At 41.1% G+C, this 287,674-nt stretch overlaps 14 protein-coding genes and 2 long non-coding RNA genes across 31 annotated transcripts; 5 read left to right on the top strand and 11 right to left on the bottom strand.

Annotated features, from left to right (window-relative positions):
• Positions 1 to 7,740: 7,740 nt before the first annotated feature.
• On the bottom strand, positions 7,741 to 20,167 carry smyd5 (SMYD family member 5). Its single transcript, XM_040015857.1, has 13 exons — positions 20,039 to 20,167; positions 18,626 to 18,734; positions 18,283 to 18,422; positions 16,599 to 16,720; positions 16,444 to 16,513; positions 16,056 to 16,160; positions 15,781 to 15,843; positions 11,517 to 11,587; positions 11,317 to 11,423; positions 11,068 to 11,124; positions 10,836 to 10,930; positions 10,321 to 10,391; positions 7,741 to 9,872 (listed from the first exon to the last, which is right to left on the bottom strand). The coding sequence occupies exons 1-13, from the start codon at positions 20,129 to 20,131 to the stop codon at positions 9,722 to 9,724; spliced, it is 1,254 nt and encodes a 417-aa protein (XP_039871791.1). The 5' UTR covers positions 20,132 to 20,167; the 3' UTR covers positions 7,741 to 9,721.
• Positions 20,168 to 23,090: 2,923 nt separating this feature from the next.
• sfxn5b (sideroflexin 5b) lies at positions 23,091 to 34,470 on the bottom strand. 2 transcript variants are annotated; one of them, XM_040015858.1, is made up of 14 exons: positions 34,171 to 34,469; positions 31,278 to 31,346; positions 29,668 to 29,745; positions 29,446 to 29,472; positions 29,283 to 29,337; positions 29,163 to 29,188; positions 28,990 to 29,043; positions 28,721 to 28,777; positions 28,567 to 28,632; positions 28,327 to 28,417; positions 26,693 to 26,808; positions 26,478 to 26,563; positions 25,298 to 25,415; positions 23,091 to 25,045 (listed from the first exon to the last, which is right to left on the bottom strand). In XM_040015858.1, exons 1-14 carry the CDS (start codon positions 34,225 to 34,227, stop codon positions 24,968 to 24,970), a joined length of 978 nt encoding a protein of 325 aa, XP_039871792.1. In that variant the 5' UTR covers positions 34,228 to 34,469; the 3' UTR covers positions 23,091 to 24,967. The 2 variants fall into 2 exon arrangements, with proteins under 2 accessions (XP_039871792.1, XP_039871793.1); XM_040015859.1 differs by lacking the exons at positions 28,990 to 29,043; positions 29,163 to 29,188; positions 29,283 to 29,337 and having other exon boundaries at positions 34,171 to 34,470.
• A 950-nt stretch (positions 34,471 to 35,420) lies between these two features.
• LOC120723971 (rab11 family-interacting protein 5) lies at positions 35,421 to 48,238 on the bottom strand. Of its 2 annotated transcripts, XM_040015845.1 has the most exons (6): positions 47,322 to 48,238; positions 45,006 to 45,535; positions 42,893 to 43,496; positions 39,798 to 42,275; positions 38,820 to 38,955; positions 35,421 to 36,717 (listed from the first exon to the last, which is right to left on the bottom strand). In XM_040015845.1, exons 1-6 carry the CDS (start codon positions 47,699 to 47,701, stop codon positions 36,457 to 36,459), a joined length of 4,389 nt encoding a protein of 1,462 aa, XP_039871779.1. In that variant the 5' UTR covers positions 47,702 to 48,238; the 3' UTR covers positions 35,421 to 36,456. The 2 variants fall into 2 exon arrangements, with proteins under 2 accessions (XP_039871779.1, XP_039871780.1); XM_040015846.1 differs by lacking the exon at positions 39,798 to 42,275 and having other exon boundaries at positions 47,322 to 48,236.
• Positions 48,239 to 50,129: 1,891 nt separating this feature from the next.
• On the bottom strand, positions 50,130 to 60,211 carry LOC120723974 (BEN domain-containing protein 4). 2 transcript variants are annotated; one of them, XM_040015856.1, is made up of 6 exons: positions 59,719 to 60,211; positions 55,606 to 56,190; positions 54,738 to 54,829; positions 54,551 to 54,577; positions 54,215 to 54,455; positions 50,130 to 52,135 (listed from the first exon to the last, which is right to left on the bottom strand). In XM_040015856.1, exons 1-6 carry the CDS (start codon positions 60,179 to 60,181, stop codon positions 51,903 to 51,905), a joined length of 1,641 nt encoding a protein of 546 aa, XP_039871790.1. In that variant the 5' UTR covers positions 60,182 to 60,211; the 3' UTR covers positions 50,130 to 51,902. The 2 variants fall into 2 exon arrangements, with proteins under 2 accessions (XP_039871790.1, XP_039871788.1); XM_040015854.1 differs by having other exon boundaries at positions 54,678 to 54,829.
• A 299-nt stretch (positions 60,212 to 60,510) lies between these two features.
• shisa3 (shisa family member 3) lies at positions 60,511 to 64,599 on the top strand. Of its 2 annotated transcripts, XR_005693843.1 has the most exons (3): positions 60,511 to 62,102; positions 63,458 to 64,244; positions 64,326 to 64,599. XR_005693843.1 is itself a non-coding variant. In XM_040015860.1 (2 exons), exons 1-2 carry the CDS (start codon positions 61,832 to 61,834, stop codon positions 64,042 to 64,044), a joined length of 858 nt encoding a protein of 285 aa, XP_039871794.1. In that variant the 5' UTR covers positions 60,511 to 61,831; the 3' UTR covers positions 64,045 to 64,599. The 2 variants fall into 2 exon arrangements, 1 of the variants encoding a protein (XP_039871794.1); XM_040015860.1 differs by having other exon boundaries at positions 63,458 to 64,599.
• A 1,999-nt stretch (positions 64,600 to 66,598) lies between these two features.
• atp8a1 (ATPase phospholipid transporting 8A1) lies at positions 66,599 to 176,450 on the bottom strand. 7 transcript variants are annotated; one of them, XM_040015847.1, is made up of 38 exons: positions 176,052 to 176,450; positions 158,584 to 158,698; positions 151,131 to 151,230; positions 148,429 to 148,527; positions 144,907 to 144,952; positions 144,726 to 144,766; positions 141,418 to 141,491; positions 139,809 to 139,878; positions 139,602 to 139,729; positions 138,880 to 138,991; positions 138,393 to 138,558; positions 138,037 to 138,042; positions 135,484 to 135,611; positions 134,488 to 134,565; positions 134,313 to 134,401; positions 129,836 to 129,880; positions 126,480 to 126,552; positions 122,822 to 122,927; positions 120,879 to 120,961; positions 120,087 to 120,136; positions 119,718 to 119,787; positions 118,825 to 118,909; positions 116,322 to 116,461; positions 114,403 to 114,541; positions 112,057 to 112,121; positions 108,093 to 108,265; positions 101,799 to 101,982; positions 98,998 to 99,108; positions 93,594 to 93,668; positions 92,184 to 92,306; positions 87,745 to 87,823; positions 86,615 to 86,676; positions 86,304 to 86,360; positions 85,893 to 86,000; positions 75,286 to 75,374; positions 74,826 to 74,918; positions 72,768 to 72,859; positions 66,599 to 69,054 (listed from the first exon to the last, which is right to left on the bottom strand). In XM_040015847.1, exons 1-38 carry the CDS (start codon positions 176,098 to 176,100, stop codon positions 68,957 to 68,959), a joined length of 3,501 nt encoding a protein of 1,166 aa, XP_039871781.1. In that variant the 5' UTR covers positions 176,101 to 176,450; the 3' UTR covers positions 66,599 to 68,956. The 7 variants fall into 7 exon arrangements, with proteins under 7 accessions (XP_039871781.1, XP_039871782.1, XP_039871783.1 ...); XM_040015848.1 differs by lacking the exon at positions 141,418 to 141,491 and adding an exon at positions 142,187 to 142,260; XM_040015849.1 differs by lacking the exon at positions 138,037 to 138,042.
• LOC120723979 lies at positions 145,604 to 151,035 on the top strand. Its single transcript, XR_005693845.1, has 2 exons — positions 145,604 to 145,674; positions 146,699 to 151,035. It is a non-coding gene; the product is annotated as an uncharacterized LOC120723979 (long non-coding RNA).
• On the top strand, positions 158,698 to 170,279 carry LOC120723978. The gene is made up of 2 exons (XR_005693844.1): positions 158,698 to 159,360; positions 159,942 to 170,279. It is a non-coding gene; the product is annotated as an uncharacterized LOC120723978 (long non-coding RNA).
• A 7,988-nt stretch (positions 176,451 to 184,438) lies between the features above and the next one.
• grxcr1a (glutaredoxin and cysteine rich domain containing 1 a) lies at positions 184,439 to 191,742 on the top strand. The gene is made up of 4 exons (XM_040015925.1): positions 184,439 to 185,569; positions 186,589 to 186,828; positions 186,930 to 186,995; positions 188,604 to 191,742. The coding sequence occupies exons 1-4, from the start codon at positions 185,168 to 185,170 to the stop codon at positions 188,781 to 188,783; spliced, it is 888 nt and encodes a 295-aa protein (XP_039871859.1). The 5' UTR covers positions 184,439 to 185,167; the 3' UTR covers positions 188,784 to 191,742.
• Positions 191,743 to 192,849: 1,107 nt separating this feature from the next.
• slc30a9 (solute carrier family 30 member 9) lies at positions 192,850 to 204,834 on the bottom strand. The gene is made up of 18 exons (XM_040015923.1): positions 204,698 to 204,834; positions 204,208 to 204,360; positions 203,911 to 204,108; positions 203,651 to 203,698; positions 203,446 to 203,545; positions 203,133 to 203,225; positions 202,909 to 202,991; positions 201,810 to 201,868; positions 200,617 to 200,684; positions 199,786 to 199,944; positions 198,912 to 199,047; positions 198,794 to 198,833; positions 198,643 to 198,714; positions 197,662 to 197,769; positions 197,404 to 197,569; positions 196,980 to 197,109; positions 195,980 to 196,093; positions 192,850 to 195,093 (listed from the first exon to the last, which is right to left on the bottom strand). Exons 2-18 carry the CDS (start codon positions 204,317 to 204,319, stop codon positions 195,049 to 195,051), a joined length of 1,731 nt encoding a protein of 576 aa, XP_039871857.1. The 5' UTR covers positions 204,320 to 204,360; positions 204,698 to 204,834; the 3' UTR covers positions 192,850 to 195,048.
• A 3,453-nt stretch (positions 204,835 to 208,287) lies between these two features.
• gsr (glutathione reductase) lies at positions 208,288 to 216,833 on the bottom strand. Of its 3 annotated transcripts, XM_040016038.1 has the most exons (13): positions 216,583 to 216,833; positions 215,969 to 216,134; positions 215,164 to 215,190; positions 214,963 to 215,051; positions 214,061 to 214,130; positions 213,816 to 213,963; positions 213,675 to 213,729; positions 213,486 to 213,585; positions 213,138 to 213,392; positions 211,991 to 212,102; positions 210,761 to 210,892; positions 210,478 to 210,611; positions 208,288 to 208,978 (listed from the first exon to the last, which is right to left on the bottom strand). In XM_040016038.1, exons 1-13 carry the CDS (start codon positions 216,642 to 216,644, stop codon positions 208,829 to 208,831), a joined length of 1,500 nt encoding a protein of 499 aa, XP_039871972.1. In that variant the 5' UTR covers positions 216,645 to 216,833; the 3' UTR covers positions 208,288 to 208,828. The 3 variants fall into 3 exon arrangements, with proteins under 3 accessions (XP_039871972.1, XP_039871970.1, XP_039871973.1); XM_040016036.1 differs by lacking the exon at positions 216,583 to 216,833 and having other exon boundaries at positions 215,969 to 216,336; XM_040016039.1 differs by lacking the exon at positions 216,583 to 216,833 and having other exon boundaries at positions 215,977 to 216,177.
• Positions 216,834 to 219,105: 2,272 nt separating this feature from the next.
• LOC120724077 lies at positions 219,106 to 223,640 on the top strand. The gene is made up of 2 exons (XM_040016042.1): positions 219,106 to 219,268; positions 219,648 to 223,640. The coding sequence occupies exon 2, from the start codon at positions 219,802 to 219,804 to the stop codon at positions 222,283 to 222,285; it is 2,484 nt and encodes an 827-aa protein (XP_039871976.1). The 5' UTR covers positions 219,106 to 219,268; positions 219,648 to 219,801; the 3' UTR covers positions 222,286 to 223,640.
• Positions 223,641 to 236,634: 12,994 nt separating this feature from the next.
• LOC120724189 (cytokine-dependent hematopoietic cell linker-like) lies at positions 236,635 to 244,515 on the bottom strand. The gene is made up of 13 exons (XM_040016238.1): positions 244,458 to 244,515; positions 242,277 to 242,327; positions 242,156 to 242,196; positions 242,017 to 242,027; positions 241,844 to 241,927; positions 241,579 to 241,603; positions 241,364 to 241,388; positions 241,203 to 241,278; positions 241,112 to 241,128; positions 240,938 to 241,032; positions 237,340 to 237,414; positions 237,015 to 237,170; positions 236,635 to 236,930 (listed from the first exon to the last, which is right to left on the bottom strand). Exons 2-13 carry the CDS (start codon positions 242,284 to 242,286, stop codon positions 236,778 to 236,780), a joined length of 768 nt encoding a protein of 255 aa, XP_039872172.1. The 5' UTR covers positions 242,287 to 242,327; positions 244,458 to 244,515; the 3' UTR covers positions 236,635 to 236,777.
• Positions 244,516 to 245,744: 1,229 nt separating this feature from the next.
• On the bottom strand, positions 245,745 to 249,195 carry LOC120724188. 2 transcript variants are annotated; one of them, XM_040016237.1, is made up of 3 exons: positions 249,066 to 249,195; positions 246,118 to 247,392; positions 245,745 to 246,048 (listed from the first exon to the last, which is right to left on the bottom strand). In XM_040016237.1, exons 2-3 carry the CDS (start codon positions 247,383 to 247,385, stop codon positions 246,039 to 246,041), a joined length of 1,278 nt encoding a protein of 425 aa, XP_039872171.1. In that variant the 5' UTR covers positions 247,386 to 247,392; positions 249,066 to 249,195; the 3' UTR covers positions 245,745 to 246,038. The 2 variants fall into 2 exon arrangements, with proteins under 2 accessions (XP_039872171.1, XP_039872169.1); XM_040016235.1 differs by having other exon boundaries at positions 245,745 to 247,392.
• A 5,552-nt stretch (positions 249,196 to 254,747) lies between these two features.
• On the bottom strand, positions 254,748 to 260,900 carry LOC120724187 (SE-cephalotoxin-like). The gene is made up of 2 exons (XM_040016234.1): positions 259,454 to 260,900; positions 254,748 to 257,514 (listed from the first exon to the last, which is right to left on the bottom strand). The coding sequence occupies exon 2, from the start codon at positions 257,510 to 257,512 to the stop codon at positions 255,839 to 255,841; it is 1,674 nt and encodes a 557-aa protein (XP_039872168.1). The 5' UTR covers positions 257,513 to 257,514; positions 259,454 to 260,900; the 3' UTR covers positions 254,748 to 255,838.
• A 9,929-nt stretch (positions 260,901 to 270,829) lies between these two features.
• On the bottom strand, positions 270,830 to 284,450 carry LOC120724194 (cytokine-dependent hematopoietic cell linker). Of its 3 annotated transcripts, none has more exons than XM_040016247.1 (17): positions 284,160 to 284,450; positions 280,179 to 280,219; positions 278,198 to 278,345; positions 277,165 to 277,217; positions 277,010 to 277,064; positions 275,761 to 275,811; positions 275,640 to 275,680; positions 275,501 to 275,511; positions 275,328 to 275,411; positions 275,063 to 275,084; positions 274,848 to 274,872; positions 274,687 to 274,762; positions 274,589 to 274,605; positions 274,415 to 274,509; positions 272,173 to 272,247; positions 271,848 to 272,003; positions 270,830 to 271,763 (listed from the first exon to the last, which is right to left on the bottom strand). In XM_040016247.1, the coding sequence occupies exons 2-17, from the start codon at positions 280,179 to 280,181 to the stop codon at positions 271,611 to 271,613; spliced, it is 1,065 nt and encodes a 354-aa protein (XP_039872181.1). In that variant the 5' UTR covers positions 280,182 to 280,219; positions 284,160 to 284,450; the 3' UTR covers positions 270,830 to 271,610. The 3 variants fall into 3 exon arrangements, with proteins under 3 accessions (XP_039872181.1, XP_039872180.1, XP_039872182.1); XM_040016246.1 differs by having other exon boundaries at positions 275,063 to 275,087; positions 284,160 to 284,437; XM_040016248.1 differs by lacking the exons at positions 277,165 to 277,217; positions 280,179 to 280,219; positions 284,160 to 284,450 and having other exon boundaries at positions 275,063 to 275,087; positions 278,198 to 278,339.
• Positions 284,451 to 287,674: the final 3,224 nt, after the last annotated feature.

Consider the following 287,674-nt stretch of genomic DNA (forward strand, 5'->3'; position numbering starts at 1 on the left):
TCTTTGATTTGCGCAGCGTGAAATCACAGCCCTGTTTGTATGAACAGGAGCCGTGGCCACCCATCAGGTAGTCACTGTGGAGAGAGGTCCAAGAGGCCCTCATGAATTAAGGGAACATTCATAACGTCTCCAGGGAGGTCTTCTGATTGCCTGCAGCACTACTAATTGATTTAGTACAAGGTCGCAGCCTGAGTGACGGAGGGCAAAGGGAGGAATTTCCTGTTTCTGCATCTATAATTCAGTGGCTTCCTGTGTATGTCAGAGAGAGTGCTATTGTATGAAACACATTTGGTAATTCACATATGCCTCATATATATCTATAGATAGAGACACAGTATCCACCTTTAACTGAATTAGAAGTATATATATCAGCATTTCTGATGCTGTAAATCTGAGATTACCTGCAGCCCTGTCACCGTCACCTTTGTCTACATCGGCCACCATGTACCAAATATTTTATTATTAGATACTATCCAACAGCTGCCTCAGAGGCAGTTTTTGTTCGTCCTGCAATACCTTTTGAATTTCTTCACAGTGTATTTAGTGGCGACTTCTGTAGAGTACACAAATGTGATCTGTTGAGTTACATGCAGGTGACATATGTTCAAAGTGACATGAAAGAAACACAGAGAATGTAACATCACATTTGCAGGAGGATGATGAAATAAACCTTACATATAGGAAAATTACAAGAATTTTAATTTATATATATATATATATATAACTGAATTTACCATGTATTAACAATAAGCACTACTAGTGGTGTATTCTTCTGCAGCGATCATGTGCATCGTTGCAGAGCAGATGGATTGCTAACATGGCCTGTTGTCAATAATCACTTTCGAAGTTTAAATGCATTAACCCTGCTCATCAACAATAGTGGGTGATGTTTTGTTTGTGGGAGCTGGTCTGTTAACTGAAGTTGTGTTGCATGGTGTGCAAGCTGTCCAAGTCAGCAGTCTGCCAACACTCCCCACTGCGCTGTCTCTTTGAAGGTCTGGTGGATTTCCCTCTGGTGTCTCAAGACTCTTCTACTAGCCACACAAACAGAGCGCCAGCTTCATGAGAGAGGCCTTTGTTTTTGTTCTTTTCCTCTACAATGCTTGAGCCGTCCTATTCGATTTGAACAAACACTGCAGTGTTTGAAAAACCTGTGATACAATTCCTTCAGTTAGAAGATGAAGATGGTCCATCATCTGAAACATGGAGCGGGGCTATTTTCATCCGAGGTATTTTAATGGCTAAAAAGTGTCTTCACAAATCCCACAAGCAATAAAGTTTCAACAGAAATTGCCTATATGAACCTAAAACCAATTTCAGGGTGCATATTAGTGTCCTTTTTCAAAAGACAGAAAGCAGCGCTTACTTTAACTTACTGAATATGTCAAACAATTTGAGTTTGAGAGCACCTCGGCTGGATCTACGATGGCCCTTAACTCCCCAGTGTCTGAAATAACACCAAGTCGTTTTTGTAACCTGTGGACTAGAGGAGAGAGAAAAAGAAAGGGTGCACTTTATTAGCCCTGAGCTAGAGGTCCATGTCAACATGCAGACCTTTCACCAAGAAAAAAGGAAAGAGTGGATCCACACTGGATTTCAGAAAGCCTGAAGCAATCTGAGTTTCTCTTACTCAACCACACAGTGTGCCCCACTGGCACCACCCCCACATCCTCCCCTAAAAATTGATTCCCCATCACATTTAAGAGAAACATCTGTCACTTCAGGGGCCTTCATTCCATGTCACACTAAAGAGGTTTATGTTAACAAAATGCTAAATGCCTCCTGAGGAACCACAGCAGAATTACAGTGTAGGGTGTGGGATTTGTTGGGTGGATCACCTACCACGGAGTTTCAGGCCTTAATCACATTTCCAGCTTGCGCTCGGATCCAACTTTCCATCCTGGTGGATTTTGCACCCCTAAGCTCAATCATGAAACTTTTTGGAATAGTCTGCTTTCAGTAAACACAGGCTTTCAGAAGCATTTCCATCTGGAGAATAAGACATTTACGGCATCTTAGTATAAACAGAAACACCTGATGCAGCAACTGATCTGTGCTTGACTTGTTTGTGCAAGATTGTGATGTGAACACTGAGTCATCTGGGAAATTCTGACTTGTGTGGGGACACCGGTGCACATGTTTTGAGCTTTGAACATGCTCTTAGTCGTTTTTCTTTTTTATCCGTTCATTTCATTAACAAACATTAGATGTAATGGAAAACTGCTGCTAGATAATATACTTATTGTTTGCTCCAGACGTGGCGTTGCTTAGTAATTAGATTATGTCCTGAGGTGATATTGATGCCTAAGAATAACTCCTCCAATAAAAGTCTCCCCCGTCTTGCACAAGGCTTATGATGTGAAATAAATTTGAAAGATTCTAGAATATTTCATTTCAAATCCACCTGAAAAACAAATCCAAAAGTGTCGTTTTGCATACAAAATGCGGTCTGTGTACCGTACGTTCTAAAATTACAAATGCAATTATTTGTGAATATAACACGTTGCTGGATTATTTCACCCTGAAATCATAATGAAGGGGCTTTACAAGACCAAGCCTCTTATGGGCTCTTTTTATGTGTAATCAATGGAAATTGTGAGGACTTCAAATAACGACCCCCACCCCTGACCCATATGCTGGTCAAAGCATGTCCCCGGGCTCAATGGTAATGAAGGAGGGAGGATGGGTGGGCTCACTTTCACTTTTTCAGGCCATTTCATTTGGGAGAGAGTCATTAAATTTATAACTAACGTACTATTTTCTTTAAGTTGAAACATGGAGATCAAGCACCTTAACAGACTCACTTTGACAGGGTTCTGCAGACATTTTCATCTGAGATGTATGGAACGACAAACTTCTTATAATATAAAGGCTGTAAGTACAGATGGTCAAAAAAACTTTAGGCTCTTAAAAATGATAATTTCACCTATACTGTATACTGTGTGTCCATTACATATTTACATCAATGATTTTCACACAGATCTCAGCCAAAAAAAAGCAGCTATATAACAATTTGATATTCTCGTGTATCTGCTTGTTGTGAATGCGGCTGTTTATCTCAATCATCTTTGGTAAAACTAAGTGAAACTGGCTGAATAACAGAAGTGTCTGATCTCATTCACGTCCAATTTTCTGTGAAAGTTTCATATTGTAATTGGTTCATAAATGTGACCTTTTTAATGATGAACAGTCCATCAACCAGCTGCCCACAGGATGTGAGCGAAGCCCTTGATATTGGAAAGTGTCTTATCTAGACAAGCCATCTTACTACCATGCTTATGGTTCTGACTTGCGAGAATAAGCTGCACATAATTGAATATTGTTGCTGCTTTTGCATCCCAGACTTTGAAATGCCACAGCCAAAAGAAAGTATTAGCCTCATCCAGCAACGATGTGTTGAATGTCCTACAAGAGATATGAAAATAAGATAAGATGAGATAAAGCTGAATAGCCAGTGTGTTTCAAATGCCTCATTTGCACTACATGAGTCAGACCATGTTTGGTCTCAGTGGGAATGTCTGGCTTGACCTTAGAGAAAGAATGCATCCAGGCATTCACAGCTGACCTCTTTCACATATAGCACAATGATCTTTTTTTTAATTGTCCAAGTCTTAATCTTGCAGGAACTATAAATATAAAATTCACATCCTATTAGCCTCAAACCCGAGCTGCGGAGAGTAAAAAGAACAAAACAACAATGGGTTGCTGTGCTTGGAAAATTGTCCAGAACAACAAATGCCGACACAAAATATTACATGAAGTCTTCGCACCACTTCATCAACTTATGCAGACCCTGCAAACATGGCTGAAAGAGCAACGTTATCTCTTGGGTGGTTCTGTATGATGTTAGGAACTGAACTGTAAATGGATGCATATTGTTTCCATGTATAATACAAATTTTGATCCAGAGTGGGAGGTCTGGGGTTTGATCGCCCGTGGAGCGCAGAGTCTTTTGATATTTTTACTGATTTCATTTGATTCTTATCAATAAATGTCTAATTCCTCAACACAAACTTTTTTTGGAGCTATTTCTCAACCACAACTAGACGTCCATAAAACACCTCCAGGAAACAGTCATTCAACCTCAAAATATGTGCTGTAGTTTTCTGTTAGGAAGAAATACAAAAATCTGACAACCACATCAGCAACCCTATAAGACTGCAGTGGCAGGCATGTACTACTGCTAGCGTCTGTACTTGACATCATCAAATTTGGGCACAGTAAACAGCACTAAAATTACCACACACCATATTAACAAATAAATAAAATGACTTATTACAGTTTCTTTGAAATGTCTGCTTAAGTTTGTGCTCTGGCCTGCTCTCTTGGGGGTGGCTTAGGCTTCTTCATCATGTGGTGGGGGCTCTGCCGGGTTTCGGGCGGTTCTCAGAGATCTGGGGTGGCTGGCCTCTAGCAGGGTCAGCTGCCCGCTGCCTGTGGTCTCCTGACACCCCTTCCCTTGGCTGTCAGAGCTCCGTCCGGGGCCTCCCTCTTCCCACGGCCAGGGTGGACACTTGGTTGTCATCAGGATACTTGGCCTCAGATCTTTAGCTCTCGGCTGCCGTGGATGGCCGGGGTCTCTTTCGATGTCTGCCGCTGGCTCTTGGGGGGGATGGCATTATTGCAAACTCTCACCCTCATTTTTCAAGTACACTTTATGCTAAACACTAACACAGAGAGCGAGAGAGAAACAAACACAGCAAAACTGTATATTTGTTGGTGTACCTTCCTCTGTTTAGCCCCCCTTCTTTTCTCTTTTTTTCTCCCCTGTTTTCTTCTCTTATCTTTCACCATTCTGACCTTTAACCCCTGTCTGCATCAGGATAACATCCACAGGACAATAATCTAAATAATAAAAGTAAATAAATAAAACAAAAACATTAACAAGAGGAGCCTACAGATAGTCTACGGTGCTCCTCTTGGGAAAGCAAAATATGTTTGGCACAACAAAGCATTCAGACCAAAAGTCTCCTTGCTCCTGCTGGACTGGACAGGTTAATAAAACAAAACTGTGCAATGTTTAAATTGAAGGAATTTTCCCTGTTCAGTTTTTACGGTTGTTTTTCTGTATATCTTAACCATGCAGTAAATTTTTAACCCAAACGGTGCGATCGGCCTTTTCACTCAAACAGTAAAAGATGAAATAGACAATATGGGACCTCATAATGCTGAATCCACTGCAGATCTTTTAAGTGTATTCACAAAGAACGCTTAAATCAATGAGTTTCAGAAACATTAGCCATGGCTGGTGGTTCACTTATGTTACTGCAGTCGTACGACTGCCGGAACTTTAACCTCACAGCAAAGCTAGTTTTATACAAGAGAGAGTCTGCTGATAAAGTGGACTTGCTCTCCATTCTTCTGTCACAACACTGTCTTATTTCTACTGTATGTCTTGCCGTACTGTAACATTTGTGATTCATAAAACCTCCGTTTGGATGATTCATAACTCAATTCTTCATCTTCCATTCCACAGGCTCAGGCTGCACAGCAAGATTTATACGATGCCGTGGAGGTCTTTAACGTTTCTCCCTGAAGATGAATGTGAGGTTACTGGGCTCCCCCACAATGTTTCAAAAGTTTCCCAGATGACTACATGGCAGCGGTACTGCTGACACTTTGTACTATTTGGACTTTAACCAAGGAAATGGTTTCAGCTGAACTCAACCACATAAATCTCAAACACTGATCAAATGCAACAGTTCACTCAGCAGCGATGTTTGTGTTGTTAAACTGTGTTTCTCTCGTGTTTATTTTAATGGAGGGTGAGCTAAAGTGCTATAACCTTACTTCAGGTCGGGTGATTTCACATGGAGCAGTCATTCATCAGCTAGGTTGTGGTGTAGCCCTCCAAGGCAGCAATGGTATCCATTGGGTTAACCAATCTGGACAGTGCTAATGTAGGCTGGAGATTGTTTCCATATGGGGTCCATTTCAAACAGAGTCACTTTGACTGGGTCTAAAAATCAGCTTCATTTCATAGTTTGACCACTTCAAGCAGGCGATGTGAAACAACTTTCGCACTACCCGTCATAAACAAAACAGTCGACCTTTAACCTTAGCGTATAAATCACGGACAGGTAGCTAAAACATTTCACAATGTTAAGGTTTTAACTACCTAACCCTTTACTTTCAAAGCTGAATAATACATTACTTAAGAAAAATAATATAAAATTATGACAGCTGTGTTCCATAAATCAATATAAAAATATTGATTTATGGAACACAAGTAGCAAAATAAGGCAGAGAAATTAAATTATAAAACTTAATCAGATTTTTTTACAGAAACATCCCAGACTGAGCCAAATAAGAATTAAGATACTTTGTATGAAATTAGGCAAAACTGCAGTTAATAGAATAGCAAATAACTCAATCACAGTCATTTCAACACGTTACATCTAAATCACAATAAGTGCCATTGGGGTATACCTTTATCTCCAAAACCTGACAAAATCATTTGAGTTATTCTGTATTCCTTTTGTCCAGATTTGTAATTTATGCACCTCTGTGTAAGACTGCAGCAGTACAAAGCTGCATGGCCTCTCAGGCTGAGAGAAAAGAAACCTCTGCAGTACAAATGTGGAGCCATTTCAAGTAAGACTGAATGTTCCCTACACCTAACATTAACAGTAAAATGTACCATCTTTTATCTCTTTAAATAAAGTCAAGTACTCTCCCTCTTGTATCTGCATAATATGGCAAAGGCAGGATAAAGAAATGTGCTGCTTTTATATCATTGTAGTCTTTAGTTTGAAGGGGTTTTTTGTACTTGTCAGAATAAGAGACTCATTCTCTGAATAGTAACAATTGCCTTTCATAAAGCTTTTCCCACTTCCTTTTTTCCTTTCCTCAAACACTTTTGTCACTTCCCACTCCTTCAGTCCTGAAATGAGCCTCTATCTGCCCAACTTCTGTCACAGCAGACTCTGTGACCTCTCTGCTTTCTTTCCTTGAAACAGCCAGGCTCTGTGATGTGGAGGCCTACAACTACATGCCTGGCTGCGCGGGATTGACCGTTGCAGCGGGCTGCCACAGCAAAGACGACATTTCACAGCTACAAAGCTCCTGCAGCGTTTCTGGAATCGCTTCACAGGGTGACAGCTGATGGTGTGGGAGCTTCAACTGAAGGATGTGACCAGAGGTCCGACTTCATACGGTGCTAGGTCCCAGGTGTGCATCGTTTCACAGACATAATGCGTTCTATTATTTTCCATTTCTCTTACATGCATCCGTAGTGAATAAGCGCTTGATGTAAGTGCAGCAAAGAGCAGATACTGGAGTAAACACAGGCTGTTAATGGAGAAATGTCAACCATGTACAACCAACCGAGGAAAGAACAGGAATATAGTCAACTTTAGAACTACACACTTCAAATAAATTCATTGTTATTTAGCATCTTAGATTCTTAGTGCCCATATTCATAGTGATGGAGTGACAGGCAGTCAGCAGTAGATTACCATAATTGACTGCTGGGGTTTTTGTGCTTGTTTTTACTAATTGAAGGATAATTTGAGAACATAATTTGCTACAACATTTGCTCTATTTCTCTCATTGTCAAAAAATCCTTTAAAAAAAAATCTCCAAGTGGCAGTAACAGCGATTGCCATTATTAGTCTTTGGAGCTGCTGTGGCTCACTGATGTGTTTTCAATAGTTTTTAGACAAGAATAGAGCTCTAACCACGGTGAAATAAGATAAATGTGGTGTTAGACACATAGCCGATACTTTGCAGAAGGATCAATTCATTGCTTTTGGACCTTTAATGGAATTTGTCGAGGATAAAAGGGCCCAAAATAAAAATTAAAAAGACGACTGCTGAAGACCTAACCTCTTTCAGAAAGACAATTTGACTAAGTTAATGCAAAAGGACTGAACAAATATTTTACCAGTACAATTTTCAGCAGCAAAGACAGGAGGTGTGTAAAACAAATAAATGACTCAACAGACATCCAATTTCAATGCTTTATGCCAGAGCAGTAAAAATGACAACTGCTAGGCTCCTGTTATATTTAAATTTTACATGCGACTTACAAAGCCATGTTCTCCTGTGCCACTGCGCTGATTGCTAACTGAGAAAATTGTCGTTCAATATTTCCAATCTTTGTTGAGCAGCTGAAAACACTGCGATTTGTGATTACAGTCATTGTTGTAATATTGATTCACGTACAGCAGCAGCAGCTTCACTCATATGGAACCGTGGTCTGAAATACAGTTCTCAACAAAGGGCAAACAGTTACTGACAAAGCAATTTTCCACTCAAGGTCTCCATAATGCATTAAGTAAGGTTTAACTCAACCCAATAGATCAAGAGGTGGAAACCAAACTATATATTCACCGGCTGGATGTCTCCCATATGACAAGGCTGTAATTAGGCCTATAAATAAAAAGCCTGAACAACACTGTATGCATAGTCATGTAAGAAACATATATTAGGTAAAACAGAAGCACCTATGAACCAACTGACTTTTGCTGAACTGCTTTGTTTTCTTTAAGAGTCTTTAGAAAATGGAAACATTTGTTATGAGTTACATTAAGTGAACTTACATGTCAAACACATTGCAAACGCCAATTTTAACAGTTTTTCTTTGGCTCTTTACTCCCAACACAACGGATTACAGACAAAATACCTACACTATAGGATATAGACCTGACCTTGTGCTAAAGCTGCTCTTATCCTCTTACTGTATACATCGGCTGTGAATGAAACTTCTATTGTGACAGCGGTGCTGACAACAATAGATAATGAATGTTTGCCAGAACTCCAGTTCAATTCTCCAGCTTCCTGGAAATCTGCTGGAGGAAAATAAGCCATTCTTCCAAACGGCATCCCATCATTTGGTGTTTTGATGATGGGTTTACAAGTGCTCTCTAACTCTCCAGTGTGTGTGTGTGTGTGTGTGTGTGTGTGTGTGTGTGTGTGTGTGTGTGTGTAGACCTGCTGATTGTGAGGGCAGCAATATGTGCCTCTTGCATCCTGAGGATGGTAGATTTTCACCTTGGAATAGATCGCCTACTTCAGGATTGCCATCCAAGGACAAAGGTGACCACCCAGAAAAACTTTGTATTGATTTGGAGTGATGCCAGAAAACTAAAAGGTTTCAATCTTTACCCGTTTTTCTTCAAGTAGAACGAATATTTGGGATTGGGTATAGTTATCCTTGGAGAGTAGTAGTATTTTTACAAGTTGTCCATATAAAATAGTTAGCATACAAAGTGCAGAGCTTGAGAGAGTTCCCTCGCTGGCTTCTCTCTCTGCCTCCCTGTGGACAACCAGAAATCCAGGAAATATTCATGTTACACTACTGCTGCTTGCACAATTAGCCAAGCATTATTCACTCAACACTTAATAAAAAGCCATCACCGTGCAGTTCAAATAATTTTAAAAGGAGCTCCAAAACATCAATTTGACAGTTTTAAGTCCCCATGTGTTTGGATGGCACGCACTTTCTTTGTTCCACTGTAAACCACCAGTGTGCTGAAGTGAAAGAACAAACATCAGTCTTACACACACACAGGCATACATCACACAATTTCTGTGACTGATCTCTAAAATAAGCGCTGGGTGAAATGTGTTGCCAACAGGCCATTTTCGACACACATTGAGACACCAGTGAAATGCAGATCATAGTCTGGACTGGTCCTTAAATCTTCCGGGCTTCATGGGTGCTGAGCGTGGTGGCAGGAATGGGAGGCGGCTGAGAACAATATGGTCAAGTCTTTCATCAGACATCTGTCATCTCATCTTCCATCTCATCTCCCTCTGTTTCACCTTCTGCCACACCTTCTTCTTCCTCTTCCTCCTCGGATGTCACATCCAATTCATCCATCTGGGAAACGCACTTTGGACACGAGCAGACAAACAGGTAGTTCTCCCTGTGAAGAAAGTGTCCCACTGGTCACATTGTTTGCACCTCTGATAACAGCTCTTTTTAATTAGAACCACTCTGCACTTTGCTGTTAAGAAAATCTTGGCTTTTTAAGTGGCTTCTGTGCACAAAAGCAACCGACTGTTCAACACTGTAATTAATACTTCCGGACCACAACACCATCCTGTAATGAAACGACACCTTCTCGAGACTGAATTAACACAGGATGCTCTAACACCATCATGCATCTCAGAAACTTGCAAAAAAAAAAAAAAAAGCTGTTGGATCATGCTAATCAATGAGCAGAGTGAGCACAGGAGTAACCATCACACCCACTAGCCTATCTGCTTCGAGACATCCTATTATTGCCTGGAAGGCTTTTTATTGATCCTGATGGAATTCATAACAGTATGACCCCGTTCAAGTGAAGTATCCCAGGGATTACAGAGGTTTACCTCAGAATCTTATGTCTGCTATGTCGGCTTCGGTCCCGCTGACAGCAGTCCAAATAACTGATGCAAATCTCCTGAAGATGGAAAAGACACACACATACACGCTCCTGAACTGGCTGAAGAATCCCAACATCAATATAATATTACTGTACCATAACAGTTACAAACTACTCGTATTGCAATTTTTCCAGATTTTGCACAAAACATTTTCCCAAAATGCCGTCGCTTCATCATGCAGGAGGTCGCTCTGCCCTGCTCTCTCGCTCTCCTGGTACAAAATGCTTCAGTCTTCGCCAGCATTCAAAGGAGATCTTTGCTGTGAAAGTAGCACGGCCGCTGTGACATTACTGTGCCGCGCGGATGCAAGGCTTCTCAATCTTTCTGACAGCTTGACAAACCCGCTCCAATCCTTAAAGTCTCAGCCTTCTAATGCCCCCTGACAAGGGGGCACACAAATGTTCTGCGCAGTCTATTTCAGGCCAGAATTTATCACTCAAAACCCAGACGTGCCAGCTCACCTCTCCCTGGTTGATGTCACAGAGGGCACTGAGGTGAAGGAGGAAATTGTTGTCGGGGAACGACACCTCTGCGTTGGGTATGCAGCTGTGGTTACCTGCAGAGGTCAAAGAAGCATATGGTTGTGTGTGTGTGTGTGTCAGGGGAGGTTATCATACGGCCTTTTAGCCCAGACCAACAGCATCTTTAATCTGAAGTAACAGTTTTCATAAGAGAGACATCATCAGCACTTACATGAGCTTTGAAGCAGAAAGAGTCCAGACCCCTCGCAGTTTAGAAAGTCTCCGGTTTCTGCACAGAACAGACAAATTATGCATATTTCTGACCTTTGCTTGGATACGCACGGGTTTATGTAACAACCACAGCATTGGTCAACACACATATACAAACTAACTCAGACAATTCAGCCGTCGCAAATCTGCTCAGTTGAGACAAAAAGAATTTATTGCAGAAAATACTGCAATACTGAGATAAAACTGTGACCTTTTTCAATGTCCTTGTACAGCTGGTCAATAAAAGAGTCCAAATGCTCCCTCTGCTGGGCAGGAAGCTCAAGTGCATCGCAGGCATGAACCCACTGGCTCAGAGAGCTACGTTTGGATAACAGAACGTAAAGACAGTGAAGTGTTAGAACCATATTGAGCCCCAGTGTTAAGCTGGTTAAAGGTTGCAGTGATATTTACCTGGTGCCAATGCCTTGTCCGTTGGTCCCCACCAAAGCAAACAGAGAACGGAAACCCTCAGGGACAAACCACTGCAATACAGTCACACCGTCAATCATCCACGCAGGGAGCTGGCAAATTAGTAACTCTTTTTGTAATTAATACATTTTTTTCCTCTTTGATTATACAAATCAAAGAAACTGTAAGAAAATAGAGCAGTCAGATTTTCACTTCAAGCCCACGGTAACTAATGCAAACAATTATAATGAGGAGAAGAAGAAACCCCTCACATTTGACAAGCTGCGATCAAAGAACAGAATTCCCAGAAAAAGTCTGAGCGTCCGTTGGAATAAACCAGATTTTGATTACTCGGAAATTATGACGTAATCATAATTTAAGTCATTTTCTTTAAACTAAGCAAACTGACTCATATCATACAAGTAGGGTGAAGGACATGGTTTTATTTACTTGTTTTTGATAAAGTTCAACCATCAACTTGCTAAACCAAGTAGTACGTTCTTTTCTTCCAGCCTAACTCTGTTGTTATGGGATTATTCACTTGTACAGGGAAGGGTTTGCTCCATATGACCAATAGTGAACATGGAGCTTCACAGTTCTTACAAAGGCCGCAAACAAAGACGGTATAAAGACATGAAGGTAGCTTCAAGGTGCAAAAGTTAAGCCAAACCCAGGAAGCGCCTTGAACCTGCATTCTATCTCAAAGCTAACAGATGGCGACAGCTGTGGTTGCAAAAAAAAGGACTTCTGATCCTGTAGAAGTGAAAAACAGCAATCTGTTTCTACCTCTGCAAACACGTTGGGCTTTATCATTTCAGGGCCCGTATCCCTAAAGAATCTTTGTGCAAAAAGTGGCTCCTAGCGGCCAAATTCTAAGAAAATTCTCAGAGTCATGACGTTTTCTTAGAATTTCCCCTAAAAGTGACACGACAATCCCAGTTAATATAAAAGCTATTCCTCAAGATTCCTAGCGCTTAAAAGGGCTCCTAAGGCGAGATCTGCTAAGAGCAGGGAAGAGGACTTTTAGTGGCTTAGGAGTTCCCCTAAGCAGCTGCACAAAATGGCCAACAGAAGAGGCAGGAGAGATGTCCTGCAAACACTGGATGACAGGGAATTATTGAGACGCGACAGATTGGATCGTGCAGGAATCATGTTTGTGGTGGATCTCCTTAGAGATGCAATTACTTCACCAACTCGACGCCACAACGCTATTACACCGGAGACGAAAGTAATCACAACCCTGAGGTATTTGGCAACCGGGAAAATGCAACAATGCAGCAGTGATGACTCGGGTCTGTCCCAATCCTCTGTCAGCAGAGTCATCACCCAAACACTGACAGCTTTGTCACAACCTAATATTGTGACACAATTTGTTTCATTCCCGCTGGATGCCCGCACTTTACACACACATAAAAGGGCATTTATGGACATTGCAGGATTCCCTGGCGTTGTGGGTGTAATTGATGGAACACATGTGAGAATAATTGCGCCATCAGAGGACGAGGCTGTCTTTGTTAACAGGAGGAATTTCCACAGCATCAATGTGCAAATAGTCTTCAATGTGGCCTGTAAGATTTTGGACATTGTGGCTAAACGGCCAGGCTCCACACATGATGCGAGAATGCTCTCCGAGAGTGGCATCAGACAGCTTTTTGAGAGACGCTATGTGCCAGCTAATTGCCACTTGTTAGGGGACAGTGGCTACCCATGCAAACCATGGCTCCTTACACCTTACCTCCAGCCACGCCAAGGGCCCCAACTAAACTATAACAGGTAAGCCAAACAATACAAAAATCATGGAAATGAAATGCAAGCAATATGTTAGAGCATCCAAGTAGTGCAGTATTTCCATCAAATAATTAAAGGTCTCTGTATTCTATTGTAGGGCCCACAAGACAACAAGAGCGGTGGTGGAGCGTGGCATAGGCCAGCTTAAGAGGCGCTTTCATGTTCTCCACGGAGAGGTGCGGCTGAGGCCTGAAAAAGTCAGCAAAGTCATCATAGCCTGTGCAATATTACACAATATTTGCAAGGTTAGACAGATTGCAGAACCTCTGGAGGATGGCGATGAGGATGATGAAGACAACAATGAGGATGGTGGTGAAGAAGATATTTACATTCCACAGGGGAACCTAGCCCAGAGTGGACTGCCTTACAGGGCAAACTTCACAAATTTACATTTCAGGCAAGCTGTAGCCCCATGTCTTTTGAGAACTTGTGATGGTATTAAGAACTACCACAGTTTTACTGCACATCACCTGCAATTGTTAAATGCAAGACACAGAACACAATCTGTAAATGGTTTATTTTTTAGGTGTTCAATTTTAAGGCGGTAGTACTCCTCCTGAAGGGAAAGGACTTCTTTTTGTTTTTCAAACACATCAATTGTGAGTTGCAATCTGCTCTCCTGCAGGGATGCTGACGGAGCAGGTGCTGCGGATGGGAATGGTGTTTGATCCGCCGGGCTATCCTGATATTGTGTCCCAGGCGTGCCTCTTGCCTTGGCTAGTGACAGTTGGGCCAAATTTTCCTCGTAACATACCTTTATGTTCGTTCACCAACTGGGCCAGCAACAAACCTTGCTCCTCAGTCCAGTTCGGCTTGCGAGTCCTTTTTTTTCTCCATTTTCTGTGTTTGTAGGATATTTGTTAACAAGCCTTTATAAATAGACCTGCCAGCAATCACAGACATTGATAAAAGCTGAGCCGTGTTACCCTCGTTATGACCACACTGGACTTGTAACGTTGTGATTTCCACTTCATTAAGGACAGCCCCTTGAGATAGGCCATCTTGTTTTCAATGGGGTCCATATGGGAGTGAAAGTACAAAATATGCCAGCTAGGATATTAATATGAGCAAATAAGACACGAATCATTATTTGAACAGGGTGTAATGAGTTTAAGTTTTCACATATTTTAGATTCTAATGTTAGGCTATAACCCCTACAGCTTACTATTCATTTTCCAGATATTTTCTTGAATGTGAAATATTATTTACAATTACAGTCAGCATAAGATTAGAGTGTATAATTATGTTTATTGATTTGAGGGTACATCCTTTGCTCATTATCACCAAAAGCTCATTTCCATCAAACTTGTAGGATCAACCAATCACGGCTTTTGAAATGATGACTCATACCAGCAACGGGGTCAACCACACCTCCTCACTAAGATAGGATTTCCCATCCATTCCTTGCTCAGAGTTCACTGAAAATGTTCTGGAATCACTTCGAAGCTAAAACTCCTGGCAAGGAATTTTTAGGTTAAGTTAGGAGCTCTCTGAGAGGATCCTCAGAATCTTTAGGGATACGGGCCCTGGTCATATTCAATAAAAGAGTTGATTCTATTCTGTAAATCATCAGGAGGATTATCCATGCTATGGTCATTGAAGATTTGTGACAAATAAGCTGGTTGAAAGGAACAAATCTGCTCTGGCTAAAGCCAAGAAGGAAAGCTGCAAAAAGGTCAATCGTGAGGAAACGTATCAAATCCATTTTATGCATTTCATTATGAAGTCTAAACAGAAAACGAGCCGTTTCATGCTGAAACTGTTGTCATGTTCTTTTGAGACATTTTGAACCCAAAAACACAGGCAGGTATTTATAGTTCATTACTTTCTCTTTTTGTCGTTTCCACAAATTAATGTACTATTATTATTTAATGTTGGACCACTGTTGTGTCTCAGTGTTGCAGGAAAACTTGTAAGCGAATGGGATTGTCTCGCCAAGTTTGAAGGCGGGCAGTACTGCACACTGGCATCGTATTATGGTGAAAATGTTTGTGCCACATCAGACTACAAGGATATAAATAGTATTTTCTTGTCCTATAGCTTAAATAAAATATCCATATATCTTAAGCAGCTGAAGTATTGTCCAGCATCATCATCTGGACCAAATAAAATATACTGGGCTCTGGGAGCATGTGAGGGCCTTTTTCTCAATTTTCCTGTGATTGCCAAGTGAGATAATAATGATTACAGTCATTGGGCACTAGGTTTTCATGTGTTCAAAAAAATAATTAAATAAATAAATAAATAAAAAACCTGTAAGAATGATTTAATAGGTCGAACAATATTAAGGAGGCAAAGGCGGCCAAATAAATCAGAGCTGTCAGCTCTAATTCCACCAGTGAGCAGCTTTAATTAGCCGTCTAGAGCAACAACCGCTTTCTGTGATATTTTTGGAAGCATTCTCTAAAAACAATGATTGAACGCTGGATTGAAAACAAGAGGAAACAACGTGTGCTGTGGCTTCACAGAACATACTTACCCGGCCGAGACGGTCGTCATAAAGTGCTTCTGTAAAAAGGCTGTGCAGCAAGGCCAACTGCCCCTACAAAAATACGTTGAAATAACTTCATGTAATATTTTACATAACAGAAAATACACATCACTTGTATGTTTGGCGCCTGGCGTGCGTTGCTTATTCGAGCTGTGAAGAGCTAAGATCACCATAACAGCATGACACTGTGTTTGAATTTGAACTTTTGACTTTTTGTACCTCAATGAATTCACACGTCAGGCAGAAATAAGAAGGTAACTCACTCTGAACTGTTCTCCTAGGAGCTTATGGGCGATCTCCTCTTCCTCGTTGGCTGTCCGGCTGCAGAAGTGAGTAAACAGCTTCTGCAAGTGTGCTTTATCTTTGGCCTGGAAAACATAAATAATGTTCTGTGACTTACTGAATATCTCCCACACACCTACTTGTGTTTTGCACGGTTTGTTTTTGGGGGTGTTTTTTGAAAGGGTTAAACACAGTGAACACAGTGAAACATTAGCAATACAGAGTTTTGTTTTGTTTTTAAAAAAGGAAAATCTAATCAGGTGCAGCATATCATGTTCCTTTACAGAGAAGCGTTTGTATTACATCTCTAATACTGAGCATAAGTGCAAACACTTGAATATTTTCAAAGCTGTAAATCAAAAGTCTCACCTGTTTTACCATAGCTACCATTTTGGCCATAAGCATGATGCTGGAGGTCTCAGGGGGATAATGCATACTCCTGAAAGAAAGCAGCAGTAGGTTATTGGGGTGAATTAGAAAGTCAGCGCTCCCAGAAGATGAACGTTTTTAAAATGCTTCCTCACCTCCATGCATCTTTGAGCTTGTTGATGGGGTGATCAGGATCTTCTTCAGAAGGACCCAGACACAGAGCCTGATGGTACTGATCTGCCGCTGCCTGTCGACACTCGCTGCTGCAGTACATCACCTACAGAGGGAGCAGAGGCCGGGGGATTGACCCCAAACAAAAACATTCGAAATGTTAAACTAATGAGGAAACTGGGTTTATGGTTTATAATTTCTTGAATCTGCGGGGCTGAGTAAAGCACTATGGCTTCGTGTTTTTAAATCACTGCTTTTACCAAGTTCGCAGTGACTCCAGGGATAAATTCATCACCGAACTCTTTAATCCCCATTTATGAGTTTAAGTTTCCTTTGGAGAAATCAGGAAAGTTATGACTTTCCGGAGAATGAAATTTACTGGAGCCAGTTTTGAAGTTAATAAAGGACATAAAGCATTTCTGGAACATCATCATCATCCATTCTGAAAAGCAGATCTGATAAATCTGCATCCAGCACTCGGTTATACTGAGAAAGCAGTGAGCATTAAAAGTGAAGGTGTAGCGCTTCAAAAGCCCCAAAGCAGAACGGCATGAAATTATGTTTAGTTCACTTTAATATAGTCTAAGCGTTGCCTGCCTGTTTGCTTGTTGCAGGTACTGTACAGGCTCATTGGCCACTTTATTAGGTACGCCTTGCTAGTACTGGGATAGACTCCCTTTTGCCTCAAAACTGCCTGAACTCTTTGTGGTAAAGATTAAAAAGGTGCACTGTGGTCATACAGGGGGTTGGACACGGTCAGCAACAACACTCAGGGGGTCAAGGAATGCCATAACATACCACCAACACCATTACACCCTCACCAGCAGCCTAAATTGTTAAATGTAATACGGATGCATCCGTGCTTTCATGTCATTTATACCAAATTGTGACCCTACAATCTGTATGCCTCAACAGAAACCGAGACTCAGACTAATCTTCTGTAACTTTAGTTTCCCGAGTGGTACCCGGTGTGGTCTTCTGCTGCCGAAGCCCATTTGCTTCCAGTCTCTGTAAAGCCTAGAGAAGGTTGTCTGGGCAAATTCCAGTAGATCAGCACTTTCTGAAATAGACCAACCCACCTGCCACCAAAAACCTTTCCACATTCAAAGTCATATAAAAGTGACGTTACTACAATCTGTCTTCTGTCCTCCAAGGTGACCACCCCCATACGGATTAATGACATGATCAGGATTAAGTGCTCGGGACTCCTTCTCAGCTCTATCGCTTAAGAGATTCAAATCTGTGCTCCAACTACACCATTCAAAAACCCTCCGTTTTTGTATTTTTGAGTCATCCTTTGGTGAATTTTTAGTTTTTGTGGTCAAATTCTCGCATCCAAATAATAACCAAGCCCTTTCTCGAGCAGGCATTGATCCTCTACTGCAAAAGAGGATCAAATGTATGCTCTTCTAGTAATGGGGGGGGCATGTATTTACATTTTCATGTGACCTTAGCTTGGCTTATTGACTGGGTGTTAGTAGTGGCCTCTAAAGATTGATTAGCAAGCAACCACCATTGATGTAGCTGAAGCTCTTCCTTAACCACTGCCAGGTTAAAATCAATGTTTTGTATCTTATATTGACCTCACCAGTTGCTGTGAGGGTTTTACTTTCACGAAAAATTGCAAGTTATACTTTTTGGTAGTGGACTGTACTAAAATAGATTTACCTGGCACTGAGGGCATGCTTGATGCTGTTCTGGGCGCACACGGCACAGCTCAGGATGAGGAAGGCTGAGTCCAGGGATGCCGCTAAGTCTTCTCGCATTCCCCTCTGCAGTCTCCAAAGCACGTAAGCAGTATTCACAGGCTGTAGGGGGCATGATGGTAGAGCCGGTGAACAGAGATGACATCACAGCAGGGCAGCATTGAGATGATAAGTTTCATTGTAGATCCACATGCAGTATACATGCAGATTATTTTGTCCAGTTAGTCCAAAACCTCAATAATCAATGAAAAGATGCAATTATAAGTCTTATAAGTGCTCCTCTATATGTGCATCAAACATCTCACCTTTATATTTATACAAAGTGTTCCACAGGAATTGGGCAGAGACGAGAGGCCGCTCAATGAAAATGGTTTCTCCCTTCTTTATGCTCCTTTTGGCAAAGAGACCCTTGCCCTGTAACATGAATAACTAACTGTTACTGCAGCCTTCAGTCACTACAGAAAAGTTATAGACTATGAACATTTTACAAGAAATTAAAATGTAAATCACAGTGGGACCTAAAATGATTCATTTCTTAATCACTATGTTTAAGAAAACTCATAACTTGCTGCAGCCCAAACATGTTTTCCCCAGAAATTGTAAGTTGTTGTTTTCATTTTTTCATCCACCAATCACACATCAACCAATCAACATGAGTAAAAACTGTAAGGAGGAGGAATAACATACTGCTGCATTCAGCCCAGACAGACCACTTAAAAAACAAGCACCACCATTTAGAGTCCACTCAGTTTATTAATGCGACTATATTAACAATCCACTGGTATTTGCATTTATAACAGCTGATTAATGAAGAGTAACAAAGTAAAGAAGAGATGGCAGAAGCGCCCTTTCTAGCTTGTCCTACAGAAATTCATTCAATTTTGTGTGTCTGAGAGATATCTCTATATAGATAGATAGATAGATAGATAGATATCTGGCTGTTACAGTAGGTGAGCTGGACAGGGCGTAGAAGGTCATCAAATGAAAAGCGGACCAGAAACTGCTTCTTTGTGCAAGGAGGGACAGGAGGAGCGATGGCAGAGGCCTACAAAATGACCCCCAAGGGCTATTCTGTGCATGTTACTGACTAAAGTGCCATAAAAAGACTCCATGAGAGCCCAACGTGGTTTAGCGGGACCTGTGCTCACAGGCTGTCATCCTCCAGAGAACACCAGAGAAGGCAGGTCCACCAGGGGCTCCATTCTCATTCACAGATGATGTGACCTGAAAGCTGTGGAAAACGTCATGATGCCTGCAACATCACGTGTCAAGAGAACTGATTACATTTGTCTATTTAAGAATTTCCTTAAAAGAAGAAGAAGAAGAAGAAAAAAAAACACACACACACACGCACAGAAAGACTAAGTTAAAGACGTGAACTTGTTAGCACTCTACCACAGTTATTATTATTAGTGGACATGAATAGTAGGGGTAATTTTCAGCTAGTAGTTCTTATACTGTGATGTTAGCGAGCTAAGCTTTGGTCTCTGGAAGCTGCTGTCCTAAATTTTCCTGAAGGCAACATAGAAATCAAACCCTTCATGGAGGATTTAGACAATCATTCAATCTCCACTGTGTGTCATACATCAGCCAGTCGTGCCTGGCTGTGATCCGCACTGACAGCCGACATGCGACTACAGCACCGCCGCTTTAAATCTGTGTTCAGCCGCAGATTTCTTCTAAATCCATTTAATATGAAAATCACGGACAAGTCTGACCTTGACATTGTCGATAAATCTGACTTCCACACAGCTGGACACTTTGCCGGGGTCCACGCAGAAGGAAAACATGTCATCCACGGGAGCAGCCATGTTTCAGACGACCTTTCAACTCTGACGTTGACGTTTTATTTGTGAGACAGGCGGCAGCGACCTCTGGTGGTGAACAGAAAGTTGCATAAATGTTGAGAAGGGTCTGCGATTGGGTAGCTGTTGTAAGACATTCCGCGCATGCTCAGATCATGCGCTTTGAAATGAACGGGAGTTTTTGTTTGTTTGTTTATTAAATAATCTGAAAACAGTCGAAATTAAGCAGATACAATACGCAGCCTTGACACAGACGGACGTTTTAACGGTGTTTGGGACTGATGATATCTGGCCATGAAGTTAGCTTAGATGCGCAGACTCTGATTCGGACAAAAACCTTTTTGTCTTCTTGATTTATGGAGGGGACTTTGGATGCCACTAAAAGCAAAAAAAAACTAAAGTGTCGACTTTTTAGAAGCGAAAAAAAAAGCGAGTGTGTCCAATTAGTGATCAGGAGGGGGAGGGGAGGAGTGTCCCCGGGACAAGTCCACAGTAAATATAATAAAAGCATGCAATACTGCAAAGATAAAACACTCAACATGGGAACACAGCAAAACATGCAACTTCAAATAAATAAATAAAAAAAATTTAAATCCACCCTTCCCCCGGATGACATAAGGACAAATTAGTCAAGTGAATAGAATAGAATAGAATAGAATAGAATAATCCTTTAATTTTCCCACAAGGAGAAATTTGGTTGTATCAGCAGCAAAACAAAAAAACACACATATACAAACAGAGCAGGACACAGAACAGAAACACAATTTTTACATATTTACATCATGGACAACAGTTACTAAAGCAGAGTACTGTACAGTTATTAAAATTAAATTACAGATAAGTGGCAAACCCAGGTTGTAGTGTGCAAACAGAGCAGGATACTGAAAGATGTTTAAATAGTTGAGAATATTTAGAATAATTAGAAAAGTGCAGATTGTGTGATTGTACCTGTGCATTAAAAAGTAGATATGTAACTTTCAATAAGTTAGTGTGTATATAAACTGAAAAAAGTAATGTGCAAGTTATAACAGTAGAAGTTGTTACAGCACAGATGTAAACATCCATGTTTGTTGGGAGCAGTTCTGATTGTGCAGTCTGACAGCTGCAGGGAGGAAGGACCTGCAGAAACGCTCCTTCATGCATCGAGGATGCAGCAGTCTGTCACTGAAGCAGCTCTGCAGTTCAGCAACATTTACATGCATGGGCTGGGAGACTCTGTCCATCAGAGATGTTATTTTGGCCACAGTCCTTCCTCTCAGCTGTCAATAAACTGCTGCTCCAACATACCACACTGTAAAAAATGACGTATGCCACCAGAGTCATAGAAGGTCTTTAAAAGCGCTCCCTGGACTCCAAATGACCCCAGCCGCCTCAGCAGGTAGGGTCTGCTCTGACCCTTCCTGTAAAGAGCATCAGTGTTGTGGCTCCAGTCCAGTTTATTATTCAGGTGAACACCCAGGTACCTATAGGAGTCCACTATCTCAATGTCCACTCCCTGGATATTCACCGGTGTCAGTGTGGTGGGTCAGCGTCTCCGGAAGTCCACCACCAGCTCCTTGGTTTTCCTGGCGTTGATCAGCAGGTGGTTCTGCTGACACCAGTCCACAAAGTCCAGAGTCCACTGTCTGTACTCTGAGTCGTCCTCACCTGTGATGAGGCGACTATGGCAGAGTCGTCAGAGAACTTCTGTAGGTGGCAGCGTGGGGAGTTGATGGAGAAGTCTGCAGTGTAGAGGGTGAAGAGGAACGGTGCCAGCACAGTTCCCTGTGGGGCCCCCGTACTGCAGACCAGCGTGTCAGAGACACAGCCCTGTGTCCTCACATACTGTGGGCATCCTGTGAGGTAGTCCAGTATCCACTGGGACATGTGTTGGTCCACTCCTGATAGCTCCAGCTTGTCCCTCAGAAGTCGTGGCTGGATGGTGTTGAAAGCACTGGAGAAATCAAAGAACGTGATCCTCACAGAGCCTCCAGGCTTCTCCAGGTGAGTCAGAGCTCGGTGCAGGAGGTAGATGATGGCGTCCTCCATCCCGATGCCAGGCTGGTAGGCAAACTGTAGCGGATCCAATGAAGACCTCACCAGGGGGCGCAGATGGTTTAGAACCAACCTCTCGAGGGTCTTCATCAGATGTGATGTCAGGGCTACTGGACTGTAGCTGCTTGCGTCCTTAGGATGGGAGGTCTTTGGTACTGGTACCACGCAGGAGGTCTTCCACAGCTGTAGTACTTTCCCCAATGACAGGCTCGTTCCTCACTTACCACGTTTTGGACTGAGAAGACAGATGGTTTGAAAGAGGAGTGAAAGAAACCATCTATGTCCACTACAAAAGGCCATGTTGAACAGAGGGGATTGCTTGCAGCACCGTCTGCCACCTACAATGCAGTCTTAGGATCCCTTCCCAGGAACCTTAACACCCACTCGCCTCTTGCTTCAGGTGACCCCAATAGATTACATGATAGAGTGAGGCAAGATCTCATAGTGGGTTAACCTGAACGACCCTCGTTGACGCGGGAAAGTTGGGTAATTCTGGTCGGTTGGCCCCCCTGGGAAGGTCCACCACTATGCCAACTTTTCTTTATGTATAGATAATGACTCTCACCGTGGTTTGCTGGAGTCCCAAAGCTTTAGAAATGGCTGTGTAACCCTTTCCAGACAGACAAATGCAAATTAATGTGTTTCTCATCCGTTCTTGAGTTTCTTTAGATTGTGGCATTTTAGCCTACTTCACTTACTCAGACAGGTTCTATTTAAGTGATTTCTTGCTTCAGCAGGCAGTAATCAGGCTGGGGCACAGCTAGTGAAACTGAACTCAGGTTTCCAAAAAGTTATGGTTAATCAGAGTTAATTCATATTATAACAAGAGAGCCAATTACTTTTTCACCAGGGAAACCAACATAATACAGAAGCCTTACTGTAAAGGGTGGAAAAGCATCCTGTAGCAACATGAAGTAAAGAGTGCAGACACTTTACATACAGTGAGAGTATTTATTACAGGCTATATAGTAAAATAATATCAGGTTTACATTGTTTGACTGGCAAACATTTGCAATAGTATCAGTGGAAGTTTTACACAAAGAATTAAAAACAGTCAGTTGTGTAGTATATGTTATGGTTCTATTTCAAATTGTGTACAAAAGAAGCAATTCTTTAATAATAAAACAGTAACTTGACAACAGTCAGTAATGGAGCAAAATGACCTTCATACAAGAAAATGTAATGCCATGTTTTAGGAGTTCTTTCACATTGTGTGGGTTAAAATCACTGGCATGTATCAACTGCCAGTTTAAAACTTGTATAAACAATAAGACATCGAGAGTGCAGCTACTTAACAGGAGCGTCACATTTTTACATTGTTTCATAGTGAAAGTTTCCCTCGTCCGAGTGAGTCTCACTGAACAACTTAGTTTGCATGCAGCTGACTCCTTTCCATCTCCATAATCAGATTATTATCAGCTGCAGTTCAGAAGATGTTTCATCTCACTCACTACATGTCACAGCCGCAATACAGTAGATTTATGTCTTTAATGAACCTGATGAAAAATACTTACTACTTGTAGTTTTATATTTTATATATATATAATTTTATATTTGCCTCTACCTCCACAGAGTCATCAGATGGATAGGAGCCAGTACAAGGAAAAATAAATACATTTTTATATTAAGAGACTCATAATGATCCTAATATATTGGTATCGGAATTTTGTCTTATCCAATATAAAAGACTTATTCTGCATGGCCATATTCCTTACTGTCAGTAAACAATAAGAAAATGTTTTAAATATATGTGGCTCAGCATGGGCACTGTGAGAACTGTGTTTCCCATATGAGGGCTGTAATTAGGAGGTTGCTGCAGCAAATCTCTTAAAAATCTAACTAAAATCTGATCACAGCGCAAGCAACTCAGGACTGTGAATAAACATCACTTAACTTAAATTAAGGCTCCTTTTTTAGAAATAAATCTAATTCCTCCTTTCAGGCAGGGAAAACCTTTCATCTGCAACGTTTCTTTAACTTTTTTAACTTTATTGGATTATGTTGCTGCTCTTTATGCATGCATGCACCACTAAAGAAGTTAGGTACCTGTGTGCTCTTCTTTATTAATGGCTGTGGAAATTGTGCACACTGGTCTTTGTACTGCTATTAAGTGGCTACAGCTTAATAGCAGTGCACAGAACAGTCTCTGGACGTACACGTCGCTGTTTGTCCAACGATTTTTGGATTCATAAGCTTATACACGTTCATCTCTCCTTGGGCTGATTTCCTCTCATATAATCAATACTGCATTTGCTTTCAATATATTTTACAAATGTTTGTCCCAAGATTCAAAACAGAGTGAAGGAATATTTTTACTGTTTTGGTTCATTTGCAGCAGTTTCAAACCAAAAAGCTCAAACAAACTGGCTCTGCACGGCATACACAGTCCCCCAGTCACAGACAGACAAAGTTAGAGATGACGCAGTGAGAAGAACTGTACTCGGTCGGACCAACAAAGAATAGCATATCTGTAGGGAACACTTATTTATACAGCATTAAATAATGAACTGATGCTAAATCTGACTTTACAGAGAATAAATCAGCATTTCTATACAAAGAGCTCTTAAAAAGGAGACGACAGAATAAAAAACCTCTCAGAAAACTATGATTTAATAACTGCTGGGATCTTGATAAATGCAGAAACCAGTTTAAAAAGCAGTCTTTCCTGTGATAAAAATGCAGCACATAGTTCCCAAACCTGTCGACAGGAGGAACCCTACAGCTGAGACTCCCTGACAGCTATTCACACTGCAGCCTCCTTTTCCTCCTGGCTCCCTTTGCTCTCCTCTGCCACTCCACCACCATCCATCATAAACCTTTGTTGTAGGTCACCACCTTGCAATCTGTTGCCATGGCAATCTCCGGCTCAAGGCAAGACACCTCGATCTGCCAACAAAAAAAAGAGAGTGAAAGAAAGCAAAACAAAAACCATGAAACCAAATGTAAGAATTGAGCTCTTCTCTCCTTCCTTTAGCCTTGAAAGTCATTTAGAGTTTTAATTAGACGCTGGAATAAAAGGATGTGGGTCGGGGCTCTGCATGTCAAGCTGTGTACATGTAATTTGAATTTTTGCACAGCTGATCCCTGTGCCATCTGGCCTTGAAGGCAGCAGCCCGTCTAACAGTGCATGTACTGTACCTGAGACATCTGGGGGAACAGACTGATGGCCACGGGTAAGGAGAGGCCAAAGGTAACCAGGCACACAACGCTGTGGATGGGCAGCAACAGCCTGCGGTTGCTCTGCAGAAATCGCAGCCTACACAAGTCAAGGCAGAGATAAAAAAGAAACGTGAGCGTGCTGTGTGGATCGATCCCAGATGACTCCTGCAAAGCTATGAGTTATTTTTGGATCTGGAGAAAAACATCATGTGCAGATTTAGGGGAGCTATTTCTGCACGATTGGAGGGTGTGAGATTTATGTGTGTGTGAGAGGATATCATAAATCTGACTGCAGATTCTTCTTTAAAGGCACAAAATCTGCTTTAGTTTTCTATTTGTTCTTATATTGTCTGTCCTTTACTCTTGTGACCTTTGACTGAATGAATAGTTTAGTAAACACTTCGGGGCACAACACATGCCAGCTTTGGTTCAGTACACACAAAGTAGTACTTGTAGTATTTGCAGTGCATTTTTAGAACAAATTCAAGCAGACAATACTAAAACAGAGCACAATTAAAGCAATGGTAAAGCAGTCCCAGTTTGCTGCACAATGACACAAAGGAAACTACTGTAATGGATTTATTGATTGCTGATTGTGTTAGAGTCTGACTTTGGATAACCATCAGGAGGCAAAAACATCAAAGCTGCTAATACAAAGCCCTGCACCTGCCAGATTATTAAATTGTACTTTAATTAAAAGGCTAACTTAGGCTTCAACTGTTCTTTTGCCATGATTTGATTTAATCACAGTCATACTTAAGTACTAGTGTTACTTCAGTTTTGACTAAATGGGTGGTCGCTGCATTTTCTTGTATTATAGGTTGAATAAAAAGCATCATTACCCACAACAGCATTCATAAACGTAATTATTCTATATGAATACATTTGTTTCTTTTCATTTGCTTTTCTTTTTTGTTTGATTTGCTTTGTTGGAAAACTTACTGCATTATATCTTACATTCTGATCATTTTACATGTTTGAGGTTTGTGCTGTTACTGTTTTAACTGTGCCACATCTCTCTAGGAACTTTTGGCAGCAGCTTTATGTACTTTTCTAGACCAACTGGCCAACAACTAACAACAACTAACAGCAACAAAAGTAAGTCACTAGTTGCAACCCTAACAGGAAAAAAATCTTAACAATGTATTTCTGCACAAACCTCTCGAGGTAGGACATAATGATGGGGGGCAGGACAAAGATTGGCATTGGGAGGACCACACGTGTAAAGGCAGTTTCCATGATTGCCTGGGGATAGAGAACATTGTGCACATGCTCCATTTCAAACACTGAGTTTATTTATTTATTTTTCATGAAATCAGATGGCGTTTGGATTTCAAACGAGAATCATGCATGCAAAAATGAAAGAGCCCTCACATGTCTCGCAGCAATTCTGGAGGATCCCACAACGTTCCCGTTGTTGTCAAGCACATCGATGCCCTCGGACAGCTCATTGTGTCTCATCAGGCCCACGTTACAGATGTTTGCACTAGCTGGAAAGGGAGAGGGAGACAGCTCAGAAATTATAATGCATTTTAACCAGAATCTGTGCAGAGACTGACAAACAACGACTGCAGCCACAGACGTTGTGACTGCAGTCTGTGCAGCCACAACACTGTGGCCCAAACCAGGACACTACCATTACTTTCTCCATTACCATCACTGTGAAATCCTGTCTCAGAGTGATGAAGATGCTGAAAAGATCGTGCACGTATCAATTCCAGGCATGACTATTGTAATGCATTATTAGGTCACTTTAAATGTCCCTGAAACGCTTTCAGTTGATCCAGAACACTGCAGCGAGAGCGCTAACTAAAACTAGAAAGAGAAATCACATTTCTTCATTTTCAGTTTCTCTTCACTGGCTCCGTGTTATCAGAATTGAATTCTCATAAAAGACACAATCAGCCTCCATCTTATCTTAAAGACCACATAGTACCGTATTATCCTAACAGAGCATCGCTCTGTGACTGAAGGTTTACCAGGGATTTATGCTTCAGTGGGAAATCTACACCATTGGCATGTCATAACTGCAAACCTCTTTGAAACCCCACACCTACGGCATAACCCAACCTGCACTTCCTTGGAAATGTAACTACATTTCAGGTTGATGCAGCTTGCACCTATTGTGATTGGCCTATTCAGCACTGTTCATTCCTCTTATGTATTTCCGGTTACTTTTTCCGGATTGGTTAAATTATAAGAATAGAAGTGAGTGAATGTACAGAGTGGTTCCCAGCATTATCAAAAGCAGAATATCAGATACAACCTTCAGCTATCAGGTCTCTCTGCTATGGAGCCAGCTCCAAATTTAGGGGCTGGCTCTCCAGGAGACAGACAAGCCTAAGATTACACCTAAAATGTGCATTTTTGATTAAGCTTGCAGTTCATACTCGTGCAGATGACCCTTCACCAGCCTTTAGTTATACTGCAAAAATGTCCGGTTGCTGGGAGCTTCTAATGATGCACTGTTTCTTCATCAATCATGGCGGATGGCTGCCCCTCCCTGAATCTGGTTTCTTTCTGTTAAAAGGAGGGTTTTTCGTTCCCACTGTTGTCAAGTGCTTGCTTGTAGCGGGTAGTGTGATTGTTAGTTTCTAGCTAATATTCTAGGATATAAAATGAATTAATGCAGCACTTTTTGGTCTTTTAGTTATGAGAAACCTTTCCCATACAGCTTTATTCAGAGCTAGAAACATTCAGGAAACATACAAAAATTAAACATGAACTGATATTAAAATGTTGAACTGATGTTAACCGATTTGTACAAAGTACCAGGGTGTTCAGTCAGACATGAAGCTGACAAAGAAGAAGAAAAGAGAGGCATGTCGTGGATTAATCTGTAGAACTGCTGATGTTCATGAGAATAACAAGTTCAATAATAAAAGGAATACATAAAATATCCTAGCGCAATTACAAAACTCTGAAATCATTTTTAAACAAGATGTAAGATCAACCAGCAGAGGGCCACATGAAACCCACCCATAACAAAGGCTCCTTTGAAAACCTACCTACAGCTGGAAAGGGGACAAGTCTCTGTATTATCATTCTGGTGGCAGGACTCAATTTATTGGCCTTCTGAATCAGCACATTCAGTCCCACCTATAAAATATGGAATAAATATCTGTTAAATCTCGTAATTCCAAGTAAAACCAGCTTTTTATACAGCTCCACAGTGCTGCAGTTAAACATCTGCAACATGATAAAAGTTATTCCACAAGACGAACTGTATTAATCTTAAACCCACTCACTGCAATAGATACAGCACTCGTCACAGCTCCTGCGTAGCCTTGAATAAACTTGGATGTTGGTGTAGGCTGAAGAAAAACAAACAGTGTCACAACATTTGTATAGTTGTTTTTTTTGCATTTTTTTAGTTTAGTTTGTATTTATTTGCATTTTTACCTTTGTCGCATTACGATTCGCATAGTTCACACAGGCATTGTGACTCTGGTTCAACCACTGAAGAAAAAAGGAAGGGAGGACATGAGGGAAGAGCCGGGCTTAAAGGATGAGCGAGTAGTGTTAAACAGAGCAGCAGCACTTTATTTTACAATGTCCCAGTGTATAACAGGTGGTAAAGCTTTGCATGTACCCAGTAAAAGTGCACTTACCAGATGTTCAAAATGGACAATAAATGCAATGATTTACAATAAGCATGTTATTTACAGTACCTGCCATATAATGGTAGACACCACAGTCTGATTTGGGAGAAGAAGGCCAATGACCTAGATGAAATCAGGGAATAGGAGCTTATTTTTGGACAAAATAAGTTCAAAATCTCCTTTCATCTGTCCCCAAATTTGACCGTGTTCTATGAAATGCATGGCTTTCATATGTGACTTACAATTGGTGTTCCAAATGGTACATAACCTGCACAGTGAAAACATGATTTTCAGTGTAGACAATGATGATACAATGGATCAACTCAAACAAGTTCAGCAAAGATCTTCATCTGAGGCCGTACCTGACATTCGAAATGGCATGAAGATCTTCTCTCCTGTGTCAGGATGAATGATGGCCTGCGTGCAGAGAGCATGAAAGCTTCCTCATGCCGCCAGCAGCCCAGAGACTTGAATGTATGAAAGGGCAGTAAACGTGGGCCGACTTACGTCCGATATAATACTTACCTGTTTGATCTTCTGTGCTTCCCACAGCTGAACATGTGAGCAATGCAATAAAACAAAAGAACTATAATTAAATATGAAGTATTATTATAATTTTCCTTAAATGGATGGAAGATGTTATTGAGTTTGCCTTTTCTATATTGTGAAAATGTGCATTTTGCTGTAGCCAGGATGTTGTGATTTCTCTCAGGAACAGATTGTGTAATATTATGTCGTAACATTCACCTGAACGTCAGACACTCCAGGTGGGAGTGAGCCATGTTTGTAGTCATCGAGGAGTTTGATGCATTCGTTTAGCCGTTTCTGTCAAAATTGGAACAAGAATGAAATTATCCTTTTGCAGGAACAAGATTGTGTAGAATATAGAATTCTGTATTACTGCGGCGCTGTACCTGAACTTAACATATATAAACAAATTTATCCACAATACAGCACCTTTCCATCTGTAAATACACTTGAACATCACTTTGCATTTGACAGGAAAATATTTAAGATGGCAAAAAAAGCTTTACCTTGTAATTAATTTGGCATTTTAACAATTATTTGTTGTAGAGTTATAAGAAACCTATCCATCATGTGCACATGGCATGTTTAGCAAGTTGATAGTTGAATTCTTGAGTTTTTATTACTCCACTGTGACACCTTTTAAGATGTTCAAATACAAAATGTTTTCATGAATCAGGAATATCACTGTGAAATATGACACACAGATACAGATATATGGAGTTTTATTTATTGTACAAACTGAGGGTGAGAAATTGCAGAAAAACCCTGAGCCCCTTGCCCACACAGTGAGGGGACCTGGTGGCTCAGTTATGATGTGGAAGGGGGATTTTCCTGGAATGGTTTAAATCCACTTGTCCCATGTTCAACTTTATCCTCTAATAAAATGTTTCTGTCCTCGTGGGAGTGGCGTCTCAGGATATCAGGGTCACCATCCAAAGAACACGAGGGGTCCCTGAATTAGAGTTGGATGTCTCGAGACCGGTCTTGGTCTCGAGACCACTTTTACGTGGTCTTGGTCTTGTCTTGGTCTTGACGGATTTGGTCTCGGTCTTGTCTTGGTCTCGCTGTCTTGGTCTTGCTGTCTCAGATCGACATAGTGGTCGGGAGATTTGGAGTCAACAGTATCCACGACGCACAGCATAACGTTCGATAATGTGTCATGCACAAAAGCATCAGCTCTACACGCTCCTCACTTAATTTCCTTTCAGCTCTCACACAGGGGCTCAGCTATGCTCCAATCCCTCCATATTGTGGCCAATCACATGCGAGGATATAGGATAATATCATTATGTGAAAAACAGAGAGGGTGAGAGACGCGACAGTCAAGTGGAGCATCCGTCTGTCCTCTCAGTGAGTGAGTGAGACAGTAGACAGCGGTGAGGAGGGCTTTGCGAGTGCATCGCAAGAAAACATAAATATGCCCGACACCCGTAAACGAAGCAGCATCCGGCTGCAGTTTAAAGACTTTTTTGTCTCGTTCTCGGTCTTGGTCTCATCTCGACTTTGTCTTGGTCTTGTCTTGGTCTCGATACCCTCTGGTCTTGGTATTGTCTTGGTCTTGGTTTAGGCGGTCTTGACTGCAAGTCTACCCTGAATTGGCTGATGGGTACGAAAATGATGTGAATCGTATGACATGATCTTCACCATCATCCGCTCTCAACACAGTAGAACATAAAAAGGAGATTCACTACTAGAGACTCAGTGCCGAGTTGCACTGAAGCAGTCCTGGCAGCCCGAGATGGCTGAACATCTTACAAAGAGACTTTGTTGTGTTTTTCCTTTAGTTTGACACCTGTCTGTACATCTAGATGTTTTAGAGAAAACGTTACCTCTGAGACAAACAGAGTGCTCGGGTCAATGATGTCTACAAAGTGTCTCAGTCGACCAAAGAACGAACCCTGGGAAAGACAGCATGACAGAGTTAATCCTTAAAAATAGCAGGAAAACATGTTTTCACTCAAATACACAGAACCAATTCCATTCGACTTGTTCGTGATCATAACAAACAGTTTGATCTGCCTCACAGTTACACTGAGTCAGCAATAGCTTCATAACATCACGTGTCTGCATCCTGTTGTTTTATATTGACGGAAGAATATTTGCAAGGTCAAAACCAAGGTTCAGAAACACTGAAATGAATACACATGATCACGTTAATCTACTTCAAAATGTAATTCACAACTTCTTTGTGTAGCAGTTTTCTTATAATCATATGGAAGGAAATAATGCTGAGATGTAAAAGCAAATTATGTATTTTAAGATTAAAGTTTGGGGGAAATGCACCAGCAATCTGCACATTTACTCCAGTAAAAGTTCCTCCCAAGTGAGACTTGAAGCTGCTGGTCAAGCGCCCTGTTTTCTGTTCCCTTCACTGTCTCTACATCAGCATGCCAATTGCTAAGTATGTGTGCCAGCAATCTGAAAAGGCCCAACAGGAGCCTGTGCCAAGAGTCTCTTTGGCAAACCAGACGGGTGAAAACATGGCAGCTTCAATCAGAATCCGTCAGAGACATTTATCAGAGATGAAGGGAGGGAAACACAGCAGAATGACAGTGGAACTGACACGTCTCTATTTTCATTACCTCTCTAGCACCAGTTTCAAATTGAAATGACTGGAAACAACCTTCTGTCCTCATAAAGACCGTAGGTGTATAAATCTATCCGTATCACTGCTCTGGGTTTTCTGTCACTGCCTCGTTCCCTCATCGCATGTCTCCTCCTCTGACAGGCCGTATGTGCTGCAGTGCTGTTTTGTAAGAGTGGGGCGAAGGGAGGATCTGTGTGAGGAGCCCGCGTTAATTATGCATGAGTTTCAGCTCCCTGGAGAACACACAACAAGGCTAGCAGAGATGGAGCGCGGCACAGAGCACAGACAAACCAAACAAGATTCATGCTGATTCAAGGACTGCCCTAATTTTTAATGCTTTGATGCAAAGAACTAAAAGTATTGCAGCACCTTGAACAGCCCAACATGAACTGCGGGTTACTGATGAAAAATGAACGTCTTTTTGAGGATCAGAGGGGAAAGAGCAATGAAAAACTAATGGCGGGGCCGAGCTGGGGAGCCTTGGTGATGGTAATCAGTTAAAAAAAAAGATAAATATCCTGAGACAAAGACTGTTAATAAGCTGTCACTTGGGCAGTCTGTGAACAATGCAATATCCTGTACTAATTGGTGCGTCCATGAATGAATTATGAAACAGATCTGGAGGCACACTCATGCATGCAGTGCTTCAATCCTCCTAAATTAGATCAAGAGAGACAGATTGTGAGAGACAACATTCATTTGTGTCTCTTTTGGTCTTTTTGTCTCTTTGACGTCATCTTGTGTCTCTTTGTGTTGTTTTACATCTCACCGTAGTCATTTTGTGTAATGCTGCATCCCTTCCTTATCCTTTTGTAACTCTTACTTGCTGCTTTATATCTTTTTGTGGTCTTTTTTTTTTCTTTTTTTTTTGGGGGGGGGTTACAATTTTTGCAGCGATAGCACTTCTGAACCACTGAAAGAGGGTCCTGGGGTTAAACCTGGTTTTAGGGCCACTGGGTGTGGAGTTTGCATCTTCCCCTCGTGTTTGTGCTAGTTCTGTCAGAGTGCCAGCTCCTGCCTGTACTGAAAAACACTCCAGGTTAGGTCACTCCTGCAAAACACAGTGCCTCTTGGTTAAACTGAATAGCAAGTTAAGAAATAGAATGGAATAATAAAATAATATCTGAATAATATTTGAATGATTTCTGTGTCTCTTTGTGCAGTTCTTCAGTAAAGATCTGTCACATCAAATGTACTTGACCCGAAAACACTTCAGTAGTTGTGGGAAAATTTGCATATTTTCCAATATTTTTTTCTGCTGTCATGGTGGCATAATAACAGCTGTATTGGTCGCTCGTGTGAGTTGAGAGAACATCAGATTTAAAGCAGTTTAGTGTGACTTTAATTTACACTCCACGCATGAAGACTTTACTCTGTGCATTGACATTACAGCGTTAATAACTCCCTTAATACTGCTGTTCATTAAATGGGAATGACCACAGAATAATTAGATGCGAGTTTAACTTGTCCTCAACGTGCCATCGGAGTCAACGTGAAGGACACGTTATCTGTCAGGCCTGACCACTGCAAATTAACTAACGGAGGGAAAATTCAGTAATGAGCTTCAGACATTCGTGGAAGTCCAGTAACGTCAAACAAAGTGGGCGCAACAGCAGTCTGCAGGAAGCATCCTGGGGCTAAAAAAAAAAGTTTGATTGGACTGGATTATTGTACAAGATGTTCCAACAGATTTTGAAGCCTAGATTAAAAGTGAAAATAGGAAAAGCCAAACTCAGACAGCCAGTTGAAGATTTGAGAGAAAACGACCGACGGCGAGCTCTCAGTGTGTTGACTGCAGATCCGAACAGTGATATAACCGTGCGTCGAAGAGGCGTGGATCTCATAAAACACTGATATGGCACTGCCGACGAGAAATCATTTCCACTATAAAAACTGCAATAAAGTCGAAACTCATCCATCTCAACCAAGTTCACTAGCAGCTGGAAGTTACTGCGGTTTAAATAAAGGCAACGAAGAATCGGATCACAAATCAAAGCCAACTTTGTGCCCACAAACTGCCTCAGCATCCGGAACGGAGCGGCTGCAGGGCGGAGGATGGAGCTGTTTTCCACCGAAAAGCCTGAAAACAAAATCCCATTAACGGATGGTTAGCGGAGGGTAGAGGGGGGGCTTACCTGGTCGTATCGGGGTCTCCCGAGCTGGAATGCAGGACACGCTGCGGATTCCGCCATGACACTCAACTATTTATTTATTAATGAACTGGATCATGAACGGATTTCCAAGTACAGCGAACTACATTCAATGTGTAACTAGTGAAGCAATGTGCCGCTAAGCCTGCCGGGAGATGTAGTTTTCTCATTTGCTTTAACGCTGGCAAAGTTGAAGCGCATGACTACACATCCCAAATAATCGATTAGGTGAACGCTATTGCATAACTGTTCGGATTGATCTTGGGGAGAGATAACTGCTGATGCCACCGTAGGTGTCAGATAGACCCAATTACTCATAATGTGAGGGGGCGTGGCCGGATGTCTGCAAGGAGTAATGGTCGGCCTGGAGCGACTTAATAAAGAACCAGCAGCGACAATCTATGTTATCAGTCACCGCATTGGACACTTTCATTACCTCTTATCATTCTGTGGAGAGAAGCAAGACACTGCCGCTTAGGAAATTACTTCCATCTCAAAACACCAAGAAAAAATACAAGAGATTTTGTTTTTTCTCCTCTTATAACGCTGATACATATGAAGAAAAATAAGAGGAAACTGAGAAAAAATAATAAATAAGCCAACTGTGGCATATGGAGCGAAGTGTGCGTGATAAATTCGGATAAATGACACTTCCAGCATCACTTTCAAAGCATTCATTTTTTCCCCTATAATGTTACTTTGGGGTTACTTAATTATGAACACTGTTAATATGCATCAGATAGCCCCCCCCTAAAATAAGATTTTAAATGCTATCTTCTACTATTACATAAGGACCAGATAAGGATACCCTTTCTCTGACTGCAATTACATTTTATCTGCTAAATTTTGTGAGCCCCTTTCTGTGTGTACAGATCTGTTCCTTCTAAACGGGAACTGTGCCAAACCTGATAAAGTCTTTGCTTTCTTATTTTACTATCCAGCCACCTGAGACCAACACTTCCAGAAGCACAATTACGTCATCACTCCTGCAAAGGGATGTGTTTGCCTGGTCTGTGGAGTCATGGATGCAATTTTCTAATGAAGTTGCAGAGCAGAGGTCCCTGCTGAACCAGCAGGTTTCCACCGAAGCTGTAGTCAGGAGTGCCCTCTAGCGGAGAAAAAAAACATTGCTGCATGACTTACCACACACAGCACAGTTTGCAGGACGGCATTGATTTGTCACTCTGCAGGCCTACTGCAGTTTGATCAGTAGCAAAAACAACATAAGTAGTGTGGAAGGTTCGGCTCATGTGCACTTTATTTTATTATATTACAGTACTGCGGTCGTGTAAAGCATTGCAAGTAGCTACAGTCACACTAGAGTGGCATTAGGTATGATGTTATTATGACAAACTTTATCTGATAGAAATAACTTATAATACTCTTATTTACTGAATGTTTACTCTGTTATCCCTACAGCAAAATGTTAGAATTTCAACATAAACAGACAACAAAAGCTTAAAAATATATTAAAACATTCTGACTATTTTAGCCTGTAAAATTCCAGGAGAGGGGGAGAGCACTGAAGAAACAGAGTATTTTATTGCAAATGCAAACTGTAAGTCTTTATCCTCTTCAGTCTTTTCTGACACAAACATAAATGCTGTTTTTTTGGTCATCATACAGCAATGTTAATGCAGAAACAGTCATTTTTTTAATATAATCCACTTTGCAAAGCAGCAGTTTATGTGTTGCTACAACCTCTATTCTTCAATACAATCTAAAAATATGGTGTTAGCTCAAGTTAACCTCTGTGGATGCATTTTTTCATGGGACTGATAAAACAGCCTTGTGTCAAAATTGAATTGGTTGTAAATCCTACATTTTTAAAGTGTTACTTAAGCTAACATCATATTTGACCAGAGCACATCAAAAACATTTCCAGAATTTTTTTTCTGTATCCTATTTTCTTTTATTTTAAGCACATGTGAAAGCAGTGACTTTAAGATTAAATTGACAACAGCTGACTACATTAATGCATAAGCATGAGTAAAAGAATTTTTTGCTTCTGCTTTGATAAAAGCTTTTTTTCTGCTTTGTCTGCTTTCTGTTTGTACCAAATTGAGATAGTAACCAGCATGCATGTTGGGTAATATCGTGTCTACATCAACAGGGCAGTATTAGCAGTGAGAAGACCTGGATGTTTGTGAGATCAGATTTGGTGGAGATCTGCCTCCAGAACAGTTACGTACTCTCATCCATAAATAACAACTTTCAATAATGCAATATCCTAGAGGCCTGAAACACACCAATCACACACTAGCACTGTCCTCACTTGTGCCTGGCACGCACTTGGAGCAGCGTTGGCGTCTGCTCCATGATCCGCAGTAGCAGATTATCAATGTAGTCCTCCAGGTCTCGAACCTGTGACTTGACCTTCTTCAGCTCGGTCTCGCATTTCTCCAGCTGCGCCTCCTGCTGCTCCGAGGCTGCTTGCTGCTTCTGCATGTCCATCTCCTGCTGCAGCAGCAAGGAGATCAGCTCCATGTTAGTCAGGTGCTGGTACTGGGCTGACCTGTCCACCATCACCTCCTGCAAGACAGGTCAAAGGAAAATAAGGTTTCATATGTGAAAAATACCTGTAAACAATCATATTTAGAGGAAATAACTATATTAATTCACATTCTTTCTGGGCGTGACAGCAAATGTGTTTACCTTAGCTTAGCATAAAGAGTGAAAGTCAGAGTCTGAACTCGATTCCTATGGAAGCCCGTTTCCGCCACTAAATAAAAACAAAACAGCTAGCATCCATAACTCGAAATTTCGAGTTATTTTCTCAAAATTTCGACTTATTAATTCAAAATTTCGACGTATTTACTCGAAATAAGTCGAAATTTCGAGAAAAGTAACTCAAAATTTTGAGTTACTTTTCTCGAAATTTTGAGTTAGCTCTGCCAATCAAAAATCTACGTGAATGAGGTCGCTTTCTTGTTACCCGGAAGCATATGGCGCAGAGGAACGCGCACTCAAAAACGGATCCCAACAAATTGGCGCTTTGGCGAGTACGTTTGCTGATAGTAACACCGTGTGATTCAGCTAATAACACGGGGATTTCATCATTTGTGAAGCCAGGCTGAAAACACTCAGCAATCTGTGCATTCACGACTGGATGTAATACCGGTAGCTTAGCTGTAGCATTTGTAGCTGAGCCTTCAGCTTCCGGGTAATGAGGAAATGACGTCATTCACGTAGACCACTGATTGGCAGCGCTAACTCGAAATTTCGAGTTACTTTTCTCAAAATTTTGAGTTAATAAATCGAAATTTCGAGTTAATATGTCGAAATTTCGAGAAAATAACTCGAAATTTTGAGTTATGGATCCTTTTTTTTTTTTTTAGTGGCGGAAACGGGCTTCCATACGATTCACTGTGTTTACGTTAACCTAAACATTTCCAGGCAGCGCTCTCTAAGCATCTCAGAAAGAAAGTCGAATTATTCTTTCTGTGCCAAATGTGATTGAAACGATTGATGATTGACAGATCCCTGCGTTAAAAAGTTAAAGTGGGGACATTTTCATTTGCAGGTGATTAAAAAAAGTGAGATGAGTCACAGGAAACAGTGAGGTCATCACAACAGTCCTGCAGTGCAGTTATTAGCACCACGTGCACTGCTGGTGCCAATAAATGCTCATGGAAGCGTTAAACAGTCACAAACCTAATGGCTTTCTGTGATTTACTATGGCAGGTTAATGACTTAATTCTTCCACTGTTTGCACAAAGTCAGACTCGTGCAGTGTTTTGAAAATTGAAATGGTGAATTAGAAACTAATGTAACTGCTATGAGCCAAGTTCTGACCAACAACTGACCACACATGGGGCGACATTATCCAGTGTTATATTAAAAAAGAAAAGAAATATTGCTGATTTGCTAGTTAAGTTTCACCGATGCGAGAAATGCTTGAGTACAACTGTGATTTTAAATCCTCTGCAGTTTGAAACATTTCATATTTACTTAAACAGGATGCAGAAATGTAAAAGAGAACAGCTCTCCTGCAGAAACAAATACTATGCTCGTGTAAGTAGTTACAGATATGAAATTAATTCCACACTTGTCTTCAAGTGCAATGCTTATCTAGGTCAAAGAATTATGCCACACCTAGAAGGCGTAATGGGATCAGTATTTCTCTCCTAGTGTTGAAGGCGATTTCAGTTTAACAGGGGGGTGTTAGGAAGCAGCTGGTGCACTGTTCCTGTGTTGCCCTGATGTGTTATTCAAACAGTCTAGAGCAGCGGTCCCCAACCCCAGGGCCACGGACCAGTACCGGTCCGTGAGTTGTTTGGTACCGGGCCGCGAGAGTTGAGGCTCAGGTGTGAAATTTATGGTTTTTAGGGGTTTTATCAATTTTTAGCATTATTTTTTATCGTTTTTATCTTTAATTCGGTTTCCCTGGGTCTTTTCCCGTGTGTTATGAATAATCTTTTTTTTTGGTATCGTACTGGTTTTATTTTGTTGTATTTATCCACAACACCTTAAAGGCCAGTCCGGGAAAATATTGTCGGACATTAACCGGTCCGTGGCGGAAAAAAGGTTGGAGACCGCTGCTCTAGAGTTCCTCATCCCAATATGACAGAGAATTTATTTAATTAATAATCATCACTGGACAAAGTAAGATTACAAAATATTTTTCGCAGTACCTGACTCTTCTCAGGTTCAGCTGGCACTTGATGAGTGCTGCGTCCAGGGTTAATAGTCGACTTGAGCTTCTCCAGAACTGAACGACCCTCCTTCTTCTCTGATTGGCTAGAGGTTATTGGCTTCACTGGGTGAGGCCTGAAAAACAAAGGGGTGAGCACTAGCATTTCCACACCGGTTCAGCATAACTGCTTCTAACTGTTTTCCAAGTCCAAGTCAAATGATAGCTTGGCATTTCCTAGAGAGGTTTAACACATCTGAGACCTCACTCTTTGAAGGAAAGATATGCAGCATGTGAACATTTAACATAAAGGTTGGAGCACAGCATGAAAAGCTGCAGCTGTCCAGATCGAGTTTCAGTGTAATTTCTTTGAGCTCCATTGAGTCCCGCTGAAAATTCTAACCTCACCCCCAAAACAGCTGGGACACAAAACACACTTTTGATTTCTGAGTCTCATAAACGTTTAATGCTCAACGCCAATGACGCTTCTGGCTGCCTGCCTTACTTTTGTACATGACAAAAGTACAAAAATGTAATACTTTTGTGAATAAGGTTAGAAAAATGCATATTTTATCACTTTTTTGGTGCTGTTTACATATGTGACTCTTTAGCAGAAAAACTGGCTAAATTTAGGCAAAGTGTGAGAAAGCAAAAAGAGAATAAAGAAATAAAGAAATACAATAGGCAACAACAAACTGAAACATGAGATGAATAACATAAATGTGCAGCAAAGCCAAGAGCAATACAGCAGTAATCATCCAATCGCTTTGGATGAGAAGGCAGAACTTATATATGCAAGTGCATTCAACGAGAAGCAAGCCGGACCAGCAGGAAACAAAACTATCACAGCAACCAAAGAGTTAAAAACAACAACACATCCCAGTTATATATGTGCAAATCATGGCTATTGTCAGGTCTTCTAATTTAGTACAGCTTGTAAATAGCTACACAGGTGATGTCCTAGTGTGAGGATTCTCACCTGCTCTCCTGACGGGGCAGGTTGCTAGCTGTCTGTGTCTCCTCAGGCAAAAGTGAGTGCCGTGCAGCGACCAGGGGCTGGTCAGTGGTGAAGGTGGTAGAGTAGGAGGAGGTGTAGGGGGCCACGGCCAGCGTAGTGCTGGCTCCAGCACTTGGCCCCATGCTTGAGGGATGTATGGACGGACAGCAGACAGGTGTATCAGCTGACAGGGAGAGTGCAGACAAGATGGAGGGAGAAAAAGGGGGTTCGTGCAAAGATTGCCCAATCTTTGCCTCACAAGGGTTTCTCGAGTTGGGCGCTACTTTTGCGTGGAGGTCTTCAAAACTGATCTCAGAAGGTTTTCCTGTAACGCTGTTTTCTTTAAGACACGCTGCTGTTTTTCCTTTTAGAGATAGAGCCGATGTTGTGTTTGAGTCTCTGTGACACGTTTGCTCGTTATTGTTGCTACATTCAAGCAAACCTGCCTGTTTATCGAAATCAAACGAGGAAGAAAGAATTGATTTAGAGGGCTGATATGATGACGGTCCTTCACTGATTTCTGAAATGTTTTGCACAAGACATAAAAACTGTTCAAACTCTCTGTCTCCACTTTTGCTTTGGCTGTTTGGGCTGTCGCTGCTGCTCTGTCGGGACACTGCCTTTGGTCTAAAACGTGCACTAACTACCCCTGAAAATGACTCCGGCTGGTTAGGTTTACCCATCTCTGCTTGAATATTGCAATTTTCATCAAAGTCCTTCTGCGTCTGGTTAAAATCATCATAGTCATTTCTTCTTTCTTCTCTGCATTCAGCAGCTGGTGAAACACCGGTCTGATTTTGAGACATCAAAGCAGTCATTTCTCGGCTGTTTACCCTGGAGTGACCAAGCGGTGCTACATTGTTCAGTTCGTTTCGATAATCACGGCAATTGTCTTGGCTGACTGGAGCTACTTTGCACAGCTTATTGGAAGATATTTCAAATGAAGAATTCATCTCGGGGATGTAAGTGTCCTTCAAAGTAAATATTTCCTCAGGTTTGGTTTCCAAATGGTACACGGCCACCTGTGAATTTTCAAGCGGTTGCTGTAAAGTCCCACTTTTATCGCCAACCTCCGAGTGCGAAGACCCATCAGAATCAATAAAACCAAAGTCTGTATTATTCACATTCATGTTCAGATCTCCTAGAGTTAGCGAGAAAGAGATGTTATTGTTGGTGCATGGAGTTTCTGCTAGGTTCGTTTCCAGTATGTCTTCTCCTGGAGTGGGAGAAATACCTAGCGCCTTGGCATCTGCATGTGAGAGAGTAGTGGGCGACATTTTCAAAAGGTCTGCAACGGATATCTCACTATCAAGAAGCATTTTAGGCCCTGAGCTCTTAGACGTGATCTCAATTCCAGTAGTTTCCTCGGCGTTCAGCGATAAACGATGACTGTTTACTTTGCATTGTCCATAATTTCTTCTACACACACGTCCGTACAAGTCTTGCTCGAACAACATCCCCCCCCAGCAATCAGTCTCGTCTTCCAGAGGTTCATATTTGAACTTTTTGAGCTTGTCTTCTGGCGTGAGCCCCGGAGAAGTAACGTTTGTGTGCGACTGGGAGTTCAGGCTGAGGGACTCGCTGGTCTCGCTGCTCGTGTGCGGGTCAGGAGATATGTTGTTTCTTTTACACTCTCCTTCTCTTCCACGCTGTAGTGAGGCCACACCGGTCTGAGAGAGGAGGTAGGCTTCTTTATGGACAGCTAGCTCCTGACCTCTATGCAGCCAGCCATCAGAATAAATCTCATTCACTGATGTTCTTAAAAGTCTCCTTGGAGGCAAAGGTGGAGGCTCCTCATTACATGTTTGCAGTTCTTGTGCATAGTTACTGTTATTGGCCAGGGGATAACTACGTTTACGAGATGAACCCGGGCAGGTCGTCAGCTTTTTTTGGGGTGGACAAACTTTTGGGGAATTGAGCCTGCTAGAGGCAAAGGCATCAAATGAGTCCTCCCATTCTCCTGTACTCTCTGACCTGGAGCAAGGGGCGGAGTGATTAGGAGAATTTGGTGAGGCCACTTTGGGCGATAATGCAGGAAGTGATATCTGCCTAGCTACTGCCCTTGGGCGCTCCCGCTTTATGGAAGCCATATTTGTGGCGCTAACTTCATGAGGAGCAGTGGGTGTGTGGGGCTGGGCAGGTAGAGTGGTGTAATGAAAGGGGGATGAGCCAGCAGAGGAGCAAGGTTCAAAAGGAGGAGACTTCTGCAACTCTCCTGCTATGAGCTCCTCAAAAAAGGGATTGCGCTGCATACGTGGGAGGAAAGGATTGGAAGGGGAGATGGGGGTTGAGGAGGGAGAGGAAGAAGGGGTGAAGACATTGATGTGACTGCAGTCATCGGGTGAGACATGACCGGAGAGAGAGGCAGAGGGAGAGGAGCACTGAGGAGGAACAGGGGAACGAGGAGGGAGGGGAGGGGGTACATCTGAGCTGCGTTCTACCTTAGGAGAAACTTCCAGCCTGTGAAGGAAATAGGGCACAATAGTCCTCTTAGTTAATGATGTGCCAGGTAACCAGATGGGGAACATTGTTGGTACAAAAACAGAAACGATAACCAGAATACAAGCTGATATTCCTCAACAAAAGAGGGATATTCCCGCTTAACGTCAGTCTTTAAACTTCACGAGGTTCATGACAGACTTATGGAAAGAGTAACGTAAAATAAAACAAAGAAGCAAAGCACATCTGCAAAATAATCAAGCAACGAAAAGTAACTATCGCACTTAGCCATTCAAGCACCAACTGCACTGGCAGCTATTCTGTTGGGTGAGCTCGTGTCAACATGGAATGATATTCTTCACATCCTTTTTCAAAACCACTCGCAGAAAGAAACACACTCTGGGTAGAAAAACTGGCAATGCAGGAGTGCTGTTTGTGGAAAATATAGCATGAGGTGATGGCACAGCATGGTGGTAAGATGGAAAAAATTATGATTTAAATCAATTCCATTTTCAAATGAGCAGGCAGAAGAGTGAACGCTGAACCCAGGACACCCAACTGAGCACAGGCCTCTGTTGCGCCTGGATCATCAAAGTGTCTGAAGCGCAGACACGAGGTCGTAAATGAGCCCAACTCACCTTGGTTTGTTCTGGGATTCACTAGAGCCAAACCAGCCTCTGAGCCTCCCCTCTGATGTGGAACCAGCATGGCTGAGTTCTGACTTAGATGGGAGAGAATCACTCCTCCCTCCAGAAAAGAACGTCTTTCTTAGCTTCTTTCCTTTGTCAGCTGATTCAGCAGCTGACGAGACCGTCATTGCCTGCACAGGGCAACCCCCTATCTGAGCTTCTTGAATAGAAGTAGACGATGCCTGAGCATCCTTTTCTTCCTCTTTTTCCTCTTTCTTCAGTTTGTCAAAGGACCAGCGTCGGCCCTCTGCAAAGGAAGCTTTGTCCTCGCTTCTTTTGGTGAGATTCTGCAGTGAGCGAGAGAGCGGGGAGCATTTTTCCAGCAGAACCAGTTTGGACGAGAGCGCTCCAGAACCCTTTGGGGTCGATGGCTCAGAGTCATAGACATGGCTTCCATTTATACACAAGGATGACTGGGACTGAGTCATGGTCTGTCCCCTGAGTGACTCGACTGCAGGATTGGCTCGAGGGAAGGCCGTTGTGATCTTACTAGCTTCATCGCTGAAGGCGCGCTTGTGAGTGAGAACTTTTGTGGTGTGCTGACTGGTGAGCACTGTCGAAAAGATGGGAAAAACAGGTTAATAAAACTAAATAAGGACTTCTTTCATACATCTTCGTTTTTATTTGAAGACAAACAAAGCTTTGTATCTGTATAAGGCTATGTATCTGAATCTGTATTTTGAGGAGGATCCTTGGTTCTTTTTTTTTCTTTTTTGGTTTGAAGCGGTAATGTTTGAGTTTTTGCCACTAGGGGCAGCAAAGATCACACTATTTCTGAACATTTAAGCAGAATGGTAAATGCCTTCTTATTTCCTGATACAGCTGAGGCCTAAAAGTAATTGGACAGTTGATTGACAAGCAGTTACATGACCGATTGAGGCCTGTTCTCTTGCTATTTTATCATAAATTGAGCAGATAAGAAATCCGGAGTTAATTCCAAGTGTTGAACGTGTATTTGGTATAATTTTAACTGGAACTCTCATCATGAATTCGATTGAGATATTGATGAATGCAAAGGAAATGATCATTTGGTTGAAAAACTTAAGTAAACCTATCAGAGAGAGTGAAAAGAAAACCCAAGGACAGAGAAAAATATGGAGAGGACTCATGATCTGAAGCATACCATCACCTGTTAAACAGGCATGTATTTTGGCCACTGGGACTGTGTCACTATTGTTTATTGATGATGTGACTGCTGATAGAAGAGCAGGAGCCCAAGAGTTTCTCAAGGCAAAGAAACTGAATATTTCTTGAATACAGTTTGATAAACAAATGCAGAGCTGAATGCAGACAGACCCACAAACCAGCAGTGATTGAAGGCAGCTCCAGTAAAGGCCCAGCAGAGCCTTTCAAGGGAGGAAACGCAGCACTTAGTGACATCAGTTGGTATTGGACTTAAGCAGGTCACTATTTGCACTATTTCCACTTATTAAAAATAATTGTTATATTTAAAATTCAGTCAGGTTTTCAATTAATTTTAAGGTTGCATTTTAATGACAGCTAGATTGTTTTTCACAATCCAGACTGAAAAATACAAAACATGTATCAAATACTTATTTGTATTTAATCCTATGCTGATATCGGGCATTGATCATATCTAGACGATGGTCCATACATAGTTGGAGTTGCCTTTGAAGCCAGTCAACACATATCTTAAGTTTTGCGTTTGCACCATTATTCAGGGAAACTTTGGGCTGGTGGTACGATGCAGGAATACTGTCTGTCCCGTTTTGGTGCTTTTTGTCAAAGAAACAGCCGCGTTTAGGAGAGGATAAGATACTAAGACATGATGAATATGGAGGTCAACAAACTTTTCAGATCCTGACGTCCTGATCAGTACAGCCGCTGCACACAAATCTAAAGAAAATCCATGTTTGCTAAATATGCTGTATATTTCATATAAATGTGATTTTTTTCATCTGACTTTTATTCAGTAAAAATAAAATGTTTGTGATGTTAGAGTAGGTGGAATTTGTGTAGCATGGCTGCTAGAAAACAGAAAAAAAGGTTTGGTTTTTTCTTTAACTCTGCGTTATGCACTTGAACTATTTCAAAGCCTACCCTTTTTTTGCTAAATCTGTCTCCCCATAGTGAGAGTCAACCCTCACTTTGCTAGTGTAGATGGGGGAACTGGGAGGGTCTGACAGCAGATCCAGACTGGGTGGAGGGCCAAGGTTATCACTGGCCATGGAAGACAAACTACTCTCTGAAGCCAGAGACGAACACGACCTGGTGTCCGACGACTTCCGCAGCTTGCCTTTGAAGAAATCCTTCATCTTGCTCCTCTTCTCCTCTGCTACCTCCACATCACGCGATTCCACCACCCCTACGCTCTGTTCTCCAAACGGCTGCCCCAGGGATCCCGAAAGGGCGGCGTAACGGCCCGGCACGATGGCCGATGAAGACTCCACGTCCCCCCTCTTCCTCCCTGTGACACGATCCTTGAGCTTTCCAAACGCAGAGCGAGGTTTGTCCTTCATGGTGAGGTCGAACATGCTGGCTGTCATGTTGTTGCGGGTGAACTGGACAGTTATCTGGAGCTGGCCACGTTCCTTCTCCTTTCTTCCTGCCTTCGAGTTGAGCTTGAACCACCTGCAGAAGTAAAAGAAACAGAAATACAATACAGCACGTGAGCAGGATACTGTTACCATATCTGGTTAAAGGTGAAATCAGAACTTTACCAACAACAACAAAAAAACAAAACAAAAACAACCATTTCCTTTTGGCAAGCCCTTCGAAATATTACATAACCTGAAAATACTGGTTCAGGGATTGTGTCAAACTGCCTGGGAAAAACTGTTCTGTAAGCCTCAGACAGCAGATCACCACTCAAATTCCTCCAGATCTACCCACCTACACCTGGTATGCACGCATGGACAAAAAGACATGGACAACATGAGAGGTCAACTAATAAAATCCTTCCTCTGTTCATGCCTCCTAAAGTCTTGAGACTTGACCAGAGAAGATGTTACAGAGCCAAAACTAACAGCAGGAATCCAGCATGAGTTTCACAGAGCGTAGAGAGAGAGAGGCGAGAGGGCGGAGAAGCCACAATTAAAGCCAGATGTGCTGTATTGCTTTACTCCATTCTGCTCTTCAGTGTTAATAGTGGAAGAGTATCACACCAATGTCATGCATCCAGTTATGCCACCTGTGCCACAGCCGAGCTCTCGAATGATGGAATATAAAGATGAAGGTGGGTAACACCTAAAGATAAGAACCTTCTTCTGCTCACATGGTTAAATTTAAAGTAAAACCAGAGCCCTTTGGATTGGGAGGAGAATCTAGCCTAAGCGGGGAGAAAAGGCTAGAAAAAATTCAGTATTTTAAAAGGTAGACGTGTAAGAATGATGCTTCTATAAACTGAATACTGTTTCTGTTTAATAACTTTCAGACACATGAAATCATTTCAAAGCATCAAATAGGATGTCTTTTTTAGAAAATGCATGCGTGCATACAGCTGTAACATTTTGTTGTTGCCTTTTCTTCGACTGTATTACTGAAAAACAAAAAGTAAAGATAAACAGCTTTTGTTTTAAAAAAGGAAGCCAGAGTTAATAATCTGCAAAAAGCATTAAAATAAAATAATACTGGAGCTTTTGTGACAACTTGACAGCCAACAACTGGATGCAGAAGTCCTGCAGAGATTCTCCAGCTTGGCCAGGAAAGACAGTGGGTTTGATTATAACAAATGCGCTTAGTGCGATACACTTCATTTAGAGCAACTGTAGTCTTGTTTGGCCAATATTTTGGCCTTTTACTTCAACTGGTTCTTATCTTATCCTGAATATAAGCATTAGTGGGTTTCTTTAATGGGAACCTATTTACAGGTCATGTTTTTATTCTCCTACAAGTTGGAGAAAATGTTTCCTTTGAAATGATGTGGGATAAAGATGGAGGTCTTCTGGCTACAATGGATCTCAGTGAAAACTGCATCTCATCTCATATTTCTGCGGTGCATTGTGGGAACTGCTGCTGGAGTATCTCTGTATCGGGACAGGGGGCCAAAGAGCCAGCGTTTAACGAGTTTTAAAGGCTTGGCAGCTTTCTAACCTCTTCGTCATCCTGCAAAAACAGCACATTTGATTCCACTGCTAAAGTCTCCCGTGGAAGGAGCTGCTGCATTTTGGGCTGTAATGTTGCACATGACTGATAATCACTACTGCGTGAGATGGAAACTATTCCCAAGATCTTTCATGAACTACATGCTTTTAATGAAGACCTGAAAGTTGCGCATCATTCTCCTGGAAAACATATTTAACATAATCTTGTCATAGTCTGACAAAAAAAGAAAAAGACACATCACTTCTTTGTGGCACTAAACTGAAAACAACAACACGTTTGGCATGCAAGTTGCACTAATAAAAAGCCAACCTACTCATCTCTTGGACACACTCCATCATGAAATATCTTATCAAGAGGTATAATGGTTTGACCGAGAAACACATCCAGCCCGATAAGCACTCGGTGCATGACCGTGAGGACCAGGTCCCCGCTCCCCGGGGGGTAGGCGCTCCGGCCGCCATCCTCTAGGATCCCGGGAAGCAGCTCGAAGCAGCACTCCTCGTTCCACACGGGCACCTCCGCCTTCTCCACGAGGCCGGTGGTGTACTTCTCCTTCCCCACCTGGATGATGGTGTAGAGGTAGCGGCTGCCATGCTTGCCCTTGGTTCGCAGTCCCTTTGCGCGGAGGACGGTGACATTCACATGAGTGGGCACCCATCTCTGATCATCGTCCAGATCTATCAGTGACATCATCTTGCACCGCTACAAAGGGGCCCTGCGTGTGCGACAGCAGTCGTTAATTTACTTAGTGGCGTGTTTTATCAGTCGATTAGGAGATCATCCCCCTTCACGCTGTGCTGGAGTTTCCGCGCTGCGCAAAAAAACCTCTGCAGAAAATGTCCAAAGTCGGCCAAGCCTCCGAGGGTTTATCCGAGGTCACTTTCCAGACAGCAGACTCGGCTTCTGCTCAACTTCCAGCTTCGCATACTACCATGACTCAATAAATGCAAATCCCGTTAGGTGAGCTGCGTGCTCAAATCATCCATGCTCGGCTCACGTCGCATCAGTTAGTTTACAGTCCACAGATCTGCCCAGCGTTTACGGCCCGCCCTCCTCCACGGGCCCGCAGACAACCAGAGAGATGCCGCAGAATTAAAGAGGAACACCCAACAAAGCTTCATCAGATCCACCGACGCGCTCTGCTCAGAGCCGACGTCAGTGCGTTTGAGCCAGAAAGACCAGCTTCAGCAGCTTCGCTTAATATGCGGGAAATGGATTTACTTAAGTTTCTGGGCGGAACCTTCTGTCAAAGCCAAATATTCTGCAGCTCATCCTGTTTTTCTGTCTTTTAGTGTGTTCGCCTGTTGTTTCCAACCAGACTTCAGGTCTAATTTGAGTGCAAGCTGAATGTAAAACCAGTTATATGGGCCTCCAGGTCACAAATTAATCGGGTTTTGTAAATGGAAAATGAAAACTGATCCGTATATTTTTAACTATTTATACTCCTAAAAGTGATCAAACATTTTTTTAATGTATGAAAATATATTGCTAGCTCCTTTTCCTGTGAGAGCTCTACTTCCTAATATCAAAAATAAAAAACAACAACAATAATAAAAAAAATGATATTAGTTGGGATAAAAAATCCTTTCCCGAGGACATTATCCTGGAGCTGCAGCGCCATCTAGTGGATTTCAGAGACAGGTCAGTCATACATGCAGTTTACACAACTCAGACGCAGTAGACTTTCTAATTTTATGCGCTGTTTACCACAAACGGATTCCTTGATATCTCGGTTACATTATTTAATTGTTATAGAAATGCTCTCATATTTATGCAGCTGAAGTTTACCTGGCTTACTGTGCCTAGAAAAAAGGTTAATATAATATTACGTTAGGTGATCATGTCCCTTAAGCTACAATAAACCATTGAATCACAAATGACTGATTTAAATATTAACATATAGGCTGTTTAACAATAGCCAAATGTTAGTGACTGTCCAAGGAGGTTTTTTTGCTTCCTTGCTGAGTAAGTCTGAAGTTTATGAACTTCAACGTCCCCCACCTTAGGAAAGGATATTTTAATTTGACAGCAAAGAAATTTAAAACAAAACATGAATGTTATGATATATCTGGTGTAATAAGATGATATGAAGTCACCTGGCAAACACCTAAACGGACTAAAAGGACATTTCTGCCATACAGTAAATGACAGCTGACGTGGTTCCCTAGATTCTCACCTGACACTTTGGAAAAATTACCTGCCCACCCTGCCTTCATTCCCTACCTAGATTATTAATTAATCACACATTGGTTTTGCTGTGCACAAGCACACAACACATCCTGTCATCCTCTCTTTTTCTTCAGATTAGCTATGATGATGTTTTTAAGCTTACCACTCTATTGTGCACATGTACTGTTTGTTTTTTGTATTTTTTTAAGCGACTCCCTTTCAGCCAAATCATTTTGATGAAGTCCCTGAAGTTTTGTATTTCTGTAGTATCTCCCACAGGATTTTGTGGCTTGTTTAAACATTTCCATTTTACAAGACTTCTATTTCATCCCTCGTCTGAATTATGCACCTTTTCTTCTACTACACATATATTACAGCTAATTACACTGCCGATTCATAAAATTAAGATATAAAATATGATGTAGTGTTATAGCTTAAGGAGCGGGACAGTAACAGGTGTTTCTATTATTCATTCAGTCTTTTTTTTAAACAAGTAAAAAGCAGCCTGCCTAATAAATTTTACAGTCTCCGACCCACATATGAAAAATACTAATGTCCAACATTTATAATGCTTTCAACATTTTTTAGGATAATTTATGTATTTAAATTATGTACCAGCTGGTTTATTATTAGTTATGTGGTAAACATTAACATTTGTTAACAATAGCTGTATTTGTCAATGATAGATCTATGATTGGCAGAACATAAGAAGTTAATACTGAAGATGAATGCTCTTAGTCTCCTTCTTTGTTGCTTTGCTACAGTGAAATGACCTGTGAATGGATTAAATGTATAATGTTTGCTTTTCTTGCCAAGATCCCAGCCGGCACAAAAGGCCGTCTTTAACAAGTCACCTGTACATACAGTATTAATCCAGCAGATGGATCACTCTATTAGAAAATGGATTTGACAAACTTTAATGTCACAAAGATAATACTGTTTCATAGAGAGATAGGATTCAGGTATTATTTTATTTATTATAAATAAAAAACAACAGAAACTATATCTGTAAAAACCCAACTGATGTTTCACAGTGTTGATAACAGCCACTTTGAGGGTAAAGGAGTAAATACAAACCAACGCTCACATTCAGAACAGCAACACAACAACAGAATCCGACTGGTTTAAGGTTTCTGTGGCACTTTTCTACTTGGCTTTTTAAAGAGGGAGAAGTGGTATTTCAAAGACACCTCACACAATAACTGTACTTTATATTACACATTTACACAGCACTGTCAACTTGGCGGACTGACCTAAGAAATCTGGTACATTCAAACGCAGAAAACAGTGTCGTGAGGTGAAGTCAATGAGCGTCAAATAAGCACAAAAGAATAAAAGTGGTTGAATCCTGCACGTGGACTTCTCACTTTAGGATTGCCTTGCCTACAGTAAGACACTTAAAGGTGCAAATTGGAGAAGTTGCAGGAAAACGATGAAGTGATCACATTTTTTCCACTTGGATTGACGTTTAAAGAAACTTTAGACCGACACACAAACGAAACACATTACAGGATTTCTGACACACATCTTTAACACTTTACACTGTGGTGGTCTCCAAACGAGTTTAAGGCATTATTATATGGCAGCTGCCTTAAACCAGATGTCTTGATCAATGCCGACATGAAATGTTCGAGTACGGCAACACTGTAATAAGGGAATGCTCGCGAAATACCGCAAATTCTCTTTTAGCTGAATTCCAAATTTTCAGAATGCAAAGGAAAAAAAACATTGATGTAAAAAATGCAAACATTCAAATAAAAAGATACAGCCTGATTAACATTTCCCAGGCTTCCATTTTTTCCTTAAATCTGCAATTTTTGTTTATTATGTGGAAAAAACATCAGTATTATATCACTGCTACACACAGTAATTCAAACAAGAAATGTCATGTGTCCTTTGCAGACGTGAGGAATTCTTACAAGCCAAAAATGGAAGTTGGGTCAAAACCAAACTGACTTTTTACATTTTAGCAATTTCCAATATAGTGCTTTTGATTAACTTGCGATATTCTTCCTAACATGAAGATTAGGAGCAACGCAGCATTGATTGAAACATTTTCCAGCCAAAGGAGGCTGGATTCAAAGACATTTCACAAACTTTTTTCTTTTTAAATGCACTTTTCCTTCCATTAAATGAGGGAAAAATAAAGAGATTCAAAGTGCAAAACTACAAATAACAAAACATGATTTTCTCAGAGGCACTCCTGTTGAAGGGCTGCAAGTAAAGGTGCTTCACCAGTGACAAAAAAATATATATTAAGTGCTACTTTCCATGGTAAAGTTTATAAGTGGTGTCAATGGTACATACATACAAGTATCTAACTGGGTCATTAACATAAATAACTTCCATATGAACTCTAAATGCGCATGTAGATTGTAAAAAAACAAGTAAAAACAAAGAAAAGAAAAAGAAATCAGCCTCCTTGAAGTGACTTCTTTCCACTGGCAGTGATGTAACTGCTCAAACTTTAAAAAAGGAGCATATGGAAGACTCAACCTGTTCAATTTAAAACCTCCAAGAGTCCAATTTTCACTAAACAAAGGGTTTAGGTATAAAAATGGGGAAAACTATAAAACTATTTGAAAAGGAGGACTGTAGTCTATATGTTAAACGTCTTCTGGAATGTTTTCTTCACTGTGTAAAGTGACAGGATAAGGTCAGAGTTTTGGGATATGTTGTTGTACAGCTACATTTCAGGCATTTGTCTTTAACTTCTCCTTAAACTTCAATCCGACTGACCGTTCTGGCAGCTTTTTAAATACAGTTCATCCTGTGAAAGATGTCCGTCAAAGCCGTCCATGTACAGGCTGCTGGTGCTGCTGCCGCTGCTGCCCAAAAAGGTGCCGACTGCTCGGCCCTGACGAGCGTGACCGACGGCATCGCTGAACACTTTGTTGATCTGCTCCTCAGAGGGCATCCACCAGTCTGGGTTTGAAGCACAGTGCATCCGGATAAACTCTGGCAAGATTAGGAATTAAAATAATTAATTTTTTTTTTTTGGTCTGTACCTTTCAACTTATTTGAGCTACCTTACTAAGACAGGACGTGCTAAACAGAGGACATCCTGGGCTTACTGGGTGGTGTTTGGGTGTTTAGCTCCAAAGAGGAAGGAAATAACCAAAAAAGTTAAATCTTTGATGATTGACTTATATCGACTCACAATTTAAAACAGCGACGTCGAGTTCCTCAGGGATCTGTGTTAGGACCACTGAAGTTCATATAGTACATGAATAATATGCGTAAAATTAGAAGAACATTACAAACAACAGATAACAACAGGCTAATGTGCTGTGGTAATGACTTGGAACAACTTCAGAATGTAAAAATTAAATAAATTAAAAATCTGGGTTGATAATAACAAATTAATATTTAACTTAAGTAAAACTAAATATATGATATTTGGAAACTGCTGGATCTATAGCAGTGAGATGATTATGATAAATAATATTGAATTTAAAAAATACAAATTAAATTTCCATGGTTGATAATAAATATTAAACTATGCTGGAAGCCACATATCAACTATATTAAAAATGTAATATTTACATTAGTTTTAATACTATACAAGAGTAAACAGAACAAAAAAACTCATTATAGACTCCTGCTATGAGGATGGATTAAATCTGTAAATAAGTGGTTTGGTTTTTCTGCTTCATTCAGGGAATATTGCTCATCTAGCTGTTACACTCCATTATTATTGTAACGCACATATAACTGTAGCCATGAGAATGACGGTAACTCGTAGAAAGCTCAGTTTTCTGTTTGGTTGTTTTTATAACGGTAAGTGTTAGACTTCCACCTATCCCCTTTGAAACTTATAAATATTTATTTACACCATCATGAGTTTGTGTTTCATATCCAGAGATGTATTTTATTTTGCTAAATACTATCTGTCCGTCTATTAAATAACATTTTTAGACCCAAGCCACTGTATTGAATTTTAAATGGGTAAAAATGCCCACTTTCTCCCATCAGTCTATGCTCAAATAACCAAAAAGACACAAAAAATGTGTTTCAAGTTTCTTTTTTGCAAACTTACTAAAAGCATAAAGTGAAATCCTTCATTTACAAGTAGTGTGACTCTTTGCTGTGGCTCTCTAAGATAAGCAGATGCATCCAGTTTATTAGAATCCTTTCTACCACACACAGCTGTATAGATTTCAACTCAAAGTTCAAAAGTCTAAATGGATATAGCATTGTTGTGCTTCACTGCGGTCACATAACATTTTGTATACAGTGATAAATGAGTATGCAGAAAATTCAAATTTCAAAATTCTCCCACAGTTGCTCGTTTAGTCCTCACAGCTTTGAGCTTTCACCGATGAAAGTCAGGGATGTTTTTTCAGGTGGAAATCGAATTAAAAAAGGCAACGACTTAAGGAGCTAATTAACCTTGATTGGAGTCCATATGTGGCAAAATGAACGTATGGGACAGTTTCGGAAAAGCAAACCCATGTGTGTAAGGTTCCACCATCCACACTGCCACAAGGCAAACATGAGGACAAGGGCACTTTTATCCATTAAAACTAAATCCAGAGCAAAATGTGAAGGGATCTGAATGCTTTCTGGATGTAAGATGTAAATAGCAACGCACATAAACTTTCCTGGTTTTGCCTAGCAACCGGAGTTAAGACAACTTTAATTTAAGCTGCTATAATCTGCATCACATGACCACAAACCCCAAATGTATCAGATCTTAGACTGTAGATAGCTGCTGCTGCTTTTAAGGTCTGTCAGTGGTTTAAAGAAGTGGAGCACTCTAATGAGAAAGCCACTTATGGCAATCAAGCAACACTAATAACATATTTTATAATTAAAAGATTAACATGAGAGTCATACAACTGTGTCAATAAAGGTCTCAGGATATTTCACACACTTGATTCAAGCCTTGAGTGAAGCAATTTGTAAAAAGACCTTTTGAGCAAATAGACCCATAAATAGAAACTGGCCACATCTTCTGTATTTAAACAGTAATAACCTGTAATGTTTTCCTCCTATTTAAAATATGTCTTGAACTATAATGTTTTGTAGTTTTACCTCTGAGGCAGCTGACTTTAACAGGGTTGAGCGGTCGTCTTTCCAGGCCTGCCTCTCCTGAGTGGACTGACCGCTTCCTTTTGCCTAAACCACAGGAGAACTTGAGCTCATCTGTGGTGAAGACATAGCGAATCAGATAGCGCAGCAGCCGTCTGCCATCTTTCTTAGAGGAGTTGACAGCTTCGTCCCACTGCTTATTCGTGATGAAGAGCGGATAGTTCTCCAGGAGCTGTTTACTGCCCTGTGAGGAGGAGGAGGAGGAGAAAACTAAAGATGTTGCTTTCCATGACATTTCTATCATGTAATTAAAAACAAACAAGAAGTTAAGACACAAACCTCAAAGACTGTTTGCCGCTCTTCTTCCTGTATAGACAGAGCTTTTAATTTCACATCACTTACATTCACAGTTATCCGCATGAAGACATTTCTAATGCACTGTTGACCTGATGTGATATTTCCCCACCTTAAGATATGCTACTGATGACATCTGCTCTGAATAATGAAGAGGGGGCTGCTTCCTCACCTCTGTGAGCTGCTCCTCTGGCATCGGCTGGGCCAGCTGGTTGTGGAACTCGAGAACAGTCTTGAAGTAGTCAAGAACATTTTGACAGGGAACTGTGTAAAAACAAGCGAACGTTACCATAAAGAGAAGCCCAGGGTCAAAATCGCAGCAAAGAACGACCCATCTGCTGCATTTAAACACTGACACCCTGCTAGGTTTTCTTCCTTTTTAACAAATCTTTACAACCTGGTTTTTCACGATCAGACACTGTACACAGAATTTTATGTGCAGTTAAAATAAGTTGTTTTAGTGCAAACTAGGCTAGTGTGACAACAGGGAGCTCAGGATGCTTTGGGGAGAGCAGACAAGTTAACAAAAATAGATGCTTTGAACACACTTTTTAAACTGTGGGATGCATTTAGATTGCAAAAGCATGAGGAAGAAAATGAAGCACTTCCTAATAATTTGTTGATCTCACAAGCACATTTTGTGCTCAGTATTTTTCACAGATGAAAACAAACACTCATATAAACGCTGTAAGAAAGATGACACGTATGGATTTGACTACATGGACTTTAAATGTTTATATTAGAATCCGACTTTGATTCTGCTGTCCTTCCAGTGATGATGTCAACACAAATGCTATGCATGTTACGAGTATACGAGTAGATAAGAGTATAAAGCAAACCAACTACCCAGAAGCCCTCGATAACAAGCTTTGTAAATAGCATTGATGTGTATCATCGGTACCGATTAATGCCGTGCACATGAAATCAAAAGTCAGATGGCAGCGTATAAAAAAAAGATTTGTGGGATGAAGAGATTTCCTGTCCCCAGTTGAGTGAGGATTAAAGCAGTCATCACTGTGTCCTGGCTGTTATTACTGCACCTGGGATGTTCTCCAACTTGTTGCGGAGCTCCTCGTTCTCCTGCTGCAGAGACAACACCTCCTGCTCTAATTCCAGGCAGCGAGGACAGCAGTTCTCCTCCTCCTCCTCCTCCTCAGGCAGTGTGGACGAGGGGTGGCCGTATGATTCTGATGGAGTCGGGGAGCCCCATCCTCCCAGGTTGTGTCTTGGAGGAGACACTCCTGAACCAGACTCAGGTGCCGGGCACTGCTCGTCCTCCAGACTAGCAGACAGATGTTGCTGCTGCTGGTGCTGTTGTTGAGGTCCTGAGAGCAGATAGTTCTGCAGGGAGTCTGTGAAGATGCGGAGAACTGCAGAGGTCTGTTGTTGGTTCAAATGGCTTGGTTGAGCCTCCTCCTCAGGGTCTGTGGTGGAAGAGCTCTCCTCGGATTTAGACTTCCCCTGTGAGGAGCAATGAAGCCCCTGAGTGTCCCCTGGCCCGTCTTCCAGCTTAATGTTAGAGGTGATGGAGGAGGAGGAGGAGGGCTCCAGGAGACGCCCGTTGTTGAGGAGGCTGAGGACTCGGCTGCACTGCTGGGCGAAGGCATCTAAGATGAGACGGTTCTCTGAAGCAGACAACAGACATTCACATTAGCAGCCAGTCATTGGATTTAAGATGAGCTGCTTGTGTTTGCAGAGTCACTCAAGCAAACATTGCCCTCAAGGTCCATTTATAAGACTCGCTGGAGCTTTTGGCTTTTTTCACATGCTCCCTGCTGACCCACTAACCAATGCAATCAGTTAACACAGGCAGACAGTCCTACAGTGACAGGATTTCAGGACAAGTGAGCAAACTCAAGTCACTGCTGAGGATGTAGTGATAAGCTCAAAAGCTGCAGACAAGTCCTTGAGGAGTTTGAGGCTTGAAATAATTTCTTTGTTGGCTACTATCTGGCTTTTCCGCTGTGCAGCAGTAATCCTTCAGGAGACACACATGCAAAGTATAGCCTACACCATTCATACCTCAGAGATGAGCACACTTTACATTTCCTGTATCAAACGTTGCGTGACGAACCAGTGGACTAAACAGTGTAAGTGCTGCAATTATTAAAACACCTTGAAAAGCTACAACTGCAAAATCCCTCTAAAATGTGAACAATCTAATAATGTCATGCACGGTGTGACATGCAGCATTAGTGCTTCTCTTTTTGTACGGCTGCTTTTACGATCCTGCTCATAAGCTGGAACATAAATTGAAGGGTTTTGTCTGTCCAGGGCGGCACGGTGGCACAGAGGTTAGCACCATCGCTGCTTGCATGCAGGCTGCTTTCTTTCCGGAGACATGCTTGTTTGCTTAACTGGTGATTGCAAATTGAACGTGAGTGTGAACGATTGCCTCTCTCTGTGGGTTAGCTCTGTGTTGAACTCGTGACCTGTCCAGGATGTACCTGCATTTTGTTCCAACGTAAAGGAAATCGATGGGTGTTATTTAATTTATGCAGTACGTCAAGTTAAAATCTAAGGTCAAAGTGCAAGAAAAAGCACAGCCAGGACAGTATAACTCGCAGATTTCTGTGATTTCACTTCTCTTAGTAAGATTTTAAACAAAGCATTGTTGTGCCTGAGTTTAAGAATCTGATCTTCTTGCACTGTGTGAGACAGATTTGATCACCTCTCCTTATTATAGCGAGGTCTGTGTTTGCTACTTTAAATTTGATGAAAGGGCGTGTGGTCTTACATCTTCACTCTGGTGTCACCTATACAGGGTCTGCCTGGGTACAGGAAACATAAATGCCTGAAAGACAAACTAGAGGCAGCTGAGTAGATGACATCTGATCCAGAAGGAGGGATAAATGTAGAGAAACTGTCTGGTTTTAAAAGGTCAACTGTCAGAATGGGGATGGTTCTACCTGATGCAATAAGAAGAAAATAAGTATATCTATATTGTTTTACGTTGCATCTGTGTCTCCTGTGTTCTCTCTCCAAATTGGTGGATCTAACTAATACATCCATAACACGAAGGTGTTTAGAGGGAAATGGTTTTGCTTGAATTGCACAGAAACCTAAAACAGGACGATGCCTCAGCTAAAGCGACATGCTGTGTTAAGCCCCCTGGTTTAACCTTCAGTTTGGCTTCGTGTTTGTTTTTTTAACTGAAGTCTTAAACAGCAGAGTAACCAATAACTTCTGCTGACAGATGTCCAAGTTCTGAAATGCACTGAAGCAGGAACCCTCGCTTGTAAAATCAGGTTTGAGGTTCTTACCTGATGAAACATATTGTACTTTTCACCAGTGCTGAAACATGAGGCTCTAAGCTGCTGCAGTTCTGGCAACAACATGAGTGATTGTGTGCATTGGGTTACTTGGGGTTGTAGTTTGTGCTCTTTCCGCCTGCCTTTACTCTTTGCTCTCTTTTGCTCTCTGCCACGTCTTATTGTGGCAAAGTGTTCCAGTAGAGCAGCAGACACTTGGCTCCTCTGCTCATGGAAATGTCAGCTTGATTATACAGATTTATTCAGATGTCAATAAACTCTAAAGTCACAGTTTCACAAAATGAGCATGGAGCTATTGTCCAGAAACAAGCCTCAGTGGATAGTTTCCCTGGTAGTCTAGGCACGTCCTAATGAGATGATCTCACACACACCTCTATGTAATGATTATGAGTCCACTGGCCTCACACACACACACACACACACACACACACACACACACACACAGACAAAATGAATTCTAGGCGGCCATTGCTGCGTTCCCACTCGCTCAGACGTGTCTATCAGCCTGGCGCAGATGTGTCGCATTTATTAATATGCGTGCCGTCTCTGTTTACCCGTCGAGATGTATCTGATATCATTCGCCTTCACCGTGCACCCCGCCCCCACTCTCGTCTCCTTCTCTCACCAATTCCGTGGCACTGCGAGCTGAGAGTCTCATAAAATTTCATTAAAAACAACACGGTCGGCAGAGGGAAAATTTATGAGACCCATTTATTTTAATCACAACTCTTTGGGAGAGGCTTTTCAATGCAATTTGTGTTATTGTGTGCTGAACTGATTGCTGAATCCCAGGCCCTCCGGTGAAAGAAAGGACATCAAGTTTCTTCTTTTTCCGAGCCATAAGAGGAACATTAAGTTGTTTCTGTGGTGTAGATAGAAGCACTTTGATGTGTCATTATCAGCAAGAAATGCATGGCACGCTTTAGCTCTGATTGGACAATATATCTTGTGTATTATAGGCTGATTCACTAGAGCAGGGAAAACAGTTTTATGTGACTGTTTCATTAGTGATATCAGGATCATGTGCATGCCAAAATAGATGCAAACAACAAAGAGACCCAGGTTTCACAGATGCGAGCTGGTCAAAGATAAACGATCACTTAAAAGTTAAATATGCCCTACCTGATGCACAAATTTGCCATTTCACATCTAAGTTAGTTAATACAGGGCTTGCAGTGAGACCGGAGCTCTGGCTGAGCACTTGATTGTCTCCAAAGCAACAATAAGCAGCAGCAAATTGAGTCTTTGCTGCCAGCAGTGATAACGAGATTATTATCTGATTAAGGGATGAGATGTCTAATATTTAATCTTGGTAATGCCAGGGTTAGGTTCATTGCTTTCATCTTAATGCTGGTTCCCATGGACCCGCCCTCCACATGGGGAACACATTTCTTCCTGTGCACCCCTCTAATGAACAGCAGCTGAGAAGAAAATGAGCAGGGAACAATGTGTTACAACAGGAGACAGAGCCCTTCTTGCACACACACACACACACACACATATACATTCGCAAGTAAACACACAGGCGCAGACAATTACCCGGTGTAATTTTTAGCACATGCACACTAGAGATTCAATCATGACTGCTCTCATCACAACAGCAAATCAATCACTGCTGACAGGAGCAAGAAATGGGAACAAAAACATGAAGCTCAGGTGATGTGAGACAAACAAAAGACATGTTGGCTTTTTGCCTGCAACACTTAAGTTTATTGACTCTGGAAGCTTTGCACTCATTCATCTAAGAGGCGAACCAAAAGAAAGAAAAACAACTGTTCCAGCGTTTCACTAATCTGGAGGCAACGACTGTAAAAGTCTGAATATCCTAGACGTTAAGAGAAGTGACTTTCGTGCCACACTCTGGGCAAGTTTAAAACCCACCTGTGCTGATACCGTAGGTGCAGTCCGGAGAAAATCTGGGCTCTGCTCCGCCGCTGCTGGCGTGCCGCTGCTGGCTACCGAGAGATGCTGCCGCTGAGGTGGATGTCGGAACCCTGCTGCTGGGCCTGGTCTCACATGGGAAACGTTGCTGCTGCTGCTGAGTCGTCCGGTGATGCTGCTGGCTGCTGCTGATAGAAACGCCGGTTTGGTGGAGCTGCTGCTGCTGCAGACGCTGTTGCTGATGATGGTGCGGCTGGAAAGGATGAGGCTGTTCGGGGTGAAAAGTGAAATGATGCCCGTCTCCAAACAGGGGCATCTCGACCACAGCGGACCGGTCAAAGCGCGACTTGCCCGCAGAGCGCTTGCTCTGGAAGGTTTTTAGGGTGCTGTACGGACCCCGCTGCTGTCGGCACATCTTCGGGGCGCACGGCCCTTCATCTGCGGGCTGCATCTCTCCCTCCATACCGGCCAGGTGTCACAGCGCGGCGGATGGCTGCGGGTCGGTATCTTAGCGTGCTGGTGTGACAGGCAGCTGATAAGCGAGGGATCAGACCGTCACTGTCTCGGTTTCCCTCACAAACACTGTGAAGGGTGGGCTAATTTACTGACAAGTCGCCGCTCCAATCCCCAGTCGGGGGCGCCGATACCGAGACTCCTCCAGAGGGAAATACAGGCGGGACTTGTGCGCCACTGGCTGCCTCCTTTTGTAGCCAACATCCTCAGCGAGAACAACGGGGCGCTGTAGCAGTTAGCCTACAATCTGAAAATTTAAAAAAAGAGAGAGAAATAAATAAATAATGAAACAGAATGGAGAAAGGAAGAAAAGGCAGAGGCCATTTTGCTACTGAGCTCAAAGCGCGGGCATAGATGGAAGGAAAATGTTTCCACACATAACCGAACCTGAGGGCAAAAATCAAACAGGCCAAAAGACAATATCAAAGTATTGTTTTTTAAAAATTGAAATGGAAAATTACTAACAAATAAAAACGAATGAGTTTGATAAATGAGAATGTAAAGAAAGCATTATTGGCCTAATCACTGTCCCTGATTTGACCCGACTGCTGATTACAATAAAGAGGTAAGCTGAAGGGCACTGCCAGCCGCACACCTACTCACTGGGAAACAAAATCAGGTGTCTGTGATCATTTTAGTCCCTTCACCTGATGTCCGTCAAAGGCAGGCCAGCAGCTGTCCAACAGCCCACGGGGCTAAAAGTTCGCAGCGCCACGCGGGGGCGCCGCCTCGATACCTTTTAACGGAGCTTTTAATAGACGGACCTGTTTTTCTCTGCTTTTAGCGGAGACTTCTTCTTACTTCTCTCTAATATGAAACAACAGCAGGGCGAACATGGCCGTGATAATTACACGTGAGGTGAATGATAAAATGAGTAAGGCTCGGCAGCTGCTAGAAGCTGCTGGAATAAGAATTAAAACGCTCATCTGTGTGCAGCACTGCAACATAAAATGCTGACGAGCAAAGCTGGAGTCACATGTCTCCGCGTTCACCTGTTTTAAAGCACAGCCGCAGAGTTGGAACACAAGCGTGGCCCAGCTCGTGCGCCTTGTTTGAGCGGCTTTATTGGAATGAAGCGTTTAGAGTCACGCCGGGCTCCCTCTGCACCACGTGATCCCCAACGTCCGGTTAATAGAGGTTGCGTGCGCGCTTAGTCCCCCCCCCCCCCCCCCCAACACCACATCCCCAGCCCCAACCACAAAAACAGCAAAACTGCAGTGAGGTGGGCGCACAACTTCTGCTCACACTTTAACGCACAGGCGCGTTACGGGAGAGATTGGAGCGACACTCCAAAGCAAGTTGTTCAGCATCAGCTGGTCACTGAAGCCCGTTTGAATGAGAGTGAAGTTCCGTAATGAGATTTTTAAAAGAAACCCGGAGAGCATTCAATTAAGGATTCCCCCCCTCTTTGAGCAGCTGCAGACTGAGAGCGATTCCAGCGCTGGGAAGATGACGGTGACCTAACTTCACGTCTTAGGATCCAATCGTTTAGTTTCTTTTTTGGTGAATTAACACAAATGAAAAGTGTGTAAACTTGGACTGAGGCTCTGAGCTGAAGCCCACTGGACGCAGGGAACGTGAACCCCAGCGGCTCGTCGGGATGGTGCGCCTGTTGAGCTGCCTGCTGCTGGGATATCTGACCTGGAATCTCCGGATATCGGATGCTCAGGGAGAGTACTGCCACGGGTGGCTGGACTCAAATGGAAATTATCACGAGGGTTTCCAGTGTCCGGAGGATTTTGACACCATGGACGCCACCGTTTGCTGCGGCTCCTGCGCGCTGCGCTACTGCTGCGCCGCAGCGGACGCACGGCTGGACCAGGGCATCTGCACCAACGACAGGGAGGTGGATAACACCGAGTTTGCAGCGCGTAGGTTCACTGGTTTTAAGCTAATTTAGGTCCAAGATTGTGGTGTCGATTTCCTCGGGTCTTCGTCATGTGCGTAATTTAAGCAAGACCTCAGAAAAATCCAAATTTATTAGAGTTTAATTATTTGAATGGAGAAAAACACACATGACTAAACTCTCAGTTTACTTTATTTAACCCTGTAGTGTTTAAAAGGTAAACACGGAGACGCTGTGAGTGGACTTGCCTATTTAAGTTATAGCGGATCCTCCTAGAGAGGTCAGAGGTCAGCTGAACAATTAAGACAGCACAGAGCACTCAGAGGTTCAGTGCCTTTGCTGAAGGACACTAATGCACTCTGATATGAATTTCAAATATGAAATGAGTATAAAATGCGTTTTGTAAGACCTTTTTCCACTGCAGCTTTCTTATATGAGGTTTACATCCTTTGCTGTTTGAAGCATTAATCTGCCTGAGGCTCCAGGTTCCACCTGCTCTTATCCAGCTCCCTTCAGTTTCCATCACACTCCAAATTATTATCAGTGCAAAGTGGAAACCTGGACACGTTTTCGATGACCCACCCCGCCAGTCACTCCGCTAAAACCTCTTTAAACAAATTCCTGTCAAAAATTTGTAAGCAGAAATTAGTTGGAAATTTGATCAAGCGGCGCAGGTTTGCAGTCCAGGAATGTTTTGAAGAGTAACCCTTCTCACACAGACAGGTCTATTATGCTGCCCAGAAATAAAGCACATTAGCTTTGACAGCTCACTAATTTCTAAACTAAAGTAATCACAACATCAGGAGACGGCGAGTCCTTTCTGTGGCTTCTTTGTGAGGCGTTTGAGTGTTAGACTGACCTGCTGTTGGGGGAGTTTTTATCAGTTTTCTTTAAATTTCCCCAACGGATAAGCTTATAAGCCTTTAATTGAGTGGATCGTATGCTCACAATTTCCCAGTTTTCCCATTTAAAAATAAATAAACACTAATGTGGATTTCTTTGGTGAAAAGGCTTCATGAAGCGTAACTTGAGATGTTTGTGTTTTCAGCAGGAATGTGACTTTTGTTTGTTCGTAACGTTGTGGAGAACCTAAAAGAGATGTCATGATTAGAAACGTTTAGCACAATTTTTCCCACTATTAACAGCTACAGTCATGCTTCTTAGTTTATCACAAGGTAAGACTTTATGTGAAACTTATAAGGACTTTGTAATGGAGCTGCTAACTTTATTTACTCTTATGCAAACATTTTGAGGCTGGTGTATGCACATTTCATAGTAAGTTAAACCCAAATAAGCTGATGTCACTGATGAAATGTATGATAAATGGTTTAATATTACAGATTTGTTTTTTAAAAATTGCCCGTGTTTCCTTCCCCACAGAGCCCATCTACGTGCCCTTCCTGATGGTGGGGAGCATCTTCATCGCCTTTATCATAGTTGGCTCACTGGTGGCTGTCTACTGCTGCACGTGTCTCAGGCCCAAGCAGCCGACCCAGCAGCCCATTCGCTTCTCTTTACGCAGCTGCCAGGGGGAAACGATCCCCATGATCCTTACCACGGCTCCCCCAAGCCTGCGAGCCCCATCGCGGCAATCCAGCACGGCTACCACCAGCTCCAGTTCAGCCGGAGGAGGTAGCTCCATGCGGAGGTTTTCTCTCGGAGGTCAGGGGCAGCAGCAGCATGGCTGCCTGGTATCAGCCACTGTCTCATCGTCAGCCTCCACTCCCACCCAGACCCCACAGACTCTTCTTCCACCTCCCCCTTACACATCCCCACCAGCACCCATGGCAGGAGGGATCCAGCACCCGCTGCCTTCATCCCACACCCAGTTGCAGCTCCATCAGCCCCCGATGGCCACTCACTCGTCCCAGAACACCAGCTTCCTTCTTCCCCAGCAGTACTTCTTCCCTCTGCAGCCTGACGCCTTCGCGGCAACCAAGGGCTTCGCTGACTTTGGACAGAGCTGACAGGGCTCTCAGCACGGGAAATAGAGGATTACACAATTTTTAGTGGGCAGGATGCGACCTGTCACAGACAGAAACACGCCAGACAAGGCTGGTGCCAGAGAAGCTATGCATGAGGCCCGGCCAATTGGCCGCAGAGCGAGTTGCTGGAGGGTAGGCACAAAGCGTGACAGAGCTGCTGTGGTTGACCAGCATGGCCCGAGGTACTCCCTGTCTGCAGCACAGGACACATCAGCAGATCTGACACCATTTGTAAAATGTATGCACTTTTACTTTGTGAACAGATCTCCATGGTTTCCATTTGTTGACGTTTCAAGATGGAAATGTATCAGCGATCTTCCTGAAAAACAGATGTTGCCGTCACCAGATTCTGCTAAGCATTAACAGAGGTATAACAGATGTGGGAAACCAGAGAATTCCTTTTTCTGACAATCGGAAGGACTTGGGAATGAGAGACGTTTTATTTTGGAGGAAATGTTATGTTATATAAAGGATTTTACAGCTCTTCTGATTGATTGATTGCTTAAACTTCAGCAAATAAATGTTGTCTCATAGTAACTTGTGTGCTGTTTGATGTAAAGCGTATTAAGTAACAGTTTTGTCCAGAAAGACGGGGCTTCATCATCATCATCATCATCACTGAGACAAAAAGGAAACCGGAGAGGTCAGGCCGGCACATCATCTCCCTACCTGTCGCTCATTCTCGCGCCAGACTTCACAGCAGGAATGCAGCGCTGAGATCAGTCATTGTCAGTGCTCAATGAGCATGGCGTGGTCACAGTGTTAAAAACAACTCACCCCAGAAATAGAGGTTTGGGTTGCACCAGCAGGTATGGCAAAACCTCCACAAAGACTGCTCTGTTACCCGGCTACCTGACTGTGAAACACACTTGGCAACCGGTTTGTCACGAAACCCGAAAGCTGTTCGGCTTCAGGATGTTTGCTGCTGCGTTCAGGTATCCGTTAAGTCTTTTATCACAGAATACGGCTCTCATGAATAACGTCTGTCGGAGTGTTACCTCCATCCTGTCTTGTTTGAACTTGCAGCTGTCAGTTCAAACCTCTGTGTCACCTTCTGCTTATGAAAGGAAAACAGAAGTCGCGAACATGTTTTCATGATATTTCCTAAACCTTTTGGATACATCGAATCCTCTGTTTTTGCCAGGCTCAGAAAAGTTTCCGACTTCTTTTCCAAGTTATCCTTGAAGGTAGGAACCCAATTCTCCACACAGTGAATGTTTTTATTTAAAACAATCGTGTGGATTTTATAACAATTCAAGTTTTGTATTTGTTCTCAGGGCCTAAACTTTTGAATCCTCTGACTTTTTTTTTTAAACCACCAGACTTCTGTAGATCTTTGTAGACTTCTGCTTTACTGTATTTTTAACAGATGCACCACAAATACAGTTAAAATTACAGATATCGCCATTAAACTTGTCCAAGCATATACAAGTAATCCCTGGCTCTGTATGATGTTTTGAGAGGGGATTTTCTTAATCCTTTAACAACTGTACAATACGTTTTTAAGCAATAAATCACAATTAACAGAAATATATTCAAAGTATTTTTAATTAATTTAAAATAATGAGGGTTTAATAAACACTCCATCTTCAAAAGATTAGAATTTCTTGGCATTTATTTCATGGTTCAGGCTTTAAAGGGTTAATATTGGCATCTCCAGTCGGCAGCATCCCAACCCACCTGCTACTCAAACCTATTTGAGAAAACTGGCTTTCAGTCGTGTAAACTGAGGGGTTACCCTCCAGTATAAGATACATAAAGAGCATTTTAAACAATGAAACATGTAAAGTCACTCCAGTAGAGTCTAGTAGAGTCTAGTAGAGTCCTGGTGTCGATAGCAGTTGTACAGAAAATGTAGAAAAAAGCAGCTGCTCAAAAAACCCTCTTCTGAATGTAATAAAATCACACTTGCTCCCACCACCAGTAACCACAGGTGTCACCTCATCAACCAACAGCAAAAGCTTGCACTCTCCAGCTTGAAAAAATAATTATAGTTCAGATGTACCCGGTATTTATTTCATTACCTAATCTCCCCACACTAATGTTTTATTTATTTGTTTGTTTTTCAGTCTGTAAAATATCTGCAAATAGCAAAGCAGTCACAGAAATGAAGGCTTAGGCCGGCGTCTTAAAACGCTTCCAATGATCATCGTGCAAAAATGCAACGATATCCTGTTACAGTTTACAATAATAAACCCACATTTAGAAGCTGTAACCAGAGAATTGTTAGTGTTTATGTATAAAAAAATGTTCTGTCAATCAACTAATGACGGGAAGTTTTTGGACCTTGATTATAACAATAAGAATTTGAAAAGCCAAACAGGACTTAGCCTGTGTGGGATCACACGAGAAGTTCGAGTAAACCCCGCAATCATAACAAATGAGAAGTCTATTGATATCATTTGTTTGTCGTGCTCGCAGGCCGATGGCCGTCCCTCCTTTTCCTGTTTGGATTTTCTCTCCAGTTTGTCGCCACACACGCTGATTACAAATTTGCAAATAACACAAAAGCAATAACAGACTTCCACATTGTTCGTCAGTGATTGTAAAGTTTATTTCAGTAGTCCTTCGTGGCAGTAAAGACAACACTTATAAGTTTGCAGTCCCAACATGCAGAACAATCATCGAACAAAAAGACAGAAAGGAAACGAATCATCGAAAAGAAAAGTTAGAAGGTGCGCCTTTTTTGTTTCCGCTTTTGTAAAGTGATCAACACTTGAGGGAGAAGTAAAGTAGTACGGTTAACACTTCGGAGAACAGTTTTTGTTTTCCATTCATGCAGCCCACGACCTTCACAGACAACGACGTGTGTTTTATGTTTTCTGGGAAGAAAAGAAAGAGAAGAAAGCAAAAGTCCAAACCTTCCACAACGACGACAACCACATTCTGCTGTTTGGAAAGTTTCTGACAAGATGACAGCCGATTAAGTTTTCACGCCAAAGACCAGCAGAGAAAAATAATCAGAAACACAAAACACAAATGAGCTTTCCTGTAAAGCAGGAGGTACACTGCGTGGAAAAAAGGTCACAAACGTGTACACTCAAGAGAAATCTACACCGAAACCAGAAAATACCAGATATCCACAACTGGAAAGGTACATCGAGTGCATTGTGCAAACATCTGTCGAAGCGAGCGGTGCGTCAGAAACTCTCACAGTCGAGGTCGAGCGTTTCACCGCGGACACCCGCACGCCGGCAGCCTCGCGTTCCCATACAGGCCATGCATCGGCACACGTTAGTACACCATAGCTATACCTGGAGTCGTGCAGACGGACAACTTGAGCAAGCGTCACTACACACACGCGCGCACACAAATATACAATAAAAGAAACACACCAGGAGGACTGAGGTGCCAGAAACCTCCCAGTCTTTCATAGAGGACACAGACATGCAGTGCATACACAGAAATTATCCACAGTAGAGGTACACACACACACGCACCCACACACACTCGTACGGCACATGCACATGCAAGCAAAAACCGACACACACGTATACACACACTCGCACCATCAGAAATCTGATCTCCCATAGGGAGAAGAAAGCAATCACACAGACATTAGTCAATTATAAATAAATCAAGCTGTAACAATATTAATATTAATAATAACAAGACATTTAAGAAAGCTCGGTTTCCTCGTCACGTCTAATCTAGCCCGCCATCAGAGGAAGAAAAAACGAAACGTTACAGACGATTCATTACAAAGCCGGTCGATGCAAAATTCATACGTCTCCAATATAAAAATACAAATCCACAAAATAACTATAGAGACAGAGCAGTTTTGATACTGTCGTGGAGTTTCCTGGCTAATCTCTCTCTCTCTCTCTCCCTTAAGCTAATGGCACTTATGTTAGAGGGATAAAATCTCCATTTGAAGGGAACCACTGCTGCCACTGTAAGCTTCAACGAAAAACCCATCAGAGAGCCTCCTCTTCACCTCTGCAGGAACAAATCTGTAGTTTTCACATTGTAGGAGTGCAATTCTGTGGTGGGGAGACAGTAGGTGTGTGTGCGGCGCACTGGTCTAAGCGATCTTTTTCTTCTAAGAGGGAACAGTTTGACGTAGGCACCGTTGTGATTGTTGAAACGGGAGCGGATGCGTGGAATGCAATTTTAAGTCGAGAGCAATACGTCTGCTGCGAAAACGGTGGACACAGGACTACGGTAGGTTGCAGGAGGCAACTTCTTCAGAAAAAACAAATAAATGAAGAGGCAAGAACGAGGCACAGTATCTACATGTGTATAAAATGCATTTGAAAAGAAACCGACGGAAAGAAAAGGCATAATAAAATGTAAGGCTTCACACAACAGATGCTTCCTCGAGTGCAAAAACAAAACGAACATGTCCAAACATCTGCTCTGATGTGGTCTGTGTCGCGCTGGACACACACAGGAGTTTAATTACATTTGCTTTAACGTTTTTTCTCAGATTCACTAGTACTTGGACGATTGTATATACGACTGCTCTTTGGCAATCTTTCACGAGTGCAAAAGCGTCTGAAACCAATCGCTGCCCGGTGTTTGATTTCGATTTACTAAAAGGATTTTTAGGCTTTTGGCTCAAATCAACAGAAAGGAGACAAACGAACAGTGAAGAACTTCAGACCACAGACTGCTAAGAAAGCACAGTGCTCGTATCATGTCTGCGCGACACACAACTACAGCTGACAGTGAACGTGACTTGTTTTGTTCCTTGTTTTTTTCTTTTAAATCCCTTTTTCCCCAAAGACGACACAATGTCCCTTTCTTCTGTCTCTTTCCAAACCCCCCTTCCCCTCAGCGCCGGAGGCACACGCACACACCACCGCTTCTCCCCGTCAAGCTTCAAATATCGCCACTGGAAACGGCCGCCGTGGCTCCGAGCAGGCCGGCCGTGAACAAGAAGGCCGACGCCTCACCACGTGTTGGTCCTCTGCTTGGTGGTGTCGTACGCTCGGATGACCTCGGACTGAGACACCACTCCGTTCTCATCTTGAGAGAAGGCGTAGCCATCTGTGAACATAATGAATAAAATTCAAACAAAGGCTGTACAGATCAGTAATTCATTGAATTAAAAAATATATATACATAAAAAAAACACACATATGAGACACATGAATCAACAGAATAGTCTTAAAATTTGGGAAATATGCTTATGGTTGCTTTCTTGCTGAAAATCAGTACGGGCCTCACGTCTGCATTGTTAGCTTGGCTACAATCAATATCGACTTAAAGTGATGTTAGATCCTGATGAAGATGCTGGCTTTTATCAATCTGATAACCAAACAAAAAGAAAACCAACTCTCCTGCCCCGTGGAACATACAAGCACACACACCTAGAAACTACTTGCTGTAACCTGACAACCACAGACTTCAAGGCAAAATGGTTTTTCCCTGACTGGTTGGCAAGTGGTTGCTAGAAGGTATTGGCAGTTGCTAAGGGAAACTGTTTGCAAAGAGATATACAGCCCAAAATTAAAAACTTCCTTGTGTTTGCTTTGATTGCTAACAGTTTGTCCCAGGTCCTGTCAGCTTGTATGGAAGACCCTGCTTTCTCTGCAATCACGTGCCAACTACTCAATCAACTTCCAGCTGGTAATGAAACTTGAAAAATGCAGATAAAGGTGACCCCTGCAATCTGTTCCAACCTGTGTTTGCCACAGGGTTGGAACATTGGTCTCTGTGTGACCAAGGCCCAACGACATGACATCTGACCTGTCTGCCAGGCAAGCTTTGGATCCTGTTTGCAGTCTTTATGCTGAGTTAAGAAGCTTCTGGCTGTAGCCAGCTCCAATTTGAGCTTCTCTCACATTAGAGTCACTGTGGTAAATATCTGTTTAGATTTCTGCAAGGCACGATAAACAGTTTCTAAGTTGTTTCCTACGTTGTGACCAGGAACCTCTGGAAACCTCCAGGGCTGAAAATGAAGTCAGCTGCTGTTCTAAACTCAAACGCGAATCATTCCTCTTAAACGGCCCAAATTTATAGCCTGTTAACAGGAAAGTATTCACAGGGCTCCACTTGTTCCACATTTTGTCACATTATAGCCTCATTCCAAAAAAGGATCATTTTCACCTCAAAATTCTACACGCAATCCAAAACGATGCAGTGAAATAAAGTTTGCCCTGAAATTCTTGAAATGTTTTTAAGCTAAAAGGCAAAAACGTAACATGTATATAAGCATGCACAGCCTTTGCCATGGCACTCAAGATTACATCAGGTGTATCTTGTTTGCACTGATCATCTCTCAGATGTTTCTACAACTTGACTGAAGACCACCTGTGGTAAATTCAGTTGATTGAACATGATTTGGAAATGCACACGTCTGTCTATAATATATACAATCATAGTGGATAGTCCATATCAGAGCACAAAGCAAGCTATAAAGTCCAAGGAATTGTTTGTACATCCTAAGACAGGATTGCATTGAGGCTGGGACACTTCCTAGAGCTGGCCCCTCGGCCAATGTGAACGAGCAGAAGGGCTTTAGCCAGACCAATGTGGTTGCTCCGAAAGAGCTCCAGCATTGCTGTGTGGAGAGAAAAGAACCTTCCACAAGAAAAAACCAGAACTCCACCAACCAGGACTTTGCCAAATGATGGACTCTCAGACCATTAGAAGCAAATTCTCTGGTCTGATGAAACAATGATTGAACTCTATGGCCTGAATGCCAAGCGCCATGTCCGGAGGAAACCTGGCACCGCTCATCACCTAGCCAATACCGTCCTTACAGGGAAGCATGGTGGTGGCAGCATCATGCTGTGAGGACCAGTCAGGATTGAGGGGAAGATCAATACAGCAATGTACAGAGACGTCCTTGATGATAACCTGCTCCAGAGCACTGTGGACCTGGGACTGGGATGAAGGTTCATCTTTCAACCAGACAAAGACCCTGAGCACAAAGCCAAGACTGCAATGTGGCTTTGGGACCCCTCTGTGAATGTCCGAGCATCTCTGGATCTCAAAGAAGTTACGAGAGCTTACAAAGTTCTGCAAAAAAGAATGAATCCATTTAAGGTTGTACCATGTCAAAATGTGGAAGCGCTGTGAATACTTTCAGGATGCACTATATATTTTCCACTTTGACATTACAACGGTGCTGGAGGTGAATCTTTAGAGAACTCACCCATCTAAAATTACAGTGAGGTGAGGGTGAAGCACTCTGCTCGGTCTCCTCACCACTAATTGTCCCTAAACTCAAACTTGACCGTGTTTAACGCAATTCTGACAATTTGCCTTTTCAAAAACCAACATAACGACCAAAATGCCAAAATGAAGGCCTCAGTAGGGGACTAGTGGGTGGCGTCACGGTGGCTACGTCCACTGTGCAGCAGCTGGAAATAGTTTACTGATGAATTAAAAAGCACAATGCCTTGATGGTTGTCAGCAACAGGCACCAAGTGAAGAGACAGATATGAGAGCTGCCACAAGCTTCAAATAAGCACATTTCCCACAACGTCAGACTTAAAATTAATCACGTGACAAAAAGGAAACACGGGATGAGAATTTACATCTCCCCCAAAAGTTTTATCCTCTGCGTAAAAGCAGCACTGTGCTAAACTCTCCTACAGGATCTCCTCTGACCTCTGATCCCTGACTCACCTTCAGGTGTCAAATGACCCGCTCAGTACCTGGAGGCCAGCGGGAAAGTTCAAAGGAACCCGCTGTGACGAGTGCATAGTGGGGTGGGGGAGGAATAACATTTCATCATTTCATCGTTATCTCACTCTACTGAGCTACTGAGGACACACGAAGGCACACGAGGGGCGGGACAGGAAGTACAGAACGAAAAGGAAGAAGAGCGGTGTCTATCGGGAAGCTACGGAGGGGCAGGAGGTGTAAACAGGGCGAGGTTTGATTAATGAATTTAAAAAGGTATCACACAACAACGGTCTCATCCCCACCTATGAGACAAACAAAAAACAAACTGATCAGACAAAAGACAGAAAAGAACAAAACACAAACCCACACTTAGAGAGTCACTGCAAATCTGCCACACCAGTTTCTGGTACTTTTTCATTATCATCCGTTTTCTGCCTCTTATCCGGCTTTTCCAATACCGTAAAATTTCAAAATAGTTAAAAAATCTTAAGCACCACGTAAACAGGCTTTTTGTGGGTCGGTAAGACGGTGTGATGAATTTTCACCGTCATTACCACCTGATATTTGGATAATTCAGGCATGTGAATTCAGTCTTGAAGCGCACGGGCTTCAAGGTCAACGTCAGCTGAGTTTACTTCTATAGATATGTTAATGTTGACTTACTGTTCATGTCCAGCATAAGAGAAACAAATACACTGAACTGAAGCCATGAATCTGTAAATCAATAGCAGACTAACAGCTACTTTTAAATGGCAACTTCACTAATAGCTTTTCAGATGATTGAAAAAAGAAGTGACATTTAATATTATGCGCAGTTCAACTCAACTGGAAAACAAGTTTAATTCAAGACATCGGGAACGTTGGGGCCATTTGCAGGCAGGATTACTGATCTGCACCTGGTTACACTACATGTGAAAAGAAGTGGAAAGAGCAGAGTGTTGCTGTGTCCCAATGGATGAAAGAGAAGACACTCTGGAGATGTAGCATGTGTCAGAGGAGGAATTATGAACTGTGATCTGTCCTACCTGACAGAGAACATATTTGGGAGGAAATAAATCTAAGCTAGCTCGAGTAAGGATGAGAAAGAACGAAGCAAAGAAAGAAAAGGTTTGAGGGTAACTTACGGAGCAGGTTCTGCTGCATGGAGTCAGACCGGTACAGACTCACTGTGCTCTTCTTGAAGACGTTCTTCAGGAGCTGGGCTCTCTCTGTCAAACTACACACACACAGAGCAATATTCAGTGTGTTAGCAGCCTGCTGAGCACCACAGGCAGATTTAATGACCCATACATCAAGGCTGTCCAAGCCCCTCCAGAGTGCAGGGACCTGCCAACTGCTATACCTGCTGGTACAAACACCATGTAGGGAAACATTGCTGTGCAGACGCAGAAAGAAGAACAAAGCGATTTTGTGAGAGGAATATCTGAAGCAGCAGCTTGGCCAAAAGGCATTCCTGTACAGCTAACAAATGTTTGCAACAACAGATGTCTGCGTGTGCACGCACGTGGCTGCCTACAAGCATTACGTGCAAAAGTTCATTTATATATTTGAGCGGTTATCACTATACGTTTGCTTCTGTACGCATCCGGATGTGTGTGTCTGCAGCCTGCTGGGTCTGGGATAGCGTCCAGGCAGGAGGATCGCTTTCAGTCAGCCACAGATCTCACACTGATCTGCTCTGTGTTGCTGGCTGCTGCCGGACTCAGGCCCCAGAGAGAGCAGAGCGGACCTGCTTCAGCTGATACAAAATATAATGTATGGCTTTAATATAGCAGGACCGTTGTTCGAAAATGAGACATTCAGTATTTGGGTGGGGGGAGAGAAAAAAAACAAAACCAAAAACGAGACAATCTCTCCTATGACACGATTACTGACATTACAGTCAAACTCCTGCAATTTAGCAGCAATTTGAAGATTTCTTTCCTTCACACAGGAATACTGCTGGCAGCAGAACCGGGGTATTAACAGCATTTTGAGGGATTTGGGAGGACAGAGATGACTTATCCTCCCGGATAATCTTCAAAATTCTGGGGAATGGTTCACATTTTGTGAAAGGAGCAATAATAGCCGAGGCATTAACTATGTAGTCTCGATAGCGTTGGGAGATATGACAGCCCGACACAACATAAATTCATCTTTTTGCCGTTCTGTTAATCTGAGCCATGTGAGTAACACTACAAATCAATAAAGAGTGCTTTAACCCAGGATTTGATTTCATAGGAGTTGCATCGATGTTACAAAGACTACCAATCTGTCATTTATATATGATAGATGAGCTAAAACAAAGGCTGTTATCTGGTTATTTTATCTGCTAATAAAGAAAGACTAATCGCTTATATCAAAACAAAGTTGCAAATTTGATGACAGAACGTTTCATACATATTCCTGCCTGCAATGTTTAATCGCTGGAATGCAAAATTTGCTGCCAATTTTCTTTCACGGCATAAATAACACAAGGTATTGTGTTGCACAAAAGCAACAATGCAAAGATGCAATTGTTGATGATCCAAAGTGCAAAGTAATTTACCTTCTTGAACACTCTGTACTCACTCAACAAAACAAATAAAGTCACTTTAGGACAGAAATTTTGGTTATTGGCACTTGAAGGAATTGTTGTTTTCACGTCATATGGTATTGATTGGAGAAGCAACTGACTTTGGCTAGTGCCGGGCATTCATTTTACTTGGTTTTAGGCACTTCTGTGTTATCACTTGCCAAAATCTGACACTGCCAGTGAGAATTACAACCTGACAATTACGAGTGTCATTATTTAGATCATTTGATAAATGTTCTCGGATGTCTAATGACTCCAAGACTACAAGGTACAAAGAAAGATATAAAAACAAATCAAAAACAAGTGCTGCTGAGCACTTTATTTATCGCGAGCAAAGACTGTAAATCTTCCTCGCCTACATGTGTGGGTACATGCACAGTAAAGAGAATGATAATGCACAATTTATTCGCTTCACATACAAACACAAACAAACACTTTTCTAGAGAAAAAGATTTTTTTAAACTATTATAATATTACACAGATTTTATCACCTTTTCTCACTGCTTAATGTTTTTGTAGGGACATAAATTTTCATCTACTTTTTATTAAACATAAATTTGATCTACTTTCAGACAAAATCCTGCTGTAAAGGCAAGAGTGGAGGAGCGGTAATGTGGTGTAACAGTACCTCTTTCCATGCACTACTGCTCCAGGGTCTTTAGATAGCGCCTCCAGCTCCTGCACCTCATCCACCAGGGTCTTAAAGAACGCCTTCTTCACACTGTAAATGAAACAAAGGTTTATAAAACCAGAATCGTACAGCAGATGTCTGAACACGACTGAACCTCCACAGGCTGATATTTAAAACCAGTTCGACCAATTCAAGCTGCTCGGAGTGAATCAGAAAATACAAAAACCCTGACATTACAAATTGCTCCTGACACCTCGAATCTGCGACAGGCTGATGTCAACCAGACCAGAAATGCAATATTTCGACTTGCAGAATGGAAACGCTAGAAACGTTTGGAAGTCTGGACAAAAACTTGGGCGGGAATTGCTTCAGGAGATATGAGAGATTCTGCAGGAATTTCCTGAACTGGATGTGCATTAGAGCGATGATGAGCGAGGAGAGCGGGGAGAAGACTCACACTTTGTAGGCCACGTCGAAAATCAGCGAGGTGACTGGGATGAAGAACAGGCCCATCCAGAAGACCCCTGAATTGAACATCATGTCCGCCTGCCACACACACACACACACACACACACACACACACACACACAATAGAAATCAGATCAGATAGAAACACAAGAGCTCCACAACCACTACCATCCTCTACAGCGCCACATATCCAAACACATACATAACAACAGCAGCCAAAAACACACGTTTTATTGTGGAAACAGAGAGAAGATGGGTCTAAATAACCGACTCAGTGTGGGTTAATCCTCCATGACTAAATGATACCATGTTTTTGTTTGCATCCCCCTCCACAGGGCGGAGGAAGTACCTGTGATCTATTTAGACAGCGGTATCTCTTTCAAAGGAAAACAGCTCAGATGTGAGCCGTGCTGAGAGCTCCCGTCGGTGCGTCAGTGCAGACACAGAAACGCCTTCTGCGGTGCGTCGACTGCAGCAGCCACTCGATCTAAGTGAGTGTTGATGAAGTGTAATGTATGTAATTATGTGAGTTCAGGTTTAATGTTGGATTCCAGACATTAATGTTGGCAGTTTATCACTCCAGAAAACCAAAAGCAGTTAAAGATGTCTTGTTCAGCGGCTTTAAATGGGTTACCGAAAGCTAGTTTATAATGTTTGGCTCATTTCTTATGTGTTTCTTGTACAGCTGCACGAACAGTCGTTGTTATTGTAGAATAATTTGCAAATAGTTGTCTTGATTAACTGTTTGGCCTTAATGTCAGACAATTATGTGAAATCCCCATTACATACAAAAAAAAAAAAAAAGGTTCATTGTCTCCAACATATCATAAATTTTGAGTTGAATAAAAGTTCAGACAGAAATCATTCCCTCCGTTTTCACATAAATCCTCCAAATGATATTTAAACACAGTAAGTTAGCAATGTTCATGTTTGAGTAATGGGGTTACTTTCTGTGTCCAGGGTGCCGGGAAGGCAGTGGGTCGTTCTGGTGGGGGCAACAACCTTTAAGCTATGAGTGTGAGGATGATGTTTGCTTTGGCCCACTGCAGTGAGACTATCTGTCATTACATGTCAAACTGCAAAACTGGCGGTCCTTGCATTGTAATGCGCCGCTTGTTTAAACTGCTAAGGCCCCCTCGACAGTGTCCTTCCTGTAACATGACACAGACATGGCCCTAAGGATGCACAGGCACGCACACACATACACACACATACACACACATACACACACATACACACCGATCAGTGTCAGAACTATCAAAGCGCTCAGGTTTGCTCAAATGAGCTAATCTGTTCGCCATTACCTGCAAATTGACTTTGATGTCTGACAAAACACCGGGGGAGAGGAAACCCCAAATGACAGGAAATCAAAAATGTTTTTTCCCTACAGTTTGAGATGGGACACGGATGAATAGAGCTTTTCTGTGTCACCTGGAGGCTGAAAATGCACAAGATGAGGGAAAATTGCTGTGAAGCACGAGATATTTTCACATCAATTTTGAAATTACGCACCCCCGGTGGAAACATTTACTGTTTTTTTGTGTTAAGTCAGTTTAATTATTTTTGTTTTCATCCGCTGTATCGTGCCTTTTGATGGGGGTGTTTAAGCTGTCCTGAGACGTATCAAAGAGTTTAGAAAAATAAACCTTTTAGTCGTTCTCAAACCGAACAATATTTATACTTCTCCGTATTTAAATCTGAGCAATGTAAACATACAAAGGCCTGATGCTTCCACTCTCAAGTTTACCCTAAAATTCAATTATTCTGATGATGACATTTGATATAATAATTTCTACTGCATGCTGAGAAAGCAACATAGCAATGCCAGACCTAAACAAACAGCATTAATCATTCTCAGTTTGTTATTTTTGCACCAAATTTTAAAAATCCAAACAGATCTGACCAGTTGCAAACAACAAATGTTTGCCTTCAGGCATCTGGAAAGGCTCCAATACTACAAGCGGGGCCATCAGAGTTGGTAGATGCTAGCAATGTCTCATTCCAGGGGCCCCCTGGGAGCTGGACAGGGTGAGAGAGGTCCGGGGAGCAGGGCTGTATTTTTAGGACAAACCAATAAACTTGTCTGGCTGGACAGACAGTAGTGTCTGCTGGCATGGAAGGGTGTGTTTTGACAGGCATTGACCCCCTCGTGGCCACACACCCACACACAGACGGACTAAACGCCAGACTAGACACACAGAAGCAATCATACACACACATATGTTGACACACACAAAATGCTGAGCAGTGCAAACACTGCTGTTATTTACTTTGAGCCACACTGTGTCAAACTTGGTTTGAGGTATTCAGCCTTATATGATAAATATGCAGTGAATCATATGCTACGTGGCACGTTTGCATTTCCTCTGCTCTTTCTTTTTAGGTTATGTCCTTGTGGTCCAGTCATGGTAATAGACAGAGGGCAATCAGGGTGTCTGCTGAAACAGCGCAACAACAATATATTTTGCATGTTTTACCTCTAGTCCATGAAATCTGTTTTGGTTTCAGCAATGGCGCCAGTGTTGGGTTGATAAATTCATGCTACATTCCTAATAATGGGTTAGAAATTGGTTGGTTGTTGCAATGAGATGGTCATCCTAACTCATCCTTCTCACACTGTCAGAATTTTCTCCTAGGCCAGACCTTCCCAAAGTGTGGTGCCCACCCCCTAGGGGGGCGTAGAGCCATTGCAGGGGGGGGGCGCGGTATGAAGAGGGGAAAAAAGAAACCGCTTGGACACTGCTAGCACGGGGCGCCCACACAAACGCAAAGCAGGAGATGAAGCATTGCTGAATATGTTTACAAACCAACTTCATTCTAAGCCAAAGACTAGAAAATACGGTGAAGCACATCTGCCCTTTGGCTTCACCTGCACAGGTGCCGAGGTAGGTCTCCCTGCAGGATTGGTTTTCCCCTGCATCAGGAGCAGCGCTGGGTTCTCCAAATCACGGACAAACAGGATCCCACGTTGGTGATTTTTACTTTACAAACACTTGTTGTAATGACTAACTACTCCTGACATGTTGGAGATGTTTGCTCTTTATACAGTAAAGTTACAGTGGGATACAAATAACATCAGGCTGATCCTGCCACGATTTGTTCCCCCTGTTCAAATCACGGACAAACAGGATCACAGATGTTTATGTTTTTGAACCCATTTTGCACAGAGAGGCATTTTTGAAAAATGTATTGATAACAGTGTTGAATATTATTACACAGGAAAAAAACAACTACATGTAAAATAATGACACCTGTGACGCCTCTGCCTTTGTAAATGGAGGGACAGTAACTGCGTGTAAAACCTGCAGACAGTCAGATTAACAGCATTTCTTCTCTATCTGCCATTCTGCTATTCATCTCATGTAAACAATAACGTGGCCACAGCGTGACGTGAATAAAGGCACATACCTTTGACGTTGCGTGACGAACTCTGTATTCCTCGTCACACGTAAACGCAAAAAAGGAGTTTAAAAAAATCTCCGTTTTCGGTGATTCGAAACATCGTTTACGTGGATGAAACAGCTGCGTTTTCAAAAATACCCGTGTAGGTGCGGACGCAGCGTAAAAGAGTTAGTAGTTTATTTTATTACTACCTGTAATTTATTGCAGTTTACTTGTATTTGCTTAATTGTTTGCTGAATGTTTGAGGTGTGAAATAAACTGCAATGGAGCAAAATATGTGTGTGTGTGGCGAACCTTTTTCTTGTAAAACGAAGGGGGGCCTAGCAAAAACAGTTTGGGAACCGCTGTCCTAGGCCATCCGCACTGGAAGCAATTCACTCATCGTGCTCTGCTTTAAAGCTGACGGCTGGACGCTTGCAGACATTGCCGGATCTGGTTCATTTGGTAACCTTATGCTGTATCTTCTATCCACTAATATATCAGTCAGCAGCATCCTGTACTCACACTGGTAGACGTTTCTCTCTTGTCCCGCCCACTTTACGTCACCAGCAGTTATTTTGCTCTTAGTTGACTTAAGTTAATGAATTCACCAAGTTTCTACAGCCTCTGGTCGTCTTTCGCTGCTAATTACTTCCAATGTGGACACAGCTTAAGTGTATAAACCCACTGAATGTGCTAGTCAGCATTTCTACTGAATCCAAATGTGACGGTGTGGCGGTAAGAGAAGTAGCCAGAGAATTAAAACGCTGTTTTTTCCTACTTTTGGACAGTGTTGATGACCTGTTTATAACGGGCAGCAAATCAAAACAAACTGGACTGAAGGTTGTCCTTAAAAGGCAGAGGAGATAAAGCAGCTTGTCTGAGGGGCTTTATTAACCCCCATTACAACATAATTAAGGATTATTTTGGACTGTGTATCATGCAAAACCAGTGTGATGAATAGTAAAAAGCAGTTAAAAATCTGCCCCTACAAAGCTGATCAGGGGCCAGTGAACAAAATCAGAGCTGTGTCTGCTTATCAAGGTGGAATCTGAATGAAGAGGTTCCAGGAAAAAAAGTAATTTGTGATCTGCAAATCTACCTTGTTTAAACAAAAGTTTAAACATACAGAACATCAAAAATGTAACTTTATTGAAAGACGTAAATCCTTTAACTTCAGAAAAAAGCTTCAAGGGAAAACTCAAAAGTATTTTAGGATTGTTTTTCCATCAAGACTTGAACCTTGATCCTAGGCATGAGCAGCCAGGTGCTCATGCCTAAGAAAGCCCATAGTCTCAGCAGCTTGAATTATGCTAATACCTGCCATTGTAATGGTAAATGTGAGCTGAGTTTGTCCACTGCTCCACTATTCACTCCACAGGCCCAAGATATGCTCTGGATTCTGCAAACAAGACTGTGAAAAGGCAACTTCATAACACTTAGCAGCTGCATCCAAGAGATGCTAATATTCAGACAGTGGCAGTTTGAGTACACAGAGCTTCTGTGTTTGACGTTTTCTTTTTGCTTTCAGGTAGGCTGAGAGGAGACGGGTTAGACTAATATGCTACATCCTGTCTTCGACTTCAGTCTGCATCTATGTTTTTTCCCTCAACTGGCTTGACCGGACACCAATGTACATGTCGGCTTCAAGGAGAGAAGGGAAATTGAAGGTGAAAGTATATATTTGGCCAAGTGTGGTTTCAACCCTCAGCGGCCTTTCTTGTGCAAATACAAAGTTCAGACTTGTTATGGAAGCATAGCTAGCAATCCGATAACAGAAGGGTATGAAACGCAAAAATCGTCCAACAAAGGCAATAAAACGGCGAACAGGGAGCCTTAGTAAGACAAGAAAAGTCCACTACTTCTACATATGTCATCAGCAGAGACACACACCCACCCAAAAAATGCAGAATATGGAAAACAAACAACTTCCTCTGTTGTATTTTTCATCGACTCCATGTTATTTTTGTGTTGCTTAATAAAGACAGCAGGAAAAGCAGAGAAACATATAACTTATGACTTTTATAAACACAAGTCAGCAGTCTCACAGCCAACTCCACATGTGGCATTAATAATAACTGTTCTCTTTACTCTTACTGTACATTTAATTAGGTAATTACACTAAATGTGTGTTGTGGTGCTTGTCAATCATTAGACAAGAACACTCTTCAGTCTTGAAGGAGGATTATAAGAATTAAGGGACAAAGGCAGCCTCAACGATGTGGAATAATATTTCTAATATTTCAAAAAAGTTAAATAGTCAGGAAGATATACCAATTATAGGGCAGGTTTTGGGGGGATTGTGACAATAATTCTAATCTGTGAACAGACTTTGCAGTCAGATCTGATAACCTGCCGTGTTTCCTTGCACTGTTGTGTGTTTGTTTTGTAAAGAAAAGCTCATTAGGACTTTTATTTCACAGACAAGAGCATTCATCACGGGCAGGACTTTTGGCGCTTGGAGGAAATTTGGCAGTGAACACTCAAATCTTAGATTCCTTTTCAGGTATGCTACAAACAATAATAAACAACTGTAACTGAAAGCTAAATATGACAGATGATGGATTAGCGGTTTCAGACAGGTTTCAGCTTTCGCTGAGGTAGGGTTTTCCTCCACCCTATGCTGAAATAAGCAGATATGAGTGATCCCCTGCAAGTTCAAATGCATAAAGCCCAAAATACAATGACAGAGTAAAATATGCCAAGTTACTGGTACTGTCGTTTATGAAAGCAGTAAGCACTTTTTAAAGCTACTACAAATAAATAACTGAATTTTTTAGAAAATCCATGTCTGTGTTTTTAATATGACATCCAACCATCCATCCGTCCATTTTCTCCCACTTATCCGATTCACAGCTGTCGAGTCTACCACAGAGACTGCAAACCTATTGCAGAGCTACCACAGAGTAACAGACAACCACTGACACATTCACACCTATGGCCAATTTAGAGTCACCAATTTGACCTAAAGTGAATGTGTTTGGTACCCAGAGAGATCCCACACAGACAAGTCCGAAGAAAGTTCCCAATTCAAACCCACGACCTTCTGGCTGGGATGCACGCAGCACGCTGATGCGCATTTTATGGAGCGTAGTTTAGATAAATGACACTGATTCACGCTTACTGATAGCTTGAACTCTTGCAGCTCTTCCATTCCATTCAATGGTGCAATAGACCTCAATACTTGAAATGTGCAATTCACTTGTATTTTTATTCCTATTTATTCTATTTATCCCCTTCGTATATTTTATTTATATATGTCTCTGTATTTATATGTGTGTGTGTGTGTGTGTGTGTGTGTGTGTGTGTGTGTGTGTGTGTGTGTGTATAATATTCTGTAACTGTAACTTCTGTCGGTGCTGTGCTTTTGGAAACCGAATTTCCCAGAGGAACCCACCCGAGGGATTAATAAAGTTTTATCTTATCTTATCTTATTTTCCTCCATTACTGCATTAATATTTTCTGTTTACAAGTTGCTTCACTGCTTCAAAATAGAGCAGATATTTCAGGAGGCGTACTCTGAGGGGGAATAAAGTGGCTAACAGACGACTGAAGACAGGAGCGATGTAGTGGTTTGGTAGAAGAGTTTAACTAATGTTAAACTAAATAAAAACAGTCCTGAATAAAAACCATTCATAATAGTCACTAAGCTGATCTGTTTCTCTAGAAATTGTTTTCATTCTTGTCCATGTCACACAGGCTGTCACAGAAAGCCCTGTGTATTCCTGGCCTGCTACACATCAACAAACATCTTTGCAAAGCTATTCCTTTTTGAAAAATAAGAGTCTCTGAGCAGAAACTGAAGAATCCGTTGCAGTGTAAAATCCATATGCTGATAACAAGCACTTGAGTCTGACTGAGTGATAGATGCTCCGCTGCAGCTTGCAGCAGAAATTGGAAAACAGCAGAGGTGTGAGCAGAGAGAGGGAGACAGCTGCATTGATAGCACAGGCATGCCAGCAGGCAACAGGTCAGTGCGACAGAGTGTGCATGAGACATCTCCTGAGGTGCAGCTAAGCCGCTTAGTGTGGCAGATTACGCTGCCTGAACAGAATAATCTGACATTTTCTTTTGATATTTGTTTCAGACTTCTGTGAGGTGATCATTTGGGACAAAGCCATTCTCAGGGAGTACCTGTGAAAACCATACGAGCTGTTTCGGGGTGTTTGGACGATTGAGCCGGCACCTGCCCGGTCATACGTCCAAAGAATATTTTGCCTGACATTGATGAATGGGTTCTTGTGAAGCCGAGTGCTGCTTAACATGTTAAAGGTGGTGAGCTGGGTTGTGTGTGAGAGCCGAGGCAGGAGTGGAAGGGGAAGGGAGTTCTGGTGTCTGTTATGCTGTAGGCCCTCGGGCAGTTTTTCAGCTGGCAGAGATGGGGTGGGGTGAACAAAAGGAGAAGGCAGGAAAAAGCCGAGAGCATAAAAGAAAGTAGATATAAAGGACAGAGAGCGCTTTTTCTTCTTCTTCTTTTTACCTTCAAGTACACATTAGGGAGGCTATGGTGAAATATGCGGGGCTTCATCAGGGTTGTGAATAATCCTACTCTTCAGAGGCTACAAGGTCTTGGAAGTGGCGCCTGTGTCTCTGATTCCTTCTCGAGTTTCAGAGATGTGTCCCTGTTTGATGATATACTGGCATCCCTGAGTTAGGGCTGGGCATAGAGTTACCCACCACCCAGAGGACACCATTACTGTCTTCAGTCAAGTGCTGCAGGGTATGGATGAAAGCAGCAGGCTTCACAGACAGGGGATAGAATTAAGCTAATATACCTACTCTGTGTGTGTGTGTGTGTGTGTGTGTGTGTGTGTGTGTGTGTGTGTGTGTGTGTGTGTGTGTGTGTGAGTAGTACACTGAGCCCAGTGAGGGTAAAGCAGTCAGCATTTCTGTACATGTGCACCTACTTATGTTATTTACTGTGTCACGCACAAACAAGTACCCAAAACATGTGGAGTTATTGTACGCCAAACATACTGTTGCAGTGGTAAAACCTCTGTCAGATGAGAATACTACATGCAACTAGACGCAACATAGAAATTCTTTCTTCAGTCCAAAGGTTAACAAAGAAAATCTGCCACAGAGATCTTCCTTTCCAAAAGCAAAACCTGCAATCATCTCCCCAACAGAACTGATCAGAGATGAAGGACATCTGACTCAGAATTGTAGCTCCTACAGGGATTGTGTGACATTCTGGGAAAAATCCTCGGCTTTCTGGCAGAATGTTTGAAGAGAAGATTGATACCATTCTTATATCTCTGTGGTATATATGAATGTACACAAGCCGGAGGTTAATCTGGCTAAATATAGAGACTGGAAGCAGGGGCTATCCAAAAATCACCACTTAACATGCTCTATCTCATTTGTTTGATCTGTACAAAAACCGAAGTGTAAAAATAATATTTTACTGCTTTCATATGTGCAGGATTATTGCTCTGTGAGCCAAAATAACATTAAGCACGCACACTCTGTAAAAAAAAGAGACGTGTTTGGATTTTATACCGATTAAACAAACAGGACATATTGTGTTAATCAGTGAGCTTTGTAGGTGCTAGTAGGTGGATCCTGTTACTGGCAAACAAAACTGCAGCCTGCAACCAGTCTTACTGCTAGACTAAGCCAACTGTCTGCTGGCTGTATTAATATATCTAACAGACGTTACTCATTTTCACCATTTAATTAAATGTCAAACTCTTTCCAAAAATAATAATTTACTGAGCAATAATACATGAAAAAAGACCCAATCCTCAATCTGAGAAACAAAAAATAAGGCTTTTCTCCTCAGGCAGACGCAGCCTGCCGTTTCTGAAGTTCATGGTCATTTACCAAAATATAACTGTGCACAGACATTTTTCACTTCTATTCAGCTTCACATAAGGCAGTGCACTGTAGCTGTTTATTATGAGACAATATGTTCAGAGGATTTTAATCCACTAACTCAGCGTGTCCACATAAAATATACCCGGACTGAGTTTCACAAGCCATTTTTCTTCCTTTTATTTCTACATTTAACATTTCCCTGAACAATCTCAAGCGGTCTGAAATGCCCACAAATAATCAAACAGTGATGAATGTGTTACATTTTACATGTTAGCTGAGGCCTCGGATGCATAAAGTATTCATCTCAAATTGGGCACACAGGACGAATAAAGTTTTGTTTAAGTAATAAAACCCCAAGTTTTTCTTACTTGTCAACAAGACTAAAACCCACTTTTGTTTTTAAGGAACAGTTTCACATTAGGTGAATTGTGGAGGGATCTCTACACAGCACCTCTGCAAAGACAACATTTGTTGTAAGATGTTATTTTCCTCTGCTGCAGGCAGCTCTTTTCTTTGAATGGTTTCCTGCAGTGTTATTGTTACGCAATGAAAAGATGCCTCAGTCTCCTGCCCACAATGTACTGGGAAATTTCACCTGTTTAATAGGTTCCCATTAACCACCTGTGGTGACAGTTACAGTAGTTACATTCACACGTAAATACCGGGTCCTAAAAGGAAAAAAGTAAAGAAAATATTTGAATAATTAAAACTTTTCTGGGCCTTGGTGTAGTCCCTCATTTCTTTCTCCGTCTGACAAAAAGCAATTTTACCTCCTCTGTCTTTAAGACAACTTTCTTCCAAGTTGTTGTCCCACATAAACAGAAGGTTTTAACCGCAGGTGTACCTGCTGAAACCACAGCCAGAGCTCTTTGACATCTTTGATATCCAAGAGCAGAGAAACACTGAATGAAACCTGATGGCTAAAGCAGCCTTAAGCCTTTGTCTCATAGTGATGTTCAATACGAGCATCCAACACGAAAGAAAACGAGTGGAAGGATAATAGGACGGATCTGATTGATGTTCAAGGGGTTGAATGATTGTCGGGTACATTTTTAGGCTATCAGTCACCCGTGTCTCTCTTTGCTTAGCTTCTAGACTGCCTCACTGTTTCAGTTTCACCTGTGGATACTCAGAGCTGAGGGAGAAATTTTAACACAAACACAGGGCAAATTGGCCCAATTAAGTCATTAGGCAACACAAGCCAGAGGTCTGACAGTTTACACTCCTCTGGCTCTACTTACAAAGATCTTTTTTAAGGTTTTCCCACCAGCTCCTTTCTACAGAAAATGAATCATAAGGAGCTACAGATGTGTCTATAATAGCTGATTATATCAGCAGTTTCTTTTGGGACTGGGGGAAGCATGTGTACGTGTGCACGCCGGCATGTGTGTTTACCTCGCCTGACATGTCAGGTGCCAGAGGGATGAGGGGCCACAAGGAGGAATAGATAGCGAAAAACACCACCCACAGGCCGATGCTTCCCCAGATGGCGATGTGACTGAACTGTTAGGAGCAACCAGAGGACAGTAAGTATCACAAAAGGTTTTGTGATTTGAGCACTGCTACAATTTACTCGAGCCATTTTAATCACGCTTCCTTGGGCTTAAAACACTGAATGCTCTCCGGTAACTTAAAAGAGGTACCGTACATTTCACTTGGTTTACATTTACAAGCCTAGCGAGAACATACCATAAAGGGATTTAGCGATAAGAAGAGGATGTAAAATTAGTCACAGGTATCAGTGGCCACGTAAAAGTGAAAAGAGATAACAGAAGCATAGCAAAAGAGAAGGAGGACTCAACTTACCATGGTCCAAGACGAGGTTTCCAGGCCGGCTTTAAGACAAACTGTGATGACGACAAACTGCGGAGACACAAACCACATGTTCGTTCAGCAAAGAGGATCATGTGAAGTTCATCTCACATACCTGAATTCGCAATAAGAAAGCATTTTACTGGAAAAAACGAAACTGGAAAAGATCATCAGACGATTGAAGAGAAGAAGACAAGGAAATATAGCTGATGTTTATTCGCTGGCATTTAAGAACACTTGGCTCACACACCCGAACTCTGTAACACAGCAGAAACACTGCCAGGGAAGAAGACCGGTGCACTTACCGTGTAAACCATGTTGCCTAAGAGGAGATAGTCCGGAGTTCTTCCATTGCCAAAAACTGTATCTGTGAAGGGAATCAGCAGCAGAGGCTTTTAAGCTGTCCTTCTTCAGCTCTTAGGTTTCACATAGGGTAACACTTTAGGTACATCAATGTGAGTTTTGTCATAAAGTGCTTGGAGTGGAGCAGGGAACTAAAAGTAGAAACCACAGTCAAACGCTGCTTCCATTACTGTCCTTTGAGAGAGCCTGGAATGTTAATTTCAAGGCAGTATGTGTATGTAAATCCAGCAGAATTGGTGTCCATTAATCATATTCAAAAACGAAAAGTTCTGGCTAATTTAGTGCTGAAAGAGAGGGTAAAATTATTTTTCTGGCAACATTTTAATTAATTCTGCCATTAAAAAGGAATCCGATGCTTTTCGTATAACTTCCTAAATTAATAAGACTGAAATAAGCTGTGAGTCGCACAGACATATTGCTTCATACCGCCCAAGTGGGCCTGGGCTCTGGCTAAAATATCAACAGTGTGCACTGCCAGTAAAGAAAGAGAGGCTCCCTTTCCCTTTACTTCCGGCTGGTCACATGTCTTGTGTGCGCTGAGGCTTTGCTGACAGCCTGTCAGTCACAGTGAGGGGCTTGGCGCCTTTTGTTTGGAGAGCAGGCCCAAGCTTGTGTGGTCCTTAGCTCCAGCCAGCCAAGACTTACCGGCTCAAAGATCCCTATTCTCTCTGCACATACACCCACACACACACAGAGACCATCTCAACGTGCCAAACATGCACAATTGACCTTCTATGGATCAATAAAGTTATTTGCACTCACGAAGCTCTCTGTTTGAATAAAAACATCATTTTGGCCACAGAGAAAGCACCTGATTGGGTCTATGTTATCTATCAAAGCTAAGTAAGTGCCAATAACTGCACGCTAAAGCATTTCAGCAGTCATTAGGGCAAACATGAACATGGGCTTGTTATTGCGTGTCCCTCGGACTGGAGCACACACATGTTTGCAATTCATGACTGGATGGTTGAAAAGAGAACTAATTAAGACAAAATACGTGTCTTTGACTGTCCTCCTTATTTATGCGCCAGGTCCACCGAGAGCCGTGGAGGAGTCTCTGGGAGCTACTTACCATGCTGGAAGGCTTTAAGGGGGAACCAGAAGAGGATGACGGAGTGGAAGAGGCCGTTCAGACAATGGGCCCAGAAGACCTGCAAAAAAGAGGGAAGAGGGATGGAGGGAAAGGATGTATAGGAGGGGGAGGACAGGGGAGGGGGAGGTTGGACAGCAAGAGATTCCAATAAGAGGGTGAGAGGGGGAGAGAGTGGAAAAAAAGCATGAGAAAAGGGTGTTGGGAGCTCCAGCTTTCCAAGTGACCCCTGACCTGGGCCCTTTGTGCCAGCCAGGCGCTAGGCTAAGTGGCGGTTTTGTCGGGGCCTCCATGCTGAATGGCCGCCCCGCTGACAGACACGTTGTATATCCTCTGTGTGTTATGGGGGAGAAAGAGGTTGCTGAATGTGTTCATGGGCAGTTAAAGCTAATACAAGTTTGCACATTTTCCCTGTAGTCAAGAATAAATTAAAACAAAAAGAATCAGTGGGTGTAAGAAAAATACACATACTCATCTCAACAACACAAACACTGTATAACATTAATGTATGAGCTGCCAGTGTGAGGGTTTCCTCTCATTAGATTTCATTAGGCTTCGGCCCTTTCATGTGAGGATTTTAACTGGTGTAGTAATAAATGACAGCAGAGTTTAAAAAAGCAAAAATAAATCTAGAAACACACACAGGGAGACTGACAGGCCTGACAGAGATTAAACTGTTTTCACGGTAATTATTAAGAGCCTGCTGGAAAACCGTGGACCGCAGTCTGCGTGTGCGTCTGTCTACGCAGGCATGTAGACTTGAATCGTTTACATCCATACTGTCTCTCTCTCTCTCTCTCTCCAAAGCCGCGTTGCTTCAAATTCACATTATGCGACGCGATGGCCAAACAAAACACTAATGGGTGATGTACCATGAAACAGCCGTGAAAATCCTTTCTGCCAAAAAACACTCCATATTTGTGCCGCCTTTCCCCCGCTGTGCTAACACAGACGCTGCTGTGAATCCTGAGAAAATTTGTCGAGATTAAAGGGCAGATGGAGCAGGGCATTAAAAAATCAAAAGCAAACGGGGGAAAGCATCACGTTTTAGTATCTGGCTTGTTTTAAAAAGGCTCGCTTTTCAACAACTTCAGCAAACCTGTCAGTGAAATATTAAACACTACTTATACAAGATGAATTACACATCCTGGAAACTCACTTTCTGTATGTTGTGGTCTTCAGAACAGCTATTCGCACTATTTTACTGTGTAGGGTTACTTGAGATCATCTGGCTGGAAAATGAATGGGCACAGTGAAGGAACAAGTCCTGCTCTAATCTACGCTACGGGCTTGTTTTTGGTCGCTGTAGCACAACCTCCTCATCTAAAGTCCTTTAGCAGCCACCCCCAATCCTGGATTACCTCACTCTCCCACTGTGTACACAAAACCCAATACACTGAGTGAGGGCCAGCCAAAGCAAACCCCCACTCCTCTATCTCTGTGGTCAAATGTGTATTAAATTATCACCAATGTTACAATCACATGTTTATGCCAATTAGCCTCCCACTGGCAGGCTCAGCTCTCTACCAGCCTCCTCCCCAGCTATCTCAATCCCAAACTCTGTGGGAGTGTAAGCCAGCCCCAGTTTCCGCTCTATCATAATGAATGCTAATGAAATCAATAAATGCTCATAATCATTTGTCACAGTAGGATCCTCCCTTTCGCCCCTCCAGCCACCAGGCTCTTTTCTTTCTTGTTACGCAGCAAGTTGCTGGGGCAAGAATACGCTCCGAATGAATGCCTCGTCTGTCCTGCAAATATTCGGCCCTTTGTCAGAATCCTAATTGCCAAAAACAAAAATAAAAAGAAGAACCTAAACCACACGAAGGCCAGTAATTAATATCGAGCCAAATATTTCCAGAGTTGCTCCCACGCTTCCTGTTTCAGTTTTGAGGAAAACCGTATGCAAGAGAAGTAATGGTGCTATGTAGGAGGTGATAGCTTCTGGTAAACTGCTGTGATCACCGAGGCCGCACGAAGGGGAACGTGGTTTATTAGGGCGGTTTAGGTGTCTAGAATTTGTAATTAAAAGTGAATGAGCGACACAGCTGAAGCCACGCCTGAAGTTTCTAACACCCTCCGTCTCTCCCTTCTCGCACCTCAACACAAACAGCTTTAATTCACAAAGACAGTATCTGTTGTGTACAAAAGAGCCGGGCGAGCAGAAAGACAGGCTTCGAGGGGCCAAATTCCTGCTGGATTTTCTCGCCTCGCCTCGGGCCAGCTGCAAGGAAAATATCTCGGGAATAGAGTGGACAAGCCAGCAAAAACAACCTGCTGACCTGGCCAAGTCATCATTTATGAGTCTTGGAAAATGTGGCCCAAACAAAAATGGAGGTTCATTTGCTTCTAACTATCACATGAATATTTTTATGATTCCTTTTTTTGGCACCAGAAACTTAATGAAGTCTTCGCAAAAAGCTAATTAAAGGGAAATCCATCATACAACAGGATTCACAGAAAATGTCATGCGAGTTATGAAGCCGCTGTGGTCATAAATCATTAAAGTATGATTAATAATAAAACAATTGTGAATCATAAAATCTGAAGTGATGTGCAAAGAACACAGGGCGCTTGGTTCACATTTAGTCTGTTTGTTTTTCTGTGAAATGACCTATTTTTTCCATTTCATTTAGATAGTCAGCACACATCCACTCACTGCTGTTATGCCAATTTATCAACTGTGACATTACAGTCTTTAAATGTTATATATATATTTCACACTGCTGGGAAAAGCTTTTTGCTGTATTAAAAATGTGTGACATTAGCAGGGCTACACCTAATGTTCACGATATGTTTTTCTTACTTAAACAAAGGCTAATTGTGTGCAACAGCTGCTCTACAGACACTTACTGATTAATCATATCATGTATATTTACAAAAACACAAGATTCAAAGCTACAACTTTACGAGACGTTTCAATCTTAACGCTGCCTTCTGTCACTTTTAAGTGTGTAGCTAAGAAACAAACTTCTGAAAGGTTATAATTTAATGTGGTAGAAAAATTTACATACTTAGAAGTACAAATTGTGCCAAAGATAAAGCAGGAGGTGTTGTTAGTGCCAGTTCTAACCAGTGTGATCATGGAGTCAGTGACAGATGGATGCATCTGCCTGTGTCAGCAAGTGTCAGATATTTTAAAACGAATGTGTTATCAAAGCAACTTTATCCTTTACACGTGTTCTTGAAAAAAATAGAAACTACATGCAAGACAAGTACTAAGGTATACTTGTTATACTTGGTAAACAACCTCTTCCTGTGTATTTGTACTCTGATATCATGCAGAGCAGACTGGCGATCCAGCTGTTAGGTGTAATATTAACATGCTAATGTACTAGAGCCTCTTATGGACTAACCAGCTGTTTTTTAATAGTAGGATCAGATGCTACATTTAAATTTTATCTATTTTATTTATTATCTGTAACAATTCATCACAAATCAGAACAAATGAGCTAAACGCTCATGTTCATTGGGACGCATTTTAAAATGGCTTTTTTAAAAACAGAAGTGAGTATTTCTCGAACTCGGGATCGGACCATCGTCATCTGATCCGTGCAGTCCGGTATTGTGTGGCTTAAATGCGATCTGATAGGCTTCTAAGAGAACAAAAAAAACACCTCACTTAAACAAATTGCATAATTTTCTGCGACAAATGCCATTACACAGTGACAGCACACTCTCTCTACTCCCTCCTTTTCTGCTGCCATCTCCCAACAGATCTGAGCTTCCATGCCCGTGACCACCATGGCCAATCTGCTTTTAATCCACCTCCATGTGCTGCTAACCAGGTCACCACGCCTGTGAGGAGGGTCCAGGAGTCTCTGGCTCAGCATGGAGAAAGGACGAGACGACTTTATTACCAGTTGAAGGGGGAAGCTAACAGACAGCCCCCGCAACCAGACAGAACAGGTCAAGCCAGGCCAAACCAGGCTACGACTGGATACCCACAAACTGCAGCTGCCAGGTCACTGAGACGTCAACACAACAGATCGCTGTCCTGTTATTAATGTGATTTCATTACTGGGACTTTTAACCTTTTAATTTAGTGGAGAACAAAATTAATTCCCAATCATAAAAGGTACAATAAAAAGGAACATAACATACTTTAGTACAAGTTTGTTGTTGTTGTCACTTAATTTGAGCAGAATTAAAGAAATGGCTGTTACCGACACTGGGCTGTTGAAGCATGTCAGTAAAGCTAACAGTATTAATGACATACTACGTCTATGGAAAATACTGTTACACCCACATACTGTTAGACTTTACATGAAATATATTCACAGAACATGATACTTATACTTAGGACTGCAATGAAGAGCAAACTGAGAAAAATAATTAATCTAAAAGTACTGAAATCTGTTTTACGTGTTACAGGAAACATCCACATAGATAACATACATGTGATAAGAGGATCAAATTACCTTGGTATTGAAGCCCATGGCATTCTGGGAGGTTTTGTAGAGCTCTGGGTATTTCAGCATATTCTCTTTCCTGCAGGAGCGCTCAAATATTCCCAGAGTGAGAGGAGGCAAGGCAGTGAAGATCTACAAAAAAAAACACACCCGCAGACGTGCACAAACACACAGTGATAAATCTGATATGAAATAATATGATTTTGCTAAAAATATCTCCCTTTAAAGCTGCCACAGTAAATCTGACCTCCAACATCCTGTCAAAGCTCTGTTTCATTTTGTTCTCCACTTGCTGCACTCTTAATTTTACTTCACTGAAGACTGGCTGACCTTATTTTGATTTGTCATGCTTTAAGTCTGTTCATATGCAAAAACCATCTCCAATGAGCATCTGCGGTCTCCTTGACTGAGGAGCAGGTATTTAAAGCATCATTTCGTGGTGGTGTTGTAATGTTCTGTGTAGCAGCTGCTGAGAGAGGAAGGATGCTATTTGTGTAGCTCAAGTGATTCAGTTGGTGTGAGTTCCCTCCAGGCCCATCTGGAGTGGGAGTCTTCAGGCCTCAGTCGGCAGGACCAGTGGGCTACAGGACATGCTCCACTGGCTTCTTTTCTTATTCAGAGCCAGGCTGAGGAAGACCTCCTTTGAGGGGCAGATTCAGCCCACTGCCTCTAACAGACTCCCACTGAGCCAATGGAATTCCCTCAGTTTTTGATAAAGTGAAAGACTGAAGCTTTTTCCCACAACCAAAACAGCGCTGGTTACAAAGTGTGGGAGTGTGGGGCAAAGGGAGGATATTATGAACCAGGGCAAAAGGCAGGGCTCAAATCTCAGTTTGTACCTGCCATAAATGACTTGCGCTTGAGGCCGATTGGGATTGTGGGGAAACTTCACTTCACACTTCTCTCATTCATTTTTGTTGATTGAATCGAGTTCATTTTTATAAACAGTTTAAAGTTACATGTTGACTCATTGTGGTCTTAACAGTATACTCTTAAACCTCAGACTACAGATGCACTTTTTTCCCTCCTGCTTAATTCATGACAGATATGAAATATGAGTTCATTAGGAGTGGTCCTGTTACGGCGCTCTGAGGGACTCCCTACATCAGCGGCCGGCTCTGCTCCAGTCTTCCTATTCTTATTATCGTTGAAACGTAGCTGCTCTTACTAACTATACTCTTTGGGGCAAGCGAAGCTGTTGTTCTTTCGCATTCAGTACATAGTTTAGGGCACACAGGGAATACGGGCTTGACAACGGGTCATAAATAAAGGAGAACTTTTTCAGGATGCTGATGACATAGTCACGCAATAAAGGGATCAGGCTTGAGGCACCACAGCTAATACGTTCTGTGTCAAAGAGGGGACAGAGGTAGAGGAGTAAAGTGGTCTCTATAGAGGCACATGTTTCTAAACACTCACCACATTGTACAAGCCGATGCACCAGCGTTCAAACAGAATCTGACCAGAGAAGCCATTGACGAATGCAAACCAGATCTAAGAAAGACAAAAAAATGAGTCAAAACAGCAACATAAGAACAGAAGAAATACAATCAGAGATTTATAATACAATCTTTTTTAAGAAGCCATCAACTTTAGTGGCAAACAATGAAGCTGAAGTGTTGTAACATTTGAAACATCTTTCAATGAGCACTGTCATTTTACGCTGAAAGCCATTTGCTCTCAGTTTTGATATTGAAAGCTTTAATCATAGAAGACGCTGCCACATTTACATGCAAGCAGCCATTTGCTCTTTCGGTGTAAGCTTTTCATTAGTGATTGCAAAGATAAGTGACATGATCAGATTTGAGACAGGATCACTGCATCTACAAACTAACGATCCACACGGCATCCTTCAATGTCTTTCTTATCCTACCATCAGATCAAAGGGAACGCAGCCTCCGCTGAGATTGCAATTATAGATAATAGAAAAGAAAAAAGTATGTTTCCCTTTAGTGTAAGGGAAAAAATAAATAACTGAATGATCCTTAAATTAAAGTGGTTTGGTTTTAAAGTGCTGACCTGTGATCAACCTGCGTCATTAGTTTAATTCAGACACAATTTTAACTTAAAAAAAAAAAAAAAACAGGCAGAAGGGCCAAATGAGAAAAAATGAGAGACGGCGGGAAAGCCAGGACCTCCAGGTGGCACCTCGGAGATGCAAAGTCTCCACTGGATTCATCACACGATTAACTTCTAACATATATCTTACCCACTGTTTTCCTCCATGATCTACCTGATGACATGTGGGTGACAGATGAGGTTAGTTCTAAGGCCAAAGTCAGGACTGCAGAACTCCTGAGTGATTGAGACTTTGATATATTGTGTCAGGAAAGGCAGACAGAGGTAATGTGAACCATGTGCTGAGTGGAAACGAGGCTTATCACCGTATTTTGATTAGCCACGCTTATTTGAGCAAAATAATGCCTCTAAGATGAAAGCAGAGCAATAGCTCCAATCTGGTAGGGAAATGGCACATACGTCGAATTTTTATTGGTGTAAAGCGGCTTTATCTGACATATCCTCGAGTAAATCTGACTGCACACCCTGAAAATTGTTTGCAGATTGTAAATCAGCAACTGCACCTTACAGAGTTACAGTTTGCAATGTTGCGGTCCTGGACAGACTCATGCCAAAACTGTCAAGAGAACATCAGGGGTGCTGCGTTTTGGCCATGGCCAACCAAGCATTTCCTCGCTTCATTTAACTTCATTATGAAGGCATGAACTGCTACAAATTCTCAGATTGAGACAAAGCCTGTTTCGGGGCCCCGCCTGCCGCTGCCACTGTCTACACGACCAATAATAATCTGCCACTGGTCCTTCCCATTTACTCCTGAAAGCATAGGCATGAAAACAAATGGTGAGGGGGGGATGTAGACGAATCCTCTGTTTGCCCCTACCCTGCCCCTCACCTTCCCCTCTCTGCCTCACCCACCCATCCCAGATCCCGCCATCAGGTGCACTCTACCATGTGTCTTTTAAAAGAGGGGGTCTGGTTTTAACCTCAGCTGAATGTGGGACTACATATGGCTGGACCAAGACTAAAAGATGAACAGTACAACCCCTGGCAAAGCACAGAGAAATATATTCAGATGCCAGTGCGGTGGGTTGTGGGTAGACGGAGCCCAAGCTATGAGCCAGGTTCATCCATTAGCTCAAGCGACGGTAACGAGAGGCTAGCGGGTAGGTCAAACTGCTGAATTAATTACAGCTCTGCTCAATGAGGGTCTGGGCTGATATATTGTTGTGCTAAGTTAAAAAAGACTCCTATTCATAGCTTGAGGTAACTGCTTCTGTGTGAGTGTTTTGGCCTGGTCTCTCGGGTCCCAATAGCTTCCCTCTCTCTTTCTCACTCTCTCCGTCTCTTGAGGGACAGATGCATTGATTTGCTCATTAGGGGAAGTACCAGGCCGGATTTTTCCTTCCCCTTTTCTTCTCCTCTTTGAGTGCCACTCAGCGAAGGGGTGTGGCTGGCCTCTCTCCCTCACTGCACATCATGAAAAACAGGGATAGAGGGAAACGGGAGCTGTAGAAAAAAGGAGGATTGGGCAAGGGCTAGGAGATAAGAAGACTTGCATATTCATCAGCAAATGAAAAATCATTGATTCCAGTGTTGCTTCACTGCTGTCTCCAAGTGGCTGGAGGGTGGGGGGGTGCGGGTATGACATTTGTCCCCAACAATGCGAGTCCTGACACTCTTAAGCTCAGCCCTGCAGGATTGTTAATGGAATTCATACACAAAGCAAGCACAGAATAAAGAGTCGCATAAAGAGGGAGCTGATAAATATGCTGGAAATATGTGGAGCTACAAACAGAAGCAGTCTCACAATGCCAGGCATGGCCTCCGTGGATTAATTCGGAGCTACTGGTCGGCAAGCTTTGCTCTGCTACTCGGAGCCGTCTCTGACTAAACTGAGCTCCACTGAATGAGCTTTCATGTAATTGCCTCATAAATGCCACTTGTCCATCAGCCCCCTCTGTAGCACCCTGGCAATGTGTCAATCAAAGCTGAGAGGCCAGCTGGCTCGCCCATGTGAACGGAGTTTCTATGGTTTCTTTTAAAAAGGGTCTCTTAGCTTTAATGTGGCTCAATTCCACTTTTTTGCTGCTGTTCTTCAATCACTCGAGGTTATAAATTATTCCCGAACTTTAGTTACTGGACACATTGTTTAAAAATGTTTGGCTACATGTTGCCGCCTTTTTTTCTCCTTCTGTTAAATCAAATGAAAATTCATAGCTCAAGCATGAATGTGCTTAAAGTGCTCTCTAACTGATTAGGAAAAGAAATGCCAATCACAACCAGCAGCCTCTAAAAAGTAAAAAGAAACACTGAGGTAGTTGTGCATGTCAGTCAATCATCCGCTGGAGTGACAGCCTTACATTCTGACTCACAATTAACTCTCTGTGAGCCACAGAAAATCTTGAACCGCTCCAAGAGCTTCAGACTAAGTTGTGCTCACATTCACGTCTTCCACAATAGGCCGAGAATCCTTCGCCCTCTTACTCCATGTGTCTTATAAGAAACCAAAGACCCCGTGGAAGCAGAGGGAGATGAAAAGAGGCTTAAACACAGGGTCTTCCTGCCCTGGCATTCAAATTGTAACCCACACTGTATGGGACAATGGTGCTGTGAACAAAAAGTTAAAATTCCCGTCAACATCCTCGATTCTGTTCTTGCAAGGCATCCCGAGAGTCGAGGGGAAAACATGCGAGCTCAAAAGTAAACCTATTAGTGCAACAAACGCTGCTTTGACTCATACCCCGGGGTTGCCGCTGTGTTAGATGTCAAGGTCTTACAACACGGGGACATTTCAAATACTGAACCAGCCAAATCGTGAAGAAATGTCCTATTATCTACTTCATTCCCCTGAAGGAGCCGAGCATGAGAGGGGGAGGGGACTTATGTTTTCAGAAAGCAACAAAAGGTGTACTGGAAAGAAGCTCGCCCTGCAGACAAAACTATCGATGTTATGTTCCAGTCGCTGGAAAAGGGCCTTTGAAAATGGACCTGGTATGTTTCAAAGGGAAGCAGTATTTGGTGGCACAAGGAAAAAGAAGAAAAGGATGCCGAGAAGAACACTGACCAGGTTTTGATGTTATCTGCCTTTTCTTTTAAACTTAAAAATCTAATTCCTAGTGATTGAGAAGCTAACGTTTACCCATGATTAAAAACAGAGACAACCAAGCGTAATCCAATTTTAAGATGTAAATGTCAAATGTAATGGATCGTGCCAACAGAAAATTACATTTGCTGAAAATTGAATTTTACTTTGAACTTGTTCTCTGAACTGTTACGGCATATGTGGAAAAGGGCAGCAGGATCGAATGGTCACAATGAATTTATAACTGCAGTTACAGCCTGGAAAGAGAGCCGTTACCCAGGTCACAATAAGTCAGAGGCAGACACGCTGGAATGTTTTAAATACACGACGGATTTTTCATGGCACATAAACTAAAATGAGGATTTAAAAAGGGGGGATCAGAGGTCAAGTGTCACAGAAAGAGGATCAACAAAAGCAATTTTTTAAGTGGTCATATTTCCATAAAAGGTCATGTGATTATGAGGTTCTAAAAACCTGACGCTTCAGCAGGGAGCGCTCTCAAAACGCCAACATTTTATGAGCAAATAAAGCAGTATTCTCAAATCTTGTCAAGCAACATAAGGAAAGAGAGGTGGAACGAGCATTCTTTTTCTCCTGTTCTGCTCCCAGATGTTACCTACTTCATGGAAATCGTTTCATGTCGTGTTTTCGGTTACGCTGCGTGGTCACTTTGACACAAAGCGACTGGTAAAGCTCAAAGATCAAACACTCAGCAGTTTCCACTTCTGGATTTTTGGGACGGTGCAAAGCCAAACTTGCTACTTTTGTCACACAAGTGCACGGCCTGTTGATCAAAACATCTGAGCACTACTAGTGATAAAGCTGCCGATGATAGGAAGCACTTCACGTGTCTGGCCACCCTTGGTTATAGATCTGAGGCTGCAATCTGCACTGGGTCTGGTATCTGTCAGGTGCCATCAAACCCACCACACAACAACTGACCGATGCCGGCAGAGACACGTGAAACTATCTAATCCTTATCCACTGATAAACAGGGAGAGTGTTCGAGTGTCTGTGAACATTTCCCAACAAGGCCCATCAGTGCAGTAAAAATCACAGTGATGGGAAAATGTTATTGAGCATTATTTCAGGAAAGAAGTTGAACTTGCCAAGGAAAAAAAAATTAATGCATATAAATATGTAGGAACATCACAAGAAAGCCATTTGATAAAATACATGAAAAATAAAGTTAATCCTAACATTTCACCATTATCACAGCCCAAGTTAGAGCATAACATGATTGGCCACTAATCATCTGCATTTCATTTCTTGGCATGTCCAATGTTATTCGCATAACAATTAATACCTAAATGTTAGGACATAAAATATGTGGAGTCACTAGTGAACTGGTTCGACTTCTCACTAACTCAGATGAACTGCAGATTAATATTCTGAGGACTGAACAACTGGCAAGGACTAAAGGCAGACTTCCTGTTGATTATACCACGTATGATAGAGTGTGTATGTCTGCGAGCGTTCTCGTGGGTATATTCTGCTCCGATATGTCAAAACTCAAACCCTTCATCCAGCAGCTGCACAACCTGGCAGGTACTGTGAGGGGCCAGTCAACAGAAATACAAACATGGAAACTCTAACAGGGAATCTTTGCCTTTACGTAGTTGTGCCATTTGCATCTTTGAAAAAAAAGAATCTCAAAGCTGTGCATTCACATCTGGCTTTTTGCATGACTTTCAGTGCTGAGAGCTTCTGTGTGAGTCTTACCTCGATGATGTACAGGACAATATTCTTGTAGAAGCAGTATAGGATGCACTTGGCTACGCGGTTGTAATTCCAGGCTCCGTGAACCAGCAGCAGATTCTTTAAGTATTTGAACTGTGTGGGAGGGAAATGAATGGAGGAACACGACAAAATGAATGGATAGCAGAACTCTGTGTCTAATGTTTGTCTCTAATGGCTCCTTGTAATCAGAGATCAGGGCTGGAGCACTAAAAGAGTTACAGAACTTCAAGATTAAAAAAAGGTCTTTTGTCATTCCCGGGCAGAAAGCCTCTGATGAGAGCTTGTGGCCAAAGCTCTCGCTAACACATTCCAGAAAGTGTGTAGACAAAGACTGCAAGGCTGAGATTTGAGTTGCTGAAATTGGAGGGGTTCATATGGGGGTATTAGTCTCCAAGGGCCTAACATAATAGTTAAATGGCTTCATAATTATACCACTATTTAAGGCCTGTGGTGAACTTTCAATCACACTGCAATTTTGGCTGATGAGTGTGATAGCACTGGAGCAGAACAAGTGTTTCATCACACCTTCTAGCCATCTAGAAGGGGTAGCTTGTGTCCAAAAATCATTCACTTAATCACTTCTCCCTCTTTGCTCCAGATTAGTGAGCCCATCGGCAAAAAGGAAAAGCCGCTTTCGGACAGTGCTCGGGTCATTTTCATGGCTTCATTAATTACATTATTGCTGTTGCACAATTAAAAAGTGATACATCAACACCAGCTAACAAAATAATTACTGACAGATTTTTTTTAATGATAAAAGAAAAGACACCCAGCATGTTGTCCTGTAACGCACAAAATCTCTGTCAGTGTTTGTTTGTTTTTGGTCTGTGAACTCCTCAAAGACCATCAAGAGCCGGGGAGCCAGACTCGTTACACTTAGCTATACTCATCTATATGAGATGTTATGATGTCATCATGTTGCCCAGCAATCACCTGGCAACAGGCTTAAATATATATATTTTAATGCACTTTGACACCTTGTAAAGCTATTGTATAATTTTTTATTTCACAGCAATATCTTCTCATTTATATGCACAGAAGTTGAATTATACATAGCTAGCAAGAGGCTGACATATAAATTACATCAACCCTTATTTTTCTCTTTTCTTCTGTCAGTGTGGGCATATACTAGCTTTTACAAACATAATAAATATACATATTTTTTAGTAGTTGAAATTCTTTATGTTTGGGTAATGATTGTGGGTTTTACACACTTTTGTGAGCAGTTGCGTCATACTTTTAGCGCAGTACATGGAGTATAGTAAAACTCCTTTTACATTTGGATAGCACTAAAACATGGCTTGCTATATATCCCAATTGTATTGCGAGTAGTGAGAGCCTGACATTTTGAACACAGCTTTATTTATTTTGGGGTCTTGTCTTTCAGCATCAACACAGAACTCCTCTGTGATATGAAAGAACAGTCGCAGCTCCCAGTTTGCGTGACCCCTCGGGGGGCTGGATCAAACATCAGTTAACACAGAGCCAAGCTGATGACAGACAGTCAGCAGAGATGCCTTGGCCTGAAGCCTCTTTACTCTCCACTTACTTTAACAGATAACACTGTTCAAGTATCAAATCTAGCTGTGTAGTAATCTATAGCAGCAAGATGCTCATCTGACACTCGCAGACATTAATCTAAATCATGTATAGGAGTAGAAAAACAAGTTATACAACTTCCCCTTGATTGATTTCAGTTTGTAGTCAGCAGATTACAGTTAATGTACCGTTGCGCCAAGATGCGGAAAGTACCACTGGAAGTCTGGAGGTGTAATTTAATTTGACACAAATCGATTACAAGAGGCCACCTGTCTTTGAAGAACATACACTTTCTACATGTCATGCAGATTAAATGGGGAACTTCAGACAAACCCAAGTCTCTTGATTAGTAATTTCATACTGAAGCACAGAAAATGCACTGTGCCTTAGTCAACTCTTAGTTCCTCATACCCCCAAGCCTCTTGGCTGTACAAACACAATGAACTAAGTGGTGTGCTGTGTAACAGACTCACAAACGCCATGGATTTTGTGTCAACGGGTGTCATATGTATGCAGAGTTTCAGACAAACTGGTTGCTGGGACATGAGTATGGATTTAAGAAGCAGTTTGCCAGGATGCGTTCCCTATAGCTGTGTTGGGAGTTCAAATTCAAATTCAAATTTTATTTGTCACGTACACAGTCATACACAGTACGAGTTGGGTTTCACCACAGCCTGTTTTATAGGAGATGTTACTTTACTGTATAAGTTGAAGCCCTTTCAGATATGTGACCTATTGTTCCTCAGAACAATGTACCAAGCTATCAGTAACATGTAATACATGAAAACAGCGACAAGGCTGTCACAAGGCATGAAAAACAGTATTACTGATAAAGTACTGTATGGATAAGCATTTGCAACTTTGACGTGTTTATCGAGTCGTGTATTATTATGATTTTCACTTTGCTTGAGCCAAATTAAATATCATAACCTACCTGGTATCTTCATTTTTGCAGTCGCTGATCTTTTATTACTAGACTGACAGATTGGATCCTGTTAATATTTTAATATTTCTCTGACTCTCAAATTCCTTTATTGAGGTGAAGTTACTGAAAAGCCATCAAACCCATCACAAAGGTGATGATTTACAATTTTAAAGAAGCATGAGCCTTTAGCTCACAGGAAGCACTTGTACAAATGCAGATGTTATTAGTTAATGTGAGCATAATAGATCTTCTTTAAACTTCAATACTAGGTAAAAGTTCCCACTTTATTTATTTGTGCTTTCAATCTCTAACTCCTCACCTGAGCAATCGAGTAGTCTGAGGAGTTTGCCGCCTGCAGACCCTCGTTGCCTGAGATTCCCACACCGACATGAGCTGTTTGGATCATTCCTACATCGTTAGCACCATCGCCGATGGCCAGCGTGATCACCTTCACCTGTTTTTTCACCATCTCAACCACTTCTGACTTCTGAAGAGGCGATACTCTGAAAGGAAGTGATTGATAACACACGTGAGTTAAGTCCAAATCTGGGATAATAACAGTAAGAACAAACATAACCTGGGTAAAACAGCAGCTCATATAAAGTTACTAGGGGTGCAACGATACACAAAATTCACGGTTCGGTTCGGTTCGATACTTTGGTGTCACGGTTCGATATTTTTTCGATACAAAAAAAATGTTCATGCCTTTTTAATTTGTCATTTATTAAAATTATAAATATATATTTTAACTCAAAAGTACAGTTTTTAAATTTAATGTTGCTGAAACAAAAGTAATTAAAAAAATAAATATATCTCAGGGCTTTCAAAATCCCTGGTAGCCCTTCGGGCAGGGACTCTTCAGTTTTTGGTAGCCCAAAATAAATGTAAGTAGCCCGAATAAAAAAAGAGAGCAATTTTTTGATTGATGTTTTGTTTCCTTTACAATATTATACATTAAAGTATAATATTGTAAAGGAAACAAAACATTAATCAAAAAATTGTTGAAAAACAAATTACAACATTGTATAAAAATTACAATCATCAACTCAAATACTTGGTTCTAATTGAACAGACATTTCTATGAACTTGTAAGAACTGTGTAGGACATGAATCAGTCTGTGTCAGAGCCTGAATCTGAAATTTCCACTGAAGTCACGGGTAAGAGACAAGTGGAACCAAGATCGAGGCCGTTTGCTTTTTGAAGTTTGCAAAGACTGCTACATTGTGCCAGTGGTAGTTCACTCTTTGCAACATAGTAGCTGTTCTAAACAGATTTCTCAGGTTTATTTTTAGTATGTTATTTGCAATTGGTGTTTGTTCTGGGAAAGATATTGCAGACTGAGCAATAATGCATTTCTTGCATTTCTCATGGGTTCTAATGGGGGCCTTTCTTAAAATGACTGGTCCCAGTAACAAAGGCGCTTGTCGACTCAGAAATCGAGAGAAAACCAACAACACACCCGGCAGAACATTATGTTATTTACACGGCTGCACATAAGTGGTCCGCATGCGCGCATTCGCTGTCAAAATAAAAGACGCGCACCAGATAAGAAATTGCAACGCGCGTTTGCGTCCATATAAAAAGCACTGTTTTTGTCCGCTAGAGTGGGATTTTCACAGCACATTCTGCACCACATCTCTGTGCGTTCATCATTTGTTTGAAGCCAGCTCACCTCCTGCAACCACTTTTCCGAGCTTCTTTTGTGGTTCGGACTCCTTCTGACATTTCTTTGGAGGTAGAGGAACACCAAAGTAATTGCTTAAAGGAGCTTCTTCGACATCTTTAAGAGTTTTAAACAAATGTCTGTCCTCCTCCAGAAAATCTTGTGTATGCAAACACGCGTTGCAACTTCATATCTTGTGCGCGTTTTTTGTTTGTTTTTTTGACAGCAAATGCGCACCTGCGGACCACTTATGTGCAGCCCTGGTTATTTAGCTCGTCATATTGCAGCCACAGAAATTCTTTTGTCCATGAAACCATAAAGCTGCACTTTCTTTTTGCCTTATAGTCTGATTTGTCATAACTTCTCCGTTTTGTGGTAAGCTTTTCTTTGGCTGTCACTTCTTCACCCTGACCTGTCTTATTTGGCTCAGCAGAACTGAAATATATATCCTGCCCCGGGACGTCGGGCTAGCGATTTTGCGAGCCCTGTATCTGATTGAGGAATCACTCATCTTTGGAAAAGAGAGTTTATTACAGAGAAATGGCTCTTTCCAAAATAAAAGCTATACTATACGCTTCTTCTGGGCTATATTCTCAGCAGCATATTGTAGCGGGTCAGGGCTGTTCGGGGTTCTGTTTGTACAGTTATGTTTTGTTTATGTTGCCATAGTGACGGGTGACGCCCTCTCGCTGCGACGGTGTGTCCTTCCGGGGTCAGAGGGCGCCCTGTGTTGTTGCTGTTGTTGCTGTGCGGTTGCCGCGCTGAGCAGTCAGCTAGCGGCAGTGTTCTTCTGCAGATGTCAATAAACGGCTGTGCTCCCTGGCTAGCTCACGGGAAGCAAGACTAAACGATACCTCCGTCTCCTCGTTGTCTGAGCTCGCCACATTGGTGTCAGAAGTGGGATGATGGTGGCACCCCATGTTCTGACCCGAGTGACTTTTCCCCCGCCGGTCGTGACCGGCCGGTGCGCCAAAAGAAGGCACCTGGACATTTGCAAAGTGAAAGCAAAAAACAAGCGCAAATTCAAACACGATTTCAATATGTCACATATTGACAGTGGCTCACCGATGCCAATGACATAATTACCCAGCTACATTTCCGAAAGAATGCAAAAGCATTGACATATATTTTTCCTTCCTATGATAGTCCGACGGGCAGCGCAGAGATAGATTTTGGTAGCCCGACTGGAAAAATCGCTAGCCCCGGGACGTCGGGCTAGCGATTTTGCAAGCCCTGTGTTACAGGCATGGCCCTTTAAGGATGAAGCCTGATGGGAAATGTATTCGGGATGTGTGTAGCGGGACTGCCTGGTGTGTGTGTGAAGAGAGAGAGCGGAGAAGGGGAAAAAGTAACGGTTAGCTACAGAAGAGACGAAAAGAAAATAAATAAAAGGAATATAATAACTCCCTCGACAGCCAGAGTTGTGTCGGCGATGCTCGCTGTGAGTAAACTGTTTCAGCCCACTGTACGCGGTGTTCGTGCCTTAGAGAAGAAATAAAGTTCAGTGAAGCAGTTTCCTACGCCTCCTTCGATCTTTTTGCTAGCGGAGTTGACCTGTATAGTAAGCTGTTGCCGGCTACGAGTCAGTTACGGAACCTTCAAGTAACTGCCAGAGGTTTCCTTACTATGGTTCGGGGCCGCGGATCTGGCGCGGTAACACCTGTATCTGATTGAGGAATCACTCATCTTTGGAAAAGAGAGTTTATTACAGAGAAATGTCTCTTTCCAAAGTAAAAGCTATACTATACGCTTCTTCTGGGCTATATTCTCAGCAGCATATTGTAGCGGGTCAGGGCTGTTCGGGGTTCTGTTTGTACAGTTATGTTTTGTTTATGTTGCCATAGTGACGGGTGACGCCCTCTCGCTGCGACGGTGTGTCCTTCCGGGGTCAGAGGGCGCCCTGTGTTGTTGTTGTTGTTGCTGTGCGGTTGCCGCGCTGAGCAGTTAGCTAGCGGCAGTGTTCTTCTGCAGATGTCAATAAACGGCTGTGCTCCCTGGCTAGCTCACGGGAAGCAAGACCAAACAACACCTCTGTCTCCTCGTTGTCTGAGCTCGCCACATTGGTGTCAGAAGTGGGATGATGGTGGCACCCCATGTTCTGACCCGAGTGACTTTCCCCCCGCCGGTCGTGACTGGCCGGTGCGCCAAAAGAAGGCACCTGGACATTTGCAGGACTTTGTGTGGGGCAATGGGGTCGTCGGGGACGACTGACCCCTTAGGTGGGGGCTATGTAGCGGGTCAGGGCTGTTCGGGGTTCTGTTTGTACAGTTATGTTTTGTTTATGTTGCCATAGTGACAGGTGACGCCTTCTCGCTGCAACGGTGTGTCCTTCCGGGGTCAGAGGGCACTCTGTGTGTTGTTGTTGCTGTGCGGTTGCTGCGCTGAGCAGTTAGCTAGTGGCAGTGTTCTTCTGCAGATGTCAATAAACGGCTGTGCTCCCTGGCTAGCTCACGGGAAGCAAGACCAAACGATACCTCCGTCTCCTCCTTGTCTGAGCTCGCCACAATATTAAACATATCACCTCCCCATAAGGAGAATCATGTGCTAACGGCTGTCTAAATGACTCGGGTAAAGTTAGTAGCATGCTTGTTGTTTTTGTCTGCTTCCACTTGTCTTTGCACTAGGATGATGTCGGTGTAAATGTGCAGTCATATTCGTTGTGTTCCCACTAGTGCTGTCAGCGTTAATCTCGTTGAAATGACGTTAACGCCACAACACGGCAAATCTCCGTTAACAAGCTACCCCTGCGTGGGGCTAGACGGCCAACACCTTAACGAGCTAACTGCGCTAACACACTAGTTCCCACCCATGTAATTGAGCATTGCGTGGCACATCCAACATACTGTTTTACTTTAGTCCATGACGCGCTTACCTTCAGGGTCATACGTCACATGAAAACCAAAATAATTCCAAACGCCAGATCTGAATGAGGGTGGGGGAGGTTCAATTTGTCATGTTGCAAGGACAGCTGTCACTACCCGATCCGTACCGGAAACCCGATCGGTACCCCGCATGCGCAAATCTTACGTCACTTCCTCTCTTTGCCACCATTGCGACATTCAATATATTTGAATGATACGGTTAGCGCCCAGTTAGCTCCTAGCATTTCTCAACAGCTCTGCCTCCTTTTCGACTGCCCAGGACATTTAAACAATGGATAATCCGTATACAAAGAAATTCATGCTTTTCTCCTCAACAGAGAGCGTCCCCCGATTGAGCAACAGCGCCGTAAAATAAGAAGAATGGCGCCTAATTACAGAGTTAATAATGCAGACTTTGTAATATCTCACGTGTAGATTCATCAGCCAGATTAAGTGTTTACTGACAATTGACAGTGATAGCACACATCATCATCACTATTCCAACAATCCTCTCCTCACAGACAAGCATAAACACACTCGACTATCGCTAAATCAGATTTACCACACGTTTGTAATGACGATAATTCAGTTTATAATAGGGTTTATTCGCTCGGTCAGCAGGTGGCGGTATCCTCGTACACTGGGGAGTAAACTGCCATTAAACGAACAGAAGAAGAAGAAGAAAACATCTGCACATGCGCAGTACGGATCGGGTAGACCCCATTTGTACGGTCAGACTTTACACATGCGCAGTAAGGATCGGAGAGTCCTGATCTTTTTATTTTTCGTTTTTGTCTACATTGTACTGAAATGCTTCATTATTGCAAACATTTTAAGATATACTTGTTATTCTTAACATCTTAACAGATACTCTGACCCGTAACTATCGTAAAACGCTATGACCGGAAGTAGAAACCTTTCGCGCATGCGGGGTACCGATCGGGTTTCCGGTACTGATCGGGTAGTGACAAGTGCTTAACTTCTGTCTCGCTAGCTTGCCCTGCGCTCTTCCTTCTGACTATGCTGTCTGTGTTGAACGCTCAGTGGATCTGCGCTCGACAGTGCAGCCTAGGCGGAGTAGTCGAACGCAGATTCACTGAGCGCTCAACACAGACAGCATCGTCAGAAGGAAAGTTGATAAAATAAATTACAAATTTTGTATTGTTCGATACATATGCGTACCGAACCGAAAGCACTGTATCGAACGGTTCAATATCGATACGAGTATCGTTGCACCCCTAAAAGTTACATATAATTTGTTTACTTTTTGACAGGATCTCTTAAAGAGTAACAAATATAAACTGCAAGATACTAACTGCTGCTGGCTGGGTGTGAAAAGGTGGCAAGGCAGCTTTATAGAATAGATAAACATCTTCTTAATTTACTAAGTAAAACTCATCCTCTTCCTCAAGACTTCAATCTTAGCTTTATGCCCTCACTGCCAGCCTCTAGCCTCCCCAACAGTGGCTTCTTCTTTGTGCACCAAACTCAGCGTAGTATACAGTAAAGAAATTCTCTGGAGATGATGTTGTAAACTGCACGTCTGTCTTTAACTGTGAAACTGTTAATGTTTATGTTCTCCATGGTTTAAGGGGCCTCATTCATCTCGCGGTGTATCTTAGTGCCCACAGAGTGTGCACAAGGCAAAGGCAGGTGGAGGTGGGGGCAAAAAAATAAATACAAATTTGACGTACTGCACGGAGTAATAGCGTGGCATCTAAAGGGTCGCTGTTGTTCTGAAAACATGGTGCTGAGTTCTGGCCCCAGATCCTGTCATGGCTGCTTGAGTACTTAAGTGCTTCCTCTCACTTATGTGGCCTGGGCAGGTCAACAGCGCACCTTCATGTTATATTACGGTGCCATAAAAAGTCTAAATGACCTTTATGGTGGAGAAATAATAATATGTAGATTTAGGACATAGTTTGAAATTTCACTTGGGTCATTTTTAACATTTGGCTCTAATAGAAAAATAAACTTCAAGACAACAGCTTGGGCTTTCGGATTATTTACTGCCTGATTCTTTTAGACACAACATTTAATGTCTTGCTTGTTCCCAGCTTATTTTATTGTTTCGGGTGTAAATTTTACCTGCAGCATATGACAGCTTTACAGGACAAGGCGAGGTCCAGGAAGTACTGGCGCACTCCAAATGTAAGAGCGTATTTTAGAGTCTTTCCATCAATAATGAGAGCAAAGTCGTTTTCCTTGTAGAGGGAATCTCCCAGCATTCCACAGTGGTGGCTGAGGGTTTCTCTTGTTCTCTAAAAGAGGGGAAAAAGCACAGGAATTTGATATTTTAATGTTGTTTTTGGGTTTTGCTTCTCATGATGTTTCTGATTAATTACCAAACAATGGTATAATAACACTTTAAGGGTGTCTGTAGAGCAGATCCTCAATGAAGAAAGAAGGCGATCAGGATTTTGACACATTTAATGACTTGCTTAATTACCCATATTACTCCTCTGAGGTTTCATGACATTTATCTTAATTTTGGAGTAACTTTCTCACAGACAAGGGAATAAAATAAAACAAACAAAAATAATTTTTGAACGTGATGGCGAAATAATGAAAAAGAATAGATTAAAAAAAAGCACAATAAAATGAAAAATAGCTATAATGAGCTTTAAAAACAGAATTAACAAACAAGTCCACACTTCACTGGAAATGACAACATTTGGTCTAAAGAATCTCTAAAGACAAAAAATTATCTTAGCATCTTAATTTCCACCAAAAATTATCTTTATATTATTGTAATGCTTTCATGAATGATCAATACCTAAATCTCAACCCAAACTGTAACAATGTTTACATATATTAGATTCTCGCCACTCACACAGTTTGAACTGATTCCTACTGAGAACGTTTTAATTATAAACATATTTATTGTCATATATACACTTGATATATATCTATATCTATATACATACATACGACCAACAAGTAATATAACTTTAATATAACTAATATAACTTTATTCTCCATTTGCATTACTTTCAAACAGACAGATCTGTCCACTCTGGCTGCTAATCCCTGACTGCTCCAGAGCAGCTGCTCTTGATATCTTGAATATTTATTATAATTCTCCTATTTATTACACTGAGGCCTTAGCTATGATGTAATAACACAGATGAGTTCTGTGAGTATATTCTGTTTGCTTTTACAGTATATATATCTGTGGTGTTGATGAAAAGCTATAAATATGACACTGACAAGAGGATTAACTGTGGTGGTCTATGGGCATGTGGACTGGATGACAGAGTGGTGAGATCTTCATTGTAGTACTCATTAAATCATCCTCACCACAGATGGTGAAGTCATTAGCAAATAAAACCACTCTCTGTGGGTAACCATTATCTGTGTGACAGCATACTACTAAACACACTTGGTAGAACTTTTACTGCACAAGTAACCAACAGTTTAAATTATTATGTTGTTGCATTCAACTGAAGTGCAAGTGAAAGAGGTTATATTCATGCAAACAAATAAAAAGACTGACAAATAATAACCAGGCAGACAAACTGCATGGAGACAATGTAATTTCCTGATGCCCCAAAAGCTGAAAACATTAAAAAAGAATTATGGCAGTTAAAGGGCGGGGTGGGTGCTGGTGTGGAGGTCAAATATGTCAAAGCGGTCAGATTGTAGCAGGGGGACCACGCAATGTTCGCTTGGCATAACAAAACTCTGAAACCTCAGCTTAAAGGAAATATTTGGAGAAAGTGGCTTTACGTTTCACAAAGCGAGAGGAGGAGAGCGAGACACACGCACAGAGAGCGAGATGATGGATTAACAGAAGAGAGAAACTGAGCACGAGGATACAAGCAGAGAGCAGCTGCGAGGACTTAGCCATCCCCGATGGGGTCTGTAAAACAGCACGAGATGAGCAGCGGGTAGGCAAGTGTGTGTGTGTGTGTGTGTGGGTGTGTGCGTGTGTGGGTGCGTGTGTGTGGGTGTGTGCGTGTGTGGGTGCGTGGGTGCGTGTGTGTGGGTGTGTGCGTGTGTGTGTGTGGGTGCGTGTGTGTGTGTGGGTGCGTGTGTGTGTGTGTGCGTGTGTGTGGGTGTGTGTGTGTGTGTGTGTGTGTGTGGGTGCGTGTGTGTGTGTGTGCGTGTGTGTGTGTGTGTGCGCGTTCAGGCCGGAAAAGTCATAAGTTGTTATATCTACATTCAACTGCTCCATTCAACTACAACTGCACATTCTGACTTTCCAGATGACATCTCAGTGTGAGAGCATGTGTGTGCTGGAAACATGTATGTGAAAGAATTTGCTTTGTTCGGGTACAATGTATCCACCCCAGCGTGATAAGCAAAGTTTACCATTTCCTTAAGGAGGGCGGCCATTCACCCCCCCAACTCCCAATTCCCCACTAAGGAATTTTTGCACTAATGCTACATGTCTCCTCCTAAAGCCTCTTTTGTTGTGGCTCTAATGACCAGTTTGGCCTATGTGACAAGCTAGTGTTTGGTTTTTGGAAGCGTATGTACCGTCCATTCAGAAATCCACAAGAGCCTGTGGAGCTCCATTGTTTATATACGCCTTAAGTGATACAGCCAAAAGAATGAGACACTCATTACGTGGAATCTGGACGTTTGTATGGACCTAATGTCATCGTCTCTCTTAGACTTGGAGGCATCCAAACGGGGCATGTTCCATCTTAGTGAGAAGAATATGGACACATACTTTTGACCAATATGTCACTGGAAAAACTACCTATGAGCAGTTAAGATAGAGTGTTTAGAAATCCTATTTTAGTCTTATAAACGTGAAAATAATGAACCTCATTCGTCTGTAGCTGTAAGATGAATAAGATTAATATGCCAATGCTATGCTCTCAAAATGATTAAACACCCTGACTAGAAGGCAAAGCTTTTCAGAATGACCTAATCCTAACTTAGAGACAGCATTTTACTGCAAGGATTTCACTTCATGTAACGTTTAACACAGGGAATGTCAGAAACTGTGTCCTTCCTTTGATAATTGTTTCTAAACACTGCAAAGAAGCAAGACATGCCCCAAGGACTCAGAACTACCCGCTCTGCTGCCTGGTCCTCTGTTCACTGTTCCTCCTCAGTGTTGTCGGAGAGATTTTTAACAAACTGCCTTATGTAAGCATCTGCTCAAGCACAGCAGAATGGGAGCTGACATTTCAAAGTGCTGGTTCGTGAGCTTTATGAATGCACCAACCCCGAATTTCTGCCTCAACTTCATTTATCACGCCTAACGACCGGCTGACAGAGTGAAGGCCGTCCGTCATCACCCCCAAACAGCCCCCCGCCCCGCTTTCCACTCCTTCATTCCCTCCTTCTCGCCATCCCCCCCTTCTGTGTCCGACAAGCTAAACACAGCACGTTTCTCCTCCATCTGTGGCTCCTGTGCTCGGCAGCTTTCTCCTGTTGGAAGTGCAGGGACTTGCCCTTTTCAGTCTTAGAAACAACAGACAAGGCTCTCCTGCCGTGGGGTCGACAGACTTCTCTGTTGGGTGTCTTAAAGAGGTTAAATGCAGAATCTGGGAAGTTGTGAGAACTTTATGAGGAAGACTCCCTGTAGCCTCATCATTTTAGTTTGGAGATTTTCTGGTTTTCATGGGGACGGGGTGAGGTCATGAGGGGACAGATGTTTTTATCTTAGTAAGTTCTTTAACTTCTGTACTGTTTTCCACGTACAAGAACTGTTGATCAGTGTTGGTTACTGTCCGATATTCTGATAAATCTGAAGCCCAAATGATCCATATTTGTTATTTCACTTCATAACAAACATACTTTAAAGGCTTTTAGTTCATGTTGATCTCTGACAACAACGCTGCTTTACTAGACGTATCCAACACTCATACTGATATGCTGGAATTAGAGTCACGAGCCAAATGGCAAATACATTAGTATTATTTTTAACACAGTAATGGAAAAATGAAATCATGCTTTAAATTACATTTTGAATGAAGTCGTTTTAGAACAGCCGTGCTCATAGATTTTGTGAAACAACTGTGAGTTTTATGTGTTTTGATTCCCCTTTCCAGAGAAGTTTGATTTATGGATAAACAAAATCTCGTATACTTACATCCAAAGTGTCTTCATTGATCACAATCATGCCCATGTTCTTCGTCAGCAATTTGCAGGAATGTCCTGCAAAAAAACAAAACAAACAAAAAAAATCTTAAGCACTGCACAAATATAGGAGCACATAAAATACATAAAACTTTTAATTAATCCAATTTTACTCTCATAAAATTATAGTTGCCTTAAATGTAAAGAGTCCAGTTAGCTCATCCCAAACCTGCATCCACATGCAAATATTAAATATATAAAACCTAGAAGAATCAAATAAGTGAAACAACGTTTAAAGGGATCCAATTAAAATTTTACAGCTCAAAGCAAGTGTCTCAGCACATGACTAATGAGTTTGGTTTACAAGAGTTTGTCAGTTTCCTGTTTTAATAGGCAGTTACAACTCCGAGTTACCCAACATGGCTCTCTTGGGAGCGTTTCCCTCAGCTTTTGGCGGGGACAGATGCTCGGGGTCACCAGCAAGGTGGTAGAGGGCGCCTCCCATTGGGGAAAACAGAAATATTTCATGAACCAAGACTGAAGCCTTCAGTTCAGCGCTGTGGCTGTATGAAAAGGGCTGCCATCTGCGGCCATAACCACATAAATATTTGTGGGCTTCTGCACTTTGCTTCTGTCTGGAAAGGGATTTTAGTTTCTTTAAGGGGGTTACCACAAAGCCTCTGTTTTGTGAATATATGGGTGGCATTCTCTGAGTGAAACTTAGACAACACAAAACACATAGCCGAAGAATAGTGCACCCACAATATGCACAAACGCACACACATATGTACGTACAGAGGAAATGAGCAAATTTCACCTCCAGAGTCAAAACCAAACAGGGCTGGGGTCTGGCAGATTGTTTTCTTAAGTGCAAAGGTGCAAACGTCCAAAAATTTGCCAATGTGTGCAAAACGTCTCCCCATCTGGACGCAGCCTCTCTCGGTCACTCCCTTCCCCCTTGTCAATACTGCCTTCCGTTTAGCAAAGTGAACACTGTTTCCCTAACTGATCGGCTGGCTCTTTCCTTTTAGTAAATTCTGGCTCTTACCTGCCTTGAGAATTACGTGCACACAGACTCCTCTCAGCTAGCAGCTCATAGCAGCGAGAGCGTGTCCAAGAGCAAACATTGCTCCTTTGTCAGACAGCCTAAAAGCATCAGAGTCGTTTCTTTATCGTATGTCATTATACTTCAGGTTTAGGGACAAACTAGATTTAGGACAATCACTTCAGAGCTTCAAATCAGCACACCTGTATGCTTTACAAATAAGAATATTATTGCATTAACAAAGATTTCATTTAATGAGCATGCCAGTATTATGTGCCAAAAGTGGCACTTGGGTGGTTTCGGCCACCTCCAAATGTTAAATAATGTCCTGGCCTGAATTCAGGTGTCTGATTTGGCTAAAGGTGCACCATAAACTCTGCCAACTGGTATCATCTTTCAGTGAGGAAAGTAGTAAAAAAATAAAGTAAATATTAAGCAGAATTTTTACAGAGCAACCCAGTCAAAAGGCGAACCTGTAAAAATACTTCCAGTGAGCATGGGCTTCTGCTGCCTCACATCTGGGCACAGTGGGTACAAAGGGCTGATTCAGTGAGCAGCAGGAGCAGCAGGAGCAGCCACAAACGGAGGCACTTTTGATATCTGTTTTTTCTGACCTCCGTGTTACCTGGCTGACTGTATTCAAGGTCGATCCATTTGTTTGATTTGCCCACGTCTAGCGCAGAACGAAGAAGAATACAAACCCAAACGGACGACCAGCGTTAGGCATTCACCTTTCTGATAATATCTGCCTCTGGGGCACCTAGATACGTGAGACGTGCCTGCTTGTGTACATATGCGTGTTATTTATTTCATGTCAGTGCAGGGTGCTCATACATCATCTGGCATTCTGCGACGCATGCTTTCACTAGATATGTGTGACAGAGAAACATTCAGCTTGTCAGCTGTTTGTCTTTCTGGGTGAAGGATGACTGGAGTACCTGTAAGAGGCTGGCATGCACTTTAGCACAGAAAAAAAACATCAGGCTTGCCAGGGACTTTCCTTTTGGTATGAGACCTCGTACACAAATAAGGTTAAAGTGCATCGTGAAGCACAAACAAGAAGGAAAATAGCTATTGTTGCTTTTGCATAACAGGGGAACTCAATCTTAGCAATGTCAGCTGCATCAGTCTGCTTTTTGGCAGTGTGGCAGCCTTGAAGTAGGCTTCCTTTGGTGTGACTGATATCTGACCTTTATGCTGTGCCCCATTTCTGGTAAAAATACTAATAATTGTACCAATAAAACCACACGACACAGCAGAATTCACATAGAAATAAAGCTCGGAAAGCATCCGGTCACAAATGCTGCTGCTTACCAATATTGATGGCTGTTTCCTGTTTGTCCCCAGTCAGGATCCAGATCTTTATGTCAGCCTTCATTAGAGTCTCGATGGTCTCCGGCACTTTATCCTGGAGCTTATCCTCTATCGCGGTGGCACCCAGGAGCTGCAGGTTCTGCACCAAAGAAAGTCAGTAAACAAGTCAGTTAGTGAGGATCATAACACAGGAAGGCCTTTAAAACGTCACGTGTCAGGCAAACATCTGAGCCGGGATAGTGTCACTCACTCAGTCGAGTTTTTCCCCTCATCAGCCGCTCTTGTTTATCACCAAGTAAAAACCGCGGCGGTGGACTTAAGGGGTTTTGGATCCGTTACTGTGCCCCTGCATCTGTGTTTGCATCTATAGACACGATCTCTGCCACACAAGCACACCCACAAAATGCAGCTGCTGTTTTTTCCCCAGGAAACTGTGTTGCTCTGTGGCTGGCTGTGGGCTTGTATGGGCACATCACAGGGCCAAAGGTTTGACAAGAGCCAGGGGTAGAGGGGAGACAGGAGCCAGCAGCAGAGGAAAGGCTCTGGAAGCTCTTTAAGTTGTGACCTGAGCCTTACTGCCTGGACGTCTGTAGGTCTGTCCACGCTAATCACTGGGAACCACACAGCCCGGAAAACTATGCCTGGGAAAGACCATGACTGGATGTGCCAAACTTTCTTTTGCCTTTTCATCGTAAGCCTTTCATTTCTTTCTATGGCTGCTGTTAAAAGCACTCTTTGTAAATTATGATACAAGTACCAGTTGAATGAGGGAGAAACGGGATCATAGTCAGTATGTTGCTGGTAGAGTCTGTCCAGTATATGTAGCTTAAGTTTCCACTGGGACAAAGACTCGTATGAATTCACCACTACTGCTTCTAATATGTTAAAAAGGGGAAATAAAGTTCTGAATTTTCACAGTGGAGCTCGAGCAGATTACTTTGCACTGACAAACAGTAAACAATAAATACACTTGTACTTAGATTAGTCAGGGATCATAAAAAGTATCCCCTGCAGTAGACCAGTGAGAAATAAATGGGGAAAAATAATGAAGAATTAGATATTAAACAGCTAAAACAGCGTATCAATACAAAACAATTGTTTTTTAAAAGAACAATCAGGATCAAATAGGAAGATTTTCCCACATAATACGTAATCAGCATTTTAGTTAAGAAATGATGAGAAGGAGAAACTTCGGACACACTGCAGGAATGCCTCCATCCTTAACATTTCACTATAACTCCACTGTGCCCCCCTGTGGCATTACTGTGTGCATTTTTAAGTGTGGGTGGCCCTAACCCTGGCCCAATCACAATCACCCTTTGGTCATCTAGTCCTCCAAAGGCCACCTCTTCATCCCAAAAGAAACAGGAGACCTTACCTCCCCTAACTGCAGAAACAGAGGGGTGGGACCGAGGGAAGGGAATTGGGGTTGGGCCGCAGTGCCACGCTCTGCTCATTTGGCAACGCGCGTTAAATTTTTCTCTCTGAAAGCTTTTATGTTTATTTCATGATTGATTGCCCCCATTTGTTTTGGGCAGCCAAGAGCAGCCATGACGAACCTGCCAAGTGGCTGATTTACTCTGTGGCTTCCTGTGTTTGACTAACGCTTCCACACAGACCCACCTCACAGAAAACCAACTCTACCTGCTGGTGAAACGTATAAAAACACACACGAGTTTGAACTTTTGCAGGTTTCCAGACGTTATTTCATTTTCCCCACTAGTTACACTTCAGCTCAAGGCCAGTCTGACTTTTCAGAAGTTTTGTTCCTATAAAAATCCTCCGCATTAAGAAATTGCCGCATTTAACCAGATGAAAAGCTTTGTGCTGCTTGTCAGTCAAACTGGATTCTGCAATAAAAAATAGCCCTTTCAGAAAAACCGACACAGTGCACACAAACAGGATGTCGCTTAACAAACCTTCTCTATCAGTTCGTAGCTCTCCTCCAGTTTTAAGGCTCTGTTCTGCAGGGAGGTGCAGGCTCTGTGGTGGATCTCCAACCACTGCTGATAGGACGATTCACTGATGTCTGCCACCGCAAAGCACAGAGTGCGCAGGCCTACAAGATTAAAAGCAGCATCGCAACATTTGGGTCGAATGTCATAGTTCTGACTGTTTAACATTACAAAACAAAGCTTGTGCTCTGCAATCACTGTTAAACGTGTTACACAGATAGACCCAGTTCAATGAAAACACTGCTACTTAAGTCAGCTATATTTCTGACCATATTAATCAATACAATACGCAGCATGAACGGTAACTCCAGCAAAATAACCATCGGATACTATTCAAAGCTAAACCATCAGATTTAGATTTAAATCTTGCATCCGAAGCAGGTTATTCAGACACCATTACTGTATTACTTTACCTATTCAGAGTATAAATTTGCTTAAAGTCCACTTTTCATATTTTTGGGGGGTAAATAAAAGGTACTAAAGGGTCACTGACATACGCTAAATAGGAGCTGAGAAAAGCAGCAGCTGTCTTTGTTGAACAAAGACAGCTGCTGCTTAGTACGGTCAATTTTCGAATCAACTGATAACGTCATGGTAACTTCCCCAGTTACAAACTTTGATTAACAGTTATTTTTATGTATTACATTTAATAAAATTATGTTTAAAAATGTCATTAAATTCAATTAAATTCAAAATTCAGATCAGCTATCTTAGCATATGAAAAATAAGAGCATTTCCAACAAAACATTTCAGTTTTTATTTTCTGAAATGTTCTGTTATTGAAATGTTTATCTATTACTTATTTACTTTGGTGTAGTATGAATGGCCATGTCAGGAGGAGAAGCTATAAAACTTTTGATAATACAGTCCAATTCCGGCTCGCCGGCTATACGTCTGACACCCCTGCCTTAAAGATTGGAAATGAAGGCAAACAGACCCTTTTGGTCCATGAAGATGTTTTACCTCTAATTTAAGAAGCTTCTTCAGCTCTATAAACTGATGGCGAGACCCCACTGGTGGGATTGCCCCCTGGAGTCACTGACCCACCTTGTAATCACGTGAGACATAAAGGACCATGTAAGCAAAAGTCTGAATCAAGGCGTGGCTCATTGTGCAAAAGGGCCCTTTTCATCATGTGATTTATTAAGGTCACAAAGGTCAAGGCTCACTTGGGTTGACAAGACCCAAATACCAAATGTGAAGCGCAATTCAGTGAGGAACACAATCTAGGAGAATCATCTCGACAGGACACTCAGCTGTACGCATGCATCCTAAAGGAGAAAGGTCACTCTTTCAGGCTGTTTGGGAGAAGTGCAAAGGAGGTCATCGACATCAAATATGAACGACTATCATTGAACAAAGGTGGTGGCAAATGGCACCAGCTCCCTTTATCACTTCATGAAATCCCTGTTCACACCTTGAACCATGTGACCTGAACAAATCACATAATAGGGGGTGGGGCAGGGTCTCAGGACCTTGGCCTCTGACAGAAGGGTAATGACCCACACCTAAATTCACACCTCGGCTCATGTGACTCTTAACAACTCACATTACAGGGTGGTTCAGTGACTCCCACGACCACTTTCGAGCACATAACACCACCAGGTCTGTAAAATGACTCTCCAGCAATTTACAGAACTGAAGAAGCCTCTAGAATAGGAGGTGAAAATCTCTGAACCACAAAGGAGTCCAGTTGCCTTCATTTCCAGCACATAAGAGTACCTCGACCTGGTTGACTGAGAACCTACACAGATGTATGAATAAAGTACTCTGTAAAAACCTTTAATGTACAGGAATACACTGGAAAGAACAGATGCTTGGGAGAGTTGTGACTCGATACGTTCCAGATATTTTTACTAGAATTTAATAAGAATAACTCTAATAGATGGCAGAATGACATTTCCACAGTTGGTTACCCACATTAAGACATGTTTTATGTCTAAATATTTGATTGAGGTATTGTCTCATTTAAAGTGGATTAATTTGCACTTTAAATGAGACAAATGTCCAAGACACTGACTAAAGAATTCTAGTCTGAAAGATGTTATGGGATCAAAATGGCAAAAGTGAGCAGCAGATAAAGTAGGTTTTCATCTGTAGTATCTCCACTTGGACTGGGAATTACTGGGCCTGAAGATCCTCACAATCTGTCCTGGATGCTAAATTTAGCACACATCAAATATTCCTAATGACATCATTTTGCTGGTGTCTCACAAGGGGGCAGTATGATCATAGAACAAGAAGCAGAGTATGTGGTGCAGTTTCCTTCAGGTCAACAGCCTTGTGTGTTAAAATTACAGCAGAATATTCCCACTAGAAGGAAATTTCCATTAAATAATGCATGAGAGGAAAGGCTCTCAGGAAGAGGAAGTTTGTTTACTTCTGTCCAGAGATGACGCAGGGATGTACAGCATCCTGAAAAGATACATTATTGTTGGCAGACAGGGGGCGATGTTGGTCCACTCACCTTCAGTGGCAAACTGCTCCAGGTGCTTCAATGTGATCTCTTTGTACCTAGAGCTGTCTGCCAGGCGGTCATAGATCACTGTGTCCTGAAGGGAAACAAACACTCACTGGTTACTGACACCCAGAGAGGAAAGAAAGGAACCACCTGGACTTGTGCTGCTTTGCAAATGTGGGTCTAAGGCTGTGTTCGGCCCATGTAGAAGCACTTCATGTTCCTACTCAGATAACTCTAGCTATTTGTATTAAAAAAGAGATATACATTTGGAGAAGCCTGATCTGGGAACTCAAGACTTTTGGTGCAGCCATATATCTGGACTAAGAATAAGCAGTTCCATCCACGGGTTATTGTTTATAGATGAATGGAAAAAAGCTTGTTAAAAGATGAATCATCATCGGATGAAAACAAACGCTTTCTGTTGTCTGGTGGTTCAGTACAATCCAGTTTTTCTGGCCACACGGACTGTTTATGTTCTTGTGACCAAAACCTACTCAAACCCAAATAGCCAATAGAACGCTTCCGCTATCTCGTCCCTTCTCCACAGATTAGGGGTGTTGCAATAACCATGTAACATTTAAAAATAAAATATTGATGTTGTGTTATACTGTGCAATTTGTAATTCTGCTCTCACTTTTGTATTATATTCACAGCACAAAATTGTTGCAATCCAGGAAATTGTAGATCCGATTAAATCTTACTGAGGATTAAATGTAGTCTGGCCATAATGTTTATTTGTTATTTGGCAGAGATGTGTGAAATGTGGTGATCTTGCTTCATCCTGTCACCCAATGAAAAGATTTCCTGACATGAGCGAGAGGCAATAAGGAGAGAAGAGCGTTTCGGCGATGATGGTGATGACCTGTCACGCGTTGCTATGGAGAGAGACAGACACTCACAGCTCCTTTGCAGTAGAGGCGGATCTTCCCAGATGGGGTGCGCATGATGACTGACATCCTCTTCCTTGCGCTAAGCGATAAAAAAAGCCAAGAGAGAGTGAGAGGGCAGAAGAAGGTGGAATAAGGAGAGAAATAACAGCAGTGTGTTACCACAATGCTAAAGTAATGCATGGTTTGAGCTAGCACATGATTACTGAAAACAAAGAGTGGGTAACAAGATAACCATGTGACCACAGTGGGGTTAACTAGGATTAATTAGTTAATTAATGATGATGCTACTGAGGCTCAAACAGAAAACTCTATAGTAAAAGACTGTTAAATAAGGCATGTTGATGGTGTATATGCATAATAAAAACATAATAACTGTACCTTGTAAACTCCAGCACATGAAGCAGTTCATATCGTTCCTCTGTTCCAACCTGAATTGAAAGAGACGTGAGCGTTAACATAATTCAGAAGGAGACACTTCAACCTCAGTCTTCTGAGACAAGTTATCTTAAGTAGCACAGCCAAGCCTGCCATCCTCCTCCAATCAGCTTTAATTGCACTTAAATGTGTTTATCAGTTGCTTGCACTGAGCCGATGGAAGGAGAATAACAAGGTAAAATTCAATTAACTTTCTTAATTGTGGACACTGCTAGGTACAAGACAGAGTGATTAAAGTAGATGCTGAGAGCTTTAGAAGGTCTAATAAAGACTAAGAAATTGGACAAACGTCTAGGAGACGAGATGTTCCGACCAAAAAGGGGCGAAAAAAAGAGAGGAAATGGCTCTGGCCTTTCAGCCTCAGGCTCTTTGAGTGCAATCATCAGGTTAGCCAATTAGGAGAACAACAGGATGAGTGACCCGAGCGTTGGAGAGGACACACTGCATCAACTCAGGATATAATCACGGCAAATGTTGTGTTTTTCCATCACTGTGATCCAAGTGGAAAACCACTTTTAGTGTATTTGTTTTAGTTCTGTTTCAAAACATCTGACAAATTTCATGAAGTACTGTGAAATAGACAAGGGGATAGTTTAGTGTTTTTTGGAAATGAACTAGCCTACAGATGGGACTTATTTAGATGCCGACCGGAGCACGATGATGCCAGTATTATAGATTAAGCAGACCTGTATAATAGGCTGTTTGCCTTTCTTTAACTTGTTTTGTCCAACTTACAATTTCCACAATGACGCTGTCTGGGGTTCGACCAGAAAACACGAAGCCAAGGTTTCGTGCTGCTCTCACTAAAGCGCCTTCATCTGGGGAGCAAAGAAAAATGTTACAGATAAAAACACCTTTACAAATATCCAAGGTAACATTACATTTGAGCCTGGTATTTACCACAGCAGCCATGTTTCACAGTTGCTGCATGAACCTGGTTCAGTACAGTGACTGAAACCTGTGATCCAGCTACCGTGTGCATGGGGATGCTGCAGGGCAAGAAAGAGCTCTCTACTGTTCTTTTATAGTTCACTTCACCGGCAGCTCTTTGCAACCACTCTAAAAACCTCAAAGCTTCACATGAACACGACTGTTTGAAGCAATCCAAGCCCCCCAAAAAGTCATTAGCAAAATGAAGATGCAAAGCTTATTTTCGAATCAAAGTGTTCATCAGTTCTCTAATAAACATATTTAAAACGATCGGGATATGTCAACCTATTTGACAAACTGCAGCCGTATGTTTGTACGTTATAAACTGATGTCAAATGCTTTTTCCTTTAACCTCCTAGGACCTGCGTCCACATATGTGGACATCACAGTTTGGGTTATTTAGACCAAAATACTCAATTTTGCTCTACAAGGGCCTGATATACAGTTACGAGGACGTTATGCTGCTACTGTTCTATCAACATTTTAAACAAATATCCTCAGATGTGGCTCTCATTTTTCTCAAAAACAATAAAAAGTAAAAAAAAATTAAAAAAAATCTGGTAATTCTTTGTTTTTACATTCATCGGGCCCCAATCAGCCCAAATATCAAAGAGAAATTAAAAATGCTGCCGTGGAAGAGTTCAGGTCTTAGGAGGTTAAACCTGCTGGTCTCTTCAGAAATCTGCATTATTTTCAGGACACATAACTACTGCTGTTACGGGCAATCTCTATGCATTAACGCTAAAACCTATTCTTAGAGTCTCTGTGGTGGATTTCACCTCATCTGATGTTTGTCATGGTGGCAACTTTGATGTTTAGAAATATGTTATGTGTTTAACTTCCTGATTGACAGCTGTCTCAGTCTGTTAAGTTCACCCGTGGATGTGATAGACTGAAGAATGCATTTTGTAAACAGCTGATTTCATTTTATAATATGATTCCTGGCTCGTGTGTGCGCTGATGATTACATAAACGTCTTTATGAAATACTGGAGCCCGGAGGCTGTAGTGGTGTGTTCCATTTGCTGTGACACAGAGGTCGCTAGATGGAAAATTAAATACTACAACAAAGAGAAATATCAAGGACACACAAGACCATTTATGCAGAGCACCTGGAAACAGATCCAGACACAGCTGCACAACTAGCCATTTAAAATCTGCTCTTTTCGACATGCAGTTTTGAACCTACTTGTACAGGAGAGGTGTAGCATTACACAGAAACGTGTCACTGGGCAAAATCAAAGGAAGGAAAGGAGAAGTTTTGCAACTCTCACACTTGTCTTTGACACCGTTAAATCACAGCAACATGTGTTGGGAGAGCTAGTTCTTTTCTATTTTTAGCTGCTGTTAGGATGCATGTGTTAAGACGACAGCTAAGCTTACACTGTGCCATCAAAGGGCCCAGGCGTGCTGTCCCATTATATATCAGTGAACAATAGATTTTGGTATTAAAGAATTATTTGTATATTTGCACTGTCTTAGTGAAATCCTTTGTCCATGTCTTCAGTTGTAATGATTATCACTGTAGATTCATTCTGCAGAATCTGTAGTTTCATTTTTTTCATTGGTTTTACAGTTTGATGATTAACGACTACAAACGTTGAAAATGAAAATCTGACAACATGCTACGTCACAAACAACGTCAGAATCAAGAAGAAGTCTGGTAAATTTTGATGATCTTAAATTACTGTGTGTGAACAGACACACACTGTAATAACATTGTGTATTCCACTTAAAAGTGGGATATACCTGGAGATGCAGCTTGGTAGATGATGTTTCCATCCATGCGTTCAGGGACTGCAGTGTGACAGATGGCCATCATGGTCATGAACTCCAGGATAACAGCAGCTGTAGGCTACAGGAAGAAGAAGGGGCACTTTGACTTTTAATGTTCTTTCATAAAACATGTAACAGAAGCAAAACAGCTACGGTATTGTAGGAAGACACAGCAAGGACAGAGAGTGCACACCGACAGAGCATAATCAACCTGCAGCCGACATACACAACCTGCTACAGCAGCCGCTACAAATGTGACAGACAGCTTCTATTAATACTAGAATGCACTGCAGACTCCAGTGACCTGTCTGCTGGAGCATTTATTTAAAGTTTTATAAAACCAGACCAAATAAGTTTGCTGCATCATGAGCACAATAGAGCACAAAAAACAACTTTACTCTCAGTTCTTTTGAACTGCCGTTCAGGTACATTCCTGTTTGCAAACTATAATCACAAATCTACACTTAACTACTGGCAGAATTATATCTAAACACAAAGACTGCAACTTATACAGGAGAACTCTAATCCTGAACAGGTACCATTATTAATTGCAGCTCTGACACTTGATGAATTTCCTTCACATCGTGTAGCGCCCAAAGATTTATGACTCCATTTGTTTCAAAGCCAGTCTAAGCTTTGTCAAACTCTGAAATACATGTGGCTTCAGTACTCAGTAGTCAAGCGTGGAGAGGCTAATGACTGTGGATAACGAGCCAAGAGGATCCCACAGAAACTGCCAGCTGCTGACAGACTCATGCCTCCTCATCCAGTAGAAATGTGCTTCATTTAATGAAAGAAGGCCTAACCTATACACTGAGGCATTGTACATTAATGAAGGGAACAGTATGACTAACTTGCCACGGGACAGACCTAGACAGGCATCTGCTGAGGCTGGAGGACCACCGGCTTGCAGTGACCGACTACAGCCAAGACAGTAATATAAGCAGCCTGCAGGGCTGCAGCAGACCTGTATAATAAGCAACAGCACACACAGCAGCCTGGCGGCAAACGTTTGTTAGCAGTGAGTTTAATACCAGCCAATGAATTATGAATATAGGTCTCACGAACCTGTAGTAACACAAAGAACATAAAAGCCTAAGAGTGAGGACATGCTTTCTTTTAAAGTGCAGAGATTTTGCACTCTCTCACCTCCTTAATGGGAAATCTGAGGGTTAATATCAGATGCAGGTTTAAATAATACTGGAACACTGGTGTAAGATAGCTCAAAAGTGCATGTTTTCACTCCCATCTCAAACAAAAGGCTGCAGCCTCACGCTCAGTATTATTATTAAATTTGTTCTTTCTGTTGTGAAGAGAGGAACAAAGGATCACATGAATGAAGGGGGGAGGGTGACAAATTAAAAGTGCCTCTTCCAACACATCGAGTCTATTACAGTCCAGGTGGCTAAGAGAGGCCTCCCTGCCTCCAAGCAGCATGATAATCTGGCCTGGGTTGACGGGTATCCTCTGAAAGACAGGACAGTATGTGTGTGAGTGCGTACACATGTGTGTGATTGAGTGAGGACATGTTTTCTTTTAAAGTGCAGGTATTTTGGACAGCTCTCACACCCTTACTGGGATGAGGGTTAATGTCTGATGCAGGTTTAAGGCTAAAAGCAGGTCTTTGTTAATTGCTCTTTAAGGGATGGGATCTTTTCATTGAGACTGCTGTCATGGAAACCCAATGACAATAATGGGATTGTCATTGGGAGGTTACTGTGCCACACCAAGTCCAGCCACCAATCACTGTAAAACCCCAACATGCTGCATTTACACTTCCCTTCCGGCCTGCTTTAAAGATGCTAGCAGACAGACGTTTGATTGGGTAAAGTTCATGACACCGACTCCTCCTCTCAGAAGAAAAGCACAAGTCTGACAGCAAGACATCGAGGGTGGTGGTAAACTAGGCAGACAGTACAGACCATCTGAACTTTGTTCTGCTGACACAATTAGATGTGACAGGAAATACTGTGCTGCCAGCTATCACCCCAAATAACTTCTGGGTAACCTGTGTCACAGCAGCAGTGATAGACACTCATCGCTTCAGACACAGCCCGTGTGGGAAAAAGTTTAAGGGGGAGGAGAAAATGAAGAAGCCATTGAAACTCTGTGGGTGTGGACCATGTCCAGGGAAGATGAAAAGCACTAGAGGGGGTGCTTATTTCTGTCAACACTCTTAATTCCCCTCTCCTTAGTAATGTTCATGCAAGAAGCACTCTGAAGGCCATAAGAAGAAGCGCTTGTACCAGGAGAGTATCGACTGTTACGACAAATGCATCGCTTCATTCAGCAGCTCCAGCAGCGATATCTAAGTGAAAGTGAAGCACTGATTGTGCATTAATTAAACCAACGTCTTGAAAGTTTGAGGTGATGTTTAAAAACCTTGATATCGCTTTGGTAATTCAGCTCACTATTACTGAGGGTTACGTGGAGTTAGTATTGTTGAAGTCCTTCTAGAAGCAAGCATGTGCTGCCACCTAGAAAGAGTCGCAAAAAACCTTATTTTGAATAACTATACACTCACTGACCATTCTGTCAGGTAAAGGGTTGGAGCCCTTTTGCATTCAGAGCGAGGAACTGGAAACATTTCCCTAAGATTTTGGTCTATATTGGAATAGTCTCTTAAATCGCCTTTCTTCCCCATTCTGATGCTCAGTTTGTACTTCAGCAGGTTGTCTTGAGTCTACATGCCTAAAAGCAAATTTGCCATGTGATTGGCCGATATTAGATATTAAACATTTGTTAATGAGGAGCTGAACACGCATACCTGATAAAATAGCCATGAGCATATATATCAACTTTAATGTTGATGATTTGCTTCTACCAAAAACCTTCATAATTTTGAGCATGCCTACAACGTATCAGTTCAAAGGACAGTCTTCTTATATGCTAGAAGTTACCTTGAAAAAAATGATTGGGGAAAAAGAAAAAACATACATCTATGATTTATTACCGTCCGGATTATTCAGGCTAAATCGTTACCAAAATGCATGCAAACCCTGGTTTCCAAGCAGCAGTCAGTTATGAACCATAATTACAAACTGGCGAGAGGCTATCAATGTGAGACTGAAGCAGATCTTAGACAAACTCAATGTGTGGAGAGATTCTGCTGTCATAACAAAGCAAACATCACAGTGGGATTACTACTTTCCCTGGGCGGTACTACTGCACCTAATTGGATGTGACATTTTGCCTCCTCCACACCACTCTGCAGCTCAGTGACTCAAACAGCCAATCAATCACCGTTTTCACCCACTGCATGACTACAGGTGGTCATTAGAGCTCCCTTTAAAATCCTGCAAAGGATGGCAAGATAGTAGTGCACCTCACTGCTTTGTCAGAATTGGCTAATCTTGATGCAAAGAAACAGTAATCCACCCCTCAGCATGATTTTAGTCAAACTGATATTAAAAACAATTAAATCCATCAGTTGCCAAATTTGTCTCGTGAGATAATAACATGCGTCACCACGCATGCTTCACCATTTTAAAGGCACAAAATAAAGCTAAAAAGAGTCTACTTAAAATGCAAAAGACGATATTATGCAAGCACACACAATTAGATCCAAAATCCGTCTTAATTTTGTCCTAAACGGCAGCAGCGGGTGACGGGGAACCTTGACATTACTTACGTGATTACTCTGGAGGTTTTCCAGTAAGCTCGGGTCATTAAATCCTGCCTCGTCTGATGAGTGTGTGCTGTGCCTGGAAAAAGGAGACACTGAAGTCAAAACAACAGAACACGCTGGCATCCTTGAGAGCAACACTGTACAGCACTAAAGTACAGCATGCTGTCCTCAGAGCAGACACGACTAGCAAAACAACAAAGAACAAAACAAGGAGTCTGCTTAGTGATCAAAAGATATTCTGTCAAAACTTAAGAAGATAAAAAGGAGGCAGACTGAACAGTGCTTGTGTACCACTCTTATGTGCTAGAGCCTTGGTGAGACTGCATACAATCCACGGTTTTCATTAACATTTAGAAGAAATGCTCTGAGCTGCCAACCACTGTGCAGCCTGAACGTTACATCGAGCAGTAACAGTGTTGCTGCAAAAACCTAAAAACGGGACTAACTAATAATAACTGATTACTGTATCATCATTTAGTCTAGTTTTAATTGAGTAAAAAGTATACATATTAAATGTCCCCACAGGGTCCTGGGACATTTTCAATATATCACAAAATATTCAGTATGATAGATATTTAAAAAATTAAAATCACACCCATCAAAATACACTCACTGGCAACTTTAAGAGCCACCTTCAAAATCTAAGTCCAGTGAATTGAGTGACGTGTGTCTGGACAATACATGCACAAAGTGGACCTACAGCATCACATCCTTTCCACCACCACATATTTTATTCTTGGACTCTACTAAAGTAGCTTTGCATGACTGTGGCTTGGAGTTCCTCTCCATTAAGTACACCCTTTTACTTCTTAAAGTCTTCTTACGGGCTGCCCCTTGCAAACAGAAGGTTGTGGAAGTTCTGCGCTCACAGCTAAAGCTGTGGGACATGATGTAATATCCATAGCAGGGACATCACAGAGGTGAGAGGAGCAAAGAACCCTCAATCTGAGTGTTTAGAGCAGTCTGAAGCTTAAGACGTAGGAGTTTAGAGGTATACCTAATAATTTGGCCAATAAGTGAAATTATAATTTTTTTTTAACCAACTCATCTTTTCAGCTCTAGAAAAACAAATTTACACGTATACTGGCAGCACACAACAGATCTCACAGCCAGTGCTTTGTGCCAACAATATAGACATTTGCTGAATAAAATATTAAACACAGTGCAGCCAGAATGCAAATGCTGGTCTCCCGGGCTTCAGCAATGGGATGTACAGTGGCACTATTTGGGATGTTGTCCATGCTGGCAGACACAGATCGTCCTTTGACAAAGCAGTGCCCTGAAATATCATTTCCCAAGGAATCCACACGCATACATTTATTCATTATTCTGTTTGTAAATCTGATCCTCTTTCGTCATTTGCATAAATAAGAAATGCTGTCCCCCTTTTATTTTAATTTAATTTAGAAATTAAACAGCACATGAGGAACTGCTTACAGTGATAGCAGACAGGCTGAATTTCTGGCAGCTAAAAAAGACCGCATTACTCAAACACTAATCAGGCTCTAATGAATTACTGGAAACCCAATTAGTCTCAAGCCAGAAGTGCTTTTTTTTTTTTTTTATTTCTGGCAAGATAGAAAATAATCAACAAGTCAAGCAAAACTTCAAAAAATCATTTCTGACAAATGAGAGGAAAGGATGTATTTTTATCCCTGTAACAGTGGCTTAGGGCAGTGATTATGTAGCCACCAGCCACTCGCTGGCTCTCCAGCAGGGATCAATTTATGATTCTGTGATAAATACACCTATAGATCGTGGAGACAGCAGCTTTAGCCATGGCACTGGGGTTTGATAGAAATGTTACCGAGAATGCCATTAGCAACCATAATTCTTTTTAATCCCACAGGATATGCTGTTCAGATCCCAAAGAGCCAGCAGCCCGCCAGCTAGTAATACTCCATCCACTGCACAGAAAATAGAGCTTTGGAGGGAAGGAAATATGGGGAAGAGACAGAAATGCAATTAAACAGCCGGGCAGGAGTCGATATTGTGTTACCCCTACATAGATGCACTGGAGGCAGGGAAATGTATCACACTTGCATCTTTATTAAAATCTGTCATGGAGAAATAGGAAAACAAAGTCTGCGTTTTTAAAAACCTCCATGAATATAAACAGAGGACTGAAGCCATTTCAGCTAAAAAGGTTTAAGTTTGAACTCTTATATTACAAATACACAACCAATTACAAATGAATGTACGGGAGCTATTCAGCACCCCTTTATATCTGTAAATGACATAAAACACGCACATTCACATGAAGCCCAAATGCATTATTTTTTGTGCCATTATTATTATTTTTAAGCCTATATAGGTAAGAAAGCCACAACCTTTCTCTATAGTATATCTCGCAGTGTCGATTGTCTTGATGAAATTTGCGAGGCACAAGGCCGGGTGAGCAGGACAGTCAGCTATTGATTATCTGCCAGCACACAGAGATCCTGTCACTATGGGAACAAGGGTGCTGGCTATTCGCAGTCAATAACCAGGGACCAGTTCCAGATCAAACCTGCGGCACATCGAGCTGACCCGTTACCGTCGGGAGGAGGAAATAATAAAGCTTGAGGTGCATCAGAGGCGTCGGAATCCTTGTTTCTCTAATCTAGCAGCACATAATAATAAAGAGTCTCTCTTTAGTGAGGGGAAACATAACAATATAATGAGACATGCTTTCACTGAAGCTGCAACATGATGTAAAGTAGCAAGACTCAATATTTTGGCATAATAGCTATTAACAAACAGGCTCCAATCCCCCATGCAAAATGGATGAGACACGCCCATGCTGTTACTGCAGAGCTCAACTCTAGAGCAGATGGATCTCAGAAGCAGAGCTGTGTGTGTGTGTGTGTGTGTGTGTGTGTGTGTGTGTGTGTGTGTGTGTGTGTGTGTGTGTGTGTGTGTTTACTGGATGTGTGAGAAAGAGAGAGAATAAGTGGGTGTGTCGCTTCCAGCTGAAAAGTTTGATGTCAGCTGGGGAAAAGGAGAATATGGTGCACAGCTTCAGCCTCCACACAGCACACGCTAAACGCTGGAAGGCTTTGTCTATCAACCTGCTTTTCTAAACTTGCCTGTGAGAAAGCCACAATTCTGAAATACTCATACAGTTCATTATAAATACTACGACTGCTACTATGTTTGAAGCTGCACATTTACGACAGCAGATACATATTTTGATTCGGGAGCCACAGTCACATACAGCACGTCCCATAATTACTGAACGGACAGAGAAAACAACAAAACAAACACACACTGAGGTATTGTGTTCAAAGTCACCATTTCCACAAGGCAAGGCAGCACTAATACATCACAAAAGCAGGGAGCGAATAAAAACAACCACCATTTCACACCCATCGTCTTACCAGTCGTCCTCTGCAAAACTACCCTCCTCAGCCTCAGGGACGTGACTGTTGGAGCGAAAGTGAGAACAAAAAGCATCTTGTTGACAAAGCATTACGTGAACATGTTGTTAGTAGGTGCAGGCGCAAGGATTTTTGTTAAAATGGGATCGTTTAGGAGGAGTTGGAGTGTGGCAGCTTAGCTAAGGTTCTGTGGTTAGGATGATAGCGTTGATTATAGCGCGTCCTCTAATCACTTATTTGTTTCCAGATTTTTTTTACAGTTGTGCAAAATATTCATACTTGACACTTTTTACCAGGAACTACATACAACCAGCAGTCACATATCTTAGCCATTTAAGACCGGAAACACAGAAACACCTATTCCAGCAATGTTCACGGGTAACTTAATGATATATCTTTACATTATACATCGTCTCTTTGTTCTCAAGAAACAGTCTGGCAACATGCTAAAACTCCAAGTTTCTTCTTTTTTGGGGTTGCTGTAGTGCAAGCCATCAGCTAATGAGAAGTTTGATGTGTTGATCCCTGAATGTTTCCGTCTCCAGCCTGCATGCCTGAATATCCATGGGCAAGACACTGAACCCCAAGATGCACCCCGATGCATTGAGAGAAAAGTGCTTATGTGAATGGGTCAGTGAGGCATTGAATTCATACTGACCGCCCAAAAAGGGTAGAAAAGCACTATATGAGAACCAGTCCAATTACAAAACCCATCCTTCTTTGATTTTTTGCAACAATTAATTAAAGAAAATACTTTGGAAAGAAGCCCAACTGTGCTTTTTTTCCACTAGTCATCATTTACCTTAGTAAATGTGGAAAATGAAAATTGTTATTTCCGTACATTACAGGTGTTATTTTAGCTGTGATCATTAAGAAGCAAAAGTAAACAAAAAAGGAGACAGCTTTCAGTACCATGCTTTTGTATATCTATTCAAATTGTGCATGATTTGACGGACCGTTCTTCCCCTAGTATTTTCATTTTATATGCGGTTGTGGTCAGAAGTGAATGTCATGGTAATTTGGGGTTTTTAGATTTCTTTGTACTGTTATTCGTCAAGGGTGGAATTACTGTAAAACCAAGAACTGGCTGCACAAGTTTGTTTTGGATTTTCTCCAGTCTGCACAGGGACAAAAGTATACACACAACCCCACTCGTATTTGGTTAAATGTTGCTTAATGAAGTTGCTTCTGGCACAATTTTGGTCTTCTGGGCAGAATTGGTAGTTCGTTTAAATTGGTTGGCTTCCTGGCACGAAAACAGCTTTTAAATCCAAACAGAAGATTTTTAATAAGTTTGAGTTTGGGGCTTTGGTAAGGCAAGTCCAGAAGCTTATTGTTAGCCTCATGTGCCCATCCCACAATGATTAGTGATGTGTTTTGGGGATCATTGTCTTGTTTGGAGGCCTACTTGTGTCAAAGCTTCAACTGAACGTGAAGATGAAGAATTCAGAGGTAGTCTCCCCTTCTTCATTACTCGATTTCGTTTGTGCGATGTGCCCGCACCAGCCCCAGAACATGATGCTACCACCACCATGTTTGACAGGTGGTACAAGGTTTGATAGCCTTAGCTCTATTCCTTCACTCTTCAATATAACCAAATCTTTGTCTTATCTGACCAAAAGAAACAAAAAGAATTCTCCATAAGACATCATCTTGTCCATCTGGGCTGTTTCTGAAAATTCTAAAGAATTTCCTCTCATCTGAAGGTGATAGTTTTGGTCTTTTTCTGGACCTTACCAACGTGGTGACACATCCAAATAACTTTTAACTTAACTTTCACATTGTTGTGAGTATTCGTCCATCAAATGTTGTCAGCCAAACCTTTTTTATGCTGGCAAAAAAGTCCATCGTGATCACTACAAAAAGGTTTATTGGCGTTAGCCATATCAAGTTCCAAAACACTGTAGAACCTTTAACACCACACATTAAAATATTTAAATGATTGTACATATGTTTGAGCTCGTGCATATATTATCTGAACATAAAAACTGAGCAACTACAAAATAAGATCATTAAAAGGTGTTACAGTGGAGACATTTTACTCAAATGTCTAAAGAGAAGTCAACAAAATCAAAGGAGAAAACAATCCAAGAAAGACAAAGTAGTAAAAATAGAAATGAATAGAAATCATTTTATAATTGTAGCAGCTGTCAGCAGGCTATCACAGTTCGGTGCATATTTTCAAGGTCACCAATGAACGTAGTATAACCTTACAAACTGAATGTGGCCAAAGAGCATTATTCCATTAGATCCAAACTCATACAGCCAAGCTTCACTCTTTTACCTACAACAATGAAACAATGTGACTATTTGAATCAACAATAAGTTTGTATAAGACTTACAACCACATATCCTCTACTATATGCTTCTATGCTTCGTTAAGCCACTTTTAAATAAAATAAAGAAGAGTTTTGTCATTTGAGCACATCTTTACATAATTGTGCTTTCACTCTAGCCTTAAATAAAAAGCCAGGAGGATTCTGGGAGCCTCCCTCAGATTGGGACTCCAATCCAGTGGAATTAATTAATGTCTACACCCTTGGGGATGTCTTTATTAATTACAGCAGCACTTAATTTGTGTAGAGGAACACATGCGGGCGGCAGCGTCGGGGGGGCTTTGTGTGCGTGTTCTGGCACTAAATTACAAGTCACGCTACAAACTAAGATCTATACACATGCTTGTTCATTCATTTGAACAAAAACATGCCTCATTTTATCTTTGCTTTACTCGTATTATCCCTTTTTGCACAATATGTTATTACTTACTGCTTGATATTTAAAAGCTGTTCTTCTGAAATTAAAATAAAGGTTAAAAAAGGATGCAAGTATGTTAATTTGAGAAGTTAAAGTTTGATTAAGCAAGAGCTGCCTCTGAACTACTTCATCCATATTTCATGATTAACAGACAGTTGAAAGCATCTATAACAGGAAAGGAGGAAGTTCCAGTTATTCATATTATATAACAATATCCAAAACAGACTCAAGTATGCCACGCTCTTTTACTATTGGCCCGTGTTGGGTGTTTATATTATTAAATATTGCTCAGTATTACTGCTCTGTATGACTAAAGTCCTTCATTAAATACGTTTTTTTACTACAGCAGACACCAACCTGTTTGATCTGGCCTCTAAAATGGTGACTGGTAACAATGACTCAAGTCTTATGGACACATTTAAAAGAACAAATCAAAACCTCCCAGCACAAACTTGCTGACACAATCATCTTTGAAAAGAAAAATAAATGTGAGATAAAAAGTTATTTTTTTGACTTTGTAAATTAAATGAATTGGCTTGGGACAGAGCTAGAACGTAGTAGTACAGCTGACATTGTTGTAGTATGTTGGACAATGAATCCAGAAGAGTGAACTTTTAGAGTCAACCGTTTCTGAGCCGTCTAATTTTGGAAACACGTAAGAAAAAACGAGGAAGCAATGTCCAAACGATGGCATCTTGAAAATTCTCGACTTATTAGAACTGGTTGTCTTCCCTCCTGCTATGAAACTCTCATCCATATTTATCAGTTGCGTAACAGGGAGTGCGTCTTTCAGAGAATCAAAGAAAACATCTCGAGCCTTTTAAAGGAGGAGTGAGTGCTTGTCTCTGATGACCAGCAAGTTTAACCACCAATATAACCATGAAACAAAAAAACATTACATACCAAGAACATCATACAAACCTTTAATCCACACCAGCAATGGTTACGACACAAATATCAGCAATGATTCGGAGGCTTCACATCACCAGCACCTGCAACACTTAAACGGGCTTTACGCTGCTGACCCAGGGATCGACAGTGACAAACTGTCAGTGCTCCCACTGGACTCACAATCACAGCCTAATGAAGGTACAGAGAACTCCAAATAAAATACTCTTTTGTCCTCAGCTTGCACTTCATCAATCACGCTTTTAATTGAATCCTAATGGGATTAAACATGTACTGTCACGCCTGCACTTTCTTTGATTCTGTGAACACTGAGGCTCATTATCTATGCATGAAAATGAAATGAGCAGGAGAGAAAAAGGCATTTAGGAGTGATTTAATGTTTAATGTTGAACTCTAGCTAAAAGAATTTGTAAGCTGCAGGAGTTGAGCAAAAATAATTTCATTTTGGTTAAAACCCTGTGTTTATAATCTGATACTGTGAGTTACCAAGTTATATCAAAACAACATCGAGCTCGCACCACACTCAGAAAGTACAAAGAGGCATAGCCAGCCTTCACAAACATCTCCAACATGACAAACAACGAACAAACACCCGCAGCGGAGAGTGTAAAGTGCCTTTGCTTGCAAATGCCTGCCCACTTTTTATTTTTAGTTTATGTCGAGAGGAGCACTGATGTACCTGCTAATGAGAAGGTAGGGAGGGAGAATGAAACGCCAGATGCACTATGATGCACACTCGGCACTTAATGAAGGCCAGAGGATATGAGGACGAAGGCAGGGAAAATGGAAAAACAGGGAGGAAAGCTCAACATACCCATAAGCCACACCGGCAATAGTGCATTTCTTGAACTGCATCACGTTGCAGGTGAGAGTTCCAGTCTTGTCTGAGAAAATGTACTTCACCTGAAAGGAAAGAGAAACAGAACACTTTAAAAGAAATCTCTTTCAAATAAGTGCACAATATAAAATATATAAATATATATATATACCTGGCCTAATTCTTCATTCAGATTGGAGGTGCGGGCCATGGCAGGTGTGTTTGTGGGCTCATATAGCATATCAGTGTCCTAAAAACAAGCATGGAAGAACTTAAAATGTAACGTTACTGAACAAACAACATGTTTGCTTAACAATCTTCATATCAATTTAGAAAATATGAACAAAGTCTCCCAAAAACTGGTGCTTTACTTCAAGCCTGACAGTCAATTTTCCCCGGAGAAAATACTGAACCAGTGGGAAACCAACAGAAGTGTCCTAAATGTTACTAAAATTTACTCGCTAGGGTTTCATTTAAACTTAAAAGTTGCTCAAAATAACTTTTCCAAAATAAAGGAAACATGGATGCCTCAGTCAAGACCTTCAGTGAAGTTGACCTACTTACTACAGACACTCATGATGCTAAACCAAACGGTTAACATCGACTTTTAGATGCGTTTTCCCTTTGCAGTGCTATGTGCAGATGTAAATATAGTAATGGTGTTTAAAATTATTTTGATGACCCCATGTTATCACCTTCAGCTTCTTGTCAAGCTGAAACAGTCACATCACCTTATATAGCAGACATAGAGGAAAAGACTTCAACAGTTGTCTTCTTAACAAATCGATGCACAGCAACATCAACATTCATCTGGAGTCATGTGCTGACCTGACAGACTTCAGTCCAACCTTCATTCTCTTTTAGCTCTTTTTGGTTTCTACCGGCTATAAAGGAAAAGTCTGGCAGCTATGTTAATCTTTTATTTGATGCTTCTTGTAGTTTTTCCAGAAAGAATGCTGATGAGAGTCACAAAACGACATCAAAACTGCTAAGAGTTGCTGTGAAGAAAACTCCTCATGATTTGTCAGCGTTCATCGCTCCAATATTCCCTTTTACAAAAGACGCAGCAATCTGATCCAAGTTTAAGTAGTGAAAGTTGAATTGCAGATAACTGCCTATGCAGAAACACTGTCTGAAAAACAGCACATCTATCTGGACTTGAACTCACCCAGTTGATAAAAAAGGCTTGGGTGAACTTGATGACCTCCAGCGTGACCAGAAGACTGATGGGGATGAGGTTGTTGAACAGGATGATGAAGGTGAGGAAGTTAAGGCCAAAGTTAGCTGCCCCACCATCTACAAGGGGAAGAGTTTTAGACAAAAAAAAAGAAGTAATACACAGAAGACTCATCAGTGTTGGTTCATAATTATCTGTTAGTTAAATCAATATGCCCAAAGCTACTTCCAGCCAATGATCAACATTATCCCAATCTGGAGAATGTTTTGGGTTAATATCGTCCATTAGCTGGAATTAACTATTTCTTCCACCCAACCTCATCCTCTTACAACTCAACCGATTAGCAATCCAATTTAATGTCCCAAAGATTGAAAGTAGCGAACAGGGACTGAAATATCTCAAATGTCATTAGTGTCGCAGCAGCAGCCTTGGCATCCAGCATGATCCAGGCAATGATTCCACAAAGCACTATGCAAAATGATGCCGGTTCCCCCGAGAGCCCCGAACAATTGGCAATGATCAACATGTAATCCCATTGACACCAAATATGAAAACAGGAGGGATGTGATTTACCTTTCCTCAGCTTGCAGGAGGTGCAAATGTTACCTTCCTAAACCCAAGCCTTGATCTTAGCATTGCGGTTGAGAGGGGCGAGCCCTTCCCCATGAAAGAACGATTCCAAAACAAAACAAAAAAACTGAATGGCACAAAGAGTGGCAGTGGCAGAATGGAAGCTATTGCTACAACAACACATGTAGGTGGGAAAATGTTTTCAGAAGTGGGGGGGGGGAGACAAACAGATGCTCTCAAGACAAAGGAGGGAGATTCAGTCCATAGCACATTCTCAACCAAGAAGGAGTGGAAAAGAGTGGGTGGATTATGCCAGCACAATAGTTTGGGTGTTAATGACCATCACCTCACTTCAGTAGTCGTCTTATTATGTCACGCAGAAATGCTGCTATCAAACAACAGAGTGACACTGGATCGGACCAGCAGAGCAGCATTAAAACCTTAGCAAACAGGACATGCATAGGTCACAAACCAATCTGATGTCACTTGTATGTGAAAGTAATATGTTCTAACCAGGTGAAGTGAAGAAACTGGCACAAAGTTCACTGTAAACTGTTTGGTTGCATTTTTCTAATTACGTTTTTCGTTGTTTTAAATGCCGTGTCTATGCAAGAGCGAGAAAGCCTTTCCCCCTCATCATGCTGCAAGCAGAAGTGACAAAGTGTCAGTTTGGAAGAACAGTCAGCATGACTACCTCCAGAAAGAGTGTAAGAATCAGTAACCATACATTCTGGATCTGAAAACTTGTATTAGTTTGTCACGATTTCAACAACAAAATCATTTTTTAAACAACATGCACAATCACAGGTTTCTGTTTGTGATGTGTGTCGGGATCTTTGCATTTACTCTTGTAATGCTGTTGAGTGGGTGAAGTTACAATAATTTAAGACAACAAGGCAGCGTGGTGAAATTGCATGTTTACGACGTGGCAGTTTCCCCACCTCTCTCTTTTACCACAGGCTGGATAATATGCACTGGACAGAGCCTCAACAACTCCTTATGGAAATCAAATCAGTCTCAAGATGGATGCTTGCCTTATAATTTACACTCCCCTCGACACTTTGATATGGAATCTTTTAAGTGTGGGTTTTAATGCCACTGAGGACAAAACCCTGAGAAAACCAATAAAAGCCAATGGAACACCTCATCAAAAGGGGCAGTGTAAGTCATAATGTAAGCTGGAACTGACCAGGGCACAACCTCTCCTACACAGGCCTATCAGGGTACAGAGTAATGGCCAGAGGGTCACGATAATCACTTTGCAGACCAGGTTCAGAGCTTCATCGCAGCAGCTGCCGCGTTAAGGAACTGAGCAGCACAAATTCTGAACTGCAATAACGTCTGTAATGTCAACATTAAAATTGAGCCATCTTCTATTATGGTTTGAGAACAGAAGTAAAAACTAAGCAGCTTTTCACTTCTATCCCTCCCCACTCTATCTATTCTTTGAAAAATCCACACAAGAAAAGATCGCTGCAGAAGCATTTAGAAAATGTCAGTTCTCGTCCCTTGGGCTGCACCACATGTTGTGTTCAGGCAATAAACACGTATAAGCCTCCTGCCACGAGAAGCTTCCCGAACACAACCTCATCTCCCTCGCAGTCAAAGTAAATGCTGCTCTTTATTTCTCGTGGAAAATGAGGTGGGAACAAATGATAGTCTGAAGCTTGGGAGCTGCAAAGCGTTTAACGTGACACAAAAAATGAAGGAAAAGTGAGACACTGTTTTTAATCAGGCACTGAAAAAAAGACAAAGGAAAAAAAACTAGACGAAGGTATAAGAGAGCTGGAGGGGAAAACCTATCGTTGGATCCCTGGTATGTGCTTGTCCATGGCATGGGCCCGTACAAAGTAGGGCAACCATATAGGGGGCGAGGGTAGGGGGCTTCATTTGCTTAGCAAAGGCAGAGCTTCAGTAAGGGATTAGTAAGGGAGGGTCATTCACGGATGGCCAAGGCTTTTAAATGGTTGTTACCTGGAGCTGTTAAAAAAACGACAACAAAGAAAACAACAAAATCAAACAGAACATTAGAAAGGAACAAAAAAGTACAGCAGCGCAGTGATATTCAACCATTTTTTTCCAATCACACTCACTCACGACACATTTATGCACGTCACGACTTTTCTCATTAACAGGGAATTCTCTTATTCCCACATTGCCACATATTTCACTTGTAAAGCGAAACACAGTTTTAAACTGAGGCAACACAAAAACGGCACGACACATACCAGCATTTAGGAACTTAAAATGACAAAGAAATAAGCTGATATGAACAAGTGAGACAAAATATGTGGAATTAGATGTGCAGCGTAGGCTGTCGGGACTCTTACAGTTGAGATCCATGTACCAAGCATCGTTGCCATACTGGCCCTTCCAAATGGTTTGGCCAATGGAGCAGACCAGAGAGATGGCCAGCAGGCATCCAAACAGCACAAGGATCTGAAAGTTGGTGATACGCTCCACGTTGGACAGCTTCAGAGGAGGCCGCGTGGAATTCTGGGTAAAACGTGAAAAAAGAGATGTGGTAAAAAAACCAGAAGTAGAACAAACAATAGTGTTTCTCTGTTGTTGATGACAATATGAAACCCAAAAAACATGATCTGAGTCATAATGACAAACCACTTATGAGCATGTGATACCTGAGTACTAACGCTTGAGAAGCACCAGTAGAAGCAGCCTGGCATACAGTTTGTACAGCATATATTAATTAATCAGTTTAACAGCTTTGGCCCTGTAACATGTATAAATACGTCACTTCTGCTCACAACAGTGATTGTTTTACTATTTCTACACAAATAATCCACAAATGTGCTTCACCTGCATGAGCTTTGTGTCATGTCCTGTGTAGACTACCACGCCGTGGATCCATTGTGTGTTCCTCAGCTGGGCTCCTCTCAGTAAGATCTGGTCTGGACCCAGTGGTACCGTGCTGTATTGAGAAGCACGGCTGACATTTTGCTGTTTAAATATCTCACCCTATCTCACCCTCAGTCAATAATTGTTGCTTTTACATACAACTAGTGAATTCATATTACCCTTTCAGACCATGCAAACAATAAGCGTACTCAATAACTGAAATGTACAGTGCTGTGCACAAGCATTTTCCACTTTCTTGTTTTTTTCTGCATATTTGTCACATTTACATGTTTCAGATCATCAAACACATTTTAGCATAAGACAAAGAATGAAATCATCATTTGAAAATGACATGGGTTATCTTTGTTTCAAAACAATTCCCATCAATAGGAAAACCCTTGATTTCCACTAATAATATTCATGTAAAAAGAGCTTTATTGGAACAGACTCCCAGAATGAAGATATCCTAGATATCCTAAAAGCATCCATGCAATGCATTTTCTGTACAATGGAAACAGATTCATAATTAAATATCACTGCAACAACGTCTTTCATTTATTCAGCAGAAAGATAAAAGATGCCCTGAAACCTCATAATTATTCTGGCTCTGTTCCTAGCTAATGGACTATTAAGTTCGTGAGAGGAGCAGCGAGCCAGTCACAGAGCTCTGCATCTGAGCCCACCTGTGTCCATCCAAGCGAATGTTCCCAACAAACTCATACAGATGTCGGTTTGGGCTTTCGCACTCCATCCGCCCGGACAGACGCATCAGGCTGTCAATTTCTTTTATGTCTGCAGTCACTTGGAGTCCCTGTTGGTGTAGTTACAGCAGCATTAAAACACACTGCATACAATGAGAACTTAAGAAAGACTAATAAGGGGATAGTCACCTGTCTGATTTTGAGGTTTGTTTCTCCATCCAGGTTAGATGTTTCAATGTAGCACATACCCTGTGGTTCACTGTTGTGGGGGGAGAGGGTTTAGACATTTGTGGTACGAGAATATAAGAGTGAAACTCTAAATTCAACCATATATTACACTATATTCAACCTGCTCTTGTTTTATATGATTATAACTATATATTAAAATCAATATGCAAAATAGTACTGATTATTTAGTAACTATTAGACAATAAAGTAAGTATGAGATAGAAAATGGCTATCACAGAATAGCAGCAGAAGATTAAAGCACTGCAAACAAAGATGCTATAGAGCATAGGTGTCAAACTCTGGCCCGCGGGCCAAATTTGGCCCGCAGCCTAATTACATTTGGCCCGCGAAGCCACACCAAATTACTATCAGAGCTGGCCTACTGGTATTATACAGCTAATATATATATTGTTTAGTATTAAGCTTTGCTTGTTCCATATTCAGTTTTTCAGCAAAACGTGTCCATAAGAAAGGATTCATTCTCATATCTGGAGGAATAAATATGTTTCAATAAATATTAACGTTAGCCCGCGACTTTGTTCCAGTTTTGAATTTTGGCCCACTGTGTGTTTGAGTTTGACACCCCTGCTATAGAGGCAACTCGGGAACTATATCAATGTTTTAGTGAAGTTAGCCATTTAATCGTACAGTAACACTCTTAGGAGAGACAACATCTTTGTTTGGTGCTGCCACTAAGCTTAACTGTCTTTCAAGAAAAGTGAAAGCACATTGCAAAGGGACAAGAGTAAAAAGAGAGAGAAAACACATCAGAGTGGGGCGATCTGAGCGAGCAAGCATACCCAACACAACGAACAAAGCAGACATACAGACTCTGACAGACTCTGGGCACAGGGACAGCGTTGGAGCATGCCAGTTGTTAAGGTGAGCTGGGTCGCCAGTTAGCTACTGTCTTAAATTACCAATGTATTTACACTTAAGACAGTGACGCTTTACTCAACTGGTCAGCTGTTTTAGCCATCAAATAAGTTTTGTTTCATGGAAATGAGCAAAAGTCTATTGCAATGGTCAGGAAGTGACTTCTACAGTAACACTCTGTGCAAACTACCGCTTCAGTACGGAACATGCAAAGTTGACAAAACTATGAATCCAAGATGATTTCATCTTGGAATGCGACTGCATGCAACCTGCAACATTAAAACAAACTGCTGCATTCAGGGTGCCGTACAAGCCATGCAAGGGTAACATATTCAAGACCCAAAGAAAGAATCTACAAAAAGGAAAACATGATCCTTTATGTCTAGATGCTTCATTCACTCTGAGCACTGTTAGAAGTTTCAGCCAAACATTTAAACGTGTCACATAACTGTAACATAAATTGTAACACAATAACTGCCAATGCCATGGCTGCTAAACTTCAAAGCGTGGTGCTCTTTGACTGAGGCGCTTAAATATCTGGTTGTTGCCAGCATGATTGCAGGCCTCGTCCTTCCACGAGTTTGGAAAATAAAATCTATCTCACTGTTTCAGGAGGACCTCTCATTCCGGTCCGTACACACAGCCCCTATCTCTCCCACTGCTGTTTTGTTCTCAATGTTGCTTGTTTCCTGACCTGGATGACAGAATGACGAGGTCAGCCGGGAGGTGATCCCCATTTGCCGCTCTGATTACTTCCCCAACAGCCACCTGATATTACCAACCACGCACCAGCAGGGGGCGAGAGAGAGAAAGTGTGGCAGTTGTTCACACAGGAGGGGAGGGGAGGATAAGAGAGGATGAGGATCGAAAAGTAGAAATGGAAAGGAAAAAAATAAATAAAGAGACAAACAGCAAACACATAAGGGGAGAGAGACAACGGTTTCAGTTTTTGGTAGATGAGAAGAGCACAATGATCAGTCCTGTGTGGTCAGAGGTTCTGTTCCCCTTTTCGGCAAACCATTTAGAAACAGCAAAACAGCTGGCAGCACTTGGATGCTGTCCCACCAGAGGACATGTTTTAACACAAATGAGACTTCCTTATCTGACTTTTTAAGAACTTCGGAACAATATTCAATAGATTTTAAGAGGGTAGAAAAACACTCAGAAGTTCTATTCACAGCAGGTCCAAATGGTTTTTGAAAAGGTGAAGGAGGTAGGTAGCCTCATGATTGATCAAATCTAATCAAAAGTCACATTACCATTACCCCACCTAAGCAAATGATGGTTATCCTGCCAGACTGCAGAGCATTTGATCATATTTAGCATCTTTTACATACCTTCAAAAGCATTTTGACAATGTGGATTCAGTAAATTATCTAACCATCACTTCCTTAGGCAGAGCGGAGATAGAGCAAGAAGAAGAAAGAGAGAGAAGTTCCCCACAGTCTGGCAGGCTCGTATACCTGGATGATAAAATGACAGCATCCGCAGGAACGAAATCGCTGCCATTTACTTTAATAATATCGCCCACTTCAACCTGTGAAAATAAACTGATTATGCTGTGGGACGCCAATAAAACAGCGTAAAAGAAAACATGAGCTCAACATTAGGTGCAAAAACTTCACAGCTTGAAAGAGTAGACTGTAAGCACATTAAAGCCCTAGAATAAAACACAGTGGAGAAACAGCTGGAGTCCTCGTTCCATTAGAGCCAAACAGGAGCACCAAAACATTCACCGGAAAAAAAAAAGCAACAATTTTACATTTCAAATACTACTGAGACCTGCACACTTTACAGCAAGTGACTCTGTGATGCAAAAAACAGATTGTGTGTGTCTAAGCCAGATCCTCAGTGGCTCCATGGTGTAGTGCTGACCACTACACCATGGAGCTCCAGTTTGACACCGGGAGGAGACACAAACTCGGCCTCAGGAGGTCACAAGCTAGTGTTTTCCTAGTTATAGCCCCGGGCTTGCATGAAACGCAGATCATGCTTGCATGTTTGATTTGGCACAGTTAGGTGACCCTTTAGGGAAATAAGGGCTGGAAGCTATCTAGGCTCAGAAATTCTTAGCAATAAAAAGATTAATATATGCTTACAGCTTCACAACTATTCAAGAACTAAGAACTGATCTGAGAAGGAAGCTGTGTTTTCATAGTTATCAGGAAATGCTGCATTTGAAAAAGCAGCATGGGAAGTTTGGTGAAGAAGACAGCACATGGATCCATTTCCTTTACATGTAGCGTGATCATAAACCTGCAGTGTGGACCTGTCTAGCTAGCTAATCACACTACTTTAATTTGAAGGCTGGCCTTGTATTCAGGTGTCAGGGTAACAAGCTTACATTACAGTGAAACACGCTTAAAGACTTTTAGCAGTTAACTAAGATTCCATCCAGCAATCAAAAAAACCATTTAATATCTTTTATGGTTAAATTTTTAGGACATTTGAAGAAACAATATTACATAAAATGAGTAACATACAAAAATAAACCTAAAACCCACGAAGATCCACATCATTATAAATTATGACTTTGTTGGCAAACAAACAGCAAAGACAAGTTGATCATTTTGACCTCATTCAAGTTGCCCTGAAAGATTGGGCGCCAAAAAAGAAGTTTGGCACAGAAGCAGCTTTTACAATATGCATGATGAAGACGCTAAAAGCATTAATTATTCAAAACATAGCTTTTTAGAGAATCTTTCGTGTGGGTAAAGCAAAGGGACAGTTACATACCAACGGGTAGCACTGAGATTTCCTCCCTGCTGATAATTTATTGCATGAATCACATATTGTATTAGATACAGTGACACTGCATACATCCAAAAACTCCCATAACACAAACTACAGTGGTGTGAAAACGTGTTTGCCCCCTTCCTGATTTCCTCGTGTTTTGCATATTATTTGGAATTTTTTCCCCTTAATAATAAAAACCTTCATTTAGGAACTTTGTGTTTACTTGGATTATCTTTGTCTAATATTTAAATTTGTTTCAGGATCTGAAACATTTAAGTGTGACAAACATACACACATACAAAAAAAAAGGAAACCAGGAAGGGCCACCACTGCACATGTATCACATTATTCCAGCGGTGACTGTTTGTATGCATCTGTATGAGATGTAGTTCAGTCGTCTCTGCAACAATAACAGTTGCACTTACCCACTCATCCATCTGTGGATGTGTCAAATTAATGTTAACATTTCTTTTCTAATGTTGTTCACTTATGAATCTGCGATTTGGGACAGCAACATGTTTACACAGACCATTCATGTCCTGTTGTTATTTCAGTTCTCAACAACAAATTAAAAAATGCATTACGTCTCATATCACAGACAGCAGCAAGGAGAGATTTGGCTAATGTTGCACCGCTACATGCTGATTGGAGCTTTTAATGGAGGAAGCAGCATCCCCATTTATTAAACTGTCCAAATGCCTGGTGTGTTTTCTCCACACCGTCTGCCGAACGGCCCCAGCCACATTAATAGAAAAGTTTCATTATGAAGGATTCTCACCGTCCTCCAGCATTGCCTTCTAATGACCGCCCACATGGAAATGCTGGATTAATTAGTTTAGGCAGGATAGTTTTGGGGGGGTGAGCTTTCTGTAAATGACAACAGCATAATAGCTTGTGAAAAGTTGCTGGATGGATGACAGGCTCGATGCTCCGGTTGAATGAAATTTGACTGGTTAGAATCTTACAGTAATGATCCATCTATCTATATATGCCTGTATTCACCTCCTCCTTAACGGGTGGATCTAAAAGAAAACTTTGCACGAACATCATCATGCATACAGAGATTATTAACATGTGTTTTTGTTTTTAAAAATCCAGCACACTGTGCTAATCTCAGTATCCCTCTGCAAATGAATGAATGCCGTGTTTTCCGTAACTTCACATCCACCAACAGAATGTTGTTCGAGTCGCAGCTAAAAACAGAATGAAGAATTTGAAATGACACTGGAGGATTGTGACTAATAACGGCACACTGTGGAAACATACCTTCTCCCAGTGCACGATCTCCCAGGCACCATTCCTCAGTACTGTGATGAGTAAGGAGAGAGATGTGGTAAGTCTTATTAGGTCTCACTGAGACATACTTGCTTCCTGGCAACATGAATCCGTTTATACGACACTAAATAAAGGGTCAAGTTGTCTACGAGAGGAAAAGAGTTTTGAATACCTTGACATTCCTTTTTGTTGACAACACTGTCAGCATTGTGACGTTTCTGTAAGGAAAAAAGAACAACACACATGCTCTGATACATACTATTTAAAAAATAATGATCTGAAAGAAGTCAGAGAACAACACTTGGGGAAAATCATGTCTTAGTAAACTACACGTATGCAAAAACAAACCCCAATTAACAAATTTCCCACGTGTGGGACTAATAAAGTTTATCTTAATCATACAGTCGTGGATTACAAGTGAACGCCCTAAAATTTGCTGTCAGAAATGTACTGAAGAAGCTGGCACTGTCCATATCACAGTAAGACAGAAGGAGACTGCTATTTACAGTTCGTGCAGAGACACTAGAACTACAGTACAAACCCTTGTGTCACGCAGTGTTTTACCCAAAGTGGCCTAAAGTATAATTGCTGCACTAATAACAAATGCACACAGCTGGCAGGTGGATGTTTGACTCTAAAATGAATAACTTTACATTTTGTGCTGCTGATATGCAACAACCAGCTATTTCTTGAATCTTTTAAAGTAATGAATTGATCCTAAAAATTCAGAGATCAGCTGATGTGAAACAAACAAACAAACCCATCAGCTGCTTCACATTCACGTAGCTTCCTCCTTCGTTCGAAACAAACCATACTGCCTGTGACCACATCAAAGTTCAACTCATCAGCATTACTTCCCTTCTTGTTGGCTGAACAGTCATGCAACATGCTGTGACTTTAACAGCTGATTCCAACAGACAGCTTGTCAGCTAGCATCACGGTGAGTAATAATGCGTTTCTGCATCAATCTCATATAAATGATCACAGTGTTTTAAAATGCAGCTCTAAAAGCAGCCTGTGTCTTACTTAATTAACAAGGAAAACGTGTTTACTAGAGGAGGTCTTTTCTCATTTAAGCTAATTTAACTTTTTTGAGTCATTTGAGCTACTTTAAAACACTGACAGTAAAGGTGAAGTGAGTCGTGTCACCAGGAATGAAAGGCTTTTAGCTTTTAGCATCCTACGAAGACTATTGTGTATATCCCCTCGTTCTTCCCATATGTGCGTTTGTTCAATTTAAAACAACGTCGTTTTAAAATTCCTGTAACATGCTTGTAGTGTATAATTAAAAAAGCCTGCTGTGTCACGCGGCCTTCACCACCTTCACTATGCCCAGGAAAAAAAGAATTACTAGTAGAGACCTTTGGAAAGCTCATTCATCATCCCTTGTGCAAGAGCTGTCAGCTAATTTGATTCATCCACACACTATTAGGTCCGGCTGCACAGACCCTCTTCTATTCAGAGACGTGTAGGAGGAGCTGAGCTGTATTTGTAGCTACTTCACAACTTATACTGCCTTTTCTCAAATCCACTGTCCTTGCCTCCTTTGCACTTTGTGTCCCCGTGGACACGAAAAAAAGGATCTGCACGGTATTTAGATGATGTGTATAATCATAGTGCAGCAGAAGGCAAGCAGCGCACAGAGGTTATGCGTAACTACTGCAGTATTAGGTCTCTGTAGACCACAGCCACAGAGGGGAAATACAGAAAGCAGTGAAAGATAAAGGCAGCTACTGCAGTGTTACCTTGATTAACCTGCTTCAACATGGACCTAATGAGACATTAAGTAGCAGCGAAGGACGTTTAACCACAAGGACAGAAACAAGATTGTCTTTGCTCTTTCAGCTGCTTGTTTTAGGTGACTATGAGAGCAATAGGAAACTACACTGCTGTGTAAAACTGCACCACACACTATTGTTAAATACATCAAGGTATTATATTTCTGTTTCTCTACCATTTTTCAGCCAGCTGAAGTACAGCCCGAGTCTGCTGCTGCAGAGGAGGCTGCCAGCAACAAGGTAAAGTACGTGCTGTGCAGTGTGTGTCCATAGTGCATGATTCATGAAGTCAGGGGTCGATGTTGCCCTGTCAGGTCAACTTGTGAGAGACAGCGCGGCACAGGGAGCAGACGCGTGCGCAGGTGACCTTCAGCGATAAAGACGGAGTCATCACCACTCTGTTCCCATGTTTTTCACAACAGGCCAGGAGAGAAAGTGCTGCGCTGGTTTCCCTCAGCACGAGATAGCAGCTAATAGTATAGAGAAAACTCCGCTGGGACCTGCACAGAGGATCGCATTGCAGGGTCACTGCAATACAGTAAAATGCAACATTCTCTCACTTTGTTCGGAATTGCGCGCATCACGTTACTACACCACAGTACGCGAACGCTGAAGCTTCCAACTTCAACTCGAAAAAGATTAAACCACACAAAAGCAACTATTCAAATCAATCTTCCTCCTAAATACATATCAAGCATCTGTTCAACAGCTCCGGCTTGCTTTAGGCAGACCGTTGTTTTGTTTTGTTGCTACTAGCTGCCTCTGTACACGAGCATTCAGTATCTAGGTTAATTGACTGAATGAGTACTCAGGGTGCAGAAGGCACAGCTGTGACCTCTGAAGTGAGTGTGTGTGTGTGTGTGCACGGAGATGTCCAATCGTGTGTGTGTACACATGTTGGGGTGTTTCCTGCTGTGGTCACATAACCATCACTGCCTGATTCATGCTTCAAAGAAAACAGATGACATAAAGCGAAAGACGATCACAAACTCCTGCAAAGGGGACTGGACTATTTTAACCCTGGAGAACCCATGGGGTCGGCTCTGACCCCATGGGTTCTCCAGGGTTAATTTGGATTTTGCTCGATGAATTTCATTTACTGAGGCAACTGAACTTTGATAGGTTGTGTTAGCACATTTTTGTGGTGCAATATATTAAGGCATGCATGTAGAAAAGCTTTAAAATTCTGTGCACAAACTGCATAATACAACATTTTTAAAAAAAAAAACCCACTACATACACACCTATAGTTTTGTCTGTACTGTCTGGATTGTATGGGGAGCTCCATATGATACCTGATTTGCACATGCTGCTTCAAACCAAATGCAAATTTGGCCTTCAGAAGTATGTTGATTGCCTTTTGATAGTTGCTGACAGCATGATTTTTTTTAATCAGGGTCTTGCTGATGTGCATTTATTAATTCCTGCATTAATGATGCTTTTCTAGGCCGGGTGGGTGATGGCTCTCAAGCAACGACTGCATACAAATAATGGACGTTAACCACTGTGACTGTGACCCGAGTCACTGCTTTGTGGAATACCATTCTAAAGCCATGCGTTTGGAGTTGTAGTGATTTAAGCCATTTCAATAATACACCTCAGTTTTTAGACTTTATTAAGAAACGCTGCTGCACAAAATCAATGAAACACATAAGCATGGCTCTTCGGGCTTTCACTTTAAGAAATAAATAGGTCAAATTACCAAAAACCTACTGCCAGCTCATTAACTGGAAACCAGACTTTTTAAATTGTGGACCTACTGCAAAAAGAGTGAGTGTATATGTATGATAGCCCATGTTTTTAGACTTAAAAGTCTAAACTTTACACCCTTTATCTTTGTCATTTCCACATTTTCCAAAGCCATGCAGTGGGCCGGACTGGGTCCAGGCCGGTGTAGTATTCCAAGCCAGTCTTACCAGATCCTCAATGATCTCCTTGACAGCAGCCACCACCAGGATAAATAGTAGCGGCACCAGAGTGGTCCAGCGACCAGTGGGAGACACATCTGGGATTTGCTAAAAGAGACACAAAAAGAAGAAACTCAGTTGAAGCTCGACTTCTGTGCTCGACTATCAAAAAAGTCACAAGGATTTTGGTCAGTAATGACATGATGACTATTTAACACGATTAGTTAGCAGTCGTTGTAAAAATAGTGGTTTCGCTAAATGTTGAAAAAGAAGAAACTTTTTATTTAACTGAACTTTCTTGAACGGCGCTGAAAGACATAAAAAGCATTACTGCCAACCAGGAAAGGCACAGCAACCATTTCATCTCAACTTGCTCGTTTAGTAATCAGGGATAGCCAAATTTAGTAACTGAAAATAAAAGCTTATCTTATCACGTCTCAGCTAGGTGACTCAACAGGAGAAAAAGAGTCGCCCTAAACTACCACAACTTCAATTAAATAAATTGTGATCATTTTTGTTACTCTCTCAGACTGGATATGTGCATGTTACAGAAAAACAGATATTGATATCAACATTAGCATCAGAATTCATGTTTTATTAGCTTGACTTATTATTTAACACACTCAAAAGAAAAAAGATGCAAATTCTGGGTCACATCCAGCACAAACAACTCTCTTAGTACCTTTATAATTCTCTCATTACCCCTGAATGTTTAATTCTTTTGGCTACCCAAGTCTTTCGAAATTAACAGCCAAACATCAGCAAAATTAGAGCCAAGCCGGGCCTCGTGAGACAGCCCCTGTTACACCGCTCGAAGGAAACTTGCATGAAACAGATCTCTCGTCTCTCTCATCTGCATAGATGTTTTATTCAAGGTCGCAGCATCGACAGGGCAGGTAACGAAGACTCGCACTGGCTGCTGTTCAAAGCAGCTACTTCAAGGTCACTGGAATGAGTCCTTTCCCATCCTTAGAGCTCTCATTAACAAGGGATAGTCTGTCAGGATGAATATCAGCAAAGACAGAAAAGGAGTGCTATTGAGCTTTCCTTTGGTCCACTTTTTTATATCTTTCCTGGTAAGCTCTGAACACCTGAGATATGGGTTTCAGCTTCTTTGAATCATGTAGTGATAATTGGCGGTCGAGGCTTTAAGTTCTCAAAAGGGATTAATGTTGTCTTATGCAGCAATCCACTATAAATTTCTCTGGGCAAGAAATCCTTTGTTCTGCTAAATCAAAAGCAGTGCCAGCAATGCTGAGATCTGTGGCTACTGTTGGGAAATAATCAAAACATGACCACAGCTGATAATGAGAAAGAAAGTGAAACCCTCTTCCCAGGAGAAGCTCGTTTCTTTAAACAAATTTAATGGCTAAAGATTTTCATATCATCCCTGACCCATTTTCCAGTGTGGCTCTCATTCACTACTTGTGTGTGTAAGTCAACGCACAACGCAGTTCCTGCACTTCATAGCGGCACAGTGCAGAGTCACCCAAGGCCCAGTCCAAAACATCACCAACCTGTAGTATCGCTGCACCCCATTCACAAAGCGTGTACACACAAATCTGTTTGAACCTAATAAACCGTACGAAACTTTCACACACAAATTCCTGGTGTATAAAAACACAGAACAGTAACAAAACACAATTGGGAAAAAAAGAAATGAAATACTCACACACAACACAGAGATCACACACAGTTTGAATGCTTAGCACAGTGAATTGCTCTTACAGCAGAGTAGGGTCACATTTGAATTCTAAAAAGCTTCATTTCATAACCGAATATACCAACAGTCTCCTTGTTTGTTTGTTTTAATGTAATAGTTACGGCAGTAAAACTAATTTTACATTGTTCTGCAGATTAGTCTGCGTGCGGTCGGGGTAACAACAGAACAATGTTATCAAAATGACCAGCTGGTAATGTTGCAACAGTTTACCACATTAAACGTTGCCATTACTCAGTGTGTGTATACTCACTTTTGCATTCATTAAAAGCAGGCTTGCATTTTTGCTGGACATCACTTACACTCAAATTTCTTGGCAACATCCCAGTTATTGACGTTTCTCCAGTAACTGCAGTGAGTTACTCTTCTTAGCTTAAAAGACCTGGCACTCCTGGTGTTTCTGCTCATCTTTTATTCATATTTTTCTAATCAACATATCAAACCATTGCTTTTTCCCCTCTTCTATTTTTCCTGTTTTTTCCGTTTGTAAAAATAATAGGTGCAATGCTTTTTTCAGCTTCATTATTTCTAAATATAGCAGGAAACAGTGGAAGCGCGGACGCATGCAGACAGCTAGCACCAGCCCTATCGATTCTGATTCACTACTATGCTGCTGAGCAGGTTTCATGAACCTGATAATAACGTCTAAGAACTTACTTTGTGTTCCCCTGTAAGAACATTTCCATGACCACATTAGTGAACGAGGCCTATTGTGACGAGCCCGTACATCTCTTTTCCTTTTCAAGCAGACACACACAGTATTACATGTATTATTCATGATCAGGATCTATATAAAGCACTGCATCTGCATGTATGTTTGTGTGACTGAGTGCATATGAAATTACAGACGTGACCGAGAGAAATGGAGTCTAGGTCATGGTGTACGCTTAAAAAAACATGAAAAAAATGAATTAAAAAAGTTCAGTGGAAAGAAAGGAAAGTGATGAGAGGTGATGTAACATTTTAGCTTAACAACAAAAACACATCTTACCTGAAGGAGTGCAATGAAGAGGAAAAAGGCATTGGCTGCCCTCCTGAACTGTGAGTACAGGAATCGAGGGAGGAAGGTGAGGACATTATATTTTGCTGTGCTGAAGACCAGATCAAGTAGAAAACAAGGCCATGGGTAGAGGGAGCCAGCATGGATATGAAAGAGAGAGAAGACAAAGTAAACATTGGTTAATTGTAATAATCCGGTAACTCAGAGAGCATTTGGCAGAATCTGACCAGAGATCACAACTGACCCTGCTACTTTTACCAACACTAACATCATCACACTAGTTACCCAAGTTACCCAATTTCAATGGTAGCCATACATGCTGATGCTATAACAACCATATGACCATATATTTTAGTTGTCGACCATCCTCTTTCAGGTCTTCTGGTATTGCTGAAATGGCCAGTGCACTCCTCCTTTTACTTTTAAGAACGTACCAGAATGTTGATCTGGCCATTGCTAAAGATTTTGCTATCTCAATAATATGTTTACTTTGTTTTTCTGTCTAATGATGGCGCCCCAGACTTTCCTTAACATCACTTTGAAAATGTATTTGAAAATTCCAACGAATAGCTAACAAATACAAGTCCAACTCTAAAAACCCAGCAGGCCTCACCTGGCCATGAAACTCACTCAATGATCCAGTTACCTTTGAGCCTCTAAAACAGGGATCTATGTAACTGTAATTCCTAAACAGACAATACAATACTTTTGTTAAACACTGTGCTTCAGTCACATTGATCGTTTGATGTAAAATGCATTATGGTGATGCTCTAGCTGTACTTGTTGTGAAGCCATATATTTAGATCACCCTGGACATATAATTGCATAGCATTAAGCAGCTCCTTGCCCCTCCGCCCACCCATTCTACGAGGTCTTTTGCGATGCAAAGACTTGTCTGGATGTGCGACTGATGAACAGCAGAGCCCAGTGGACTCAGTGATCGTAAAGAATAATTAGGAGCAGGAAGTTAGCTGGCAGTCGGGTCATAAAGACCTCCTGGCAGATCTGTTGGTGCTAGGCTGGTGGAGCCATCAGCAGCCCCAAAGTCAGGCCTCCAGCAGTCTGATTTACAGCTGTGTTAAAGGGTCAGTCAGAGCAGCCACTTTGGGAGAAGATTTATACCATAGAAGGATGCCAAGCCACTGGCAGGGCTTTGCTTACTCACACGCAGACCAGAGCCTTTAGACATACACATGCAGAATATCAGCAAGTACAGTGCAACGAGCATATGCAGTTCAACATCAGTGATATCATTGTTTCCCTCCTGTTAGTCTGAATCATAGATGACAAGCATATTTTTTGCAATTTCACTTGTAGCACACCCAGAAGCACAATGTAGTCGCAGAAAAGCGGACAAGCTTTGAATTGCAGCACGGAGGAATGAAAAAAATAAACACAGTAACTGTCATCATGCCGGCCTGGTACACACTGCATCTGTCTGCAAGAGAGCAACATAAAGGCATTGTTCTGACAGCAGTACAGTGTGATACCAGCCTCACAAAGACCCATCAGAACAACTCTTCCTTTCATTGATACTTGGTCTTGGACTGCATATACTTCGTTCAATTTGTGTAATAATTAAAATCTCTGGGTAACCTGTAGGTGGGGTTTTGAGCAGGTGATCCATGTTCACTCACAATGCCACAGCAGCAGCAAGTTAGCTGGAGAGCTAACACAACAAGTTGGAAGCTAAGAGGCAAACAGCAGCATTTCAGAGGCATTTCAAAGCCGCCCGCTTTTCCTTTTTTACCCAAAGTTCAGATGATGAGGCTTCAGTGTCTCTCAAATTCCCCTCTCATTATGCTTACTCAGAGAGACTCGTGCAAAGAGGAGTGGAAGACGTTCGTTTTTATGACACATTTGGTAACATAATGTCATCTTCAACTCGATTAATTATTATCTCACTTCACCTGCTTCTGTCAGCACACAAGAAACAAACTATTACGACTCCAAGTGACAGCATGCAGCAGTCAAAGCCAAACTCTTAGTATAAAGATCAGAACAGGAAAAAGCTAGATTTGTACAGTCCTACTTCCTTAAAACACAACAAACAGGCTAAAACAACAACTGTACACTGAAGCAAAACTGAAACCAAGTCGCTTTATTCAGGTAGAATAATTATACATAATTACAATCATCATCAGAGGAAACTAAGACTAAAAAGTCAACCAACAAGTCAGACATGCAAATACAAGGAAGTGGAGGAGGAATATTTTCTGTGTCCCTTTGTTTGTCTGACTGGTTGAGAAAGAAAGACCTGGGTTTTGCTTACACACCATATTCTGTTGCGTCCGTCCTCGTCATCGGATTTGCTGAATTTCTGTAATGTCAGGGTTTGTTTTTTAAGTAAAACAGTTTAAAAGGATCAGGTTTACTGCTTAGTGAAAATTTTAACTGTATTTTACCCATTGATCACACACTTGCGCTCCTTTATTAAATATTTTGCCATACATCATACAGCTAAAAGATTACCATGAGTACCTTTAAATTAATAAATGGCAAGTCCCTTGGATATTAAACATCTAAGCACTGCAGTGTATAGTTATACAGTCTGCCCCTGAGATACAAAGAACGTGTGGCTGGGGATGCATCATGCTCTCTGTGATTTATTTTCTTCAAGCCTTCTGATCTCATGGGGGTAAGCTGCAGAGCATATGCCCAATCATCTCTGGTTACCTTTGTACACAGAATCACTTCCAATAATACATCTTAATGGATGATTATGGATCCTTCATTTTGTTTCCTGGGAGTAAGCTGAGATCAAGAAGATATGAGAGGAGCACTTCCTCCACTTACTCACAAATCAGAGTATAATGTTATTATGAAAGCCTATTTTGTTTGTTTAATCTTTGAATAAGATTAGTGTGCTAGTTAAAAGAAACAAAGAGACAGCTAAACATTTTCAACCATGCCTCTGCCATTTATTTAAACATAATATCATATTTCATTAAAGAGTGCTAATTAATAACAATAGTTGGCTCAGATCCTGCAGTATTAAAGAGAAAACAGTGACCAACATTTGGTGACAGTGGAAAGGAAGAACCCCATGTTCACAGGAAGAGACTTCCAGCAAACCACTATTTCTTCACATCGTAGCTCACGTGGGCTGAAGTTACTTTTCACCACTGCTCGTTGGCAAACACCATAGAGCGGATATGAAAGATGAATAATGCTTCTGAGTCTAAAAAGCCAATGAGGACATAAACCTGTACTCACCTTTATAACTCGACAGGGCGACTCCTCTGGTTTGAAAAAAGACGTTTGTCTCTTTAAATGTTAGTCGTACTCAACTCACTTGCTCTGTGATTCATAGTCTGAACTGCTAGTTTCAAGTCTTAGTTAACACAATGGCATGGTTAGTTTTAATTTATTTGATTTTTCAATAGATTCCCCATTAGTGTAGATCAGAATAGTAAAGCGGGGCATGCTTGTCACAAGTTAACAAGGCTGTCAATGAATATAAAAATTACAGAAGAATTGTTAAAGAATTTTTGTTTTTATTAATTCTGAAAATCAGTATTTGATTATTGAAAAACATGACAAGCAAAACAAAGACATCTGAAAATAAGTTGACATCATGGTGGCTGTATTGTGTATAGTGAGTGTTTAGCATGTTTAACCATCATTTGCAGTATTATTTACAGTATATGGCTCGTATTGTTTTACTAACACACAAACATAGGAGGGCAACCCTAAAGAACAGCCAGCAGATGATTAATGTCTCCTGCTGCATTACAACCTCTAATGAGTGCCATTATGAGCACATTATGGAGTTTTCAGCCATGCGTGTTTCCAGGGACCACAAACAGGAACAAGGTTAACCAGCTGTGGACTCAGACCGGAGAGACCAGATGATGACACTCAATAAATAAGCTTAAAAGCCTAATCGCGACCCTGCCTCTCTGCCATATTGCATTTGAGTCTGACTGAAAACTTTTTCTAAATCCTAACATTCGTTCTTTCAGCATTCATGTGTACAAGCTGCATTACAGTTATGACACAGTCTGATCTGGACTGATGTTATTCTGGATTAAAAGATGCACTTTCTGCCTTTTTCAGACGTTTACATGGCTTTTAAGCAGAGAATAACCATACAGGAATTAGAGTCAGACATGTTGAGTTTTAGTTTAAATTCTAAAGATCTCAGTGAAGATTGTGTCAAATAAAACTGCTGCAAAGGTGTTGACTTTCTTGTCAACAGAAACTTTTCGGCCTTGGGATTCCACCGTCAGTGGAACCACACGCTGCCCTGGACTGTGTGTCTGACTGCAGGTAATTTGTGTAACAACTGATCGGGACATGTGCAAGGTTTTTGGGCCCCTTATCTGTGTTCTTATATTTTCATAATTCGTGTATAGCTTTGAGCAACAGCACATTGAGCCCATCTCCCTTTGTTCAGCATTGCTGTCATGCACTGTGATAACCCCTCCCACTCTGCTTATTTTTTTTATCTGCATTTTCTTCCTGGTTTTGTGGTGGATGCGGGTCCAGAGAGCAGCACACCTGTCAGCAGCCGACTGATAAAAAAGAGAGCTAGTGCACTAACTCTCTCACTCTCTTCCCCAGAAACCAGAAGCTCGTGTCTTGGGTCTTGGTTGCTTGGTTCTACCTTTTATATTTGGCATTCCCATATTTACTATACTACTGCTAGTATAGTGATGTGTTCTACATTTCCTTAAAGCAAGTTTCATGTAATTGTACAAATTCTGAGTTATTTAAATTCACCACTCTGTGTGGTCCTACTTGTCAGCAGATTTGTGACAGCACTGAAGCTGCCTATCCCCTCAGTCCATCAGCATGCAGTGAAACCTTCGCTGGTTTTCCAGCTCAAACGTTTTTATAAGTAGGTCTCTCTTTCATGTCAGCAAAAACTATTTTTTGAATAAAGTGGCTGCAGGAAACAACCCAACATTTTATTCTGAAAGGTTTTTTATAGAACTTTTTCAGGTTAATAGAATCTCTCCATCTCCTTCTTATATATCTTACATGCATAATAATGAATACATCATTTCTTTAGGATGAATGCACTCTCAGACAGGATGCTTTGATAATGTTCGACTTGGCTTAGACACTTTAGATAAAGTCCAAAACTGGTTGGACAAAGAGCCATTATGTCTCAATGTCCTCTCAGATCCTTGACATGTTCAGTGTCTACGCCACATCAGTACCTTTACATTAAAGTATTAGTGAATCGGGCATGGCGGGCATCGCATGCATTATATAATTAAGTTGACTCATTACTCACAAAACTTCAAATTTTATTTAACAGAACACCAAATATATCAAGAATAAATCCTACGCAGTAAAGATTAGTTGCTGTGATTCAGTAAGTAAGACAAAATAAGCTACGCATACCAAAACAATTAAAGTAATTTGCATGTCTGGGTCACTGTGTGTTTGGACCCATGTCAGTGTGCGTCTATTCATATGTTCATATGTTCCTTGTTTTCCTCATAAGAGAGAGCAGCATTTCCTGAATGCTCAACAGGAAAATGGTTTGCACAGCCACTCCTGTTTGCCTGTCAACATCCCAGCAATTATTCGCCTTTCCATTACGACCAGATCTGCACGACAAACTGTGCAGCTGAACAAACAATTCACTAAAACCCTACCACAGGACGCAGACCCATGATGCAGATCCATTAGCTAACAGGAGAAATATGCATGTGATGGTGGACAATGACATGTAAGCAGTGGGAAGATGTGTCAAAGACCATGCAACATTGGAGACAGCAACAAATCAGGTCTCCGCTTCAAAGCACAAATAAATCTTTTTCTAAACCCGCCAAAGACGAACCTTCATGAACACAGAGTCAATCTGCAAGCTGTTCAATGCTGAGATGATGCCATATTTATTATTATTAACATCTAACCTATTTTAACCAAAGTATGTTCATATCATCACTACTGTCTTTGAACACTTAGACGGCTTAGAGTTGGTGTGACACAGCACACATCAGGCCACTGCCTTCAGCAAATGTTTGATGCAATCTTAAAAGCCATATTTCTTAAACCTCCAGTGCTTTTTACTGTTATTCAAATATCAATCATATGGTACTCCAAGCAGATTTTAATATGTATTTCGTCTCACTGACGATGGTCTTTATAAGTAATAACAAAACTAAAGTAATGGAGATATTAATAAAATTAACTAATAAAAGTTAAAAAACTAAACGCATATTTTTGACTGTGAAGCTGAGAATCGGCCTCACAGAGTAAAACAAACTGTGCTAATAAAAAATATACCTCATATTTACTGTTGTCTGATTTATGTTGTAAACTCATGAAGCTGAGGTAACAATGGGCTCCATCCTAGTTTGCTTCTTTTTATTTTCTAATCCAGCTCAGTTTGTAGCGGTCTCTGTGTAAGCACGCTGTTTGTGAAGCAGGAATGGTAACCGTAACACTCCTTGACAGAGGGAGGCCTGACCCAACAATCTTGACCTTTAAAGCTAAAAGCACTCCACTTCTCCAAGATACGCAAGAAGATAAACAGGCCAGTCTGGGTATATGCACTGATGCAGCACCAGTATTACAAATCTTGCAGGTATCAAATATCATATGGCTAAGGGTGCTGTCATGGCTGTACCTGAACTCTCTCTACAGCACAAGAGCAGGTGATCTGTACAGTGTTTCAGCTATGGCTTATTCAGAAGTCAATATTAGAAGTCTGAAAGCAAGATTTTTAGGTACCACAGACTAGCCTGCTATTTATTCACGTCTGTGCAGCAGGGTACTGCTGTGTCATTAGATATAATATTGTGTCACTACTACTGCAGTGTCATGCTCCTGCTGCTGGAACCTTGTGGTAATAGATTCATACTTTGAAGTAAGTAGTGTGTCATCACTGCCTGACAGCAGATCATGGGAAAAGAAGAATGGAAAATGCCCTTCGTATACTTACATTTACAAGTGCTGCTGCCTGGAGGGTGTAAATGTCAATAAAATGTTCGGTATTTTCAGAAATATCATCAGGAATAGGGTTCCATTTTTCTAGAAATATTGTGATATTTTGAGGTTTCATTTCTCACCTCTACTTTGCAATCACACCAGAAAAAGGGATGGCAAAGAGACTGAAACTATTTCTACTCCAAATTTCCACAGTATCTGCTACAAAGATCTGAAAACTCTTCTAAATGTTTGCTACTTGGAAATGATCAAATCACGTGATTGTAAATCTGCAGGTTAATTTAGGGTTAAAGCATGTTTGGCTGCTGGTTCATCATGAAGCATGAGCAGGCGATACATGTCAAACAGCTGAAAAAGCCAATGTGTTGAAGAAAATCACCATGCTCGCAGCTAAAAATGAAACTGCAGAATCTAAAACCACACAAACTTAGGTTCTACTTACTGCTCAAGTTGCCCACTACCTATTTCAACAAGTATGCTCTAAGACTGCAGGCTAGATGCAGCCATGATTATTAGAAACTCAACATCTCCTTACCTGACTCGATTGCTGCAAAATTTGGTGAACTGTGGTTGGTTGAGATATATGAGCCGGGCATCTTCTTGGTCAGCTAAGGATGTCTTTTCTGATGCGTCCTCTGTCTTTTCATATCCTGCAGCATGGGGGAAAGACATTTGATAAGTTCAAAAAGTCTGCTTTGAGCACAAATAAAAGTGAGATAAAAAGGGGTTTTGAAGTGTTTGAGTTAGTGCGTGTCGAAACGCACCCAAAGGACCCTTCGGAGTCAGGAAAAGGAAAAGTCCAACTCAAACTAAATCAATAGAGAGCTCAGCTGACCTTGGCGCTTTAGAGGTTTTAGACTCATATACAACAGCTTTTCTTTCAGATTTATTAACAAAAGCAAAGTATTTTTGCACTCTGCATTCAAAATAATGCATTATGCACTGCAAAGTGTGTTCCCCTAGCACACAATGCACATTAGCCAAACTGTTATTACTGTAGGCTACAATCACTGCAGTCTGCACAATCACTGAGAAGATGTAAGTGATGTATGCTAAACTTGCCTCAGCTCGGGCGTGATGATCTGATGCCACTATATGGTCAAGTTGTCCTAATGGAGTGAGAAGGTACCTCGGAAAGACAATAGGCTTGCCAAATGACATGTCACTGAGAGTACATCTTGTATTACTACCTTCACAGTAAAACACCAACTTGGAGAAAAACCCTATTATACACCGAAAAGGAAATCACCTACTCTGTGTGGACAGTGTGACTCACCTACACAGGAAGAAGGGCAGCACTGGCATACCACAGGTATATTTCTATTGACCTTTTTCCTTTAATAATGAAATTATCATTTTAAAACAGCATTTCAGTCGTATCTGACGATCTGAACACTTAAGTGCAACAAAAAATATACAATATAATTCAAATTCTTTGAAAACTTTTTCAATTATGAACAGCAGGAACTCCATTCATTGTTCAGTTAATCATCACACACTATTCTGCAAGGAAAAGAAAAGAAGGTTGTTAGCAGATTTGGTACATTTAGTGCTGAAAAATCTGTCCCCACATGGATGCAATTCTTCTTTCCACTCCTTTGGAAAAACGAGGCACTGTTCGACTCCCACCAAGTACCGAGTTCAGCAAAGTGGGATGGAGCTCTGTTGGCTAAAACAAAACTAGCGAGGCCTCGTGAGCGCTGTATGTGGGTCGCAGAGATGCTTATGCGTGTAACACATTTTTCCTTGTTGTTTTTAAAACCCTGACTAAATATTTTTGATTTGTAAAAGGCATTTTTGCATCTTACTTTGCCACTAAAAACAAGGACTAACACATTGCAGATGCAGACGGGTATAATGCTTACGCCTTTAAAATGCATGCTTTCTATGCAGGAGGCAGATGCTGCGTCATGCGTCTAGGGACGTTGCAGCCTGGAACTTGCCAGCAACATCAAGCACAAAGCATGAAACTGCTTAGTGCAGAACTGGAAATGGGAAGTACACATCTCTCATCTCCTCTCACACATGTAAATACAAGTGAGGTTTAGTCCTGAACTTTATACTTGCAGCAGTTGACGTTTAAAGTGCCCCCTTCCTGATAAGGTAAACACACTAAAAAAACAACAAATGTCCTGCTGAGGTAAAGATCCTTTTAAACTGAAACACTGGAGAGTAGTACAGAAGAATATTTGACAGGAATCATGTAGCCTGGAAGATAAGAAGAGAAAATCAAATATGTATTTTTGCTTAATTCTGCTGAAAGGGGAAAAAGCTGAGACATAAAAAGGAACCTATTATACTTCTCTACATATTTGCTGTTATAGCTTTTGATCATAAAACTGGACAAGAACGAGGCTTCACATAATGAATGAGGTCAACATATGGTTACATAACCCTAAAGAGCCAAAATTCAGACTGCGTTAAACGTTTCTTATCAGCCTTTTTCTGTATGAGTATCAGGGGACATCTTTAATATGGTCATCTCAGTTCTTGTCATGAGCACAGATGCCACAGCAACCAGCAACCTGGATTATTTTGAACCGAAAGTCTGCAGTAGCTCCGGCAGACTCAAACAAACATAAACACAGAGCTGTAAATGTCCACTTTAAGGTTTCTGGGGTTCACATTTCCCTATACTTAATTTTTAATTGATATGTCTGGATTAATGACTTGAGCAATGCTCACAGGGCAGCGCTAATGTAAAACTTCAAAGTCAACAGTACTCCTACTCAGACTGCATGCATGTGATCCACTGGATGCTGGCTAGTCTTCCCTAGCATACAGTGGTGTTGGTGTTAGAGGGAGGCAAAAAGGGAGACAGCAAAGCTTTCACAACTATAGATAAGGTGAGCCGCAGTGTTTAAAATGGAAAGAAGGACCATTCTCAGGCACAAACGTAGGAGGGAGGAAAGCTGGCAGGAAGCACGAACAACAAAACCCAGTGTCAGGAGGTGCTGTAACCAGAGCCCTGCCTGGATATGCCCCAGCTGCAGCCTGCTGCTAAAGCCCCTGCCTGCAGTATGTCTTTCTTATAATGTCAAGTCAAAACAAAGAACGCTAACACATTCTCCAAAGTCACACTTCACGCTGTCACCACTCTTAATTTTCCTTTCTGCTCTCACCTTTCACTTAGCACTTTCTCACTCATGTTACACAAACCATGAATCTTAGATTACAGCTACTTGTTATTTTAATGATCCACTTGGCTTTACATAGATTATTGAGGAGTGACTGCTAGCATCGCCTCCTTATACTTTGTCCTTAGCATGTGCTCTGGGCTAAAAATAAATGCCCCCGTAGTTGTTTACATGGCTGGGAGTTCGCCATCACAGCCTTGTTACACGAGGCAACAGATCTGCATAGGTAGTATATTGGATTAGTGAGGTGACAAACCATGGATGGACACAGCAACAGGAGGTTTAAGAGTGACACCAACTAAGTCAATAAATGTTCTTCCTGTTTATTATTAAGCGGTTTGTATGAACAGTGTAAACAATATTGCAATAAGCTAACGATTTCTCGTAGTTCATTCTTTGTGCACCAAGAAGAAGAAAAGGGTTTTTCCTGCATACTAAAAAAATTGGCACCCTGAAAAACACCAGTATTATATTTTGTTATATTTTAAAGCCATGTTTTATTAAAGGTTCTCTTTACTCAAGGACACACTGTATACTCTTTTACCAAAATGACCTTTGTTCCCAGAATTATATGGTCAGCTCAACAAAGACTTAGAGCACCTGTTGAAATATGTTTTCACGCTTCTACGTGTTACACAAAGAACATCGTTTCAGAGAATGGGTGATGTAAAAAGTCACTGAAAGACCTGCAACACCACAGCATTACATAATATTGCTGAACAGTTGATTCATTGATCCTGTACGGACTTTACGGTTTGGTGGTTCCTCTTTAAGAGCATGTGCGTTCATCCCTCTTTCAGGAAAGTAGGCCTCGCCTCTTCGGTCCAAAACTAAAACTGAATTTGCAGCCAAGAGCTCACCTGGTGACACTGGGACGACAGGTACTTAGCAGTGAGTAACAACACTGAGTAAAGGTGAAGGAAAGGACATTGACTTAAAGGCCTGCTGCTTCACTGAGTCTGGGCTGGATGAGAAGAGAGCTACTGGCAAAAACTACAGCAAACAGCGATTTCTTTCTGTTATATGTTAGTCTTCATAAGGAACCATTTCTATGCACTTTGACATTATTAAGCAATTTCAGCACGGGAGGACTTTCTGGAAGTTTACTATGCTGTAGTTAAGATAATACTGCTTGCAGAGCGTAGCTAGAAGATAGCACTGTAGGTTTATGGGTTTATATCACCACCTGTAAAGTCATAAAAATAATTCTCAGTGTCAGAGACTACCAGGGAAAGAAATCACAGCACAGCTAACTTGTGATCATGTTTTTCCTGGTTCAAAGCAGCCTTTGGGGACCAAAACTATGCACGCAAATATAGCTGGTCCAAGTCTAAGTTGGTCTAAGTGTGAGTAAAATGAACCATGCTTTAGTCAAAGAGTTTTCTGTAGTTATTGTTGATCATATAAATATTTGCCTTTGATGGATGGCTACAACATCCTTTATTTTGTGTCTTTTTGTAGAACTAATCCCACACTAATGTTGCTCAGTTTCATCAGGAAGTCTGCTCAATGGCATTTCAACGATAACCAATGCCAAAAAGAGATGGCCTACACACCAGGGAACAAATCCAACCAAGAAAAAAAAGTTAGTGAAGAAGCTAAGTCTTTAAGCAGCTTGGGTTATCAAGGAATTACCTTCTACACTGGCAACAGAGTGAAAACGACAGGGATAGTATAGCTGGTAAGTGCAGCATAAGGCCTGTGTGGAATAACAGGCCGGAGGAGCTGGCTGAGCAGCTGTGATTGATGCTGCGTCTCTGTATCTGAACGAGCCTTCGCAGCAGGAGCCGGTGTGCTGGGGTAGACCAGGTGCTGCAATGCACCAGTTGCAGCTGGTGATGCTGCTGTTTAACCAAGTCCTCTTCCTCTCTCCTTTGAGCCTCTGTGACACAAGCAACTGTACAGGAAGCTAAGAACACCTATTCTGTATTTTACTTGGTGCAGTAAAGGTGTGTAACGTCAACATCACCATCATTTAGACTAAAGCCAGGACAGTGTGTTATTTGCTGCCCTGTTAGATGAATCAAGCTTTTAATCCAAAATATACACTTTATAGTAAACATCACTAATATGTCAAACACTTAAGCAACCAAGGTTTGCATCATGAGCTGACATGTCCTCTGCTTCCGGTGTCAGATGAATACCAGAAAGAAAAAAAATCAAGCCTCATTAGAAATTATTTCCCAAATCTAGACAAAGTATTTCTTTTCTCAACACCTATGGGAGATACGAATGAATTTGTCTCATCTTCCTAATAATATCAGGGTAAATCGACAGAGAAGGTTAGACTTGGACTCTCAGTTGTCTCTTGATTATTACCGGATTGGTTTCTCATGACAGCCAGTTTGTTCCACGAATGTTTCATAGTCTTAAGAAGAGTTAAGATTTGTTCTTGTCGAGCCTTAAGAGGTTTGATACGGCTACTATTCTTGCACACCTGATCCAATTAAAGGCTACATGTTGAACACTTTAATTGGCTTTAAGAGCAAAAGTAGCTCAAGAGCGAGAAAGTGGTGGGGTGGGCTCGACAAACTGGGAGGTAAACTAAATACTTTGGCCTATCAAGCACTCCTGATGCATTTATATGCCACTACTGAATGTCAGTAACTTTCAACTTCTCTGTTTCATAATTTGTGTTATGTCGTTGTGTCTCTGCACAGCCTTATTAGATGGCTGCCCCTCCCTGAGTCTGGTTCTGCTAGAGGTCTCTTCTTTCTTCCCACTGTCAGTGCTGCTCATAGGAAACTGTTGCAGTTTTCGCTCTTGCAGGGACATTAAAACATACTGCAACTTGAGGTGATGTTGCAAGGAACTGGCTCTATATAGAGAGAAAACTGGGTCCAATCAGAAGATATGCAGCTTTTAATCACATCAGGAGCAAAAACTATACTTGAAATGGGGATTTTAATTAAAGGTCAAGGGTCAAATTAACAATGGAAACGTTAAAATTTTACTACAGTGGCACTGGAACTGTAACCATGGACAAATTTAAAAGTAGCACACCAGGCCAACAGTACCATCCAGAGGAGCTGGGGATGAGAATTTGAGGAGGTCATTAAAATAACTTTTCCCAGCTACTCCACAGAGGCCTCCGCATGGTCTCCCTCCCCCACCATATCCAGTTCATTTTCTTTCCTTATGTTCACACACACTCTGCAGATAATGTACTGAACCACAGCCGCACGTCTCAGTGGGATCTGCTCTTAATATTCCCTGGTGGACACCGTGCTTTTTCTCAGCACTAATGTCATTAACTGCAGGCATGTCACGGCTCAACTACCCTGACATTAATACAGAGACCATAAATAGTGAACTTGGTGGATATTCACTGTGGGCATCATTCTTAATCTGTGTTTATAACAGCACCTTTCAACTATTAATTGAAGCCCCATATTACACATAGCACTGAACATAAAAATAATGTAAGAGGCCTGGAAAGAAAAGAGGGTAACAAAAAGTAACAAAGAGCTATTTAAAGCTCAGTGGGAGGAGATTCGCACACAGCTCTGGAGGGGAAGCCTCCAGAGGAAGGATCAATGCCACCGAGTGTCGTAATGAGTTTGGATGCAGGCCAGATGCCAGGATTATTGCCTGTGTCAGCCAACAGACAGACGGGTGGAACAATAGTCACAAGGGCGCACGTATTTTGGAGAGGGTGCCCAGTGGGAAAAAACTGGGCCCAGAAAGGCTTGGCCAAGACACGCTGGTCTTCCCCCGTCTGTTTCTGTATTCCTGTTGCTAAACGCTGCAGGTTACAGAGACACCGAGAAACCGACAGGCAAGGAAAACCCCTCTTCAATCGCCTCTGCATGTTTAAGATACTAAAAGCATGGAAAGATGAATTATTTTCTATACGTCTATACAACTTTCACACTTGAATATGAGCTCATTTTTATCCCGGGTCTTTTCAAATGAAGCTCATTGTTAACGATAGGTTAACGATAAGCCCAACCCCTGCTGATTTACCATCCTCCCGATGGTACTATATTAGCTCAGGTCAGGCAAGAGTGCTGGGCGTGGAAAATTATTCCTGGCATGACTGTCAACACAAAAAAAAGATAAAATGCACATAATGGCCCCAGTGACAGGAACCATAATGACCTGATAGTCAAGTATATTAGCCAGTACTGCATCTTGTGACAGTCAGGCACATTATAGCACAGAAATAGCACTAATCCATGTTTTCAAGTAGATGATCAAATGGAAATCGTTATTGTGGAGTAAATGTATTTTTAGCAACAGTATCTTATTAATGTTTGACGTCAAACGAATCTCTTGTAGCCCAGATATTATCAAGATATCATATCACAGTTTTGCTACATCGTGGAACTTCTTTGGGCCAGCATCTATTATATACTTAATTACACAGTGATGACTCACGAGGATCCATGACTTATTCTTCAGAAAGGCCCATTAGTCAATCAGCTAGAGTGCACTGCAAGTCTAGAGGTAAATGAAAACGTAAAAAGGCTTTTTGTTCGTACAGAAATAGCTTCTAAAAGAATAATGAGCGCAAGAGACTTGAAGGCTTGTCAATAAAGTGTAGCCGAGAAGGCACGTGACCTGGCCAGAACTCGGCTCCCAAGCAAATATTCAATCACACCCGGGGTAGGTGGGGGCAGGCAGCTGGGGGCTACGGATATTGATCCCATACAGACAGACAAATAGCAGCTAAACCAGTCAAGAAACTCTGTTAAGAAAAGCAGCACAGGATACACACAAATGACTGGCTTTGCTTCTGTTTGCTTCTGTCTTTACACATGCAGAACTACCGTGTTAACAAGTACCCAAATAAGTCAGCTAGAGGAGTGAGGCAGAACATGGAGTTCAGCCTTCTCAGTCTGCACGTTGTTCACCTTAACCTGAGGCTATTTACCATTGTTATTAGGCTCAAATTAGTTCCAAACCGCTGGACTTCAGGATGTCTCAGTCTCATAACTCAGTGAGCCTAATGCGCCATTTATATCAGCTCATCGCCACCAAAGACAGATCTCAACATGATTCATTTATGCCACATAAATATTTCAGCAGACAGAGCGGCTACAGTCTATTCATGGGAACCAAGGCCCCCGAGATGAAAGCCCCCCTCCCTCCCGATCACCTGCCATTTGTGAATGAGGAGAAGAGCTGGAGGGGAATATAGATACTGCCTCAATCTAAGCAACAGCAACATCCATAAGTCGCTTATCAGATCACAATGCTGTAACCGGCACTCACAACAACAACAGGGCAGCTGCAGATTTAATCCCCCCTCCCTGTTTGGCTCCGTCTGGCTCCTCATAGGCTCAGGAGGGCTACAGTAGGGCGGATAGTGCAGGGACAACAGAGGCAGCTGGGGCTTGCACTGACATCAGAGGGCTGGCCCTGCTCGGCTTAGCGAGGATCTGCAGAGAGAGAAACCTTTCCACTGTGTATGACTTTATGAATGATAAAAGAGAGAGGCATATGCCATGAAATTTAAAGGAATGGACACAGGAAACAGACTTTGTGAATGTCAGTCACTCAGTTACAGTATTCTTCAAGGACACATCTAAAACCTGCAGGACACCGGCCCTCAAGGCCTGGAGTTCCCCACCCCTGATTTAGACCTTCACTGAACAACCGCTAGCAAATAACCAAAGTTATATTCAGGCATTTGACAATAAACCAATATCACAATGAATAACTGTAAAATGTTAACACACACAGGTTAAACGTTTTTCCTTTTTGTCATCTCTGCAAGCAACAAAACAGTTATTTGGAGAGTCTAGACTTATACTTTGGAAAGACTTAAATTTCAGTGGCCAATGCATAAAGAATGCATTTACAGTAGGGTCTCCAACTAAATATGATAACAATCTAACCACCATTTGCTGGTGGGTAGATATGCCTATTATACTCGCTGTTGGTTAAGGCGGCAATAAAAAGGTTTTCACTCTTGTTGCTGATTTTGTGTGCCATCTCTCTCTCTTTGCTGTATTAAGCAAAGTGTGAACATTAACATACTAACAAGCTCAAAATGGCTATCCGTGTAAGCATGAGTGGGCCACTTATTTAGGAAATTCAAAAAAGAGTGTGTCGATGCCTTTTTTGTGGTATTTCTGGCTATTTGACAAACAAACGGTATCGTATGCTTGAGTAACTCAACTTGAACTCAATTAAATGGTTAAAAACATGACAGCCTGTTCTTTAGGGGGGGGATGCCAAAACTTAATGGTAAACAGTGAAAGCATAAACCTAATATTTCCTTTTGTAGTCTGATCAATTGTAAGGGCTAAAACACTTTACATATTCTTAACTAGAGCTCTTCTGTACTTTAACCTTTTGGTTTTTTGCAAGAACAGGAACAACAAGCTGTAATGGGATATGGCAAGTTTTGGCTCATGTTAATGTTGCAAAACCAGATGGATTAGTCGACAGCTGTAGTGTCATGGGTCGTATGTCAGGTTTAATGGGACACTCCTTAAAGATAAACAACGTGAATGGCTGCTTATTACGACTCTCAGCGCAGTTAGCATTATCCAAAGACACACTTTGTGTTCACAGACTGAATGTGATTTCAGGGGCCCAAACATGAAAGTTGAACAAATGTAAAATCAATCTTAAATTTTAATGAAACTCCTACAAAATAATGAGACATTTAGTTCATGGCTCAGATTTTAAAGCAGGCAACAACAACCACACAATTTCTGCCACATGTTCTCTAAAAATAGCTTTAATCTACAAATGGCTGAGTAATGACAACTAATCTGTGCCAGTGTTTCAGCGCTGCCATTTGACCTGATGTGACATGTTTGATGTGCCAGTGAGATGGGCCTAAACCAGCACCTCCATCATCGAGTGCACAGAGTAAGTCACGCATGTCCAAAACATATCAACTGTTCTCAGTCTGACTGAGGAAATGATAACGTAGGTAGATGCAAGTTATTGTCTGTTATTTATTCACATCTCACTGCTTTTATTAAATTCATGAAACGATGACTTCATGCATTATTCGCACCACAGTCCAATAATATGAGCAGTGATTGTCTTTGGGCTAATTTTAAGGATAACCTTGATGGATCCGTCAGATGCATTATAAAACAGTACATTTTTACATATACTTTTAAAACTGACCATAAATGTGCAAATGCATGACTGTGAGCTAGCTGAACGTAAACCTAGCTGAGACGGGATCATTGTCGTATAATGAACGCGCTCTCGGGGATGGGAGGAGGGTGTGGGGGATGGTTGAGCGGGGCAAGGGCAGCGAGAATTTCATCTTCCCAGCCACTGATGGTGTTGCTTTCCTGTGGAGTGCCCGCTGACACCTCTTCATCTGACCTCGTCATCCCACTGTGACACTGTCACACTGGCTGTCTCCTGGCACACGCACGCTAGCTGCAATTTTCCTGCTGTTTCAGCTGAGTGTGCATCACACTTTCACACACCGGGGGCACAAAATTCTGCTCAGCAGCAAAAACTTACGATGACAGAAAAACAGACACAGTTTATGGGTTCTTCTTCTTTTTTTCCTTTTTTTAGGTATCTGAGATTATTTCATGTTTCAGGATTTGCTGCCCATCTATAGCTGATGGAAAAATTGAGACGAACGGAGGATCTCTACAAGCATAAATTTACAATGCAGGCTTGCAGTGGGTTGTAAATAAGACTCAACCAGGATGTCAGCTAACCTGCTCATCAAATGATCTAATCAATTTCAGCAGATGGTTCGATTAGGGACCATAAAATCAAGGATTTAGAGGCATTTTACACTGAATCCAAGTTGGTCTTATAATTGAACCTATTGTGCTTTTTTATTATTTTTAGTCATACAAATACTATTACGGTGGTGGACGTTCACATCAAAAATGACCATTTTCAAATTATGAGGTCAGCGTATGTGCAAGTAATCCCTGTCATCTAAAGTACACAGCTGTGAGCACAGAAGCTCCACCCACCTGCTGTTTAAAGTAAGTAGCTTGGTGAACAGAGGCTTTAATTTTAGAATAAGATGAGAAGATAAATAAACATTATTTTGGTCTATCACACCAAGGTACTCTGACAGAGTCCAAGGGTAATATGAGCACAAAACATTAAACTAAATATTTAGTTTGGTCAGTACTGCATTGATTTTTGCTTTTAAAATGCACAACTGAGTTTATTGAATTTTTCTACCTGAATAAAGACCGTCACATTCACATGTTTCTATGCCAAGTAGAAAAAACACTAGTTTACTGCATTGCATAGAGCCACGGTTTTGATAGCCTTCACACCAAAATCATGATCATGAGTTTCCCTTGCCTGACATCAACATAACAACAAATATAGCAAACAGTACAACAGTCTGCGTCTCTGCATGAAGACCCAACTCTAAGTTCTTAGTCTCTGAATCTATCTCTTAGTGGGAACATGCATTTGCACGTTCCTCCTCACGGTGACCTGCCACATCCACTTTGCCTTGCAGACAGAGAGGAATCATTGAGGTGAGGGAAATTGAGTATCTGAAGAAACACATATTAGGCTGGCTGCAGGTTAGTGATGGAGGCAGGACGTGAAGTGGAAAATGGAGAACGGGATGTGTCCCGTGAAGTCACATAGGGTAGAGAAGCCAGAGGGAACTTGATATGACACACCAGCAAACCCAGGAAGGGGATTTAGTGGCGTGTTGTGCCACATTATTATCAGCCAGTGATTCACCAGGCACACTGGCAGCTTTCAATCCCTCCAGTCTCCCTCCCCATGCTATTACAACTATTCAGACAGACCGAGGTTCAGCTAGTCTTATTAAAATGCTACAGGGCGCACAGCCTGCTCCACATATGCTTGAAAAAAATGTGGATAATGCCAGTGAGGTAGAGATAGCTTGATTATAGAAGAAGTAGGCTATAATGTCTCACTCTTACCTAGTAGTTACTAAGGTAATGAGAGTTGAAGAACTATTATTCTCCTTCTCCCCCCAAAATTTTGATGAGTTACTTGACTCACAGCTTTGGGGAAATCCCCACAAAACTTACATCAGCTCATCCACGTTTCCATATGTTTTACAGTTTTTGCACTTTGATTTTTTCCTGGAAATGTTACCATCAGTGATCACATCACTCTGAATTCTGAGCCTGGAACACATTAAAAAAAAGGTTTGTGTTTGTTTTGCTAAAAAAACAAAAAACAACAAAAACAACCAAAAAACCACCTTTTGTTCTGTGTCTGTGATATATACCTTGAAACGAATGTTGAATTTCACGAATTTCACCTACTAACATTTCAAATGAGCATTTTTACTTGGGAAGCTCCTGCCACTCGCGGCGAATTTAATGAAAAAATTCCTGACTGCATGTTGCTGGAAGTGGATGATGTAAACATCTTCAAAATGTCAACATACTGACAAATGGCTCAAATAAAAAAGAGGCAGCAGAACTGCCAAAAAACCCTTTAAAGATCAAAAAAATACACCATGAAATGCACAGCCAGTGGCTGCAGTGGACACTTCTTATTGTTTCTAACACCTGATTTCACTTCACCTCTTTGTATGTTAAAACTTCGCACCTCTGCACAGCTGGTCGAGAAACCAACAGCACAAGCAGGAGTGGCCCACAGACCAGCTGTACAACTTTGTGCACTGCCTCCGTCTGACAACAAACCGTCAGCGAACCTGCTACTTCTGCTGGACCATAAATCTTGGTTAAGGCCTGATTTAGACTTCTGCTGTGAATCTTTGTAGAACCTACCAAGTGGCCGATGTCACTACCGGCATTTATGCTTGTGCGTGGTGCATTATGTGTTACCTTGTGGTCATGTCCCAGCATTTTATATGCAGTGCCAGCCGATAGAAACTCACTTCTGGGTCTCCATTCTTTGTTGTGGTCTCTCCCCTCCCCCCCCCAGAGTCTTTCAGTTTTTTCCACTCCTTTGTACATTCCCTCACATCCATTCAGACAGTTTTGGCAATGTTCCTACAGGATGTTGCTGACTTCTAAGGATGCCAGGCTCCTTATATTGAGACAATCGTTGTTCTTGTCTTTCCGACAAATATAAAAAATAGTGAGAAAGTAGCAGGAGATGCACAGGAGGAATTGATAGTGCTGAAAATGGCCAATCACTATGGTTACAGGCTGCATCAACATGACATGCAGTTACATTTCTACAGCGGTAAATGTCAGGTTACATCGTAGGGTTTCAGAGGGGTTTGTGCTAACAACATAGTTTCGTGACAGATTTTCCGCTGAAACATAAATATTCAGTAAACCTCATAATGGTTGAACCTGTGGTTGTGTATCGGGGTCAGTGCGTGGAGTCAGAGGCCATTCAAACAGCAGCTGTGAACCCATTCAGCACACCTTAATAGCCTTAGAATTGATGCTTTATTATACAAATATCAAAGTTTTGATGACCATCGAGCTTTACAGGAAGCTTTGTTCGACCTTCAAAATAAAAGCCCCAACAAATTTTGTGCTGCCCCTCATGGGCACTAAATGATGCTGGATTTTCTGAGATTTTAAGACAAAAGCTCATAAATAATAAAATTACATTTTGATGAATGTTTTCAGCTGTCTCTTCCATAGACACAGATTTATTATTGACATGGTTATTATTATTAACACTAAACAAATTAGGAAAGAACTTGAAAGTGAATCCTCACAAATATTAATGTCACTTATCTGGGCTTATAGAAAGTGCTGGCTTTTCTATATATAATTAAGTATTCCCTGGCTGCCTTGCCAGTGGCTGTCTGTCTCTGCAGAATCATACATTAAACGTGCTGATAAGCACTAATGTCACCTGCATCCCAACTGTCTTAGATAAGGTTGTTTTGGCAACACACGAGGAACAGGCTGGCAGGGATCTCGGATGTTTCCACAGCACAGCGGAGAAGAGTGACAAGGAGTGGGGCTGCACGTGGTGGCCAAGACTGGCGAGTGTGCAGCACAGAGGGGGCTGACGGACAGGCTGCTGATGGATTAGGTGGTAAGCCTGGCAGAGGGCTGCCCTTTCTAGATGGAAGCCTGCCTGATGCACAGTGGTGATTAAAATATAAAACTGAAGGGTGGGGAATGTGCTCAGGCTCTCATAAAAACAACTGAAAGAAACGCTGCTGAGCAGACGCATGACTGAGCAAAACAGTGGAAGTGGATATGGAGCCATGAGGCTGGAAAATACTTGATCCAAGAGCAGCAGCAGCACAGGCCATCAACCTGGAAGCACGGAAGGTGATCCAATCCAACACTGAGATGGATGCTTGAAAGAAATTTCCCCCGAAGCAGGCGGATAAGAGTGTACACAAAGCCAAGTGAAGTGAAAAGCTTAATTGTTTGCTCTTTGTAACCTAAAAAGGTGGTGTAATGGTGACAGCAATAGCTGCTGCATAATTCATCTGTTTGTTCCTCTGACTGCAGCAGGCTCCGCATTGGTCAACAGTTTTATACAGTCTCGTCGTATTTAATTATTTAGATTTCTACCACTATAATGCACAAGCTCGTCAGCGAAAATCCATCATTTCTGTTGTGCTGCGCAGGATGACAAATTGCGTTACAGTTACCAGCCCTCAAGTGGCATTTTAGGACCAACAGAAAAAACTACCGCCAAGCAAATCACCTTTCAGCAAGAGGATATTCAAATTCCAGTCTGAGAGCTATTACAGTTTTACTTTTTATTTGTATTTTGTTTTGAGTTTTTAATTTTCTTTTCAGTTAGTTTCCAGGGTGGAGTTGCTCATATCTGCAAACCCACTCTTTTTTGAAAATGTTCAGTTTCAGTTAGTTTCAGTGCAACATTTTGTGAAGGACGCTGACTCAAAGTCACATCGTTTTTAGTTCGATTTTTGTTATCGGCGGTCGTCTTTTGCTTTGTAAGCAGTCGTGAATTTATATTTACTTAATTGTAACTGTCTGCCCCAAATCTGCTTGTTAAGGCTGACATCATTAGCCAGGCCTAAACGTTCCTTCAGTTCAGCAAACAAACACTGAGGCCCTGTATCCAAAGCCTTCCATCTCCATTAAAATGATTAGTGTGTGTGTTCTCATAAGTGTTACAATAAGGTGTACTGTCCAGGCATCCATGAAAAAGAGGATCTTTGCGGTTTAGCAAAGTTTCAAGTTGACACTGTGTTGGATTGACAGTTAAAAACTAAAAATGATATGCAATGTTCTCACTTAAGTATTTCTAAAAAAACTGGAATTTACAACACCGCTGTACCTTTGGATGTAAACAAAGACGTCCAAAGGGCTGGCTGGCATACAGTAATGCGCTACCTTATGTCTAACTACTGAGTAATACACTTTAGTACAAGCAATGTGTAATATGAGGGTGAAATTGTTCTCAATAGAAGTGCATGCAATTCCCCAGAGACAAATCTAATGATGTTGGAAGGAAGGAAGGAAGGAAGCTGTTGAAAACGAACAAAGCTTCAGCCAAGAGAACATCTGAGATGAACCTATCAGTAGCAAGAGGTTAGTCATTCGTATGTTGCTGCACAGTGCTGATCATAAGCTTAATGCAAGCTGAAAGCGATTCTTTCCTGAAGTGTTCCAATATTAGGTGTCTGAGGCTGGAGTGTACGGAGTGAGTTTTTATAAATGTAGCCCGAAGACATGCTACACTTGAACAATGCTTATAAGAAGGTGTAGAGGTTGAAACTGACAACCAAACATTGTTCAAGGGGCTAAAAAGTAAAATAAAATAGAAAATAAAAGATAAAAATCAAGCAACACAGACGAGAGCCTCATCCAACGAAGGAGACTCTTGAACCCAAACACAGTCATGACAAATCTCTGAACAAGCAAATAACCTCTACGATTCAAGACCATCTGTTGGGAGTATGGACTGGCATACAGTGTGTGGACCGATTACTTCCAGTGCAGCTTTGTATCTGGATAGTGGAGAGACACTCAATAATTAAATCTTCAGAAAACCATTAGGAAAAGATGCTTTCTTTCCCAATATTACCCCCAGTGTATTCTGCTGCAATATCGTATAATATAATTTGCTGCTTTATTAGCACGGTTTTATAGGTACACGAAACTTTGAAAGCCAAGCTTAACCATCATGAACTGATGATAACATTTCAAGAAATTCACAAGTCGATCAACGTTTTATTTAACTCATCTGTAGCATCTAAATTTTTAAGTCACATTGCTTGTATCTTTACAGCTCAGTCTATTTAGAGTCAGACTGTCAAACTCACTTTAGTTCATGGGCAACATGCAGTCCAAACTGATCTCATGTGGGCCAGAAAGGTAGAACCACCGCATAAGAAAGCGTCACTCCAAATTTTTCCCTTTCTTTGGTGTAAACAAATTAATCTTTAAAGCCTTCACCCGGGCCACAAATGGGATTTTAAAGAAACGGTGAACCCTTTAAAAACGTCTCATAGAACAAAAGGCATAATTCCGTGTTAAATATTTTTTCTAATTCAATGAGTAATCCATTCAGAAAACAGCCTGAGATATCTTAAGAAATATAAATGAAGTTTAAAACTGTATTTCGGTTTTCCACAGTCATTGAGTCTAATATCAGCACATGTACCTTCACAGCAGAAAGGCACAAAACCTTCACGAACTCTACATGTTACTCAAAAGGATTAACAATGCACTTCATCAAGAAACTGTAGTATTAAAGACTTCCACACTATGCAAAGCCAGGTAGATCCTTTGATGGTCTAGTTCTGGCCCCCCATATGCATGTTTAATGTGCTGTTAAACAAGGTCAATTTTTGAAAAAAAGGAGTGAAAAACACATTAAACTTACACCAAAACACTGCTGGTAAATTACAAAGCAGATAATATGTATAATAAGGTGGCCTAGACATTACGCAACGACTTCATCTAGATGCACACAAAAACAAATTAGAAAAGGTTCATTTTAATTCACTTTACAAGACCAGCCCGCCTGCCTTAGGGGCCAAAATTATATACTCAACAGCAATAACTCAGACTGAGATATTACCCAGACCTCGGCAGCTATAAATCAAGCCCAAGCCTTTCAAAATCAAGTGGCAACAGCGCTGCTACATTTACTGTGAAGAGAAACAGAAACTTCAGCAGGCATCATAAAAAATGGGTTTTTGTTATTGATGTCTGCAGATAAATCCAGTCAAAGCCCTGAGTAGTCAGAGGTCAATGTCAGCCGCACATGAGTGACTGCAGGGATTTAAAGACTGACTGCAGGTGCACAAGTCTGCACACCTGCAGCAGGTAGGTAGACTTCTGTGTTTGGACTCTGCTGGAAAGACAAACACAACTTTAAGCCTAAAATCCCACTAAGTGGCATTTCCTGTCCTAAAGTAAACACATTCTTTTACGAGCATTCAAATCACTTAGGTAATGCCTATGTATCTGCATCTTCATTCCCTGCCAAACACAATAGAGATGCAGTGGAAAGTTCTTGGTGCAGGGAAGGAGTGGGGGCCCCCAGCTGAACCACAATGGCTGCATTATTAGACCCACACAGTTGTAGATGCCATTTGCTGGACACTTGTGGACACTTTGAGTAAGCTACAACTTAATCTGTTTTCTGAGATGATGGGGTGATTCCTAAGAGGTAGGATATGGCTTGTCCCGGGGTCAGGTGCAATCTTCAGCGGCTTCACTGTGACAACGCCTTTGTCTCGAAACCCCTTCACCTCTACCACTTTCACTTTAGGCTAACTTATTATTTTTAACATTTAACTTGAAAGAGTTCTTTCCCTTGAACGTCTCATAGAAAACTTCCAAACCGCCCGACCCTCTCTTCCCTCGGGTCTTATTTACGCCTATTCGGGGGGACCGTTAATCACGGCTTTAGCTAGCGAGTTACTGCACTTCCACAGAGCTGTCGGCCGGCCTTCTAGCAAGGAAGAAGGTAATAATGTACAAGATATTTTTTCTTCGCCTGGTCTCGAAAATATAAAACAGATAAAAACATTCCTACGTACCCTCCGCCCGAGTACGAAGATCAGACATCGTTCTCTGGACGGGCGGCATCTCTCCACGCAGAGCCGGGCAACGGCACCTGTCAAGTGGCCGCGGTGTTGGTTCTGCCCCCCGTGTGTTCTGGCTGCTGCTCCTCAACCGTCAAAGAATTTCAAAATTACGGCTAAAAAATCAAAATCTCTCTCATGCGGATTGAGCTGATGCGTGTTCACTGCTGATGAGAGATTTACATAAGGAATTGCCAACTTTCATTTCCCGGTTGGTGACAGAACCATGCTCAGGAGCCCACCGCTTCATGCATCCCCCAGCATCTCGGTTCGCACGGCGGACTGAAGCCGTCAGACGCCCCCCTGGTATAGTAAGAGTGGACACGGACTAACCATGAACTGAAGTGAGGGGGACGTTGCCGCTTCACATTATGGACTGTACCATTTGCAGAAATAGCGGGAGGGGTTAACACATTAACATAACCGTAATTACGCCTTGGCTAGAATTAAAAGAAGTGATAGAAATAATATTTATCTGATAATATCGAGAGGCTAAAGTGCTGTACTTCAATCCCCGTCGCCCATAATCATTAAAATGCTAGATTATTTTTTATAAATGGCCTTGAAACTGCTGGTTGGCGTAAGCACATCCCCCCTTCGCGGTAAACATACACATGTTGGGAGTTGGCTTATTAGAACAGAATCATGTTTTCGTGTATCAAACGTGCTTTGTTCACCATCAGCAAATAGAAATCACTATTTAATGGACCGGTATGCATAAAACTACAGTAGGAGATTTTGTTTTATAAAAGAAAATTCATTTCCATTCATGGAAAGTCCCCGTTCATCTCTATTATCTATTTATTTATTGCAATACACGCCACTATATCTGTACATCTGTCGGTACAACTCACCTATTCAAACATAGGTGAGTATATTACAAAAAGCACATATTTTTTCCTAATTACTTCTTGGTTTTCATTGCTGTTGTTAATGTGTCACTTCTCAGATAAGCGTAATTCATAGCACAGTGGTTATTATTTAATAAGTATAAATCGTGGCAAATAAAGATGAACACTGAATACTGACATTTTGAGAAAGAGAGTTGGTTACAAAAGCACTGCCAACATTAATAGCTGGGGTTAAACCTTACCCCCATGCCGTTAAGTATCATTTTACAAGATTACACATTGTTAGATTTTATCAGTGGTTAATATTTAACAAAAATCATGTGCTCATAAAAGTTGGTTTTCTCCTTTTACTCTTGCTTTGTTTTTCTCAATTAGAGGCACTCAAGTGACACATAAGCTTTACAGTGTCATTAATTCCATTTATGGCCATTTTATTCAATGTGTGTGATGATTTTGTGGATTTTGCTCTTGCAAAAATGACCCTAATCCTATTCAAATAGTGATGAAACGCTGATATCCAGGAAGTGTTAACTTTTGAATCGCTAAAGCAATAAAAACTGTCTTATAGTGACAGAAATAAGATGTTAATATATTGTACCACACATGTATGAAGTAAAGGACGTGTTTGAATTACTGCACTGTACTTTCCATTAAACGCAGGAAAAAATGCACTGATAAAGAACTGCAATCAATCTGCAAGTCACTCTGATGCTGCAACAGTTACCATTATTCACCAGCATACAATATGTACGCACAACAAAAATACACATGGTTCATCTATACAGAGACTTTAACAAGTCCTGAGGCTTTACCTTCAGCATAATCTTTTGCAGAGAAAAAGAAACTGACAAAAATGTCTGTATGGATTGGCCACTCTGGCACACGGGTGTTGTGTCAAAACTAATGTCTCTGATCAATAGAACAGTCCATTTTTCTTTACAAGTACCCAAACTAATGGAATAAATTATCAGTCATCTCCACAATAAGCAGTTCTGGGAAGATGTAAAAATAAACTCATGCAAAAAAGCAACAAATGAAAGAGTTTTGAAGTGACAGATTGGTGAAAACACTGTCAAAAATAACAGGATCAAACACTTGTAAACAGACCGTAGTATAAGTCACCGTGTTATTATGTGATTATTGTCTAGAGATGAGCTCAGCAGAAGATCTAATCCAGGGTGACTTACTCTAGCTCTCATCAGTGTCACTCTCCTGTCATGAATCTGCTCTAACTTGGATGATCGGGAACCTGAAATAGGACTTAAAGGACAATATACATGCAAAAGAACGAGGCTGTGCTGCCTGTCTGCTGTGCATACAGCAAATCAAAGTGGGTCCTCTTTCCCTCTGCAGTTGGAATGCAAATCACACTGGAGACGGCATTTGTACAGCACCAGCACCACTGCAGTTGCTTGAGAGAACTGCAGATACACTACAGCTGTCTGATGTCTATTTCTCACCAACAGTATTTCCACAGTTCTTTTTGTTCCAGCTGAGAGATTCAGTGCATATTTTCATCTGATCTAAAACTCTTTGATGGGAATGATTTAGGAGACTCTCCTCCTATTTTTATCCATATTCCTGTATAAATTAAAATCATTTCACTGTGGTGGGGATTAGAGGGAAATGAGATTATACTTCTACATGTTCGGCTGCACATCTTCCACAAAAAGTCTGCAGACTGTGTTCTGGGGGGGGGGGGGGGGTGTCACCTTCAGTGGCACTGTAAGTCCTCTTCTCAGCAGGAAAAAAGGAAAAACAAAACACACAATGTTTTGCATGAGGTCAAGATGAACTGCATCCAAAATACCTGAACATCTTCACCTCCTCCTCCTCCTCCTCTTACTAGAGAGACACATCTCTCCCAAAGATTTCCTTTCTCTCCCCCCACTCCTAATTCAACATCAGCTCGCCACCATAGGGATTTGGCTCTGTAGCTCCCATGGTTGCTAAGCAACAGTGACAAGAAGCCTGCCTCTTCGATTATGTGTGAGTTGCTCTGGTTTTCTGTCTTATAGCACATCCAGTCCAAACAATGAATCATTCAAGCAGCCGTCCAAATTTGTACCACCGTCGAAATCTGTGTCAGTTTCAAACGGAAAGAGTGTTTTTATCCGTTTATTTATATCTTTATCAGAGTGACCTTAAAAAGACTTCTTTACTCTTTTGATAAAATATAGAAGTGTAAATATACCTACAATGAGAGTGTCTGTGATCAAAATTAAAGTAAAGAATCAGTGGGACTTCAGAAAATCATAGAATTGATATTTTAAATCAGCTATAAGTTACCTACTAATTTAAATGTATTATTGCAACTAGCACGATTGCATATGGGTGCCATGGTAAACCAGCCTACAGTGAAGTAAAGGTAGATCCACTGTAGCCTAAGTGCTCTATGGAAACTGTCACCAACATGCTCTAATACAGTGGGGGAAACGATTATCTGATCAGCGGCTGACTTGGTCAGTTTGCTCAACTACAAAGAAATGAGCAGTTTCTCGTTTTTATTGTAGTTTCATTTTAATTGAGAGACAGAGTATCAACTAAAAATCATGAAAAAGCATGTTACAAACAAAAGGTCATAAATTGAGTTGCTGTCATTGAGTGAAATAAGCATTTGATTCCCAAACAAAAAATGAATTAGTACTTGTTGGAGAAACCCTTGTTGGCAAATGGTGTAGTTGGTCACCATTTGAGTATGTGTTTTGTGTCATCATCATGCTGGAAAACCATCTTCAGTGTTCTGGCTGAAGGAAGGAGGTTCTTGTCTGAGATTTTACACTATATGGACCCATCTATTGGCACGTCAATGCGGTGAAGTCGTCCCCAAAGCCTAACTTTTCCACCTCCATGCATGGATCATGTTCTTTGGATCATACTCAGCACTTCTTTACCTTCTAACACACCAGGCTGAGTTAATGTCAAAGAGCTCGATTTTGGTTTCATCTGGCCACATCACTTTCTCCCAAGCCTTCTCTGAATCATTAACATGTTCACTGGCAAAGTCCTTGTGGAAGGTCTATAAACTTGTCCTTGACATCCTCTGACAGCTCTATGGTCTTGCCTATGGTGGTTAAAAGGTTTATCTGTAATAGATTGGTTGATTGACTATAATCTGTGCACCACATGGGCACACAACTAGAATTCTGGCTGGTTTGTAGGGGTTTAAATCCTTATTTCACTCAGTGACATATAAATCAATTTATTACTGCGATGTGTTTTTTCTGGATCCTTGGTTGATATTTTGTCTCTTAACAAAATTAGAGCTTGTTCATTTTTTTTTTAAATTGAGCAAACTTAAAAATTTAACAGGGACTTAATCTCAGATTTTAGCTTTTAAGTTTTCATAATTTTTCTTTTTGCTGAAGGTCATACACTCTGATCAGTGGAAATTTTCAGTTTCCTTTAAAAGCCTTTTTCTGGCTGAGGTAGTTGCATGGCTTAAAGACTTGCAGTGTTGCTCTACCAGCTGACCACTTTGATCCAGATTGAAATACCTCTACAAATATTGGAAAATATGCGATGAGATATAGTAAAAGTCATCGATGCCCCTTAGAATAACAGTTTGGTGAACCTATTTTTCTAGCCCTGTGATAGACATCAGCTTCCAGCATGCTTTTTGGTGACTCTGAAGTGAAGACTTTGCAAGATAAATATGGCCACGTAAAGATGATGCACAGCCAGCTATCTGGAGTTTGGCTAACTGACAAAATTCTGCTACAACACTACAAACTGTTCAGAGAAATGTTGAGCAAATGCATTAAAAAAACATGCAGAAACAGGGCTGTCTCTGGCTGCTGCTGAATATAACATGACAACTATACAAGTCCTCGCTTTAACTTAAATCAGAAGCACCTGATAAGCCCCAGTAACCTGTCTCTAAAAGCCTCGCTGTCACTTTCCCTGCATCAAACTAAAATGAATTTGTAGTGTCCTCCAGAGATAGCTCACAAAAATCATCCTGAATAACCAGCTTATAAATGATGATGTGTGTAAGCCCCTATCTGGGGGCTCTTTGCTTCTGCAGGAAAATACTTTGAGCCACTTTGCTGCTGCCTAGAGAGAAAATACTAAGGCAGCTTAAACCCTGCAACAACTTCACTGGATCCTATCCCAGAAGGTATTAAAAAGGTATCGGTGCTTACAGTGGAGGATAAAAAAGAGGATATTTTCCTCACTGGTATCTTCACCATATTTGTGTAAGTAACCCAAATTAGGAGGAAATTAAAATCTTTATAAGAGTTACATCCTTACACAAAGAAAACTCGTTGAATGAACTGTCTTTCAGGTACACTTTAATTAAAATTTTGTGCTCTGAAGCAATAAAAAGAAAGTTGGGATCCACTGATTTCTCTCTTTTTTGTTTGTAAAAGCTCTGGATGAAGGTAGATGGGTTTGCTGAAAGTTAAACGTCTGCCTTCCCAGGTTACATCAGTCCAACACCTACACAGCTGGTCTGGATCAGTTTTTTCATCACTTTCTATCACGAATTACCGGTCCCTGTGTGAAGACTAATCAAACCAGGAGGATGGATGCGGCCGTGCAACCTGCAGCTCTATCTTTCATTCCTTGCCTACAGCTCTTGAGGGCGTGATTGGGCAGAGTGACATTTAGCTGTAATTAAATTGCACTCTGCCCCCTTGTGGATGTTGATCTCTAGTCGGGGAAGGGGGAAACGGTTCATTGGCCAGCCACTCACAAGTGGTGAGTCACTGCATAGTCATTTGACCTGCTCACTATAACTGATGATATCTGGCGTACATCCTGTCAAACGATACGTTTAACGAACTGTAGGAGTAACTTACAGACAATCTCCAACGTAGTTTTTCTGTCTGGCATGAGAGCTCAGTAAAGTACTGCAGACCAGCCATAGACTGAGGTAAACATGAAAGGAAATCATGCTGAATATTCATGTTTATTCAGGACGCATGGAAGCCATTTTTCACCCCGCGCCATTTGACTTTTCCCCACTTAGTAGCAGGCGAGCCGACAATCAGCAGTGAAATTAGAGAGCGTTACAGTATTAATCCTTTCAAATGACTTTTTTAATGGCAGTAGAGGTGGCTGCTGAGGTTATATTAGTGCTGCTGATGAGCCAGGCTGAGAGATAAGCTCTTCAAGTTGAATAGCCTATCACTATCACAGTGCTCTCCTGTCTAAATGTGGCAAAGTGTGATAAAATGGCTGCTTGACACAACATGGCGTGGGCATATTTAACTGAATTTCAGATAGGCATGCCCCCTCCCTGCCTTTAAGGAGGCAAAAAACATGGTAATGTGTTTAATTCATCTTGAATCATCTAATATTGTAGTGCCTCTTTTGTTGGCAGGAACCCACAGAGGACTCTTTTGTTTCAGGTGAAAAGCTGGTGTGTAGACATAGTGGTGCTTAAAGGCGCAAACAAACCAATTCAAATGAAAACTAGATGTAAATGGACCTTTTATTACAATTAAAAGAATAGTGTTTAAGTAAATTCAATTCAATATTATTTACACAGCACCAAATCACAACAGCAGTCGCCTCAAGGCGCTTTGTATTGTAAGGTCGACCCTACAATCACACATACAGAGAAAAACCCAGCAAGCGCTTTGTTGACAATAGGAAGGAAAAAACTCCCCGTTAACAGGAAGAAACCTCCGACAGAACCAGGCTCAGGGAGGTGTGGCCATTTCAGGTGAGAGAAGGAAGACAGGATAAAAGACATGCTGTGGAAGAGAGACAGAGGATAATAAATTTGACCTATTTAATGATCGTAACCATAAAACTCAGATTTTGTTGAGAAATATTGCTAAAAATTATGAATTTAGACAAAAACTCTCATCTGAACCATGACCTACTTTTCCCAAAGCATTCAACGTTTGGATTATGTCCCCAAAATGAAGTTCAAATCCAGTTTTTATTGCTGAACCTGGAACTGTAAAATATTCTGTAAAGTTTGTAAAGTTTGTCCTCTGCTTAATCAGTGCTGTGTATGTTCTGTAGTTAAATGCACTGTGAATATGTTCTTAATAATTGTTTAACACTGTTTACGTGGGACAATAAGATCCTAAAATGAAAAAAAAAGTTACCTCAGTTAAAAAGATGTCTGTGACTAAATAAAAACAGATTTAATAATACATGTTTGGACCACTATGATACACAGAGAGCAGTCTGGTAAGTAATCCTACATGTGGACAAAACCTTTGTCTCCAAGAAAACATCGCAGGGTTCCTTTAACTGACATCTTCATGAGTCTGGAGTCAAATGACGCTAAATCCAAGCTGTTGCATGGGCTGCTTTTACCACCTGTACTCGTTAGCAGTGAGAAAAACTAAAACTGACTAAAACGGTTCACACAGATGCCTCGAGTGAAATATCAAACCGGCCTAACTTGGAAAGAAAACATGATCGAAAGCCATCATGAGAAATGCAGGTTTTCAAGACACTTACGGGTGAAAGTCCAGGAAAGGTAATGATCAGAAAATCTTTATCTGTTAGCAGCAAGAATTTACAACACACCTACACAGGCCACACTGTAATAGCTGCAGTGATGTGCTTTTAATAAAAGACAGTTTAAGGGAGAGTCGCGGCCACTTTGGATCAATAAAAGCTGGAACCAGAGCCAGACCCATAAAGCAGCCCCAGCCTCGGGATGCCACTAAATATTAGTTTGACACATTGGACTTTCACAGATGGATTTTCTCCAGTGATTGAAATGAGGTGGCATAGAGTGTATTTGTGTGTGTGGTTGTAGCTCTCACCTGAGGGGCCAAACTGGAGCACTCAAACAGAGTGGTGCTGTCACCGCTGCAAGCTGATGCGTCACATCTCCAGGGACCCGCTTCATCACCTGTGACACAGAAAAACTGGCCGAGACATCTCAGAGGACATGTTGCTGTATTGAGTCACCGTGACACTTTATCGGTCTTCCTCTTCTCTCTGCAGGCGCTCAGTGCACGAGGAATATCCACCTCGGTGTCACTTCACCTCACTTTAAGATGGCAGAAAAGCTCCAGTATGTTACTGAAACTGGAGTGACGCATTTTTCAGAATAAGAGTAGAACCTGGCCTGTAAAATTGTGAATACTTGCAGAAATACTGTGTGCATTTGAATCCTTCACTACTTCACTGGTTTATCTTCACATACACATTTACATTTGTTACTTTTAGAATACTGTTCGGTTTAGTCTGCTATATGCAACTTTGGCAACTTGTTCTGAGTCTATTCGGCATTTCCACTGTAAAACATTAAGTTCAAACTATACACAAACATATAAAGTAAAAGTAAAAAGGTATGCTTGAATAAAGTGCATTGTGGATTTACTGTTAACACAGTTCAGTGTTAAAGGAGTTCAGAGAAACCAGAACAACTGCGAGGCTTCGGATCCGCTAATAATGTCAACATGCTTGCAGCATCTGCTGATTAGGAATGTTTGCTAAAGTTTTTAAGGAATGTACTGTTGTGTTAGTTTAATGACTTAGTGTTTGTTTAAGCACGCGAAAGGTTAGTCTGAAAGAATTTTTATCTTCTTTTCTCTTTTTCCCATTAAAAAAACATTATATTTTTTTAAATAAATTTACATAATACTGGCATAAGAATAACTGCTGGGACATCACAAAAGTCAGAGAGATTAATCCTCTGGGAACCCCGAATCAATTTATCCAGCAGTTAAGATATCACTCTCTGGACAAAAGGTGTGAAAGACTCAATCAAATGTGTGTTTGGGCTTTTTTGCTGGGTACTTGTAGTTGTTTTACATGTTTTGCATGTGTATAAAACCAGAACACAACCCTCATTACAAGCTTGTGGGAAGAAAGAAACAAGATAACTGTAATAAATGTTGAAATATTGGCTTATCTGATGCAGACAGTGTCAGCTGTCATTTCATCTCAAGAGGGGGAAATGTTTGTTTGATTAAAGCATATGAGGTTTTCTGTCAATGTGCTGTTGAAAACTGTGTAAATTGCAATGAATAATTCAGAGACTACTATCATTTTACTTGAGACTAGCCTGGTAGGTTGCCATGGTAGAAATGCATGTATTATTTACAGGTTGTGTGACTGTTAGGCAGCTTACAGGCTCTCAGTTGTTTTTAGATCTGTTCAAGCTGCGAGGATTAAACGTGGTAGTAATCCACGGGAAACAAAACAGTGTGTCTGAGGCCTACATTCACCTCCGCATGAGTACGAAAGAGCTGGACTACAGTGTTGTGGACCATGTGATGTGGCAGAGGGTTTACGATGGAGGGGACAATGGTGACGGCGGGACAGGAGAAGCCACAGAAGCGGGTGAGGTTCCGCGTGGCTTCGGGGAACAGTGGCCGGGTGCTAAAGGAGATGTTCAAAGATGAGGGGCCTTCAGACTCCCTGGATTCAGACTGCACCAGCAGCTCTGATGCTGAACGAGCCAGCACCCCCTCTACAAGTGGAGATGCACATGGACACATGTTCGGATACCTGGGCTCCGAGCTGGACAGTGAGAATGAGCCCGACGACTTGCTCGTGTATGCAGGGGCCACCAAGGACTGGATGTTCACCACCAAAAGGGTCAACATACTCAGCAAAAATGGGACTGTGAGAGGTGTCAAGCACAAAGTCAGCGCAGGTCAGACGCTGTTTGAAAATCTTCCTAATTCCAACAGTGTAAGTACATGTGAACGAGCCTGGGTTAATCGAATTGATTTAACTTGTTGCGTTTTTACTCGGACGGTTTTTACACGAGTTCCCGTCGGTGTCAAGTCTAGTTACAGGAAGGGGCAACATGTGTGACCAGGATGAAAGCTTAGAATAGAGGACAAGGTCACAGAACAATGAAAGATTGATGATGCATTTCATTATCTGTTTCAAGAGAAACTAATCAGATTAATGAATTCTCAGAACTTTGCTTTCTAGTATTACTGGACCGTTTGTTATTCTGAGGTAACACCTGGCCCGTATATTGATGCAAAAGTGAAAGAAAGAAGGTCATCTCTACCAAACTATTCTCTGTAAAGTGGTATGAGGTGAAGACACAGCGTGACCAGACTAGATTATGTTGCTTATCCCTCTTAAGTGAGATTATCTTTCTCGTAGAGTGTGGTTTAAACGTGAATCAAGGTAGAACAGCCTGATCTGAGCCCACAGGAAAGGTTTCAACAAGTACACGTACAAGTACAAGACTTTGTAACTATATAATTTATAGTTTCAAGTTCAACAGAGGAGAATCAAAATAAACTTTGACCAAAAAAGTTAATGCTGATAAAATAAAATTGCTATATTGGGCAAGTTTCAAGTCTCCGAAGTGTAAAATTATTTCAAGGCTGTAAAAAGACTGTAATATATAGCTTTCTGAAACATGTACCACTATTAAGTAAAAAAACCTCATTTTGGGATTAAAACTCCTTGAAAATGCCTCATTTGTTTCCTCTTCATATTATTCTTCCTTATTTAATAGCAACAAATAAAATGGTAAGTGTAGCTGATGTTAAATTCGTGAAAGATTCTTGGAAAATGGCACCAAGTATGCTAAATACTCGTGTATATATATCTACACAACACAGGAAATACCACTACATGAGATACAGTACAGATACAGAGTGTTCAGAGTGGGATGGATGACTTAATCCACACATGGTTTGAATAAAAACTATGAATCATTTAACTTTATTTGTGCTTCCTCGTAGATGGATTTATCCCTGGAGTTTGGGCGGATAGTCATCTACACTACGAGTTTCCGTGTGGTTAGGACGACGTTCGAGCGCTGCGAGCTGGTTAGAAAGATCTTTCAGAACCACAGAGTGAAGTTCATGGAAAAGAACATCGCGCTGGACAGTGAGTACGGGAAGGAACTGGAGGCGCGTTGCAAACGTGTGGGAGAACCTCCTTCGTTACCAGTCGTGTTCATTGATGGACACTACCTTGGGGTCAGTTCTCTCCGCTCCTGCATAATATTACCTGAGATCAATGTATGACACATCTGCAATGACTTAATTAAAGACGGAGGATTACTCTTTTTAATCGGCAGGGTGCTGAGAAGATACTTGGCATGAATGAATCAGGAGAGCTGCAAGATCTTCTGACAAAAATTGAGGTTAGTTCCTCTCAGTGTGCCTCAGAAATCACAATGTGCATAACAGATTTGACTGTGAACTGAACTGCTTCATTTGGCCCACACAGATGTTACATTATTTAAATGCTGCATTTTAGATTTGCCTGAATATGTATAATATTAAATCTTAAGGTAATCACATTTATAATGAATGACTGGATTTCTTTGGTTGAAAGCCACTGAGGTGAACACAAACAGATGCAAACAGCAGCACAAAGTTCCCTAACTAGCAATGCCATAAATAAAACACAAGTAAACTGCATTGTAAAACATGCGTGCACATCAATAGGCAACCATTAATAATGGAGGTCCTGTTATTGATTCTTTCGAACACATCAACACTGAGCAGATGGATTTGTAGCACAAACTGAACATGTACCAACCATTACTGCTTCACACTGAGCTGCAGCACATTCACTGGGCTTTTTTCAGAGTACAAACCACAAACAAGTGAATACAAAGCAGTATCGTGACATTTAAGCCATGGATACAGTCACTGCATGGTATTAAACAAAAGTATGCAGCTCCGAAAGGTCATGCATGCAAAAATCTGTCCAGAACTGACCACTGACATGGCTTGATTCATATCTGCAGCTCTGCAGCTGAGCAATTTGGAAAGGAAGCTGTGTTTAAAATAATATTATTATGCTTATTTTCCTTCTATCACACATTGAGAAAAGAAGGTTGTTAGCTCTCACGCAAGCCCATTAAATATAAAACTAAAAGCAGGAATAAATTGGCAAAAACTCTCCTGCATAGGAGAAAATACCCAGCAAACATGCCTGTGTGGGCACAGAGTTGGCATCTGTGGGTGAACTATGGGGCAGGCTAAACCCACACTTTCTGGGGCCCCTGCATAAATTTTCTATATGTAAATCCACTATGGGTTGCCCACAGAAAACCCATGTGGGCCCCATGTAGTCCAGTCCTTGTGGGGCCCGTAGTAGTTCTGCTCTTTTGGACAGCCAAAAGGAAATTCTTCTGGGCTGTGTGGGTCTGCCCACAGTGCTCTCACGCGGGCCCAAGGGGGCATGTTGCTGGGTAAAAAAAGTAAACTGTATTCATATGTTGCTTTTCAAGAAGAAACATCCAATGGAAGAGAGTTTGACAGCTTAGGAGTCACAACCTAAAAAGCACAGTCTTGTTTTGCTCTTAACCTGGATCGAGGTACTCCTGACAAGCACTTATTAGTGACTTCAGAGACCTTTTGGTTTCATGTTGATCTATCAGTCATTGCTAAAAGCTCAGGTTTTGTACAAGTTAGACAAAAAGGACATGCACCAGACCCAACATTAGGTAGGAGTCAAAACTTCTTCTGCAGATGCTCAGTCACATTGGTATCTGAAGCATGCGAACACTTAAAGCTGTTTCTTATTGAGCTGGCTACTTGGGTTTTAGTGCAAGTGTGCAGGCCCAAAATCTCCTAGCAGAATGTTGCATCGTATTAAAATGAATATTGTTATTTATGTCAGATGTCAGTGTGTTTAATGTTATGCCTGCCTGGTGTAATTTTATTAATGGGTAAGTTCTTTAGTGGTAGTCAGTCCTGTTTGTATTTATTATTTAAATGAACCTGTCTGTCCGTTTTAGAGGGTACAGCATCCCCAGACGTGCCAGACCTGCGGGGGCTACGCCTTCATCCCGTGCCCGATGTGCCATGGCAGCAAGATGTCTGTGTTTCGTAACTGCTTCACGGATTCCTTCAAAGCCCTGAAGTGTACTTCGTGCAATGAGAACGGCCTACAGCCGTGTGCGAGCTGCAGCCAGTGAGGGTGTTAAGTGCCTGAAACGACATCACTCCTTCTTTCCTTGGGACCCTACAAAGGGACTGTAATAATACGCAGGCAGTGAAAGTCCATACAGCAGGACTCTTTCTCCAGGGCCATTGTTAGCAAAGAAGATTTGAATTTGTAATAAAATCTGTGAATTCATGGATTTTGGTTTTGCTCGTGTGTGTATGTTAAAGCATCATTTGAAGGTCACAAGTTTAGGTTATTGCAAAATCCTCATTCAAAGATCTTTGTTCGAATCTCTAAACAGGCAGTCAAATAGGTCCGCTGAGGAGTCATGAACTTTCTTCCTCTCTTGCAAGCCTAAGCTCGTTAGTTAATTAGTGAGGAGGCCCCTTCATTAACAATGCTCTCATTACATAATCCCATATCAGACAGAGTCCGGGATAACAGACACTCAGCACCAGGAGTGAAAGTCAAGCGCTCAGTTTGCAGCCAGCAGAAGGCAGCAAACTGGAACGTTGTTTACAGGCAAGTACTGTTCAAACCTAGCATTAAAAATTCATACACAGTACTGTGCAAATGCTTCAGGCACTTCAGATGTTTGTACTCATGGCAACCCCGAACATAAAGAATTACCTAAACGACTAAGAACATGGAGTTCTGTAGAAGATGCTCCAGCCCCAGCCATGAAGTCTGTATGTTGACATGAAGCACAGTTTACCTGTGTACTATACTTTGAAGTTACAGGTATGGAGTTTCTTACCAAGAACAATATATATATATTTTGGGTAATTGTCATACTGGCAAGCAAAAGGACGACTGAGACTCAGGTTTGTATCTTACAAAATCTTGACACACCCTTCTTTCTTCATAATTCCTTCCACCTTGATGAGATTCCTAGTTCCACATGCTATGCAGTGTCACCACAGCACGGTGTCCTATCACTGTTTCACTGTGAGGACAGTGTTCTTTGGGTTCTACACATCTCCCTTCTTTCTCCAAACATAGCAAGGCCAAAGTGCTCTTCTGATCATCTGACCAAAGGATGCGCTTCCAGTATGCACACCCTTTCTCTGGTTGTCCTTAGCATACTTCAGTCTGGCTTGAAGATATCTCTTCTGCAGAAATGGAGTTTTTCTTGGTCTGCGAGTCAATCCCTGTGCAGGATTCTAGCGATTCTCTTCTTTGAGACTACAATTCCACTTGACTAAGTCACACACCAGCATCTTGGCAGCTGCGCTGGGGTCTTTAGACACATCTCTCACTAGTTTTATTCCCAGAGTCTTTGAAGTCTTTCCTTTCCCACCTCTGCCAGGCTTCTTCTGTACTGTGTGGTTCTCTCTGAATTTCTTGATGATGATACTCACTCTAGTTCTTGACACTGACCTGACTTGACCCTCAGTTTTAACATTACATTACACACAGTAGTTTGTGCTATGGCTCAATAAAAGGGTCAGTTTTTCAATAATATTGACCGTAGTAAATTTTATATATTAAGAAATAATTCAGTTATTGTGTACAAATCAAAATAATTCCTGCTTCACTTCAACCTTATGTTAAACCACCTTTATTTTATCGGCTGCCCATGACAAACAAAAGATTGGAGCAGTTTGAATTTCTGTGTGGATCCTTTACATATGCTGACCTCATTATTTAAAGCTCTGGCGATCCATCACAAACAATAGCTTATGCAGCAACAGGGTTTGTGCTTCTCATGTTTTTACTATTCTAGTCACAGAGCTAAGTAGATGATTAGTGGAAAAATCAATATCAATGTTTAAAGAGGGCACTTTTATAGCCCATCTGAAGGTGTTTCTGTATATTTACTGATGAAAAATAGCTGGAAATTTGGGATCTGTGATCGTTTTGTGTTATATTCCATGATATTACATACATTAAAACAGAATTTTATGAGATAATCATTTTGCATCAGTTCAGTGTAGATGCCAATGTAGAACCAGTTCCAGGCGTTTCCTTTAATGAAAAGAGCACCCAGTGCCAAAAAAGCTTCCTTCCCATGATTGCTGGGTTAGAGACTGTTGAAGTCGGAGGCTATGGGAGGGGCAAGAAATTATAGATAAGCTGGTTCTGGTTACCATAATTTTCTGCCCATGGTAACTACTGCAATTTTCCTCACATAATTTAAGGTTCTTAAATCTTTCAGAATATAGACTGGTTTTCAAAAGGCGCCACAGCAGAACTGGCTCCACACGGGCACCGTCATGATATCAGTAAAACTAGGCAGGCAAAATGTAAGTAGACATAAACCTCACCCATATTCAATGAAAGCATTTTAATTACATTTTTGTGCAGTGCTGATAAATCTACAAAACCCTCAAGTTGTTTAGAGAACAGACCCTGCTGTTTATATATATATATATATTAAAAACCTGATATTTTTGGCTGTGAGCATGAGGTTTATTTGGCAGTAAATCAGATGCACTGGAGCCTACATGTTAAGAGACTTGGGTTCATGCAGAAGCAGCACAATCAGATGGTACTAACAAAGAAATCTGGATAATTCAACCCAATGAGCTCTTGATGTGCACACGTTTTAACAGTCCGACGTAATGCAGTGCATGTACGCCTTTAACTAAATTAGCATGAACCTAAAAGACACAGCTCAGTGGCAGATCACATGCAGTCCTCGCAGTTTGTGTTTTTAAACGGATGATGTCATTAGTTGGCTGCCATCCACGGGGTCAGGGAAACGCAGTGCCCGAGCCGCACAGCTCTCTATGCTGTCATAGCCCTGTACAATGCTGCTTGAACATGATTAGACAAGGCAGCACTGTAAAGAGGCTAAAAGCGTAGAGCAGGGTGATGATGATGATGATGCTCATCCGCCATGAAGACTTTTCGTGCCATCATACGCGACCTGGATTATTCTAGATGCTCCTCACCTGTGATTGAAACAGCAACCAAATCGATCATTTGGGGGGGGGGGCGTCAGAAAGAAAAAACACACACATTTACGCACACACAGTGGGCCCGCGTAACAGCAAATACACAGTGTTGAGATTTTCTGCAGGAGTAATGAGAGATGATTACAACGCTACGTTTGTTGAATTCAACCCCGCGCTGAAGAGTAATGGGTTTCGGGGTTTTGTAACCACAGGCTTGTGGTGATGGAGGAGAGGCTTCATGAAAATCTGAGACCCCAACTGTGCAGGTTAACTGCGCCCCCATCTGTGGGTTGATGGAGGCGAGGGGGGGAAACAGGATACATCGAAAATAATAACATAAAGCAGCTACATTTTTTCTTTACCTTTTTGTTTTTAAAAAAAGGCGCCGACAAGATCTGTCTGTAAATGACTGAAAGCGGCGATGTGGCGTGCAGGAGGCTGCGAGAGGGCTGAAGATCTATGTGCTGATCTCCAGACAAGAAAGACGCTCCTCGACGCAGGTTTCTTTTCCCTTTTAATAAAAATGAGCCGATTCAGCCCGAGGATCTATTTTTCTCTCTCTAGCTACACATGCACAAGCGATTCTCTCTGTTTGAGGGGAGACATGGAAGGAAACAGGATGGGCAGTGGCACAACTGACTTGGGAATGGTATGACGAGACATGACACCGATATGCGCGCAACACCCCAAAAATTTAAGACAACATTTAACGGTGAAAAACCTGCAAATGGAGATCGTCCGCCCTCCAGGCTCGGCGAAAAATTATTTCAGTCGAGCAGTCTAGCGTGGTCCGGCCGCGATGCTGTGCGTAATGTTTTGAACGGTCGGTCAATGCGCAGACTGGTTGGAAATGACTGTTTTTATTGACGTCAGCGAACAGGCTAGTGCCCCCCTCTCTCATCCCCACAACTGCACCATCTAATGGACTTGGGTTTACATTCCAGTCATCCATCTGAGCTTTAAACAGGAAACAGGAATCCAGTTCGGGGAAAAACAATGCTTTAAATTCTACGTTTTTAAAAAGACAGATAAACATATCTGGTGGTGCCTTTTCCAAGACCTACAAAGTTATTTAGGTTTTTTCCTTGTGTGTGTGTGTAAGTGTGGAGAAAGAAAGTGTGGAGCTTCTACAAGCAACACCAATGAATATTGGCACAGCATTCAAAACAAAAGAGAATCAAACAAACGACACAAAAGGAAACCAAAAATAATTTAATAAATTATCTCATATTCGTCCCATGTCCTTCAACAGTAGCGTCATCGTTATGACCCAAGAAGAAACAGTTCACAATCCCCTTCAAAAACACAGATCTGCCTTCCCAACCGAGGCGAAATGACTCCGGCCCCCCTCCTGAAGCATGACAGCACGACGATCATGTGTCAGCGGCAAACAAAGAATGACAAGCAAAAACACCGTCACAGTCCGGTTTATACAGAACATTAGCAGATACATCATGAAGGAGTAACTTCACAACTTTTTCATTTTTTTGCCACATGCTCCACAGGGTGACGATGCCTGTAAGTTTTCAGCTGTTGGTGGACTTCAAAAAAAAAGAAAAGGAAATAAAAGGTAGCTGGTCCACTTGTCTTCATTAAAGATCTCTTATTTATACATGGTGGGCAAGAGGCAAGGACGTTTCCACTCCTTCTGCATTTCATCTTTGGAACAATACAATCAGTCACGTGACAAGACGAGCATTTCTAACCCTAAGAACAGCGTTTAGAGATGTAAAGTCAGTGCCTATTATTGGCTTGGAAGGACGTCGTCATCAGAGCTTGTTTAAGATTATAACCCATTAAATGAAAACAATAATACAGTGCAGGGTTTCCAACACTGTATTCAAGCCCAGTGGTCCAGACCAAGTATTTAAGATTTTTCTTAAAGGCAACAGCGCCAACTGTTAGGTTAGCTACTGTATCTTATTAGGCTACCAGCTCTGCCAGCTGCTTTATACATATAAAACAGCTGTTTGAACGAGTTAGCAGAATCAAGAAAAACAAAAAGTAAAAAGACTAGGACAAACGTTACGCCTTAATACAATGTTGTTCAGCTGATATTTGACTCTCAGTCACGCTTGGATTATGTGAGCATGTTTCATCTTGATCTGGTCTGTATCTCCTGCTGATACAGACCGTTTGCTTGCTTGTGTTTGGAGAGAAAAAGTAGTGCTAGCTGTTCACAGTTCCTCAGTGTCACAAAGGCTCCTATGCTTGTCATTCTGTCCTATATATATGGTGGAGGATCATATTAAACATGGCAAAGCTTTCAAAGAATGAGGTCGGCATATGTACAAGTAACCCCTGTGTGCCAGAAGCTTTCTTTTTTGTTTTGCTATGTATGATGACATAGCGAGCCAGTATTCCCAAAATGGCCATGGCAGGAACACAGCTCTGTGAGCAGAGAAGCCCCGCCCACATGTTTAAGCCATCTGCTGAAGGGCAGCCAATCAAAAGACTGTTAGCTTAAAGGTAACCAGGATAAAACAGCTCATTTGAGACTGAGGATGCAATGAGGGCCTGCACCAAGGCCCAGTGTAGGATACAGTCTGGCTTATTTTGAACTGTGAATCATGTAAAGCCAATCTAATGTAAAAAAAGTGATGAAACTTTAAACCCTGACTTATCGAGCACTGCTGGTCAGGCCGGTCAACTTTTCTGGTGGAAACTCTGCAAATCCAGGTTAGACAACTTGTATTCATAACATCAAGTCCTACTATATTCACTCTACCTATTAAATCAAATATCTCAATAATACCATTTGACTTTCTATAATCGCAATAAAAATCTATTCATCACAAATTCTGTCTTCGTTAGAGAAGCTGCGGCATCGCACCGTCTTCAGTTTTGACATTAAAAGGAAACAGAAAGAAAAACCCTCTAACATTGTCTGGTCATTAAATAAGTCTGGGTTGAAATTGTAGCTCTTTGGTTTCCTTTTGCACTAATAAAGGAAACTCTGTCACTGTGGTACGAGTCTAGTAAACGACACTGGTCCTGTTCTCGGTTTTGCTTTAGACACAGACATGAGCCCACATCATGACACTTTTATGGAGGAATGTGAGTCTAAGCAACCAGCCAGTGGACCACGCTGTCGTAGTTTGTGTGCGAATTTCTAGTGAAATTCAAGGAGCCTAATGACAGCCGTTAGTCTTCTGCCAGAAACACTCGCACTGGAATGTGAAAGCGGATCTCTGGCAGGGTGAACTCACAGTGTCCCAGACTGAAGTTCGGGCATAGCTGCTCGAACACTGTCTGTGCTCATCCTTCTGGACTATTCTACAGTAAGACTTGAGAAGTTGTGCGGGTTTGTTGTCCGTGTTTGTTTTGTAGTCAGAAAGAGAGGCAGAGGCAGGCGTGGCCATCCTTTCAGCTTTTTCTTCATGGCATTTCGGGATGTTAGAGTATCTCCAAGTCTACATGACGGACCTCTGGGTTGCGTTGCTGTAGAGGCACAAAACCAAAGTTACGCACAAACTTGACTTGCAATTCTTAATCAAATACTTTTATTTAAAAATACCATTATATGGTGAAAACGGAGGTTTGTGGCTTATGATAGGTTGGAAGTCTGGATCACTGCGATCCTCTTCACAAAAAGCTAACAGGATGTTTTTTGCTGAAAATAATGTCTGAGTGAAAAAAGCGTATAATTTTTGTTTATCAAACCGCCACCAAATCTATGTTTTTGATATGTAAATGCAATTACCAGAAGCAACATTGTCAACGTTAGGCTTTAAATGAACGACACCATGGCTGGATGATCAGAAATGGATCTTTTTTGGGAGATGGGATCATGTTAGATTTCCCAGACAACACTCTTAGTCAAATTCACAAGTGGGATATTTCTTATTTCTTTACAAAATCTGAAAAGCTGCTGCAATTATTTTAACAAGGACATTATTATAATTATAATGAACTCAGTGACTGAGATATGAGAGCTCATCCTGAGTGTTTCCCAGCTTAAAACAGGAATCTGGAGGGAGTGACTACGAATACAAACACAAAGGGTCTGCATCTTCTCAATTCATGCAACACAGAATCTTTTGCCTTAGGAGAACTTTAAGCATTCCCCTTTTTGCCATTTAAGTAACAAAAATGTATTTTAAACTTGAGCAAATTAAACCCAACTTTACAAAAAATGTATTAAACATCACAATACTGGTGATCCTTCTCCGGTCTAAGGCCATGACCTCTTTGGGCACCAAAAGTGTTTCGTGATGCAGGAAAAAATAAAGTCATTCCCAGATTTTATGACTTTTTCCTGCTGCACTCTGTAACAGCATGAGACAAACAACAAACTAGAATAGCAAAGAAATGTATATTTCAGTACTTTGAGCTCTTTCTCCAACCGGTCCACCTCAGCTCCCAGGGTGTCGATGATGTTCTCTCCGTGTTTCAGCATGAAGTTCTCCAGCTCCTCCGGGGTTTTCACCTGCTGAATGTCCTGCAGAGACACAAACACAAACATGTAGTTTTGTCAGTAAAGATACGGGTCAACATTCATGACATCGGTCCTAGCCTGCTATTAGTGATCATTGGCTAATGCAGCTCATCTGTGCCTTCAAGGCTATAAAACATGGCCCACATGACCTGCTCAGCCATGTGATGTCATGTGATGTCTGTCTCTTGGGTGCTTGTGTTAAATAAAACAGATTTAAATAAAACTTAGATTTTATTTAAATCTGGTGTGGTCTCCCAATTACTGTCTGAACTTTGAGGAATGTAGTGACAGCAAAAACACCATAAGATAATTAATAATAATAAAAAAGTGTCTTTAACAACGTCAGATGCACACAGCACTAAACTCAAAGATTTTGTTTCACCAGTGAATGTCAAGAACTTGAAGCAACTGATGTCTGTGTAAAAAGATCAGTAATCACTGGAATTCATACTGAAGAACTGTATGACACACTGCATAGCTCATAGCCTGCAAGGACAATAACTCCTGCAGATGATAATTACACATTTATGTGTGGAAGACACAAGAATGTGAATGTGACATTTAACAGGATTAGTTCTTTTATATTTCAGGACTCAAGGTGGCTGTGTACATCTGACGTTTTTAGAGAAGTAAGGATTTCTACATGCAAATGATCACGAACTGTTTGCTCAACACGATGAGCTGTGTTCACAGGATAAATAACTTCAGGGAACAGATTAGAATCTTGTATACAGAAAAAACTATGCTAACATTTGCAGTTAGCATAGTGTTCCTGACTTTATTAATAAGTTATTAAAGCAACTACTAAAAATAGCAGTGCCCAAACATCCAGTCCACAAACTGCTCTCATTCTGAGTACAAACATCAATACCAAAACAAGATAACTTACGTTGAGGATTTGGTCAATGTCTTGTTTTTCCAGATAAGACCGTGTCACCACGCGGCCATCGAAGTCAACTTCAGCCTTGAAGCGCACTTTACTCAGTCCCATATCAGTGGCCTTCACATCATGGATGGCCCTGCCAACAACACAATAAAACATCTCAATGGAAGAAACAGGAAAACTACGGATCTTAGTGGAGGGAATCTGCTACAACACAAAACGATCCAAATGCAAATGCAACAAAGAAACCGGTGAAACTGGTTAAAAGGTCATTTTTAATTTGAACTGCTGTTCACTGCATGTTGATTTAATCTTGACCACTTGTTTGTGGGAGGATTCAATTTATCAAAACGAATCATCCAGATTCTGAGTTAATCGAGACCGAGTTCATGTTTTGCAGTCGAGGAGGTTCGCGTGTGCGTTTGCTGACCTTACAGCAGGATCGTTCTCCAGAAACTCTGTGAGCTTCTGCACGCGCTCAGCCTGTATGGAGCGTCCCAGCAGGGCCTCTGTGTTAGTGTAGATGAGGAAGGCGGAGACTGTGCCCAGCAATGTGCCAACGCCAAGAGAGCCCAAACTATCATAGGCCGGGTTACCTGGGGTCAGCGAGTAAACATTCAGGTTAATGACTCCACTCCAAAAGATCAGAAACATTATAAAACCGAGACATGACAACTCATGTATTTACCTGTAAGTGAGGTGAGCCCCATGCAACCAGCAGCCAGGATAACTCCCAGTACAGCAGCAGCATCCTCCAGCAGCACCACATTGGTGCTGGGGTCTCGGCTCTGCATCACTGCACACATGAAATAATACGAGAGCTTATTTACAGCTGAATTTTCAGATTTCTGACTTTATTTTGCAATATGCAAATTAATTCTGCCTCAGTGATGCCGTCTACACACAGCAAGACAAAACACACTATTTTCATTTTACACCTCATCCTGCTGTAAGTGTAATCGCAACAAAATCTCGAGTTATTTCCATACATATTTTTTTAAGTTAAAAGGCACAATCATACATGTGGCTACTTACCAACACAAAAACATGCTTGTTGTCAAACAGCAGTTCCTAACATGGAAATCTCTAAGAGGCAGCCATAATAGCAGCTGTTTTAATGCTTTTAGCACAGGATACACTTTAGCATCCACTATGAAAGGAAAGGAGATAATTCACTGACAAGTACAGATGATCATCATGTAAATTACTGCCATGTTTTCCACAAATAGTCATAAGCTGCTAATATATTGATATCATTTGATCTTTTCTTTAACACTTTCACCCTTTCAAACAAGAATGCTAAAGGCAATTATGAACCGTGGGCTAATGTAATAGAAACTGTGGGACACAGCATTTTAATCCTAATATTTATATACAGAGCACTTTTCTCAACACATATTACAATAACTGTAATATGTGTAACTCAGTTTGCACTTATTTAATCTCATTCGAGAATTTCATTGGATTATATTCACACAAAGACAAGTTAACCTGCATAATCTCATCCAAAGAATATTTTTACTCAGTTATTCATGTTGAGATAAGATGCTTTCGTTTTTGCAGTTGGGACATTGTAGTCCCAAACAAAATGAGCACATATTTGCCACATTGACCTGGAATAAATTGTAGCGCCAGGTGTAAAGACAGATATGAACTGATCTGTACGTACCATATTCATAAAAAGACAATCCTTGCTGGCGGGCGCTCCTCTTTATCTCATTGATGGCAACCAGTAATGTGGCTGAGAAAGAAACAGATGTCTGAGAACAAGCTGCAGAGCAATATCTGATCTGATCTGTTGGTTCATTACTATAACTTACCTCCTTCAGACACCAGAGAGCCCGCCAAAATACAGTAAGCCTGCAATGAAGAAAAAAATATGTCGGGAAATGTTTTTTAAATTTGTTTTGAATAATTTGAGTCAACACAGACACTCACCCATAACAAAGACTCGATGGGTTCCGGGTGCAGCAATCCCATGATGCCGTGGTACCAAGAGAGGCCTGCTCCCATCATAAAAATGCCCACCCCACTGATGAGGGAGGCAATGTAGCGCATGTTGGAAAAGCCATATCTAAATATCAGAACAAAAAAGCAAATACAGAGCAATGGCGCTCAATTACAGCCAACATTTACTCCACCATTTTTTATGTAGAGCAATAACAGAGATGTGACACCCGCCGCAGCCTCAAAGAGTCAATCAGCTGAAGCAGGCACACCGAGCGACACTGAGGTACCCACAGAAGACGTTTTGTGGGCACATCTACTCACCATCATAGCAAAAATGTAGGCATAACTTTTTTTTTTCTTACTGTCTTCATAATGTGAATTAGTTGCAATGTCATGAAACTTCACAAATAGATAGAAAAAGTATAACTTAGAAGGTGGGAAAAAAAGCCTTGTAGATTGATTTTGCATAAGGACACAAAACCTTTTAAATGTTTTTGACCACTGAAAGTAAAGTTATAAATTTACATAAGAAAGTTCAAAAGACCTACCTGGAGAAAATGGCTTACTTATACTCACTATGTGCATCCTCATCTCCAAAAATTTAAAAAAATGGTGTGGGTGTCTTTTCCAAATCCTTTCTCCCTTCTATGAATTATTTATTAGCAAGTATCCACATCAATGTATCGAATGTTTCTACATTTCTATACTTCTGTAGTGCCAATGTTAGTAATGTGCAAGAAAATTTAATATTTGGGTGCTGACAATATGCTGCAACTGACTTTGACACATTACTGCTTTTATTCCTTTTCTGGCGAGCACTGAACCTCTTCTTTTAATTAGTACAGGAAGGTGTAACACTTACGGGTGCACAGCATCTGGGTTGCGGACAGACTGGCTGATTCCCAGAGCGAGCAGAGCCTGGTTGCACGTGTCAGCCAAAGAGTGGATGGCTTCAGAGAACATGCTAGCTGATCCAGTGTAGACCCAAGCCAGGAGCTTGAAAAAGAAATTCAGCCCATTTCTGAGAACAGAACATAAATAAGTGAAGAGCTCACCGGGCACACAGATGTAAGGTCTCACATTTCAAGCTCAACAACAGTTCTGATTAAATTGGTTTATAGATTTATCAGGTTGCCTGCACTGAAACCCATTTCTTAAAAACTGTTTTAATCCAACATTGTGTGTAAATTGTTCCAGTTTCTATTCTAATGCCTCTCAATCACTGTCATGTGCACTATGGAGTCCAGTGAGCCTCTCACCACTCTCCTATTTCATACTGATTTTGCTACATGTGACTGCACATGTTCTCTAACACAATCACCTTAACTTAATAAGCCACAGGACTGCACATGATGCATGCAGTTTCCATGCAATTCCTAATAGAAATGTGTGCATTTCTCGGGGAGTCTTTACAAGTTACTTCTCATCTGAGTTCACATGAGGTGAATGTTTTGCACTTTTATTCATCCGCAGCAGATTTCTGTTTTGCCGTTTGATTATTTTTGCACCTTCTGATACTTATCCAGCATACTGTATGTAGTAACCCTGCTGAGAACAGACCCGTAGCTCCTCTCTCTAATCCAATACCTCCCACTGTGTGTGCAAGAGCTCAGCAAAGCTGCTGAGTGCAGAAAGACTTTGCCACAAGACCAAAATGCACTCATGAATGAGGGAGACTGGTGAAACAACTTACATGCAAATAGCAACCATGACCACCTTCCCTGGCCCTTGTAGAAATGTTGTCCTCTGGCCTGATCGTGGCTTTATGAAAGATAAGAGACATTATTACTCTGCAGTTAAAAGGAAATAAGACCTGTACTACGAAGCAGGATTACAGGCTTAACGAGAGGACTTCAGTGTTAACATATGAAGGTGCTACACCACCACTGGAACTTAATCTTTACAGAAAAAGAAAAGCATCAGATAAATACCAGTTAAATACCAAATAAGCATAAATGGCCCACTGCTACGTGGCCACTTGAGGCAAAAGATGATATTACTACTATCGTTATTGGGCTCATATATGATTTGTGGCTCCATGCAAATTTGTGTGTGCTCAAAAATGTCCCTTTTGATACTAAAGGCTGAGGAGCTGTGACCCAACCACTCTTTGTTCGTAAAAGACACCACTAGACAACAAATCAGCAGATCTGTGTTTGTGATGGGTCTACCCCGGGTTGACTTTGAGAATTAATAACCACCTTTGAGTAATGTGGAAAAGCTATCCTATGTATGCTGAACTTGCACTGCAGTACATGCTCTAGGTATCCAAAAACCCTAGTTTAGGTTGCTAAGCAAATAAGAAGATGTATGTATGTTGTTGTCAGGATGTAACACACCAGTAGAGTATAGAAAATACCATGACGCTCCAGACAAATGGAGAACAGTGCAGTCACTGAAATAATGTCAGCATCGTAGACTAAAAAGGGGGACTGTGAATGCCAACAGATAATAGGAATGTGTCAGAGATGCAGTGACCTCTCTAACAGGGGCAAAGATCAGGTAAACACCAACTGATACTATTTTATCCAAAGAACTTGGACGTGGGTAGATTAACATTACTTATCATGCTATGGACAGCTGGTAATATTATGTAAATAGTAAATGAACTGGTTCTTATATAGCGCTTTTCTACTCTACCTGAGCATTCACAGGACCTTATACAACTTGTCTCGTTCACACACTTTTTAAAAAAAAAAAAGTGCTTTATATCTAACCAAGGGAGCACCAAGGGAGCACCAAGGGAGCAACTTGGGATTAGCATCTTGCCCAATGATATTTGGCCTGCAGAGTGGACCAGAAAGGGATCGAACCATCAACCTTTCATTTAGTAGATGATCTGCTCTAACCCCTAAACAATTACAGCAATAGAAGCAAAGAGCTCACCTTAGTGTTTCCCCAAAAGTCTTTATATTCTTGCAACAAGCGCTGATTCCGAAAAATATCTTAAAATAAAGAAAAAAAAGGGCAAAACAAAGCTAATTAGTTCACAGACCAACAAACGACAGAATCATTTCACATAAATAAAAAAAACAACAATGTCATCATTAATACATGTTTCCACCTGCTATTTCATGGCTGCTGTTAAACATTTTGTCACCAAAAATCAAGCTTCGGATTAGAACTTCACTGTTGTGTGTGTTTACATGCATGAAGCATTTGAATAGAGTAAATCATTTTGACATGCACTGGATTGCCTGACTTTCTGGAAACAGTAGTAGTAGCTGCGCTTCCGATGATTTTCTACTTTTGTCCTCACCTTGCTGCGTAGATTTCAGTTTCTCCTCTCTGACGCATTTGTGACTCTTATTTTTCATCTTTGAAAGGACCTACACTGCATTCTTGTTGTGTTGACGAAACAGACATGCACGGTAAGGATAACTGGCAGGACATTTTGATCCAAAGGAGCACAGATGGGTCAGAACCTTCCCACTGGTGCATTCATATCTAGCGTTTTTATTCAGGTCAGGCTTTTAATCTTGTTACTTTTGTGCATGTAAGCATGGCTGCTGTCACTGTTAACTCCACACTTGCCTAACTCAAGGTTGACTGCTAGGTATAATTTTTAAATGTTAAGATTTAGTCCGTATACACTTCAAAGCCACTGAAATAACTTGTCTTTGTCACTGAGTTTCTTTAACACTGATGGCCAGACAGTTAGTTTGTATATCACAGCTGACATGACAAATGATCTATAACATGTTGAGTTAACTTTATTGTGTTAGGGTGTCCCGACAAATATTTATTTTCCGTGTCAGGCTTTGAGTGTGAAGAACTGGAATATTTCAGTACATTAGATCTAACAACGGTAGGTTCCATGAGCGTTTGTCAGAGGTTTTAGAGTAATATGGTGAGCAAAAAGAGTGTACTCGGTACACTGTGGCTACGTATTCCAACTGCAATGTTTTCTATAAATTAGCAAAAAGTTTTGAAATTTCAAAGCCTGTTGAACTGTTTTGGATTAAGACCAAAGATAAAAACCTACTCTCTTGGTACTCTCTCTCCACCTCTTTCCTGAGGTTTCTCTCTCTGGCCAGAGCTTCATGGCTTCCCCAAACATCTAGTGCTCTAATAACAAAGAGAAATAACTGAATTAACAGGGGTTAAGAGAAAAATATCAGTGAAGTCTCTGGATTAAGCAGTAATAGTTTGGGAGGTGTTGTAATGTATTTGTGCTTAAGATGGAAAGCAGAGGTGTTTAACACTTACTTGGCCTCAACGTCTGAGCGCAGGAAGACAGTGAAAGCCTCTGTGTCATCATGGGGGCTGCGCCTTCTGATCTTCCGGAGTTGTTCCAAATCACTGTGAACACGTGAGGGTAAGACTTAAGTTAGACCCATGCTGCACAAGGCAGTCCTACATTAGTTAATCACAGCAGCACACTTCCTTATTAACCAAAAGAAATTTGTCTACCAGCATCTAAGTTAGCAGAAAACACTCAGCTTAGCTTTGATGATTTACAATTTGGTGCTGTTGTATAAATCAAACATTGAATGTTAAACAACTGAGGACGAGGAGTTACCTTGGTTTGAGGCAGAACTCATTCATCGCTCTGACTGCAGTGATGAAGTTGTTCTGAGTGTATTTGGCTCCATATTCCCTTTTCTTCAGGACAGCACGAACTGCATGTGACCACAGTGGGAAATTAAATTCAAGCTACCCGATCACACCCACATTCTTATTTTAAATGAGTTTAACGTGATGGAATCACAAATGTTGTTCTTTACCTTTCACTTGAATTGTCTCTGCTTTAGTCAGACCCTGAGGTGTTGCACCTATTAGAACAAATAATGTATCTTAACTGCACATTCCTCAAATCATACATTTATCATTTAACTGTTTCCTACTGTTTGTGTTGACACGAGAAGCAACAAATACAAAAATATGCTTGATTATAAAGGAAAACCTGTGCACATCACAATGGTTTATATCAAGTCTCTCAACAGCTACAATTTATGGAGCTTATGGAAATCTTCAAGTTTCTTACCTGGTGATTCTGGGGTGGCCTGTGCAGCACCAGATACAACCTTTGCTGCAGAGGGGGCATCACCTGATGGTGGTTTTGGGGGACCATCTTTACCGGTATCAGAGGTAGAGTAATACTGGACCTTGCCCAACCCTAGAGAAACTACACGGCAGTCTGGGAGGCTGAACCATAAGCTGTGTAGCCCTCCGCTTTGCCAACCTGTGCAACACAATCACAACTTGCCTTTTCATGCCCTCTCAAACAAACACCAAGCCTTAAGAGAATGAACAGATGACCTTAACGTGAAAGTCTGCTCACCGTGGCACAGCTGCGGAAACCTCGGGGGCCGCTGTGACAGGGACGATCTCTGTTGCAATGAGACCCTGCGGAAAACATGCCACGGTCTGTGGGCGGCCAGGCTGGGAAACATCCTCGCTGTAGCGGGAATCGGTACTGACGCACAGGAACTTTCTATGCAAGAGTCACAGACAGTCCGCACGTCAACGTAACCCACTTCTGACAGATTAAGGCCTCTCACGTCCACACAGTATCACCAAGCAACTACGTTAGCATGGCTGCAAACAAGCGTTTAACTGACACGGATGTCAGTTAAACCCCGTACCTGCTTGCAAGCACTCACAGAGATAACCCGGCGGTTACGTACCAAACAAGCTAACCTTGCTAGCCAACACCGTGAGCTAGTAACCCTGAGCCCTCGTAGGTAACAAGTGCCGTATAACATTTTAATTCACTTAGAAACACCTGACTAGAGCGTACATTTAAATGGAGTGCTCATAGAACCCAGTACCTTTCTGTGGTGAGGTTTATTCAGCATAATCTGTGTCCATTTTGCGAATCTATGGCCAAACTGATGATGTGAACGCCACTGTAGCTTCACAAACACACACGTGACTTGTGACGTCAAGTATTCGGCGTTGCTTTAACAGATATCGCGATATTTTACAAACCGTTGTTTGGACCATTCGTTTTGACATCTGATCAGGAATTTCTTTGAAGCCGTAGTTTGCTCTAGTATTTGATGCTTCTTGAAGAGTTTCTATGCTTCTATTAGGTTTTGTTTTCGATGCTCGTCTTGTAAATTTACCAGCGGGAAAAAATATGCTTTATGTGAAAAAGTGTTCATTTATTTATTTTATAGCCTACTACAAAAAGATGACCCATATAAATCATGACTTGATTTATCAAGGGGAAGAAAAAGCTATCATAACTTACCATATGAAAAAATACACCAACTCCACTTGTTAAATTATGAATTCACTGTGGTTAACCATATTTTTTGGAAAGCTGAGTTCAGTTTTACTAGCCACAGTCAGCTGTTGAGAAAAGGAACACAAAGGCTTGTCTTAGAAGAACAGAATAATCCTTTAATTGTCCCACAACGGGAAATTTGGTTGTAAAAGCAGCCAGAAAGACACATATACAAACAAACAGTACACAGGACACAGAGCAGAAACATACACAATTTTTCTTACATATTTACATTAAGGATAATGGTTACTATAAACAGAGTACTGTACAGTTATTAAATTAAATAAAAATAACTACAGATAAGAGGGAAACCAGGTTGTAGTGCGAATCAGTTGATTAAATTATTGCAGTTACAGCACAGATGTAAACATCCATGTTTGTTGGGAGCAGTTCTGATTGTACAGTCTGACAGCTGCAGGGAGGAAGGACCTGCAGAAACGCTCCTTCATGCATCGAGGATGCAGCAGTCTGTCACTGAAGCAGCTCTGCAGTTCGGCAACATTTACATCCATGGGCTGGGAGACTCTGTCCATCAGAGATGTTATTTTGGCCACAGTCCTTCTGTCTCCCACCACATGCACTGGGTCCAGGGTGCATCCCAGAACAGAGCTGGCCTTCCTGATGAGTTTATCCAGCCTCTTCCTCTCAGCTGCAGATAAACTGCTGCTCCAACATACAACACTGTGAAAAATGACAGATGCCACCAGAGTCATAGAAGGTCTTTAAAAGCGCTCGCTGGACTCCAAATGACCCCAGCCACCTCAGCAGGTAGAGTCTGCTCTGACCCTTCCTGTAAAGAGCATCAGTGTTGTGGCTCCAGTCCAGTTTATTATTCAGGTGAACACCCAGGTACCTATAGGAGTCCACTATCTCAATGTCCACTCCCTGGATGTTCACCGGTGTCAGTGTGGTGGGTCAGCGTCTCCGGAAGTCCACCACCAGCTCCTTGGTTTTCCTGGCGTTGATCAGCAGCTGGTTCTGCTGGCACCAATCCACAAAGTCCAGAGTCCACTGTCTGTACTCTGAGTCGTCCTCACCTGTGATGAGGCGACTATGGCAGAGTCGTCAGAGAACTTCTGTAGGTGGCAGCGTGGGCAGTTGATGGAGAAGTCTGCAGTGTAGAGGGTGAAGAGGAACGGTGCCAGCACAGTTCCCTGTGGGGCCCCCGTACTGCAGACCCGCGTGTCAGAGACACAGCCCTGTGTCCTCACATACTGTGGGCGGCCTGTGAGGTAGTCCAGTATCCACTGGGACATGTGGTGGTCCACTCCTGATAGCTCCAGCTTGTCCCTCAGAAGTCGTGGCTGGATGGTGTTAAAATTGACATTTGCCAAAAAACAAACAAACAAAACAAAACATCTTTAAACAAATAAATAAATATTCTGTGGACTGACTTTTGGAACGTTTCCATCCTGTTAGATGTGGTGTAAGCATGGTGCTGCTAGTGCGATGATCTGGGGCTGCTTTGCTGCATGTCTTATAGCAGAGCTTCCCAAAGTGTGGGGCCCGTGGGGGGCGCAGAGCCATTGCGGGAGGGGGGTGGGGAGGGTATGGAAAGGGAACAAAAACAAAACAAAAAATCACGGACAAACAGTATCCCATATGCTTGATTTTTACTTTACAAACACTTGTTGTAATGACTAACTACTCCTGACATCAGGCTGATCCTGCCACGATTTGTTCCCCCTGTCTAAATGACAAACAGTATTTCATAGTTGTTTATGTTTTTAAACCCATTTTGCACAAAGAGGCATTTTTTGAAAAATGTATTTATAGCAATGTTGAATAATATTATTGCACAAGAAAAAAACAACACGTAAAATAATCACACCGTGACGCCTCTGCCTTTCTAAATGGAGGGACAGTAACGTGTGTAAGCGTGTAAAACCTGAAGACAGTCAGATTAACAGTAACAGTATTTTGTTTCTATCTCCCATTCTGCAATTCATCTCATGTAAACAATAACTTTGTTTCCACTTTGTTATTTTCCACCGGTTGTTCCTACATGGGAAAGAGAACACTTTATGGATCAATTCTGCAACAGCAAACATGGTGGGAAAAGTTGTCTGTGTTAAATAAAAAAGTTCCAAGTTAAAGTTGAAGCCACTATTATAATAACTGAGTGTTTAACACTTAAGTTGACAAAGGAGGGCATCTGGGGGACAGAGAGTGTCCTCCAGTACATATTTCTTGGGCCATTGGGGATATTCAGCCACAGTGATTGCAGATGAAACAGATTTCAAAATTAGACTTTCCTTTGCTGTATTTTATTATGTCAATACCCACTGCAAGCTTGCTGTGTGAAGGAAGGCTGGTTATGAAAAAAGTGCCACAAAGTTTAAAAAGAGACGAAGAAAAAGCCTCTTTCACATCATCTGAGAGATAAATTTTTTTTTTTTTTTTTTACATGGTACTATATCCTAATGTCTCAGCAGAAATCAGTCCTTGTCAGGACAGGCGATGCGTTTCTAAATCTTCTGTTGTTCAATTTTGGTGAAGCTGTGCGAATTGTCACCTCAGTATCTCGTCTGCTTCAAGATTTGATATGTTGTGTATCCAGGGATATTCTTCCGCATACAATGGCTATAATGAGTGACTAACTAGTGTTGCCTTCCAGCTCAAAGCAGTCTGGCCTTTCTGCTCTGATCTCTGGCATCAACAAGGCATATTTTCCACAGTGAATGGGACTCACTAAATATATTGTTTGTTGGAGCATTTCTCTTGAAATCCTGGAGGTTGCTTGAGAAAATCCCAGTTGTCAGATCAGAACTTGTGGCACCAACCACGTCATGCTAAAAGTCACTTGCTGCTGTGTAATTGGATGAACAGATGTGTGTGTTAACAAGTAGCTCAACAGGTATATCTAGTGTGATCTAAAGTGGCCACTAAGTGTAGAATAAACTGTAAACAGCAAGGGTATTTTGTTGACAAATAATATCCAGTTTCATCATACTTTTTACTATAATTAAATTCTGAAAGTCACTTTTTAACCTGAAACAGGAAGTATCTCTCTTTAGTTTGAGTGGGGATTTATTCCCTCTACCCAAATAGGAGAAGCGCTTCATTTATTGCCCAATCAACCACAGAATTTAGTCACTGAATAAGAAATAAAAATCACAACATTTAAGAAAAAAAAAAAAATCTGCAGGTTTATTGTTTTTTTTCTTAACAGTACAGTAGATACATGTCATGACCCTGCATTGGTAGGGAATAGGTGCCTTGTAGAACAAGCAGTGCTTATTATATTCATGTGACGAACGACTGACAAATCAAACACATACACTAGGAGAGAGGTCTTTTGACTTCCCAGCAATCTCTTGACAAAAATACCTGCAGATGCATCACTTCCATTTCACAATCATTAAAATGGAATCCAGAGTTTTCAACCCATACTCAGGAACCACAGTACAGTCTAGGAAGACCATAACTTGGTCTTGGTCCATTTAGTTAAAAATGAGAAAAAAAAAGTGAAACACTGCGTACAAATAAGGTCACTTAAATGAGAGAAAAATGGAAGCATGTAGGCTGGTTAACAAAGCAAGTCGTCAAGCTGATGCGAGAGCAGTTCGAAGGCGTGACTCTGTCCTGGTATGCTTGTCTGTGTTGCTGGTCGTACAGGGAAGCAAGAGGCGTAGCGGGTGGGGGATGCCTCGGTGAGTTTGTTTTTGTATTAACGCATCGTGACAAACTCCTCGGATGAGGTGGGGTGAATGGCGACTGTCTTGTCAAAGTCTGCTTTGGTAGCACCCATCTTGATGGCCACGGCAAATCCTTGTAGCATTTCATCACAGCCAAGGCCCTGCATGTGCAGCCCTACCACCTGCGAAAATTGTAAGAAATACAGTCGTTTTTTTTTTTTTTTTTTTTTAAAAAAGAACTGCAGCAGAGTGAATAGAAACTGTTAAAAGATTTTAGTCGAGGCTTTAATGACACTTAAAGATAGCTTCAGGACTGCCTCCTGTATTAGTTTAAGTACTTCCAAGTTATTTTTTTAGAAAGTCTCAAATCTATTCTTCAATCCTGGTACATATAGCTGTGAAAGTGTAGAAAACAATTGCTTACAACATATGAAGTAGGGCTGCCACGATTAGTCGACTGGTCACGATTACGTCGACTATTAAAATTGTCGATGACTAATTTAATAGTCGACGCGTCGTTTGAAGCTTTGTAAGATCACAAAAGACGCAGGAATAAGTAGCAGGATTTAAGAGTGTAATAACGCACTGAAACAGAAGATGGCAGCACTGCATGTACAAGGATGCCAGCTGCCGTTAAACCCCGAAGAAGAAATAGCTCCGTCCCAGAATTCAAAGCGCAGCCCAGCTCAGTTTCCAACAATGGCAGCAGCTAGTTAGTTTTAATATTACTCTTATTATTCTTTCTGGGTCACAAAATAAACGTTTAACATGTTTTCAGGCGAGAATGTAGCTGTGTAAACCTCAAATATCTGCTCAGTTTATCAAGACACCGCATATTTTCAAAAGCGCTCCGACGAGGGTAACAGACGTCTCACCAGCTCAATAGCTAGCCGGGGTTCAAGGCTCACTAGAGCCGTGAGAACAGCGGACTCCCGGCAAATCGTTTTCCAACCCACCGCCATCTTTCGCTACTCAGGTTAAACATGATATATGAGTCACTTAGATAACTTAAAAATGTTGTTGTTTGGCTTTGTTTAGTGTTTTATTTGTTCCTGAGTAAATCGGTTTGGCTGAGATTAAAGTTTTTACACAGCTGAATAAACTTCAAGCAGACAGCTGATCATCAGAAGTGTGAGATGCTCCAGAATTTACTCCGGTGTCCTGTTATATTTTAGATAGCGAGGAGTTTATTAAACTTCACCGAAACAATCTGCAAATTTCATTAAACTTTAATAAACTATCATCTTGTCTTTATTTTCAGTTAGCACCTTAAACACTTAAAGCTGTAAGCTAATGATAGTTATATAAGAGCAGATGCTGCTGGTGCAATAAGCTGTACGTCCAATGGATGATGATCTGATTAGTCGACTATCAAAATAATCGTTTGTGGCAGCCCTAATATGAAGAGCTCCTGTATTACTGGTTGGGGGAAAGGCCCCATACGCTAACATTTACTGGTGATGTCTTAGCCCAAATGTGGTTGTTTACGAATAAAAATAATGCACTACAACGTTAAGATGATTTAGAGAAGAACCTCCTTTTGTTGTTTAAATAATAGAAATAAATCGTCAAGAAGATATTCATTAAAATATTCACTATTTCATAAATTTAGGTGACAGTAATAATGCGCTAGAGTCACATTTATTTAGAGCCTGTTGTCTGGAGAAGAGATGACACTTACCTTCTCCTCTTTGCCCACACACACCAGCTTCATGATGCACTGACTCTTCCTGCTGGTGATAGCGTGATACATTGGTGTGAAAGAAGTCTTGTAAATCTTCACATTCTCCTTCCCTCTGGTTTTAATGGCCTCCTCTGTGACACGAACATTATCAAAAGTAAGGACAGTTTTACATCTTGCTGAGTAAAAATAGGAATAGCGCCTAAGATAAACGATTAAATGAAAGCCGGCCACAGAAACTGAGTTAAACCCACCTAGATGTGTTTTTTATTGTTCTACTCACCCTCTGTGAGGCCCACCGTGCCGATTGGTGGGTGGCTGAACACCACAGTGGGAATACAGGTGTAGTCCAACTTGGAGTCCTTCTTTCCTTCAAACAGTCTGTGCGCCAGCTTTCTGCCTGCAGCAATGGCAACTGTCCCAACACATGAAAACCTCATCAGAATGCTGCTAACACTCAAAATGCCCACAAAAGGGCATTTTATAAAAATAGATTTAAAAAAACAAAACAAACTCAAACACTTCAAAATACAGAAGTAGAAAAAAGGCACCAGGAGAAGAACTTCACCAGGATACCGACATGTTTTGTCAAGAAACCTTGGTCACTCAATAAAGTTTTCTTTTACTCTTTTGTATTAAAGCTTTGACCTCAAATAAGAGTTTTTTGTTAACTACAGAGATGAAGAATTGATTTTTTTGGTTTTAATCAGCATTCATCATTTCACCCTGCCCTCTTCAGAACTTACTGAAAAAGACCAATTGATCCACTAAATATAGATAAACAATAGACTCTCAAAAAGGATTTCAGAGCTGGGGACATTTGGGACCAAATCCTTGTCTGAATACTGTTTTCTTTGTTTACCCACACGAGCAATCGTGAGCCTGAGTCACACCTGAAAAGCCTTCCTGTCTGAGCGCCTGACCCTCCCACGCGCAAGAAACCCGACGGTTGTAAACACAACAGACTCTGACTCCAAGATCACGTTTGTATAGGACAAATTTCTGGAGACTTGTTATTTAAAGTTTTCCTATTTAAAAACATATTTTTAATATGCACAAATATCTTGAAAAAGCCACTTCACAAAATTATGTATCCCCTGTAATCACCCAAAACCATGGGTGAGGTCACAAAAATGCAAACCTGGCATTTCAGTGCTGTTATTTGGAGTCACCAGTGTATGAAATGTGTGTGGTTTTAAACTTGAGGTAGGTCTTTCCTCTAATAGACACAGAGAGACGTTATCCACTCTCACAAAGCGACTTACACATAAGATCTCTGATAATGTCCTGTCAGTGCACTCATCTGCAGCCTTCACAGCTTTGATATTCAAACATCCTCTATGTAGCAATAAAATCCATTCAGAGCTATTAAACATAGACCCAGAAACCTTTAATATCACCAGGCTTCACTCAGCAATACTAAGTACATGGAAAAATAGTTACAACATCGGGAAACAGGTTGGAAAGAACACACACAGACACAAAAAGTGGATAAAGAAAAGTTGGGTTCTACCAGGTGTGAGAAGAGCTCTGCCACAAACATCCCCGACAGCGTAGATCCCCGATCGACTGGTGTTCTGAAACTCATCCACGATGATGTGGCCTCTTTCATCTGTATCCACACCCTGACAAAGAAAAAGAAAGAAAAGAAAAACTGTTTCACGTCTTAGAAACGAGTAAAAATGTGAACCGTGGAGATTAAAACAAAAGATTAGGCCCATGTTTTCTCCTAGTTCCCTTTGAACTGGTTATTATTCTTGGAACCGTCTTCAGCTTTCCCATAACTTTAACGTCTCAAAAGAAACCTCCCAAAACTCCCATCCTTCTCTAAGAGAGAGTATTGTAGAGAAACACAGCTCGGATGAATAATGGTTTTAAGGAAAGGTAGTGCATGTTTTGCCTCTTTCTGTGTGCTTCCTCATGTATGATACTGACAGTGAATAAGAGACATGCGACTGAGAAGAGAAATCCCGTGTGGGGCAAGAAATAACGATGACTCAGCTAAACTGGAGGATTAAATGTAAAGCAGAACAGACAAAAGAGAGACGGGCCTCAAAGTCTTAAAGTGTGAGAACATTCAACATGTTTTTAGGTTTTTGGAAAAGAGCTGGTTAAACTGCTGCTTTGACAAGTCATTCATTCTTCCTTCATATAACAAATGATTCAAACGATGTTATTACACATCCCTCAAATCTAAGCTCGGTAGACGGATCAAAGACAGTCAAAAGAAGACGTTGGCGTAACTGAGACTTTGCTGCCCCGCCTTCATTTATCAAGTATTTATGCATCACCTTCAACAAAGTAGTAGCATGTGGAAACTGTCCAGTCTGGTTCCCAGATTATCTGTTATTAAGGCTTAAGTCAGCTTTTTTTGGGACACCAGTTTTTTGCATACAAGCCTTAAATTATAAAATATTTTATTATTATTTGTGGAAAGCAGTTTCATGTTGGTATGTGTGCCTAAGACACAGTTATCGAAAGACATCTGCCGTCCTGTTATGATCTATAAGGACAATTATGCAGCGGTAGTGTCTTACTGCTCAGTGCTACATGTAAGTAGCACATAATATCTCCCAATAAATAAAATAACAATAATAATAATTATTATTTGCACATTACACTATCCAATCTACAGATAAAAATCACAGGTAAACTGTTACCATCTCGCCGATGTTCAGTCCACCTGTATTGGGCTGCCTGCCGATGGCCCAGAGAAGGCAGTCCACTCCCTGGATGGTACTGATCTTCTCCTCGTCATTCTTCTTCTCTGGGTCTTTGGTAACCACCGTCACCTCCAGCCCCTTGTCTGTTTTACTCACAGACTTCACCTGAGAGTTCTTCCACAAATCTATACCAGAGTTTTGCAGTTCTTTGGTGCAGTTTGCACTTATAAAGGCGTCAAAGTTCCTCAAAACCTACAGACAGAATACGAGAGTACACAGATGACCGCATGGCTCCACGCTTCTAAGAACAGTCATATTGTGATTCTGTGTTGTCATTTTTCTTACTCCCGTCTGTCGAATAATGAGGGATGTTTTGGACCCTAAGGTGGAAAGAATGCCCGCCATCTCCACTGCAATATAACCAGCACCCACAACCAAACTGCGTCTGTAGGAAAAAACAAACAGATACTATAATCACAGACCTACATGGTTCTGATGGTCTCCCATTAACATCAGTATGTATGACAAGCTTACTTTGGCAGTGTTTCAAGTTCAAAGAAGCCATCACTGGTAATGCCCAGGCTTGCCCCTGAAATTGTCAACAAACACAACAGCTGTAATCTTCTACACATCTGACTGATGCTCACTGGTAAAACAACGTATAGCATGTATTACCTGGAACTTCTGCATCACTCAGAACAGAAGGTTGCCCTCCAGTGGCGATGAGGATGTGAGGTGCTGTATATTTTCTTCCATTGACTTCCACAGTCGGCTCAGCATCATTTATAAACCTGGCATAACCTTGAATGGTTTGGATTTTAGCCTGAAACAGAGCACATATGAGTTTATTTTTCCTTTTGCACAGCAATTACATTTGAAAAGAACAGAAACCAATAGAGCAGAATTCATCTGACACTTACTTTGTCAAGATTGTTGCGATAAATGCGATTTAGGTGACTGACGTACGCATCCCTCTTGGCTTTTAGGGTTCTGCAAAAACATAATATAAATTATTCAACCAGCTAAAATATGTTGTGTTAATAAACCATCATCACAAGGAATACTTGTCTTGTATCACCCTCGTGTTGCCATTTCTAGAAAATGAATCATAAAAAGCATAAACTGTTAGACCTCTCCTATAGTCTCCGTCACAGAGACTATAGGAGAGGTGAGATGGTAGAAAAATACAAGAAAAACACAAGTTTGATGAAGAAAAACAAATTTAACACCTGGTTATATCCAGTTGTATTTAGTTGGCTAAATAAATAAACAGCAGTGAATCTCAGAGTAGCAACAAGTCAGCTGATCACAGCCTGTACAAAAAGAAAATTGGAGCTCACAATACAAATTGTGACTTATTTCTAAGTAACTCTTTTCCCCACACTGCATCACTACAACTCCCACCTGCAAAATCCCACTTTAACCCCTGGGATTCTTTGCACACTGAAGATGTTTGTGGAGCACTTAGTACTCTACTGTAATCCATGCAGGCACACCCCAATCCCAGCACATTCCTCTCACACTAATGTTATATTTTGAAAAGGTTTCCTCATGTTGTAAATGTAGTCAACCACTCCCTTCAGGAAGGCTTATCTTCAACAGTCATTTTTGCCCAACTTCATTGTGCACAGAGATAGAGAAGTGGGCTAAAGTTAAGCAACACAAAGTAACTGACTGAGAGGTTGTGGGAGAAATGAATGCTTCTTTGTACCAGGAAAAACCAAGACGGCTTTTAAAAGAGTTCATTGCAGTTGCAAAAAAGGAAAAAAGAAAAAAAAAAAAGATAAAAATCAAGTAGACACTAGCAGAAACTGTAACTTACTCCCAACTGAAACGAACGTCTCCAGTTTCAAAGCCATAATCACCATGATCGTGCAGATATTCGGCATGAACTGCTGCATTCCACATCACCTGAGAAGAAGAGTAAAAAGAGCTGGCTTTGAGAACTTGAACTTTGAGAAGTGTACATGTAAAACCTTTTATTATAATAATATTATTATAATAAGTGTAAAGAAAAAGGTACCTTCTTAGGGACACAACCAACATTGACCTGAAAAAAGGAAAGAAAGCAGAACAAATGAATTGAGTGAAAGCTGGTCAAGTAGCAGTGATACAGATAGATTATGGAAGAGATACGTTTTAGACTAAAGCTGCAGTGACAGGAAGAATATTTATGTAGTGCAAAGCAAAAGAACTGCAGTATCAAAAAATGCAATGCTGTGTCAGTGTGTTTCATAAAACCAACATTTTACAAAAGGAAAAGATGTAAAAGATTAGGTCAGGCGCATTCATATGGCTGTAAAGTAATACAACACCAGCATTCACTTATCAATAAGGAAAATATATGCAAATGTAACCACACTGTTTTTCACTGTGGCTTTGTGTGGTTTATGCCAAAACCATCGGACTGAAAGGTTTTGGTAGCCATTTCTTCCCCTGATGTTTTAGCTGAAAAAAAAAACTATAGAGGCCCTGATTTAACTAATAGTCAGCACAGACAGGCCTAACGCATTTAAAACCACTTCTTTCTTCCTCATATTGCGGCCTTGTGCAGATAATTTCAAAATGCCTCCGTTACAACAGATTCAGCTCAAGGGAACAGGAATGAGTTACAGTTTATAACCTCATCGGCTGCTTTGTACCTCAAACCCACAATGTTTGTCAGACACACACAAAAAAGGAGTCGGGAGGTTTCGCAGTGAATCTGGTAACTAACGTGTCTGTGTGTGTGTGTGAGTGTGTGTGTGTACATGCTGAAGAGGTGACAGCAAAGTGACAGCAGCAGGGAGGCATGTCTGATTGGTTTTTTTATTATTATTTTTACTCACGCAGGTACCTCCGAGTTTGTGACTCTCGATCACGGCGGTAGCTGCTCCGAGCTCCGCCGCCCGCCGAGCCCCGGCCAGACCTCCAGACCCGCCGCCGACCACCAGAAAGTCGAACCGGGTTATCTCCGATGGGTCTGAGGCCATCCCGCTACTGATAACTCCGCGTCTGCAAAGTGAAAAGAAAAACTGTTTCCTGAGAAGAAACCAGCACGGAGCTCGAGTCCGGGCCAGCTGTTTTAATAGTGCCATAACCAGGAAGGGCGCAGGAAGGCAGGGCCTATGTGTCGGGCAGACCGGGTAGTGGGAGGGTCAGTGAAAGCCACTGCTGTGTCATTGTGAATTGCAACAATGGTGTGCAAATCCCAGAAACTGTTCTGACAATAGTCATGATGATCCTCCCACGAGCGACAGTATGGTGGCTTCAAAAACATGAATAAATCAGAGCATTTTCATGCATCGAGGGTTTGATGGAAATATTTAAGGATATTTGAGGAGATCAGGCACTGGCGACTCCAGATTTAAGGATATAAAGTGAGCATCGTGACAATATTCAGAAACGCTAAACACACATCAGTAAAGCCCGTTATTTGCCACAAACTTACTGGAGTACTCACCTCGGTAATGCCAGTGATACTGACATAGTAGGAAACAGTCTGCAGACTCTTGTGAACAGCATGTTTTTAACTGCTTTTATGGCATTTTAATCAGAGCTATCCACGGGGTGCCTTTTGCCTCTCTCTGACAGCCACTGCAAGCTGATAAACGCGTGTTGTTTGACTTTATTACAGCACACACAAAAGCTTCAAAGCATTTCCTGGGTCACTGGGTGAGCCCCCTCCCCTCTACAATGCCCCGATTTAGCAAACTGCTGCCTGGTCGTGTCTAAAATAATCAGTCCTTGTGCGAGATAATGGAAAAACCAACCGACAGGTAAAAACCGTAAAACTGTGATGGTGGAAGACGCCAAATTTGAAGAGTAGCGTAGATCCGCCAAAGCCTTGCGTTGTTTTTGTGGGAGATTTGGCGTAAATAACAGGGGAAGATGTGGCAGATTTGCGTGGTATTTCTTTCAGAATCACAGGTCCGTTGCGCTCAGCTTGTCAAGAAAAACAAATGATGAAGTTACACTTCTCACAGGGCCTTTCAAAACAAGAGTACACTCTAGTAGCAGCATGCATTATATTACTTTGTGAGATAACGCCTAAAGGAAACGAAGAACTAAACAGCAGTCGAGTCCATAATGTTTTGGACTGTGATATCATTTTCTTTTCTTCATTTTTAATGGATTTTAAATTACACAAGATGCCAATGAAGTGCAGACCATGGCAGTGCATGACAAATTAATACATTTCAACTGACTCTTTTATAGCTTAACAAGAAGGCCATCTATAGGCTCAAAAACCCAAATAAATCTCTCAGAAAAATAGCACAAATGTTAGTAGTGGCCAAATAATCAACTCAGACACCCCACAACACCACACAAGACAAATACATTATTCTAATTATATTCATTATTTGCAATATTTTTTCTATGGTTAAGAAAAACAACTTCAAAGCATCTAAAGAACCAAGAATACCAGCAAGGGGGTATGTGTATGATTGTCAAAGTCTGCAATCAAAAGGCAACTTCACGAATGCCAGAAGAGCCTGCACAGCTCTGAAAAGATTCTTTAGACAGATGAAATCAAGATTAAACTGTACCAAAATGATGGAATGAGAAAGGTATGAAGCGTGCCACATGTCAAATATGGTGGAGACAATATTATGGTATTGGCATGTACTAGTGACCCAGTGTAACCAGTTCACTTGTTTATATTGCAGATGCTGCAAAACCGGTTGGACATCGTGACCCAAAGCGTGCTGAAAAAGCAACCCGAGCATTTCCCAAGGGAAAGAGATTCTGCAATCACCAAATGCAGGCAAAGGATTTCCATCCAACGATTAAAAAAACCCCCATATATTTAAAACTATGTCAGTTTGTCCACTTCATATTGAGCTGCTGAAAATGGATACATGCACAAGCAGCACGAACACAGTTTCTGCCTGGCAATTGCTTTTGACATGCTGCTGGACAGATCAATTACATGCTCTCGTTACTTCCTCTTTATTTTAGTTTTATGGCAGCTGACAACCTTGAGAGTTGCTTTAACAGCCAATAATCATCCATGACTTTGCATTTACTGTAATATAATTTGTATTTGCGCTTATCAGCCTTACTTCTGACATTTTTGGAAGGAAACCAAGCGAGGAACTGTCCCTGTTTATCACTGGCCATTTAATCAGTTTATTCACATGTTTAGCACATAATTTCCATGCACATTAATAACATGCAATTGGACAGAAAACCAAACTTTGCTGTGTTTTAACACATATTTTTATTTGCAGGCTTCCAGCAAATTAATATATTTGCACAATAACCCAAAATGCCCTCGTACATTAAGTCAGTGGTAAGATTGTGAGCCACATCAGACAGTGCACAAAAATTCATGCCTAGCAGGATGAACTATCTTCACCACTAGATGCTACATGTTATTAAACCCCTCGACATTGTCATGTAGATGTCAGTCTTACTGTGAGTTCACAAAAACATATTTTTTTAAATCAATCCAAAAGGGTTTGAATCTTTAAACAATCCCATGCATTAACATAGGTGCCAGGTTTTCTATTTCTAATTTACCGTATTTGTCACAAAATTGATCAATATTTTCTCAACTTAATTTATTTTTATTGGTTGAAATTTGTTGTATTTTGTCTTTTATTGAACCTAAAAGATGTTCTGATGTTTTTCCTGCCATATATTATTTTCAGCTCTCTGGTGTTTTTGTTCTTCTTTATTGCACTTAAATCATCAGTGTTATCTGCCTGTTAATACATGTCTTATACTGTGGCAGCCACTGTGTTATATTGTTTACATTACTGAGAACCTTCACAGACATTGTTTACATTAAAAAACGTTCAATAAATAAAATATTAATAGTTTCTTTGTTGTGTTAAATAATATTATTTGCTGATGATCTGACTGAAAACGAAGGACACAGAATTTGTCATCACCAAGATTTCTAAACATGTTGAATCAGCTATATTTTTAACTTAGCGTGCTCTTATTTTGAAAACCAGAACAGCTTTCTTCCGCCATTGTTTTTGGTAGCTACAGATGGCTAACGACAAGCTAACCCAAAGCGGCTCGGTTGGTGGCGTTGACAAGCGTTAGTATCACGTTCAAAGAGTGGATTTTTTAAAATTCATTTTATTGAAAAAGATATCACCGAACAAATCGCTGTTTCGTAACACGGCAATCAGGTGCGTATGAGGCATTTGACTCTGTTGCAAATATAAACAGTTGTAATGTTGGCCGTCGTCTCCGCAACCCCCCGTTGTAGTTAGGTAGGGCCTTTTCGTCACGTTCAAAGGAAGAAAGCTCAGCGCGCACGGAGAAAAATGCAAATACAGACCAGTGCAATGAGTTTGATTAATTGCATTTTATTTTGCTGTATTGTTTTGATTTGCCTACGCGCGCGCACAGCCAAATAAATATTTGCAGGAGCTGAAAATGCTGCATGAGCTGTGCGTGAGAGGAGGGGCTTCACAGGCCTCGTCCTAGTGTAAGCATAGTACACAGTGAGCTTAGGTCAATCATTTGTTTGTTAATGTTTTTGTTTTTCTTACGTTCCTTTCACAGGGAGAGACATCGTTGACAGGTGCATCAGTGTCTGCTTTCCCCGGACATGAACCCTGGACATCAGGTGAAGATGGATGTTTACTTCAGGGTGTCACGTCAGCCTCTGAAATTGTGAGAATTACTGCCAGATGGCCAGAACACCTCACTTCTCATTATGAAGCCTGTCAGCTATCAAAGCATGCCATCCTCTGTGAATGGTGGACATCCAAATTTGTCACTGGATCGTGTGTTAACCACTTCAAACGTGAGGTATTGTGAGAAATGTGGATTTGCGTCTACAGATGCCTCAGCGTTGGAGAAGCATATGGTTGAGCATATGGGGACACGGTTTTACTGTTTTTATTGCAACGATATTTCCTATAGTGAGGCGGAGTTAAACGCGCACCTGAAACGACACACTTCGAAGTATCCATTCAAATGTCCTCACTGTGGACAGGGCTACATGAGGAGGCTGTGCCTTTTTAAGCACATTGAACGTTTGCATAATAAAAGCATTATTCAGGTACCTGCTAAGCCTGGTGTGACGAAAAATCCGCAGGTCCCCGTCCCCAGTGCCTTAACAAGCCTGCACGCTGCTGATCCGTCATCGCTTCGGCCGGTTGTTCGGGTGACGGTACCTAGCCCGAGTGTACCTGCTGTCAGACTGGGAAAAGACGAACAGAGAGCAAAAACACTGGAAACGAAGGTATCGAATGTCACTAATGGCAACCCAGAACGTCTTTCCCCTTTGAATGGACTCATTCAGCACAATAGAGCTCTCACAGTTTCTCTGCCAGAAGAAGTAACAATTCCTGCTGGCTGCTTGGTTGAACTCGTTGAGGTGAAAACTGTAAATGGGACAAAAGAACTAAAGCTGAGGCTCGTTTCCCAACAAGAAAACGAGTCAGTGATAAAGGACACGAGGATGACAGTTTCTCAAAACACAGCGCTGGGGAAGCCATTGTCATCTACATTAATCAATCACACCAACACGGTGCGGCCTGGGAGTATGGGCACGAGCACTATTAACAGGAAATCATGTGACACAAAGATGGTGAATGTGGAGCGCCCCGCTGTTGTCCCGGTCAGTATTTCCAACAATCTCCCAGTGACTCCAGTGAGCAAAGAAAAGAGTGGACTGAAAAGGGTATCACCGGAAATAATCAACTTGGAGTCTAACGTAGTCATCCCTAATAAGTTTCCCAAAAATATCATCAGTCCTGTAAGAGAAGGGGTAAACAGTGGGATCAGAGTTACGCAAACAGTACCGGTGAGCCACGTAGCTCCTCTTCCAGTTATCTCCAACAGGGTCACCAGCAGGTTGAACACCACCAGCCTGCATCCAAGCAGCATGGTTTCTCAGAGAGTGATGGATGAGAGAAAGACCTTACTTCCAGAGTACCCCAAGAGTGTTCCATCCAGGAGAGCGGGTGAAACGAAAAACATGCAGGATATGCCGGTGGCTATGAAGGTGGAACCCGGGAACATCTGCTTCAAGAGCAGCACTGCTTCAAAACCAATCAAAGAAGTGGCACCCTCGAACCAGGACAGGATTAAATCAACTTCTCCCTCCATAAGAAGTTCCATTGTTCCAACTGTCCAAGTGAGACCACCAATATGTCTCGTCAGTAAGGATAATGTTCCAACTCAGTCTTTTTCATTACCCAAGACTATAAACAAGCTTGTTTCAGTCAAAACTCCTGTTTTTTCAAATCATGCCAAGTCAAAGAGCTCAACTTGGATGCCGGAAGTCAGACTAAATGAGCTGGCAAAAGAGAGAGACGTTTCAGAACCTGAGAGTTTCCCCATCATATCCTCTGTGTTTTCATTGAGTCAGCAGCCAGAGGACGCCCAAGGTCCCATTCAGCCATTGGTAATGGCTTTGCGAGGCATAGTGATGGATAAAAGTAGCAGTTCTGTCAGTACGACTCAAGATCAAGTTAAGATAACAAACACGGAGCACATGGACAAGACCCTGACATTAGGGCCCAGCCCTCAGGTGGAAACAAAAAACGGATCCTTCATCTGTGAGTCGTTATTGATGGAGCAGACGGAGCCTGTAGAAGCAAAAGACCACAATAAGGGGGTTCATCACTCTCCTGCACTGACCCACAACCATGTTGATATCAAAGAGGAAAAAAAGATCCCTCTACCACCAGATGATAATAAATCCAGTCACAGTCCTGCTTCAAAATCTTCAACACACGAAGAATCTAATGTTGCAGAACACGCAAAGGCATCTGAAACTGAAGAACCTCTTGAGCAAATGGTCAAAAGTGAGCAGGACTCAAAGTTTCTGACTGTCACCCTGAAGAGGGTGCAAGTGGGCGTGTGGAAACAAACCAAGAAGGGACTGAAACTTAGAATATCCAAATATAAGACTCAGGTACCTGTGGACAGTGTAACTGACTGTACAGTCATTTACCCAATGCCGCTGAAAGTGGACCAACCAGTGAAACGACCGGGTCCAAACCAGCCGGTGGTAGTGCTCAATCATCCGAAGCCTCGCGGCTCTGCACAGAGAACGAGAGCTGATCCTTTTGCAAACACAGGAGCTTCTGAAGTGGTTCCAAAGTGCCAAATCTTGAAAATGAGACTGAGCAAAGTGATGGGTCAAAAATATGAGGTGATGGGTTGCACCGTCCGAGTGTTTCCATGAATGTATTGGACAATTCATCAATGGAAAGAAGTATACATCTATGAGGAAGCAGTTAGTATTACAGTAAAGAGATGTTTAAGGTCAAAAACTGACAAAATCTCAAGCCAATTATTTTCTTTATGGGAGAATAAGAGTAAAAAATATGGACGTCTGAGTATCACTGAACATTGTCTTATATGTATAATACGAACTATTCAAGTGCAATGCTGTTTGACTGCTTTGAGTCAATGAAAATGGACTGAATGCCGTTCTAGATTGCAGTCAAAAACACAGATATTAAGTACTGTTTCTGAAGGTTGAGAGACCAGTGGATATGTCATTAATGCATGCTGTTTATTTAAAAAAGGATAAAGTTTTTTATTTATTTTTTTTTTACGTTGCATCAGTGAAATTTTATGGGCTTCCATGCTGCCACCTGAAATAGGTGCAGTGATGGGTATTCAGACTTTTTCCTGCCTTAAAATTGGCCTTTGGGGAGAGAAGTTCATATTTAAGGCAGTGTTTTCCTTTTTTTTAAACAGAAAAGTTTGCATTTCCTGCTATTTGACACATAAATGTATTTCATGCCTGTGCGAATTAAACCCCACTTTAATAACAGTTAAAAAATACTGGTTAAACAGTCCTTGTGATTTTCCAGCCAAAACCTCTTTGGTGGGACCCAGATGTTTTGTATATGCTGGTTTTAAGTATGATTAAATATTTATAATGACATTTTGTAAGATGTCATTCCTTGTGACTGAAAAGAATGAAAATGTCTAATTGACAGTTCTAATTAGGTCAAATTTGGGGCAATAAGTTTCCAGTTGAGTCATTATTTATTTGTATTTTTAAAATAATTTGCATCTTTGAAGGCGCCCCAATCACTTCATGTTGGTTAACATGGCCGATTGTGTAGATGACTGTGTGCTGTGTCTAAAAAAAATGAACATTTCAACACTAATAGCCGTCTAAAAGGTTTGTCCAGTTTTAAAAGCTCCAAATTTTAGCTGGAAAAATGTTACTTTTCATGTCAGCAGCTGGTTTTGTAGTTCTGCGTTTAGCTACTCTTTGCAAAATCTACTCTTTGGAACATGTTACAGAACCATGTTGTATTTTTTAATTAATCATTGATAACTTTGATTGGTGAACCAATTTAAAAAACAAACTACTGCAAAGTGTAAATAATGGAACCTGGGCATACACTCAGCTGTGTTATCAGTTCAGATATGATATTAATCACTGAGTCTTGCAGAGATACAAAAGTCTGCCAGTTGTACATCTGTGTGAAGTGAAATGTTACAGAGCTTAAGGCTAAAATTTAGAGTATATCTACTAATCCAGACGTAAGGATGATGATGATGATGCACTAAAAAAAAGTACCCTAATACTTTACGGTGTCATTTTACTTTAAAGCGCAAAACGAACGTCCTGAAGAATCAAGATAATTTTTTATTTTTGTTGTAATTTTTTGGTTTTTATTCAATTTGGCTCTGTAATTAGTAATGTGATTTTTTTTTTTCTTTCCTTTTCTTTGTGTGATTGACTTGAGTTTTCTTGTGTGACTTTTTTTCTCTCAAGGTTTAAAGCTTCACCTATGAGAGTAATCTAGAGAAGGTAGAAGCAACCTAAACTGGTCAATTCCTGTAATAGAAGTATTTTCCTGCCATGACTATGAGACAATGGTGACTCATAGACAATTCAAACCTGTTGTATATTTTTCAAAATAATCAAACGTAAGCAATCTTCTGTCCTGAGACTTCTCAGATCTGTTTTACTTTACGACAGCATATGTGTGTTGTTTATTATGTATTCACAGTGTACAAGGTGCTAGACCTATGATCACATTTGTAGGTTTTGGTTGCCCCAGTTTTTATTACACGTGTGTGTATATGTATATATACATATATATGTTTTGGGTCACTCAGATTTTATGGTTTATAGACCTATAAATATAAAACATGGTAACTGGTGTTCATACTCAGTAGGGAATGGCCCCTTCTGGAGCACCAACACTTACTTTCCTTACATTGCAGCTAAAGCTGCTGTGCAGTCTGTTATATATTCATTATCCTAAAGTTGTTTGACATGTCTTTATGGCTGTTTTCCTTTTGCCTTTTAATTTAATCCTCATCTGTGTGGGAATTAGTCATATTCCAGTTCAAGTGTTTTTGAGTTTTATTACATTCTCAGTGTTCATTATCATTGTGATCCATGCTTTTATAATAACAATTGTGTAATTCCTCTTTTATTAAAAAAAGTATAATTGACAACGGTTTGACTTGTATATTTTTTCCCACCAACTGAAACCCATCACTTAAAGTTCACTGTAGATCAACGGTAGTTTAAATCTATTAAAGCATACGTGGTAATTCTTTTTCAGTTTTTTTGTTCGTTTTTTGACACCCTGTATTGTCCTGTTTGTGACATTGGGCCACCATGCTCAACATCAAACTAATCTCTGCAAATATCTTAATGTACAAAGGTCCGGGCAACATTCAGATAGTCAAATTTGCTTAGGAACACTCCTGGCTACCTGGGTGTATATTGATGGTATCCGTAATAAGAGCTAAACAAGCGTAAACACATGACTGAATGCTTTCTTTATTACCCTAATTAGCAGAGGATCCATCTGATAAACCTTTATAAAAGGTTATACCAGATTATATTAAACCTGCGTGTCCAAACCACATGAAAGTTTGGACACAGATTTTCATTTAATGTTTTCTCTTTATTTTCATGACTATTTACATTGTAGATTCTCACTGAAGGCATCAAAACTGAATGAACACATGAAATTATGTAGTAAACAAAAAGTGAAATAACTGAAAACCTGTTTTATATTTTTGATTCTTCAAAAAAAAAAAAAAAAAAGCCACCCTTTGCTTTGATTATTGCTTGGCATTCTCCCGATGACCTTCATGAGGTCGTCACCTGAAATGGTTTTCCCAGAGATGCTGAGCAATTTTCGGCCCTTTTGCCTTCACTCTGTGGTCCATGGGATTAGGTCAGGTGACCGTGGAGGACTCTCCTTCTTGGTCAAATAGCCCTTGCAGAGCGTGGAGGTGTGTTTGGGGGTCATTGTCCTGTTGAAAAATAAATGATGGTCAACTAAATGCAGACTGGATGGGATGGCATGTGGTAGCCATGTTGGATTGGTGAGCCTTCAATTTTGAATCAATCCCCAACAGCGTCACCAGCAAAGCACCCCCCCACACCATCACACCTCCTCCTCCATGCTTCACGGTGGGAACCATAAATGTAAAGACCATCCAGTCACCTTTTCTGGGTGGCACAAAGACACGGTGGGTGGAGCCAAAGATCTCAAATTTGAACTCATCAGACCAAAGCACAAATTCCCACTGGTCTAATGGCCATTCCCTGTGTTTCTTTGTCCAAAAAAAATCTCTTCTACTTGTTGCTTTTCCTAAATGTTTTTTTAGCATCTGTTTGACCATAAAGACCTGATTGGTGCAGTCTCCTCTGAACAGTTGATGTAGAGATGCGTCTGCCACTGGAACTCTGTGGCATTTATCTGGGCTCGAGGTGCTGTTAACTTGCAATTTCTGAGGCTGCTGACTCAAATGAGTTTATCCTCAGCAGCAGAGGCGACTCTTGGTCTTCCTTTCTTGGGGCAGACCTCACGTGAGCCAGTTTTGTCGTAGTGCTTGATGGTTTTTGGCAACTGCACTTAGAGAGACACAAGTTTAGCAATTTTCCAGACTGACTGACCTTCACTTCCTAAAGCAATGATGGACTGCTGTTTCTCTTTACTTAGCTGATTGGTTCTTGCCATAATATGAATTCTAACAGTTGTCAAATAGGGCTGTCAGCTGTGTACCAGCCTGACTTCTGCACAACACAACTGATCCCATCCCCATTAAGAAGGCAAGAAAGTCCACAAACGAACCCTGACAAGCACACCTGTGAAGTGAAAACCATGTCTACATCATGAAGCTCACTGAGAGAAGCCAAGGGTTTGCAGCACTGTGAACAAAGCAACGGTGGCTACCTTCAGGAATCTAAATATAAGACATATTTAGAGTTATTTATCAATTTGTCTTTGCTACAAAATTCCATGTATCTTGCTTCATATATTTGATGTCTTCAGTTTGTAACTATAATGTAGAAAAAAGTCAAAATAAAGAAAAACCATTAAATGAGGTGTATGCAAACTCTTGACTGGTAGTGTATGAACTTGTTGCCTTGTGTAAAGAATATATACAATGCTTACTAAATGTATTAGACCACCTGTCATAAAAACAAGAAAATAAACACTTTAGAAATCAAATATTTTCAAAAATAAGTGAATTCATGCTTTTATAGTCAAATTTGAGCTGGTATACTGGATTTAATTAAGGTCCAGTGTGTTTAATTAACATTTTGGTCACTAAAAGTAATTTTTATGTTCAGAACTGAAAGTAAATAGCTGTAATTTGGCGTGTTAATCAAATGTGCCTCACAATTTTTTCCAGGTTTATTTGCAAAATAGTAAATAAAACTCTGTAAATTAAAATAAGTCAAATGGATAATTACAAAAATTCTATTTAAGCATTGATAGTATCATTTTGATTCAAGAGCTTGTGCATACTGGAGGATTAACCATTACAAAAACATATTTTAAAAAAGTATCTGAATTTGGCCTTTCGTAGTCCATGTTTGGATCAGTGCAGTTTCACTAAAGCAGATCCATGTTAATGACATCCATCGTCATGTTTTCAGGAGCAGTGTGCAAATGCAGTCAGACTCTGTACATCATGCCTTCCATTTCCTTATCCCTATGGATCCTCCTGCTCACCTTTCCTTGATCTGTGTAACTAGCAAAAGAAGGTCGCAGGTAATTTTACCTGACTGCTATTTTTGAAGTTAGTACCATCTTTTTATATGGTGATTTTCACAGACATTAAAGTCACGCTGCACAACAATTAAAACACAATATGCAAAGAGAACCACGGTAAAACTGAATAAAAATAAATTAAAATGTAAATAACAAAAAATGTTAGCAACCCTAACGCCTGATTAAACAGAAAAGCTTAATCTTGGTACAATAGACTGAAAGGCTGTTACCCTGAGTCTTCAGTCTTCTATGAGAGACAACTAACAGATTTTGAGCTTAAGAAGTGTGTTTAATAACAAGTTGAGATAGGTGATCTGGAGCTTGTCCCTTTAGGACTCTGTTTATAAGTGTCAGACTTTTAAAAATGAATTCTAAAAACACTTGAGAGCCGATGTAAAGAGAATAAAATAGGGGCAATGTGAGCTCGTTCTGTAGAGTTCTGCAGCATTTTGCATTGCCTGGAGGAGTGACAGAGGATTTGTCTAAGATGAAAAACAGTGGTAGAGTAATTGAGGTGCAATGATCTAAATGCATAAGCAATGTTTTATAGTTCAAAGAAAGACACTAAAGATCCCAAACATGGCCTCAATCTTGCCAGAGTTCAAAATAATCAGGTTATTGGAGAAATCCAGGATAAACCATCAACTGGAGTGGACAACCTATCCAGCTGATCAGGCTTAAAAGATGTGTACAGCTGAATGTCGTCAGCATACAAATTACAAGAATTGCCAGAAAAAGTCTGAATGATACTGGCTAGCAAAAACGTATAAAAGGAAAATAATAATGGACCCAGGACGGAACCTTGTTGAACCCTACAGGTTACGCAAACAAAGAAAGAGGATGTCACGTAATCATGTTGGTGTCACTAGCTTTGGACACTCATTCCCCCACCCCTCCCCCTCCATCACCACCTTCAAACACTTCACCTACAACACCCCCCTCCTCACCCCACACAAAAGAGGATTTCACACCACCTCCTCCCACCACAACTCTTCATATTCATGAAGCAGATGTGAGGAAGCAGTTTAAGAGTCTGAATGCTTGAAAAGCTCCCGGCCCAGACGGTGTGTCTCCTGCCACCCGCAGACACTGTGCAAACGAGCTGGCCCCAGTGTTTTCTGACATTTTCAACTCCTCACTGCAGGCATGTCATGTGCCTGCCTGCTTCAAGTCCTCTACCATAATCCCTGTCCCCAAGAAACCAAGGATCACTGGACTAAATGACTACAGACCCGTGGCTCTGACATCTGTGGTCATGAAGTCATTTGAGCGCCTGGTTCTCTCCTATCTCAAGACCCTCACGGCCCCCCTCCTGGACCCCCTGCAGTTTGCATACAGAGCCAACAGGTCTGTAGATGACGCCATCAACATGGCCCTACACTTCATCCTGCAGCATCTGGACTCCCCAGGAACCTACGCCAGGATCCTGTTTGTGGACTTCAGCTCTGCCTTCAACACCATCCTTCCAGACCATCTCCAAGGCAAGCTTTCCCAGATGAATGTGCCTGATCCCATCTGCCGGTGGATCACTGACTTCCTGACGGACAGGAAGCAGCATGTGAGGCTGGGAAAGAAAGTCTCGGCCTCCCGGACCATCAGCACCGGCTCCCCTCAGGGCTGTGTTCTTTCTCCTCTGTTCTTCTCCCTGTACACCAACTGCTGCACCTCCACCCACCAGTCTGTCAAGCTAATCAAGTTTGCAGATGACACCACCGTTATTGGACTCATCTCGGACGGGGATGAGTCTGCCTACAGGAGGGAGGTTGAACGTCTGGAGCCACTATCAGGGACAAACAGAGACTGCAGCGTGTGGTGCGCTCTGCTGAGAAGGTGATTGGCTGCAGACTCCCATCTTTGCAGGACCTGTACACCTCCAGGACACTGGGGCGTGCAGCTCGGATCTCAGCTGACCCCCTCACCCTGGATACAGTCTGTTTGACCTGCTCCCCTCAGGCAGGAGGCTACGGTCCATTCGCAACAGAACCTCTCGCCATAAGAACAGTTTCTTCCCCTCTGCTGTTGGACTCATGAACAATAACCGTATGACTGTTCCCACCACTAACACATGACCCTACGCTGTGTTCACTGCATCATTCCATGTTTGGCACTGATCACCACCTGCACTCATGTATATATATATATATATATATCTATCTATCTATCTATCTATCTATCTATCTATCTATCTATCTATCTATCTATCTATCTATCTATCTATATATATATATATATATATATATATATATCTCTATATATATCTCTATCTATCTATCTACTTAGCACTTTTAATTCTTATTCTCATTTTTATTTTCATGTCTATTTAAGCGTAATTTATAACAGTATGTTTGCACTGAAGCACCGTAGCAATTTCCTAATGTTGTAAACCCGCTCAACATTTGGCAATAAAACCCTTTCTGATTCTGATTTTATTCTTGTCCCTTAGGAGCTCACCACAAACTAAAAGAAGAACTTCAACCTTTTGGCCCTCATGTTGAAGCCTTTCAGCTTCAGAGTTGGCTCACCCCTTTTTTGTATGCTGTATGTTCAGTTTTTTCTGTTTTTCCAGACCTGAAGGGTTTCTTTTGTTTTTTTATTAAACAGTTTTTCAGGTAGTAGTGATCCGTGGTTTGTTCACAAAGCAACGTACAGTCCTCGCCTCACAAAATCTGATATATTTTGTAATGGTAGCCAGTCAAAAGTAAAGTCACTCCACCTCTTAACAACACTTGGGGAGGGGATGCCATTTAACAACCTGTTAACAACTGCAATCTCCCAACAAAGGAAGGGGCAGGAGCTGAGTGACACTATGCATTCACCATTTGCATACAGTGGGCCTGTTTTCTCTGGTGGGGCAATGGTGACTCTGTTGAAGAGTTAGTAATGTTTTGTTCAGACAGACATGGTTATCAAGTGCTGAATTCAAAATCAATCTTGTCGCATACGAAGTTGTACGTAACGGGGTACATCATATCCTAAAGACCTTACGGTATTTTATTATCTCAACAGAACACGTTGGTCTAAGTGAAGGTTTATTTAGCCCTCTCGTCCATTAGTTCCTACTCGGATTGACTCGCCATGGATCGCTATAACTCGACTTGGATCAACTGGTTTTCCATTACAATCCAGTGCTACTTAACCTGTGTGGTCGTCGTCATAGCAACACGTCTAAGTGTCCCTTTACGTAATTAATAAGCAACACGAACGGTACATAAAAGTACCTGCTGACCGTGCCGAGTAATAGAAAAGGGCTTTTGTGATTCCTAGAGATTCTAAAAGCAGTGTTCAACTATCAAACCCCTCTCTTGGGGAGCCTTAGTTTGGGTGACAAACTTAAATTTAAAAACTTTAGTAAAGCTTACAGTTATGGCTGGATCATGGGACTGGTGGACTGATCCCTGCATACAGGCATGAACTAAAACTTTCTAAACTTGCTGCAAAGACATTTAAGGAGTGGATTAATAAGGCTATAACTTATATGCAGGCGTGTCTGGACTTCACTGAATGGGAGAACTGCGATCCAACAGTCTGATTTAGTATACAAATGCTGTGACGTCCAACTTCCGTGATGACAGCTGCATACCATCACACAGCAGGGTGAGTTATAATAATGCCGAGCCCTGGTTCAAGGCTAAGTCAAGGCTAGGTTTAAAAACTCGAAGAAACTTAATGACTACAACACTTTTCAGCTAACGACTGATCTGGAAAAGGTTCAGGCAGTTAACCAAATATAAGCCTAACCCTTCCCCCAAAATTCGACAAGACTGTGTCAAGTTTCACATGCTGCCTCCTGTGAGACTTTCACAATCAACAGGTACTTTCATGAATTTAAATACAGGAGGTTTTACAACAAGGTGCTACTCACTGTTGACACTCTAGAGCTAGAAGGCCAGATAAGATCAGACTTTGCCAGAAAACATAAAAGAACCTGCACAATGGGGCAGATGAACTAAGATTAATCTACAGAAATCATGGGAAGAAAAATGATGAAGAAAGAGGCAGCATACCACATTACCTGTTATACATGACATGCAGGCATTGTTATGCCACTGGCATGAATGGCTGCCAGTGGAACCAGCTTGCGAATGTTTTCTTTGATGACCTTTTATCTGGTTTGTCTTGGAATTGACTGACAAGCAGATCTTACCTGGCCATAAAACTGTTTGTCAGTCAATTGCTCATTTTTGAGCCTGAAAATGGTGCACTATGTATATAAATGGCTGTAACTTCTAAAAAATGTAATGCAATGCCTTTGTTAAACTGCTTGAATCCACCGTGGTGGTCTAGTGAGGAAAAATGACAAAAACTGTGGCTTTCCAAATACCTATGGACCTAATTTTTGGCATCAACTGGGATACAAACATTGTCTATGTACAATTCTCCATTAGTGGTTCACACTCCAGATCTTCAGTAGCGCTCTAGGCCCAAATGTAACTGTTGATCCCTGGTGACATCTAAAATACTGACAGAAAAGCGAAGTTTATGAATACAGCAGGGGTTCCTATTAGAATCAAGTTCAAATTTTATTCACCACATGCAGTGGCAGGTCGCCCTGCAGTGGAATGAACCCGCCCCCCCCGACCTTACACACACACACACACACACACACACAAGTCCGAGAACAGTGGCATTACACAAAACCACTGAAATGTACACTACAATGGGAAAGTACATGAGGAAAAAAAAGACCTCTGCTCATGCTGGGCTACAGGAGGACAGCATGAGAACAGGAAACAAAAAAACTCCTCTGCACAGAAAGCACATACATGTCCACAGTACAACATTGTAGAGCACGTGACCAGCAACAGAGTTGGGTAGGGGATAAGCAGTAATCCCAGGCAACACAGCAGCCATCCTGCCACTGCGCCATCACTCCAGCGCGGGCCCAGACCCACCTCGTGTTCCCAGGAGGCAACAAGCATCGAAGGCATCAAGCTTCTAAGATGTGTATTAAAGCAATCAAATGCCTTGTGACTGCTACACTGTACACTTGGCACTTATCAGGTTGGTTTATAATGGAAAACCATAAGATTATTGGATTATTGTAGGGTCTTTAACTTACAATATAAAACACCTTGAATAGACTGTTGTTGTCACAATCAGCGTGTAGAGTGAAAGGTGGACCCAAATGCAGACGAAACGAAACGTGACTTGAATAACCAAACACGAGCCGTTTATCGAGGCTGGCAAAATAACTGCAAGCAAAAGGCAAAAAGCAAGACTAATAAAAAACTAAACTGGGTGAGCTAAATTAAATAAAAACCTACAACAGGAACATGGACCTAACATGGACCGAACATGGAAACAACATGGAAACAACATGGAAACAACATGGAAACAACATGGAAACAACATGGAAACAACATGGAAACAACGTGACATGCACTCTTGGCCTGGAAACAACGCCGACGATCTGACAATGACACGCTGAAAACAGAGGACTTAAATACACAGGAGGTGATTAGGGGAAGTGGGAACACATGGGGGACCAGCTGACTGACATGAGCCTAATGACAGGACAGGGGAAGTAAAACTAAATACAATGAACAAAGAACACAAAATAAAACAGGAAACACTGAAAATAGACATGACAACACAAGCTTAACAGACCTAACACATGATGAACGATACAAGAACCTAAACACAGAAACCAAGGAAACAACAAACAATGATTGCCTTTAACCTCATCTAAAAGCTAAATAGGAATGACACATTTACCCTACTGCCTACTGGTGTTGGCCAGAGGGGCCGTTGGCATGATATGGCAGCCTCGCTTCTGTCAGTCTGCCCCAGAGCAGCTGTGGCTACAACTGTAGCTGCCTCCACCAGTGTATGAATGTGAGAGTGAATGAATAGTGGCATTGTAAAGCGCTTTGGGTGCCTTGAAAAGCGCTATATAAATCCAATCCATTATCATTGATGCATGCTCAATCATCCAGGTAAGGAAATCCCCAAAAGTTGATTCTGGACGTAATTGTAAAGTGCTTTGGGTGCCTTGAAAAGCGCTATATAAATCCAATCCATTATCATTGATGCATGCTCAATCATCCAGGTAAGGAAATCCCCAAAAGTTGATTCTGGACGTAACGTTTTCAGTGGGAGAAACGTTTCATCATCATCCAAGTGACTTCTTCAGTCTCAGCTGACTGCAGGTTTCAATCTTATAAACAGTACGTTTGCATAATGACTGAAACCAGCCCACTGAAGGAACAATGTGCTGCGAGGTCTGATCCTTGATCATTAATATGCAAATTCTCATGACCATTGATCAACAACCACTGATCAAAGCTCACTCATCAAAGCTCACTGATCCATGTCCATGAGTCCCATTCACAGAGTTGGGGAATGGCTGCAATCACAGCATTGTAAGATGGTGACAGACGTACCCTTAGGCCCCTCCGCCACTCAGAGATGGTCTTTCCCTTTTCACGTAAATGGCCTCCTTGACTCTGCACTCAAACCAGCGTTCCTCCCTGTCCAGGATGTTACATCCTCATCATTGAAAGAATGTCTCCTGGCCTGTAGGTGTAAACAGACTGCAGAGTCCTGGCCTGACAATGTGGCTCTGCTGCGTTGTGCCACCCGCTTTGCCAGAGGTTGTTTGGTTTCCCCGATGTATAAATCTTGGCAATCCTCCTGCACTTAACAGCGTACACTATGTTACTCTGTTTGTGTCGGGGGACCCGATCCTTGGGGTGGACCAATTTTTGTATTTTGTAGTTTAAAAGCCACAGAGACGCGGTGTTTAGAAAAAATGTGTCTCAACTGTTCCGATACTCCTGACACATGCAGTCGACGGCACTTGGTACACTTAATAATCACAGTCCTAAATGGGTTATCTCCTATCTACATAATGCAGTGTCTGCTTTTTGGACAGACATACGGGGTCCAGGGCCATCCAAAGAGATCACTGTGACCTTCAGCTGACTTCTGCTGATGCACAACTATATGATCCATTTATAAGTACGGTAATGAAGAATTAAACTCATACATTGCCAGCGAAGTTTTTCTGCTCAAGCTTAAGCTAATTCAGTTAACAATAGTTCTGCAACAATCATGTAACCATCACGACTAAGGAAGACTCTGGACCGGACCTATGCAGGTCAGATTTTGGGAAGTATATGACCTAAAAAGAGGTCATTCATTAAATTGTGCATCTACACTATTAGGCCACAACTCTTAATCTTTGAAGTTGTTTTCTATCACATTAGTATAAGTGTATAAAAGCAAGCACGCAGCCATGCAGTGTGTCATAAACGTTTGTGAAATAATAGGTTGTTTCTAAACAGCTCACTGAATTTGAAATCGGTATTGTAATAGGACATTACTGTTGCAATAAGTTTGTGAAATTCCTAACTTCCTAGATATTCCACAGCTGTAGGTACTATTATTGGAAAGGGGAAGTGTTTAGACCCCCCCCCAAAATCATGACCAGGGTGGGGGCAGTGCTGAAGGATACAATGCATAACGGGGTTCGCTCACTCAATAACCACAGAGCCTCGAAACCTCCCCCTCCTTAACATCAGCACAAATGCTGTGCACTGGGAGCTCCATGGTTTAGGTTTAAATGACCTCACTCTGGTTTTGTAAAACTAATGGAAAATTGTTCATATTATGCTCTCACAAGTTTACTGAGCCACTTCTGCACCTTTGTTTCTCTCCTTTGACTCTGCCATCTATCAATCAATCGATGTTTTTAACTTTGACTGCATTTCTCCATGAGCTTACTATCTGGTATGGCTGTAATTATGCATACCAGTTCATTATTTTTGACCATCTGCTCCTATCCTTCAAGGTCACATGGGTCAGCTGGAGGACTGTTGACTGTTGCTTAACCGGGTGAAACTCTCTCTCAAGTTGAACACAGGATACACACACGCACACACACACATACATACACACACACACACACACACACACGCAAATCTCCCATGTACACAGACACGCACTTACCCCCCCCAATGCCTCCAAACGTTTACTCCCACCCGAAGTAGGCAGGCGGATCTGCCTAGCACTGGAAGACTGGCTGCTGTGTACATGGACTAACTCCTGACTCCCCCCCCCCGCTGCAAGTCATGTGCTTTTAGGTTGTAAGATGTGAAGATTTATGTGCTTTCTGTGCTGAGGTGTTTTTTTCTGTTCTCAAACTGCTCTCCCCGAGGAGCTCAGTCTGCGAGGATATCTTTTTTCTCCTCCTCTTTCCTCGTGTGTATTTCCATTGTTTTTTTCGTACCTCTCCTACCTGTCTTCCCAGTGTTATGTTTGTGTATTCCATGTATGGTCAGAAAGGGTGCTCATGATGACACCGGATTGTCTGGTAGCCTTTTAAACAATTTCCCTCGGGATAAATAAAGTATTGTTACTCAATCAATCAATCAATCAATCAATCAATCAATCATGTGACTTGAAGTAGTTTGTTTAGCCTTAAATTTGCTATTTAGCTTTTAAAAGTGGCTTTCAATCTGTCATTTTTCCACTTATATTGTAAAAATTAGTAAACTTTAGTTACATGTTATAAATGGTTTCACTTGCTATCTTTAGTTAAGTTACCAACAGAAACCTTACCTGCAGAGCACTCTCTAAATCAATTCACTGCACTTAAGCCAGAGCCACTGAATGGCACTGAGTCAAGTTAACTGAAACCTAGCACTGGGAATTTCCCAACTCTTGTAATAATTTAAAATAAAATCGTGATAAAATAAAAATAAAATCTTTAGAACATTTCATGCAGTTCATGACTGCAAAACAGCATTGTGCTGGTTAAAAATAAGGACAGGGAAGTAAGTCTGATTTAAGAAAAAGAAAGGAAAATGTGAAGTAGGTATGGAAGTCCATTCCTGCCAAGAAAAGTATACAAGGAGGCGAAACACATGAAAATGCTAACTTTTTTATATGGATTCATGATTCAAAACCAGATTAGTATTTAAGAGATTAATATTTAATATTTCTTTTATTTCTCAGTAGATATATGTTTATACAAATATCCATATAAAGCAAAAAATGACCAAAGATTACACTATTTGGTTCTAGCTTTTTGGTTTGTATAATTGTACAGTTACAGACTTTTTATTTTAGATTGTTGCTACAAAATATACAATTTGAAGACATTAAATTAGGATAATTAGGGTAGATCACTATTATCTGTCAGAGAGAAGTGGGTCTCTAATCGGGTCCGGGGGACAAGGGATCTGTAAAATAATTTGTTAAATTGCGCTAGATCATTAAAAAGTGCATTTTACAGATTGGGGACCATTTGATAAAATAACAAAAGCATATTTTATCCAGTAATTGCTACCATATTATGGAGGAACAGGAGGAACTGATATGATTGTGACTCACTTGCTAGTTTATTAGCCTGGTAGCTAGCAGGTGTGGGAAGATTTTCGAATGCTGTGGCAGAACCAGCCAAATCGATATTTTGATTATAGGAGGTTTTGTGTCACTGGACCCAAAGAATTTGAGAACCACTTGTCTATGGGATTAATTTAAAAACCATTAGCACATTATTATTATCAAAATAACCAGAAATTATAGGCACGTCTGATCAACGTATATATTTTTCTTTTACAAAATCCATCCACCCCAACTTGCTCAGAATGACAGCGCTACAGTTTTTGTGGAACTGTGAACACACATGACACAAGAAGCACATTGACAAATCTTTGTTGGCAAGGTTCACATGTTATTGTAGCAACCGTTCAACATCCCCTTTTGTTATAGGAAATGTCAGCACACAGTTGTCTGGGTACTTGTTTCCCATCGCGGTTCTCCCACTGACAAGTGTTATTGGAAATATGGAGTGGAACTTGATGATGTCTGCCACAGAGTCAAACATCTGAGGAAAAATAAAGGGAATTAGAGTAAATATAGTGCGATTGAGGGTTCTTAATGAAACATTTTCTGAAATGTGTTCACTCACATCATTTGAACGATATCCTGTGCCCAATGCGTACTTTTTTGTGCTCTCGACAAACCGAATTTTGACATTGTAAACCTTCTTCTCATGATACACAACCAATACCAAGGGTTCAAAGTTGCTGTTGGTGGAGCAGTCTCGTACCAAAAATGCACCATCCTAATGGGAGGAGTTACAGAAAGAAAAGAATACCCCTGTTAAACTGTGCTTTTGGTGTGTTGTTTTTACACTTTCAACTGACATAGATCCAAATAACTATGTTTAACATCTGCCCAAGCTTAAGACATGTTCAGTTATATTTTTATATTTAGAGTCCTTATTGATATACCTTGTTCACCAGGTGCAAGGCGTGCTCAGCATCTGCTCGATTACATGTCCCGATGTACCAATCTTCCTCACAGGTCTGCCAGAAAAGGACAATAACTAAGGACAATAACGGACTATAAAGCACCAACAACCGGTATGACGAACGCGGCCGTGACTCTGGCAGACGAGCTGAACACTTTCTATGCTCGCTTCGAGGCTGCAGCTAAGGACTCCAACGATGCTAGTGTTAGCGGCGCTAACGGCTGCAAACAGGAAGATACTGCCAGCACCGGAAACGTGCTCGTCATCTCCGAGCATGAAGTAAGGAGAGCCTTCAAGAGAGTGAACACCAGGAAAGCAGCAGGCCCAGACGGCATCCCAGGTCGTATCCTAAGAGACTGCGCATACCAGCTAGCTCCTGTGTTCACTGAGATATTCAACATCTCTTTATCTCAGTCGGTGATCCCCACATGCTTCAAAGAGTCCATCATTGTTCCTGTCCCGAAGAAACCCCACCCTGCTCCTCTCAATGACTATCGCCCTGTAGCCCTCACCTCAGTAGTGATGAAGTGCTTTGAACGCCTGGTCAGAGACTTCATCATTTCTTCACTACCAGACACACTGGACCCACTACAGTTCGCTTACCGTCCAAATCGTTCCACAGACGATGCCATCTCTCATCTCCTCCACACATCACTCACTCACTTGGACACTAGAAGGGGGAATTATGTTAAAATGCTCTTCATAGACTACAGCTCTGCATTTAACACCATAATTCCCTCCACACTCACCACCAAGCTGGAGCATCTGGGACTCAGCTCATCTATGTGTCAGTGGATCTCCAACTTCCTAACTGGCAGACCACAGGCAGTAAGGATGGGCGGACATGTCTCAGCCTCCACCACTCTCAGCACTGGAGCCCCCCAGGGGTGTGTTCTGAGCCCCCTGCTGTACTCTTTGTACACATATGACTGTGTGGCCACTACCAGCTCCACCACCATCATCAAGTTTGCTGACGACACCGTCGTGGTGGGCCTGATCTCTGATAACAACGAGACGGCCTACCTGAAGGAGATTAGGAATCTGGAGAACTGGTGCCAGAGGAACAACCTCCTTCTAAACGTCAGTAAGACAAAGGAGTTGATAGTGGACTTCAGCACTAAGCAGGAGAGGAACTACCAGACCCCTGTCATCAACGAGTGCCCAGTGGAGAGAGTGGACAGCTTCAAATACCTCGGAGTTCACATCACGCAGGACCTGTCATGGTCCTGTCACATCAACACCGTGGTGAAAAAGGCCCGTCAGCGTCTCTACCACCTCAGACGCTTGAGAGACTTCCAACTGCCCTCCAAGGTGCTCAGGAACTTTACTCCTGCACCATAGAGAGCATCCTGACGGGAAACATCTTAACCTGGTTCGGGAACAGCACCATGCAGGACAGACGAGCTCTACAGAGGGTTGTGCGGTCAGCTGAGCGCACCATCCGCTCCGAGCTCCCTGACCTGCACTCAATCTACAGCAGGCGGTGCTGGACCAAGGCCAGGAAGATGGTGAAGGACCTCAGCCATCCCAACAACAGACTGTTCTCTCTGTTGAGGTCAGGAAAGCGATTCCGCTCCCTGAAGACCAACACAGAGAGACTGAGGAGGAGCTTCTTCCCGCAGGCGATACGGTCTCTCAATCACACCACCACACAGTACTGACCCACACATACAGTTCTTACACACACACTGGACATTCTGGACATTGTTTTCACTTCATTACTTAAATCACGCTGCTGTTATTGTGTATATATTTATTTATATTTCTTCATACATTCTTATATAGTTCTATATTGTGTATTTTGTTGTACAGTTATTTTATTTTCAACTTTAATTTATATATTTTATCTTATTCTCCCAGTTAAATTTACCCTTCATTCTAATTTGTGTTGTACAGTTATTTCATTTTTAACCTTAATTTATATTTTATTCCTTCCTAGTTAAATTTACCCTTTTTAATTTTTCATATTTATTTCCTATCTTATTCATAGCCTTTTCCTTTTTTGTTTTCTTTAGGTCACGAGCAGTTGTCCAAGCATTTCACTACATATCGTACTGTGTATGACTGTGTACGTGACAAATAAAATTTGAATTTGATTTGAATTTGAGAAAAGTTCATTGATCAGTGGATTCAAAGCTACTTAATATCACGTTGTGATGGATATCATTCTTGATTACAGGATTAGTTTGGGTTAATTATGGATAGTTGTGAAAAATTAAATACACCTCCACTGTGTCCATAGGAATTAAAGGGGTAATTAGCAGCCAGGTGATGCCAATACACTTGATTACCTGATCATCAGCACATGTGATCATCTCTAAAACACAGAAGCTTTGGCATTTTGCTGGAAATGATTATTCAGGTGTTTGTTTACACAATACTACAGTTTTCCCAGGAGTGCGTTCCCCCAAGAAATTCACCCTAAGGTCAAACTGTACATTGCTAGGTGCTGCAAAATAAGTGAAAAATACCCAAGAGCTACATCTTAGACTCTACAGGCCTCAGTTAACATGCTGAACCTTAAAGCTCTTGAATGTACAATTAGAAAAAGAATGAACATGTTTGGCTTTTTTGAAAGGGTTACCAGTAGAAAGCTACTTCTTTCTGAAGAAACGTAGTAGCATGGCTGCAAGTCTGCAAAGTTGCATCTTAACAAACCACAACATCTCAGGAACAGTCTCCTTTGGACTGATGAGACCAAAGTGGAGATATTTGGCGTGGCGAGGTGTAATTTCTTGGCTCAGCTGCTGGAGGGAAAGGTGGAGCAAAGTGGTTGAGGAGCAGTGCCAGCTGAAGAGAATAGTGCATCTGCTAATTAAGCTCTCCTACTGAATAATAGGTGTTAAAAACTGTGTCTATGCAATACTGAAGTGACTCATAGTAGCAAAGATACTTGCTGCTGCCACATGCTAAACATAGCATGTCAGTGCAAACACCTCTTACCAACTGGTGGTGGAGGTATGATGACTGGGTCTTGTTTTGCAGACACAGGACCTGTGCAGTTGATCATAAACTCTGCTGCATACCAAAGTACTCTTAAGTGAAGTCTAAGGCCATCTGTCCAACAGCTAAAGCAGGGTTCAAGGTTCAAGGTTCTTTATTATTTGTCACATGCATAGTTATACAAGTATAACACACAGTGAAATGTAGCCTGACACGCTCCTCGACATGTGCAAAAATGGGGGGGGGGGGGTGTAGAGGAAGAACATTATATATATATATATATATATATATATATATATATATATATATATATATATATATATATATACACACACATATAGTATATACACTGGGTGAATGTGCAGTAGTAGCAGCATGACTGAAACTGGATCATGCAACCGGGAAAATCATCCCAAGTACAGCAGCAAATCTACAACGAATGACCCAGTCAAAGTCCAGACCTCAACCTGATTAAAATAGACGGTGGGACCCTAAGAAAGCTGCACATGAACAAATGCCTGCAAACCTCAATGAACTGAAGCAATGTTGTAAAGAAGAGTCGGCCAAAATCCCTCCACAATGACACAAGGGACTGGTAAAGTTTCTTTTTAACATGACTGTAGCAGCACATGTACCTGTTGAGGCTTTTCCATTGGGACAAAGTCGTGCTGGTCAAAGTCTTCTTTCGTCTGAGGCCATTCATGGTGATGGCGTTTTGATGGGACCCTTTCTTTAAGTAGATGTCAGGGGGGACTTATTAAGTCAGTAACTGTATAATGACTGATAATGATGAGCCCAACGATACTTACCTAGACTTTGATGGGTCCTAAATAAAAGACAGAAAAGATGCATGTAAATAAGACATTTAAAAAAGCATCTTGAGAAAATATAAAGTCAGACCTTCTTTCTAAGTGAGACTCCAAATCCAGTGAATGCCTGTAACTGCCGTGTGTAAGACTTTCAGAACTGAGTGGACCTAAAAAAAAACCTTTATGTGTTAATACAGTTGTAAACAATTATTGGTAACACTTTATCACAAGAGGCTGTGATTTTTATCTTACCTTTCATATGTGAACTAAACTCTGCCTGTTAAAAGTATAAAAAGAGAGTTAAACGACAATGCTTGGTGAAATTTGTAGAATAAAATCAAATGTATATATGAATAAGGAAAGCATGTTTATTTTACGGTATTTCTCATAGGACTTAGTTTGTTAAGAGATGGTGAATAAAACGCAAACACCACCTTCTAATAGGTTCAGCATTTTTAGCTACTTACATTTCTAGTGGTCCCGTGCTCTCTGCTGAAATCAAATGACATTAAATAACATGTCAGAAGAGCCTCCAGCATTTTCTGTGATAATCTTTCCAACCAGCAGATGGTGCCATCGCTACACTGTACAAACTGTGGGGTGTTGTTTTTGCTTTACACCATTATTGCAGGGGAAAAAGTCACACTGGGTTATCGTCAACTCCAGCAAATTAAAACCACAGGGAACTGGGACAAGTGTCAGGTTCTATATGCAAAATAAAACAGTACTCACTCTCTCCTGCAACCTTGCTGTGGAGCCTTTCCAGACAAGACATTGACCAACTCCAGGGTAAAAGGTGACGGTGATTGCAAACTCCTGCAGGAACAAAGAATCAAACAGTAAGTGCGTCCATAAGGCAGATAAATACAACAATGAGTAACTTAAACAATAATTTAGCAAATTACCTTTGTGAGTGCTGTAATGTTAGAAAGAGAAAAAGTTGGTCACCTTTTTGATAGTTTGTCAGCATTACAATTTATTGAAAGATAAAAAAACAAACAAACAGTAGTACAGTAAACTGTATTGTTTGGCAGGTGAAGTTACCTGGTCTCCTTTTGGCACAGGTGGGATCCTCCTATCTGTAACTACACCACGTGAATATACAATATGAGATTTAAACTGTGACCCAGAAAGACAAAACAATTTCAGTCAGCTGAGATGTTACCTGTTTTCATCTTTTGTCGGCCAGGCTTCAGATCTCTATTTATCACAGGTGCTGTGTTTCAAACACAGAAGACAAAGGTGAAAAGGTTCTTCTTCTGGGACAGAATCAGCTTTTACTCAGTTTACGGAAAACATTACAGTACATTTAACTAAAGACAACCAGCATCCTTCAATTAATCTGTAATAATCAGCTTTAGTATTAGAGGATGCCAAATCTACTGAGATCAGAAGCTGTAAATCTATCATTAAATTAAATAGAAAAAAAGAGTAGCCAAAGACTGCACATCACTAGAGGCTGAATATTTCTCACCACACCATGCATGGATGAGAGGTATATCTGGATCCTGCTTAGTTAAAAAATATTCTTAAGAATTTCAAGACAATGTCTCCCATTTTTGAAATGTTGATTAATTTCAAATGTTTGCCCTTCCCAGTGGTGCAGTCACCTCTATGCCGCCCTCTGTGCCATCTCTGGTAAACTTTTCATGTCAATCTATCCATTCAAAAATTACAATATATCTATCCATTCGTTTCTGAGCATTACCACAAACAATACAACAAAAACCTCCAAAACCTCCCTGAAAACTTCTCAAAGACCCCCTGCGCCTCATTGCAGATCTCTGCTGCCTGCTCAAGGACCACTAGAACCTCTTCAAGGACTTCTTAAACCAGATCAAGGCCATGCATGTTCTCCTGAACCTCTCACAGCCTCCCCATAGAGATCAACAACCTAATCAAGCACCTCCATGACCACCTTTAAGACCTCTGCTACCCCCAAAACAGTCTCTACCTCCTCCTCAAGGACTTTTCCTATTTTCTCCAGGACTCCCAAACTAAACTAACCATTACAACAGAGAATCCTGTTCTCTGATTGGCTGTCAGCTGTCTATTAAAGACAGAGTCCAGGTAAACCAGTTAAACCTTATATATAAACTACAGCACTACAGGACTGCCTGGAACCTCCTCAATGACCTCTGATGAGTCCTGAAGGACCCCCAAGCACCTCTGGAAACTCTTCAAAGAAAAAACTATGCAGAGAGACAACAGACAATGTAGTTTAGCTTTGTACAAGTCGATCTATGAATATGTCACTGATTTCTCCTCACATTTAAACATTTACATTGAATAATACATTATATATGAACCTTTTCTGTATGATATAAATCACAGCTCTGTGATGTAAAACATCATCTGACAATTTCATTTTGTTTTGTAATTTTTAAAAGTTTAAATGATGATATTACTTTTCTCATAAAGAGGTAAAGGAAAACAAAAATGTGATCTGGTCAATGAAAACACATCACCAAGATCTGAAAATATTTAACCACGTCTTCTGAGAAAAATAAGAAACATGATCATGCTTTGAAAACTGACAGAGAAAAAAAATAAAACAGATCAATTCTCATAAAATGTCTAATAATAAACGAATGAATAAAAATAAAATGTGTTTTCATTGGTTGTCAGTATTTTATGTAAAATATAAAAGCAATGTAATCCAGTTTGCCTCAATATATTATACATTTTGCTTTACTTTGAAATGTATAATATAAGTATATGTATGTATTATGAACTTTATCTGTAATGTACATTTATGACCATATGTCAGGTCAAATCTTATTTTAATTTTACACTACATTTTATTATTTCTTTTTCTTCCACATTTAATTTTCTTTCTTCAGTTTTTGTGATAACTAAAATAGAAATAAAATAGAGCGAAAGAGCCCTCTGACACTCATTTTTCACTTTTTCACTTTATATTGTTATCGTGTGATCTCATTGTGTTGTGTTTGTGATTATGTGATCTCAATTATCTATTCTATCTAAATTTCTAAATCTATCTAAATTTTAAGGCAATTTTATCTTTTTATCTGCACCATCACTCAAGAAGCTGTTAAATGGTGTTTCACTGTTTTGGAAACAATGACAAAAAGTTCTGTTCTATTCTATAATGTCATTTCTACCAGTAGAAGAAAACAGAAAAGTTTAATGTCTCTACTAAACCTCAGTGTCATCTGACATAAATCAAACAACTGGAGGAAGTTACATTTTAGGAAAGACACAATGTTTATTTAAAAGTTTATAACTTTTACAGGATCTTTCTGAAGCTGTTTTATCCTCATTTGTTACTTTATTTTGTGATTTTCCAACTTTTCCAGAGAGGGGCTCCGTAACAGTGTTTTACCTGCAGTAGAAGTCAGATCCAACCATCCTGCTCTTTGTGTTTTCTTCTCTTCTATTCCTGAAGGGGTGAGTCCAAATCACACAAACAGGTGCCTCTCTCTCTCTGTGCCTGTGGCCCCGCCCCTCCCTGACCTGCCAGTCCCAGCTTGTCCTCCCCCTCCTCCTCCTCAGTTCACATCCTGTTTCACAGACCTGCAGAACAACAGCGCCCTCTGGCTGCGCAGGTGGTGCATCATTTAGTTCAGGGGCTCAAAAAACCTTTTGATAACAAACCACAGAATTAAACATTGAGCATTATAAATTATTTATGTATATGCAGTTTTTCTATAGTTTTATACTTTGTGCCTTGCTTTTCTCCTTTAATACTCTTGCTTTTTATTTATTCGTTTCCTTATTTATGTCTGAACACTGGGGGTCAAAGATAAATGTCATTTTGATATTCTATATGTTCTGAACACATAACAGGTTTGACAATAAAGGTAACTTTAACTCTTTTGACCTTTAATTATTCCTCCTCTGTATAAATTTCAGTGTGTAACTATTCCTGAGCTTTGAGAAAATTCAGACAAAATTTACATCAAAATCTGTGGTTCAGTTAGGAATAGTGTTCAGTGTTATTCAATGTGATATAATTGCTCTAACTGAAAAACCAACAGAACAAAAGTGTTTTTAGGAGGTCTGATACTGAATTGCTCAAACGTAATGTGTACAAAAGCTGTGAAATTGTTCACTTCTGTGAATCACGTTTAAGGCCGATGTGAACGGTTCATAACTAAAAGTAAAGATGGTCGACAAATACCTCCATAAATGATCAATATTTGCAACGTTATTCAGAACAAAATGCAGTCTGTTGAAAAGAGTGAACTCTGTGGGTTTGTGTAATTCAGCAGCTAATTCAGAAGGTTTGTTATATCTGGCTCCAGCAGCTGCACATGTCGATTGTGGGTTTGTCACATTTAAAATGCCTTTAAATATAAATGTAATAAAAATAATAAAATGTACAATAGGAAAAGTTACTGAGGTGAAAATCCGTGAGAAAGTCTCAGAGAGGTTTAAGCTGAAGCGACAGACTAATTAAAAATTCCTCAAACCGAGATGGATTTAATGTGAACAGCTGTTGTAAACATTTTGTTTTTTAAAACAAATGACCCACAGAAAGTATGATCATTAGTTTGTCCTCGCAGGCTTTGTGATATTATCCTCACAAAATATTTGTTTTCGCCAAACTGTAAAAATGAAATGAAATGTCTTAAAAAAATGTGTTTATTTGGCATTATCTTTATTATTGTTTGAATAAATGCATCGTACAAAGTACAAATATAGAATTTTAATTTGGTCATTTTACACTGTTTCACTACAGAATTGCTTTTTAAGCCTGAAACACAATGAATTGATAGATATTAAACTATATTTACAACAAAAATGAAATAAAAATGGAAGACTACTGTTATCTTCATGTGATGGTACAAAGCCTCAGAATAACTCAGGCTTATCGTCTGACAGTTGTCTGGTTATTATGTGGAATTCAGTGATTGAGCAGCTGATGAAGAAATAAAGTTAATAGAGTTTTCTGTCTCATTTATTAGCTACATATGTTTCAGTGATAATATTAATGACGTCTGGGACAGCTTTTGTTGTTGTTGTTGTTGTTGTTGTTTATTGGTTGGTCAGTAACTTCCAGTGAAACCGTGGCTCGCTTCCGTAAACTCTCCCTGAGGGCCAAACGCATGTACTCAAGTGGAGTGTCAACAGGGACTTCAATGTGTGCCAGAGTTGTGCTTTCTCCACTAACACTTTGGCTCTTCACCTGGACCTGCAGGTTGTAATACTGCTGATTACTCCTGTTAAACAGACCCTGTAGGTCAATGCGAAGGTTACTTGATGTAACCAAGTTGGAGCTGGCCTGTTGGCCCAGGCCCCGGCCGTCCCATTGGTTAATTAAATCTAATGCTTCGGCACGGTAATTATGAGAGTCTGCGATGGCTTGGTGATTTTCTACTGCTTCGAACATGGTCACTCTCCTCCTGTTGTTGTCAATGTCCTCCCGAGTACAGATCACCTGTGGCGGGTTAGTTTGATTGGGTTCCTCGGGTTGCCGTTTGGTGCGGCGTGGCACAGAATACCTGCACTCTCCAGGAGAGATGACTCCACAGTAATCCCAGTCATCGTTGTCTGTTGTGTAGCACCAGTTATATCCACTGCCATGGTCTCCACAATTGTGATCTGAGCGACAAGGCACACCTCTGTAGGTGACGTCGGGCGCAGGTGAGCAGTAGCCCCAGCTACCATGAGTGTGGCACCAGAAGTAGCCAGAATACTGGCAGTCATCAGTGCAGCGTTTTTGGTATATGGTTTCATGAATCACTGCCTTTGGCTCCACTCGTCCACACTTGTCCCAGCCTCCTTTGTCCAAATAGCACCAGTGGTAATCTCGTCCATGTGTGTCACAGGGATGGTCTTGGCGACAGGCGTTGCCTTTGTAATCAACGTTTTTTCTTGGTGAGCAGTAATCCCACCCCTTTGTGGAATAGCACCAGTAGTAGTTCTGACCGCGCGTTTCACAGCTATCATAACACGGCATACCATATTTTAAGGTGTAATGGTTTAAGTCCTCTATCACATCTCCACAGTATCCCAAACCCGAGGCTGTATTACACTGGTAGTAGCCATGGTCCTGCTGCTCACAGCAATCAAAGCACACGTTTCCCTTGTAGTCCACCCCACTCATTGGTGAACAGTACTGTAGTTCTTCTGTGCCATTTGTCTTGTGTACTGTGCACTGGTATGTCTGCAATAAGCCCTGAGGATGACAGTCGTCGGTGCATTTTATCCCATGGTGGCTGTAGAATGTTTTTCCAGAGGTGGACCATGGAGAGACGCAAAGGACAAGAGTGAGGAAGAGTGAGGGGAGTCTCCTTTGATCCTTCATTTTAGCTCTGTAGAGGAAGAGAGAGAGGAGAACAACTCTTTACAATCATACAGAATCAGAATCAGAATCAGAAAGGGTTTTATTGCCAAATGTTGAGCGGGTTTACAACATTAGGAAATTGCTGCGGTGCTTCAGTGCAAACATACTGTTATAAATACTGTTGTAAATTAAGCTTAAATAGACATGAAAATAAAAATAAGAATAAGAATTAAAAGTGCTAAGTAGATAGATAGATATATACATGATATATACATGATATATACATGATATATACATGAGAATAAGAATTAAAAGTGCTAAGTAGAAAGATATATACATGAGTGCAGGTGGTGATCAGTGCCAAACATGGAATGATGCAGTGACACAGCGTAGGGTCATGTGTTAGTGGTGGGAACAGTCATACGGTTATTGTTCATGTGTCCAACAGCAGAGGGGAAGAAACTGTTCTTATGGCGAGAGGTTCTGGTGCGAATGGACCGGAGCCTCCTGCCTGAGGGGAGCAGGTCAAACAGACTGTGTCCAGGGTGAGAAGGGTCAGCTGAGATCCGAGCTGCACGCCCCAGTGTCCTGGAGGTGTACAGGTCCTGCAGAGATGGGAGTCTGCAGCCAATCACCTTCTCAGCAGAGCGCACAACACGCTGCAGTCTCTGTTTGTCCCTGATAGTGGCTCCAGCGTACCACACGGTGATGGAGGAGGTGAGGATGGACTCGATGATTGCGGTGTAGAATTGCATCATCGTCTGTGTTGGCAGGTTGAATTTCTTCAGCTGCCTCAGGAAGTACATCCTCTGCTGGGCTTTCTTGATGACGGAGGTGATGGTGGGCTCCCACTTCAGGTCCTGGGTGATGGTGGTACCCAGGAAGCGGAATGAGTCCACAGAGGGGATGGGGATGTCAGTCAAGATGATGGGGGGGAGTGGGGCTGTGTGCTTCCTGAAGTCCACAATAATCTCCACTGTCTTCTGGGCATTCGGCACCAGGTTGTTGTGGCTGCACCAGGACACCAGACGTTCAACCTCCCTCCTGTAGGCAGACTCATCCCCGTCCGAGATGAGTCCAATAACGGTGGTGTCATCTGCAAACTTGATTAGCTTGACAGACTGGTGGGTGGAGGTGCAGCAGTTGGTGTACAGGGAGAAGAGCAGAGGAGAAAGAACACAGCCCTGAGGGGAGCCGGTGCTGATACATACATCAGTAAGAGCAGGAAACACAACACCAAACTGACGTATGTCTGCTCATATTGTTGGGCTTTGTTACAGTGAGACGCTGATGGTAGTTTGGGTTGCGATCAAACTGGTTGCGATCATGGATTAAAGAAACAGTGACTACTAGAATCAAACAATCTCCTTCTAACACTGTTCAATGATCTCTAAAATCTGGAAACATCTGTGTTATCATTAGTTTTTTTTTAATTACACCATGTTACATATTTATGAACTTAAGTAAATCAAATGCATCACTCTAGGAATGGACATGTTTAATGTTGAGTATTAGCTTTATACAACAGTAAAATAACTACAGTATCCTTTACTGTTAAATCTATCCAAGATGATGAATTCTGTTGCTTTGAGTAAATAATTTGGGTTAAATTTGTATCCATGCATCTATTAGCTATTAGTGTTAGTTAATCTCTGAAATCCAATGATCTCAGTTTAGAGGGAGGAAAAAACACCAACTTACAGTCTGCTGCATCTGCTGTATCGTCTGCGGTCTGCTGTTTGAGGCTGACGTTCTTTATACACATGGTGTTTGCCTCAAATCTTGGACTGAACCATTTTGGAAGACCTTGTACTCTGTTAATACAGAACAGAGGGCCTTCTTCAAACACAGTGGTCAATGTTTCTGTTTGCTTGACTGTAAATTACTGCCAAGTGTTTCTGGGAAGACCATATAGATCCACTGATCAGCCACAACTTTAAACCACTGACATGTGAGGTGATGAATGACACTGATCATTTGGATCCAGTCCAATGCTGTGCTGGGAAACCTTGGCTCCTACATCCATCTGGATCTTTGACATGTACCACCCACATAAACACTGTTGGAGACCAAACACACACACACATTGTTTTTATGTATGTTCACATTTTACTTGTTTTTAAGGACACCTGAGTCTTTAGGATTTCAGTGGTCATCGATGTCACACAAACAGACCAAACATCCTCAGTCCTCCATCAATGTGAGGAAGATCAGATGAAATGACACAAATGAAATAAGACAAAAGGTTGCTGACCTTCATAAATCAGGCAATAGCAAAAAAAAAAAAATCAGCATCACACGGGAAAAGGCCCAAGTCTCTAAAACAACATTTAGACACCACCTCTATGTCACGTGCACACATGCACAAGGTTTCACAACACCAGCCTCTGCCCAGTGACATGACGCAACATGCCGAGCACCTGAACAAAAACTGTTTCATCCAAGTTTTTGTTTAGGTATCCTGCTTTTTCCTGATTATCTAAAGTCTCTTTTCACCCACTGCCATCATCCGAACCCGTCATAAAACTCAAACAAACAAACAAACAAACAAACAAAGGTTACAGTTAGGTTTAGAAACTTAAAAAGCCTGCTTAAAAAGAAACTGTGTTTTCGCAGATTTGTTATCTTCAGTTTTGGAAAGGCCACGTCCGTCGCATCAAGTCCAACTGACTTGAAATTTGACACAGTCCAGCCCAATGTGCTCAACAAAAACACCTCCTGGAGTCTGCCATGTTGATTTCTCTGCTAATATGCATAATGTGGAAGACAGTTAAATTAGTTTTTGGATTTTGATGCTGTCAGCAGCACATTTGGTAGACTGTATTTTAGGACTAAGCTGCACAATTCTACTGTAAATGTGTAAGATTGTCACTAAGGGCTTAACAGAAAATGTATTCATTAAGGATTTGACAATTATCATAAATCTTTTGAGTCTGTGTTTGGAAAAAGGCAGACCCAAACATTCAGACCCTGACCCATAGCGAGCACCACAACAAAACCACCTACCTCAAAACCTGGTACACAGAACTTGATAGCAAGTTTTCAGATTTTACCTGATCTGACTTACTGGAAACTGAAGATGATCCTTCAGTTTAATGCAACATGAAGTTCATTGTTAATGCATTTACTAAAAAAACATCAAGAATCAACTCAAACCAAACAAAAAGAAATTCAGGCTGAAAAATCATTCAGATTCCTTCAATACAAATCAAAGAGCTCAAAAAAGAAGAGAGAGAAAAGAGACAGCATCTGTAGGAGGAATAATACTCAGAATGATATCATACTGGAACAAATAATCAGGCAATCATTTTCACAGCCACCAGGTGGCAACATTTCTTCTTCTCCACTACAGATTTCCTGTTTGTTATTTCTTCTTTAATGTGTCCATCTTTCTTCATCACATAAATGAATCATTAAATATTTTACGTAGAAGACAAAGACCATTTAAAACTGAGACATTAGAATTACAGAAATATAAATCAGAGCTCTCTGTGCTTTAGATGGAGTTAAATACAAAATATATCAACATGAAAGAACAGATCAGCCTGTAAACTGACAGCTAAATACAACCTGGAATACAAAGACCATTTTTAGAAACTGATAGTTATTCTAAGAATGTCCACTAGATGGAGCCAAGTCCTTCGGAACTCTCATCTCTCTGTGTTTAACCCATTCAGAACCTGCTGATGAAGTTCATTCATGTGCACATGGAAAAAAATGTTATAAACATTTTGAGTTATGAACAGTTGAGGCCGGTGTCAGACTGTTTACATCTCTCATACGCGCCTACCTGTCACACCGTATCCACACAGCTCCCCCTGCTGTCCGACCTACTACTACTATTACCGCTACTGCTGCTGCTATTATTCCTGCGACTACTTTGTTTACTGCAAGTACTACTACATCCAGTGAAATATTAGGAGAGGAAAACAACAACTACTACTGTTACTGCTGCTGCTACTTGTAGATTCAATGTGCTGATGCTCTGTCGTTATCTGAGCTGCAGTTTAAACCTGTGGTCTGGTTCAAAGTCACATGACCTCTGCTGCGTCCTCAGAACCTGTGGTTTGCATCCAGTCAAACATCATGAGACAACAACGACTGCTATTACCCAGCTTTACCATTATTAATAAGCTATTACCACGCTTCATGTGCCACTGCTGCTAACAGCTGATGCAGTGGATACTGTCAAAGCAGAGAAAGTGCTGAAACTGCTCACAAACAGCCAGAAAACAAACAGAACACACTTCAGCTTCTGTCACAACCAGTCACTAAGTTCTATTGTTTGGAAAGAAATTCAGAGAAATTCATGCAGCTCTGGTTTAACAAACCAATCAATAAAAGCACATGTTAAAATTATAATTATACAATTGTAAAATAATATAAATTATATCTTCCAATAACTTTAAACTAATGTGTTCACATATTTTAATACCCACCCCCACCAGACAGAGCTGCTTCAGTAATAACAGACAAGAAGAAGATGCAGATATTCTATAGGTGCTGTATTCTCTCTCACACACATAAGGTCAATTACAACACCCTAAAAAGAACTGTTACAGGGCAGTAGGGAAAAACCACCGATCATCATATCAGGAAATACTTATGAAATTTAATGATTCAAAAACAAAGTCTGACAGGTGATCAACAAATACAAGGCAAAACCACAAAATCCAAATATCTGAGTGTGTGAAAACGAAGTCTCACCTTTGTGTCATTTCTTCAGTTTTCTCTTTAATCTTCCACATCTACACTGCATCTGCTGTAACCGAACAATGATCCCTGTTTCCAAAACACAACATGACTGTGCACAGCCCTGACATTAATCAGAGGAAAATGATTTTTCTGGACTTTAGACAAGTTTTTAAAAAAAAAGAAAGAAAGAAAAAAAAGATTAAAACTCCATGGCTCAAAAATACACAATCCCAAGACTAATAACTTACTGTGTTTATAGATGGAGATGTCCTGTCAACAGTTTGAGGAATAGTAAAAACATGAGTCACTGAGATTAATTTATATCCATAAAGTGCATTTACCAATGAATCGAGACTCCAAACTCACACAAAAATAAATTCAGGCTGAAAAATCCTTCAGATTCCTTCAATACAAATCAAAGAGCTCAAAAGAGGAAGAGAGAAAAAAGAGACAGCATCTGTAGGAGGAATAATACTCAGGAGAATGATACTGGAACAAATAATCAGGATATCATTTTAACAGCCACTAGGTGGCATCATTTCTTCTCCTCCACTCCTCCTGTTTGTTATGTCTTCTTTAATGTGTCCATCTTTCTTCATCACATAAATGCATCATTAAATATTTTACCTTGAAGACAAAGACCATTTAAAACTGAGACATTAGAATTACAGAAATATAAATCAGAGCTCTCTGTGCTTTAGATGGAGTTAACTCTCATCTCTCTGTGTTTAACCCATTCAGAACCTGAATGATCAAGTCCATTCATGTGCACATGGAAAATAAATATATTAACAGTTCAGTGAAAAACAGATATAATTGGAGAATTAGAAAGAGAATATTGTAAAAGAGCAGTGAGTCTCCATCCACAGATATTTTGAGACGTCCTTCTACAGCTGTCCACCAGGTGGAGCCAGAGTTCTCCACACTGATTATTCTGGGTCTAATTTCTCTGATTTCACTGAGGTTTTAACTGAAAATCATATGTGTCCACACACACACGAACAAAATGAAAGACTGATAAATAACTGAAACAGGTCATTGTGCAATAAGTGTCCACATTGAATCATGTGACAGTGTCGTCCACATTGTTCCTGGACAGACACTGATATTACAGTTTTTTCTGATGGCTTGAGCACATTTTTTGTAACTATTGGCTATTTTTGCAAAACTCTACACACAAATAAGAAAACTCTTAAACTCTCTTGAATTAACTTCCAATATAAAAGGTTTATCATTGATTGAAATTCATTCCGAAATGTTTAACGAATGAGCTGTCACAACTTTCAAGTACAAAGTTGTTATGAAGTCTGTCACACCCCCCCCCCCCCCTTTTTTTTTCTTTTTTTTCCCTTTATTTATTTATCCTTCTTATTTCATTGTACTGTATATTGTTACTCTTATTTGCCTTGTATGTCTACTGTACAAACTGAACTGGAATGACTGACTGTTGCGTTATAATTTCAATAAAGTTTTGAAAAAAAAAAAAAAGAAAAACCTCTTCGGCCGCTCCCTTCTGCCGTATTTTTCTTCAAAATTATCCACACCCACCGCCGCGCTATGAATTGTGGGATATATGGGACCACGAAGCTTGCACCGGACCACGCTTGATATTTGGGGAAATCGACGGCGCATTTGAAGTACACTTCGAATTGGGACAGCCGCCGTCGCGTGGCGGTGACGTAACCGCACTTAAAATGCATACTTCAAGCGTGCAGACCCTTAATTGGGACACAGCCGAGGTCCCCTGTTGCTCTGTTTTGTTTCCCAGTGTTCTCCTGGTGTTCCTACCTGCTCATCGCCTCCTTTTTTCATCACTTTATCCATTAAGGGTTCCTCTTTACCTGCCCTTGGGTCTGTATTTGGGTTTTTTGCCCTGAGTTCTTTCTGCAGCAGCAACAAGTTTCTGTCTTTTAAAGTTGGTTTAAAACAGTCATCTTTTCTCTGCTCCTGAATCCTTATTAGTTCTCAGAATCAGAATCAGACTTCACAACTCCTTCACATCTTTGACCTCAGGATGTTTTCCATCCAGATTGTGGATCAGGGGTTAAAGGAGAGTTTTGACTGTTTGACCTCAGTTCTGGTCCAATCATCCTCAGAGCCTAATTTTACGGGAATGTTTATGGAGTTGAAGTTAAAAATAGAAGAAGAAGATTGAAAGAATGGTAATGGAAACCTGTAAGTCTGAAATATCAATTAAAGAGAAATTAAGAAGAAATGTTCTCAGCGATGATCAAAGATGCATGAAATATAATATAATCAGTGAAGAATTGATTTGTCATTAAATACAGTTAAGATCAGATCAGTCAGTTATTTCTAAAAGACAAAACCTTTTATTTTGTCTTTTATTTTTTTAGGTGTCACCAATCAAAGAATGGGTTTTTTATTTTTATCTTGTTCTATGCAGATAAAACCTGAACAGAAAGTAGATTTTACTGATAGTATCTTTTCCTGGATAACATCTGAATTGCAGTATTTGTTCTTGTGATGATGTATTTTTCCAGCGTTTTGTTGATTGGTGGAGCTGTGAGCCTGCCAGGCTGAACTGAGGGGAGCGTGATGTTGCTGTGCTGCCCCCTGCAGGCCACAAACTACACAAACCACAGACCTGATACTGTAAAACTGTTCATTATGAGTAAACAACACTGAGCTGAAAACTGACAGGATAACTCATTATAAAACTTCTTCATTTTAATGACGAGAATCAGAGTTTTGACTGTTTTCATGTGTTGGAATCAAACTTCACTTTATCTTCAAAGTCAAACAGAAACAATGGAAACTCTCAGAATGAAGCTGGAGATGATTTTTAATAACATGGCATCTGCTTCTTTTACAATCACAGAAAAGAGCAAAGAAGTGGAGCACATAAAGATGATGATGATGATGATTTGTGATTGACTGTAAATCATAACTGATTTATTCAGTTATTAATCTACATATTGATTTTCAGATGAGTCTGAGCTTTCTCTGGTTCCACATTTACAACCTGACAACCACACAAACTAACTTTCCCAGGTGAGTTAAAGTTAGAGTCTGCTCATCCCAGAAAAAAAATCCATTTGATTTTTGTGTGAAAATGATTCTCTTGTATACATATGTTATTTTTCCAATGAGGACAGGTTATTTTAAGGTTTGTTAACTTTGCAACAATTCTAGTTTAGTATTTTGATGTTTTGTAAAGTCAGAGCTGATCCTTTTTACCGCCTTTTTTAAACTCCTGAGGGTGAAACATGTAAACAATCTAACATCGTCACCACACTGAGTAATAAGTTCTTCCTTTGGCTCAACTGTCTGAACACACAGCAGATCATTCCACATGTTGTTGTTGTGCAGCTGCAAAGATTTAACAGGACAATTCTCAAAATAACTCACAACATATGGATCCAAGATAATCACTTGTTGCAGTTTAAATTGATTTTATAAAGGATGTTTGCATGAGATCGTTGTGCACAACGTAGATCATGTTCATATAAAACATGTTTTTTTGAAAAGATGAATTTTTGTAAGCTAGATTTGGATTTTGTTAAAATAAGTTGTGTTCACAACATCTGGATCTTTGTACAAGAAATGTAACACTCACAAGGCTAAAAGGAAACTTCAGGACTTGAGTCTCAGATTTTCAGCTCTAGTGAATCTCATCTGTCAGTCATGTCACTGAACTGAAGATGTTCAGTTGCTTCCATCTTCATTTGCAGGTTGTCCGGAGATAATATTTGGACTGTTTAGTGCTGTTGTCAGGTGCTCAATCACTTGATGGGTGGTTGGTTTTTGAGGTTTATCTTCTACTGACGGGGACGTTGCTCTTTGATAGTTTTGAGAACCTCCTCCAGTTTGGACTCCATCTTGACCAGTTTGTTGTCAATGGTGCTGATGTCAGGCACAGGATGGTTTATATCAGCCACTGGAGTCTCGCTGATTTTAAATATTTTTTCACATTTGTATCCATAGAAACCATCTGGGCAGTTACACAGCCATTCATTGGAGTCCAGCAGCTTCTCACACTTTCCATTGTTCTCACAGGGATTAGGAGCGCAGAGGGGTAAGGTTCTGGAGTAATAGATGTGGATCTCACCTATCTTTGATATTATGTTGCCAGAAAGACAACTGGAGGTCTGCAGGGCATCTGGGACTTTAGCAATTTCCACTTTATGGTTGGTGTGCATCACTTTAACAAACTGGCTCACAGGAGCGTCAGCAACCTTTTGACTACAACGTGGTATTTCCCGTGCGATATCATCACACAGTGTCTCAAGCATCTCCGTGAATACTTTTGTGAATACTTGTTTTCTTTGTGGTTGCTTGTAACACGAGCTCAACTCTTTTATTACTTCTTCTTTTTTTTCTTCCTTTGTTTTCTGAGTGTAGCCCACAGCCACAGTGATTTTACCAACAGGGATATTCTGCATATTATAAAAGATGTGGTTTTTATTGTTGCCTGTGTTGTACACCAGCACCACCCAGTTATACCAGTTGTATTTCTTGTCCAGAGCCTTTTTCACCTGATCGGCGACAGCTTCTTTGTCATCAGGATTCATTGCTTTGCCGATCTCCTCCACATCCTTCTCCATGTACTCCTTATAGTTGTCCAGGCAGAACTTCACAGCTGATATCTGAGCTTCAGAGACGGTCTTCAACATCTTGGTTTGTTCAGCTTCTTTGTCTGACGGGTTAAAACCAACCAGATCCCAGTAGAGCTGGTTGAGTACCATCCCCCTCCACAGCAAGCTGCTAAAATATATGTTATATTTACCGATCTCTCTAATGCTACATTTAAACTTCTTCTTCAGCAGGTCGTTGAGGTTTCCACTGAGAGACGTGCTGCTGACTGTCAGGTAATGGTAGAGGTTGGCCACACTGGCCTCAACTGCTGTGTTCTCATAGTAGTTGGTGAATATCTCTGCCAGTCGGAGTCTGTCTTCAGCAGTTTTTACCAACCCACTGTTCTCACGGAACTCTGTTAACTTCTTCCAGGCGTTGAGGATGCGGACCTCATCTTGAGAATAGACGCTGGCGTAGCTGAACCATTCTACATCTGTTGCCAGGTTGGAGATCTGGAGGGAGAGAGAGTCCAGTTTCCTGTTCACCTCAGCAAACCCTTCCTTCAACGGGTCACGCTGAGGGATAAAAACCAAGACCAACATAATGATTGAAGAGACAAGAGATCCGATGCCAGGCGCCAACCTGGCAAAGCTAGAGATCCCCTTCAACACACCTGCTATATTGTCAGTTCCAATGGAATCCACCACATCTTTCATTACACTTAGAGAGTCTTTTACAACACTTAGGCCTTTTTCTGTTTTGGCTTTGGTGTCTTCAGGCAGGATTCTCTTGAACCTGTCGAGAGCTGAGAGGTCGGTGGAGGTGGAGTCATGTGACCGAGCAGAGGAGGTCGTCCAGTAAAGAAGGAGGATCAGTGAAGCCAACAGCATGGAGGTAGACCACCGTGGAGATGCCATGACTGCAACACAGATAACATAACATGGGACATTTTCCTTAATGCTGTACATTGAAGAGTACCTCACCCTCCCTTCACAACCTGCTGTTTTCTAGAAGTTTTCCTTATTCAGACTGACGGACTGAGAGTTTTGTTTGGTGCACAGACTGTGATTCTGTCCAGGACAAATTTGTGAAACTGGGCCATAAAACCAGCTCAGTATCCTGCAAATGAAGCCCATATTGGACAGTTCATTAAGATTTACATCATGTCCTTTGATGGATGTGTACGTCTGACCTTCATACCAGAGACCAGAGTTCACATCCCATCACAGACCTGCAGGAACATTTGTCCCTTTATCAACTGAACCATGGCCACTCGTGTTTTTATTGTCTGAGCCTTCCCATAACTTACCTATAATTTATCTGATACGACCGTGATCTGTCCCTAATCTTCAGCTGTGATTTACAGATACTGTACAAAGGGGCAGTTTTTAAAACATTGTAAAATTGTTCCATATCGATGTTCTTGTCTGGTGAAATGGTTACATTAAAGTTACCTCTTCTGCTCAGAGAAAAGTTTGTTTAAGACCATGTAACTTACATAATCTACTATATACATAACTGTGTACTCTGCCAGTTTGTTAAAGTCACTCATTATGTTCAAAAGGAGGAAATGGACATGTCTAATTTAGACGAATATATTAAAACATCATCTGCATATTGTCAGACTTTGAACTCTTGCTTTCCGATCTCACTTCTGTGTTGGAGCTGAAAGCAGCAGCAAAACATTCAATGGCCAGAGAAAAAAAAGAACAAAGAATGGCCAGTCCCTCATTATTACTTCCAGGGTTACATATCTATGGCTTATTCAATTCTCCCTAACCTGAGTTAAGAGTTACATCTGCTCCATAACTTACCTATAATTTAGAGAGAGAGACATGGGGCGAGGGAGGGGAGGGAGAAACTAACCTGAACATGATCAATAATCTTTGGTAATATTTGGTCAGAATAATTTTTTGAACTTCATCAAAACAACATTTCAGAACAAAGTTTAAATGATGTGTTGTAGAAACGACTGTGGAAAATGTTTTTGTGAGAAAAACATTAACATTTTAAATATAGAACATTTTCACATCATTGGATGAACACTGTGAAGTAATGACACAGTTCATGACTGTGGACAGAGCCTGCACAGGTTAATAACATCACAGCCTCATTATACTGACCTCACTGGTGTGTTACATATTTTCTCTGTAAGCTGACTGTATGAAGCAGCTGATGACAAATGTTTCTCTAACTATAACCAACATTAATATTCTACTGATTTTAAATGATCAAACAAAGATCAGGTTTTAGTTTCTGTCTCATGAAAACGAGCCTTGAAGGACCAGAGACCAGTGAAATGCAGCATTTTTACATCAAGTTCTCATTCAACAGTATTTAACATTTTCCCAGATATCAGAACAAAGGAGTCATGAACAGAAGGGCAACAAGTGGTAAAAGAAGTGAACAACCTGTGGTCAGTCATGTTTGTCAGTCAAAGACTCAGGCATGGAAACCCAGAATCAAAAAACCTGAAGTTTCCACTACACAAGTGAAACAATGAGGTCGATCTGTGTCAAACCAGGCAGAATCCAGGAAAGAGATTTCAGCACATCTCAGGTTTGAATCTTTAATGTTTAAGGTCCCAAAAATTAGGCCTGTAAAATATGTTTGGTCTCTCACATGTTTAAAATTATTATTCACAGCCTTAACAACCTTTGTAGGATGGAAGACAAACATATTCTCAGTTTGACTGAGCCATTAACAGATTGTACTGCAGCCTATTGATTTTCTATAGAGCCGCAGATCTGAGAGTGATACTGAAGGTATCATAAACCTGGACCTCTGTACATCATCTGTATGTAACTATGTTTAACTGTACGATCCCTGTTAGATAAATAAATGCTAAAGACTCAGACCTGGGAAGAGGCTTGGAGAGCTGGATACTGGTCCAGAAAGGTGAGGCTGGTGGAGCTGATCAGCAGGTAGTCTGGATGGTTGTTGGATGATGGTCTGTGATCTCTGAGCTCCACACAGCACAACCAGTCATTCTTATAGGAGGCTGACTGACCACACCTTCCCTTCAACCACATGATTCTCATCCACTTTGGAGCAGGTGGAGCTGGAGGCACAGAGGTTTACCTTATATGGAGAAATGATAGGAAGACGACTGCGTTATCTGAACAGACCAAAACCACAAAGAGATACCGTTCAACGGTCAGAACCACCTCGTCTTTACCAGTTAGAAAACACCACGTACAGGAGATGGCAGATGTGAATTGTAGCCATGAGACAGGGCTTTACCTCCCTTCTTCTCTCTCTTATACACTGAGTATACACACTAATGTTAACAGAGTCTGATCCTGCACTTAGTTCAACAGGACAAAGAGAATCAGAATCAGGGCCTGGTGGTGGTACGCCTCCATAAACCAATCAAGTTTCAGGAAATATGGTCACAGTCTCCCCTTCTGTTCCTGAGGTATGGTGTTGAATAATGGACAGAAAGGTTATGATGTCACACTGAAGCTAACCTTTGACCTTTTGGATAGAAAATGTCATCACTTCATCATTTTAACCTCTTAGGCCTCTGGCAGAAATTAGTCATAATCAGTACATTAGTTATGACCTTCCACCTTTGACCAAAATCTAATCCGTTTATCTCTGAGACCAAGTGAACGTTTGTGTCAAATTATAGGAAATTCTCTCAAGATGTTCCTGAGATATTTTCTCCATGAGAGCAGGACAGACAGACATCCTGAAAACATGATATCTCTGTCTGTTACTGGTGCAGAGGTTATCAGTAATCAGTATAACTGTAGGTGTCAGGCTCCTAACACAGCACAGTGTCTCTGTTTGTGATGATCTCCATCAACAGGCCCAGGACGACCCACCCTTCATGTCAGGGATCATCACCGGTGATCAGAGTTGGGTCTATGGCTGCGACCCAGAGACCAGACAGCAGCCTTCACAGAGTTAGAGCTGCAGACCAAAGACAACGGTCCAGTACACCTGCAGCTGGTGCACTGCTGTGGCTCGTATCAGAGGGTAGGGACTAACTAAGTATATGGTGGTTTAAGTTGGAGGATTCGTCGACTTCATCACGACTGGGAAACTCAGATTTGTCTAAAAGCTCCAATGAGTCCAACTTGACACTTAATGAGACAGAAGAGGCTGAAAACCAAACAAACATGGACACCTCTGGTCAGCCAAAGTCTGCTGGTCATGTGATTAAACACTAATGTCATGGATATGGTGTCACATGTTGATCCTGACCAACGTCTGTCTCCACCGTCCATCACACAAGACAGAAGAAGTTCTTCCTGTTGAATCAATCAGACGAACACAGAGTGAGTCCTGATGGAACAGACCTGTGGATCCACAGTCACATTCAGTCTGATAAAGAACATCCAGTAATGAAAGGACTCTAGAAACTCGGTATTTGAATAGACAGCAGGTTCTGCTTGCTTAAATACACAGAGAGACGCTGATGGTGCAGCTGAGCAGCTGCCTCCATCTTTAAACAGACAGAGCAGCTCGGCTGCATCATTTGCATCCACTCAAACATCAGGAGACTACTACTACTATTACCGCTACTGCTGCTGCTATTATTCCTGCGACTACTTTGTTTACTGCAAGTACTACTACATCCAGTGAAATATTAGGAGAGGAAAACAACAACTACTACTGTTACTGCTGCTGCTACTTGTAGATTCAATGTGCTGATGCTCTGTCGTTATCTGAGCTGCAGTTTAAACCTGTGGTCTGGTTCAAAGTCACATGACCTCTGCTGCGTCCTCAGAACCTGTGGTTTGCATCCAGTCAAACATCATGAGACAACAACGACTGCTATTACCCAGCTTTACCATTATTAATAAGCTATTACCACGCTTCATGTGCCACTGCTGCTAACAGCTGATGCAGTGGATACTGTCAAAGCAGAGAAAGTGCTGAAACTGCTCACAAACAGCCAGAAAACAAACAGAACACACTTCAGCTTCTGTCACAACCAGTCACTAAGTTCTATTGTTTGGAAAGAAATTCAGAGAAATTCATGCAGCTCTGGTTTAACAAACCAATCAATAAAAGCACATGTTAAAATTATAATTATACAATTGTAAAAATAATATAAATTATATCTTCCAATAACTTTAAACTAATGTGTTCACATATTTTAATACCCACCCCCACCAGACAGAGCTGCTTCAGTAATAACAGACAAGAAGAAGATGCAGATATTCTATAGGTGCTGTATTCTCTCTCACACACATAAGGTCAATTACAACACCCTAAAAAGAACTGTTACAGGGCAGTAGGGAAAAACCACCGATCATCATATCAGGAAATACTTATGAAATTTAATGATTCAAAAACAAAGTCTGACAGGTGATCAACAAATACAAGGCAAAACCACAAAATCCAAATATCTGAGTGTGTGAAAACGAAGTCTCACCTTTGTGTCATTTCTTCAGTTTTCTCTTTAATCTTCCACATCTACACTGCATCTGCTGTAACCGAACAATGATCCCTGTTTCCAAAACACAACATGACTGTGCACAGCCCTGACATTAATCAGAGGAAAATGATTTTTCTGGACTTTAGACAAGTTTTTAAAAAAAAGAAAGAAAGAAAGAAAAAGATTAAAACTCCATGGCTCAAAAATACACAATCCCAAGACTAATAACTTACTGTGTTTATAGATGGAGATGTCCTGTCAACAGTTTGAGGAATAGTAAAAACATGAGTCACTGAGATTAATTTATATCCATAAAGTGCATTTACCAATGAATCGAGACTCCAAACTCACACAAAAATAAATTCAGGCTGAAAAATCCTTGAGATTCCTTCAATACAAATCAAAGAGCTCAAAAGAGGAAGAGAGAAAAAAGAGACAGCATCTGTAGGAGGAATAATACTCAGGAGAATGATACTGGAACAAATAATCAGGATATCATTTTAACAGCCACTAGGTGGCATCATTTCTTCTCCTCCACTCCTCCTGTTTGTTATGTCTTCTTTAATGTGTCCATCTTTCTTCATCACATAAATGCATCATTAAATATTTTACCTTGAAGACAAAGACCATTTAAAACTGAGACATTAGAATTACAGAAATATAAATCAGAGCTCTCTGTGCTTTAGATGGAGTTAACTCTCATCTCTGTGTTTAACCCATTCAGAACCTGAATGATCAAGTCCATTCATGTGCACATGGAAAATAAATATATTAACAGTTCAGTGAAAAACAGATATAATTGGAGAATTAGAAAGAGAATATTGTAAAAGAGCAGTGAGTCTCCATCCACAGATATTTTGAGACGTCCTTCTACAGCTGTCCACCAGGTGGAGCCAGAGTTCTCCACACTGATTATTCTGGGTCTAATTTCTCTGACTTCACTGAGGTTTTAACTGAAAATCATATGTGTCCACACACACATGAACAAAATGAAAGACTGATAAATAACTGAAACAGGTCATTGTGCAATAAGTGTCCACATTGAATCATGTGACAGTGTCGTCCACATTGTTCCTGGGCAGACACTGATATTACAGTTTTTTCTGATGGCTTGAGCACATTTTTTCTAACTATTGGCTATTTTTGCAAAACTCTACACACAAATAAGAAAACTCTTCACCCAATCAGCAAAACATTGTAGTTTTCTTGTAAAAGCGAATAACCCTGCTCAACTCTCCACACCTTTGTAAAAATTGTATTTTCGTATCCAACAGTTAACACAAGCCATCATATTAATAAGCACACAATGCACCAACTACACACTGATGGTATGAATAAAAAACACATCTGGCTTTTGCTTTCTCTGTGCACAAGGTTGGCTATGTCAGTTTGAGCTCATACTTTTGTCATAGATCCGTAAGCATAGAGGGATCCAAACTTCAAGTACTGATCAAAGGAGCTTGCAAAGAAAAGCGTCTGGACTTCTTTAAGTTGCTTAAAGACGTTTCATCCGAGAAGCTTCTTCAGTTCTAAGGTCAAATGGTGGAGAGTCACAGATATAAACCTAGTGGGAGTTTCCCCCCACAGAGGGACAAAAGGACCCCTGATGATCCTCTAATCGCCTGAGCCAAGGTGTGAAACTGGGTGTGGGTCCCAATCAGCAGAGTTTCAGGTGAGCTCATTGTGAAACCTGGCCCCACCTTATCATGTGATTTCCTGAGATCAGATGGCCCAGGATGTGAGTGGGTGTTAAGGCGTCTGGGGAGGGATCTCAAAACTGGATTATAGATGGCAGAGAGTTGGTGTCGTAAACCCCCGCCTCTGTTCAAAGATGGTCGCTCACAGTGGACATAGATGCTTCTTTCACTCCTCTTTCAAACCATCTGTCCTCTCTGTCCAAAATGTGAACATTGGCATCCTCAAAGAGTGTCCTTTATCCTTAAGATGCAGATGGACTGCTGAGTCTTGTCCTGTGGAGGTGGCTCTTCTGTGTTGTGCCATGCGCTTGTGAAGTGGCTGTTTGGTCTCTCCGATGTAGAGGTCTGGGCATTCCTCGCTGCACTGTACAGCATACACCACATTGTTAAGTCTGTGTTTTGGCGTTTTGTCTTTCGGGTGAACCAGTTCTTGTCTGTGTATGAACAGTATCCAAACATTTAGTCTTCTTGCCAGTGAACTGCTTTAAATCTTTTGACCTGAAATTCACTTCAATATTTCTCATTCAGAACAGTTCTGTTCATGTTACTATGTTTTTATTTAATCTAAAACAAAATATGAAGCTTTTCACTGAAAATGCAATGATATTTGAGTAGTAGTGGCAGATATGGAGTGAGAGATACCTGCAGAATGAGGTGAGAGAGAGAAAACATTAAATTAATGACTTGCAGTCATGTGACATAAATGCTCGGTGCATCATGGGAAGTCCCACAGCAGTACATTAGCCTTAACTGTAAGCTTTATCAAAGAGGACCATTTTAAACCAAACCTTAAATGTAGAGACAGACGTGCATTTATAAACCACAGTGATGCATTTGGATAATCTGATGTTGACTGAGCTCTTTAAGATGTAATGGTGCCTGACCATTAAAAGATTTTACACGGAGCCCAAGTAGAGAAGCACAGAAGAATCTCTTCTACTTCCTATCAGCAGTTATACTGCAGCGTTTTGGATCATCTCTTTGAGACTGGACATAATCCTGACATGCTAATAAGGATCATATGCAGTCTGAGCTGTGCCCGTCCTTCCCTTCTCTTCCACTGTGGTTTCTGATGTGCTGCAAAGGACTGATCACAGGAAATCAACTGGAGAGGAAAACAGATCTTTTTAATGATCTGTTGAAGGCATCTGGTTCAATCAGTCACTGTCACTACAAATATCACACAGTAGATGGTTTCAGAGTCACCTCTCTGGGAAACAGCACTGTGTTAAAATGGAAAAATGGGCACAGACCTTTGCATACAAACAGTGTTACTGACCTTGACTTAAATTTCTCTTATAAACACAAATGATTTTATAGTGACAGTTTCTTAAATGATTTTTATTGTGTACATTCACTGCATTGTTGCAAGTTGCTCTTGCAAAGCAATTTAGGACATATCTTTAACAAGTTTGATGGAAATAAACTTCAGTTTTGAGGACATTGATCTGAAAAGCAGTCAAACACAGAGTTTGGACAGAGACAGAGAAATGCTGACCTGCAGGTTTTTCTCTGTTTAAAAAGCCAAAGTCCTGTTGGTGGTCCACAGCATCACAGTCTTTGTCTTTGGAGGAAAGTGTGAGAGGCTGCTGGACTCCAATGATTGGCTGTGTGAGTGCCCAGATGGTTACTATGGAGACACATGTGAAAAGGAGTCTACGATTAGCGTGGCTTCAGAGACTGATTTACAACATCCTGTGCCTGACATCAGCACCATTGACATCAAACTGGACAAGATGGAGTCCAAATTGAAAAACATGGAGTCCAAACTGGAGGAGATTCTCAACAAACTTGGTTAGACATCTCCCAATCAAAGGCAGATTTCTGCAGGAACAACAACATAGCGCACACTCAGAAACTAACCACCTATCAAGTGACTGAGGAGAGAATCAACAAGATAGATGTGGAACTAAAATAACTAAAGTAAATTAACAATCAAAGAAATACTCAATAAATCACTTATCAATCACACATCCAGGACGGTTTGATCTGATCAGAGTTTGTTCTTTAACTTCTTTCAATCTGAATCAAAAAGCTTTAGACTGGACTGACTCGTCATCATCATCACTATGTGCTTCACTTCTTTGCTCTTGTCCGTGATTGTAAAAGAAGCAGATGTCATGTTATTAAAAATCATCTCCAGCTTCATTCTGAGAGTTTTCATTGTTTGTTTGACTCTGAAGATAAAGTGAAGTTTAATTCCAACACATGCAAACAGGAAAAACTACACAGGCCCTGAAAGGCAAGTGAGATTTTTAAAAATTATTCTTTTTTGATGGGGCCAAGATAATTTTTCTAAGTCGGCCATCGAGAGCACCAAGACAAATGCTGGTGGACCATAGTAAGTCTTAACTGCCCCCGTCAGTCTCTGGTCACATTTTTGCCATCAGGCTTTCTTTCAGAAAGATCTAAAATACAAATAATTAAAATACTGAAAATAATAAGTTAACAGGATTCAAACCCCAGTCTCCTGGGTGACGTCCTGTGTTTGATCCATCATCATCCATCCACCTTGACTTGTTGATGCTGTCATTCTTTATATAACCTCATCCAACCTCCTAAAGCCTCCGTAACACACAACCTTCACTCAGTAAAACACATTTCTAGCCAAAAGAAAGATATGATATTTATGTTACGTAACATGCTAACACACAATACATACACCCTATGTTTAGAGTTCATGGAGACATTTAAAATCACCCATTTAGACTGGGAACGTGGTGCATTGCAGCCTCTTGTGGCCAAGATTAGTATTACACTTAGTATTACACCAACAAAAGGTATTGGAAGGCCAGCCTCCTGCAGCTGGCCTTCCAATTTTAAACAGTTCTGAGACTTTGTGGTGGGAATTTTATCTGTTTTGATCTGGAGAACAGGTAAGAACTTGTTTTTCTGTTCACATCAGTTTTGGTTGAGTAGAGTGATGTTGGACTCCCCAGGGCTGCTGCTCTATCACTGAGCCCAGCTGCAGTTTAACAAGTTAAAGTTAAGTCAAACCTCTGAAACAGCGCCTTCTACAGGATACAGCAGCTGGTTCAGACTAAACCACAGGCTCTGAGGACGCAGCAGAGGTCATGTGACTTTGACAAAGACAACAGGTTTAAACTGCAGCTCAGATAACGACAGAGCAACAGCACAACGGATCAGTTTGATTACTTTGATGGAATCAGCCTGAAAGTAAAACTGCTCATCATCACTTCATTTAGGTTTTCATTCACTCTAAAAAATTAAAGGGCTGAAATCTACAAATAACAGGATGAGGAACTGAAGCAGAGGTAACCCCTAACGCCCTCATGAATGAATTTATGCTGCACTGATGTGAATGTTTGCAGGGAAATCAAACGCATTTCACACGCAGTACTCCAGCTGACTTACCTTTGTTTGAATGACGACTTGTATGTGCTGACTCCACAGACAAGGTACGAAAATATATCAGGCTACGTCAATAGCGGTTGGTCTTCAGGGTTTCTACTCCACGACCGTATTTCATACGGGTCCACATTTCCAATGCACGCTATTTTCTGCAAGTACCGCCGCTTCGCCTCTGAACGCAATCGGTCTCTATCCCGTCCTTTCTCTTTTGAGCTGCTTTTAAGCATCTTGTAATCGTCGTTCCAACACAGTGTGTTTGTTTTGATTCGTAGACCCCGAAAATGGTGCCGTGCTCCCACAATGCATTGCGGCGTGACGTCAACTCCAAAGCCCTATCCGGTTGTTCAGTGATGACACGACGAATCCTACTTCCGGGTCTAAAGTAGTCTGCGTTTAATATGGCTTTTGTGTTGTTAACATGTTTAATGTTTTGTATTTTCTTCTATTTAATCTCAAAAAGCTCCTAAAACAGTCAGTGATCACTGCTGACCTCCCTCGGCTTTTATTACCGCTAATCATTTATTTAAGCTCAGTTTTTAAAACCTTAGGATGTAGCTACAGCCCAGCCCATGCAGCAGTATATGAATGACTTACCTCGTATTGTGGATGGATTATCTCAGTTGTTCTCCTGGCTGAAGTTTGGTCCTTTTACAGCATCCTGCCATGCGATTACATTTGTTCCTGACCACCGAGAACACTCACGTTAACTTTTATCCAGTGGAAAAAAAGTTAGCATGTTTATATTCAGTGTTGGGAAGGTTACTTTTAAAATGTATTCCATTACAGAATACATGCCCTAAAATGTATTCTGTAACGTATTCCGTTACGTTACTCAATGAGAGTAACGTATTCTGAATACTTTGGATTACTTAATATATTATCATGCTTTTTACAACAACGTGAATGTACTATTGCTGTGTGATTTATTACTATTACTGAAGGTCCGCGACTCCGAACTGTAGTAAAGGGACCTCTGACTAATACGGCGGGGTCCCTGTCGGCTCGTAGAGGAAAAATAGCTTTACTTTGTTGTGTGGGTCAACTTTTCTTGCGAGAGACAGAGAGAGGCGTTGAAAGGCTGCTCCAACAGAACTTATTGTTTTCGGAGGAAAACACGAACACGGTGTACAGTCGAGTCTTAATAGCTTACTTACAGCTGGGCTCGTCAGGCACTCTTCTTGGTTGAAGTGGTTATTATTATATTTATATGCTTCCAGCTCCCGTTTTTGCTCGATGACAACTCGTACCTTTCCACTCCCCTTTTTCTCCCTCCTCGCGCTCACAGACCCATAACGTGTATGGCAGTCCATTCTCCCTGCAACACGGACTACACTGCCCATGATGCTACATTCTTTAGAGCTATGCTTGTAGCATTCTGCCTGTTAGCTTAGCACAACAACAACAACAACGAAAAGGCGCTCTCTCACCCAGGAAACACACAGTCGCAGAGAGAGAGAGAGAGAGAGAGAGAGAGAGAGAGAGAGAGTGTAGCCCTGTAACCATGGCAACCGTAACGCTGCCACCTGGAACAACAGAACGTAGCTGTCAAACAAAACCCAAACAGTCCTGACCCGCGACAAAATGAAACAGGAAAGTACCGCAGTGTAATCCATTTATTTCAATAAAGTAACTGTATTCTGAATACCACCTTTTTTAAACGGTAACTGTAACGGAATACAGTTACTCATATTTTGTATTTTAAATACGTAACGGCGGTACATGTATTCCGTTACTCCCCAACACTGTTTATATTATGCTAACATAGCTGTGTCGCTAGCGGTCACGTAGCACATCATTATATACCAGCTAGCCAAACTTCAGTAACCCTACAAACGTCACTGCTGTTTAGTTTTCTGTCTTCATTTATGCTGGAAGTGATAACAGAGCTGTACGTTTGAATTTGTTTCCAAAACCCCGCAGTCAGGACATGCTATATTGTATTTAGATAGAAGCTAGCAAGCTAACTCCCTGCTAACTTCTAACTCCGTTAAATGTCATAAATTCCGTTTTCATGGATGCCTGGATGTTAAACTCAATTGTTACACCTGGTAGAGCAGAACGCTGATCATTTTATTAAAGATGAAAGACTTTAGACAGTTTTTCAACTCTCAGTAATGCCATAGTGATCGTTTGATATATGGACCTGCAGCGGAGTTTAGGCCCAGACACGGCTAGTGACGTCAGACTGAACAACCGGATTGGAAAGGGGAAGTGTTTAGACCCCCCCCCCCCCAAAATCATGACCAGGGTGGGGGCAGTGCTGAAGGATACAATGCATAACGGGGTTCGCTGACTCAATAACCACAGAGCCTCGAAACCTCCCCCTCCTTAACATCAACACAAATGCTGTGCACTGGGAGCTCCATGGTTTAGGTTTAAATGACGTCACTCTGGTTATGTAAAACTAATGGAAAATTGTTCATATTATGCTCTCACAAGTTTACTGAGCCACTTCTGCACCTTTGTTTCTCTCCTTTGACTCTGCCATCTATCAATCAATCGATGTTTTTAACTTTGACTGCATTTCTCCATGAGCTTACTATCTGGTATGGCTGTAATTATGCATACCAGTTCATTATTTTTGACCATCTGCTTCAAGGTCACATGGGTCAGCTGGAGGACTGTTGACTTTTGCTTAACCGGGTGAAACTCTCTCTCAAGTTGAACACAGGATACACACACACACACACACGCACACGCACGCACACACACACACGCACACACACACACACACGCAAATCTGTCATGTACACAGACACACACTTACCCCCCCAATGCCTCCAAACGCTTACTCCCACCCGAAGTAGGCAGGCGGATCTGTCTAGCGCTGGAAGACTGGCTGCTGTGTACATGGACTAACTCCTGACCCCCCCCCCCCCCCCCCGCTGCAAGTCATGTGCTTTTAGGTTGTAAGATGTGAAGATTTATGTGCTTTCTGTGCTGAGGTGTTTTTTTCTGTTCTCAAACTGCTCTCCCCGAGGAGCTCAGTCTGCGAGGATATCTTTTTTCTCCTCCTCTTTCCTCGTGTGTATTTCCATTGTTTTTTTCGTACCTCTCCTACCTGTCTTCCCAGTGTTATGTTTGTGTATTCCATGTATGGTCAGAAAGGGTGCTCATGATGACACCGGATTGTCTGGTAGCCTTTTAAACAATTTCCCTCGGGATAAATAAAATATTGTTACTCTATCTATCAATCAATCAATCAATCATGTGACTTGAAGTAGTTTGTTTAGCCTTAAATTTGCTATTTAGCTTGTAAAAGTGGCTTTCAATCTGTCATTTTCCCACCTTTATTGTAAAAATTAGTAAACTTTAGTTCCACGTTATAAATGGTTTCACTTGCTATCTTTAGTTAAGTTACCAACAGAAACCTTACCTGCAGAGCACTCTCTAAATCAATTCACTGCACTTAAGCCAGAGCCACTGAATGGCACTGAGTCAAGTTAACTGAAACCTAGCACTGGGAATTTCCCAACTCTTGTAATAATTTAAAATAAAATCGTGATAAAATAAAAATAAAATCTTTAGAACATTTCATGCAGTTCATGACTGAAAAACAGCATTGTGCTGGTTAAAAATAAGGACAGGGAAGTAAGTCTGATTTAAGAAAAAGAAAGGAAAATGTGAAGTAGGTATGGAAGTCCATTCCTGCCAAGAAAAGTATACAAGGAGGCGAAACACATGAAAATGCTAACTTTTATATATGGATTCATGATCAGTGTTTAACTGAATTCCAAATCAACTGTCCAAAAACCAGATTAGTATTTAAGAGATTAATATTTAATATTTCTTTTATTTCTCAGTAGATATGTGTATATGTTTATACACATATCCATATAAAGCAAAATGTGACCAAAGATTACACTATTTGGTTCTAGCTTTTTGGTTTGTATAATTGTACAGTTACAGACTTTTTATTTTAGATTGTTGCTACAAAATATACAATTTGAAGACATTAAATTAGGATAATTAGGGTAGATCACTATTATCTGTCAGAGAGAAGTGGGTCTCTAATTGGGTCCGGGGGACAAGGGATCTGTAATCTGTAAAATAATTTGTTAAATTGCGCTAGATCATTAAAAAGTGCATTTTACAGATTGGGGACCATTTGATAAAATAACAAAAGCATATTTTATCCAGTAATTGCTACCATATTATGGAGGAACAGGAGGAACTGATATGATTGTGACTCACTGCAACAATGAAATCACTTGCTAGTTTATTAGCCTGGTAGCTAGCAGGTGTGGGAAGATTTTCGAATGCTGTGGCAGAACCAGCCAAATCGATATTTTGATTATAGGAGGTTTTGTGTCACTGGACCCAAAGAATTTGAGAACCACTTGTCTATGGGATTAATTTAAAAACCATTAGCACATTATTATTATCAAAATAACCAGAAATTATAGGCACGTCTGATCAACGTATATATTTTTCTTTTACAAAATCCATCCACCCCAACTTGCTCAGAATGACAGCGCTACAGTTTTTGTGGAACTGTGAACACACATGACACAAGAAGCACATTGACAAATCTTTGTTGGCAAGGTTCACATGTTATTGTAGCAACTGTTCAACATCCCCTTTTGTTATAGGAAATGTCAGCACACAGTTGTCTGGGTACTTGTTTCCCATCGCGGTTCTCCCACTGACAAGTGTTATTGGAAATATGGAGTGGAACTTGATGATGTCTGCCACAGAGTCAAACATCTGAGGAAAAATAAAGGGAATTAGAGTAAATATAGTGCGATTGAGGGTTCTTAATGAAACATTTTCTGAAATGTGCTCACTCACATCATTTGAACGATATCCTGTGCCCAATGCGTACTTTTTTGTGCTCTCGACAAACCGAATTTTGACATTGTAAACCTTCTTCTCATGATACACAACCAATACCAAGGGTTCAAAGTTGCTGTTGGTGGAGCAGTCTCGTACCAAAAATGCACCATCCTAATGGGAGGAGTTACAGAAAGAAAAGAATACCCCTGTTAAACTGTGCTTTTGGTGTGTTGTTTTTACACTTTCAACTGATATAGATCCAAATAACTATGTTTAACATCTGCCCAAGCTTAAGACATGTTCAGTTATATTTTTATATTTAGAGTCCTTATTGATATACCTTGTTCACCAGGTGCAAGGCGTGCTCAGCATCTGCTCGATTACATGTCCCGATGTACCAATCTTCCTCACAGGTCTGCCAGAAAAGTTCATTGATCAGTGGATTCAAAGCTAGTTAATATCACGTTGTGATGGATATCATTCTTGATTACAGGATTAGTTTGGGTTAATTATGGATAGTTGTGAAAAATTAAATACACCTCCACTGTGTCCATAGGAATTAAAGGGGTAATTAGCAGCCAGGTGATGCCAATACACTTGATTAGCTGATCATCAGCACATGTGATCATCTCTAAAACACAGAAGCTTTGGCATTTTGCTGGAAATGATTATTCAGGTGTTTGTTTACACAATACTACAGTTTTCCCAGGAGTGGATTCCCCCAAGAAATTCACCCCAAGGTCAAACTGTACATTGCTAGGTGCTGCAAAATAAGTGAAAAATACCCAAGAGCTACATCTTAGACTCTACAGGCCTCAGTTAACATGCTGAACCTTAAAGCTCTTGAATGTACAATTAGAAAAAGAATGAACATGTTTGGCTTTTTTGAAAGGGTTACCAGTAGAAAGCTACTTCTTTCTGAAGAAACGTAGTAGCATGGCTGCAAGTCTGCAAAGTTGCATCTTAACAAACCACAACATCTCAGGAACAGTCTCCTTTGGACTGATGAGACCAAAGTGGAGATATTTGGCGTGGCGAGGTGTAATTTCTTGACTCAGCTGCTGGAGGGAAAGGTGGAGCAAAGTGGTTGAGGAGCAGTGCCAGCTGAAGAGAATAGTGCATCTGCTAATTAAGCTCTCCTACTGAATAATAGGTGTTAAAAACTGTGTCTATGCAATACTGAAGTGACTCATAGTAGCAAAGATACTTGCTGCTGCCACATGCTAAACATAGCATGTCAGTGCAAACACCTCTTACCAACTGGTGGTGGAGGTATGATGACTGGGTCTTGTTTTGCAGACACAGGACCTGTGCAGTTGAGCATAAACTCAGCTGCATACCAAAGTACTCTTAAGTGAAGTCTAAGGCCATCTGTCCAACAGCTAAAGCATGACTGAAACTGGATCATGCAACCGGAAAAATCATCCCAAGTACAGCAGCAAATCTACAACGAATGACCCAGTCAAAGTCCAGACCTCAACCTGATTAAAATAGACGGTGGGACCCTAAGAAAGCTGCACATGAACAAATGCCTGCAAACCTCAATGAACTGAAGCAATGTTGTAAAGAAGAGTGGGCCAAAATCCCTCCACAATGACACAAGGGACTGGTAAAGTCCTTTAAAGTCATTCTTGAATCCTGAATCACTTAACCTTTCAAATGTCTTTTTTAGAGTTCTATGAAAATTTTAAGTTTGCAAAGAAAAGCGTCTGGACTTCTTTAAGTTTCCTTGAAGACGTTTCCCCTCTCATCCAAGAAGCTTCTTCAGTTCTAAGAGCAGTTGGTGGAGAGTCCCAGATTTTAAGCCCTATGGGAGTGTCCCCAAGAGGGTCATGGACCCCCTCTTGATCCTCTACCGAATCACACGAACCAAGGTGTGAAAGTGGGTGTGGGTCACAATCATCCAAGGTTTCAGGTGAACCCACTGTGAAACCTATCCCCACACTGTCATGTGATTTACTGAGGTTAAATGGCCCAGGATGTGAGTGGGTGTTAAGGTGTCTGGGGAGGGAACTCAAAACTGGATTATAGATGTCAGACAGTTGGTGTCGTAAGCCACCTTCTCTGTTCAAAGATGGTCGCTCACAGTGGACATAGATGCTTCTTTCACTCCTCTTTCAAACCGTCTGTCTTCTCTGTCCAAAATGTGAACATTGGCGTCCTTGAAACAATGACCTTTGTCCTTTAGATGCATGCGAGTTGTGTCCCGTGGAGGTGGCTCTTCCATGTTGTGAACCCATTGGGCTAGTTTTCACAGTGGGTTCACCTGAAACCTTGGCTGATTGTGACTCACACACACTTTCACACCTTGGCTCATGTGATTAGGTAGAGGATCCTTACGGGGCACATGACCCTCTTGGGGACACTCCCATAGGGCTGGGAATCTGGGACTATCCACCAACTGCTCTTAGAACTGAAGAAGCTTCTTGGATGAGAGGTGAAAAGTCTTCAAGGAAACTTAAAGAAGTCCAGACGCTTCCTTCCAAGCTCCTTAGAGTACGATGACCTGGATGACTGAGAACCTTTACAGACATACTTCAACAAAAACTTTCTTTTTCACATGACTGTAGCAGCACATGTACCTGTTGAGGCTTTTCCATTGGGACAAAGTCGTGCTGGTCAAAGTCTTCTTTCGTCTGAGGCCATTCATGGTGATGGCGTTTTGATGGGACCCTTTCTTTAAGTAGATGTCAGGGGGGACTTATTAAGTCAGTAACTGTATAATGACTGATAATGACGAGCTCAAAGATACTTACCTAGACTTTGATGGGTCCTAAATAAAAGAGAGAAAAGATGCATGTAAATAAGACATTTAAAAAAGCATCTTGAGAAGCCTGAAAATATAAAGTCAGACCTTCTTTCTAAGTGAGACTCCAAATCCAGTGAATGCCTGTAACTGCCGTGTGTAAGACTTTCAGAACTGAGTGGACCTAAAAAAAACCCTTTATGTGTTAATACAGTTGTAAACAATTATTGGTAACACTTTATCACAAGAGGCTGTGATTTTTATCTTACCTTTCATATGTGAACTAAACTCTGCCTGTTAAAAGTATAAAAAGAGAGTTAAACGACAATGCTTGGTGAAATTTGTAGAATAAAATCAAATGTATATATGAATAAGGAAAGCATGTTTATTTTACAGTATTTCTCATAGGACTTAGTTTGTTAAGAGATGGTGAATAAAACACAAACACCACCTTCTAATAGGTTCAGCATTTTTAGCTACTTACATTTCTAGTGGTCCCGTGCTCTCTGCTGAAATCAAATGACATTAAATAAAATGTCAGAAGAGCCTCCAGCATTTTCTGTGATAATCTTTCCAACCAGCAGATGGTGCCATCGCTACACTGTACAAACTGTGGGGCGTTGTTTTTGCTTTACACCATTATTGCAGGGGAAAAAGTCACACTGGGTTATCGTCAACTCCAGCAAATTAAAACCACAGGGAACTGGGACAAGTGTCAGGTTCTATATGTAAAATAAAACAGTACTCACTCTCTCCTGCAACCTTGCTGTGGAGCCTTTCCAGACAAGACATTGACCAACTCCAGGGTAAAAGGTGACGGTGATTGCAAACTCCTGCAGGAACAAAGAATCAATCAGTAAGTGCATCCATAAGGCAGATAAATACAACAATGAGTAACTTAAACAATAATTTAGCAAATTACCTTTGTGAGTGCTGTAATGTTAGAAAGAGAAAAAGTTGGTCACCTTTTTAATAGTTTGTCAGCATTACAATTTATTGAAAGATAAAAAAGCAAACAAACAGTAGTACAGTAAACTGTATTGTTTGGCAGGTGAAGTTACCTGGTCTCCTTTTGGCACAGGTGGGATCCTCCTATCTGTAACTACACCACGTGAATATACAATATGAGATTTAAACTGTGACCCAGAAAGGCAAAACAATTTCAGTCAGCTGAGATGTTACCTGTTTTCATCTTTTGTCGGCCAGGCTTCAGATCTCTATTTATCACAGGTGCTGTGTTTCAAACACAGAAGACAAAGGTGAAAAGGTTCTTCTTCTGGGACAGAATCAGCTTTTACTCAGTTTACGGAAAACATTACAATACATTTAACTAAAGACAACCAGCATCCTTCAATTAATCTGTAATAATCAGCTTTAGTATTAGAGGATGCCAAATCTACTGAGATCAGAAGCTGTAAATCTATGAGAAAAAAGTATTTTATGTTAAGCTGCATTAAATTAAACAGAAAAAAAGAGTAGCCAAAGACTGCACATCACTAGAGGCTGAATATTTCTCACCACACCATGCATGGATGAGAGGTATATCTGGATCCTGCTTAGTTAAAAAATATTCTTAAGAATTTCAAGACAATGTCTCCCATTTTTGAAATGTTGATTAATTTTAAACGTTTGCCCTTCCCAGTGGTGCAGTCACCTCTATGCCGCCCTCTGTGCCATCTCTGGTAAACTTTTCATGTCAATCTATCCATTCAAAAATTACAATATATCTATCCATTCGTTTCTGAGCATTACCACAAACAATACAACAAAAAAGACATACAGACTGATGAAATGAACTACATAACTTCATGTTATCTGGTTGAGTTAAAAACTAGCTGAATATCAACAGCTACCACTAAATCCCCAAGTTGTTTAGGTGGAGTTGACTTTCCTACTTTGTCGGTCAAGTGTAAAACACAACTTCAGATTTCTTTTGAAGTACTTTCTTTTCATTCTTCTTTGATTTTAAGCGACAATTAGAGCTAGTATTTGCTTCACTATGTTCATTAGCTAGTCGCTGCCCACCCTGGCAGTGCAAAGGTGCAAGGGCAGACAGCAACTAATTAATGAAGTTAGTTGCATCATATGGGTTTTCAGCATGAGTAATGCCGTCTAAGTGACTCTGTGCTTTGATGAGCAGCAACCAAGAAGAGAGAAATTATTAAGCCATTGCAAAGACTAAGTTACCTTCAATATTTATCCAATGTTTTCTCATTTTCATTGATCATATTTGCCAGCACAAGCTGCTGTTACCAGGCAAAGTATGGATGTGCGTGATTATGTAATTAAGTTATTTTAATTGTTAATTAACTGTGATTTAATAGTTTTGTTTTTCAAGGTAAACAAAGATGTCTCTGATTTGAATTTCACTGCTACTGTTCAGTGTCTTTACCACAATAATCACTCAATTTTAAATGCGTTGTAGGTTTACCTGTTGAAAATGGCGTTTCTCTGGGTGGACATCTTGGGAGGATGTTTGAGTTTCCCTGATTGATTGAAGAGCACAACGAAATGTGGAGTACGGTCAGTAAGGTAGTTCCATTCAAATTGTATATTCATTAATGAAGACCAAAAAAGAAACCTTACAGGGGAGAGTGATGAAAGGTTGTGAGCTGATGATGACCTTGGGAGATCCCTGTCTTAAGAGCCAAAGAAACACTCTCATCAATGACTGTGATGATAGTACTTTAAGAAGTTCCAGTGTAAGCTGACAGTTTAAACACCCTGTGAGTTTGTATCATTCCTGTAAGTCGGTCGATGTCGGTCCCAGTAGTGCACTGCAGCAGCAGACTGTATTGATTACAGAGGGAGAATGCTCCAAGTGTGAACAAATTTAAAAGCCACATTCACTATAAAGTTGTAGACATGCAGCTGTGAGGCCCCTGGCTGCGGGCCACATCCAAGCAGGAGAGTAAAGCGAGCTTGTTCGCACTGCACATTTCCCTCTCTTCCCCCTCAGCTGCTGGATAATTGTAATCTCCCGCAGTCTGACTCAGCCAACAGATGGCCCTGGAGACCCACTGGCAGATCATGCTCACTCAGCATGAGCTCTTTCTCAGATCCAGGCTGCTTTCATTCTCACCACAGTTTGTGGTAGATCTGTTTTTTCCCCTGCACCTCATTCAGCTTCATTCTAATTACATTCATGAGAGCATTTCTGTGTAGGAAGGCAAAATAGACTCAGTGTCCCTGTGTCAAGTACAAATAGTACTTTAAGTCAAGTTTGAAGAAGTTTGGGAATTATTAAAATCATTTTAGTGGTTTTAGATTAAGATAACTGCTTAACAATTCATTTAATAATTACTTGTGGACGTATGTCCTTAATCCACTGTATATGTGAGTAAAAAGGAAATAATAAAACACTATTAAACATAATAATAATAATAATAATAATAATAATAATAATAATAATAATCACTAAGCTCCTCTTACTTTCATGTTTTAATGTGCTTTATTAGGACCAAATAAACAACTTTTCTCAGTGGTCTCATTAAAGACGCTTTAAATACATTTTCAACTCATGAAATTAAAATCAAGCTATAGCTGAGGTAGTAGCAGTACTAGATGTTAGTATGAACAAAACTAACATTAAAATAGAAATGAAAGACTTTCTTTCTACCTGCATACTCTTGGTCATCATTTATGGGCCTCGCAGGAAGAATGCGTACATTAAGCACTTCTTCCTGGTTATCCACCACGTCGTATTCTGGTTCCTCTACGTCGTTAGCATATCTTTGAGTTCTGTTCCTTTCTGCTCTGCTGCGATCCTGTGAAAAGAAAATTGCAGCTTCTTTAGAGTGGGAAATGACACTGGCCTGCTGTTATTATTGCCATTATTTTTGTTTTTTGTTGTAGTTTATTTTAACTTGCCTTTTCTTGCCCTCAACATCAGTGTAAAGTAACATATTCTGAGCAGGCAACTCTTTGCAGTTTCGATGCACATACACTACACTAAGCACAGGAAGCAACTATGGTGATATAACCCGCTGCTTGTCCCCCAGGGATTTCCTCATTTACAATTACACAGGCACCAAAGCCAACACATCATAGAAAAAGAGGTGATATCTTGTGACACAGTGTTAAAAATCAGCAGCGTCTATTTCTGGGAGTTAATGACAAATGACACAAAGTGCATTGTGACCATGTTTGGTATTTTGTTCCTGCTGTTGCAAATTTGGAAAGATGGGTGAGATTACGGTGAATACACAGTTAACGGGTGCATTGATCGTGCCGAATCAAACCTGCTCCTCTCCTTTAGTTAAAAACCTCCACGTCAGAACTCCTTTGCTTTTAATGAGGAGAACAGTCAAGACTGACTTTTCCACAAGGAAATTGATGTTTGTGTCCAGCAGGTGCAGTGTCACCATTAGACATTTGTGCACCACCCAACCTGAATATTTTGTCACAGGAATAAAGTGGAAACCATGTGTCCATGTTTTCTGTCTCTAATGATGCACCCTGAGACTTTATTTTAAAAATACTGGGCTGGAAATGTATTTTTTTAATTCCCCATTTATTAAACTAATCTATCTAAACTACCTGACTAACGCAGTCTTAATGAGAAAATTAAATTGCAAGCAATCCTTAATCGACATTTAAACCAAATAAAAAAAAGTAACAGTATAGGTTTTTAAACAGATATTAGCCCTACTCAGCTAAAAACACTTTTATGAAAAGAAAACATTTGAGATATGCAGCATTAGATTTTACTTCAGGTCTGTTACACATTTTTGTAGTTTGCTGTAGTTCATGATACAATGTTCAAAATAGTTTTTCAGAATATGATTGAACTATAATGTTTTTGTTGTAGAAATCAACTCTAACTCGACATTTTCAGTCTTTGAATCATCATATAGATCATAGAGTTCAATAGAGTTCAATAGAGTTCAATAGAGTTATCCAGATGAATGAGAAAAGAACAAAAACATACGTTTAGGTTTTTAAGTTAAGATCAGATTTCGTCCCTTTCTGATGTACATGCAAGCCGTTTCCTCTTTCCAGAGGACTTTGGTCATTACGTTTGAGTGTTAGCACTTTGCGCCATGCAACGCCGTTCTGCTCTGCACTTCTGAGAAGCATCGTGAACCTAAGCGCTTAGGAAAGTACAGAAGAAGCTTTCCTCTAAACACAGAGCATTTCCTTGTAATACCTTGGCGCTGACATTACATAGTAATCACCCAAACAATACGTTTACCTAGAATATATAACAACTATTTTAATTTCTTTAAACCTCTTATGTTTTTAAATGATAGACGTATAATGTATTAATTCATTAACATGTATTATTAATAGTAACCAACACATGTCAGCAGAGTGCATGTAAACTTATGAGAAAATTATTGTATAATTGGTGACACTAATATAAAATATTTCACAATTTCAGTTTAGAAATGATATTACTAAATCACAGAGAACAATCCTTGTCGCCTACAATGTGTTGTTTTTACCATGCACTAACAATGACAAAGCAGAATCTCACTTCAGTCATTTCTGTGCTAAAAGGTAATTACACAGGGGGCTGCAGACTCCCAGCGTATCCCCTGGGAACATTCATGTGGAACCAGCAGCGAAACGCTGTGGATACGGCCGCCATAACTCACCATTATCACAGCAGACTCATGGCTGTTCCCTCTCTCTGCAGCTAACGAGGGGGTGAAACAAAAATGAAAAACATCATTAGTTGGGTGTTCAGCAAAAGAATGTGGCCTTCCAATACAGTTTGTCCTTGGACTTTTCTTACTCAACAGTTACACATGCAGAGGAATGAGGTCATTATATACAACACAACAGAGCCGTTTGTGGCCTCCTGCTGCTGTCACTTGGAGCCACGATGTTTTCTTTCGGGTCTGAATTATATTTTTAACATAACAGAAACTGTTCAGGAATTTTTTTAACACTTTTAAAAAAAATGTTAACTCAATCCATCCATCCATTGAAGGTTGATCATTTGACATTTGACATTATCACCTAGGGGTGGGGGAACAAATCGATACTGTGTAGTATCGTGATATTTTGTTTGCTAATAATGTATCGATACAGGGACAGCAGAAATCGATATTTTGTTACAAAAAAGGTTTTTGTGCTCTGACTTCAGAGCATGTTGATCCTTTTTCTGAGCAAGAATCCTGACATTCCTTCACTGTCCAAATGTGTTTAACTTTTTTTTTGGCAGCAATAAACATGACAGTTTACTTATTTTAATTTAAGACATGTTTAATTTTAATTAAGTTTAAAACTTTTTTATTTAACGCAAAATTATATTTTGTTTTAATTTACTTTCAAATTCTTCAGTTGCTGAAGGGGCTGCATAGTTTTCATAAATTGCATAGTTCAGAATAGCTGTAATTGTACCAGATGGTTGCACTCAGTTAAGTTGGACTAGACTGTAATACAAACCGTTCAGTTTGTCAACAATAAAACTGACTGAAATGAGAGAAAGACTGAGTGCGACACTTTGATATTAGATAAAATGAATATTGATAAAGTTTACCTTTATGTGCAGAATCTGAATATCGCAAAATATTTTTTAAAATTGCAATAATATCGTATCGTGCGTTAAGTATTGTGATAATATCGTATCGTGGGATGTATGGTGATTCCCACCTCTAATATCACCTGGCTTTGGAGTTTGTTCTTCAAATGGAAGGACTGATGATGCCAAAAAGCAAAAAACAAACAAGCAAACAAACAAAAACAAAAACAAAAAACCAAGCAAAACAAAAATACCAGAACTATTCAAGTATTCTTATCTTATGTTAAGCACGCTGAGTTTACATGTAACAAAGTGTCTTTGAAATTAACACTGACGAGTTTTTCTTGGTCATAGCTGAAATATGGTCAACAGTTCTGACCCCCCCCAACACCCAACACCCAAAAATCTAAGAAACAAACCAAAAAACTTGTATTATGGTAAAAAAAAAAAAAAAAACTTGTATTAGTTAAAATTCATGATGATGATCAAGCTTGCTAATGATTATATTTGACTTTTTAAATATAATTGTTCACATATTAACATTATTCCTACTTAAAATAAGGCTCTGCAGGATTTGAAGGAAGAGACGTGACCTGGTTTAGATTTATGGAGGTGCTTATGGAGGTAACTCATATTAATAACTGAGGACACTCCGTTTATAACTTTTCTAGACCAGCGTCAGTGCTACACACTCTTGCCTTCACTCTTGGCTCAATCATACAGATGAGTATACCTAAACATCAGTGATGACTGTTTTATATAACTTTCTTTTCTAAAAGGTTCGGTCAAGTGTCATCAGCATAATGAGCAATAAGGCTGTATTGGCGGATTATGGGAGGCAGAGGAAACGTGACATTAGATTTTGGTTAAATACGCAAAGTAATTAGCATCCCGAACAAGTTGTAGATCACCCAAATAAGACCAGATCAAACATGATCAAACGTGAGCCTTCCCTGCAACTCGGTAATATCACTGCATGTGTCTAAAAGTATCTCTCTGTATGTTCAAGATAATGTTGCTGATTTTTACGATTTTGTTTACAGTTTTTGTCTTAAAAATCTAACAATTAATTCATGAAAAATCCATAAAATTTAAACTCACAACCGTATACAATGTCAGAATTTAATCCATGAATAATTTAACCGGTCAACACTCCTTACCCCAAACATGCTGGTGCTGTTGTATTTTGAATCAAATAAACTTAATATACGTTAAATCTGATTAACTTTACACTGTTTGAAATACACTGTATTTCAAATGGTTAACACATCACTAGCGAGAGTATGTCCAAAGTAAAAGTCTTACTTCTTCTGTAATTTAGAGGCACATACTTGTTGAATCACAATGCGCCACAGACGGTTTTCTCATTAACAGTTCAATAATTAGGTGCTCCAGAGGTTTCAGTCTTTCTTAATGCCAAAAAACGGGGGTTAAAGTGAATAAAAGTGAGCAGATTTTACGTGGTCCACAAGTTCGTGAATATCACAAAGGTGGCTGTGAAATCATTTTAAATTTGATCACATTAGATCACTCAGATCAAATGAACTGAAATCCAATCTCACAGTGAAACAGCTGAAGGGCAAAAAGACAGTTGTTATGCTTTTGCATTAGCACGCTGCACTGAGACAGACTCGTGCAGTCACAGTTCCTTCACTTGTGTAATTTTCAAATTTTAACCTCCTAGGACCTGCGTCCACATGTGTGGACATCACATTTTGGGATATTTAGACCAAAATACTCAATTTTGCTCTACAAGGGCCTGATATCCACTTACGAGGACATTATTCTGCTACCGTTCTCAGATGTGGCTCTCATTTTTCTTAAAAACAAAAATAAGGTAAAAATAAAAAATCTGGTAATTCTTTGTTTTTACATTCACCGTGCCCCAATCAGCCCAAATATCAAAGAGAAATTAAAAATGCTGCTGTGGAAGAGTTCGGGTCTTAGAAGGTTAAAAATATTCCATGAATTTTAAAATCCTGTTTTCAAAAAGGGCACGAAGAGGAAAAGAACCAGATCCTCACGAGTTATCCACCAGTCTTTGATTGACAGCTTTTGATAGTTTTCTTTGGCCATGAAGGAAAACAAAACAGAAAGCAGGAAGGAAACCTGCCCAAAATAGAATTTAGGACATTTCAGCAATTTGAGGGATTGTGAAAATGCCAGCTGACATTAGAGGCTACCGGCTCAAGTAGCAGCAAACTCAGTATTGGATTTGGCACTGTGGTCTAACACTCTGTGGGGCTGCCTGACTGCTTTGCAGAGCTTACTGGGCCACGGGAAGTGGGGTGGGGCGAGACATATGAAAAAGGAGATTAGGTACATGGAGCTAGCATCTGAGGTTAAGCAGTTAGTCTGGAAAATAAACTTGTGCCCCATGGAAATTGGGTGCAGAGGATTGTGGCAACTCAAACCACCAGACTACTTAAGGATTTGTGACCTGGCTTTGCTACGGAGATCAAGAACGTATCAACTGCAGAGAGCGAGAATAAGCTCAGTGTGAGGAAGCGCCATCAACAAATTATGATGATTATCATTAAAAGTTATTTCCCTCTGTTGACACACGTTAATCGATTTGTATCGATTTGCAGGTAGATTGGTTCGCTCTTTGTGCATCTTTTATCAAACTCACTTAGCACACTTGACTTTTTAGCTTGTGCAATAAAAGCGCTCGTTGACAGTTTTCATTTTATGACTGCAATTTGGTTACGCAGTGTGAAATATTTCAATTTTGCTCTGTGTAATTATTTTTGTGAATCAAAATTAGAGGCACCTTATATTTCTAACATACATATATATGTATTTTTAGAATTTACCATAATTAACTTGACACGGTTTCAATCACACTTCAGTTTTAGGAAGTTCAATGTTCATAATACAGAATAAAACGACTTTTTAATCAAATTTAAACCAACTGAAATCTTGTTCTTGAATTTTAATCAAAGTGAGTTTCTCATCTTTTGCAGCAGCTCTTGCCTTTTAAAGACCCCCTTTCCTATTCACACATTTTCATCTATTTTTAGCACAGAGAAACATCTGCGCTTTGTTCTTTTGTAGCATTTACACTCACAAATGCAGAATTTCAACATTCAACTCAAAGTGAACCCACCTTTTCTGAAGATTATACAGCAAGCACACCTTCATCAGTAAGTGACCAGCAGTTTTGTGCTTCTTTGGTTTGTGTATGGTTATAGAGAGAAAGTGTCTGCAGTATGTCTTCCTTCCCGGTGTACGCGCAGAGACACTGAGGTTGCATCAAGTCTCTAAGTCTCAGAGTTAAGCAGCCCACTGTAACCTAAAATAACTTCCTGTGTGGTGAGTAACTGGCCTATAACCCGAGGTCTTCTCTGTTTTAGATAATAAAATGGTTCTTTGCAGACAGTTTCTACTTGTGCATCTGTGCCCTGACTTTACTGACACTAAACAGTCAATTCAGAAAATAAACAAAATATTTTGCAGATGCGTCCTTTCAAACACGAGTCTTCGTTTAAGTTTCTTTATTACTTCTGTGGCAACTTTTAGCTCTGTGCGAATTATTTCCTGTGTTGTTTCGCCCTGTGATTTTGACAGCTTATTGTTTGACACTATTTTAAAAGCATGCATAAAGCTAAACACTACACCAGATGCTCAGTAAATCAGGGTCGAACGAATCTTTACTAAAGTAGGTTTTTCTGTTGATTTTAAAAGGAACATGATGACATTTCGACATCTGCTCTGCCAAGCGGTAAAGGAAGCACGGTGACATTTACCCATTCATCAACTGGCTTCATTTATGTAACAACCATATGGGTGAGCCCAAATTGTAATCTGAGTAAATATTTTAGCACGAAATTTGACTTCAGTGCAATATTTACTCATTTTATAGCACCCAATAAAGTATTGAGGATATACTTAGGAAGCACTGCTAAAAGAAAAGCTTTTGTTCACACATTCAACCCTTTGGCATTTAATGTGATAGTTATAAACCCAGAAACCCAAACTGGACAGCTGTAAACATGTAACTAACTAATATTAGTAATGTAATAGCTCAAATGAAGGAAATCTGCTGAATCATGTTTTAAATGCGTCATTGTTGGCCATGAAGTGACATTGGAGTGAAGCTCCAATGCTCACTGAGGATAGCTCACGAGAAACGTGCAGACAGTACTTATTGTTTTTGTCTTTTTAAAAAAAACTTGATCTGGAACAAATCCAGGAAGGTATTTAATGAATGTTCTCTTTAAAAGCCTCATTTTCTCACATTCAGAAAGTGGTGACCTGTGCACGCACTTAAGATGACCTTTTAGCTCAAGAGAAATGGAAAACTTTTTGGTCCTTCAGTCCCAAGATTGCACACATTATTAGAGCTTCGCTTTTATTGCTTTGGCCATCTGTAAATGGTAAAGCCTGGAATCAATGCACTGCTGACATGTAATTCTGCTTCATTCTTAGATGATAACTGCTATTTCTCTGTTAATTGTGACTTTCATGTACTTTGATCCAAGTAAATATTTTTTTATAGGGATCTAAGTAGTTAACTTGCAAACTATTATGATAATACAAGCAATACAACCAAGACTTCTACAAAATAAATGCTTTTTAAAAGAAAGTAGTTATATTAAAAGATGTAATATAAAAGCGTAAATATTTTTTCACATGTTTTTCTTTTCCTGGCCAGCTTCTTCTGTTCTTCCTGTTCATGCGAGCAAGTAGTTTTTGTGTCTTTTTAAAGTTACTTCCTGTTATATTTTGAAGAGTTTCATGTGTTTACTTTAGTCATTTGATCCTTTTCCTGCCGCTTTTGTATTCATGAATCCATTTTTATCCTTCTCTGTGTTCTACCCTGAGCTTCTCACCTGACTCCTGATCCCATGTTCTTCCTCTGTGTATAATAATTCTAGTCATGTTTACCATCCTGTCAGTCACTGGGTCATGCTAAAGAGAACCTGGCCATGATCAGTGCAATTTTAACAAAACAGATCAGGTTACACATAATTTATGAATATAATTTGTTTTTGTTTTTTAAGTAAACACAAAAGGAAAGAAAAACATGAAAGAAAAACTTATTTTTTTTGTTTCTGGTGAGTTCAGTTAATAAGCTGTCAGTGGCTGAGCTGAACACCCACATTCACAGTAGTTCACATAGTCTGTGGGCACATAGTAACCTTACTGCTAACCTTTGTACTGTTTATTTTAGTTGCTTAGGTTAAAGAAGCCACCTAGAGCAACTGAGTAAAAAATAAATTACATCATACATTATTGGGGATTTAAATGCTTTTAATGCTGCCGTTATGAAAAACTGAAATACTGAAGTTTCAGACGACTTCTCAGCGATCAGCAAATCCATTCTAGAGCTGACCTGCCTGTCTGTTTAAACAGAGTAATGCTACAGCAAAGTGTCTTCCTGTCTGCAGAGGGTAAGAGGCCTGGTCCCCTCTGAAAAGCGATGCAGCAGAGCACGAGCGCACAAGGTCAGTCTCTCTCCTGTGGTTTCTTCTGCAATGGTATAGCCTGACTTCCTGTGAAAGATTACCATCAAGCCTCTCGTATTCTCACTGATGCTTATCTTTTGAGCCACAAATGCCAACTCCCTGAACATCTCTACACCTTGGCCCCCAGTGACAGCTCCACTGGCCTGTCAATCTGGCAGTCCATCCTGTGTCCTCAACCCCCCCTCTCATCCTCATCCCAGCAGCCAAAAAATGAGCCTCCTCTATCCTGGACCTGTCATCAAGAAATAAGATCCAGAGTCCCAGTCTGGGGTGTGATGAACACAAAGGCTGAATATGGGAGAGATTTGTGTACGTGTATGATCAAAGTTTCAGTTTAACCCTCTCAGGCTCAAATTGAGTTTTTGTTGCTAATGCACAAAAGAATACCTGCAGTGGTACTTCTGAGTACAAAAAACTCAAAATATGTATGTGGGGGAATCAGGTTGTGAGCTTTTAACTGTTGCAAATCTGCAACGCCTGCCTTGAGAGGGTTAATATCACCTAAGCTTCAGTGTATTTATAGTTGTCTTGTTTGAGTTACAGATGTTGAATTCCTAGCTCCACAGGAAGGATGCATGTGAGTGCGCTGATAAACCACATCACGTAAAGAAGCATCATTGAACAGTTGCAGAAGTAGTCTGTATCAGGAGGCCCTCCTCTACACAGAAGAACCACAAAGTGACAGTAACTGTGGGCTGACATTTCCTGCAAAGAAATTACCTAACATTCACAAATGGATTGGTTTAAACATATTTCCCAATAGATATTTATATTTGATTCTTTGTTCTGACCAATCAAAAGATTTATTTAGCTTTTTTATGTCTCAAAAGCTGAAAGAATAAAAATGAAAACAGACAAGACTCGGTGTGTAAAGCCGTCTTAGCGGAACTGCGAGGCTTAGGCAATGCTGCACTTTGTAATGACAACTCACTGAAGCCCTGTTGTATAAAAACCCCACAAAAAATAAGTTCAAGCATTTAACAAAAATGAAGCTAAAAATGCCAAAGCAGTGTGGAAACCTAAATATAACTAAACCCGATCTAATAGAACTCTATTTAGCAGAACAACTTAAGTTAAGTACGAAGCATGACATTTTGTGTGTGACCTTATCAGTCTCCTCCATCGTTGTGGAGGAGTTTTGGGGCATCCTTCT

Source organism: Simochromis diagramma, unplaced genomic scaffold (assembly GCF_900408965.1).
Source record: "Simochromis diagramma unplaced genomic scaffold, fSimDia1.1 OVJJ01000685.1, whole genome shotgun sequence".
NCBI classification, from domain to species: Eukaryota; Metazoa; Chordata; class Actinopteri; order Cichliformes; family Cichlidae; genus Simochromis; species Simochromis diagramma.

What these genes read in the sequence shown, in the direction of transcription:
- shisa3 (XM_040015860.1), top strand. Translation starts at nt 61,832, where the DNA reads ATGGTGCGCCTGTTGAGCTGCCTGCTGCTGGGATATCTGACCTGGAAT. An exon ending in TAACACCGAGTTTGCAGCGC is followed by an intron (nt 62,103 to 63,457) that starts GTAGGTTCACTG and finishes CCTTCCCCACAG; the next exon opens with AGCCCATCTACGTGCCCTTC.
- LOC120723974 (XM_040015854.1), bottom strand. Translation starts at nt 60,181, where the DNA reads ATGGAGGGAGAGATGCAGCCCGCAGATGAAGGGCCGTGCGCCCCGAAG. An exon ending in CACCTACGGTATCAGCACAG is followed by an intron (nt 56,191 to 59,718) that starts GTGGGTTTTAAA and finishes TGTCTGCTTCAG; the next exon opens with AGAACCGTCTCATCTTAGAT. An exon ending in CATCAGTAGCATATCTTAAG is followed by an intron (nt 54,578 to 54,677) that starts GTGGGGAAATAT and finishes CTGTCTATACAG; the next exon opens with GAAGAAGAGCGGCAAACAGT.
- gsr (XM_040016036.1), bottom strand. Translation starts at nt 216,217, where the DNA reads ATGGCACTATTAAAACAGCTGGCCCGGACTCGAGCTCCGTGCTGGTTT. An exon ending in GACGTTCGTTTCAGTTGGGA is followed by an intron (nt 214,131 to 214,962) that starts GTAAGTTACAGT and finishes ATGTTTTTGCAG; the next exon opens with AACCCTAAAAGCCAAGAGGG. An exon ending in CAGAGCTCTTCTCACACCTG is followed by an intron (nt 210,893 to 211,990) that starts GTAGAACCCAAC and finishes GTGTTGGGACAG; the next exon opens with TTGCCATTGCTGCAGGCAGA.
- LOC120724189 (XM_040016238.1), bottom strand. An exon ending in CAGCAAGGTTGCAGGAGAGA is followed by an intron (nt 241,604 to 241,843) that starts GTGAGTACTGTT and finishes ATTTGATTTCAG; the next exon opens with CAGAGAGCACGGGACCACTA. An exon ending in CAATGGAAAAGCCTCAACAG is followed by an intron (nt 237,415 to 240,937) that starts GTACATGTGCTG and finishes CTTTTCTGGCAG; the next exon opens with ACCTGTGAGGAAGATTGGTA.
- LOC120724077 (XM_040016042.1), top strand. Translation starts at nt 219,802, where the DNA reads ATGAAGCCTGTCAGCTATCAAAGCATGCCATCCTCTGTGAATGGTGGA.
- LOC120724188 (XM_040016235.1), bottom strand. Translation starts at nt 247,385, where the DNA reads ATGAAGGATCAAAGGAGACTCCCCTCACTCTTCCTCACTCTTGTCCTT.
- LOC120723971 (XM_040015845.1), bottom strand. Translation starts at nt 47,701, where the DNA reads ATGATGTCACTGATAGATCTGGACGATGATCAGAGATGGGTGCCCACT. An exon ending in GAATCCCAGAACAAACCAAG is followed by an intron (nt 42,276 to 42,892) that starts GTGAGTTGGGCT and finishes TTTCCTTCACAG; the next exon opens with GCTGGAAGTTTCTCCTAAGG. An exon ending in CTGCCCCGTCAGGAGAGCAG is followed by an intron (nt 38,956 to 39,797) that starts GTGAGAATCCTC and finishes TTTGTTTTTCAG; the next exon opens with GCCTCACCCAGTGAAGCCAA.
- sfxn5b (XM_040015858.1), bottom strand. Translation starts at nt 34,227, where the DNA reads ATGGCGGAATCCGCAGCGTGTCCTGCATTCCAGCTCGGGAGACCCCGA. An exon ending in GCACTCTGTTTGTCTCAGAG is followed by an intron (nt 29,746 to 31,277) that starts GTAACGTTTTCT and finishes CAATTTTGACAG; the next exon opens with AAACGGCTAAACGAATGCAT. An exon ending in CTGGAGTGTCTGACGTTCAG is followed by an intron (nt 29,473 to 29,667) that starts GTGAATGTTACG and finishes TCACATGTTCAG; the next exon opens with CTGTGGGAAGCACAGAAGAT.
- LOC120724187 (XM_040016234.1), bottom strand. Translation starts at nt 257,512, where the DNA reads ATGGCATCTCCACGGTGGTCTACCTCCATGCTGTTGGCTTCACTGATC.
- grxcr1a (XM_040015925.1), top strand. Translation starts at nt 185,168, where the DNA reads ATGGAGGGGACAATGGTGACGGCGGGACAGGAGAAGCCACAGAAGCGG. An exon ending in ATCTTCCTAATTCCAACAGT is followed by an intron (nt 185,570 to 186,588) that starts GTAAGTACATGT and finishes GCTTCCTCGTAG; the next exon opens with ATGGATTTATCCCTGGAGTT. An exon ending in ATCTTCTGACAAAAATTGAG is followed by an intron (nt 186,996 to 188,603) that starts GTTAGTTCCTCT and finishes TGTCCGTTTTAG; the next exon opens with AGGGTACAGCATCCCCAGAC.
- slc30a9 (XM_040015923.1), bottom strand. Translation starts at nt 204,319, where the DNA reads ATGTTTCCCAGCCTGGCCGCCCACAGACCGTGGCATGTTTTCCGCAGG. An exon ending in GGAGAGAGAGTACCAAGAGA is followed by an intron (nt 201,869 to 202,908) that starts GTAGGTTTTTAT and finishes CTTTATTTTAAG; the next exon opens with ATATTTTTCGGAATCAGCGC. An exon ending in ACTTTTGGGGAAACACTAAG is followed by an intron (nt 200,685 to 201,809) that starts GTGAGCTCTTTG and finishes TCTTTCATAAAG; the next exon opens with CCACGATCAGGCCAGAGGAC.
- smyd5 (XM_040015857.1), bottom strand. Translation starts at nt 20,131, where the DNA reads ATGGCTGCTCCCGTGGATGACATGTTTTCCTTCTGCGTGGACCCCGGC. An exon ending in GATTTATCGACAATGTCAAG is followed by an intron (nt 18,735 to 20,038) that starts GTCAGACTTGTC and finishes TTCATGTTACAG; the next exon opens with GGCAAGGGTCTCTTTGCCAA. An exon ending in AAGCTCAAAGATGCATGGAG is followed by an intron (nt 16,514 to 16,598) that starts GTGAGGAAGCAT and finishes GCTTTCTTTCAG; the next exon opens with GAGTATGCATTATCCCCCTG.
- atp8a1 (XM_040015847.1), bottom strand. Translation starts at nt 176,100, where the DNA reads ATGCCGCCCGTCCAGAGAACGATGTCTGATCTTCGTACTCGGGCGGAG. An exon ending in ATTCGCTTGGATGGACACAG is followed by an intron (nt 138,992 to 139,601) that starts GTGGGCTCAGAT and finishes TTCTCAATACAG; the next exon opens with CACGGTACCACTGGGTCCAG. An exon ending in ATGACACAAAGCTCATGCAG is followed by an intron (nt 138,559 to 138,879) that starts GTGAAGCACATT and finishes CGTTTTACCCAG; the next exon opens with AATTCCACGCGGCCTCCTCT.
- LOC120724194 (XM_040016246.1), bottom strand. An exon ending in CAGCAAGGTTGCAGGAGAGA is followed by an intron (nt 275,088 to 275,327) that starts GTGAGTACTGTT and finishes ATTTGATTTCAG; the next exon opens with CAGAGAGCACGGGACCACTA. An exon ending in CAGGATATCGTTCAAATGAT is followed by an intron (nt 271,764 to 271,847) that starts GTGAGTGAGCAC and finishes ATTTTTCCTCAG; the next exon opens with ATGTTTGACTCTGTGGCAGA.